Below are 220,502 nucleotides of genomic sequence, written 5' to 3'. Positions count from 1 at the left end.
AACAGCCATCTTGCTACACCTTGAAGCCGCTGTTGCCTCAAGCTTGAAGCCTGCCATCTGTTCTTCCACCGAGAACTCTGCTTTAGCCAGCCGTTTGCCTACCGAGCTCTGCAGCCTCACGGTGATGATGATCCTATGGAGGTCTACATGGGTTTATGACAAGCCTTGATCATCAGCTGGTGCACAGTCAGACAGAAAGAGCGTCAGGTGTGGTAGTCTGGTCACGAAAAGCAGAAGCCCAGTTAACCATATATGTATAAAACAAAGGCAAAAAATAAAACAAAAAAATGTGAGCAAAAAACAATAAAATAAAGAAAAAAATAGAAGGTGAAAAATATGAAAAAAATAAGAATAAAAATGAAAAATAAAAAATAATAATGGAAATAAAAACAAAATGAAAAAAATACATACAAATAAGAATGAAAAATAAGAAAATATATAATGGGAAAAAAAATAAAAAATAAGAATTTAAGATAAAAAAATAAATACTAATGGAAATAAAAACAAAATGAAAAAAATAAATACAAATAAGAATGAAAAAATAAGAAAATATATAATGGGGAAAAAAATAAAAAATAAGAATTTAAGATAAAAAAATAAACACTAATGGAAATCAAAACAAAATGAAAAAAATAAATACAAATAAGAATGAAAAAATAAGAAAATATGTAATGGAAATAAAACTAAAAATAAGAAATTAAGATAAAAAAAAAAAATCTGCTTCAGCCAGCCACTTGCCTGAAGAGCTCTTCAACCTCACAGTGATCCTATGGAAGTCTACATGGGTTTTTGACAAGCCTGGGTCCATTATTAACTAGTGAGTGCATTTTTATACTTTTTATTACATTGCTGCACCTAGATGGAGGTGCTCCCTTGTGTTTGTTTTATGTATGTGCATGAAGATCTAATCTCAGAGGAGCTGCATCCACTTCACTTGGTGTTCCCTACCACTCTCCTGACAGAAAGAGTGCCAGGTGTGGTAGTCTGGTCAAGAAAAACAGAAGCCCAGTTAACCTTATATGTATAATAAAGGGCAAAAAATAAAAATAAAACGGTAAGAAAAAATGTGAGAAAAAAAAAATAAAATAAAGAAAAAAATAGAAGGTGAAAAATATAAATAAAAATAAGAATAAAAATGAAAAATAAAAAAATAAATACTAATGGAAATAAAAACAAAATGAAAAAAATAAATACAAATAAGAATGAAAAAATAAGAAAATATATAATGGGAAAAAAAAATAAAAATAAGAAATTAGGATAAAAAAAAAAATTCTGCTTCAGCCAGCCACTCGCCTGCAGAGTTCTGCAGCCTCACAGTGATCCTATGGAAGTCTACATGGGTTTTTGACAAGCCTGGATCCACTATTAACTAGTGAGTGCATTTTTATACTTTTTATTACATTGCTGCACCTAGATGGAGGTGCTCCCTTGTGTTTGTTTTATGTATGTGCATTAGGATCTAATCTGAGAGGAGCTGCATCCACTTCACTTGGTGTTCCCTACCACTCTCCTGGCCCTCTTATGTGTCCCGTTAAATGACGGTATTAATGTAATAGTTTATTCTTTTACCCTAACTACTACATCTGCAGGACAGAAAAGCAACAACCTTACTTGCCGGATCACCAGTAAAAAAATGAAAGAAAGAAAGCCTAAAAAAAAGAAAACGAATGCAGCTACCACATCTAAGAATTGGTAATGTGCAATATAAATGTTTTTTGGGGGGTTTAACAGGGTTTTTAACTGCTGAAGATAAAAAAATTAACTAATAAAAATGAAATACAATATATGTTTATACATTTAAATTACTAATGGGAAAAATATGCAATAATAAAATCATATATAATAAATACTAATATATGGATCACTTTGTTTTGCAGAGCCAGCTGATAAGGAGCAGTGGGGTTGATTTACTAATACTGGAGAGTGCAAAATCTGGTGCAGTTCTGCATAGAAACCAATCGGCTTCCAGGTTTTATTGTCAAAACTTTATTGAACAAGCTGAAGTTAGAAGCTGATTGGCTACCATGAACAGTCGCACCAGATTTTTCACACTCCACTTTTAATAGATCAACCCCAGTGTAACCAACAACCACTAGACAGGATGAGAAGGAGACATTTGGACTTGGATATTACGATGTGATATTTCAGTTCTAGATTCACTTCCTCCATAAAAACTAAAAAAAAAAAAAAAATAGTTTTAGCTGGAACTCCAGCTTACGATTCTCCTTAAAACAAATGTTCACCTCCAGCATCAACTATGCGGATGTCCTTGGTGTAAATAAGCTCCTCTAGTTCACTTCAGGTGTAACTCGGATGTAGTTGGGGGTATCGGCCTCTGTGAATATCTCAGAATTCCTGCACCTGCTTTACCTTTTTAGCTCTTTAATCTTATCTTTTGAATGTAAAATTATCCTCTAGCCTTTTTCCATACCATAAATTTGGACTGTTCCTATTGGTCACTATTATCATACCTGCTGCAGGTGGTCTTGGAAAATCAGCCAGTTTGTGTATATAAGGTGTTAGAAGAGTTATTCTACACTTCACAGGCACAATGTTCAGGTTCGTGGTACTTGCAATCTGCCTTAGCTATGGTAAGTTAAAGACTTGTCCTTGTGCATTTTTTGGGAACTCTGTTATACAACACGCCCCTACTAGATACTATTAAAATAAGACACATTTAAAGTTGAATGATAGGGCATAGGTTTAGCCAGACAGAGCCTGTAAATTTTGGCAGTGGGATTACCAATTGGCTACATTTTGGTGGTGGGATTACCAATTAGCTAAGTGTTGGCAGTGGAATAACCAGTTGGCTAAATTTTGGCGGTGGGATAACCAATTGGCTAAATTTTTGCGGTGGGATAACCAATTGGATAAATTTTGGTGGTGGGATTACCAATTGGCTAAATTTTGGTGGTGGGATTACCAATTGGCTACATTTTGATGGTGGGATTACCAATTAGTTAAATTTTGGCAGTGGAATAACCAGTTGGCTAAATTTTGGTGGTGGGATTACCAATTGGCTAAATTTTGGCAGGGGGATTACAAATTGGCTACATTTTGGCAGTGGGATTACCAATTGGCTACATTTTGGCGGTGGGATTACCAAGTGGTTCCCAGTTGTAGCAGTCCAGGTCTAGTAGTGAGGGCCTATCCACCCTTGTGTGCTTTCAGAAAAGAAGCACAGAGTATCAGTATAATCAACCCTATTGGTGCATCCAGTGTATATATACAGTATATATAGGACTTTTTTCAGGGGGAATGCAGTTACGACACCTCCAACGGTGACTGTATCTAATGGTAAGGGGTGCTGCAGGGTCTATTGATGCTGGCTGCTGCGGGATCTATTCTAGCTGTAGGGGATCTATTTTTGCAGGGGGTCTATTGTTGCTGGTGGGGGACCTATTGTTGCTAGGGGTGGGCCTTACATTGCTGGGGGGGGGGCAGTTATTGCTAGGAGAGATCTACTGTTGATGGAGGAGTCTGTTGCTGGCTGCTGGAGAGTCTATTGATGCTGGCTGTAGGGAGATCTGTTGTTGCTGCCAGGAGAACGGGGGTTTGTTTTGGGTGGTCCATTGTTGTTAAGGGTATCTGTTGTTGCTGGAGGGGGCTCTATTATTACTGGCTACAAGAAATCTATTTTACTGCTTTTTTGTTATCATTAACAAATTACATACAAATTACTTATCACTACAAAATGATACTTGGTTCTGTATTCTATAAAAGGGCAGTAATAGGTGGTAGGGGGTGGAACCAAGGAACGGTGATCAGAGGTTGGTAGGGGTGGAGAAAAGGGGTGACTCAGAAAGGGGGAGTTCCTGCACTTAGTCTCTGAGAAAAAAAACCTTAGTGTATATAAATTTTTTGTAAATATAACTATTTATTATATTTTCTTTCTCTCTGTAGCCTACAGCTGTGGCGTGCCAGCTGTGGCACCCAGCGTTGCCAGGGTAGTTAATGGAGAGGATACAGTACCACACAGCTGGCCATGGCAGGTATGCTCAATTAAGTATATTTCAAAAAGTTACAAACACTTACAGCTAAGTTCTCTCTTGAAATATATCCTCCTTTATCGCTTTGTGGAACTTCTTCGTACTTTGAGAATAGCTGTTGAAGATAGGTAGTTGCACGGTAGTGAAAAAGTGGAGGACCTCAGACAATAACATTTTGCAGATTATTATAAGGAGATGAAGTGCAACAATTTCTGAATCAACAGAGACACACATGTTTCCACTTAGTTTGACAAATAGTTCTAGCAATTTAAATATTCTTTAGCAGAAAATATTTTGTGCAAGTCACTCAAGACCAGTAAACGCAGCTTGGTTAAAGCCATGCATACACAAATTATAACTAATTATTGGTGACCCTCTTGGAGCACTATGCATATGTAAATATAAGAGTGGAGAATAATTAATGGACAAATGATTGGACATGTTGGACATTTTTAGTTTGTTCAAGGCAAGGGCAATGCATTGAGATGTTTACTGACAACTTTATAGCTAAGAAAAAGATTGTAAGAGTGTAATACACTATAGTTAATATGTACTACTAAAAAAAAAAGCTAACCACTCTCTTCATTAGTCTCTTATCTTATTCCCTTCAAAAAGAGTAGCATGGATGTTTTATGAGTGCAAATAATAATCAGTTTTGGCTGATTGTGTCCATGCCTTGATACATGTGTATGCTTTTAAAACATCCTTATAGTATATCCAGGCACGTCAAGTATGTTTTTAATATGACTTTTGACTTTCTTCCTTTCTCATGCTGTCCTTTGATCATGGGGTCAACAGTCACCCCAAGTTCTAATTTTCTCCTATTCTGTCCTTTGAGGGCTGTAATGAAGTCAGCAGCCATCCCAAGTTCCAGTTTCTCCATTTGTGTTCTTTGAGGGCTGTAATGGGGTCAGCAGTCACCCCAAGTTCCAGTTTCTCCATTTGTGTTCTTTGAGGGCTGTAATGGGGTCAGCAGTCACCCCAAGTTCCAGTTTCTCCTTTTGTGTTCTTTGAGGGCTGTAATGGGGTCAGCAGTCACCCCAAGTTCCAGTTTTCTCCTTTTGTGTGCTTTGAGGGCTGTAATGGGGTCAACAGTCACCCAAGTTCCAATGTTCTCTTTTTTTGTCCTTTGAGAACTGTATTAGAGTCACCAGTCATCCCGCATTGCAATTGTTTCCTATTGTATCACAAAGCTGTCTGACCAAATGCTCTTTGCATATACAGTTTTATGAAACATGTGCATGCTTTTAAATGTGCATGTTCCCTAGGCTAATTTACTAGTTCAAGGCTCATCACTTTAGAGCCATGCTCTAGCCCAGCAAGTCATGAGATTCTGAAAAAAATAAAGTCTGTGGGGCATTTATTACCATGCAAAATTACATTTACCTTGAAGTCCCCTCTCTCCTTTTTGGAGAGCATCAATTACATTTCTAGAATCACCTGAAAGCCTCCTGTTTAATATGTCACTGAAGTCACCTTTGCATATCAGTACCAAACTGACATAGAGGATTTTGCACAATAATAATTAATTCAATCTTACTTGTCTCCTTTAGATCTCCCTTCAGTACCAGGGATCCAGCGGGAACTGGGGACACACCTGTGGTGGCACTCTGATCTCTGAAAACTGGGTCCTGACCGCCGCCCACTGCATCAGGTAACTTTCAGATGCTAAAAATAAAAGTAATAATCCCAAAAACTGAAATCAACCTTTTCCATTTTTTTAGTACATATGATTTTCTGTCACTGCTTCACTAGCAATAGAGAAGAGGAGAGCTACAATGTGTTAAAAAAACGCAAATTATTTAGAACTGCTATGCAATTTACCTCTTCGCTTCCTTGCATCCATGGCAGTTTGGGGACCTGTGCCCTGGCTGGCACACTGCACTTGTTTTATTTTAACAGCATGTCATGGAAAATACAGTTCAGAGCAACCTCAAATGCCAGCACATGCAGGTAATTAGTGAGAGTGTTCTGTTATGCTTATCATTGTCCATGTAACACTTCAGTCTAGGGAAACTGTGGAGTCCTATCAGGAAATAAAAGATTTTACGTTAGGGGAGGTCCTAGGTTGGAAGACACCAATGTACAGATTCACCTCCAAAGCACTCATTCAATTTCACTTGTGTTTTGTCCAGCTCTGCAAATACATACAGGGTTTATCTGGGCAAACACAGCCTGCAGACTGCAGATGAAGAAGGTTCTATTGCCATTTCCGCTGAGAAGATCATTGTCCATGAAAAATGGAGCTCTTTTCTCATCCTGTGAGTATGACATGACTTTCGGAATACACAATCTGTGATGGGCTGCATTTACGTTCTTCTCCCCTGTGCTCGCTCTGGTGTGTCTAGTTGTTGATGGTCCTGGTCTTTAGTCCCAGCTAGACTTGTGACCTCAACACTAACCATTCCTGTAATCCTAATACTATCCTAATACTAATCTATCAACTAACCCCGATCTGTGATGGGCTGCATTTACATTCTTCTCCCCTGTGCTCACTCTGCTGTGTCTAGGTGTTGATGGTCCTGGTCTTTAGTCCCAGCTAGACTTGTGACCTCAACAGTCAACACTAACCATTCCTGTAATCCTAATACCATCCTAATAGTAACATATCAAGAACCCTCAATCTGTGATGGGCTGCATTTATGTTCTTCTCACCTGTGCTCACTCTGCTGTGTCTAGGTGTTGATGGTCCTGGTCTTCAGTCCCAGCTAGACTTGTCTCCTCAACACCAATCATTCCTGTAATCCTAATACAATTCTAACACTAACCTAATAATAATCCTAATACTAACCTGTCAAGTAACTCCAATCTGTGATGGTCTGCATTTGCTTATTTCTCCCCTGTGCTCACACTGACGTGTCTAGGTGTTGATGGTCCTGGTCTTCAGCTCCAACTAGACTTGTGACCTCAACACTAACTATTCCTGTAATCCTAATACCATACTAATACTAATCAAGTAACCCCAATTTGTGATGGGCTGCATTTACATTCTTCTCCCCTGTGCTCAATCTCGTGTGTCTAGTTGTTTATGGTCCTGGTCTTCAGTCCCAGCTAGACTTGTGACCTCAACACTAACCATTCCTGTAATACTAACACCATCCTAATACTAACCTATCAAGTAACCCCAATTTGTGGTGGGCTGCATTTACGTTCTTCCCCCCTGTGCTCACTATTGTGTGTCTAGTTGTTGATGGTCCTGGTCTTCAGTCCCAACTAGACTTGTGACCTCACTAACCATTCCTTTAATACTAATACTATCCTAACACTAACCTAATAATAATCCTAATACTAACTTATCAAGTAACCCCAATTTGTGGTGGGCTGCATTTACCTATTTCTCCCCTGTGCATACCATCAACATCAGATGCCCTACCACCAACCTTCCCAATAACATTAATGCTAACTACCTGTACCCACAAACTACCCTACCCTTTAAACTAGCCCTCTCTGTAATCCTAAAGCTGTCCCTCCCTGTAACCCTAACAGTAACCCTCCCTGTAATTTCAATACTAACACTCCCTGTATCCTTAACACTAATGCTCCCTGTAAATCTAACCCTTCAAGTAACTTTCACACAAATGCTCCTGGTAACCCTAACACTAAGCTTTCCTGTATCTCTAATTACCCTCCCTATAATTCCAACATTAATACTCCCTGTATCCCTAACCCTCCTTGTTATCCTCATACAAACCCTCCCTGTAACCTTAACACCAACCCAACTGTAACCATAACACTAACCCTCCCTGTAACCCTCACACAAATGCTACTGGTACCCTGCCTCCCTATAATTCTAACACTAATGCTCCCCGTATCCCTAACACTAACCCTCCCTGTAAGTATAATCCTAACCCTCATACAAACACTCCCTGTAATCCTAACACCAACCCTCCATGTAACCCTCATATAAACCTTCCCTGTAATCCTAACACCAACCCACCCCGTAACCATAGCATTAACCCTCCCTGTAAATCTAACCCTAACCCTCCATGTAACCCTTGCACCAACCTTCCTTGGAACTCTAACACCAACCCTCTCTTTAACCCTAACACTAGCTCCTCTAAGTAACTGTAATGCTAATCCTTTCTTTAACCCTAACACTAAATCCTCTGTATTTCTAACATTAACCCTCCCTGCTACAATAACACTAAATTCTTCCTGTAATCCTAACACTAAATCCTCTGTGTAACCCTAACACTAAATCCTCTGTGTAACACTAAACCTCTCTGTAACCCTAACAATAAATCCTAAATGTAACCCTAACACTAACCCTCTGTATAATACTCTTCCTAACTCTCAATCTGGTTAGCTCTGGTTTGCAAACTTAATTCTTCCAAGCTGTGTTCCTTCATTCTGAACATTACTGCAAAGCAAAAATATCACTTGAGAAGTGCTGCTGACTGATTACTTAAATTTCCAGTACTACATGAAGACACAGCGTAAGCTTTTATTGGGTCCAATTTACTCGTTTAAACCCACAATACCCATGTGATTGATGTATGTGTGTTCTTTCAGCAATGACATCGCTCTGATCAAGCTGTCCCAACCCGCACCACTCAGTGACAACATTCAGCCCGCCTGCCTGCCCCCTAGCGGCGTCCTCTTGGCCAATAATTCAAACAGCTTTGTGACTGGATGGGGTCGTCTGTACAGTAAGTGATGTCTTCACCTTAAAGTAGGAATTCAAATTTATAGCACTGGTTCTGGTATTTAAAGTGAACCCGTCAGCCATTAAAAGTCCTTCCTAAGGAAGGCAGCTACTTTTTTTTTCAAGCATATCCAAAAGGCACAATCTATCTTTTATTTTTGAATGGGGTGTGGAAGAGTTAGAACCTCTGTCGGGTTTTTGTTATTGCTGTGTCCCCTCTGGGGAGATTCACCCCCTCTGTATATCTTGGTATCCTTGTCTCTGGTACAGAAAGTGATAGGAAATCCAAAATTTTACAGTTATCACTGGAGCAAAAATTGAGAGGAAATCTTCCAATGAGGACACCTCTTCCAGTGACAACTATCTAATAGAGGATTTATCTTCACTTTAGAGAGAGTTCCTCTCACTTCCTGTTGTGGCTGCAGAACAGGAAATGAGGGTAAGTTGCTCCAAAGGAACACTGACAGGAAATGCCTCCTATTATAAAATAAAAATAAATAGTTTAGATTTTAGAGCTTTTTCTACCTAAAATATCTTGTCTCTATGGCACTTTGAACCAATGGCTCAACTTCCCCAACTTCATATGACCCACCCTTAACCCAAGACCATTCCCTGTGCAGTAAGGCCCACCATTTCTTAACTTCTTCCTTCCCTCCCTCCTTTTTTTTTCTTTCTTTACTCTATTTCCTTCTATTCTCTCCTTCCTTTCTTCTTTACTTTCTTACTTCCTTCTTTCCATTTTGTTTCTATTCTTTTCCTTTTTCCCTTCATTTCCTTTTTTTTCTTTTCTTTAATTTTATTTATATTCATTATTTCTTCCTTCAATTTCCTTTGTTCCCTCCTTCCATTTCTATTATATTCTTTCCTTCCTTCTCTATCCTTTCTATTCTTTCCTTCCTTTTGTTTTCCTTACTTCTGCTTTTCTTCCATTCTTTTATTTCCTTTCAATTCTTTCCTTCCTTCCGGTTTTCCATTTCTCTTCTCTCCTCTTCCTTCCTTTCTATTTTTTTTCTTCCTTCCCTCCATTTCCTTTCTTTCCTTTCCTTCCTTTCTTACATTTCCTTTATATTCTTTTGTTCTTTCCCTCCATTTCATTTTTATTCTTCCCCTCCCTTCCCTTCCTAGCCCTTCCCTTATCTTCCCTTTTATTCTTTTCTTTCTTCCCTCAATTTCCTTTTTCTTTATTCCTTCCTTTCTTCCATTTCCTTTCTTTTCCTTATTTATTCCTTCCATTTCCTTTCCTTCCGTTCTTCCCTCCTTCCGTTTCTCTTCTATTCTTTCCTTCCTTTCATTTCACTTTTATTCTTTCCTTCTTTCTGTTTTCCTTCCTTTCTTTTATTTCATTTCTAATCTTTTCTTCCTTCCCTTCATTTCCTTTCTATTCTTTCCTTCCTTCCTGTTTCCTTTTCTCTCCTCCTCCTTCCTTCCTTTTTCTATCTATTTTTTTCTTCCTTGTCTCCATTTCCTTTCTTTTCTTTCCCTCCTTTCAGTATTACCAGTACTACCCTCCATTTCATTTGTATCTCTTCTCTTCTAGACATGTGCAATTCGTTTTGTTCCGAATTTGTTTTTTTAACTAATTTCGACAAATTAATTAATTCGGAAATATACTCGAATTAACGAAAACCCGTTTAACAAACTTTTCCGAATATTTGAAAATTCGAAAAAAATTTGTAAATTTATAAATTCGAAAAAATGTATAAATTCTGAAATTTGTAAATTAATATTAACTAACAAATAATAACTAAACTATTACTAACTATTAAATTATAGGTATTGGAATTTCCTGTCAAATTTGGCTGTTACGAATTATCCGAAATAACAAATGCCGCATCTAAGCAAATGGAATGGAACAAATTAATAATGAATAATAATAATAATAACATTTTTATTATTATTATTGTTATGTATTATAATTTCTAATAATATTTAAGCTATTATTAGTTAGTTATTATTTCAGATTTTCACATTTTTATGATTTTCTAACTTGGAATTTACGAATTTTTTCAAATTTACGCATTTACAAATTGCGATCATAACGAATGAACCAAAAAATGAAAAAACAAAACAAAAAGAGAAACGAATGAAACGAAAACGATTATATTCTTTTCTTCTTTCCCTCCATTTCATGTTTTTTTCTATTCTCTCCTTTTCCTTTTCCCTTCTATTCTTCACTTCCTCATTTTCTTCTATTTCCCTTACCTTCTTTTTCTTCTTTCCCTCCATTTCTTTTCTGTTCTTTCTATCCTTTCATACATGTTTTTCCATTTCTTTTGCTTTCATTCTTCTTCTTCCCCTTCCAACTCTTCCCTACTTTAAGAAAAAATTTGGATGCAGTAAGGCTTTAAATATCACCCTCTACAGAGACGGCTTTGCCGGCCTTACACCCCCCCTATAGTCAGTCAGGATAGGTTGAATTTTGGTTGATCCTACAGTTAATCGGTAGCGGTCTCCCCCACTCTCGATGGTCACTTATCATTGTGTGCTTTGTTTTTCAGCTGGTGGACCCATCGCTGATAACCTACAACAGGCTCTCCTCCCAGTGGTGGATTACCCTACCTGCTCCAGGTCTGACTGGTGGGGCTGGCAGGTCAGGGACACCATGGTCTGCGCTGGCGGTGACGGCATTGTCTCCGCATGCAACGTAAGTCGCGGTTCTCCTTAGTACATTTCCATTGGATAGCTTATCAGCCTATCTGAACTCCGATCCAGCAGAGATCACATGATCAACTGCCTAAGCTTTATTGATTGCATGAGCAACACTGGAGCGAAACCAAAGCAGCATTTTCTCCAGCCAAAACACTATTTTAGCCTTTTTCTTGTGTTTTGATAAACCTTACAAGATATATTTTTTGAGTATAGTTTTATAGATTCCGTATCTTTATATAGCTCATTATCAGGGAGGTGTAAAGATTTCATTGTACTCCGCAGGGTGATTCCGGTGGTCCCCTGAACGTTAAGTCCGGCGATGGATCCTGGCAAGTGCACGGCATTGTCAGCTTCGGCTCCGGCGTCAGCTGCAACTACGAGAAGAAGCCAACCGTCTTCACCAGAGTCTCCGCCTACATTGACTGGATCAATAGTGTAAGTCCGACTGGCGGCAACAGTCAGCTCCTTGCACAAATGATTGCCTATCTGTGCCGCTGCTTCCTCTTCTGCTTGTGTAAAAAAAAAAAGGGGAAAGGTTGTGTTATTCAGTGCAAATTTGTGTCTTTTGTAGCTTACTGGAGTAAAAATAAAAATACAATAAGGTCTTGTCCTCTAATAAGGGGTCATACTCACCACAAAATGATTGTGCAGTGAGAGGGAAGCCATGCTTCACCATTCTGATTGGATGTCTAGAGAAACATAAACATGGCTAAGTTGTAGAGATGTGGACTGCCAAAAAAAAAAAAGTTTGTTTTCGTTTTATTTGTTTAAAGTTTTTTTTTTTTTTCATTTTTCGGGTCATTCGTTATGATCGAAATTCGTTATTTGGAACAAATTCGTAAATTCTTAAATTAAAAAATTTGGAGACTTGAAAATCCAAAAATTCGACAATCTGAAAATAAGAACGAATATACGAAATAAGAACGAAAGTCTCAAAAAATAACAATGAAAATGTGAAAATCTGAAATAATAACTATATAAAAGGGGATAACTATATAAGGGGGGGGGGGAACGAGCGAGCGAAAAGAAAAAGATGTAATAAAAAAATAAATAAAACAGAAAAAGATATATATAGATATCTATATCTCTCTATATATTCTCTCTCTCTCTCTCTCTTATATATATATATATATATATCTATCTATCTATATATATATATCTATCTATCTATATATATATAGATAGATAGATATATATATATATATACAGAGAGAGAGCGATATCTATATAGATAGAGATATATATATATCTCTATATATCTCTATCTCTCTCTCTCTCTCTCTCTCTCTCTCTCTCTCTATATATATATATATATCTATATATATATATATAGATATATATATAGATAGATAGATAGATATAGATCTATCTATCTATCTATCTATCTATCTATCTATCTATCTATCTATCTATCTATCTATCTATCTATCTATCTATCTATCTATCTATAGAGAGAGATAGATAGAATAGATAGATATATAAATATATATATAAATGTATATATATATATATATATATATATATATATATATATATATGTATAGATATATATATATATGTATAGATATATCTATAGATAGATAGACAGATAGATAGATAGATATCTCTATATATAGAGATATCTATATAGATATATCTATCTATATATATTTTTTTTCCGTACTGTCACCAGTCAGTGTCCCTGATCATCACCATACCAGTTATATGATGACACTGTACTTTACTGGTGACAGTATGTAAAAAAAAAAAAAAAAAAAGTGAAATTTTTTTTTCATCAATTCCTTAATATTCCAAAAAATGATGACAAAAAATTACTTCAAAAAACCCGCCATGCCTCTTGCTAAATACCTTGGACTGTCTACTTTCCAAAAAGGGGTCATTGGGGGGGGGGGGGGGGTATTTGTACTGTCCTGGCATTTTTGGGCCTCAAGAAATGAGATTTCTGAGGCCCATCAGTACATCAGGATTGATACATTTTCAGATATATACAGTGCCTCACAAAAGTATTCACCCCCCCCCCCTTGGCATTTTTCGTGTTTTGTTGCCTCACAACCTGGAATTAACATGGATTGTTTGAGGATTTGCATCATTTAACCACTTGACGACCGCCTCACGCCGATGTACGTCGGCAAAGTGGCACGGACAGGCAAAATCACGTACATGTACGTGATTTGCCTTCCGCGGGTGGGGGGTCCGATCGGACCCCCCCCCGGTGCCCGAGGCGGTCGTCTTTTGTCCAGCGGCGATCCGTGATGAGGGGGAGACCATCCGTTCGTGGCCCCCCCCTCGCGATCGCCGCCGGCCAATGAGAACACTCCTTTGCTGCTGTATGCTAAACAGCAGCAAAGGAAGTGATGTCATCTCCCCTCGGGTCGGTATTTTCCGTTCCGGCCCGAGGAGAGAAGACATCTATGTGAGTGCACAACACACACACACACAGTAGAACATGCCAGGCACACAAAACACCCCGATCCCCCCCCCCGATCGCCCCCCGATCCCCCCCCAATCACCCCCCCCCCCCCCCCGTCACAAACTGACACCAGCAGTTTTTTTTTTTTTTTTTTTTTTCTGATTACTGCATGGTGTCAGTTTGTGACAGTTACAGTGTTGGGACAGTGAGTATTACCCCCCTTTAGGTCTAGGGTACCCCCCTAACCCCCCCTAATAAAGTTTTAACCCCTTGATCACCCCCTGTCACCAGTGTCACTAAGCGATCATTTTTCTGATCGCTGTATTAGTGTCGCTGGTGACGCTAGTTAGTGAGGTAAATATTTAGGTTCGCCGTCAGCGTTTTATAGCGACAGGGACCCCCATATACTACCTAATAAATGTTTTAACCCCTTGATTGCCCCCTAGTTAACCCTTTCACCACTGATCACCGTATAACCGTTACGGATGACGCTGGTTAGTTCGTTTATTTTTTTTAGTGTCAGGGCACCCGCCGTTTATTACCGAATAAAGGTTTAGCCCCCCGATCGCCCGGCGGTGATATGCGTCGCCCCAGGCAGCGTCAGATTAGCGCCAGTACCGCTAACACCCACGCACGCAGCATACGCCTCCCTTAGTGGTATAGTATCTGTACAGATCAATATCTGATCCGATCAGATCTATACTAGCGTCCCCAGCAGTTTAGGGTTCCCAAAAACGCAGTGTTAGCGGGATCAGCCCAGATACCTGCTAGCACCTGCGTTTTGTGCCTCCGCCCAGCCCACCCAAGTGCAGTATCGATCGATCACTGTCACTTACAAAACACTAAACGCATAACTGCAGCGTTCGCAGAGTCAGGCCTGATCCCTGCGATCGCTAACAGTTTTTTTGGTAGCATTTTGGTGAACTGGCAAGCACCAGCCCCAGGCGTCAGGTTAGCGCCAGTACCGCTAACACCCACGCACGCACCGTACAGCTCCCTTAGTGGTATAGTATCTGAACGGATCAATATCTGATCCGATCAGATCTATACTAGCGTCCCCAGCAGTTTAGGGTTCCCAAAAACGCAGTGTTAGCGGAATCAGCCCAGATACCTGCTAGCACCTGCGTTTTGCCCCTCCGCCCGGCCCAGCCCAGCCCACCCAAGTGCAGTATCGATCGATCACTGACACTTACAAAACACTAAACGCATAACTGCAGCGTTCGCAGAGTCAGGCCTGATCCCTGCGATCGCTAACAGTTTTTTTTGTAGCGTTTTGGTGAACTGGCAAGCACCAGCCCCAGGCAGCGTCAGATTAGCGCCAGTACCGCTAACACCCACGCACGCACCGTACACCTCCCTTAGTGGTATAGTATCTGATCGCATCAATATCTGATCCGATCAGATCTATACTAGCGTCACCAGCAGTTTAGGGTTCCCAAAAACGCAGTGTTAGCGGGATCAGCCCAGATACCTGCTAGCACCTGCGTTTTGCCCCTCCGCCCGGCCCGGCACAGCCCACCCAAGTGCAGTATCGATCGATCACTGACACTTACAAAACACTAAACGCATAACTGCAGCGTTCGCAGAGTCAGGCCTGATCCCTGCGATCGCTAACGTTTTTTGGTAGCGTTTTGGTGAACTGGCAAGCGCCAGCGGCCTAGTACACCCCGGTCGTAGTCAATCCAGCACTGCAGTAACACTTGGTGACGTGGCGAGTCCCATAAGTGCAGTTCAAGCTGGTGAGGTGGCAAGCACAAGTAGTGTCCCGCTGCCACCAAGAAGACAAACACAGGCCCGTCGTGCCCATAGTGCCCTTCCTGCTGCATTCGCCAATCCTAATTGGGAACCCACCACTTCTGCAGCGCCCGTACTTCCCCCATTCACATCCCCAACCAAATGCAGTCGGCTGCATGAGAGGCATTTTTATGTCCTCCCGAGTACCCCTACCCAACGAACCCCCAAAAAAGATGTCATGTCTGCAGCAAGCGCGGATATAGGCGTGACACCCGCTATTATTGTCCCTCCTGTCCTGACAATCCTGGTCTTGCATTGGTGAATGTTTTGAACGCTACCATTCACTAGTTGAGTATTAGCGTAGGGTACAGCATTGCACAGACTAGGCACACTTTCACAGGGTCTCCCAAGATGCCATCGCATTTTGAGAGACCCGAACCTGGAACCGGTTACAGTTATAAAAGTTAGTTACAAAAAAAGTGTAAAAAAAAAAAAAAAAATATGAAATAAAAAAAAATAGTTGTTGTTTTATTGTTCTCTCTCTCTCTATTCTCTCTCTCTATTGTTCTGCTCTTTTTTACTGTATTCTATTCTGCAATGTTTTATTGTTATTGTTATTGTTATTATGTTTTATCATGTTTGTTTTTCAGGTGTGTAATTATTTACACTTTACTGTGCTTTATTGTTAACCATTGTTAACCATTTTTTTGTCTTCAGGTACGCCATTCACGACTTTGAGTGGTTATACCAGAATGATGCCTGCAGGTTTAGGTATCATCTTGGTATCATTCTTTTCAGCCAGCGGTCGGCTTTCATGTAAAAGCAATCCTAGCGGCTAATTAGCCTCTAGACTGCTTTTACAAGCCGTGGGAGGGAATGCCCCCCCCCCCCACCGTCTTCCGTGTTTTTCTCTGGCTCTCCTGTCTCAACAGGGAACCTGAGAATGCAGCCGGTGATTCAGCCAGCTGACCATAGAGCTGATCAGAGACCAGAGTGGCTCCAAACATCTCTATGGCCTAAGAAACCGGAAGCTACGAGTATTTCATGACTTAGATTTCGCCGGATGTAAATAGCGCCATTGGGAAATTGGGGAAGCATTTTATCACACCGATCTTGGTGTGGTCAGATGCTTTGAGGGCAGAGGAGAGATCTAGGGTCTAATAGACCACAATTTTTTCAAAAAAGAGTACCTGTCACTACCTATTGCTATCATAGGGGATATTTACATTCTCCGAGATAACAATAAAAATGATTAAAAAAAAAAATATGAAAGGAACAGTTTAAAAGTAAGATTAAAAAAGCAAAAAAATAATAAAGAAAAAAAAAAAAAAAAAAAAAACACCCCTGTCGCCCCCTGCTCTCGCGCTAAGGCGAACGCAAGCGGCGGTCTGTCGTCAAACATAAACAGCAATTGCACCATGCATGTGAGGTATCACCGCGAAGGCCAGATCGAGTGCAGTAATTTTTCCAGTAGACCTCCTCTGTAAATCTAAAGTGGTAACCTGTAAAGGCTTTTGAAGGCTTTTAAACATGTATTTATTTTGTTGCCACTGCACTATTTGCTGAGAGGTATAGTGAGTATTTTGCAGACCTCACTTTTTGTCACAAAGTTTTGAAAATTGAAAAAAGAAAAAAAAAAAATGTTTTTTCTTGTCTTTCTTCATTTTCAAAAACAAATGAGAGCTGCAAAATACTCACCATGCCTTTCAGCAAATAGCTTGGGGTGTCTACTTTCCAAAATGGGGTCATTTGGGGGGGTTTTGTGCCACCTGGGCATTCCATGGCCTCCGAAACTGTGATAGGCAGTAAAGAGTGAAATCAAAAATTTTCACCCTTAGAAATCCTGAAGGCAGTGATTGGTTTTCGGGGTCCAGTACGCGGCTAGGCTCCCAAAAAGTCCCACACATGTGGTATCCCCATACTCAGGAGAAGCAGCTAAATGTATTTTGGGGTGCAATTCCACATATGCCCATGGCCTGTGTGAGCAATATATCATTTAGTGACAACTTTATGAAAAAAAAAAAAAAAAAAAAAGTGTCACTTTCCCGCAACTTGTGTCAAAATATAAAATATTCCATGGACTCAATATGCCTCTCAGCAAATAGCTTGGGGTGTCTACTTTCCAAAATGGGGTCATTTTGGGGGGTTTTGTGCCACCTGGGCATTCCATGGCCTCCGAAACTGTGATAGGCAGTGAAGAGTGAAAGCAAAAATTTACACCCTTAGAAATCCTGAAGGCGGTGATTGGTTTTCGGGGCCCCGTACGCGGCTAGGCTCCCAAAAAGTCCCACACATGTGGTATCCCCATACTCAGGAGAAGCAGCTAAATGTATTTTGGGGTGCAATTCCACATAGGCCCATGGCCTGTGTGAGCAATATATCATTTAGTGACGACTTTTTGTAAATATTTTTTTTTTTTTTTTTTTTTGTCATTTTTCAATCACTTGGGACAAAAAAAATAAATATTCAATGGGTTCAACATGCCTCTCAGCAATTTCCTTGGGGTGTCTACTTTCCAAAATGGGGTCATTTGGGGGGGTTTTGTACTGCCCTGCCATTTTAGCACCTCAAGAAATGACATAGGCAGTCATAAACTAAAAGCTGTGTAAATTCCAGAAAATGTACCCTAGTTTGTAGACGCTATAACTTTTGCGCAAACCAATAAATATACGCTTATTGACATTTTTTTTACCAAAGACATGTGGCCGAATAAATTTTGGCCTAAATGTATGACTAAAATTGAGTTTATTGGATTTTTTTTATAACAAAAAGTAGAAAATATCATTTTTTTTCAAAATTTTCGGTCTTTTTCCGTTTATAGCGCAAAAAATAAAAACCGCAGAGGTGATCAAATACCATCAAAAGAAAGCTCTATTTGTGGGAAGAAAAGGACGCAAATTTCGTTTGGGTACAGCATTGCATGACCGCGCAATTAGCAGTTAAAGCGACGCAGTGCCAAATTGGAAAAAGACCTCTGGTCCTTAGGCAGCATAATGGTCCGGGGCTCAAGTGGTTAATATACAGAACATGACCGCAACTTTGAAGATGTTTTTTTTTTTTTTTTTTATTGTGAAGAAAAAAAGATTTATCCATTCGTTATTTTGGATAATTCGTAACTTGGGATAAATTCGTAGTTGTTACGGTCACTAACAGCCAAATTTGAATAGAAATTCCAAGATCTATAACTTAATAGTTAGTATTGGTTGAGTTGGGGGGGGCGATATTGTGGATGACCTTGTATGTGGTGGTTAGTATTTTGAATTTTATATGGCGGGGTAGGGGAAGCAAGTGAAGGGAATGGCAGAGAGGAGCAGCAGTCGTGGATTGGTTAGTAATATATTATGTAATATAATATTTAAAAAAATATGTGATATATTATATTAGTAATATAAAAGGTTTCTGACGTTTTCCCTTTTCTTGCAGAAAATCGCCAGCAACTAAAAGACCTCTCCCATGACGGGACCGCAGCATTCTCCATCCGCTCTTTTATTATGTACAGGTGTCTTGGAATTTATGATCCAATAAAGATTTGTGAGCAAAACGGACCCACCTTGTTTCTGAATCATTTTCTCAGCTGATTTTGCTTCCATTGGGTCGGTTGCATTGCGGGCTGAGTTAAAACAGTCCTGTGCTTTGAGGGTGCAGCAATCCAAAGCAGCCAATCAGATCGCATTTCACTGAGTTCAGATCATAAAAAGATAATTTCTGATTGGCTGCTGTGGTTACTGGTACGTTGTGGCGCACATGCGCACTGGAATGCCCCCTGCATGGTCCTTGCTTTGTGCACTGGTGGGTAGTCATGTTGGAACAGGAAGGGGCCATCCCCAAACTGTTCCCACAAAGTTGGGAGCACAAAATTGCCCAAAATGTCTTGGTATGCTGACGCCTTAAGAGTTCCCTTCACTGGAACTAAGGGGCCAAGCCCAACCCCTGAAAAACAACCCCCCCCCCATAATCCCCCCCTCCACCAAATGGTTTGGTCCAGTGCACAAAGCAAGGTCCATAAAGACATGGAAGAGCGAGTTTGGGGGTGGAGGAACTTGACTGGCCTTCACAGAGTCCTGAACTCAACCCCTCAGAACACCTTTGGGATGAATTAGAGCGGAGACTGCGAGCCAGGCCTTCCCATCCAACATCAGCGCCTGACCTCACAAATGCTCTTCTGGAAGAATGGTCAAACATTCCCATAGACACCCTCCTAAACCTTGTGGACGGCCTTCCCAGAAGAGTTGAAGCTGTTATAGCTGCAAAGGGTGGGCCAACCCAATATTCAACCCTACGGACTAAGACTGGGATGCCATTAAAGTTCATGTGTGTGTGTAAAGGCAGGCGTCCCGATACTTTTGGTAATATAGTGTACATTGGATTGGGGTGTATTTACGTTGATCGAATTGTGAGGAAATTAGACAAATGATTGCCTATATAGAGAAGTGAGAATTAGAAAATTGTGGGGGTTTTTTTGTATACATGGGCCTCTTAGTATTGCTGCACACTGCTAGCAGGCATGTACTGGCCATTGGGACTACAGGGAGTTTCCCGGTGGGACGATGGCTCAGTGGGCCGATTTCAGTGACAGTGGACCGCTGCCTCCCTCCGGTCCTCTGTCCCCCCCCCCCCCCGCAGTGCTCACCTCCTCTCCCTGGCTAGTTATGCAGCGTGCCTGAATACAGACATGATGCTCAGGAGTCAACACTGAGAAGCTCATCATATGATCTGGAAGGAGGGCGGCCTCACTTTCCTGCCTAATCTTGTCCCATTGGGGGGGGGGGGCGCGAAACTGATTCTTTGCCCCAGGTGAAATAATGTCTAGCTTCCCCACTGGTACTGCCTATAAGAGAAATAATGTAGAACGGCTAATGGCTAGTGGGGGGGGGGGCTTGGGTGGCAAGCCGGCATGGGAGAGACCTGTCAAAGTGGGCCAGTCTGGATGAAGTCCAGGGCCAAATTTTTGTCCCAGTCCAGCCCTGACTGCTAGTAAGCATTCCTGTCAAAATTGAGAAAAAAAAAACTTTAACCAACTTTTTTAAGTCTGCCCTATAATAGTTTTACTGCTACACGGCAGCACCCGTGCATCAGATCACGTATATAGACACGATCCGACACTTCCAGGTAAGAGGTGCACATGCACGCTGCCTGTGGTTCGCTTCCTCTGTGATCACACACAGCTGAGTTGATCAGTGGCTGCCGAGTATTCGATGTCCTCCGGCGCCTGCCGATCGTCAGCAGAGACACAGAACTGAGATCTGTCTGGACTGAGCCGCAGCGTTGCTGGCTTTGGCTATTCCTCCACCTCCTGAGTCCACTCCCGGCCACTGGTTGCTAGAGCCACCTCACATCTAGCAACAAGTGACGTCAGAGCCGGCATTGATAGTTCTCCCCCCTCCTTCCTCTCTCGCACAGAATGATGAGAGAGGAGACACAGCCGATCTGCTCCTTCTCCCCTCTCCTGTGTGTGCTTCGAGGGAAGTCAAGTGTGAAGCTTACCTGCTCACACTTCCCATGGTACACACACACACAGGAGAGGGGAGAAGGAGCAGATCGGCTGTGTCTCCTCTCTCATCATTCTGTGCGAGAGAGGAAGGAGGGGGGAGAGAGCTATCAGTGCCGGCTCAGGGGATCTGAGCTGTTGGGAACACTGATACAGGGGCGGCACCAGGTGGGTGCTTTAGCTCCCCCATAATTTCACATATAGCACCCCCATCAGCAGCTGCCTTGGGAAGATATTTACTGTAGCCTGGGTGTGCTGCTACCAGTGACACTCCCCGCCCCTCAGCCTACCCCTGTGTGTATGGAGATCGCAAACAGCATGTTAGTTGCAGGGCTAGAGGATCTCATTTCTGTGCCCCGTGCAGCATAAGGAGGGAGGGATCCTGGAAGCACCTGCTCAGTATTATCCAATCATGCTGTGCCTGTGCTACAACCCCTCCCACTTCCCCTGCCGCCGTGTTTTGATTTCAGGCAGCTCTAGATGAAAAAGAATATATATATTGCGTTTTATAGTTGGCCCCCCTACTTTTGTCCCTGTCCCACCATGTGCCCCCCCTAAATATGAAAGCTGGAGACGCCACTGCCTGGAGGTCCTAGTAGATTATAGGCTCTACAAGACTCTGGTCCGGCCGCACCTGGAGTATGCTGTCCAGTTCTGGGCACCAGTCCTCAGGAAGGATGTACTTGGAAATGGAGTGAGTACAAAGAAGGGCAACAAAGCTAATAAAGGGTCTGGAGGATCTTAGTTATGAGGAAAGGTTGCGAGCACTAAACTTATTCTCTCTGGAGAAGAGACTCTTGAGAGGGGATATGATTTCAATATACAAATACCGTACTGGTGACTAGGGATGAGCCGAACACCCCCCTGTTCGGTTCGCACCAGAACATGCGTACAGGAAAAAAGTTTGTTTGAACACGCGAACACCGTTAAAGTCTATGGGACACGAACATGAATAATCAAAAGTGCTAATTTTAAAGGCTTATATGCAAGCTATTGTCATAAAAAGTGTTTGGGGACCTGGGTCCTGCCCCAGGGGACATGGAGCAATGCAAAAAAAAGTTTTAAAAATGGCCGTTTTTTCAGGAGCAGTGATTTTAATAATGCTTAAAGTCAAACAATAAAAGTGTAATATCCCTTTAAATTTCGTAACGGGGGGTGTCTATAGTATGCCTGTAAAGGGGTACATGTTTCCCGTGTTTAGAACAGTCTGACAGCAAAATGACATTTCAAAGGAAAAAAAGTCATTTAAAGCTACTCGCGGCTATTGCATTACCGGTCCGACAATACACATAAAAGTTAATTGATAAAAACGGCATGGGAATTCCCCACAGGGAAACCCCGAACCAAAATTAAAAAAAAAAAAAATGATGTGGGGGTCCCCCTAAATTCCATACCAGACCCTTCAGGTCTGGTATCGATTTTAAGGGGAACCCCGCGCCAAAATTAAAAAAAAAAAACGGCGTGGGGTTCCCCCAAAAATCCATACCAGACCCTTATCCGAGCACGCAACCTGGCAGGCCGCAGGAAAAGAGGGGGGGACAAGAGAGCGCCCCCCCTCCTGAACCGTACCAGGCCACATGCCCTCAACATTGGGAGGGTGCTTTGGGGTAGCCCCCCAAAACACCTTGTCCCCATGTTGATGAGGACAAGGGCCTCATCCCCACAACCCTGGCCGGGGTCTGCGGGCGGGGGGCTTATCGGAATCTGGAAGACCCTTTAACAAGGGGACCCCCAGATCCTGGCCCCCCCGTGTTAAATGGTAAGGGTACCCCTACCATTTCACTAAAAAACTGTCAAAATTGTTAAAAATGACAAGAGACAGTTTTTGACAATTCCTTTATTTAAATGCTTCTTCTTTCTTCTATCTTCCTTCATCTTCTTCTGGTTCTTCTGGTTCTTCCTCCGGTGTTCTCGTCCAGCATCTCTTCTCCTCGGGCCGCTCCGATTCCATGATGGCATGGAGGGAGACTCCCGCTCTTCTCTTCATCTTTTTCTCTTCTTCATCTTCTTCTCTTCATCCATGTTGGCATGGTGGGAGGCTCCCGCTGTGTGACGCGTCTCCTCTTCTGATGGTTCTTAAATAACCCGGTGACCCCGCCCCCCTCTGAGGCACGGTGACTTGACGGGATTTCCCTGTGACGTCACAGGGAATGCCACAGGGAAGTCCCGTCATGTCCCGTGCGTCAGAGGGGGGCGGGGTCACCGGGTGGCCCCGCCCCCGTTATTTAAGAACCATCAGAAGAGGAGACGCGTCACACAGCGGGAGCCTCCCACCATGCCATCATGGATGCGGAGCGGCCCTTAGAAGAAGATGAAGAAGAGAAGAAGATGAAGAGAAGAGCGGGAGCCTCCCCCCATGCCATGGGTGCGGATCGGCCCGAGGAGAAGAAGATAGAACACGCCGCGGAGGGGATTCGGGACGAGAACACCGGAGGAAGAACCAGAAGAGCCAGAAGAACCAGAAGAAGAAGTAGAAGAAGATGAAGGAAGATAGAAGAAAGAAGAAGCATTTAAATAAAGGAATTGTCAAAAACTGTCTCTTGTCATTTTTAACATTTTTGACAGTTTTTTAGTGAAATGGTAGGGGTACTTTTGTAACCCCTTACCATTTCACACGGTGGGGTGGGATCTGGGGGTCCCCTTGTTAAAAGGGGCTTCCAGATTCCGATAAGCCCCCCGCCAACAGACCCCCACAACCACCGGCCAGGGTTGTGGGGATGGGGCCCTTGTCCTCATCAACATGGGGACAAGGTGTTTTGGGGGGCTACCCCAAAGCACCCTCCCAATGTTGAGGGCATGTGGCCTGGTACGGTTCAGGAGGAGGGGCGCTCTCTCGTCCCCCCCTCTTTTCCTGCGGCCTGCCAGGTTGCGTGCTCGGATAAGGTTCTGGTATGGATTTTTGGGGGGACCCCACGCCGTTTTTTTTTTAAATTTTGGCGCTGGGCTCCCCTTAAAATCCATACCAGACCTGAACGGTCTGGTATGGAATTTAGGGGGACCCCCACGTCATTTTTTTAAAAATTTTGGTTCGGGGTTCCATGTGGGGAATTCCCATGCCATTTTTATCAATGAACTTTTATGTGTATTGTCGGACTGGCAATTCATTAATAGCCGCGAGTAGTTTTAAATGACTTTTTTTCCTTTGAAATGTCATTTTACTGCCAGACTGTTCTAAACACGGGAAACATGCGCCCCTTTACAGGCATACTATAGACACCCCCCAGGTACGAAATTTAAAGGGATATTACACTTTTATTGTTTGACTTTAAGCATTATTAAAATCACTGCTCCTGAAAAAACGGCCGTTTTTAAAACTTTTTTTTGCATTGATCCATGTCCCCTGGGGCAAGACCCAGGTCCCCAAATACTTTTTATGACAATAACTTGCATATAAGCCTTTAAAATTAGCACTTTTGATTTCTCCCATAGACTTTTAAAGGGTGTTCCGCGGCATTCGAATTTGCAGCGAACACCCCGAATTGTTCGCTGTTCGGCGAACTTGCGAACAGCCGACTCGAAGCTCATCCCTACTGGTGACCCCACAATAGGGACAAAACTATTCCGCGGAAGGGAGTTTAACAAGACACACGGCCACTCATTAAAATTAGAAGAAAAGAGGTTTAACCTTAAACTACATAGAAGGTTCTTTACTGTAAGAGCAGCAAGGATGTGGAATTCCCTTCCACAGGCGGTGGTCTCAGCGGGGAGCATCGATAGCTTCAAGAAACTATTAGATAAGCACCTGAACGACCACAACATACAGGGATATACAATGTAATACTGACATATAATCACACACATAGGTTGGACTTGATGGGCTTTTTTCAACCTCACCTACTATGTAACTATGTAACATTTAGGTAGATTCCATCAAAGACGGCTACAGCGTGGGCTTCCAGTTCTGGGAGGACGTCCTCCCAGAACCCCCGCCTCCAGCGTCCCTCCTGGGGCGGGCATTCAGTGCGCTCTGTGACTGCTATGTCCCTTGGACACAGCTAATCACAGATAGCGATAAAGGGCCAATCACAGCGGCCCTTTATCATGTGATTAGCTGTGTCCAATCACAGCTGATCACTTGTGCACAGACTTGCCGGTTATCGGCAGTCCTCATCTCCTCCCCCGCTGTGTCTGTGTGAGGAAAGGAGAACTGTTAACCGGCAAGACTGTCAGTACATTGTTGGCACTGATCATCAGTGCAGGCTATCAGTGCCTCCTCATTCATGTAGCTTATCAGTGTCCATCAGTGCCTCCTCATTAGTGTAGCTTATCAGTGCCTCCTCATTCATGTAGCTTATCAGTGCCCATCAGTGCCTCCTCATTAGTGTAGCTTATCAGTGCCTCCTCATTCATGTAGCTTATCAGTGCTCATCAGTGCCTCTTCATCAGTGTAGCTTGCCAGTGCCTCCTCATTGGTGTAGCTTATCAGTGCCCATCAGTAGCTTATTAGTTCCTCCTCATTAGTGTAGCTTATCAGTGCCCATCAGTGCCTCATCATTAGTATAGCGTATCAGTGCTCATCAGTGCCTCTTCATCAGTGTAGCTTATTAGTGCCCATCAGTGCCTCTTCATCTGTGTAACTTATCAGTACCCATCAGTGCCTCCTCATTAATGTAGCTTATTAGTGCCCATCAGTGCCTCTTCATCAGTGTAGCTTATCAGTGCCCATCAATGCCTCCTCGTTAGTGTAGCTTATCAGTGCCCATCAGTGCCTCTTCATCGGTGTAGCTTATCAGTGCCCATCAGTGCCTCCTCCTCAGTGTAGCTTATCAGTGCCTCCTCGTTAGTGTAGCTTATCAGTGCCCATCAGTGCCTCCTCATTAGTATAGCATATCAGTGCTCATCAGTGCCTCTTCATCAGTGTAGCTTATCAGTGCCCATCAGTGCCTCCTCATTAGTGTAGCTTATCAGTGCCCATCAGTGCCTCCTCATTAGTGTAGCTTATCAGTGCCCATGAGTGCCTCTTCATCGGTGCAGCTTATCAGTGCCCATCAGTGCCTCCTCATTAGTGTAGCTTATCAGTGCCCATCAGTGCCTCCCCATTAATGTAGCTTATCAGTGCCCATCAGTGCCTCCTCATTAGTGTAGCTTATCAGTGCCCATCAGTACCTCCTCATCAGTTAAGAAGTAAAATTACTTAATTGCAAAATTTTATAACAGAATGTAAGAAAAAGTTTTTTTTTTTTTTTAATTGTAGACTTTTTTTGTTTGTTTATCAAAAAAAACAAAAAAACCCCAGAGGTGATTAAATACCACCAAAAGAAAGCTCTATCTGTCTCAATAAAATGATAAAGATAGGATTTTAGGTACAGTCTGGCACGACTGTGTAATCGTCATTGTGAGTGTGAGAGCGCTGAAAGCTGAATGCTGTCCTGGGCAGGAAGGGGGTGGAAGTGCCCTCCGGTATTGAAGGGGTTCATGTTGGGCCTTTCCACCCACCTGGACCTCAAGGCTGGATTCACAGTTTTGTGTTAAAGTAACGCATGCGAGTAAAATGCGTTCCTGCGCAGCAGTGCCATCCGTTTTTCTGAGCACCCCAGAGCGTTGTAGTGCGCTGCAGGACATGCCGGTGCGATGAGCCGAGATGTATTACAAAAGAGGGCCATGCGATTGTGAGAAGACGATTGTGAGAAGGCGATGGGAGAAGGCGATGGGAGAAGGCGATGGGAGAAGGCGATTGGGGGAAGGCGATTGGGAGAAGGCGATTTGGGAGAAGGCGATTTGGGAGAAGGCGATTGTGAGAAGGCGATTTGGGAGAAGGCGATTGGGGGAAGGCGATTGGGAGAAGGCGATTTGGGAGAAGGCGATTTGGGAGAAGGCGATTGTGAGAAGGCGATTGGGAGAAGGCGATTGTGAGAAGGCGATTGTGAGAAGGCGATTGGGAGAAGGCGATTGTGAGAAGGCGATTTGGGAGAAGGCGATTGGGGGAAGGCGATTGGGAGAAGACGATTGTGAGAAGGCGATTTGGGAGAAGGCGATTTGGGAGAAGGCGATTGTGAGAAGGCGATTGGGAGAAGGCGATTGGGAGAAGGCGATTGTGAGAAGGCGATTTGGGAGAAGGCGATTGGGAGAAGGCGATTTGGGAGAAGGCGATTGTGAGAAGGCGATTTGGGAGAAGGCGATTGGGGGAAGGCGATTGGGAGAAGGCGATTGGGAGAAGGCGATTGGGAGAAGGCGATTTGGGAGAAGGCGATTGGGGGGAGGCGATTGGGAGAAGGCGATTGTGAGAAGGCGATTGGGAGAAGGCGATTGGGAGAAGGCGATTGGGAGAAGACGATTGGGAGAAGGCGATTGGGGGGAGGCGATTGGGAGAAGACGATTGTGAGAAGGCGATTGGGAGAAGGCGATTGGGAGAAGACGATTGTGAGAAGGCGATTTGGGAGAAGGCGATTGGGAGAAGGCGATTGGGAGGAGGCGATTGGGAGAAGACAATTGTGAGAAGGTGATTTGGGAGAAGGCGATTGGGAGAAGGCGATTGTGAGAAGGCGATTGGGAGAAGGCGATTGTGAGAAGGCGATTGGGAGGAGGCGATTGGGAGAAGGCGATTTGGGAGGAGGCGATTGGGAGAAGGCGATTGTGAGAAGGCGATTGGGAGAAGGCGATTGGGAGAAGGCGATTGGGAGAAGGCGATTGTGAGAAGGCGATTTGGGAGAAGGCGATTTGGGAGGAGGCGATTGGGAGAAGGCGATTGTGAGAAGGCGATTGGGAGAAGACGATTGTGAGAAGGCGATTTGGGAGAAGGCGATTGGGAGGAGGCGATTGGGAGAAGGCAATTGGGAGAAGGCGATTTGGGAAAAGGCGATTGAGAGAAGGCGATTGGGAGAAGGCGATTGGGAGAAGGCAATTGGGAGAAGGCGATTGGGAGAAGGCGATTGTGAGAAGGCAATTTGGGAGAAGGCGATTGGGGGAAGGCGATTGGGAGAAGGCGATTGGGAGAAGGCGATTGGGAGAAGGCGATTGAGAGAAGGCGATTGGGAGAAGGCGATTGGGAGAAGACGATTGTGAGAAGGCGATTTGGGAGAAGGCGATTAGGAGAAGGCGATTGGGAGAAGGCGATTGGGAGAAGGCGATTGAGAGAAGGCGATTGGGAGAAGGCGATTGGGAGAAGACGATTGTGAGAAGGCGATTTGGGAGAAGGCGATTAGGAGAAGGCGATTGGGAGAAGACGATTGTGAGAAGGCGATTTGGGAGAAGGCGATTAGGAGAAGGCGATTGTGAGAAGGCGATTTGGGAGAAGGCGATTGGGGGAAGGCGATTGGGAGAAGGCGATTGGGAGAAGGCGATTTGGGAGAAGGCGATTGGGGGGAGGCGATTGGGAGAAGGCGATTGGGAGAAGGCGATTGGGAGAAGGCGATTGAGAGAAGGCGATTGGGAGAAGGCGATTGGGAGAAGACGATTGTGAGAAGGCGATTTGGGAGAAGGCGATTAGGAGAAGGCGATTGTGAGAAGGCGATTTGGGAGAAGGCGATTGGGGGAAGGCGATTGGGAGAAGGCGATTGGGAGAAGGCGATTTGGGAGAAGGCGATTGGGGGGAGGCGATTGGGAGAAGGCGATTGGGAGAAGGCGATTGGGAGAAGGCGATTGGGAGAAGGCATTTGTGAGAAGGCTCGGGGGTGTCGGCAGCCAATTCATTCCGTTTGAACCGCCTTCAATGCAATTTACATTAACGAGCGACATAACGGCGCCAAGATGGAATCGGCTTCTAAACAAGCCAATCGATGCTTTGCCATCCCCGGAACGTTCTTTGCGTGCGGAATCTCATGTAGCGAGTTATTTTCCTGCAAGGTCTCCTAATCTCTTCTGTAAATAATAATGTGAGAAAAGGAGCAGCCAGGGCGTCCGGCCCTGAGGACTTATCGCTGTATACACAAAAAACAAAAAGGTGATACGACCCCCACATCCATAAATATGACTCCCGCACAACGTGCACACACACCACACAACCATGATCTCCCTCCTAGGACTAGCACTGTTGGTTGCTGGAGGTAAGTGATGATGGAAGGACCCTGTTTATTGTTAGCAGGGATTTCCTCTCACTTCCTGTTTTGTCTATGGGACAGGACGTGAAGGGAAATCTCCGCAATGGGACACAGATGGCAAAATAAAAAGATCTGGCAGGGGTTATAATCCTCCCTTCCAAAAAAAAAAATAATAAAGGTTGACCTATAGTTCTACTTTAAAACAGAAGTCTGCTTATATTTTGCCATTTCTGGTTCCTCCACTCCCCCCCCCCCCCCCCTCATCAACATGCTAATAAAATGACTAAATAAAACTTTTAATTTTTATTATATACCTGTTATAGACCCAGTGATGTCATCTTGCTGTGGGAGGGGCTGGCAGGGTGCTGTGATGTTTTCTGGAAGCTATGTACATGTTAGAACAATTCGTTTTCAGAATTAGTTTCATATTCAAATCAATTTGAAATTCAAATTTCAGACAACAGCTATATTCATTCTATTCTAGTCTATTCTATTCTATTTTCTTCTATTCTTTTATTTTCTATTCTATTCTGTTTTATTCTATTCTTTTATTTTCCATTCTGTTTTCTTCTATTCTTTTATATTCTACTGTATTCCATTATTTTTTATTCTATTCATTTCTATTCTATTATACTCTATTCTTTTATATTCTAATCTATTCCTTTCTATTGCTTTCCTTTATAGTCTATTAATTTCTATTCTATTCCATTCTGCTTTATTCTTATCTGTTCTATTTTTGTTCATTTCTATTCTATTCTTTTCTATTCTATTCTTTTATTTTCTATTCTCTTCTTTTATATTATGTTTAATCTATTTTCTCATTTATTTAATTCTATTCTGATCTTTTCTATTCTATTCTCTTCTTTTTTCTAATCTACGCTATTATTTTATTTTCTATTCTATTCTTTTATATTCTGTTCTATTCAATTCTGTTTTATTCTATTCTTTTCCATTTTATTATATTTTATTATATTCTGTTCATTTGTATTCTATTTTATTATATTCTATTATTTTTAATTCTGTTCTGTTTGATTCTATTCTATTTTACTCTTTTTTTTAATTCTTTTTTTTTATTCTATTCTACTCTATTCTTTTATTTTGTGTTTTATTCTATTCTTTTTTATTCTATTCTTTCTATTTTATTTTATTCTATTCTATTCTATACAATTTTATCTCTTTCTGTTCTTTTGTATTCTATTCTATACTATTCTATCTTACTCTGTTCTTTTGTATTTTATTCTGTGTCAGAAACCATGAATCGGACTGAGACAGAAGTACAGTTAAATCACACTTGTTTAATAATAATAAAAAAGGTAAACAGAGTAAACATACTCAAAACATAGCCAGAGTTAAGGAAACGGAACAGATAGTCAGACAAGCCAAAACGTCAGGGAGCCAGAGATGAGCGTAGAACAGCAAGCAGGATCTGGAGCCAGAAGGGATGTCAGCCAAGCAAGTCTTTAACAGGAACACAGGAGAGCGTCTCTAAAGATGTGACCAAGGCGAAGGCAGAGATCCTCTGGACTGGACGGCTTAAGTAGGCAGGACTGACGAGCAGGATATCATCAACAGGTGAGTCACTGTGGCGGGATAGGAGCTGGCAATTAGCCGACAGTTGAGCGGCCAGCTCAGTGAAGGAAGGGCTAAGCCCAGCCCTGACAGTACCCCCTCCTCAATGACCCCTCCCCCTTGGAGGACCACCAGGCTTGAGGGGAAAACATCTATGGAAATCACGGAGGAGGACAGGGGCATGTACGTCCGAGGATGAGACCCAACAGCATTCCTCTGGACCCTACCCCTTCCAATGCACCAGGTACTGTATGCGCCCACGGAATCTACGGGAGTCAACAATGAACTGTACTTCATACTCCTCATAGTTCTCAACCTGTACAGGGTGAGGACGAGGCACCGAGGTGGTAAAGCAGTTGCAGACCAAAGGTTTTAATAAGGAGACATGAAATACATGAAACACATTTGAGATACGTATATTAGAAGGAAGGTTTAACGCGTAAGCCACTGGGTTAATCCTGCAAAGGATACGGAAAGGCCCAATAAACCGAGGTACGGACTTCAGAGAGGGAACACGGAGTTGGAGGTTGCGAGATGACAGCCAGACCCTGTCCCCAACCTGGCAGGAAGGTGCAAGCAGGCGTCTGTGGTCAGCATGGAGTCTGCACCTATCATTAGCATGACGCAAAGCCACCTGGACTTGTGTCTAAGTGGAACAAAGACCACGGAGATGCTCCTCTAATGCAGAAATACTCTGTGGAACAAATGAGTCAGGCAACATGGAAGGGTGGAAACCATAGTTCGCCAAAAATGGGGACAATCGGGAAGCAGAATTCAAGGCACTATTGTAAGCAAACTCTGCCCACGGTAATAGATCTGACCAGTTTTAATTACAGTTAGAAATATAGCAACGTAGGAATTGCTCCAAGGACTGATTGGCTCGTTCTGCGGCCCCATTAGACTGCGGGTGATACGCAGAGGAGAAAGCAAGCTGAATTCCCAGCTGTGCACAAAAGGCTCACCAGAACCGGGACACAAACTGACTACCCCTGTCCGAGATAATCACCTTGGGTAGCCCATGTAAGCGAAAGATCTCCCGAGCAAAAATGGAAGCCAGTTCCTTAGAGATGGGCAACTTCTTAGGTGGAATATAATGGGACATATTGAAAACCGGTAAACCGGTTAACCACCATAAGGATAATCGTGTTGCCCTGGGAGTTGGGTAACTCCACAATGAAATCCATAGACAGGTGGGTCCGGGGCCTCTCTCCATTGGGTATGGGTTGTAGGAGGCCCACTGGAAGGTGTCGTGAAGTCTTACTCTGAGCATTTTATTCTATGTGCACCGATATGTGGCACTGATAGGCCGCACTGATGGGCACTGGTAGGCACTGATGAGGAGGCACTAATCTGCAGCACTGATAGGAGGCACTGATGGGCACTGATGAGTGGCACTGATGTGCACTGATAGGCGGCACTGATAGGCAGCACTGATAAAGTCCGCTGGTGGGTGGCGCTGATGTGCACTGATAGGCACCACTGACAGGCAGCACTGATAGGCACCACTGACAGGCAGCACTGATAGGCACCACTGATAGGCAGCACTGATGTGCACGGATGTGCAGCACTGATGAGGAGGCACTGACAGATATCACTGATAGGCACTGATAGACGACACTGATAGGTGGCACTGACAGACATTGGCACTGATTGGCATCACTAATGGGCACTGATTGGCATCACTGGTGGGCATCACTGGTGGGACTGCACTCATAATCACTGCACTGATTATCAGCACAGCCCCCACCCCCAAGTAGGAGAGCAGCGTATCGGCTCTCCTCTACTCACACCCTGTCAGCATGAATAGAGGAATGCCGATAACCGGCTCTTCCTAGTAACACTGTGATCAGCTGTGATTGGACACATCTGATCACATGGTAAAGGGCCAATATCATAGGCTCTTTACCGTGATCAGAGATGCGGTGTGTCGGAGGGACACACCACACCACTGATCGCCACACTGCGTGTCCCCGGGGGGGTGCCCACAAGCGGCTCATTCTGAAGGGCATCATATGATGTCCAGTGTCAGAACGGGAGAGCCACCACCCGCCAATTATTTTGCTATAGGCAGGGCAGGATGGGGTTAAGTAAAAGCGCAGTTGCTGTATTCCCCTTATATCTAATAGGAGCAACGCATTCAAAAACTTTCATTTTTATTTATTTTTTTTGCTCTGGCAGTAAATTTGTCATATTTTGTCTTCAAGCCTCCAGCTGTGGCGTTTCCACGTACTCACCAACTTTAGCGAGGGTGGTGAACGGAGAGGAGGTGGTACCACACAGCTGGCCATGGCAGGTGAGTCACTAAATGATTGGTGTTCTTCTTCTTAAAGTCTATCTCAAATCCAAACTTTCTTTTTTTTTAGTTTTGGATAAAGTATGGGAGAGTTAGAGCCTTTGTCAGCTTTTTCTTGCTAATATAAGAAAAAGCGAATGTTGGGCATTGGACTTGATTCTTTTATCTATCAGTCGGGGAGCATTTGTTGAACTTGATTCTTGAACTGAACCTCAGCAGCCCTACCACAAAGCGCCTGTCGATAGAGGGCGCACGGGCGCCGCCTCCCCTATCCATGCGTCCGGCCCCCTGATCCACATATCAGGGCAACGGACTATGGATTCCAATGCAGGGGGGGAGGGGGGGTAATTTTTTTGAGCACCTGATTAGAGCTAGAGGGTCTAATAGGCTTCAAAAAAAAAGGGTAGCCCCGGAGCGCAGAGCAGTTGTGTGATGATAGCGAATTCATTTTTTTGCTATTTTCACACTAAAGTTCCTCCTCGCCAATCAGGAGGCAAGTCGTGAAACCTGTTTCCTGATTGGCCAAAGCATCAGGCAATCCTATTGGATGCTTAGCGCTTTGGTGGAAGAGGAGACACGTGGCGGTGGAAGCTGGAGGAAACGTACAACTGGAGCCGTCGCTGCCTGCACTCCAGGAGAGGTGGAGAGAACGCCACAACCCCGCTACACGAGACGGTAAGTGCCGGAACGTCTGCGCGCGTTCCGTGCTGCCAGGGGGGGTGCTGTTAGAGCCGTGCCGCGCGGGGGGGGTTGATTGTTTGCCAACCCCCCCAAAAGAAGAGCCCACCTGTCGCCACTGGCCGTCTCCCTAAAAAAAAAAAAAGTGAGCAGTGACCTCCACTGAGGAGTCCAAGGGAAATACACAAAAGAGCACCATCTGGTCATCCTAAAGTCCATTATCATTTACTGTTGAGTAGAGATGCAGAATTTATAGAAATTTTTAAACCATTTTTCCTGGGGGGGTTTTTTCGGAAAAAATTGACATTTTTGGGAAAGTTGAAAAATAACATTCAATGTAGAGTAGTTTTACAAATTGAAAGTCATTTAGATATGCTACAATAAACTTGCTTGTCCAGAAAATTTGTACGTAAAGTATCACGGACAGTACTCAATTCTTTCTGTTGCAAGTTCACTAATACGGCTACAATCCCCTCCACTCCAAAGAGAATTTAAAGAAACTGATAGTGGGTAATATACTCTGTAGAATGAATAAATAACATACCATACAGCTGGAGACAATGCCGTCTCCTCCAGCACAGACCATGTTGGTGTCCACAAATGTTCCCCACCAGTCAGGCTCAGTGCAGGTGTTGTAGTCAACCACCAGCAGACGACCTTGCTGGAGCGTGTTTGGAGCAGGGCCATTAGCTAGAGGAGAATAAGGTTTGTGAAGAGTTTCAGGGGCTGTGTACCTCCCCATGAAGATTTCCCCCATATAGACAGACCCCCATGCAAATACATTGCATAAAGATACATCCCCATGTAGATACACCTCATAGAAACACACCCAATATTCACTCACCGACCATTTTATTATGTACACCTGCTTGGTAACGCAAATTGCTAATCAGCCAATCACATGGCAGCACCTCAATGCATTTAGGCATCTAGACGTGGTGAAGACGATTTGCTGAAGTTCAAACCGTGCATCAGAAATGGGGAAGAAAGGGGGACATAGGTGACTTTGAACATGGCATGGTTGTTGGTGCCAGACGGGCTGGTCTGAGTATTTCAAAAACTGCTGATCTACTGGGAATTTCCTGCACAACCATCTCTCGGGTTTACAGAGAATGGTCCGAAAAAGAGAAAATATCCAGTAAGCGGCAGTTGTGTGGAGGTGTGAAGTCTACAAGCAAACAAAACTGGAGCCTTTCCCCTGCAGTGCCCCCTAGTGGCAGAAATGCATTATTTCTCTTGTTTGAGAACTGCGTTGAGAAGTACAGTGTTACTTGAATTGTGTTCCAGGATTGGCTTGTCTTCAGCTGAGATAACTTTCAATAATTTAAGACTTTACATAAAGCCTCAGAAATCTTTCATTAAGGTCTTTGTGTTATACAGTTTAAATAACATGTCATAGATATATTACTTATCATTGTAAAAGAACATATCCCACACAGTTTTTCCATTTTTTTTCTCCTCTACTGTTGATGACATTTTGACAAGAAGATATACGTAGGCTGTCAACACATTTCAGAGCCAAACAATGTCTCTTCATCAGAGCTTGGATGAAAGATGGAAAAGCTTCCTATACGACTCTAAATATAAAGGATCCTGGAAAGTTTTCTCTGTCAAATAACGAGCACTGACATGTGCTTTGTGAAGCTGGTGTAGCTACAAGGAGGCTTTTCCATCTTAAATCCAAGTCCTAATGAAGGGAGATCATTTGGCTCCTGAAACACATTGGATACCTTATATCTTCCTGTTGTCTCAATAATATCAACAACAAATGATGATAGGCTTCTAAGCATAGGCGTGCGCACAGGGTGTGCCGGGTGTGCCCTGGCACACCCTAATCCCCCCATGCGCATTAGTGTTATTGTTCTGTGTAGCAACTGGAACATGGGAAAGATCTCCCTCTTATGGGCTCTGCCATAAGAGAAGTGTTTATCCTTTTCTCTTTAACTGTGCCAGCAGGGAGATCAATGTGCCGGGGTCATATATATGTAGATACATACACATGCATGTGTGTTTGAGCTTAAGGGTGCACACCCTAATGCATTAGGCTGCGCACACCTATGCTTCTAAGACAACCAAGTGGAGCAATTTATTGCTGTCTGTGTCTACATTGTGAACAGTCATCCTCTCTATTTGTAATAATGACAAAGTGATGGGAAACCCAACATTTTGAGTTGTCAAAAGAACAGGAATACGAGGAAAAATGTCTACACAGTGACAACTTTGGAGAGATTTCCTCTCATTTATTTTGTTTGCAGAACCCAGATAAGACACAGATGCCAAAAAATCCCAATGGGTTTTAACCCTTCCCTACTCAAAAATCTAAAAAAAAATGGGTTTTAGATATGCCTGTGAAGGTTTCCACGTATCCAGGTCATGGTATATCTACATAGTTAGTCAGGCTGAAAAAAGTCTCAAGTCTATCTAGTTCAATATCTAGTAATAGTTGGTCACATTCAACGGGGCTTGTTCTTCAATGTTGAAGATGTTTTGTAGCTTCTCTATGGCTATGCCACTTCTTCAGTTATAATGATCGAGAGGAACATCTCCCAACATTTATATCCACACTGGGAGCACCAACACCTTCCATACAATCACGATGGACTGTGGTATAGAAGATGTTGATTGTCCAAGAACATGATGGGAGATGTGAAAGTTGTAGGACCACCCTGTTCTAGTTGCACAATGTCATCCTTGGTGTCAAAGGGTCTGCACAGGTGTTACTCCTTCCATTCACATGTCTGGTGGTGCAATTAGTTGTCATTTTGCCAGGGTAGAGATGTTAAAATAGAATTTTATGTGGAAGATCGATGTGTTGAGTGCCTCCAACCCTGTTCAAGAATGACTGTTCCAGTTTGACATAGCAAACCAGTTGATGTCTCTTTTTCTCTATGGATACATATTTTAATATAATAAACGTGTGATCAACATTTCAGATTCATCATAATAGTCAGAATTTTTTTCTTTTCTTCCTGTCAGATGTTATTGCAATAATGATAATAGTAATAATAAAATATTATTTGTCTTCTTCTGGAACCCAGGTGTCACTGCAGTACATCTATTATGGTGATGGATATTGGTACCACACCTGTGGTGGAACCCTCCTCAATGAGAACTGGGTACTGACCGCCGCTCACTGCATCAGGTAGGTGGATGATTAATTAGTGTCCTATGCCTGTTGTCATTCTTTCCATCTGAATAAGATAGTATTAGACCTCAAGTGTATATACACTATATTACCATAAGTATTGGGACATCTGTCTTTACACGCACAAGAACTTTAATGACATCCCAGTCTTAGTCCGTAGGGTTCAATATTGAGTTGGCTCCACCCTTTGCAGCTATAACAGCTTCAACTCTTCTGGGAAGGCCGTCCACAAGGTTTAGGAGTGTGTCTATGGGATTGTTTGACCATTCTTCCAGAAGCGCATTTGTGAGGTCAGGCACTGATGTAGGATGAGAAGGCCTGGCTCGCAGTCTCCGCTCAAATTCATGCCAAAGGTGTTCTATTGGGTTGAGGTCAGGACTCTGTGCAGGACAGTCAAGTTCCTTTGTGCACTGGTCCAAACCATTTGGTGGAGGGGGGATTGTGGTGTGGGGTTGTTTTTTAGGGGTTGGGCTCGGCCCCTTAGTTGCAGCGAAGGGAACACTTAAGGCGTCGGCATACCAAGACATTTTGGACAATTTCATGCTCCCAACTTTGGGGACAGCCCCTTCCTGTTCCAACATGACTGCGCACCACTGCAGAAAGCAAGGTCCATAAAGACATGGATGAGCGAGTTAGGGGTGGAGGAACTTGACTGGCCTGCATAGGATCCTGACCAGTGTTAATTTCGTCGACTAAAACTGACTAAAACATTTTAGTCGACTAACTTAATACCATTCATTTTAGTCTACTAAAATACAACTAAAACAATTGAGATGACTAGACTGCGACTAAAACTAAAATGGCATTTTAGTCAAAAGACTAAAATGGGACTAAAACTAAAATGCCATTTAAGTCAAAAGACTAAGACTGAAACTAAATTGAAATTTGACATCAATATTAACACTGGTCTGTAGTGCACGTTCATACCTCAATACCATAAATAAAAACATATTCGATTTTTCACTCCAGCAGTCAATAATGAGATTGTAAATTGTACAGAAATGCTTAAAAAATGCATTACAATTTAACTCTACCCATTAGATTTTAGATGACTAAAATTATGTTAGTCTACTAAAATGTCCTGGAGATTTAGTCGACTAAATACGACTAAAACTAAAACAATTGCAGAAGACTAAAATGGGACGAAAACTAAAACGCCATTTTAGTCCTAAGACTAAAACTAAAACTAAATCGAAATTTGTGGCCAAAATTAACACTGGTCCTGACCTCAACCCGATAGAACACCTTTGGGATGAATTAGTGCAGAAACTGCGAGCCAGGCCTTCTTGTCCAACATCAGTGCCTGACCTCACAAATGCTCCTCTGGAAGAATGGTCAAACATTCCCATAGACACCCTCCTAAACCTTGTGGACGGCCTTCCCAGAAGAGTTGAGGCTGTTATAGCTGCAAAGGGTGGGCCAACTCAATATTGAACCCTACGGACGAAGACTGGGATGCCATTAAAGTGCATGTGCATGTGCGTGTAAAGGCAGGCGTCCCAATACTTTTGGTAATATAGTGTATCTTAAATGTGAACAGAGTGTACTGCCCAAAAGGACCAATCAGATTACCTTAAACATAGAGAACTTGAAACTCAACTATTTTTTGTTTTTATGTTATGGTTCCCCAGGAGTATTAAAAAAATGCAGGTGTGGCTGCAATACATACTTCCTCTCTTGAGCTGTCCCATGCAGTACCTTCTCACGGCCTTAATATTCAGGCTGAACGACACCCAGCCTAGACGACCAAGGATATACTGTCCATATACTAGGGATATGCTGTGGGTTATACTGTGAGTGCTGGGCATCATGGGCCCAGCTCCTATGAAAGCATCACCAGATTGTCCTGCAGAGATTGGCCGTGTAATTAGTACCTGGTGGTGGAGCCTGACTTGTGGAGGTAGGCTTCTCTTATACCTTTGGCTCAGGAACCCTGGTGAAGTGACAGAAGCGCCTGAACACAGAGTGGTCCATGTGCCTGACTGGTCTTCCATTGCAAAACGCCGAAGAGCAGGCTGTGCATTGGTGAAGAGCAGGCTGTGCTGGTTGGAAGACCGGAACAGGAGATAGGCACAGGTCGGCAGGTTCAGATGCAGGTAAACAGGTCCAGGCAGTCCGGGTCGGCAACAGAAAGGCAGATCAAAAACAAACGTCAGGCAGAAGAGTAACCAAAGTCAGGCCAGGGTCGGTAACGTCAGGCAGATGGGCAGATAAGCAGAAGGAGCAGGCAGAGGTGAAATCCAAAGACAAGCTGGGGTCGGTATAGGCAGCGTTCAGGGTGAGTCAGAAGCAGATCAAGTCGGTAACAGAGGGTCAGTACAGGAACAGGTAATGGGTATTCAGGAAACGCAATAGACCAAATGGCAAGGGCCCAAGGCCATAGTGCAGCTTAATTATCCGGTCTAGCGCTTGTGCACGCTCGTGGACGTGCATGCGCACCTGCAAATTGGCCACGGACCAATCTTCTGTGCACAGAAATGCGCCTTTCCTGACAGATAGTGACTTGACTAAATCATTGAGGACCACCCACCTCCAAGTGAACATCTGAAGAGGAAGAGAACCCCATGTATCATGTTACTAGCTTGAATGAATAAGGAATAATAAGGAAGAAGAAATTAATATATAAAAAAAAGCAAATCATACAAATGGGGGAAAGCGGTTATCCAGGGAGAGTTGTCATTGGAGGGAGCCTTGCCTGACAGATAGTGACATGACTAAATCATTGAGGACCTCCCACCTCCAAGAGAACATCTGAAGAGGAAGAGAGCCCCAAGAGAACCCCATGTATCATGTTACCAGCTTGAATGAATAATGCCGTGTACACACGGTTGGACTTTTCGAACCGGACTGGTCCGTTGGACCGAATCCAGCGGACAATCTGACCACGTGTGGGCTCCATCGAAAATCTGACGGATTTTAGATTTGGAACAGGTTTCAAATTTGTCCAACGGACTCGAGTCCGGTCGAAAAATCCGCTCGTCTATATGCTAGTCTGGTGGACGAAAACTATCATCTTCCTTATTTTAGTCCAGTCGTACGTCATCATGTACGAATCCGTCGGACTTTGGTGCGATCCTGTGCAGGCAAGTCCGTTCGTTCAAAAGTCTGTCGGAAGTCCATCAAAAGTCCGTCGAAAGTCCATCGGAAAGTCTGTCACACCAGTCCGGTCAAAAAGTCCACCCGTGTGTACGCGGCATAAGGAAGAATAAGGAAGAAGGAATGAATATATAAAAAAAAGCAAATCATACAAACGGGGGAAAGGGGTTCTCCGGGGGGGGGGGGTGACATTGGAGGAGGAACCTAAAGTCCAAAGTTGGGCTTCAAAGGAGAATATAACTGGTGGTTATAACATGGTCACCATGGTGTGGTCCATAGACAAGATCAAATACACTAAACTGCATGTGACCATTCAGATACTATTAGGATAATGCCTGTTGAGGAATATCTTGGAAACAAAGTGAGCATGTCAGTAAAAGATATTGTCAGGCTTCCATAAATGCTAATGAACCTTTGGATGTGCCTAGATGATTCAGGCTTGATACAAACTTGAAACAGTGAATTTAACAGGAACTAGTATGCAATTATATTGTGACACAGTTATAACATGTTAAGTCTGTCTCCATACAGAGATCTGTGCTGTTTTGTGCAATCACTCTAAACAAATGTAGATTTTGTTAAACTCCAACTAACACAAAATTTCAACCTGTCTTTGCTTCCCACCAGTTCTTACAATACCTACAGAGTGATGTTGGGAAAACACGACTTTAGCCAGTGGGAATCCGGTCAAAAAACCATCAGTGTTGTCAAACTCATTAATCATCCAAACTGGGACCCTAATTGGCTTTCAGGCGGGTAGGTCACCCTGTAATTGCATTGTCCTTATAATAACATAAGACATTTATTAATACCTTAGAAACATAGTAAAACATTGTTGCCCTATGCTACTTACTTATAACATGCTGCAAATGAAAAGGGACTGTCAAGAGAAAGAACTAAAATTTTTCTATATGGATTCAACATTTTATTTTTTTAATTTCTGTTTCACGTATATTTTTAACTGTATGTTACCGCTTATGTTTTATATGTTTTTATTTTAATACTGACAACTGTGAGTTTAAGGGAACTGTAATGGGCACGTCCTACTAGCCAAATGCCTATTATACCAGAGATAAATTATTTGTTAAGATGCTAACAGGATTAAATGCATTAAAATGCCTTTGATGCCGTGTAATAGATCTCACATTACCTCTTCCATCGTTTCTTTATAAGCCATGATATTTCTCTGCTGAAGCTGGCTGAACCTGTAGAATTTAGTGACACCATCCAGCCTATCTGTCTGCCTGCTCCTGGCCGAATTCTAGAACAGAACACTGGTTGCTATGTGACAGGATGGGGTAACCTGCAAAGTAAGAGGTTTTATTGTTTATGAATCATTTTGCCTGCTGAGCCTAAAGTGCAAGTAAATCCTAAATCTCTTTTTTATTATATTTGACTGAATGCCTGAATCTGTTGCAAACTTTCTTGGAGGTCCTCCCTGTAACAGCACTTCCTTTTAGTAGGATGACAACATTAAGACCCTGCCTTGCAATTAGCAGCAGCTTTGCAAGCCTGCCATGTGCACTCCTCAGTTAGACAGCCCAATAGCCAACGGACAGCAATTAATAACAACAATATCTCTATGACTAAGCCTGATTGGCTGAAATGCGTTAGCTGGGAAGGCCTCCTAGATGGGGATTCTGGTGTACACTGTTTTGACCATTAAAGATTGTTGAAGGAAGTGAGTGAGGCATGTGGCCTTTGTCTCTTCACATAGTGTCTCCATGGAGCAGGATTGGTCTCCAGGGGTCAGCAACCAGCATGCTCACAATGAAGGACAGTATCCAGAGCTTGGGAGCAGTGAGGTGCTTGATGGTCTTCTAATGACAACAATAGTTAGATCCTAAGTTCCGATTGCTGGAAAGTCCACAATATTGTAGAGTCCCAAACTGACAATGCTTGAAATGTCCAGGGTGCATATAGATATTTACTCTTCTAGTAGGGTAGATGGCCTAATCTGTGAGTGTCATAGACATGTGCGATTAGCTTCGCACAAATCAAAAATTCATACGAATTTCCGTAAATTCGTACATTCGGGAGGATCCAAAATAGAAATTGCTATGCTTCCAAATTTTGTACGAAATACGAAATTTTGTTTACGAATTTCGAATCCAAATTCCTAACGAACATTCGTAATTGATACGAAAAGTTAACAAACCTAAAAGTTAAAAATCCAGGAGGTCAGCACAGCACAGGGATGGTGGGAACTCCTCATAATGATAAATTCATCCTAACGAACATTCGTAATTGTTATGAAAAGTTAACAAAAATTTGTATTTTGTACGAAATTTCAGACACGAATTACGAAATACGAATTCATTCCAATATGAAATGGAATGAAACAAAACAAATTTATTGATGGCGCACATGTCTAGAGTGTCATAGGTTTTGATATTCATGTCAGTCAAAAGAAGAATGAGCAAGTCTTTTTGGGGTGCATCTCTGTGGGGTGTGTCTGCAGAGGGTTGTATATTGGGTGTATCTGTATAGGTATGTTTCTATGGGGTGTATCTACATGGGGATGTATCTTTATACAATGCATTTGCATGGGGGTCTGCCCATATGGGGAAAATCTTCATGGGGGGTACACAGCCCCTGAAGCTCATCACCAACCTTATTCTCCTCTAGCTAATGGCCCTGCTCCAAATACGCTCCAGCAAGGTCGTCTGCTGGTGGTTGACTACAACACCTGCACTGAGCCTGACTGGTGGGGAACACTTGTGGACACCAACATGGTCTGTGCTGGAGGAGACGGCATTGTCTCCAGCTGTATGGTATGTTATTTATTAATTTTGCAGAGTATATTACCCACTATCAATTTCTTTAAATTCTCCTTGGAGTGGAGGGGATTGTAGCCGTATTAGTGAACTTGCGACAGAAACAATTGAGTACTGTCACGATACTTTACGTACAAATTTTTAGGACAAGCTTTCGGGGTATGGGACCTTGATGAAGGGGACATTTCCCCCGAAATCTTGTCCTGAAAAATAGTTTGTTAGTGCAAATAAAAAAAGTATCTGGGACAGTACTCTTGTTTCTGAGTACAGGGGAAAAAGACAATTCAGTAATGTCATCCCAAGGATTACTTAAAGGAAAGCCATCAAGAAAAATGCATAGGCTGCCATTGCCGGCCTTTCCTTCTGAAATCGCCAGTAACTTTTAAAGGAAATAAAGCAATGTAATGCATTTTACATATTTACTGATGAAAAGACATGTGTGGACATGCCCTTTAAGGAGACCTGTATCTTGCAGGGTGACTCTGGGGGACCCCTGAACTGCCAGAGCGCACAAGGAGCCTGGGAGGTCCATGGTGTGGTCAGTTTTGGATCTTCTCTTGGATGTAACTACTACAAGAAGCCCTCTGTCTTTACCCGCGTCTCTGACTTCAACAGCTGGATCAGCGAGGTGAGCACCTGATATCAGAGTGTGAAACATTCATAAGGCAAAAAAATACAGGTTTATTCTAAAGAAAAAATCTGCATGGACCATAAAGCTGGCCATACACGTGGCAAATTGATAGAGCGAGCAAAGTTTGAGTTCCATTTTTTGGTTAGAATTCCAAATTAGTCGAAGGCATATGTTAGTTTCAATCAAACACAATGAGACACAATTTTTTTTTTTGCTCAGTTCCAACCTCACTAATAAACACAGTTGATTGAACTCATGAGTGGCAGAATGGTTGTTGGAGATTACTTGCAGTTGATTCACATTGGATGAAAAAGGTTTGAAAATGACTGAGCATTGTAATGTGTATGGCCAGCTTTATTTGTGGATGCTGCTGTGTATGCTACGGATGTGTAGAATGTCCTATCTTTCTACCCCACTGCCACTCCCCCACTTGCATTTGCAGGCAGTTCCTGGCTGTCAAAATAACAGCCGGGAGTTGCTGTGCATATGTTGTACAGCTGTAGAATTTGCTGCTGTCAAAAATAAAGACTATTATTCAGACACAAGATATAGAGATACAAAGTAACATTGTTTATATACATTGATCAGATAGGCGATAGAGTGATACAAAGTAACATTGATCAGACAGGAGATAGAGAGAAACAAAGTGACATTGTTTATAAACATTGATCAGACAAAAGATAGAGAGATACAAAGTAACATTGTTTATACACATTGATCAGGCAATACAAAGTAACATTGTTTACAAACTTTGTTCAGACAGGAGATAGAGAGATACAAAGTAACATTGTTTATAAACATTGATCAGACGTGAGATAGAGAGGTGCAAAGTAACATTGTTTATACACATTGATCAGACAGGAGATGGAGAGATACAAAGTGACATTGTTTATAAACATTGATCAGACAAGAGATAGAGAGATACAAAGTAACATTGTTTATACAAATTGATCAGATAATACAAAGTAACATTGTTTAAAAAACATTGTTCAGACAGGAGATAGAGTGATACAAAGTAACATTGTTTATAAACATTGATCAAACATGAGATAGAGAGATAAAAAGTAACATTATTTATAAACATTGATCAGACATGAGATAAAGAGATACAAAGTAACATTGTTTATAAACATTGATCAGATGGGAGATAGAGAGATACAAAGTAGTTTACACTAATAAACCCTATTTAGCTCATTCCACGCTTTCTCCCCTGGAATGAGAAGTGTGGGAATATAAGAAAAATAAATATACATACTAACCTCCTTGCTGCAGCGTTGGTGTGATGCTGCAGCTGTTCCCTGCTGGCTCCAAGCCTGAGAACTGAACGATCAGGTGATCGCCGATTGCCCAGTTCTCGGGTCCGCACTAAGCACACAGAGGTGACTATCAGTCCCCACTGTCTGCTCTGTCCCTCTAAGGTTCACTGGAGCACTGGGCTGTGCAGGGGGTGGAAGTGGCTGGCTGAAGCTCTCAGCGGCACGCTGAGAGGCTGAGCCAGCTGCTTGTAAGGCATCTGGGTGGATCCCGACATTATTTTTGGGATACTTTCAATGACTGGAGCAGCTCTGTGACAACAGTTAGCCCAGTGTCTGCTGGTTTTGGGTCACAGGAGATCACAAGTAAGTGACCCACATGAGAAGTATGGCCAAAAGAGCTTTGCCCATACTTGTCGATTAACTATTATTCTACTGGTGGTTCTTTTTTTTCTTTTTTTTTAATTTTTTTTACAACCCTTAATATTTGAACTTTTTTGTTTTTCATTCCGATTGTTCATTAATTTTGTGAAATTAATCCTACCTTGTATTTTTTTTTCAGACTATTGCATCTAATTAAGGGCAGTGCAAGAAGTCCTTCACCTGAACTACAGACTATAAAAAGCATGTAAAAATGTTTAATAAAAACCCAACAAACACCAACTCCTGTGTCCTGATTGTTTGGAATGATGGCGTATGTATTACAAGTATATGAAAATCGTGGACTTTGACTTTTGAGACGTTGTCAACTAGTTAGATGCATGGGGGTTGATTTACTAAAGGTGAATAGGCTGTTTACTTTCCAAGAGAAGTTGCACTTTGCAAGCAAAATTTCCCTAAGCTTAGTGAATCTGGTGAAAATGATCTAATTACAAAAAACTGTATTTTTGCTTTAGCTGAGTTGCAAAAAGTCTAAAAAACCCACCGGTGGCCTGATTGGCACCCGTTGTCATATGTCTAAGGATAGTTAGGAGTCACCTGGTTTAATTAACGTCAAAATGTTTTATTGGTAAAAGTATTTTGATGTTCTTTAACCATATGACACCGACCTATCCTTAGACATATGACAAGGGGTGCTGATTGGACCACCAATGGGTTTTTAGACCTCTTCCAACTCACCTAGTTTAAACACCCACCTGAGGGATTGAGACCAGCATGGCATTGAGAGTGACCATACTTATCCTGCATGGAGACAGGATTTTCTCCACCTGGCACACAGGAGGCTGCGTGTCTCCACCGGTTAGGGTGACCCCAAACTCAGCGGATGTAAGTTATTTTATATTTTTTTCTTTATTCCCACTGATGAACCTTTTGAGCTAATTATCCTTTTTGGGCCTACTTACTACACCATAAGAGCTCCCTCGCATGCCTCTTTATTTTTTCCGGTGGACATCCTGAGCTACCTCAGAGACCGATGGTCAGCCCTTTTGTACCGAACCCCTCAGACCTCCGTTTGACCACCGCATCTCAAATTTCAGTATTTTTTTATTGCACATTGGATGATAGAGGTCAGTAGAGCTTCTCCTCATTCTCTAAGTTAGCCATTCTTGACCAGAGTTCCATGGAACCCTAGGGTTCCTTCAGAGGTGGCTAGGGGTTCCTTGAGCTGTGGCTGATTGACCTTCCAGGCTTATGGTGCCTCCAAAGGATGGTATTCTGAACACTGTGATAGGGGGAGCATTCTCCCCACTGACCATCAATTTAGGAGACATTCTTCCCACTGATCACCAATGTAAGGAACATTCTTCCCACTGATCACCAATGTAAGGAACATTCTTCCCACTGATCACCAATGTAAGGAACATTCTTCTCACTGATCACCAATGTAAGGAACATTCTTCCCACTGATCACCAATGTAAGGGACATTCTTCCCACTGATCACCAATGTAAGGGACATTCTTCTCACTGATCACCAATGTAAGGGGCATTCTTCCCACTGATCACCAATGTAAGGAACATTCTTCCCACTGATCACCAATGTAAGGAACATTCTTCTCACTGATCACCGATGTAAGGAACATTCTTCCCACTAATCACCAATGTAAGGAACATTCTTCTCCCTGATCATCAATGTAAGGAATATTTTTCTCACCAATCATCAATGTAAGGAACATTCTTCCCACTGATCACCAATGTAAGGACCATTCTTCTCACTGATCACCAATGTAAGGAACATTCTTCTCACTGATCACCAATGTAAGGAACATTCTTCTCACTGATCACCAATGTAAGGACCATTATTCTCACTGATCACCAATGTAAGGAACATTCTTCTCACTGATCACCAATGTAAGGGACATTCTTCCCATTGACCATAAAATGTAAGGGATATTCTTTCCACTGACCACCAGTATAAGGTGCATTCTTCCCACTGACAGCCAAATCTGTTGTCACCTTGTCACATTTGCCCCTGTTGAAGACTACAGGTGGCCCTGCACATATACATTACGCAATGAGTGCATGAAGACAGGATGTGGCTGAAAGAGGCTGGAGGAGATCAGCAGCACTTAGACAGGAAGAAATAGTAAATAGTGTGAATATTCACTTCAATGATCCAATCATGTGAAAAGCAAATTCCTTTTTAACTTATGCTATTTGCACATGATTGGATTATTGAAGTGAATAATCACACCATTTACCATGTGAGGATTCCCCACGTCTTTAGAAAATCAGCCTAATTACTGTAAATAGATATGAGGATTAGCTAAGCACAATCATTGTGCAACACTACTAAGCAGGAATTATAGGCTGCATGTTGAATAGGCATGTACAGTGGGGGAAAATAATGATTTGATCCCCTGCAGATTTTGTAAGTTTGCCCACTTACAAAGAAATGAAGGGTCTATAATTTTTAACATGGGTGTATTTTATATGATAGAGACAGAATATCAACCAAAAATCCAGAAATAAAACAAATGTTATGAATTGAGTTGCAGTTCAGTGAGTAAAATAAGTATGTGATCCCCAAGCAACCAACCATAATTCTGCCCCCCCCCAGACTGGCTACAGTAGGTGCTCATGTGGTACACAGATTAGTCCTGCCAATGTAAGAAGGTTCTCCTAACGACAACACGTTATGTGTATAAAAGATACCTGTCCACAGAATCTCTTTCTTTCGTTCACACCTCACCATCATGGCCAAGACCAAAGAGCTGTCAAAGGATATCAGGAGACAAGATTGTAGACCTTGACATAACTGGAATGAGCTACAAGATCATCAGCAAGAAGCTTGGTGAGAAGTAGACAGCTATTGGAGCAATTATTCGCAAATGGAAGCAGCACAAAATAACCATCAATCGCCCTCGGTCTGGAGCTCCACACAAGGTTTCACCTCATGGAACCTTGCATGGAGCTCCAGACCGAGGATGATCATGAGAAAGGATGATCATGAGAAGAGTGAGGGATCAGCCCAGAACTACACGGGAGGAGCTTGTGAATGATCTCAAGGCAGTTGGGACCACAGTCACCAAACAAACCATTGGTAACACAATACGCTGCCATGGATTGAAACCTTACAGCGCCCGCAAGGTCCCTCTCCTCAAGAAGGCACATGTACAGGCCTGTCTGAAGATTGCCCACAAACATCTAAATGATTCAGAGAAGGATTGGGAGAAAGTGCTGTGGTCAGATGAGACTAAAATTGAGCTCTTTGGCATTAACTCAACTCGCTGTGTTTGGAGGAAGAAAAATGTTGACTATGACCCCAAGAACATCATCCCTACAGTCACACACGGAGGTGGAAACATGATGCTTTGGGGCTGTTTCTCTGCTAAAGGTACAGGGTAACTTTGTTGCATTGAGGGGCCAAAAACGGGGCCATGTATTGTAAAATCTTGGATGAGAACCTTCTTCCCTCAGCCAGAACACTGAAGATGGGTCGTGGATGGGTCTTCCAGCATGACAATGACCCAAAACATACTGCCAAGGCAACCAAGGAGTGGCTCAAGAAGAAGCACATTAAGGTCATGGAGTGGCCTAGCCAGTCTCCAGACCTTCATCCTATAGAAAATGTATGGAGGGAGCTGAAACTTCGAGTTGCCAAGCGACAGCCAAGAAACCTTAAGGATTTAGAGAAGATCTGTGAAGAAGAGTGGACCAAAATCCCTCCTGAGATGTGTGCAAACCTGGTCACCAACTACAAGAAACGTCTGACCTCTGTGATCGCCAACAAGGATTTCCCCACCAAGTACTAAGTCATGTTTTGCTTGGGGATCAAATACTTATTTTACTCACTGAACTGCAACTCCATTTATAACATTTGTATCGTGTGTTTTTTTGGATTCTTGGTTGATATTCTGTCTTGATCATATAAAATACTCCTATGATAAAAATTATAGACCCTTCATCTCTTTGTAAGTGGGCAAACCTACAAAATCTGCAGGGGATCAAATCATTATTTTCCCCCCTTGTACGGCTGCCCTTATGTACCAAAATACCTGCAAGGTATACCTAGAAACCCCTTAGAGTGCCGGATTAGGGTACATGGACATGGATATTTGTAGGTGCAAGGGAGCTCTAGTTTAAAGGTCCCAGCATTTTGTTGGCACTCAGGGAGCTGTAATTGACACATGGCTCTAAGGACTCATTCACACTTGAGGTTGGGGGGGGGGGTTAAAAGCCTGTGGTTGAGTTACGATTTTTCCTCCCCCAAATCACTTTCCCTTTAGCTGCAGAGGCAGTGGCCGAGGGTGTACACATGCCATGGACATTGAAAATTTTATGCTAGAACTCCCTTCCGCTTGCAAATGTCCGGGTCCTGACCTGAGAACACTGTAAAAAAAGCAGTTGAGTCCTCATTGGCTCCTATTGCTTCCTCTCCCTCTCCCGGTCTAAGTGCTGCTTTACAGGGGGCTACAGAAGGCTAATACCAAGACAGATTCAGGTACTTATGCTTGCTGCATGTAAAAATACAACTAATGCAATTGCCAGGGAAGTCACTCCAATGTTGCCCATGATTCCAAATCACTAGGTGCGAACGGGACTTAAAGGCAAATAAACTGTGCACTCTGCAAGTGCAGTTGCTGCAGAGCTTAGTGAATGAGATGAAGCTTCACTTTGCAAATATCCAATCACATGCAAGAAGAAATAAAAATTAAAAAAAAAAAAAACGAAAAGGAACAAAAAAAAAAAACGCATTTTTACTTGCACATGATTGGATGATTGGAGCAAGTGCACTTGTGTTGCGTCATGTTAGAACAGGAAGGGGCCATACCCAAACTGTTCCCACAAAGTTGGGAGTATGAAATTGTCCAAAATGTCTTGGTATGCTGACGCCTTAAGAGTTCTCTTCACTGGAACTAAGGGGCCAACCCAACCCCTGAAATACAACCCCACACCATAATCCCCCCTCCACCAAATGATTTGGACCAGTGCACAAAGCAAGGTCCATAAAGACATGGATGAGCAAGTTTGGGGTGGAGGAACATGACTGGCCTGCACAGAGTCCTGACCTTAACCCTATAGAACACCTTTGGGATGAATTAGAGTGGAGACTGTGGGCCAGGCCTTCTCGTCCAACATCAGTGCCTGACCTCACAAATGCGCTCCTGGAAGAATGGTCAAACATTCCCATAGATACCCTCCTAAACCTTGTGGACAGCCTTCCCAGAAGAGGTGAAGCTGTTATAGCTGCAAAAAAGTGAGCCAACGCAATATTGAACCCTACGGACTAAGACTGGGATACCATTAAAGTTCATGTGTGTATAAAGGCAGGTGTCCCAATACTTTTGAAAATATAGTGTATCTGGTCTTGTCTTGGATCTGGTTGTTTGCAATCCATCAATGACCCAACCATAAACCGAATCTTTCATCTTTATAACATCTCTTATCACAGAACAGCAATCTGCCTCGTTAACATAGGCAGATCGCCTCTCTGCCTCTGTCGGGAACGATGGGCGGGTCCTGGCAGACATCGTCCTCCGGACCCGCAGATCGTCTCCCGCTGTGTCTAATTACAGCCAGGGCTGGTGCAAGGGTTTTTGACACCCTAGGCGAAACCTTATTTTGCCGCCCCCCCCACCCCCCCTTGGCTCTACCCCTGATCCCTCCCCCTTTTCCCTGCCCATGTAAACCCCACCTTTTTAATGAAGCGCCATCAAATGCAACCCACCAGCGCCCATCAAATGCAGCCTCACCAGCGCCCATCAATGCAGCCTCACCAGTGCCCATCAAATGCAGCCTCATCAGCGCCCATCAAATGCAGCCTCACCAGCGCCCATCAAATGCAGCCACACTAATGCCCATCAAATGCAGCCTCACCAGCACCCATCAATGCAGCCACACCAGCGCCCATCAATGCAGTCTACCAGCAGCCATCAAATGCAGCCTCACCAGCGCCCATCAATGCAGCCTCGTCAGCGCCCATCAAATGCAGTGTACCAGCGCCCATCAATGCAGCCTCATCAGCACCCATCAAATGCAGCCTCACCAGCGCCCATCAATGCAGCCTACCAGCGCCCATCAAATGCAGCCTCACCAGCGCCCATCAATGCAGCCTCTCCAGCGCCCATCAATGCAGCCTCACCAGCGCCCATCAAATGCAGCCTCACTAGCACCCATCAAATGCAGCCACACCAGCGCTCATCAATGCAGCCTCACCAGCGCCCATCAATGCAGCCTCATCAGCGCCCATCAAAAGCAGCCTCACCAGTGCCCATCAATGCAGCCTCATTAGCGCCCATCAAATGCAGCCTCACCAGCGCCCATCAATGCAGCCTCATCAGCGCCCATCAAATGCAGTGTACCAGTGCCCATCAATGCAGCCTCATCAGCGCCCATCAAATGCAGCCTCACCAGCGCCCATCAATGCAGCCTACCAGCGCCCATCAAATGCAGCCTCACCAGCGCCCATCAATGCAGCCTCACCAGCGCCAATCAATGCAGCCTCACCAGCGCCCATCAAAGCAGCCTCACCAGCGCCCATCAAATGCAGCCACACCAGTGCCCATCAATGCAGCCTCATCAGCGCCCATCAAATGCAGCCTCACCAGTGCCCATCAATGCAGCCTTATCAGCGCCCATCAAATGCAGCCTCCTCAGCGCCCATCAATGCAGCCTCATCAGCGCCCATCAAATGCAGCCTCACCAGCGCCCATCAATGCAGCCTTATCAGCACCCATCAATGCAGCTTACCAGCGCCCATCAATGCAGCCTCACCAGCGCCAATCAATGCAGCCTCACCAGCGCCCATCAAATGCAGCCTCACCAGCGCCCATCAAATGCAGCCACACCAGCGCCCATCAATGCAGCCTCATCAGCGCCCATCAAATGCAGCCTCACCAGTGCCCATCAATGCAGCCTCATCAGCGCCCATCAAATGCAGCCTCACCAGCGCCCATCAATGCAGCCTTATCAGCACCCATCAATGCAGCCTCACCAGCACCCATCAAATGCAGCTTGCCTCACCAGCACCCATCAAATGCAGCCTTCCTGTGCCCATCAATGAATGTTTGCTTGCTTCCATTCATTTGGGAGTCAGGACACAGACACAGTCCTCTGCCACCGCTGCGCCTCTGACACTATGTGCGAACGGTGTGCGGCTGCCTGCTGATGCTGAGACTTAGTTGCTTGCTGCAGGGATAAAAGAGTAGGAAAACCAGTAGCTGCCTAGTTTGCCTAGTGGTAGTGCCGGCCCTGATTACAGCGGTAGGAGGTCGCTTACGTGATTTCGCGCAGAAGAGCAGTATGTGTACGTGGGGCGGTCGGCAACCGGTTAAAGTTCATGTGCGAGTAAAGGCAAGGCGTCCCAATACTTTTGACAATATAGGGTATATATCTTTTTCCTCACCCTATCTCAGGTCAGCACACAATGGGTTAACTCCTCCTCTGGAACTCACAGGACCACCTCTTTCTACCTCAATAAAAAAACAGCCCCTCCCCAACTGAGGTGGTTTTTTTTTTTTTTGGACATGCTCCGCCTCCAGGCCACCTGTTGATTTCAGTCCCTGCTCTCAAGGAGCTTGCAATCTAATGCCCCTTATCTCACATTCATACATACTAGGGACCAGTGGCAGCTGGTTCTGTATATTTTGGGGGGGGGGGGGAGGGGGTTATGGTCAAAGCTTAATTGAACAAGCTACAGGTAGAAGCTGATTGGCTACCACGCACAGCTGCACCAGATTTTACGCTACGCTAAGTTTTCTAACTTTTCCTTGCATGCGCTCAGGAATTCTTTGCAAAGTAATATTCTCTTTTTCTGTTTTTTTTTTTTTTTCCTTTTCCATTGTTGTTATTTTTATTTTATTTTTTCCCCCCACAGCCGACAAAGACAGTATACAAAATCTATTATACAGTAGAGCGCAATCTTAGAGAAGTACAAAAGATATGTGAAAACAGATATAAACAAGTATAAAAACATTAACCTTCTTATTAACTTGAATGTATTAGAAACGTTTGCAACAAGTTATTCTTTGGTAACGTTGAGGAAATCTTGCACATACTGTTAGAAATAAATAAACAGAGTGAGGTTTTTTTATTTATTTTTTATTTTTTTTATAAATAATAAATAAAAATTAATTGAAAATATATTGCGACTTGTAACAAAAAGATATAAAATACCAAACAGAAAAAAAAAAAAAAAAGTATGGCCGGGTCTTGTGTTAAAGTCGGTGCTCTTTGCTCTACAACCACCAAGGCCAGCGCAAATAAAGGACTGCGATAAAATATATTTAGGGAATAAATAAATAAATATGCTTTTTTTGGAGGAGATAAGTGATATATTTAGCACTCCAAATGTCAACCGATCGATGGAAATAGTTTGGATAAATAGGGCCTCCAGGTCTGTTAGCCTCAAAGGGTCTGACCGAGGACAATGGATTCCCTACTTGCCTTGCTGCTGTTGGCTGTCGGAGGTTTGTCTTCATTTTTAAAAGAGAAACAATTTAAAAAATGGTGTATGAGTCTTGTGTTCAGGTTTAAACGAGTGGCAGCACTCTTTTATTTAATTATCTTTCATGTATTTTTCTTTTTATTGAGATAAGTGCAGGTTTATTTGGTTTATATTATTTGTAGGTTTTTCTTGCCCTTTGAGTTTACGGATTCATAGTTCCAGATAAAAGTTTCTTAAATGTTTGCTTTTTAGTGTGTATTTTATTTTATTTTACTCTTATTTTTTTTTTTTTTTTTTTTTTTATTTTATTTTATTTTTTTTTTTTTGCTATTTATTTATTTATTTTTCATTTATTTTTATTTTATTGCGACAAGTGCAGTTTTGCATTTGGTTTATACTATTTGGAGGTTTGTCTTACCCTTTGAGTTTATGGTTTCGTAGTTCCAGATAAAGATTTTTAAATTTTTGCTTTTTAGTATGTATTTTATTTTATTTTACTCTTACTTTTTTTCTTTTCTTTTCCTTTTTTTTGCTATTTCATTTTTTTTTACATTTTTTTTTATTTCATTGAGATAAGCGCAGTTTTGCATTTTGTTTATACTATTTGGAGGTTTATTTTACCCTTTGAGTTGATGGCTTCGTAGTTCCAGATAAAGGTTTTTAAATTTTTGCTTTTTGGTGTGTATTTTATTTTACTCTTATTTTTTTCTTTTCTTTTTCTTTTTTGCTATTTATTTATTTTTAATTTTTTTTTTTTTTTGCGATAAGTGCAGTTTTGCATTTGGTTTATACTATTTGGAGGTTTGTCTTTCCTTTTCAGTTTATGGCTTCGTAGTTCCAGATAAAGATTTTTAAATTTTTGCTTTTTAGTATGTATTTTATTTTATTTTACTCTTACTTTTTTTCTTTTCTTTTCTTTTTCTATTTTTGCTAATTATTTTTTTTAATTTTTTTTTATTTTGTTGAGATAAGCGCAGTTTTGCATTTGGTTTATACTATTTGGAGGTTTATTTTACCCTTTGAGTTGATGGCTTCGTAGTTCCAGATAGAAGTTTTTAATTTTTTGCTTTTAGTGTGTATTTTATTTTATTTTACTCTTATTTTTTTTATTTATTTTATTTTATTTTTTTTCTATTTATTTATTTATTTATTTTTCATTCATTTTTATTTTATTGAGATAAGTGCAGTTTTGCATTTTGTTTTTTACTATTTGGAGGTTTATTTTACCCTTTGAGTTGATGGCTTCGTAGTTCCAGATAAAGGTTTTTAAATTTTTGCTTTTTGGTGTGTATTTTATTTTATTTTACTCTTATTTTTTTCTTTTCTTTTCTTTTTCTTTTTTGCTATTTATTTATTTTTAATTTTTCTTCTTTTATTGAGATAAGCGCAGTTTTGCATTTGGTATATACTATTTGGAGATTTATTTTACCCTTTGAGTTGATGGCTTCGTAGTTCCAGATACAAGTCTTTACATTTTTGCTTTTAGTGTGTATTTTATTTTACTCTTATTTTTCTCTTTTCTTTTTCTTTTTTTGCTACTTATTTATTTTTAATTTATTTTTCTTTTATTGATATAAGTGCAGTTTTGCATTTGGTTTATACTATTTGGAGGTTTGTCTTACCCTTTGAGTTTATGGCTTCGTAGTTCCAGATAGAAGTTTTAAAATTTTGGCTTGTTAGTGAGTATTTTATTTTATTTTACTCTTATTTTTTTTCTTTTCTTTTTCTTTTTTTGCTACTTATTTATTTTTAATTTAGTTTTCTTTTATTGAGATAAGCGCAGTTTTGCATTTGGTTTATATGATTTGGAGGTTTGTCTTACCCTTTGAGTTGATGGCTTCATAGTTATGGATAGAAGTTTTTAAGTTTTTGCTTTTTAGTGTGTATTTTATTTTATTTTATTTTTCTATTTTTTTGTTTTTGTTTTTTTGGGGGTTTTTTTGTTGTTGCTATTTTTGCCATAGAGCACATTTTAATTTTATTTTATTTACTGTTATATAACTGTTGAGGGTATCTCTCTAATTCTGGGTTCCTCATTCTGTCAGCTTGCCTTAGTCACCGCAAGAACATGTCTTCAATGGATATTTAAAGTAGAATTAAATGCTAACACGTTCCTGTCATTTCATAAGTCATTTTTTAATCATATAATTCATTACAATAATCCCTGGTGATCCTGCCATGAAGGCCTCTGTTTAGGCACTTCTTGTAATAGGGTGACAACGCTCCATCGCTATCTCCCGATTGTGCTGACGCGTTGCCACCTCATCGTATAGGCTTTCTTTGGAGTCAACCAGTGCCCATTCCAACCCACTATTGTCACCATCAGGAACCTAACCCGCCCCCCCCCTTCCCCAGAGAAATTCCTGACCTCAACCCGAGACTGCAAGCCAGACCTTCTCATCCAACATCAGTGCCTGATCTCACAAATGCTCTTCTGGAAGAATGGTCAAACATTCCCATAGACACCCTCCTAAACCTTGTGGACGGCCTTTCCAGAAGAGTTGAAGCTGTTATAGCAGCAAAGGGCGGGCAAACTCAATATTGAACCCTCCGGACTAAGACTGGGATGTCATTAAAGTCTATGTGTGTGTAAAGGCAGGTGTCCTGATACTTTTGACAATATAGTGTATCCGGTCTTGTCTTGGATCTGGTTGTTTGCAATCCGTCAATGACCCAATCATAAACCGAATCATTCATCTTTATAACATTTTTGTGACCTGCGGTGCTGATTTTTTGCCTTTTATGCTTTTATCCAGCTTATGGCTGTGGTGTTCCCACCTACAAGCCGGCCACATCCAGGGTGGTAAATGGCGAGGACGCCGTGCCACACAGTTGGCCTTGGCAGGTAAGCAGCAGATATCGATACATTGTATACACTCAAAGGTTACATTATAGGGACTTTGTATTGACCGGTAAAATGTTTGTTACATTTTGTTCAGTTAAAAATATCCATCTCTATGCATGATGTAGCAGGGAGCTGGCTATGTGATTGTAGATTTCAGAGGGAACAGGCCTGAACCAGCACCGCTTTTTTACGTTTTACGCTTTTGGGAACATGCATTTGTCTTATTTTGTTTTTAAAATGAGGACACTTTTTATATTTTTTAGTAATACGGGGACACTTTTATATATATTTTTTTGGTATAAATAAAGCGGAGTTCCACCCAAAAGTGGAACTTCCGCTCGTTGTACTCCCCCCCCCCCCCTCCGGTGCCACAATTTATATTCAATCAACCAATTGCTTGTTCTACTGGGCATCCCATATGTTCCCATCCCTATCCAAGTTCAAATCCCTCAATAAGAATACAAAAACAAGCACATGGACTGTTCATTGTCTCCAAGGGGATTGGGAAGTGCATGCTGGGCTGGGCAGGGTAACAGGTGGCCCACAAGTTTCAGCAGCCCCCTACGGAGGTACCGCTACATTTGTATGTGGCTTCTTTTTGCTGTGTTTGGCCTGTAGTCCTGGAGTCTATGGTATTTACTATTAACAAAGCTCCTTTATTTCTTACTTATAGGTGTCACTCCAGTACACTTCTGGAGGATACTGGTATCATACCTGTGGTGGATCTCTCATCTCATCTGAATGGGTGTTGACCGCAGGTCACTGCATCAGGTATGTGATGGATATGGTAGTCCAGTGTAAAAGGGGTTTTCACTTTCGTGTGACTTAGGCTGCGTCCCCACATATGCGAATGCCCGCATCCAATTCGCATGACAGGCGAGTGTGACCGGCTCTTAATGGAGCCGGTTCACACAGGTCAGGGGCGGCCGCGGTCCAGGTTGTAGAAGGGTGCTATGCATCCAGTTCAGGTGCAAATTCAGGCAAAAATTCAGACCTGAAACGCACCTGAACTGGTAAACAGACACGCACCGGACCCCATGCTGGGAGCCGCGGCCGGAGATATGTGAACCCCGGCCTGATGGTCTGTATGCACTCTTGTGAAACTTTTACTAAACATTTTGGGGTTGGGTTACTAAAGGAAAAGATGATGAAATAGATAAATGTGTGTTGCGTTAAGACAGCCCCTTCAATTGAATGGGCAACCTAAGGCATGGCAATGAACAAAAAAGGTGAAAACAGCAATTTTGTGATTGATTAAGAAGGTTCCTTGGTGTGCCATTTAAAATGAACTGTTGTCGTGACCCCAGCCTCAGTCTTCAGTCAGTATGTAGATAATTATATGGAGAAGGTGTATGAAGGACTCCAGTGTAGTTCCACAAATTGGCTGCTAAATATTGCCATAGTTAGGATTGGGAACCCTGTGGTGAAGAGTAGGCAATGCAGGTGCCTAGGTAGCCACTAGAGGTCCCTAGAGTAGTGAGTGGGATATACCAAAGATGGCAACAAAGTACCAGCCTTGCCCATGTAGGGCATCTTGGGAAAAGGGCTCTAGTTTGGTGGAAGTCTGTCTGTGTGGTTGGTTGGCCATGGAAAGAAGTGCAAAGATCACAACAGAAAAAATGTAATCTTCTGAGGATGCAGCTTCTGGAAGCTTGGGGGGGATGCAAGGAAGCAGAGGTGCAGCACTAGGGAACCACTCTAATCCCTTGGGTATGGGCTGACAAAACCCCTAAGAGGTGTGCTCCTCTACTCGGCTCTCTGCTCTGTTTACGACTGAAGGATTGTGCCATCACCATTGGGGTCAAGTATGGATTCTTCCTTCTAACCTCTAATGCAGAGGTCTCCAAACTTTTCGGTATGAGGCCCACATTGTATATTTTACAAATAACATCTTTGGCACCATAGTCCCCCCCTTACATTAGGGTGCCCATCAGACTCCCCCTTACATCAGGGTCCCTATCAGAGTCCTCCATTGCATCAGGGTCCCCACCAGTGTCTCCCCTTACATCAGGGTCCCAATCAGAGTCTCCCCTTAATTCTGGGTTCCCACTAGAGTCCCACCTTACATCATAGGATCCCCACCAGAGCCCCTCTTTATATCAGGGTCCCCATTAGAGTCCCCCTTTACATTAGGGGTCCCATCAGATTCCCCCCCTTACCTTAGGGTCCCCACCAGAATCCCCCCTATATCAGGGTCCCCATCAGATTTCCCCTTCACATCAGGGTCCCCATCAGAGTCCCCCATTATATTGGGGTCCCAACTTTACAGTAAAGTCCCCATCAGAATTCTCCATGTATCAGGGTCCCCATTTGAGTCTCCCACTACATCAGGGACTCCATTAGAGTCCCCCTTATATCAGGTTATAACAGGTAACCTACGCTGACATTAATTCTCAAGCTGTGCACATGAAGGATACACCATTGACCCTAACCACCAGCCAGATAACATCTTGTAGAGGGCCAGATGTGGCCCGCAGGCCGTAGTTTGGAGGCCCTTGCTCTAATGGGAATGTCTTCTGGAAAATAAACCTTGTGGGAAAGGTCTGCTATTGGGGTCCATTGCGGTAAGGCATTAAGGAAGGTATGGGGCAGACTACTGCTGGTGCTGTTATGGCACCCAGGGGAGGAACCTCAGCCCATGGCTCCTCGGGGAGTCTGAGGGACCAACTGATACCAGGCGGAAAGCTTAAATGAGTGCAGATGCTTCACTGCCACAAAGCTGTGAATGTGATGCCCGACCAGCTACGTCACACCTTTAATGTATCCTATCATTTCTTTGCTTACAGCACCTCCAGAGTGTACAGAGTTCAGCTCGGAAGACACAACCTGAGACAAGTCGAATCCAACATCAAGACCATCAGCGTCACTAAACTCATTAACCATCCCAAATGGAACCCCAATGTTCTGTCCAATGGGTAACCTCCTACACAACAAACACAAACAATGCTGTTTCATGATACAATTTTTCTGAAAAATGATACTGCTTCTGAAAAATAGGGAATGTCATGAGTGAATGTATGAACGTCTGTAAAGTCAATATAAAGTCCATTTTAAGTCCCAGACAGGAATGTAACTGACATTCGATATCGCACCCAGACAGGAATGTAACTAACACTTGCTGTTTCACCCAGACAGTAATGTAACTGACACTCGCTGTCACGCCCAGATAGGAATGTAACTGACACTTGCTGTCACGCCCAGACAGGAATGTAACTGACATTCACTGTCACGCCCAGACAGGAATGTAACTAACACTTGCTGTCACGCCCAGACAGGAATAAAACTAACACTTGCTGTCATGCCCAGACAGGAATGTAACTGACACTTGCTGTCACGCCCAGACAGGAATGTAACTGACACTCGCTTTCCCGCCCAGACAGGAATGTAACTGACACTCGCTGTCCCGCCCAGACAGGAATGTAACTGACACTCGCTGTTCCGCCCAGACAGGAATGTAACTGACACTCGCTTTCCCGCCCAGACAGGAATGTAACTGACACTCTCTGTCACGCCCAGACAGGAATGTAACTGACACTCGCTGTCCCGCCAAGACAGGAATGTAACTGACACTCGCTTTCCCGCCCAGACAGGAATGTAACTGACACTCGCTGTCCCGCCCAGACAGGAATGTAACTGACACTCTCTGTCACGCCCAGACAGGAATGTAACTGACACTCGCTGTCCCGCCAAGACAGGAATGTAACTGACACTCGCTTTCCCGCCCAGACAGGAATGTAACTGACACTCGCTGTCCCGCCCAGACAGGAATGTAACTGACACTCTCTGTCACGCCCAGACAGGAATGTAACTGACACTCGCTGTCCCGCCCAGACAGGAATGTAACTGACACTCACTTTCATGCCCAGACAGAAATGTAACTGACACTCACTGTCATGCCCAGACAGGAATGTAACTGACACTTGCTATCACGCTCTGGCAGAAATGTAACTGACACTCGCTGTCACTCCCAGACAGGAATGTAGCTGATTTTACACTACAGGAGCTTCTTCATAGAAGGGATGTTCTTCTTTATACAGTTTCAACCATCTCCAGTTCTACATACATATGGAAACTACAATACATATATAATTATGCATAGTATCAGTTTCTCTTTTACATGAAAGTAAAGGTTCTGAAAGTAAAGTTTTACTGGTCCTTTAAATTGCACAGTTCCATAGTCAATACTTTCCCTTGCATCCACTAGGAATGACATCTCCCTCCTTAAGCTGGCAGAGCCAGTAGAATTCAGCGACACCATCCAGCCCGCTTGCCTGCCCCCTGCTGGCGTCATCCTTGAACACAATTTTGGCTGCTACGTCACCGGCTGGGGGAACCTTCAGAGTAAGTGAGCCTTGGCTTTAATTACCTTAGAGGTAACTTACTGAAACTACTGTCCTCTCCTTCTGAAAATCCATAATTGTATAGCTCTTCTAGGAGCTCTAATGTGTCTTACTAGCCTTCTTGACCTTGTAATATAGTTGTGTTAATTGTCTAACTGAATTGTATCTTCTACATCTTTCATTTTCTACATCAATGTAACCAATTTAGGAAGGTAACTCCATGACCATAGGAATTATGGAATATGAATTAGGTTTTGCTATGACGAGTTCAGTCCTAGGTCATTAACCCTAGCCTCACAGATGTGTATTTTGCAGAACAATCATTCAATGATCCATGATTGTGGAATCATTCATGACAGAACCTCCTCAGAAGTCCTATGAAGACCTTGGCTAGTTAGGCTTTAGGATGCGCTGCATTCCTTCCAGGTTTACTTTTTTGGGGGGGTTTGTTTGTTTATTTTTGTCAAATGTGCTGTCTTCCTTGGCTGCTTATCACAGACAGCATGTTTTAATCTGACCATCTTGTTGGTGAATTTTAAGGAAAATTAGGGAGGCACGGTGTTCAGCCCCGCCTCCCAATTCTCTCAATGACATTTGGGGTTCATCAGACCTTATTTTTTTAGCACCCTCTCAGATAAGCTGCTAGGTTTGGTAAGGCAAATTTCGATTTCTGTGGCTCTCCTGTAATCAGCAAAGCAGCATGTGATTACTTTGGGCTTCTCAGGGCTGTGTAGGTTGCAAGTGTGGTTGCTCCCCCCTGTTTTCTGGAGGCTTACAGAATTTAGTGGGTGGGAGAGTCAAATGAGTAGCCTGAATATTTATGCAACCCCAGCCAATCCCTGGGGAGTCGTTCCCAGAAGGTGGCTGGGGAGTGCATTGTCAGAAACCATGAAATCAGACCAAGACAGAAGTACAGTTGAATCACACATGTTTTTTGATAAAAGTGAAAAGAACTAACGCAGTCAAAACATAGCCAACGTTCAGTAACCGCAACGGATAGTCAGCCAAGCCAGAAGTCAGGGATCAAAGAAATGAAACAGCAAGCAGGATCTGAAGCCAGAAGGGATGTCAGCAAAGCCAGTCTTTAAACAGGACCACAGGAGATAGTTTCTTGTGATGTTGACCAAGGCGAAGGCAGAGCTTCTCTGGACAGGACGGCTTAAATAGGCAGGACTGACGAGCAGGATCATCAACAGCTGAGTAACTGTGGAGAGAGATGGGAGTTGGCAATTAGCCGACGGCTGAGCGGCCAGCTCAGAGAAGGAAGGGCTGAGCCCGGCCCTGACATGCATAAATAGTTTGGGCCTCAGAAAGCAGTGTTCCTCCCCAGGGGGAGAGGTTAAGAGGTTTCCCTTCATGGCAGTCCAGCTAAAGATTCTGCTAGTCTCATCAAGGTCCCAGCTGTGCATAGCTGGGGGGGGGCTGTACTGCCTACCTAATGGTCAAATGGATGGCAGCCCCAACCAATCAGGCTCATGCTGGTTCCTAGCTGAACCCAGGCCCTCCTGCTGACAGCGGGACCCGGTGTGGGAGGGTTGGCTTACCCCCCTATCAGCAGCCCTGCCCATGTCCATATTTATCTGTTACAAGTACGGAGAGAAGACAGTTTCCAGTTTTGTAAGAATTTGTTTAGACATATGTTCAGATAATGGGGAAATTGACACAGAAAAGCACAAAAACACCCTAGAAAAGGGGCGCTATAAATGTGACTCCATGTTTTTTCTTTGTAAAAAAAAAGTTGGAAATACACTTAAAAAGTAAAAAGAAGAAAGATTTATTACTGATGTTGATAAAATGAAATTGGATTTTTATTTTAGCCGACGGACCTGGTGCAGATGCCCTGCAGCAAGGTCTTCTCCTGGTTGTGGGCCATGACATCTGCTCTCAGCGTGACTGGTGGGGAGTGACCGTGAAGAACAACATGATCTGCGCCGGAGGAGACGGCATTGTGTCATCCTGCTATGTACGTACTACCAGATAAGACTCTATGGTCCTCACTCATCGTGCACTGATAGCATTTCTTAGGTTCTATATAGCATTTGATGAATGATTAAAGGACATAATATTGGTTAAAGGCCACTTTACCATGGTGTAAGCACACTTCAAGGTACCTTCAATGCAACTGCAGCTTGAGGACAGTCTTCAGCTGGTTCATCCTCCTGCGACAGTGATTTCAGTAGCACTCCATCTTTGCCATTAAAGTGGAATAAAATCAATGAATACAACTAACCTACTGTACAAAAGTGAAAGGTTAAAGTGCACACAGGGAAGCTGCCCAGTTCTAATTGTGTCAAAAAGGCTTCAGCTTTGCCTCCTCCCAAGCCAAGTCCCTAACCCCTTTCACCGGGGCACTATTCCTCTTACTGACAGCAAGGATGGGGCACTATTCCTCCCAATGACACCAACAATCTGGCACTATTCCTCCACTGATACCAACATCAGGGCACCGTTCCTCCCACTGACACCAACAATGGGGCATTATTCCTCCCATTGACACCAACAACAGGGCACTGTTCCTCCCACTGACACCAATAATGGGGCACTATTCCTCCCACTGACACCAATGATGGGGCACTATTCCTCCCACTGACACCAATGACGGGGCACTATTCCTTCCACTGACACCAACAACAGGGCACTATTCCTCCCACTGACACCAACAACGAGGGGGGGGGGCACTATTCCTCCCACTGACACCAACAACGGGTTACTATTCCTTCCACTGGCACCAACAACGGGGGGGCACTATCCCTCCCACTGATACCAACAACGGGGTACTATTCCTTCCACCGGCACCAACAATGGGGCACTATTCCTCCCACTGATACCAACAACGGGGTACTATTCCTTCCACTGGCACCAACAATGGGGCACTATTCCTCCCACTGATACCAACAATGGGGCGCTATTCCTTCCACTAACACCAACAATAGGGTACTATTCCTTCCACTGACTCTCAACAATGTGGCACTATTCCTCCCATTGACACTATTGATGGGGCGCAATTTCTCCCACTGACACCAACAATGGGGCACTATTCCTCCCCCTATTACCAAAGATACTCCCATTGATGCCAGGACAATTTCTACTCCCAATGGCCATAGCCTGGCCCATGAATTGGCCCTTTGCTCAGAAAGACCCCGCGACATACAGGATGTGGACATATGTTGACGCAGAACCTCTTCCTTTATGACTCTTTACACGACTGTCCCCCATTTCCATGGGTTCCATAATATCGTCCTTCTCTCCTGTGTTAAAACTTAAACTTTATTTTCCGGCAGGGTGACTCCGGCGGACCCCTGAACTGCCAGAATTCACAAGGCGGCTGGGAGCTTCATGGTGTCGTTAGCTTCGGATCATCTCTGGGATGTAACTACTACAAGAAGCCCTCCGTCTTCACCAGAGTCTCTGACTATAACAGCTGGATCAGCACGGTCAGTACCTAACACTAAGAGGTCTATATATATATATCTATATATAGATCTATATATAGATCTATATCTATATATAGATCTATATATAGATCTATATATATATATCTATATATAGATATATATATATATCTATATATATATTCATTGGTCATTCAAATTTGCACAGCAATATTTTTTTTATGCATAGACGCCTAAGTTACAATGAAGAATCAGAAGCAATGCATTTTATGGGAAGCAGTACAAAATGATTGGCCGCAAACCACTCTGCAAAGTAGACATGTGCACTGCCGGAAAATGTGTTCGTTTTCATTTCATTCTTTTTTTTTTTTCGTTTTTTCGGGTCATTCGGTATGATCGAAATTTGTTATTTCCAATATATTCGTAACTTTGGAAAAATTAGGAGTTGTAATTATGTTCCATTTGTTTAGAGGCGGTTTTCGTTATGCCGATAATTCGTAAAAAATCTGAAATTCAAAAATCCGAAAATTTGAAAATCCGATAATTCAAAAATCCGAAAATTCAAAAACCTGAAAATAAGAACAAAAATTTGAAAGAAAGAGATTAAGAACGGAAATCAGAAATAACTAACTAACTAATAATACCTAACCTTTAAATTATAGGTATTGGTATTTCCTTTCAAATTTGGCTGTTAGCGAACGTAACGAATACGAATTTATCCGAAGTTACGAATGATCTGAAATAAGGAATGCCGCATCTAAACAAGTGGAACGTATCGAATTAATAATAAATAATAATAAAAAAGTTTTTATTATTATTGTTATTTATTATTATTGATTCGTTATGTTCCATTTGTTTAGATGGGGCAAAGTAGACATGTGCACTGCCGTAAAATTTGTTCGTTTTCGTTTCATTCATTTTTTTTTTTCTTTTTCATTTTTCGGGTCATTCGTTATGATCGAAATTCGTTATTTCCAATATATTCGTAACTCCGGAAAAATTCTAATTCGTTATGCTCCATTCATTTAGAGGCAGTTTTCATTATTCCGATAATTCGTAAAAATCTGAAATTCAAAAATCCGACAATTCCAAAACCTGGAAATAAGAACAAAGATTCGAAAGAACGAAAATCCGAAAATAAGAACGAAAATCAGAAATAATAACTAACTAATAATACCTAACTATTAAATTATAGGTATTGGAATTTCCTTTCAAATTTGGTTGTTAGCGAACGTAACAAATACGAATTTATCCGAAGTTACGAATTATCTGAAATAACAAATGCCGCATCTAAACAAGTGGAACGTAACAAATGAATAATAAATAATAATAAATACGTTTTTATTATTATTATTATTATTATTTTTTATTATTATTGAATGTTATGTTCAATTTGTTTAGATGAGGCAAAGTAGACATGTGCACTGCCGGAAAATTTGTTCGTTTTCTTTTCATTCATTTTTTTTTTTTTTTCATTTTTCGGGTCATTCGTTATGATCGAAATTTTGTTATTTCCAATATATTTGTAACTTTGGAAAAATTCTAATTCGTTATGTTCCATTTGTTTAGAGGCGGCTTTGGTTATTCCGATTATTCGTAAAAAACGGAAATGCAAAAATCCGATAATTCCAAAATCTGAAAATTCAAAAACCTGAAAATGAGAACAAAAATTCGAAAGAACGAAAATCCGAAATAATAACTAACTAATAATAAATTAGAATTTTCGAAAATTAGGAAATTCAAAAACCTGAAAATTCGAAAATCTGAAATAACTAACTATTAAATTATAGGTATTGGAATTTCCATTCAAATTTGGCTGTTAGTGAACGTAACGAATACGAATTTATCCGAAAATAACAAATGCCCCATCTAAACAAATGTAACGTAACAAATTAATAATAAATAATAATAATAAAAAAAAGTTTTTATTATTATTATTTATTATTATTGATTCGTTATGTTCCATTTGTTTAGATGGGTCATTCATCATTTCGGATAATTCGTAACTTTGGATAAATTCGTATTCGTTACATTCACTAACAGCCAAATTTGAAAGGAAATTCCATTACCTATAATTTAATAGTTAGTAGTAGTTAAGTTTTTATTAGTTAGTTATTATTTTAGATTTTAGAATTTTCGGGTTTTCGAATCTTCGGATTTTCTTTCTTATAAATTTTCGTTCTTACTTTAGGATTTTCTCATTTTCGAATTTCGAATTTCCGATTTTCCCAATTTATGAATTTTAAAATTTACGGATTCTCTTTTTTTTTCGAATTTCTATATTTTTGAATTAGCGAATTTTCGAATATTTGAATTTACGAATTTTCAGATATTCTAATTTACTGAATATTCTGAAAAATTCGTTAAACGGGTTTCCTTTAATTTGGATGGTTTAGAATCAACGAATTTGCCGAAATTTGTTAAAAAAAACTAATTTGGAACGGAACGAATTGCACATGTCTAGTTTGAGGTGGCCTAAAAACCTGGACACACAATTCAAAACCCGAACTCTCCTGATGAATCCCGGACGGGTGGCAACCCTAGCTCCTGTCTTGTGTATGTATAGAAAGGGAAAAGCGCCATCTAGTGGGAAGTTTAATAAAAATGTCAGCACTCACAGTACATATCTGGTCACATGCAAAATAATCTACGTAGGTGTCCCGGTCCCGCCGATGATAGCAAATCACAGCCACTGGAGGTGCTCACAGGGTTGGAGGAGATGTAGAGTCGGTCTGCCCCCAAACTGACATCACCTCTGCCCTATACCCATGGGGTCCCAGAACTTCTCCTCCAGCCCTGTGAGCACCTCCAGCGGCCCTGATTTTCTATCATCGGCAGGACCGGGACACCGGATATGGAAATGGCCAGATATGTACTGCGAGTTATATAACATTTTTAATAAACTGCCCACTAGGTGGCGCTTTTCCCCTTCCATATACACACACACAGGAGCAGTGGGGAAAATCGCTTGTGATTCGGACAGCAATCGCACCGCATTCCTGTTCAAATCACATGTGATTCTTTGCGGTGCGTTTTGCTCCAAATCGCACCGCAACGTATCGGTACTCAGTATCGGCGGGTACTTGATCGAAAGTATCGGTACTCTTTCAGATAAAAAAAACGGTATTGGTGCAACCCTAGTGTGTACTATTGTGATAGCTGTGATTGGCCATAGCCATCACATGGTACAGATGCACTGTGATTGGCCCTGTCTGACCAAATCACAGAGATCATCACAACAGTACACAATGAATGGCGATGAGTGAAAGCCATTCATTGTGTAGAACTGTCATACGATTGCTTTGATTGGTCACAGCAATCACATGGTACTGGGGCCGGCCCCGTACAATAATCTGTCATACGCTGTGTCTGGTTACAGATCGTGCTACAGTGTGGTCCCTAGGGCGTGCGCGAAGCACGTGACTGGGGGATGTGACGTCTACCTGGAATGGCAGAGCTCCCGCTCGGCCATTATTTGTCCATAGGCCAGACAGGAAGAGGTTACATATGCCTTACCAGTGGTATATAAACAGCAATTGCCAGGAAATTTATATTTTATTGAATGCTGTTTTATCACATATATAGTATAAAACCAGTTACAAAAAAAAATCCCCAAAGTAAAGTGTACAAACCAGCTCTATCCGTCTACGCGTTTCGTGCAGCTTCAGCTTCATCAGGACAACAGATAACACTTTCTTATATTGCTAAAGTAAGCGAATGGTAATCCATCTAGAAGAGATAATAAAAATGAGAAATATTATATAAAATTTAAATTTTAACATTTTCTTGTTCTGTCCTGGTTTTCTTAGACCATCGCATCCAACTAATGCTGATCTGCGATCCTGGAGTCTGCGTGATTATATGAGGATTCCTGACCGTTCGATGCAGAGTTCCTTCATTTCATTTTTTGGCTTTTCCAGGAAAAAAAAAAAAAAGACTGTCTTCCTGTTCTGGAGTAATAAAGTTATTTTCCTGCTATCATTCAGTTTTGGTGTCTGTTCAATAAGTATCCTAACTGCTATACACTATAGCTCTGACATATACCGCAGTGGTGTACAGAGATCGCTGAGCCAGTCACATCAGTCTCTGTACCAGCGGAGCTTACACTCCAATGTCCCCTCCCCCACAGTCACACACTATTATTATTATAATACATTTATATAGCTCTGACATATACCGAAGCGCTGTACAGAGAACACTGAGCCAATCACATCAGTCTCTGTACCAGAGGAGCTTACATTTTAATGTCCCCCCCCACAGTCACGCACTATTATTATTACCGTATACATTTATATACCTCTGACATATACCGCAGCGCTGTACAGAGAACACTGAGCCAGTCACATCAGTCTCTGTACCAGAGGAGCTTACACTCTAATGTCCCCTCCCCCACAGTCACACACTATTATTATTATACATTTATATAGCTCTGACATATACTGTAGCGCTGTACAGAGAACACTGAGCCAGTCACACCAGAGGAGCTTACACTCTAATGTCCCCTCCCCCACAGTCACACAATATTATTATACATTTATATAGCTCTGACATATACCGCAGTGCTGTACAGAGAACACTGAGCCAGTCACATCAGTCTCTGTACCAGAGGAGTTTACACTCTAATGCCCCCCCCCCCCCCCCACACACACACACACACAGTCACACACTCTTATCAGTACACATGTAGCACCCTCTAGTTAGGTAGGTGCTAGAGGTTAGATTTTTCTTTAGCGTAGGAAAACTTAGGCAGGTCTAGCTGGTGGCTAGGCCTGTTTGTTTTCATTCTGGGCTGGGGGTGGCTCAGGGCAGGGCTGGGTGACTCACAGGTAGCATCACTGTCACCTCCTTCTTCTTTCTAGAAGATGCTAGAAAGAGAGGAGGAGAGGCGATGTAGGGCTGCCTGGGGTGTCCTGGGGTGCCCTGACCAATCCCCAACTTGGATTGGCAGGCCTCCTCAAATACCCAGGGTCAGCCCAGCTGGGGGGGGGGGGTTCGGGTGGAAGAGATGGAGTAAGAGAGTGCTGAGGCTGTTGGGGCCCACGGGGAGCTCCTCAATCTAGAGGGGTGACCCTGGGCCTGGGGTTCAGGTGCAGCCAGGAAGGAGAAAGTGATCCTGGAACAGAGGCACATGAGAGAACAAAGAGAGGTCAGGGGGAGAGAGCACTGCTGAGAGACTCCAGGGAGGACAACTGGTTGCAGTCAGGAGGGCTGGTGAGTGAACGACAGTCCGGAGGACTGGGGAGGCGCGCCTGAGAGAACTGGGAGATTGCAGTTTGAGATGGGTGCAGAACCAGAAGAGTGGACTGTGGTAAAAAGGGGAAGTGGAAAGAGGCAGCTGCAGCCAAGGGGGCCGGCAGGGCCTAAAGAGGTTTTACTGGGATCGGTAGCCGAGTTGAGGACAGTTAGCACCGGAACTGTTTCTACATCATAAGGCCCGGGGACCCTGCCCGCAAAAGGCCATTCACTGAGGCTGAGTTAGTGTCAGGCCAAACCATGCTGGCTGGTCCGGGAATCTGCAGCACGTGGAGGAGTGAAGGAAAAGAGGTCTTAAGCAAGAGTTGTACTGGAGTGTAAATACAGGAGTGTATATCGTAGTCCCAAGCAAGTTATACTAAATCTTTCTGGGCATCCCATAATTTCCCATTCCAAACCAAGTTCAATGCCCTCCAAAATAAAAAAAAACAAAGCTTATGGACTGTTCTATGTCTCTGAGTGCCTGAGAGATGGATGCCAGGCTGGGCAAGGTGACGGGTGAACCACAATATTCAGCAACCCCTGCGGGGGGGGGGGGGATGGCTACATTTGGAGGCTCGTCCGGGATCACCTATTCATGGTTAACCTGCCAGTCGTTGCCCCTAGCAATTGAAGTTGAGAAATGAAACTTTGGGGAAGGACATATGTGCTCTGCCTGCTATTCAGCGCTATAGTAACAAGTGCCGTTGTCCATAGCAACCAGCGGGAGCTGCCTTCAAGTTCAATTTTATTGCTGCCTGGTCACCCAGTCGCCCTAACCACAGCTGGGAATGGACACTTGTGCTAAAAACCTGCAACTTCAGGAACTGTTTTACCATGTGCTGTCACCCGTGGCAACCACGCCCATGGATTACAAATACATCCAGCGACGCTGGATGTCTTGACTTGGATTATAAACATGTCTGGCAATTCAGCTTATATTTATTACTGAAATTGTTAGGATACATTTATATACAGTAGCTCTGACATATACCGCAGTGCTGTACAGAGATCACTGAGTCAGACGCATCAGTCTCTGCACCAGAGGAGCTGACACTCCGATCAGGTTGCACAGACAATACACTGGCACCATCCTCTGAAGAGCGATTTGCAGTAGATCGCTTTTCAGAGGGCGACTGATGGGTAGAGGGAAGGAGCTATGTATTATAACCCCTAAAAAAAAAAACCCCACACCACCACAGCGCAACATTTGCACTGCACCCATTTGTGGCGCTGCCCCATTCAGTTGAGAGTGACGGGGGGGAGGACATTTTACCGCACCATGATGGTTTGCAGCACATGCGCGCTCCTGTAGCGAGGGAGTGGTTGGGAAGGAAGGTAAACGCGCGTCTCAGCTGTGCGCTTTGGCCGCCCCCCTAACTGCAAATGTAAAGGAGGCCTAAAATATAAGATTTACTTTTGCATTGATACTTTTTTTATTTTTGGAAGGAATGTCTGTATGTGGGGCTCGGCAGGGAAAGTGGTGGCTGCGGGTGATGGGTGATCAAACGAGAACCCTCGGGGTGGAGAGATGGATTTGATACTGAAAAAAATCAGAACTATGAACACATAAGCAACGCAACCCCCCCAAAATCATCTCCATCCTTTTTTTACATTTTTTTTTAATAAGAATTCTAAAAAAAACTCACAGGTTGACAGAGGAAGGAAAAGCACAAACAGCCACATGACAGGGAATGGCTGCTGAGATAAAACCAATGGCAGCACAGGCCACACTGGAAGAGCTCCTTGTGTCCCATTTGACCAATCACAGGAACAGAACTGTAAAAAGTAACTGCCGACATAAATCTGGTGCCAGAATAGGTCACACTAGAAGCACTTGCGCATACCTCCCAACTTTTTGAGATGGGAATGAGGGAGACCTATCAGCAAAAGCATGCAGGCATAGGACACGCCCCTTGCCACGCCCCCCCTTAAAGGAAAATTGTACAAAAATTCAAGATTGGTTAAATCCACAAGTGTTTTTTTTTTTTTTTTACCACTAATATTGCTTTATATTGGTTTTTGGAATTTACAAAATGCAGCAATTTAGAAATCAGATGAAAGGTTTAGCTCTGGGAAACACTTTTTGATAGATAAAAAGTGCATTTTATATACAACTATATAGATCAGACCAAAATGAGGGACAAATGAGGACGAAGGAGGGACAGAGGGACATTGCTCCAAATCAGGGACAGTCCCTCGAAATCAGGGACAGTTGGGAGCTATGCTTGTGTCCCATTCAGTAAAGAATGGCTGCTGAGATAAAACCAACTGCAGCATAGGCCACGCTAGAAACAGTTATGTTCTTTCTGACCCAGCCAGTAATGAATAAGTGCTGAGAAAAAAACAATTGCAGCATAGGTCACACTAGAAGCACTTGTGTCCTGACACAGTCAGTAAAGAAGAACTGCTGAGATGAATCCAACTTGCAGTGTAGGCCACACTAGAATTGTTCCTTGTGTCCCGTCGGACCCATCAGAGTACGGACTGGTAAAATATGGCTGCTGAGATAAAAACCAATGGCAGCATAGGCCACACTGGAAGAGCTCCTTGTGTCCTATTTGACCAATCACAGGAACAGAACTGTAAAAAGCAACCACTGTCATAAATCTGGTGCCAGAATAGGTCACAATAGAAGTACTTGTGTCCCGCCTGACCCATTCAGTAAAGAATGGATGCTGAGATAAAACCAACTGCAGCATAGACCACACTGGAAGAGCTCCTTGTGTCCCATTTGACCAATCACAGAACAGAACTGTAAAAAGTAACTGCTGACATAAATCTGGTGCCAGAATAGGTCACACTAGAAGTACTTGTGTCCCGTTTGACCCATTCAGCATAGCTCCCAACTGTCCCTGATTTGGAGCAATGTCCCTCTGTCCCTCATTCCTCCTCATTTGTTCAAAAAGTGTTTTCCAGAGCTAAACCTTTCATCTGATTTCTAAATTGCTGCATTTGTACATTTTTAAAGCCAATATAAAGGAATAGTAGTGGTAAAAAAAAAGTCCTTGTGGATTTAATTAACTTTTTTTTTGGTTAATTCTCCTTTAAGGGGCGTGGCAGGGGGGCGTGTCCTATGCCTACATACGTTTGCTAGTAGGTGTCCCTCATTCCCATCTCATAATGTTGGGAGGTATGCAAGAAAGACTGCCGAGATAAAACCAACTGCAGCACAGGCCGCGCTGGAAACAGTTATGTTCTTTCTGACCCAGCCAGTAAACAATAACTGCTGAGAAAAAAACAACTGCAGCGTAGGTCACACTTGCAGCACTGGTGTCCCGCCTGACCCAGTCAGTAAAGAAGAACTGCTGAGATGAATCCAACTTGCAGTGTAGGCCACACTAGAATTGTTCCTTGTGTCCCGTCGGACCCATCAGAGTACAGACTGGTAAAATATGGCTCCTGAGATAAAACCAACGGCGGCATAGGCCACACTGGAAGAGCTCCTTGTGTCCCATTTGGCCAATCACAGGAATTACAGAACTGTAAAAAGCAACCGCTGTCATAAATCTGGTGCCAGAATAGGTCACACTAGAAGTACTTGTGTCCCGCCTGACCCATTCAGTAGAGAATGGCTGCTGAGATAAAACCAACTGCAAGCATAGGCCACGCTAGAAACACATAGCTCCCAACTGTCCCTGATTTCAAGGGACTGTCCCTGATTTGGAGCAATGTCCCTCTGTCCCTCATTCCTCCTCATTTTGGTCTGATCTATATAGTTGTATATAAAATGCACTTTTTATCTTTCAGAAAGTGTTTCCCAGCGCTAAACCTTTCATCTGATTTCTAAATTGCTACATTTGTCAATTCCAAAAGCCAATATAAAGGAATAGAAGTGATGAAAAAAAAAAACCACTTGTGGGTTTAACCAATCTTATTTTTATACCATTCCCCTTTAAGGGGGCGTGACAGGGGGGGCGTGTCCTATGCCTGCATGCTTTTGCTGATTGATGTCCCTCATTCCCATCATAGAAAGTTGGGAGGTGTGGGAGGAGTTATGTTCTTTCCGGTGTCTTGTCAAATACAGTCCCCTATCATATAGTGTCCGCCCTGAACTGCGCAGGCGCAGTACGGAGGACAAACGAGACGCCGAAAGTCTCCGAAGTTTAACAGCTGATCATCAGCTGTACACGGCGCCTGCGCTTTTATTCTCACCCTATGTCCAGGTTCATTCCCTACTATCCAAGTGGACATAGAGTGAGAATATATAGTTGCCGAGCGCAGCGAGGCCGTGCCCGAAGCGTGGCGAGCGAAGCGAGCCCGCGAGGGGCCCTCTTACACAGCCATCGCTAAGAAGTGCCGAAGTGCCGTGTACAGCTGATGGTCAGCTGATCAACTTCGGACACTTTCGGCATCTCCTTCTGCTCCGTACTGCGCCTCCTATCCGATAGGAGGACAGTATATGTCAGAACACTGGCCCAGCCAGTAGAGAAGAAGAACTGCTGAGATAAATCCAGTTGCAGTGTAGGTCACACTAGAAGCACTGGTGTCTTATCTGACCCAGTCACTAATAAGTGCTACAATAAAAGCAATGGCAGCTCAGGTCACACCGGTGTTCTGACATATAGTGTCCTCCTATGGGATAGTGTCCGCCCCGTACTGCGCAGGCGCAGCGCCTGCGCAGTACGGAGGAGCAGGAGATGCCGAAAATGTCCGAAGTTGATCAGCTGACCATCAGCTGTACACTGCGCTCGGCACTTGTTAGCGATGGCTGTGTAAGAGGGGCCCCTCGCCACGCTTCGGGCACGGCCTCGCTGCGCTCGGCAACTATATATTCTCACTCTATGTCCACTTGGATAGTAGGGAATGATCCTGGACATAGGGTAAGAATAAATGCGCAGGCGCCGTGTACAGCTGACGATCAGCTGTTGAAGTTCGGAGACTTTCGGCGTCTCGTTTGTCCTCCGTACTGCGCCTGCGCAGTACAGGGCGGACACTTCTGGATAGGGGACTGTATTCGACAAGACACCGGGTCTGCTCCTTGTATCCTATGTGACCAATCACAGTGTAGGACAGGAAAGGACAGACATATAAGAACGGCATTCATTGGGTCCATGCATGGCACAGAGGTGGAGGTGGGATGCCCTTTTATGGTGTTTTTGGGCGGTGACCGGTTTTCTATTGGCTGAACAAGAACAGCCGGGGTTGCCCGGCAACCAGCTCCAAGCCGTGTGACATGACGCGCTCCCTGACGGCGTCAGATGATGTCACATGACGCGCGGTCGCACAGGACACGTAGAGTAAAACGCAGGCGCAGTAGAGGGCTATCAGGAGGGTACGGCGCAGGCGCAGTGGGGGGAGGAAGGTGACAGGAGGGTACGGCGCAGGCGCAGTGGAGGGGGCGGAAGGTGACAGGAGGGTACGGTGGCCGGGAAGGGCTGTAGCGGAGAGGGTCGCCATGACGCTCTTCCACTTCGGGAATTGTTTCGCTCTGGCCTATTTCCCTTATTTCATCACCTACAAGTGCAGCGGCCTGTGAGTGGAGGAGGGGAGGTGGTGGGGCCCCGGAAGGGGGGGGTGAGGGGCCCCTGACTGACTCTCTCTGTGTGTATTACAGGTCCGAGTACAACGCCTTCTGGAGATGTGTGCAGGCCGGAGCCACCTACCTCTGTGTACAACTCTGCAAGGTGAGGGGGCAGTACAGTGCGACTGACAGGAGGGGGCGCTCTGCAACTCAGAGACTGCAGACATGATACAGGAGATGGTCAGAAACTGAAGACATGATACAGGAGATGGTCAGAGACTGCAGACATGATACAGGAGATGGTCAGAGACTGAGGACATGATACAAGAGATGGTCAGAGACTGCAGACATGATACAAGAGATGGTCAGAGACTGCAGACATGATACAGGAGAGGGTCAGAGACTGCAGACATGATACAGGAGATGGTCAGAGACTGAGGACATGATACAAGAGATGGTCAGAGACTGCAGACATGATACAAGAGATGGTCAGAGACTGCAGACATGATACAGGAGAGGGTCAGAGACTGCAGACATGGTACAGGAGATGATCAGAGACTGCAGACATGATACAGGAGATGGTCAGAGACTGCAGACATGATACAAGAGATGGTCAGAGACTGCAGACATGATACAGGAGAGGGTCAGAGACTGCAGACATGATACAGGAGAGGGTCAGAGACTGCAGACATGGTACAGGAGATGGTCAGAGACTGCAGACATGGTACAGGAGATGGTCAGAGACTGCAGACATGGTACAGGAGATGGTCAGAGACTGCAGACATGGTACAGGAGATGGTCAGAGACTGCAGACATGGTACAGGAGATGGTCAGAGACTGCAGACATGATACATGAGATGGTCAGAGACTGCAGACATGATACAGGAGAAGGTCAGAGACTGCAGACATGATACAAGAGATGGTCAGAGACTGCAGACATGGTACAGGAGAAGGTCAGAGACTGCAGACATGATACAAGAGATGGTCAGAGACTGCAGACATGATACAAGAGATGGTCAGAGACTGCAGACATGATACAAGAGATGGTCAGAGACTGCAGACATGATACAGGAGATGGTCAGAGACTGCAGACATGGTACAGGAGAAGGTCAGAGACTGCAGACATGATACAGGAGATGGTCAGAGACTGCAGACATGATACAAGAGATGGTCAGAGACTGCAGACATGATACATGAGATGGTCAGAGACTGCAGACATGATACAAGAGATGGTCAGAGACTGCAGACATGGTACAGGAGAAGGTCAGAGACTGCAGACATGATACATGAGATGGTCAGAGACTGCAGACATGATACAAGAGATGGTCAGAGACTGCAGACATGGTACAGGAGAAGGTCAGAGACTGCAGACATGATACAGGAGATGGTCAGAGACTGCAGACATGATACAAGAGATGGTCAGAGACTGCAGACATGGTACAGGAGAAGGTCAGAGACTGCAGACATGATACAGGAGATGGTCAGAGACTGCAGACATGATACAGGAGATGGTCAGAGACTGCAGACATGATACAGGAGATGGTCAGAGACTGCAGACATGATACAAGAGATGGTCAGAGACTGCAGACATGGTACAGGAGAAGGTCAGAGACTGCAGACATGATACATGAGATGGTCAGAGACTGCAGACATGGTACAGGAGAAGGTCAGAGACTGCAGACATGATACAAGAGATGGTCAGAGACTGCAGACATGATACAAGAGATGGTCAGAGACTGCAGACATGATACAAGAGATGGTCAGAGACTGCAGACATGGTACAGGAGAAGGTCAGAGACTGCAGACATGATACAGGAGAGGGTCAGAGACTGCAGACATGGTACAGGAGATGGTCAGAGACTGCAGACATGGTACAGGAGATGGTCAGAGACTGCAGACATGATACAGGAGATGGTCAGAGACTGCAGACATGGTACAGGAGATGGTCAGAGACTGCAGACATGGTACAGGAGATGGTCAGAGACTGCAGACATGGTACAGGAGATGGTCAGAGACTGCAGACATGGTACAGGAGATGGTCAGAGACTGCAGACATGATAGAGGAGATGGTCAGAGACTGCAGACATGATACAAGAGATGGTCAGAGACTGCAGACATGATACAAGAGATGGTCAGAGACTGCAGACGTGATACATGAGATGGTCAGAGACTGCAGACGTGATACAGGAGATGGTCAGAGACTGCAGACATGATACAGGAGATGGTCAGAGACTGCAGACATGATACAGGAGATGGTCAGAGACTGCAGACATGATACAGGAGATGGTCAGAGACTGCAGACATGATACAGGAGATGATCAGAGACTGCAGACATGGTACAGGAGATGGTCAGAGACTGCAGACATGATACAAGAGATGGTCAGAGACTGCAGACATGATACAATGTAATTTGGGCTCACCATTGATGTCACATCACTTGTCCTCATAGGTAAGATTCTCTTCTCCTGTATTTCAGATGCTCTTCTTGGCGACATTTTTCCCAACGTGGGAAGGCGCGGTGGGAGCGTACGACTTCATCGGGGTGAGGCGGCAGCCCCTCCTCTCCTTCTATTCACCTCCATTCATCCTCTTCTGTCCTCCTCTCTGTGCTCACCCATATTTTTTTTTTGGTCACTTTGACAATATTTTGTTAAAGTTATTAAAAATATTTTGATATTTGTTCTCAAAAGAGGGAAAAATAGAAAAACAATTTTCAATAAACACTCCAGAAATAGACAAACATCCTCTCAGGGTAGAAATTGTTCCCTTTCATCCTCTCCAGAGTTCATCAATATTCCCGTTCTATTTTATTTTTTATGTTTTTTTGGCTGATGTCTCTCTCTTATGAAATTTCGGATTTGATATGAATGTTTTTTTACCCCTCTTAGGAGTTTATGAAGGCCACGGTTGACCTGGCGGACCTCCTGGGGCTACATTTAGTGATGTCCAGGAATGCTGGGAAAGGAGAGTATAAGATAATGGTGGCAGCCATGGGATGGGCGACCGCAGAGCTCGTCATGTCTAGGTGAGAAATCTACCACTCCTCTCCTCTCCTCTCCTTCCTTCATTAATGAGTCTCGGTGAGTTTCAGGAGCCACACTGAGCCTTTTTTGTGTGGAAGCCTCTGTAGTAAGATGTGGCTGCTAATCCTTCGGTAAGGTCTTTTCCAACTTTGATACCATGGGGGGGGGGGGTTATTTACTAAAAGCAAATCCACTTTGCACTACACCACTTGTAAGAGCAGTCGCTGTAGACCTGAGGGGAAGCTCTGCTGATTTTATCATCCAATCATGTGCATGCAAAAAATGCTGTTTTTTATTTTCCTTGCATGTCCCCCTCGGATCTACAGCGACTGCACTTCCGAGTGCATTTGTAGTGCAAAGTGGATTGGCCTTTAGTAAATAACCTTCAGTTCTCATTTGCTGCGCTATACAAGTCATTCATTCATTCAACCTCCCATGTTTCATGTTACACTCTTACTTAGGTCTTAATATGAAAGGTTGCATTCTCCAACTTGGGCCAACTTTACTGTTTTTTTTTTTTTTTAGATTTTTATGAATTCATTAAAGAGGAACTGCAATCTGCTCACATAATTTGTCATTAAAAACATCTTTTGCCATTCTGAAGCTTCCCTCCAACCACTTTGCATATTATTTTATACATACTGTGATTCTGTACTTGCCGAATATGCTGCAGAAATCTCCCTCCACTGAGAATGGCTGCAGCCATTTTAAAGGAGGTTGTTGAACCCTTGTGTTTTTTCACCTAATGCATTCTTATTAAGGTGAAAAAACTTCAGGCAGTGACTGACCCCCCCCCATCCTCCTGTTTTACTTACCTGAGCCCCGTAATTCCCTCAGCAGGGACGCGCTTTTCCTCTCTGCACGGGGTCTCGGCTCTTGATTGGATAGGTTGATAGCAGCGCAGCCATTGGCTCCTGCTGCTGTCAATCAAATCCAGTGATGTGGGGGGGCGGGGCCAAGTCCAGAATTCATGTGTCTATGGACTTTGTGAAAGAGCCCCACACCTGCAGGATATAATAGAAGTCTATGGCAAAGTGTTACCCCGGAGGTGCACTGCACAGCACCCGCAGTGTGGATAAAAACCGCAGCACGTCAATGTGAAAGCAGCCTTGGGCCCCTTTCACACGATCAGTCCGACCGATTCTGTCTGTCTGTGTTTTTTTTTTTTCAGGCGGATCCAATCGGACCCTCCATTCACCTCCCATGGAGCGGGAGATGTAAACAGACTTGTGTCCGTTTTATACCTGCCTACCTCCAGTCCAATACGCTAATAAAAACAGAAGGGGATCGTTCCCTTCTACTTCATTGGATCGGATCGGAGGGCCCGTAGAGTAGACATATTCCGAGTGAACACGGACCTGTCATCTGCCCGCTATGTTCATTGTGGCCCATGACCGGTTACTATGTCACTTAAGTGACCCTCGCTCTTCAAAAGCTTCCGCCGCACCCCTGATCTGGTTCAACCAATCAAATTGATAAGTTGCCTCTTTTTTTTTTTTTTTGTTTCCCTCTCTCAGGTGTCTACCTCTGTGGGTTGGTGCTCGAGGAATAGAATTCGATTGGAAATACATCCAGATGAGCATCGATTCCAACATCAGCTTGGTACGGCATAACCCTTTCTTTTGGGGCTTCTCCTTTTGTTTTTAGTGGTCGGGTGACGCTCTGTTTGCTGTTGTTGACATTCTCCTGTGTCCTCAGGTTCATTACATGGCTGTAGCCGCTCTTGTATGGATGTGGACGCGGTACGACCTCCCGACTCACTTCCGTCTTCCCGTAACCGTCCTCCTGGGACTCAGCATGTATAAAGCCTTCCTCATGGAGTGAGTATTATCGGATATTTAAAACGAAGGCCCGCCCCCAAAAAAAAAAAAAATATTAAAAGGCAGCAGCTACACATTCTGCAGTTACTGGCTTTTAATAATCGGACACTTACCTGTCCTGGAGTCCAGCGATGTCGGCACCGCAGCTGATTTTTCCATCAGCTGTCGGGTGCTGCCGCTGCCATTGCGGGTAAGGGAACCCGGCAATGTAGCCTTAGAGCTTCACGCCAGGAACAGTACTGCGCATGCGCGAGGCCCTGCTCCGCTCTCTCCTGTGGAGGAGGGAGCCCCGCGGTGATGTCACGGGCAGCGGTGCAGACTCCTGGAGGTGGGAACAGGATACCTGTCAAAGTATTATTATTTGAATAGCGCACTTGGCCTAGGTTCCCATTGGAGTGATTTGAGAAATCAAATTGCATGACAAGTCGCAGCCTATTGGAGGCAATCGCACTGTTCCAGTCGGTGCGACTCAGGTTTTTGCGGCGCCGCACTGATTTGCAAAAGTAGTTTCTGTACTACTTTTGCCGATTTCAGGTGCGACTTCAATAGTCATCTGTGCATGAAGCCACACAGATGTCTTATCAAGTAGCACCTGAAATGGCGCTGACCTTGCTACTTTGAGATTGCGTTACTTCACTTGAAGTAGCGCGATTTCAAAGTGGCATCAATGTGAATCGGGGCTGAAGGACATCTGACAGATTATTGTTGTTTGTGCCTTTTTATCCAGGAGATTCCCCCCTTCCTGTCATGCTGATAGTTGTCACAGAGATAGTAAAGTAAGGTTTAATCTTAAACTACGTAGAGGGTTCTTTACTGTAAGAGCGGCAAGGATGTGGAATTCCCTTCCACAGGCGGTGGTCTCAGCGGGGAGCATCGATAGCTTAAAAAAACGATTAGATAAGCACCTGAACGACCACAACATACAGGGATATACAATGTAATACTGACACATAATCACACACATAGGTTGGACTTGATGGACTTGTGTCTTTTTTCAACCTCATCTACTATGTAACTATGTAACTAGATATAAGGTAAATTTAAAATGTTATGGTTGTCACAGGAACAGGGGACGTGGGGAAATCTCTCATTGTGGACGCCTTTATCAGCGACAGCTGTTAAAGTTGAATTTATTCTCCATTCAAATGGAGGAAGTTGCCAGTTCATAAAGTCCCCCCCCCCAGTCATCTTTTAGGACAGCCTCTGAGAGATGGAGCTCCTCCCACCGGGGCAAAAATCACATTACCACCAGATCCCAAAGGGGTTGTAAACCGTCAAGGTTTTTTATCTTAATGCATTGAGGTGAAAAACCCCTTTTTACTTACCTGAACCCTCTTTTTCTCGCACCGGGGACGAGCACACCAGCTCCAGACGGTGTCTCGGGTCCTGATTGGATAAATTGATAGGAGCGAGATAGCGGTCAATCAAATCCAATGACACAGGGGGCTGAGTCCTGCTGTCTGTGTCAATGGATGCAGCAACAGGACTCAGGAGTGCGCCCGCACAGGTGCCCCAAGGGAGAGCGGCTCTCCGTGGTGGCACTTGAGAAGAGGAGGAGCCAGGAGCCCCGCTGAGGGACCCCAGAAGAAGAAGATTGGGCCCCTCTGTGCAAAACCAACTGCACAGAGGAGGTAAGTATGACATGTTTGTGTTTAAAAATAAATAAACCCGAACCTTTACATCTCCTTTTAAGACGGTCCCTCAGGAACATGGTCAGTTATGTTGCCTGAGGAGCCAGCTTTGTTGCTTTCTCTAAGGCTGTTTCAGTCTTGGTGGGCTCAGGAGTTCCTTGCGGTTCTGGAGGTGGTGCACCTTCCTGGGAGACTGAATCATCTACGGCAGGGATATGCAATTAGCGGACCTCCAGCTGTTGCAAAACTACAAGTCCCATCATGCCTCTGCCTCTGGGTGTCATGCTTGTGGCTGTCAGAGTCTTGCTATGTATCATGGGACTTGTAGTTCTGCAACAGCTGGAGGTCCGCTAATTGCATATCACTAATCTACGGTGATCCCTCCTTTGCATGCGGTGGGACGAGACCCACACCCGCCTCCCTTTGGCGCCCAGCGAGGGACACGACCGGCGTTGTCATCCCCTTGGCAGCGTAGGTTTCAGGCAGCCCGTGATGAGGAGCATTCCCTCTGAACCAGAAGTGACCCCAGTTGACCAGAGGGTGCTGGGCTTAATTTCCGTGAGGGGCGTCTTCATCGCTGGGCACCAGGGACTCTGTTCTGGACCCACTTGGCGCAGGGAGGAAAGGGAGGGCCGGCTGGCGCTATTAGCTTATTGAGCTTTATTGCAACTTGGATACATTGACAAAATCACATCAAAGAACAATGCTACCCCGGCACCTGTCCTTCTCCTCCTCCACTTTATGACGAAGGCCCCTTTCACACTGGGTTTTTTTTTTTTTCAGGCAGACCTGGTCAGAAGCTCCATGCAGCTCTATGGACAGTATAGATTGGTGGGGGGGGGGGGGGGGGGGGGTAGTCTGATGTAATGGAAAACCAGGCCATTAACATCTGGCTGTCCATGAACCCATCACAGGACATGCTGTCAAAATGCAAATACAAACTGAATGGGTTACGGATGTCCCAAAACTGACTGTTTTGGCTCTGATTCAGGGGGAATCCTCAGCTTGACAGAGCGAATAAAGCCTGTAAAAGGGGTCTAAGCCCCCCCCCCCCGATGGAGGAGAAGATGCAGGGTCCGACAGAGAGCTATGGGCTTTGATTTAGTTTTGTAAAGTTGCAATGAAGCTTTTTGCAAACAAAAAAAAAAAAGAACATGGTGGATGCTCTGCCTTCTCTATTTAAATCTCATATGCAGGGGGCAGCCACAATCGGTGCAGGAAACCCAGAAGACCATTTGGAGCAGTACCCTTGTTTACGTTGTTTGTGATCATTTACTTTATATGTTTAATTCATTTTTGTTTTTATTTTATTTTTATTTTTTCTTCCTTGCAGCTGCTTCGTCCACATCTTCCTGCTGGGCAGCTGGACTGCTCTCCTCCTGAAGGCCGTGGTCACCGGTGTCCTGTCCTTAAGCTGTCTCACCCTCTTCGTCAGTCTCGTCCACGGCAACTGAGGAAGCCGCAGAATAAGCTAACTCTGGCCATCGGCTCTGTTCTGTGAAGGAGGCGAATGCCAAAGCGCTCTGGAGGGGGGAAAAAAAAAAAAAAAAACTTTATACGTGTTCTGTTTTAAATTAATTTGCTAAAAAAAAAAAAAAAAAAAACAACTTTATATAATAAAACACATGTGGACCACATATTTTTGTTTTTGTTATTTTTAAGGTTACTTTGTGGGCAAATGTAAGTTTTTATAAGTGGAAACCCTGAGCTGTTCCTCCACTGCGGTGGAATCCTAAGGAACCCTGACTAGTTCTTTTTCTGAGGACTACAGAAAACCTCCCCCCTCCAGGTTATGGAGAGGAAAAGCTGTTCTCTAGCCCTGTACTGGGGTGACAACGCTGCTCCTCCACAAATAAAGGACAATGAGCGAGTGGTGTCACCGCAGTACAGGAAGTTTATCACTGAAGGGATCATGATATTGCATGCGATTTATTGGTAGTGGCCAATATAACCGCTGGCAATAATCACTGTGTTCTCCTGGTGGGGAGACAGCCCCCCCCCCCCCCCCCCATCCCTGCCCGGGAGAACACAACAGCTTTGCCTAAGAGATTCTTTTGTCAACACAGCTGGTGTTAATGGGGGAGTCTAGCTCATCTCTTTCTTGCGACCTATGGTTGCAGGTAAGATATTCACTCCATTCGTGGCTGGCCTAAGTAATACACTATATTACCAAAAGTATTGGGACGCCTCCCTTTACACACACATGAACTTTAATGGCATCCCAGTCTTAGTCCGTAGGGTTCAATATTGAGTTGGCCCGCCCTTTGCAGCTATAACAGCTTCAACTCTTCTGGGAAGGCCGTCCACAAGGTTTAGGAGGGTGTCTATGAGAAGGTTTGACCATTCTTCCAGGAGAGCATTTGTGAGGTCAGGCACTGATGTTGGAGGAGAAGGCCTGGCTCGCAGTCTCCGCTCTAATTCATCCCAAAGGTGTTCTATTGGGTTGAGCTCAGGACTCTGTGCAGGACAGTCAAGATTCTCCACCCCAAACTCACTCATCCATGTCTTTATGGACCTTGCTTTGTGCACTGGTCCAAATCATTTGGTGGAGGGGGGATTATGGTGGGGGGGTTGTTTTTCAGGGGTTGGGCTTGGCTCCTTAGTTCCAGTGAAGGGAACTCTTAAGGCGTCAATATACCAAGACATTTTGGACAATTTCATGCTCCCAACTTTGTGGGAACAGTTTGGGGACGGCCCCTTCCTGTTCCAACATGACTGCACACCAGTGTACAAAGCAAGGTCCATAAAGACATGGATGAGCGAGTTTGGGGTGGAGGAACTTGACTGGCCTGCACAGAGTCCTGACCTCAACCCAATAGGACACCTTTTGGGATGAATTAAAGCGGAGACTGCGAGCCAGGCCTTCTCGTCCAACATCAGTGCCTGACCTCACAAATGCTCTTCTGGAAGAATGGTCAGACATTCCCATAGACACACTCCTAAACCTTGTGGACGGCCTTCCCAGAAGAGTTGAAGCTGTTATAGCTGCAAAGGGCGGAGCCAACTCAATAATGAACCCTACGGACTAAGACTGGGATGGCATTAAAGTTTATGTAAAGGCAGGCGTCCCAATACTTTTGACAATATAGTGTATCTCTAGAAAAATAAAATTACAACTAGTTGCCTACTTTTTTTTTTTTTTCCTCCATCTAGCTGCCGGCTTTCTATATTCTGTCACCTACCCAAATACCGCTGCTCAGTACTTCTGTAGGCCTAGGAGGAGGTACAATACTCCCACCATAATCTTTTATTTGCAGAACTGGCTGTATTTGAGTAGGAGTTCTGAGGGCCGGGTTTCTCGGTTGCGAGACGCGAAGTCGTGTGGAGTTGCCCAATAGTGCTGCTCAGTGAATGGACTTTATTGTTTTTCTTTATACTTAAATTGGTTAGAAACTCACCCCCTAGGTCGGCCTTTCTCACCCTTTTTTTTTTTATCTTGGAGGAACCCTTAAACAAAAGTTTGGGATCTTGGGGTTCATTTTTGATCTCCTCCTAGCTGTGCACAATTCAACATCATGCGCAACTGTTTATATGTAACCTTCATAGCTGAAACCTTCCGCCCTATGTCATAAGTAGTGTTATATGTATGGTTTTTACATGTGTAGCATGTCCCATGACATATTGACCACTTCAGCCCCGGAAGGATTTACCCCCCCCCCCCCTTCCTGACCAGAGCACTTTTTTTGCGATTCGGCACTGCGTCGCTTTAACTGACAATTGCGCGGTCGTGCAACGTCGCACCCAAACAAAATTGACGTCCTTTTCCCCCCCCCCACAAATAGAACTTTCTTTTGGTGGTATTTGATCACCTCTGCGGTCTTTTTTTTTTTGTGCTATAAAACCCCCCCCAAAAAAAACAATATTTTTTACTTTTTGCTACACACAATATCCCCCAAAAAAATATATAAAAAAAAAAAATTTCTTTCTCAGTTTAGGCCGATACGTATTCTACATATTTTTGGTAAAAAAAAAAAATCGCAATAAGCGTTTATTGATTGGTTTGCGCAAAAGTTATAGCGTCTACAAAATAGGGGATAGTTTTATAGCATTTTGATTATTAAATTTTTTTTATTCGTAATGGCGGCAATCTGCGATTTTTGTCGGGATTGCGGCGGACACATCGGACACTTTAGACACTATTTTGGGACCGTTGTCATTTATACAGCGATCAGTGCTATAAAAATGCACTGATTGCTGTGTAAATGACACTGGCAGGGAAGTGGTACACTAGGGGGCGATCAAAGGGTTAAGTGTGTCCTAGGGAGTGTTTCTAACTGTGGGGGGAGGGGCTACCACTGACATAGTTACATAGTAGGTGAGGTCGAAAAAAGACACAAGTCCATCAAGTCCAACCTATGTGTGATTATATGTCAGTGTTACATTGTATATCCCTGTATGTTGCAGTCGTTCAGGTGATTATCTAATAGTTTCTTGAAACGATCGATGCCCCCCCGCTGAGACCACCGCCTGTGGAAGGGAATTCCACATCCTTGCCGCTCTTACAGTAAAGAACCCTCTACGTAGTTTAAGGTTAAACCTCCTTTTCTTCTAATTTTAATGAGTGGCCAGATCACAGGGAGCAGTAGATCTCTGTCAAGTCACTACCCTGTTACCCCAAAAATAAGACCTAGCGTGATTGTCGGTGATGGCTGCAATATAAGCCCTACCCCCCAAATAAGCCCTAGTTAAAGTCCTTGTAGGTCTTATTTTCAGGGTAGGGCTTATTTGGGGGGGTAGGGCTTATATTGCAGCCATCACTGACAATCACACTAGGTCTTATTTTTGGGGAAACAGGGTAGGCAGAACGGGTAAAATGCCTTGTTTACAAAGGCATCTCCCCGTTCTTCCGCTCTGTGACACGATCGCGGGCCCCGGCGGACATCGAGTCAGCGGGACCCTCAGGCACGGTCACGGGGGCACGCGCGCCCACAATGCCACGATTTAAAGGGGACGTACCTGTACACCCATTTGCCCAGCCGTGCCATTGTGCCGCCGTACATCGTCGTGCGCTGGTTGGTTGGTTAAGAGAGAGTGTAATGGCTTAGGAAACCTGTTTTCACCTCAACCCCCCCCCCCCCCCCCCCCGCCACCACCATCCAGTCAGGTATAGGAGAATTAAAATGTTTATTAGGAAGCTCAAGGGGGTGAAGAAATCGCCCCTAAATGTCTACTTAGCTGCAAAGATGATACAAAGGGAAACTAATATTTGATGTGGGTACCCCTGACTGCAGCATCACTCGCCAACCCCTGGCTGCTGCTCTGTGGATGAGCTGCAGGGCGTTCCTCCAACATACACTGTGGAAAGACTGTGCACCGGCGCCTGAAGCTGCCATCCTATGGGGTAAGGGTCCCATCCCCCCCACCCCCCCCGGTGCCTCACAAGAGTAGCTATATCGCAGACAAGTCAGGGCCATAGATGCTCTATGAAAGAGCTGCACTTGCGGCTAAGGGAATTCCCATCGGCAAACTCAGCAGCAAAAGGACGGCGCACGACGGGACGGTCTGATGATCCAGACGGACCCCCATTGTTAAATTCACTCTCTGTGGAAAGCGTTGTTGGCAGTGCAGCAGCCAGGACTAGCTTCTGTATATACCTTACATCCCATATCTCGCACCCCTTATCTGGGTGCCTTTTCCCTTTTGTGGCGTCTAACCCCTTTGAGAATTATATGTGATCTCATTTGGGGGTACAGCTACTACGGTGAGGTTGCCTGTCCGCTGCGGTTTGGGTGGACCAGTGTGGATAAGGGGGGACCAATCATCCACCTCGGTCTCCATTCAGGTGATGTTTTTCCTGGCGTAACTGTCGCCGCGATCCTGGCAGTGGGACTCTAATTTTGATGTGTTTGGTGTGATTCTTCTCCACAAACTGCCCTTGACGAAGTCCCGAAACGCGTAGGGCTGTGTTGAAGACTTTACAAGCATCATCACCACTTCATATCATTGTTTTTAAAGGTGTAACATTTCGTACAATTTTTCTGTCTTCTACATGTATTGCTGTTTTTGTATACTTTTGCTTACATCAATACATTTGTTTTGTATTAAATTTTTGCGTTGCCGTTAAAGTCCTGTTGACTTTTGGGGGTATTCTTATTTCCTTAACTCAGGGATGTGGCAACCTTTGTGGTCTAGCTGGATGGTTTCCTCCTTTTTCAGCAGCAAAAGGAAAGACCAGCCTCCTAGAGACGAAAAAAAACTATTTACTCTGTTGGCATGACAACCTATTTCGGGAACATGCCCCCCTTTGTCAAGTCCTGTAAGATATTGGCACAACAAAATTTTTCAGGGGCATGCCCTACTTTGTCAAGTCCTGTAAGATATTGGCACAACAACATTTTTCGGGAGCATGCCCCCCTTGGTCAGGTCCTTGTAAGATATTGCCACAACAACATTTTTCGGGGGCATGCCCCCCTTTGTCAAGTCCTACCATCTATTGGCACCTCCTCCTCCAACAGGAACAGGAAACACACCACCAAATATCAGTTTTAAAAAGGAAGTCCTTCTGCTGAACTGGTCAGTTTTTGTTTCCTCTGACCAGAGGAAATGCATTGCCTGGAATATCTCTACAAGATTGCCCTCCAGGTCCCCCTCGTCTGGATAGGAGGTGGCTTGGTTTCCCCTTCTTTTGTGCCTGGCAAAGGTTATATCTGGTAGCAGCACACCTTCTTGACAAAGACCAGAATGGGCAATGAGTCGGTTCCCAGTTTGGGTGTCTGGGTGAGTGCACTGTGGGGCAAGTGGTTCTCGACCTCAGTCCTCAAGTACCCCCAACGGGCCATGTTTTCAGGTGTTCCTTTACTTTGTACAGCTGCTTTGAAACAATATCAATGACATGGTATTGATCAGAGCTATTTTATCTAAGGGAAGTTCCCAGAACGTGCCCCGTTGGGGGTACTTGAGGACTGAGAACCACTGCCTTAGGGCACTCTGAGGCGGGGGGCCCATGTGATAGCTGGGTTGGGTGTCTGGCATGACTGCATGGCGCCGGGTGTTAATTCTGCGGGGTGAAGTGGTCTCCAGACACCAGAGGCTCTGGCTTTAAACCTCGTTCTTGGGGAAGGGCTGGCCGGCGCCTTAATGGCGGTTTCTTCCAGCAACGGCTGTCGGCGCGCTGCAGGTGGAGGAGCTAATACAGCATTTTTGGCATTTGTGATGTCTGACATGACAATTTTCCTTTAACCCTTTTACAACAGAGCATTCGGGGGGTTTTACAAACATTCCCTGTGCAGCCACCAGATCACTTCCACACACACACACCCCGATACGTGTCGTCCCCAATTCCCCCTCTCCTCCCCCCCATATGCACCTCCACCATGTTAGCCGAGCTCCCCACACCCATCAGTGGACCCATGACTGGCAAAGTGGGTGCTGCAGTGTAGAGGGGAGAGAGATGAGTGAAGGTCCATTCCGTCTTATTACTGCCCCAGAAGCAATGTGTAAAATGTCACCAAAAATGCATCACATGGGGGGACTTTTTGTCCCCTATGTGATTTAAAAAAATTAAAAAATCGGGATGCACCGGTACCATTTTTTTTTTTAAAGAATACTGATACTTTCTCTTTTAGTACTCGCCAATACCAATTACTGATACCTACTGCAACTGTTGTTTACACTTCAGCTGTCAGCAATGGTACAAAGCATTGAAAAGTTATTTACAAATGAAATAAATGTATCATTTTTTAATTTTGCGCTTTTTTTCAATGTGAAACGTGTAAATATATGTTAAAAGGTGTAAAAAATATTAACAAACAAAGCAAACATAGTTTTTCTTTTAATTATTAATTGTTTATAAAAATAGAAGTTAACAAAAAAAAAAAATCAGCAAGAAAATAACAATTAAATGGAGGAGAATAGGGAGTAAATTAAGACTGATTAGAGTACATTAAGGGTTAATAATGGGTTAAACAGAGGAACTTTTAATAAAAAACAAAAAAACTTTTTTTTTTTTTTACTTGACAGTTTGCTTTAAACTGACTGCATCTGCAGATGGAAGTTCATCTCTTTGATCTGTAGATGAATAAGCAGAAAAATACAAAAAGAAACAATGTTTCTTTTTATCTTTCTGTTTCAGCGGCTGAGCAATGTTGTTGTTAAACATTGCCTGGCTGTTTTTTTTTTTTTTTGACAGCTCCAATTGCTGGGACTTCGCTTACACTTCAGCTGTCAACAGGGGAACCCCACTGACAGCTGAATAAATCATTGGTTGTTAAGGACGCGGCAGCCCCTCTCCTTAACAACCATAAGTGCCAGCTTTTGTTTTTTTTTTTTACATTTCAGCTGTCAGTGGGGGAATCCCGCTGACAGCTGAAAGAACCGAGCCTGAAATGATCAGTTTCAGGTATTGGAGTATTTGCACGAGTATCGATACTCGTGCAAATTCTTAGTATCGGTACCGGTATCGGCGCAACCCTCAAAAAAACAAAAGCATTAAAAAATGAGAGTTACACAAAAGTACTTAAAATCCCCCTCCCAAAAAAATAAAATAAATAAATAAATAATAATAAAAAAAAAATTTATCAAGCACTGACAGTAGTTTTGAAAAATTCAAAGAAACAGACCAGATTTTTTGCGTAATAATTTATTTGAATACTTTGTAACATTCATTATAAAGCACAGTAATGTCACTTAAAATATAACTTCTCTTTTCTCCCCCCCCCCCCATCCTTTTCCTGTAGGGAGGGGGGGCAATAGGCGGAGTCAGCAGAATAGAGGAGGGGTTACCATGTACAATGGGTGACCGATTGCCCCCCACTCGGGACGGTTGCCAGTGCTGGACACCTCTTATTAGACGGATCAGGACTGCAGCTCAGGTAGAAAAGCACACCAGGCCGTGCCGCTTCCCGAAATCATCTTCCCAGATCTCTCACTATATATACAGGAGATTTTACAGATTTTTTTTTTTTTCGTTCTACATAGTCAGATATAAAATCAACGGTGAAAATCCAGAACAGGCTCCACGCGAGACAGGCCCGGCTTTCCTGTGTCTTTACCTGCAGAGGGTGTAGGGTGCGGCCCGGAAAGTGTCTAATAGTACAGCTCCTTGTCCCACCAACCTGGGGAGAAAAAAAAAACAGAATGTCAGAATAACGTTTTTTTTTGTGTCTAAGTAATCTGGGAATCTGTATGTCTCTTGGTAATCCCAGGTGCTGCGGGAGCGTGCCCGCGGGTCCGCCGGTGGCCCGCAATTGCGTAAACAAGGGATCTACTGCTCCCGATGACAGTGGGAGAAGTGATCTCTGTCATGTCCTAGGTAGCCCATCCCCCATACAGTTAGAACACGCTGAGGGAACACGTTTAACCCCTTGATCGCCCCCCTAGTGTTAACCCCTTACTTACCAGTGACATTCGCACAGTAATCAGTGGTTATTTTTAGCTCTGATCGCTGTATAAATGTCAATGATCCCAAAATAGTCCTAACCCTTCCACATGCTACCCAAAGCTTAAAAAAGATTGGCTGTAGTCCTGCCTAAAGTTCAGTCTGCCGTACTCACTTCCGGGATGTCTGCGGACTCCAAGTTTACGGATTTCATCATAGACAAAAATCAAGATTCCAAATGGAAGAGGAACAAACCACCACTGCCACCTAAAAGATATACAAAAATCAGATTACAGAATTTATTCTCCCTCTATATCTCTATATGACATGTAGCTCTATGCAAAAAGCTAGTTTTAGCTGTGCTCATGGAATAGAAATGAGTCAATGCAGGAATTCCTTGACATCATTTTTTTTTTAATTTCGTTAATCTATTTTTTTTTATAAATTTGTATATATATATATATATATATATATATATATATACACACATATACATATATATATATATATATATATATATACACACACACACACACACACACACACATATATATATATATATATATATATATATATTAACAAATTAATTTAAAAAAAAATATTAACTAAAGAAAAACTATTTATTTATATATAGTTTTTTTTTTTAGTTAATATTTTTTCCTTATTAATTTGTAAATATATATTTAAATGAAAAAAAAAATGTATATATGTATATATATATATATATATATATATATATATATATATATATATATATATATATATATATATATATATATATATATACACACACACGCATACATGTATTATTATTTATTTACTTTTCTTAATTTTTTTTTTTTGCTTTTTTTTCCAAGAATTTTTTCCAGGAATGTAGAGTTACCCTTTAATTGCACAGGGCTCTGGGGTTGATTTACTAAAGGCAAAGGGCAATTGCTCCAGGGCTTAGTAAATAGGGAAAAGCTTCACTTTGCAAAGAATACCCAATCACGTGCAAGGAGAAAAAAAACAAAAAAAAAAAAACAGCATTTTTGCTTGCACATGATTGGAAGATTGAAATCAGCAGAGCTTACTGTATTTTGCCTTAAGGCTCCAGTCACATCTGAGTGTAGCGCAGTGACAGCTGCTGCAGCTTGTTTTTTTTTTTTTTTTTTTTAGGTTTTTTTTTTTTTTTAGTGGAGTATTTTTGGAGCGATATCATTCATTCGAATGGGCCTCCCTCCGCTCCAAAAATACCCCAAAAAAGCTTGTGTACCAAATCTTAGCACAAAATTTTTTTTTCGCGATTGTAGCGTTTCATCGCTCGACAATCGCAGCAAAATCGCACCGCGTTTGGGGTGCCAGTAAGGAATAATGGCATGGCAAACGCGTCCCGCGTTTTGACGCAAATTCTGGAAAGGCTGGCAGAATCGCGGTGGATTCATAATCGCTCAGGTGTGAACGAAGCCTTAGTAAATCAACCCCTCTGTGTCTATTTTAATTTTGACCCAAACAACCCATTCTCTTACCGGATGGGCATAAAGTTGAAAATGTTGGGCATTCCCGGGCAGTAGCAGAGGAAGTTACCCAGGATCAGCTGGAAGACGATGGCGATCACCAAAACTTTGTTCCTAGGAGAGAATATGGAATGATGATTAGCTGTAACCCTTAGCAACATACAGCGCATCCAGAAAGTATTCACAGCGCTTCACTTTTTCCACATTTTGTTATGTTACAGCCTTTTCCAAAATTTTCCTCAAAATTCTACAAACAATCCCCCATAATGAAAACATGAAAGAAGTTTGTTTGAAATCTTTGCAAATTGATTAAAAAAAAAAAAATTTAAAATCCCATGTACATAAGTATCACAGGCTCCTCCCATGTACATAAGTATCACAGACTCCTCCCATGTACATAAGTATCACAGACTCCTCCCATGTACATAAGTATCACAGGCTCCTCCCATGTACATAAGTATCACAGGCTCCTCCCATGTACATAAGTATCACAGGCTCCTCCCATGTACATAAGTATCACAGGCTCCTCCCATGTACATAAGCATCACAGACTCCTCCCATGTACATAAGTATCACAGACTCCTCCCATGTATATAAGTATTACAGGCTCCTCCCATGTACATAAGAATCACAGCCTTTGCCCAATACTTTGGTGAAGCTCCTTTGGCACCAATTACAGCCTCAAGTCTTTTTGAGTATGAGGCTACAAGCTTGGCACACCTATTTTTGGCCAGTTTCTCCCATTCTTCTTTGTAGGACCTCTCAAGCTCCATCAGGTTGGATGGGGAGCGTCGGTGCACAGCCATTATCAGATCTCTCCAGAGATGATCAATCGGGTTCAAGTCTGGGCTCTGGCTGGACCACTCAAGGACATTCACAGAGTTGTCCTGTAGCCACTCCTTTGTTATCTTGGCTGTGTGCTTAGGGTCCTTGAGCTGTTGGAAGATGAACCTTCGCCCCAGTCTGAGGTCCAGAGTGCTCTGAAGCAGGTTATCATCAAGGATGTCTCTGTACATCGCTGCATTCATCTTTCCCTCGATCCTGACTAGTCCCCCAGTTACTGCTGCTGGAAAATATCCCCGAAGCATGATGCTGCCACCACCATGCTTCACTGTAGGGATGGTATTGGCCAGGTGATGAGCGGTGCTTGATTTCCTCCAGACATGATACTTGCCATTCAGGCCAAAAAGTTCAATCTTTGTTTCATCAGACCAGAGAATTTTGTTTCACATGATCTGAGTGTCCTTCAGGTGCCTTTTGGCAAACTCTAGGTGGGCTGTCATGTGCCTTTTATTGAGGAGTGACTTCCGCCTGGCCACTCTACCATACAGGCCTGATTGGTAGAGTGCTGCAGAGATGGTTGTTCTTCTGGAAGGTTTTCCTCTCTCCACAGAGAAATGCTGGAGATCCATCAGATTGACCATCGGGTTCTTGGTCACCTCCCTGACTAAGGCCCTTCTCTCCCGATCGCTCAGTTTGGCCGGGCGGCCCGCTCTAGGAAGAGTCCTGGTGGTTCCAAACTTCTTCCATTTACGGATGATGGAGGCCACTGGGCTCATTGGGGCCTTCAATGCTGCAGACACTTTTCTGTACCCTTCCCCAGATCTGTGCCTCCATGATACAATCCTGTCTCGGAGGTCTACAGACAATACCTTGGACTTCATAGCTTGGTTTGTGCTCTGACATGCACTGTTACCTGTGGGACCTTCTATAGACAGGTGTGTGCCTTTCCAAATCATGTTCAATCAACTGAATGTACCACAGGTGGACTTCAATCAAGTTGTAGAAACATCTCAAGGATTATCAGTGGAAACAGGAGGCACCTGAGCTCAATTCTGAGTGTCATGGCAAAGGCTGTGATACTTATGACAAGCTCCAGACTATTTTTTTTTAGCTTTCAGTTTGAAAAGAGTAAATTTTTTTATTATTATTTCCTGTGATCGGGGCTTTTTTCTTCAGAGAATTGGTGCAGGAACAACCCCCTTCTGAGTCCCTTCTTGCCTCCACCCCCTACCTATCTCTGAGCACCCTCCCTTGGATCCACCCCCTACCTATCTCTGAGCACCCTCCCTTGGATCCAACCCCTACCTATCTCTGAGCACCCTCCCTTGGATCCACCCCCTACCTATCTCTGAGCACCCTCCCTTGGATCCACCCCCTACCTATCTCTGAGCACCCTCCCTTGGATCCAACCCCTACCTATCTCTGAGCACCCTCCCTTGGATCCAACCCCCTACCTATCTCTGAGCACCCTCCCTTGGATCCAACCCCCTACCTATCTCTGAGCACCCTCCCTTGGATCCAACCCCCTACCTATCTCTGAGCACCCTCCCTTGGATCCAACCCCTACCTATCTCTGAGCACCCTCCCTTGGATACACCCCCTACCTATCTCTGAGCACCCTCCCTTGGATCCACCCCCTACCTATCTCTGAGCACCCTCCCTTGGATCCACCCCCTACCTATCTCTGAGCACCCTCCCTTGGATCCAACCCCCTACCTATCTCTGAGCACCCACCCTTGGATCCACCCCCTACCTATCTCTGAGCACCCTCCCTTGGATCCACCCCCTACCCACCTCCCAGTACCGCCCCTTTTACAGAAAACAGAACTATCATTAGAGGATACAGAAGTATCATTTTGTGGTGATAAGTCATTTGTATCAAATTTGTTAATTTGAAGAAAAGCAGTAGTAGATCCCCCTGCAGCCAGCAGAAATTGACTCTTCTCGGCAACAATGGACCCCAGCAGCAACAACAGATTTCCCAGCAGCCAGCCCAGCATTAATAGACTCTCCAGCAGCCAGCAACAACAGACCTCTCCCTTCCCCCCTACAGTAGATGCCTCCCAGAAACAATTGACCCCCCAGCAACATAAGCCCAACCAGCAACAATAGATCTCCCACCAGCAATAATAGACTGCTACGCAAAAATAGATGCCCACCAGCAACAATAGACCTCCCCAGCATCAATAGACTGCTACGCAAAAATAGATGGCCTCCAGCAACAGTAGATCTCCTACCAGCAACAATAGACCTCCCCAGCATCAATAGACTGCTACCCAAAAAAAGATGCCCTCCTGCAAAAATAGATCTCCCACCAGCACAATAGACTTCCCCAGCATCAATAGACTGCTATGCAAGAATAGATCACCCACCAGCAACAATAGATGTCCCACCATAAACAATAGACCTCCCCAGCATTAATAGACTGCTACCCAAAAATAGATGTCCTACAGCAACAATAGATCTCCAACCATCAACAATAGACCTCCCCAGCATCAATAGACTGCTACGCAAAAAAGGTGCCCTCCAGCAACAGTAGATCTCCCACCAGTAACAATAGAACTCCCCAGCACCAATAGACTGCTACCCAAAAATAGATGCCCTCCTGCAACAATAGATCTCCCACCAGCAACAATATACCTCCCCAGCATCAATAGACTGCTACGCAAGAATAGATGCTCTCCAGCAACAATAGATCTCCCACCAGCAACAATAAATGTCCCACCAGAAACAATAGAACTCCCCAGCACCAATAGACTGCTACTCAAAAATAGATGCCCTCCAGCAACAATAGATCTCCGACCAGCAAAAATAGATGTCCCACCAGCAACAATAGATCTCCCACCAGCAACAATAGACTTCCCCAGCATCAATAGACTGCTACGCAAAAATAGATGCCCACCAGCAACAATAGATCTCCGACCAGCAAAAATAGATGTCCCACCAGCAACAATAGATCTCCCACCAGCAACAATACACCTCCCCAGCATCAATAGACTGCTACGCAAAAATAGGTGCCCTCCAACAAAAATAGATCCCCCAGCAGCCAGCAACAATAGGTCTCTCCCTCAACAGTAGATCCCTTTCAGCAACAATTGACCTCCCAGCAACATAAGTCTCCCAACAACAATAGATCCCCCACCATCAACAATAGACTGCCACACAAAATAGATCTCTTCCAGGAACAATAGACCTTCCAGCGCAGCCCTTGCCATTACATACATTCAGTGCTGGAGGTGCCGGAACTGCATTCTCCCCCCGCATTCCCACTGAAAGAAAGCCCCACCTGTGACCCCGTTGGGGAGATCTTATCTCACTTCCTGTTTCTGTGACAACAGGACAAGGAATGAGAGGTTGTCTCTGGTACAGGAAGATTCAGTCTTTAATAATAACCTCACTGGGTTTTCAACCTCAAATTTAGTGAAAAAAAAAAAATGTGATTGCAGCATGTGGTCCCTCTGGAGAGATTTTCTATCACTGTGACAGGAAGTGAAGGGAAATCTCCCCGATGGGGACACCTGGCAGAGGTTTTATCACTTCCCGGCTCCACCCTACATAAGGTAAAAGAGCTTTGGCTGCATGTGGGGTTGGTACAGAGGAGGGCGACTTCTACCTGAAAAATCCTTGCTGGATGACGGACAGACGTCGGGTTTTCCTGATGAGCACATCAGCGATCTGACACACTTCAATACTGATGAAGAAGACGGTGTAGCAGTTGTACTGTTGGTAGAGTCGCTGGCCAAAGGTCTGAAAGGTAAAAAAGGGATACGAGAGATGTTTTATACGCCAACGGGTTTTTTATTTCTGTCCATCCAGTCCTGAGATTTACACAGCTCTGCCACACAGCACAGCCCTGTCTGGCCTAGTGGGAGAACTTGATTGTTCTCTCTCCTGCAGTTCAAGTGGTTCTAAAGCATGGCTGCCCAACCCGTGAACCCCCGTGGTGTTGAGGAACTACAAGTCCCAAGCCGCTGGCAGCATGACCCCCAAAGGCAGAGGCATGATGGGCCTTGTAGTTCTGCAACAGCTGGAGGGTCGCAGGTTGAGCACCCATGCAGGGTTCTCAAACAGGCGTCCCTCCAGCTGTTGCGGAACTACAAGTCCCATCATGCCTCTGCCTGTGAGAGTCATGCTTGTAACTGTCAGCCTTGCAGTGCCTCATGGGACTTGTAGTTCCACAACAGCTGGAGGGTCACAGGTTGAGCTCCCCCCCCCCACCCAGCTCTCCTGCTGCTGTCAATCACAGCCAATGATGAGAGAGAGTGAGGGGCGGGGCCGAGCCACGCTCTGCGTGCCATTGGACACACAGAGCCGGCTTGGGAGCGAGCGCGCATGAGTTCCCCCCCAGAGCAAGCGGCTTCCTCTGGGGACACTCGGCAGAAGGAAGGAGCCAGAAGCACCAGCCGGGGACCCCAGAAGAGGAAGATGAGGGCTGCTCTGTGCAAAACCATTACACAGAGCAGGTAAGTATAGGCATGATATATATATATATATATATATATATATATATATATATATATATATATATATATATATATATATATATATACATATACACACATATAATATATAGTAAATAGTATATAATTTTTTTTTTTTTTTTTTAATGCATTTCACCTTACCCATTGCTGTCCGTAGCTGTCTTCTAAGTCCTGTAGGTGCTCATTCTCCCAATGGCCACGCAGACCCAGGCAGTATGCCGGGAACCAACCTTGCTGAGCCATGACGGTGAAATAGTCCACAAATCCGGCAAAGGACTGAATGACACCTGCCGGGAGAGGAAACGGTAAGAGAGAGGAAATGGTTTTATGGTTGTTTACCTGTCATATATCTATTATTTATTTATTATTTATTACGCTTTTTTTAACCCCTTCAATACCGGGCACTTTCACCCCCTTTCCTGCCCAGGCCAATTTTCAGCTTTCAGCGCTGTCGCACTTTGAATGACAATTGCGCGGTCGTGCAACACTGTACCCAAACTTATTATTTTTTTAAGACAAATAGAGCTTTCTTTAGGTGGTATTTGATCACCACTGGGGTTTTTTTTTTTTTTTTTTTTGCAAAATAAAACGAAAAAGACCAAAAATTTGGAAAAAAAAAAAAAACGTGTTTTTTTTTGTTTCCATTATAAAATTTAGCACATAAATAATCTTTCTTCAAAAAAAAAATGTAGGTCAAAATGTATTCTGCTACATTTCTTTGGTGAAAATAATCCAAATCAGTGTATATTATTTAGTCTCTAGGAAGGTTATAGAGTCCACAAACTATGGTATTTGAAAATGGATCAATCCCGATGTACTGACGGGCCGAGCTCATTTCTTAAAGGCCTGAAAATGCCCAGGACAGTACAAATAAAATGACCCCCTTTTTGGAAAGCAGATAGTCCAAGATATTTAGGCTTTTTGAAGTTGTAATTTTTTTGTCACAATTTTTCAGAAAACAAAGAGGTTTAAAAAAAAAAAAAGTTTTTTTTTTCCACAATTTTTACACATTTTTTACATACTGTCATCAGCGCAGTACAGTGTCTCATTTAACTGATGTGGCGGTGATCAGGGACACTGAATGATGACAAAATGTAAAAAAAACAAAACATTTAAAAAATGTTTCTAAATTATTTTGTTTAATTTTTTTATTACTTTAATTTTTTTACAATTTATTTTTACATACATTGATCAGAGTAGTAAAGTGTTACCATATTAAAACAACATTTAAAACATTTTTCTAAATTATTTTGTATTTTGTTTATTTTTTTTATTACTTTTAATGTTTTACAATTTATTTTTGCATACAGTGACCAGAGCAGTAAAGTGTTACCATAGTAAAACATTTAAAACATTTTTCTAAATTATTTTGTTTAATTTGTTATCACTTTATTTTTTTTTACTATTTATTTTTACATACAGTGACCAGAGCAGTAAAGCGTTACCATAGTAAAACAACATTTAAAAAATGATTCTAAATTATTTTGTATTTTGTTTAATTTTTTATCACTTTATTTTTTTTACCATTTATTTTTACATACAGTGACCAGAGCAGTAAAGTGTTACCATAGTAAAACAACATTTAAAACATTTTTCTAAATTATTTTGTATTTTGTTTATTTTTTTTTATTACTTTTAATTTTTTACAATTTATTTTTGCATACAGTGACAAGAGCAGTAAAGTGTTACCATAGTAAAACAACATTTAAAAAATGTTTCTAAATTATTTTGTATTTTGTTTAATTTTTTATTACTTTATTTTTTCTTTTTTTTACTATTTATTTTTACATACAGTGACCAGAGCAGTAAAGTGTTACCATAGTAAAACAGCATTTAAAAAATGTTTCTAAATTATTTTGTATTTTGTTTAATTTTTTATTACTTTATTTTTTTTTTTACTATTTTTTTTTTACATACAGTGACCAGAGCAGTAAAGTGTTACCATAGTAAAACAACATTTAAAAAATGTTTCTAAATTATTTCCTATTTTGTTTAATTTTTTATTACTTTATTTTTTTTTTTTTTTACTATTTATTTTTACATACAGTGACCAGAGCAGTAAAGTGTTACCATAGTAAAACAACATTCAAACGATGTTTCTAAATTATTTTGTATTTTGTTTAATTTCTTATTACTTTATTTTTTTTTTAATATTTATTTTTACGTACAGTGACCAGAGCAGTAAAATGTTACCATAGTAAAACAACATTTAAAAAATGTTTCTAAATTATTTTGTATTTTGCTTAATTTACCATAGTAACACTTTATTACTCTAGGGAGGTGATCAGGATTTTTTTATTTTTCTTTCTTTTATTTATTTATTTTTTTTACACACTATGGTTGCTTATAACTGAATTTTACAGTTATAAGCAACCATTTTTTTTTCTAAATTAAGACTATTCATTTAGAGTTTTTCTACTGTGATTAGCTGTGATTGGCCACAGCTAATCACATAGCACAGATGGGCTGTGACTGGCCCGGTCTGTACCATGTGATCACTGTGACCAATCACAGAGCTCATCACAATAGTACGCAATGAATGGCATGAATCAAAGCCTTTCATTGTGTACAATTGTCATGTGATCTGCTGAGGTTGGCCACAGCGATCACATGGTACTGACAGCGGGCCGGTACAGTGATCTGTCTTTGGCTTTGTCCGGTGGACACAACAGGTGACAGATCGTGGCCCGTTGGGCCTGATCTTGGGTGGATGTCCTATGACGTCCTCCCAGGACAATCGGGCTCCCGCCCAGCCGTCATATTACAATAGGCTGGACAGAAGGGGTTAATGACGGCTGTCCTGTCCAGGTGATGCTGTTTCATACAGAACAGGAAGAGAAGATAAATCTCCTCTATGGGGACACATTTCAACTCTCACATAGGTTCTAACCCAAGTTTTCATTCCTCTACCATCCAATCACCAGGACTAGGTTGGTGACATCTTATGGCCATTCATAGATGGCCACCCTCTTGGAGCCTCCATAAACCTTCCCGCTGTCTCTCTCCCCCCCCCCCCCCACTCACCGATCTGGAAATAGGAGTAGGCGGCCAGAGCCTCATTCACCAGACGGTCCTGGCGCGGGTTCCTTGGTTTGAGATGCATGATGTCACTCTCCGCTCTCTCATAGGCCAGAGACACCGAGGGGAACTAGAGGGAGAGGAGAGCATGTCCTTTGATTCATTCATTCATGGAGTTTTTTAAGCCTTAATAACCAGAAAACATGCGGCAAGCAACTGAATTTCCCACAATGCGTTGGCAGATGCTTCACATGTGGGGCTACCATGGATTTTCATTGGCGTTGATTGCACATCGTTTCTTTCTAACCCACAGGCAACCCAACCAGTTTGTGTTACACAGCCACCCACCGGATGAATCACGAAAAAGATTGCAGTTGAGGGATGAGCAACATTCAGAGATTTCGCTCCCCTGAAATCTTGGTGAAAATCAGGATATTTCAGCAAAATTTTGGATAAATGCGTTGAGTGGGGCATCAGTAGAGCTGGTGGTTACTACTGAGTAGGGGAATCAGCAGAGATGGGGGTTACTACTGAGCAGGGGAATCAGCAGAGCTGGGGGTTACTACTGAGTAGGGGAATCAGCAGAGCTGGTGGTTACTACTGAGTAGGGGAATCAGCAGAGCTGGTGGTTACTACTGAGTAGGGGAATCAGCAGAGCTGGGGTACTACTGAGTGGGGCAATAGCAGAGCTGAGGGTTACTACTGAGCGAGGAATCAGCAGAGCTGGGGGTTACTACTGAGCGAGGAATTAGCAGAGCTGGGGGTACTACTGAGTGAGGAATCAGCAGAGCTGGGGGTTACTACTGAGCGAGGAATCAGCAGAGCTGGGTTTACTACTGAGCAGGGAAGCAACAGAGCTTGGGGTACTACTGAGAGGGGAATCAGCAGAGCTGGGGGTTGCTACTGAGTGGGGCATCAGCAGAGCTGGGGTTACTACTGAGTGGGGAATCAGTAGAGCTGGGGGTTACTACTGAGCGAGGATTCAGCAGAGCTGGGGGTTACTACTGAGCAGGGAAGCAACAGAGCTGGGGGTACTACTGAGAGGGGAATCAGCAGAGCTAGGGGTACTACTGAGTGGGGCATCAGCAGAGCTGGGGGTTACTACTGAGCGGGGAATCAGCAGAGCTGGGGATTACTACTGAGCAGGGAATCAGCAGAGCTGGGGTTACTACTGAGTGGGGCATCAGCAGAGCTGGGGGTTACTACTGAGCAGGGAAGCAACAGAGCTGGGGGTACTACTGAGAGGGGAATCAGCAGAGCTGGGGGTACTACTGAGAGGGGAATCAGCAGAGCTGGGGGTACTACTGAGAGGGGAATCAGCAGAGCTGGGGATTACTACTGAGCAGGGAATCAGCAGAGCTGGGGTTACTACTGAGTGGGGAACCTGCTGAACAAGGGTACTAATAATCTGGGGATCTGCTGAACAGGGGTAACAATGAGCTGAGGATCTGCTGAGTGGGGGTGCTACTGAGCCGGGGTTCTACTGGCCCCTTTAAAACAATTAGAAAATCAACACACACAGGGCATTTACCAAGCTTTAATAAAGCTTCAAAAAAGCATCACAGAAGCATCAATAACACATCAAAAAAGTATGTTGAAGTGGTAGGCACTTTAATGTGTGTTAAAGTCCAAGCAAAAATAAATGAACCCTAAATGTTCAGTGGGCTTGTTGACTCCTAAGGGAAAAGGATGATCCTTTTATTAACTCTTCTGAGCCTGTTCTTGTGCCAAAAAAATGGCCCCTCAATAGGCCTCATGCCCACTGGTGCTTTTGGTCCATACGGCATAAAAAAATAGGCACATTTTGACACCTGGGAGGCACAGGAACATACAACCTGCTGCCAGCAACCCGTTTCCATCAACTGCTGATTTTTGCCCAGTGCTCCCAATAAGGAGTTTAAACACCTGATCAGAGTGAAATGGTTTTGTAAGTTTTAATCTCTGATGAAGGGAAACAAAGGGTGGTCCCCGAAATGCGTTGGCTGTATTTGGGATAAAATCTCATATGGGCTCCAACACCTGGGTGTGGAGCTTTGATTTCCAGACTATCATATCTTCTACAGTCCAAGGTTGCTGCCTTTCAGTCCCTTGGTACATGAGAGCAGCCCATCTATCACCTAAAAGCCCCATTGGGACACCATCAAAACGTTTCTGCCCAACATACCAATAGTACTGCAGCATATCTAGTTAAGGTTCCAGCAATCTGCCACTTCAAGGTTGTGACGTGCGATGCTCAGATTGCTGGAATCACTTTAGGTACATCGAGCGTTATACAGACAACCTGAGAATATTCCAGGCATGTAATCCTCACCATGCTGATGAAGCCCTTCTGCTGGATCCCTCTTAGTCTCGGTCTTACAGATTACACAGACATATGGCAGAGGATTAGTGGGGATGTGATGCAGTGTATGGTACCAGACAATACTCACAATATCAGTACAAAGCTCAATGAAGAGGATGGTGATGCAGCCCAGGGGTAGAGGGACACTGGCCGTGATGTAGATGAGATAGGGGGCCAGTTCCGGGATGTTCTTGGTCAGAGTGTAGGCAATGGACTTCTTCAGATTGTCAAAGATCAGACGTCCTGGAGGAACCAGAGAGGTTGGTTGTTTAATTAAAAAAAAATATTTCCTGCATTTTACTTAATACTGTCCAGAGTGTACATAAAACTGACACTTGGGGGGTCCGGAACAATGACACATTGGTGCTTGGGGGGGACAGAGTTAAAGTATACTGACACATAGAGGTCTTGGAAGATTGACATATGGGGTCTCAGAATAATGGAGGACTGACATGTGTAGGTATCAGAGTAATGGAGGACTGATACATGGAGGTCTCAGAATAACGGAGGACTGACACATGGGGGTCACAGTGTAACAGAGGACTGATACTGATACATGGAAATCTCAGAGTAATGAAGGACTGACATGTGGGGTCTCAGAGTAATGAAGGACTCAAACATGGAGGTCTCAAAGAAAAAGCGGACTGAAACGAGGAGATCTCAGAATAATAGAGGACTGACACGTGGAGGTCTCAGAGTAATGGAGGACTGAGATGTGGAGGTCTCAGATTAATGGAGGACTAATCCTTCGGATTACCTTATCAATGTCACACTGACACTTTGGGGTCCTAGTAAATGCGCACTCACACTTGGGGGGGTGGGGGTCCAGATCACTCATCTAATAACAGGTGGGGTTTGCATAGCAGTCATCTATTGACACTTACAGTCTAAATAGGTGTACATGGACACATTGCACACACACGGACAGAGTAATGACAACTGAAACTTAGGTTGCTAGGATAAGGACGTGTTGCCACAAAGGGGTCTCAAAGTAATGACTCGCTGGCACTTGGAGGTCCTAGAACAATGACGCGCTGACACTTGGAGGTCCTAGAACAGTGATGGCGAACCTTGCCACCCCAGATGTTTTGGAACTACATTTCCCATGATGCTCATGCACTCTGCAGTGTAGTCGAGCATCATGGGAAATGTAGGTCCAAAACATCTGGGGTGCCAAGGTTCACCATCACTGTCCTAGAACAATGACTCGCTGACACTTGGAGGTCCTAGAACAATGACTCGCTGACACTCGGAGGACCTAGAACAGTGACGCGCTGACACTCGGAGGTCCTAGAACAATGATGCGCTGACACTCAGAGGTCCTAGAACAATGACTCGCTGACACTTGGAGGTCTTAGAACAATGACTCGCTGACACTTGGAGGTCCTAGAACAATGACTCGCTGACACTTGGAGGTCCTAGAACAATGACTCGCTGACACTTGGAGGTCTTAGAACAATGACTCGCTGACACTTGGAGGTCTTAGAACAATGACTCGCTGACACTTGGAGATCTTAGAACAATGACTCCCTGACACTTGGAGGTCCTAGAGCAATGACTCGCTGACACTTGGAGGTCATAGAACAATGACTCGCTGACACTTGGAGGTCATAGAACAATGACTCGCTGACACTTGGAGGTCCTAGAACAATGACTCGCTGACACTCAGAGGTCCTAGAACAATGACTCGCTGACACTCAGAGGTCCTAGAACAATGACTCGCTGACACTTAGAGGTCCTAGAACAATGACTCGCTGACACTCAGAGGTCCTAGAACAATGACTCGCTGACACTCAGAGGTCCTAGAACAATGACTCGCTGACACTTGGAGGTCCTAAAACATTGACTCGCTGACACTTGGAGGTCCTAAAACAATGACTCGCTGGCACTTGGAGGTTCTAGAACAATGACACGCTGGCACTTGGAGGTCCTAGAACAATGACTTGCTGACACTTGGAGGTCCAAGAACAATGACTCGCTGCCATTTGCAGGTCTAACAGCAATGTCACACAGACAGTTGGGGGTCCCAGATCAATCTTATGATAAAACTTGAAGTACCAGAGCTATGCCACATTGGCATTTAGGGGGCTCCCAATGGCACATGGACACCTGGGGGCTCAGAAAACTATGACTCAGTATACAATGAAGGTCCTGTGCCACGGCTGTGGGGACATACATTATGTACTTTATATACAGGATACATTGTATCCTCCTCTCACCTTGTTCCACTCCTGTGACGATGGAGGCGAAGTTATCATCCAATAAGATCATGTCAGCTGCGTTCTTTGCCGCATCCGATCCAGCAATTCCCATAGCAACACCGATGTCTGCCTTCTTCAGGGCGGGGGAGTCGTTGACACCGTCCCCTGTCACGGCCACAATGGCGCCCTGGAATAGAAGACAATTTTAGTTTTGGAGAATGAAGGTCGGCCAATCGGTGGAGTGCAGGTCTCATCCTTCCCGCCATTCAACTAACAATACAGAGAGAAAACAATGTACAGATTGTGGGCTGTCACTGTGATGACTTACCAGCTTCTGACAACTTTCCACAATGATCAGTTTCTGCTGGGGGGAGGTCCGAGCGAAGACCATCTCGGGATGCAGCTTAAGAGCCTCCACCAGCTCCTCGCTAGACATGTCCTTCAGCTGTCCGCCATTGATGACACAGGCCCGAGCGTCACTGCGGAGACAAGGATCATGCTGATTATTTTTTGCTTTTTTTTACATTCTATCAGTATCCTTGATCTTAAAGGGTTACTCCACCCAAAAGTGATATTATAATTATAGGTTGAGTCTAGTGCATTGAGTCAGCCCCCAGCTTCTTAGATGTCTTCAGTACCCCAACAGCGAGATCACCCTGCTGATATTCCCATCTCTGCTCCTGAACCGCTGGGAGTCATGGTTGTCCCCACCCTTTGTGTGTTCCAGATCCTCCTATAACTTTCAGCGTGATAAAATATGAATAAAACATCCAGTAGGGATGGTGGGAACCCCTTATGATGGACACAGCAGGTGTACAGACCCGGGAACTCAGTACAGGGATGGTGGGAACCCCTCATAATGGGCACAGCAGGTGTACAGACCCAGGAACTCAGCACAGGGATGGTGGGAACCCCTCATAATGGGCACAGAGGGTGTACAGACCCAGGAACTCAGCACAGGGATGGTGGGAACCCCTCATAATGGGCACAGCAGGTGTACAGACCCGGGAACTCAGCCCAGGGATGGTGGGAACCCCTCATAATGGGCACAGCAGGTGTACAGACCCTGGAACTCAATACAGAGATGGTGGGTACCCCTCATAATGGGTAGAGCAGGTGTACAGACCTGGGAACTCAGAACAGGGATGGTGGGAACCCCTCATCATGGGCACAACAGGTGTACAGACCCGGGAACTTAGCAGAGGAATGGTGGGAACTTCTCATAATGGGCACAACAGGTGTACAGACCCGGGAACTCAGCACAGGGATGGTGAGAAACCCTCATAATGAGCACAGCGCAGAGGTCACGTCTATGGAGTTCCCAATATATAATATATCACTTTTGGGTGGACTGACCCATTAACTTGTTCTGGTTCACTAAGCCGTGAAGAAAGGATGAAAGTTCTGGAGATGATACCATTAAAAATGAAGCCGATAATGGAACCTCCCATATTTCTGTCATGACTGGGTCACTTTATTAATAAAGGGGTGTTGCCAAGAAGACGACAGGCTTGCTGCCCTTACCGTTTGTTGACCTGCTCCACGGGAATGCGCAAGCGGGCAGCAATGTCCTCCACCGTCTCGCTGCCCTCGGAAATGATGCCCACACTGGCGGCGATGGCCTTGGCTGTGATTGGATGATCTCCAGTGACCATGATGACCTAAGTTGCAAATTTATTATTATTATTATTATTATTTATAAAGTCTATACCTTGCAATTACAAAACAAAATGGCAAAAGTCATGAAGGAATAAAAAAAAAAAAAAAAAAAAATACAGCAAGCGGCTACATGACAGTTTTCAATTTCCATTGCAGCCAATCAGATTTTGCATTTGTTTTCTAGAACAGGTTAGATGATTAAAACTGACTTCTAATTGGCTGCTGTGGAAAGCATAGATATTTTTTCATAAATTAGTCCCATTTTTTTCCCCCCTTACTCGGATTCCGGCAGTACGGCATTTCATGACGGCATCGGGTACGGTGGCCCTGGGGGGGTCAATCATGGAGATGAGTCCGGCGAAGCAGAGACCGCTGGTGGGGAAGTTCATTTCTTCGGTGTCAAAGTTGAATCCACGAGGGAACTCCTTCTCATTCAGGTAGAGGTGGCAGAATCCTAAAATAAAAATTTAAACAATTATAAGTGAAACTTACATTTTCCAAGAAGAAGAAAAAAGAAGGAAATCCCTCAAGTTGAATTCCTTTATATTCGTTTTCTAAATTCAAATTTCGGAAGAGGTGGGGAGGATTTTAGAAACGCGCATGCAAAAAAAAAAAAAAAGAATAGAATAGAATAAAACAGATTAGTTTAGAATTAATTTTCTATTTGGATAATTTGTTTTGTTATATTTTGTTTTGGATCAGTTGAAATTCATTACTATTGTGATTCGGAAATTTGGATACACCCGTATCTCCGAATAACAAAAATTTTGTCCGAATTTCGATTTTTAATGAAATGAGTTGCACCTGTCTATTCCTCACTGTTTATTTAGGATGATCCCCGCCATGTTGGCTTCTCGTTCTTTCCTTACCCAGCACTCTCTCTCCTAGTCCTCCAAGGTCCATGTAAGCTGTCTGGAAAGCTTCTTGCCATTGTTCATCTAGAGGGAGTTCCTGTCCTTTGATCATGATGGTGGAACACCTTTCCAAAATACGTTCTGGAGCTCCCTTCATGACGAGAAGATAACGCAGGTCCAGAGGGTCTTGGAGCTCATGGATGGACAACTGAAGAGGAAAACATTTCAGTTTAGTTGTCAAGGAAAAATTCTCTTTTACTTTTTGCTCTAATGGCTTGTGTATATAGTTCTGGACATGTCAGAACTTCATACAAGTCATCTGGAGCCCAAAAGAAGCTTGAAGCATCATTATGGTGTTTAGGAGGAGGTCAGTAGTAGGTTAGAAGGACAGAAGAACCTGAGAAAGAACTCATAAAAATCTCAAACAGACCTCGATTGTAAGCGTTTGTCCATCTGTACCCAGGTATTTTTACCTTGGCCAAGTAGAGATGAAAATTCTTTGGCCAATGCTTATTCTGTTTCTATAATTGTCTACAGAACATCCACTGACTGAAAAACTCTACAAAATTAACAGCCTACAACTAAAGAAAATCAGATATGAGTTGGCATCAAAAATGAATTGGAGATATTAATGAAAATGTTTGGTGTTTAGGAGGCATTAGGGACTTTATTTTATGCCTACCCTCTCAGCTTCTCCCAAGACCTCCTGCTCTCTTGTCTCCTCCTCCCATGCTCGTCTCCAGGACTTCTCGAAGAGCCTCTTCCATCCTCTGGAACTCTCTACCTCAATCTCTCCGGCTCCTACTCTGGCTGTCTGTAGGTGATCCCTGAACACTCATCTCTTCAGGAAAGCCTATCCCACCTCCACCTGAACCTTTTAAGTCTTCCATCAGCGTATCCTTCACAATTATTATTCTTTGTATCACTTGCTCCCCCCCTAATAGTTTGTTTCAATGCCTTTTGATAAACTTTTTGGGTTTCCCATACACAGGGATTGGACAGTTGAATTCACTGAGATCATTCCCACAAACTACAGACTAATCCATTTCATGGGGAGAAGGATAGCCAGAATATCGTCCACTCACCTGAAACTTGTTGGTTGAGTTGAAGGGTAACTCTGACACTTTCTTGAAGCGCTCCCTGTATTCCATGACATTGCCAACAGTCAGCTCGGAGAATTTCAGCAGAGCGGTCTCTGAGGCATCACCAATCACAATACGCTGAAGAGTGCAAAGGGGTTGGTCAGTCCGAATTCTCATATATCAACAACATAACATGCCAGGTAGGGGGTTTGAGTAATAGACTGGCTTCAACACCAACTATCTCGCCTTCAAATTTCAAAGATATTAGTCTGACATATGTTTCCATGTGAAAGAGTTTTAAAATTATGCATCAAAAGCCAACAGAAACTAAGGAAAATTGAATTTTCTTTAACAAAGTCCACCACTTCGGAATAGGCTGGAAATTGTATGTCAAGTCAACTTTTGGCCTGTGTACCCGTAACTCAAAACACCACTAATTAATAATGAGTTCTGAATGAACTGACAAGCTAAGTATCTGTTCGGTTCACAACTACTGCCTACTGTACGTCCGGGTTTCTCAACCTTGGAACCCTGGGGTTCCTCCAACGGTTGCTAGGGGTTCTTTGAGCAATGAGCAATTTCTGCCTTTTTGATAGGTTCCCACTGACACCATTAATCTTTTTAGCTGTCTGAGAATTCTTTCGAATGACCACAAATGTAAGCTGCATTCTTCCCGCTGATCTTTACACTAATGTATCATGAGTTGTAGATATAGAAATTTTTTTGTAGGGGTTCCCTGAGTCCGAGAAGATATTTCAATGGTTTCTCTGTGTTGAAAACATTGACAAAGGTTGGGCTATGTCATCGATATATCCAGAATAAACTCTGGTATATTGGTCCAAGTAGGCGAATATCAAGGTTGGAAGGATGTTTCATACCTTGGAGCTCATTGATACTCACCTTGGGTATAGGTACTCCATCTTGTCCACCCTTGAAAGAGGCACGATTACAAAGAGTGACCACCTTACTCAGAGCTCTCCATGTATCCGATGTTTGGTCAAAGCTTTGTCCTGAAATGCAGAACATAAAAAACTATCTCTAGGAAGCATTGTGGTGACCACAAATGTACTTGTAACCTATGATTTGACTAATAGCCAAAACTATGTGCAATCTGAGCTTGAATCAGAATGTTGAGTGTTAAGACTCCTCAAATCTAAGACTCAACAACCACTTTGCCCACAGGTATTCATGTCTAGTGCCAACTTTTAGGATGCCAAGGAAAAATGGTAATGATGGTTACCTGACTGATCTTCAGTGGTGTCAGCTGTATGGATCTGATTGTCAAACCACAAGTGAGACACAGTCATCCGGTTCTGGGTCAAGGTTCCCGTCTTGTCTGAGCAGATGACTGATGTGGATCCAAGAGTCTCCACAGCTTCAAGGTTCTTCACGACACAGTTCTTTCTGGCAAGTCGTTTGGCCGTGAGAGACAGACACACCTGATGGAGCATAGAGAAGTGTCAGTGACACCAAAGCTGAATAGGAAACAGCACAAGCTCATTGACATTTTTTCAACTGTTTTGAGGCCAACAGGTTATTTGAGGCCAACAAAGCAGTAGAGAATGACTATGTGGGTGAAAGAAAAAAAATGTACATCACTTGTTCCGCTCATATTTGATTTTATTTTGAGTATGTCAAGTCCTCTTACTGTGACAGTGGCCAAGAGACCTTCAGGGACATATGCCACCACGATAGCCATAAAGAAGACCATAGCCCTGAGGAAGGGGTAGCCGATAACCATAGCAACGATGAAGAAGGTACCCCCAAAGAAGATAGCCAGCCCCGCGATGATGTCCACAAAGTGCTCAATCTCTATGGCAATGGGGGTCTTCTCGTTACCCACTCCGGAAGCCAAGCTGGCAATGCAGCCAATGATGGTTCGGTCACCGGTGTTAATAATTACTCCTGTGGCTGTACCTACAAAACCATGCAACAAAATTTAGTGTCCAAAAAAATTCACTAACGTGTCACTAAAAACTATCAATAAATGGTGTATTGCATACTCTATGAGATTCATTTTCTGTATTCTGCAAAAAACCTGGTTGATCCTGCTGCTCTCTATCTCCACCTTCTGTCCATGTCCCCAATTCAGCTAGGGACTTTGCAGAGCAGTGTTGGCAGCTCTGCACATGCTCAGTTTACAGTGAGTTTCTATGCTGAGCATTTCCGCCCTATCACATCTGAGCAGCCCATGTGACTATAGAGTCACATATGTGGGTGTACACAGTGGTAGATGTTGCTCCAAGAATTTGCTATACCTCTATATATATAATAATAATATATATATAGTATTAAATAGAAAACAATTAGTCTATGCTGGCTTTTTTCGACAACCCAAGGAGTTTCTTACCTTCTAGACACATGGTAGAGAAGAATGCAATGTTTCTTGTTTCCAGGGGGCTCTCATGGGTATATTCTGGTGATCGAGTCTGTGGCTCAGATTCCCCTGTCAGAGAAGAATTGTCCACCTAAAAGAAGGCCACAGGATCAAGTTTTATCAACTTTTTGTAAAGCAAAGTCCATGACAGACTTTCACAAACATGGTGGACATTTATCTAATGGGCAGATCAGGTGCCCAAAGTAGTTGAAGAGTCTCACCTTACACCCTTGTGCGTTGATAATTCTAATATCAGCAGGCACGCGGTCTCCACCCTTAATTTCCACAAGGTCTCCTACCACCAACTGGTTGGCATTAATCTGAGACTTCTCTCCATCTCGTATAACGGTGGCTTGCTAGACACAAGAATAAATAAAAACCACATCAATTTTTATTTTTTATTTTTTTTGTTGCCAATTGTGAGCCATTGAGGAGATTTTCCTATACTTCCTGTCTCGTATACAGGAAGTACGAGGAAATCTCTCCAAAGTAGGGTAAACCCCCCTCTTAGTTGTCTCTTGAGCAAGTGTCTCCAATGAAATAGTTCCCCTTTATTCTTGTCTTGGTGGGCAAGATGGTGCTGCAGAAGGTTTATATTGCTTATTATTCATTTCTTTGAGGACCGGTTGAATATTTTTTCCAAGTTCAGTGTCAGTCCAACCAAAAGTGACATTTGAATGATATTTTGTGCCCCTTCTTTCTAAATGCTCCAACAGAGAAATCTCCCTATAATTTCTGTTTCTATTCCTGCACACCCTTGTGTGTTCCAGATCCTTCTATTACATCCTCCGTAGTCAAAACAAATCCAATAGGAATGGTGGGAACCCCTCATAAAGGGCACAGCAGGTCTACAGACTGGGGAACTCAGCACAGGGATGGTGGAAACCCCACATAATGGGCACAGCAGGTGTACAGACCTGGGAACTCAGCACAAGGATGGTGGGAACCCCTTATAATGGGCACAGCAGGTGTACAGACCCAGGAACCCAGCACAGGGATGGTGGGAACCCCTTATAATGGGCACAGCAGGTGTACAGACCTGGAAACTCAGAACGGGGATGGAGGGAACCCCTCATAATGGGCACAGCAGGTCTACAGACCTGGGAACTCAGCACGGGGATGGTGGGAACCCCTTATAATGGGCACAGCAGGTCTACAGACTGGGGAACTCAGCACAGGGATGGTGGGAACCCCTCATAATGGGCACAGCAGGTGTACAGACCCGGGAACTCAGCACAGGGATGGTGGGAACCCCTTATAATGGGCACAGCAGGTGTACAGACCCAGGAACCCAGCACAGGGATGGTGGGAACCCCTTATAATGGGCACAGCAGGTGTACAGACCTGGAAACTCAGCACAGGGATGGTGGGAACCCCTCATAATGGGCACAGGGGGTGTACAGACCCGGGAACTCAGCACGGGGATGGTGGGAACCCCTCATAATGGGCACAACAGGTCTACAGACCTGGGAACTCGGCACAGGGATGGTGGGAACCCCTCATAATGGGCACAGCGGGTGTACAGACCTGGGAACTCAGCACAGTGATGGTGGGAACCCCTCATAATGGGCACAGCAGGTCTACAGACCCAGGAACTCAGCACAGGGATGGTGGGAACCTCTCATAATGGACACAACAGATGTACAGACCTGGGAACTCAGCACAGGGATGGTGGGAACCCCTCATAATGGGCACAGCAGGTGTGCAGACCCAGAAACTCTGTACAGAGATGGTGGGAACCCCACATAATGGGCACAGAAGATGTACTGACCCAGGAACTCAGCACAGGGATGGTGGGAACCCCTCATAATGGGCACAGAAGATGTACTGACCCAGGAACTCAGCTCAGGGATGGTGGGAACCACTCAAATTGGCACAGCAGGTGTGCAGACCCAGACACTCAGTACAGAGATGGTGGGAACCCCACATAATGGGCACAGAAGGTATGCAATGATCTTACCAACAGAATCCTAGAGATGGAAAAGAGGCCCTCAGGGCTTTAACTCTATAGCAGCTATCGAAAACGTAAATATTATTTTATTTTAAGCTAAATAACCAAATGATTACCAGCAGCAAGGAGACCTTACTAAAAGCAGACTTTTTCAGAAAGCAAGCAAGAAATATTTGGGGAAACATTTTGTACATTTGCCAAGTCAATTTTGGGGCAGTACCATTTCAATTCACACAGCACATAGTATATACAGTACACCAATATTGTATTCTGCCTGTAGGGGGAGCCATTGTATCATTCAATCATAATACCGCTCAAGGATTTCTATACTTTCAGTTTTAACTTTCTCATGACCACAGGATATAGTTAGTTTTGTACATTTGTACTGTGTTCTACAGCAGTACAATGTTGTGTTTTCAATCATGCTCACAGCAATTACTGGGGGGAAATACCCATGACAATATTTTGCCACATTGTGTCACAATGATCATGTACTTTTTTTCACAGAAGGATTTTGCTACAGTGTCTCTGAATGATCACGTAACATCCTGTAAAACTGCATGTGCATTCGTTCTGTGGAAGTGGGGCAGGATTGAATGTTACTGGGCTCGTTTTTCCCTAGGTCGAATGTTATTCATTGATACAGAATAGACCGAACCAGGAAATACGGCATTGTGGCCACTAGATGGAGTTGACAAACATAGGAAATAAGAATTTCTAGGAGGATTCTGTGTCACTCGTGAGCCTCCTTTTAAACTACTATAGTGATTAATGTAGAACAACCTACTGGATGACAAAAAAACAAAGATCTAGTTATTTATATTGAGTGTTTTTTTTTCACTTGAAATCACTAAGTTTCCTTTTTTTTAAATTCTAGTAACATTCAAATTTTTGTATCAGTCTTGCCTACCTGGGGTACAAGGTTCTTGAAACTGGCGATGATGTTGGTGCTCTTAAATTCCTGGTAGTAGCCGAAGCAGCCGGTGACCACGACCACAGCGATCAGAGCGACGGCCAAGTACAGCTAGACAGAGATGGAAGGAGACGTGGGGTCAGACACAGAACCACATGGTGGGCGTTAGGACTTTCGTTAACCACTTGCCATGTAGAGACATTTCTCTCCTACATGTAAAAATCATAATTTTTTTTTTAACTCAAATTACATAGAACCCCCAAACATTATATATATATATATATATATATATATATATTTTTTTTTTAGCAAAGAACCTAGAGAATACAATGGTGGTCGTTGCAAAATTTTGTATCTCCCATGGTGTTTGCGCAGCAATTTTTCTAACACTTTTTTTGGGGGAAAAAAATAGTTTTGTGCTTTAAAAAAAAAAACAAAACAGTAGAGTTAGCCCATTTTTTTTTAAATTTTTTTTCCATAATGTGAAAGATGAAATTACGCTGAGTAAATAGATACCTTACATGTCACGCTTCAAAATTGTGCACGCTCGTGGAATGGCGCCAAACTTCGGGTACTTAAAAATACCCATAGGCGACACTTTAAAAATTTTTACTGGTTACATGTCTTGAGTTACAGAGGAGGTCTAGGGCTAGAATTATTGCTCTCGCTCTACCGATCGCGGTGATACCTCACATGTGTGGTTTGAACACCGTTTTCATATGTGGGCAGGACTTGCGTATGCGTTCGCTTCTGCGTGCGAGCACACGGGGACAGGGGCGCTTTAAAAAAAATGTTATTGTTAATTTTAATTTAAGTTTTTTTGTTTTTGGTTTGTTTTTTTTTAGTTTGACACTTTAAAAAAAAATTTTTTTATCACTTTTATTCCTATTACAAAGAATTTAAACATCTTGTAATAGGAATATGACATGACAGGTCCTCTTTATGCAGAGATCTGGGGTCAACAAGTCCCCACATCTCACCTCTAGGCTGGGAAGCCTGAAAAAAAAAAAAAAAAACGATCACGGCTTCCCAGCCGAAGCGGCGCCGTTTGTTTGAATGCAGAGGCCGGGCGTGACGTCATCGCGTCCAGCCTCCGAACGATCACGGGGACTCCGACGACCATCTGGTCTGCCGGAAATCTCTATGATCACCATCCGGGGCTGGCGGATCCGTTCTCCGACTCACCGATGGAAGCGGTCAGTCTATAGAAGCATCGGGGGGCGGTGGGAGAGGGGGATGTCCCCTCTCGCCGCCCGTAAGAACGATCAAGCAGCGGAACAGCCGCTATGATCATTCTTGCGGTGTAGCGAATCGCCGGCTGAAAAAGCCGATATCTGAATGATGCCTGTAGCTGCACCCATCATTCAGATATACCCGCACAAAGTCAAGGACGTCATATGACGGCTGGCGGGCGAGAAGTGGTTAAAGAAGAACTCCAGCTTGTGTATGTAATAGAGTGTTAATCTCTAGTGAGACATCTAGTTGTAGAAACTGACTTTCAACATTTTTTTACAAATATATATATGAAAAGTGTGGGGGGGACATTTGTATGGCGCCCCCCGGAGTCAATACTTTGTAGAACCGCCTTTCTCTGCAATTACAGCTGCAAGTCTTTTTGGGGATGTCTCTACCAGCTTTGCACATCTAGAGAGGACATTTCTGCCCATTCTTCTTCTTTGCAAAATATCTCAAGTTCTGTCAGATTGGATGGAGAGCGTCTGTGAACAGCAATTTTCAAGTCTTGCCACAGATTCTCAATGTGATTTAGGTCTGGAATGTGACTGGGACATTCTAACACATGAATATGCTTTGACGTAAACCATTCCATTGTAGCTCTGGTTGTATTTTTAGGGTTGTTGTCCTGCTGGAAATTGAACCTCCGCCCCAGTCTCAAGTCTTTTGCAGACTCAAACAGGTTTTCTTCTAAGATTGTCCTGTATTTGTCTTCATCCATCTTCTCATCAACTCTGACCAGCTTCCCTGTCCCTGCTGAAGAAAAGCATCCCCACCACATGATACTGCCACCACGTTTGCTTTTAGACCAAAAAGTAAAATGTTGGTCTCATCTGACCAGAGAACCTTCTTCCACATGTTTGCTGTGTCCTCCACATGGCTTCTCACTAACTGCAAACAGGACTTCTTATGACTTTCTTTCACCAATGTCTTTCTTCTTGTCACTCTTCCATAAAGGGCAGATTTGTGGAGAACACGACTAATAGTTGTCCTGTGGACAGATTCTCCCACCTGAGCTGTGGATCTCTGCAGCTCCTCCAGAGTTACCATGGACCTCTTGGCTGCTTCTCTGATGAATGTTCTCCTTGCCCGGCCGGTCAGTTTAGGTGGACGGCCATGTCTTGGTAGGTTTGCAGTTGTGCCATACTCTTTCCATTTTCCGATGATGGATTGAACAGAGCTCCGTGAGATGTACAAAGCTTGGGATGTTTTTTTATAACCTAACCCTGCTTTATACTTCTCCACAACTTTATCCCTGACCTGCCTGGCGTGTTCCCTTGGCCTTCATAAATTACACACAGGCGGACTCTATTTACTAATTAGGCGACTTCTGAAGGCAATTTGTTCCACTGGATTTTAGTTAGGGGTATCAGAGTAAAGGGGGCTGAATACAAATACCCCCCCCCCACACTTTTTACATATTTATTTGTAAAAACTTTCGAAAACCATTTATTCTTTTCCTTCTACTTCACAATTATGTGACACTTTGTGTTGGTCTATCACATAAGATCCCAATAAAATACATTTACGTTTTTGGTTGTAACATGACAAAATGTGGAAAAATTCAAAGGGGTGTGAATACTTTTTCAAGGCGCTATATAGCCAGTTCCATTCCATTTAGACGATTTAATGAGGAACTGCAGTCTGCTCACATAATTTGTAATAAAAACATCTTTGGCCATTCTGAAACTTCCCTCCAACCACGTTAAATATTATTTTATATATACTGTGATTCTGTACTTGCCAAATATGCTGCAGAAATCTCCCTCCACTGAGTCTGGCTGCATTCATTTTAACTGTGGGCAGCTGAAGCTGCTGCCTGTTCACTTCCTGGATTTAAACAGACACACAGAGGCACACCTCCAGCTCTGCAGCTCTCATTGGCCCTCTTGTGACTCATCCCCCCTCCCTTCCTGGCAAACTCTCAGGAGAGAGAGAGAAAGCTGTGCATGATGTCAAAAGCTCAGGCATTTTGCCAGACAAGAAACAGGAAGTGGGCTGTATAAGGTATTTGCTGGCAGAAAAAAAAATGTTTTACTATCCAAAGTTAAAACAACAAAGGTAGAGGATTTAATAGATGGAAAGAAGGGTTGGAGCCTATGTTGAGGTTGTCTGCATCCCTATTGGAGAGATTTTCCCTCACTTTCTGTCAGCAGAGGGAATGTGGGAAATCTCTCCAATGGGAACACAAACATGTTTTAGTAGAGCTAGGATTAGAACTTCCTACCATGTATTTGGCTGTCCATGTCTTCCTAGCCTGGTGACCCAGCCATTTAATTGTACTGGTGTTACAGGGAGAGGAAGCAATAGAAAATCACCCAGTTGGCGTCACAGATTTGCAAGTAAAGCTTGACAGAGGTGCATTCCTTCTCCACTATTTCCAAATATGTGAAAAAAAAGGTTTTGCCCGAAGTTGGGTTTTAACATTTGTTTAGTTTGAAGTTTCCCCTTAATAACCCTTGACTAAGCCCTGAGAGTGGGACGAAACATGTTGGGGAAGTGGCCTGGAGTCAGGATGAGGCTGTTATCACCTTTTACATGCTGGGCTTGTATGGTATGCGGTGGATGAGATTTTTCTCTCCTTGTTCTTCCCATTAATAAGGTCATACATATCATAACAACCAATTACCATTTTAAGGTGAACAGTGAATTCCAGTGGTTAAAAAAAGGGTGAAGAAGACCAAGGATGGATCTTTATGCTATAATCCTAAATTAGGCCAAAAATTATTTGCTGCTGCTGGTCATCACTCACATTATCCGCAGCAGTCTGGTCTCCCTGCGATTCCTGGATTCCAAAGGCAATAAGACAGATGACAGCTGCCACCCACATCAGGCACTGCAGCCCTCCGGCCAGCTGACGGGCAAACTTTACATATTCCGGGGTGCCCTTTGGAGGTTTAAGCTCGTTAGGTCCATCCCGGATCAATACCTCTGATGCGAAACTGCTCTTCAGACCCTGCAGAAGACAGGACACGATTATATCACTGAAGATATCAAATAACACAACGTCTTCCAATCACATGCTACACTGGGGGTCATGTAACCTACACTATATATTAGAGATGTCATCAATGAGTTGTAGCCATTTACAAAATATTTTTTTGGGGTATGGAAAACCTACAGCCATCCCCAACCACAAGCTATACAAAGTCCATTCCTTGAGCAACTTACAGCCAACCCCAACCACAGACTATAGAAAGTCAGTTCTTTCTGTGGCCTACAGCCAACCTTAACCAATGACTAGACATAATCTGTTCCTTTAGAAGCCTACGACCAACCCCAACCAAGAACTATACAAAGTTTGTTCCTTCCTCGGTGTACAGCCAAACCCAAGTATAGACTATAAAAAGTCTATTCCTTTAGAGGCCTATAGCCAACCCCAACCAAGGACCAGGCAAAGTCAGTTCCTTTAGCAGTATACAGCCAACCCAAACAAAGGACAAGGCAAAGTTAGTTCCTTTAGGAGCCTACAGCCAACCCCAACCAAGGACCAGGCAAAGTCAGTTCCTTTAGCAGCATACAGCCAACCCAAACAAAGGACAAGGCAAAGTTCGTTCCTTTAGGAGCCTACAGCTAACCCCAACCAAGGACAACGCAAAGTCAGTTCCTTTAGAGGCCTACAGCCAACCCCGACCAAGGACAAGGCAAAGTCAGTTCCTTTAGCAGCCTACAGCTAACCCCAGCCACAGACTTTACAAAATCAGTGCCTTCAGTGGCCTACAGCCAACCCCAACCAAGGTCTATACAAAGTATGTCCCTTCAGCAGTCTACAGCTACTCTCAATCATAGATTTTACAGCCCCCCCCCCATCTAGAAACAACTTACTTTTGTGACGCTTGTTTGATACTTCAGTTCCAGCTCCTCTATGGTAATCTGGTGGTCATTCTGCAAAAGAGGATGTCAAATTTCAAAACAATATTTTAACATCTACATAATGAGTCCCGGAATACTATTATTGGCCTCCTTTTGCCACTTTTGCCTTTCATCACCCTTTGCCTTATGTTACTGTTAATTATCAACTGGTTCTTCTCCAATATAATAAAGGGGATTTGCAGGAAGGGTTCTGCTTCTGCTTTTCTACAATAAAAATTATTGAACATAAACGAGAAATATCCAACCCTTCCGATTGTTCCCTGTTTTGTTCATCCTTAAAAAACTGACACAAAGACATGGAACAAGTGCCATGCATGCTTTGATGTTTCATGAAAGCAACTTGGCTATTGAAACAATTGGATAATGGAATGGCTGGATTGAAACCTATATGGGCGTAATGACCGAAAAAGTTTTAGTTATGCAGTAGATGATCAGATCCCAGCTTCTTCCGGTATATGTCCTGGATACAACAACAAATCTCCATGCCATAATTCCAGACTCTGCTGTTTAAGCTGGTTGTTTTGGGTGTCCCTGTCCATCCTTTACAGCTCCTCCTGTTAAATTTTCTATACTATATAGTAAATATACTGCACAATCCATAATGGGCACAGCCGGTGTGCAAACCTGGGAACTCCGCACAGGGATGGGGAGAACCCCTCATAATGGAAACAGTTGGTGTGCAAACCTGGAAACTCCACACCACACAGTGATCTTGGGAGCCCCTCATATTGGGCACAGCAGATGTACAGATCTGGAAAATCAATGCAAGGATGGTGAGAGCCCTCATAATGGACATGGCAGTTGTGCAGACCCAGGAACTCAGCACAGGGATGGTGGGAACTCCTCATAATGGGCACAGCAGGTGTACAGACCTGGGAACTCAGCTCAGGGATGGTGGGAACTCCTCATAATGGGCACAGCAGGTGTACAGACCTGGGAACTCAGCTCAGGGATGGTGGGAACTCCTCATAATGGGCACAGCAGGTATACAGACCCGGGATCTCAGCACAGGGATGGTGGGAACTCCTCATAATGGGCACAGCAGGTGTACAGACCCGGGAACTCAGCACGGGGATGGTGGGAACTCCTCATAATGGGCACAGCAGGTGTACAGACCCGGGAACTCAGCACAGGGATGGTGGAAACACCTCATAATGGGCACAGCAAATGACTCGGGAACGCAGCACAGACATCCCACCAAAAAGTCCCCAAAAAGGGAGATGAAACTGCCAGTAGATTTAGATCTCAACCATCTGCCAAACACAGAAATGTCAGTATTGGTTGGACTGGCTCTTTAAAGACCCCTTGAAGGGGGACAGAGATGGGAACATCAATGCAATAATCTCACACCTGGAGTTCCCAAAGAATGTGAGAAGACACTGAGCAATTTAACCCAACTGAAGCTATTTAACCACAATATGAGTACGAGATACTTCGTAACTGTATCATTTGTTTATGTATATATCCAAACGATGCCACTTTGTAGTCTCACACCTTTAGGACATAGCTTGAAAAGATAATGAATCCTGATAGATTTAGTTAGGAGGGCATTTATAGTACATGCATGCTTGTCCAGTGGGAATACAGTTCACAAGAGATCCTTTAGGAAGGTTCTCTCTATATAACACGGAAGTCACAACCTTATGTTCCCCTAAATCAAGATTTTATCAGCTGCCTCCATGTCCACCACCGGCTGTGAAGGTGGAAGCAAATATGGGGCCTGCTGTCTGCCTGGCAACCACAGAGATTATTGCCCGCTCAGATAGTTGTATCAGAGTTGTCTGTATGTTCGTCTAACATCTGCTCAGGAAAAATGATAACAATAGAGGAACTGTAGATAATTATTCTCATCAATTATTTTCTTATACGTGTAAAAGAGATCAGCATGACCTAATCATATCCCTATTAAAAATATTGTTTGCCTGTATCACTTAATAAAAAAAACAGCGAGGGGCAGTTGTATGAGCTCATTACATAGGCGGACACTGCTTCATGTATACCTGCTTCCTTCTCAGTGAATCTGCACAGTAGTTAAGCCTAATGCCGCGTACACACGACCGGACTTTCCGGCAGAAAAGTCAGACGGAATCATTCCATCGGACATTCCGATCATGTGTGGGCTTCATCTGACTTTTTCTTTCGAAAATTCTGAAGGACCTAGAAATAGAACATGTTTTAAATCTCTCATTCTCTCTCGTTCTCTCTCTCGTTCTCTCTCTCTTGTTCTCTCTCTCTCTCATTCTCTCTCTCTCGTTCTCTCTCTCTCGTTCTCGTTTTCTCTCTCTCTCTCTCTCTCTCTCTCGTTCTCTCTCTCTCTCTCTCTTTTGTTCTCTCTCTCTCGTTCTCATTCTCATTCTCTCATTCATTCTCATTTTCTCTCTCCCTCATTCTCTCTCTCCCTCGTTCTCTCTCTCTTTCGTTCTTCGTAGGACATGAGGCAAAACCTTTGTTCCTGGATTGGCCCAATACAGCCCTACAAGCTGGTGTGAATGTGCCCTTGCTGTTCGTCTTATTTCCCTGTGTGTCTACCAGGCGGGGTCTGTTTGATAGAGATCGATAGACTCCCCTCTAATGACCAGTGCTTCTGGTGGTCAGAGGCCTCATGATATTTGCTCTCCTTCTCTCTCTCATTCTCCCTCTCTCGTTCTCTCTCTCTCTCTCCCTCTCCCTCTCCCTCTCTCTCTCTCTCTCTCTCTCTCTCTCTCATTCTCTCTCTCATTCTTTCTCTCTCATTCTCACTCTTGTTCTCTCTCTCTCTCTCTCTCTCTCTCTCTCTCTCTCTCTCTCGTTCTCTCTCTCTCTTGTTCTCTCTCTCTTGTTCTCTCTTGTTCTCTCTCTCTCTCATTCTCTCTCTCTCATTCTCTCTCTCTCGCTCTCTCTCTCTCTCTATCTTCCTCTCTCATTCTCTCTGCCTCTCGTTCTCTCTCTCTCTCTTGTTCTCTCTCTCTCATTCTCTTTCGTTCTCTTTCATTCTCTCTCTCTCATTCCCTCTCATTCTCTCTCGTGCTCTCTCTCTCTCTCTCTCTCATTCTCTCTCTCTCATCCTCTCTCTCTCGTTCCCTCTCTCTCGCTCTCTCTCTCGTTCTCTCTCTCTCGTTCTCTCGTTCTCTCTCTCTCTCGTTCTCTCGTTCTCTCACTCTCTCTCGTTCTCTCTCGCTCTCTCTCATTCTCATTCTCGTTCTCTCATTCATTCTTGTTCTCTCTCTCGTTCTCATTCTCGTTCTCTCATTCATTCTTGTTCTCTCTCTGGTTCTCTCTCTCTCGTTCTCTCTCTCGTGTTCTCTCTCTCTCTCTCGTTCTCTCTCTCTCTCTCTCTCTCGTTCTCTCTCTCTTTTGTTCTCTCTCTCGTTCTCTCTCTCTCTCTCTCTCGTTCTCTCGCTCTCTCTCTCGTTCTCTCTCGTTCTCTCTCTCTCTTTCTCTCTCTCTTTTGTTCTCTCGCTCTCGTTCTCTCGCTCTCTCTCTCTCGTTCTCTCTCTCTCGTTCTCTCTCTCTCTCTCTCCCTCGTTCTCTCTCTCTCGTTCTTCGTAGGACATGAGGCAAAAGCTTTGTTCCTGGATTGGCCCAATACAGCCCTACAAGCTGGTGTGAATGTGCCCTTGCTGTTCCTCTTATTTCCCTGTGTGTCTACCAGGCGGGGTCTGTTTGATAGAGATCGATAGACTCCCTGCAGTCTCTAATGACCAGTGCTTCTGGTGGTCAGAGGCCTCATGATCTTTGCTTTGGGTCACAATAAAGAGCGCCTGAGCATTTATTTATGCCAAGAAAGATCTTCTTACTTTTTTATTAATAATTTTAAAATAAATAAAATAAAATAATAATTTTAATGATCAGTATTAATTATTGATTTAGGTCATGTGAATTTTAATGATAGGTCAATTGTACTGTTTGCCTGTAAGGCTGGTACCTCACATCGTAAAAAATGAACATCTTAGAAAAATGCTGTCCCATTTTTATTTTATTTTAATTTATATACTTATTCATTTTTTGATGCCTATTTTACTCTTAGGGACGTGTGTAGAAATGTTGAATATTTAAATCTTTGCAGTGCTACCTGTATCTGCACACACCTCTTCTTCCTCAGCTGAGCAGGCGTGAGTCGACGCTGTAAGTTATAATGTCCATAGCCACTAGATGGAGCTAAGTATCATAATGATTTTCTATTATACCTAGCTCCATCTTGTGGCCAAATGTGGCATTTTCTGTTTTAAAATAAATGAAAAAAGTTCTACCAGCATAGGAAGGAGCCTAATAACAGTTTTTTTTCTTCTCATTTGCACAGAGTTAGTGTATAAGTACTTTTATTGGGAATTGCTATGCAATTTTTTTTTTTTTTTTAAATAAATACCCCCCTTGGTGTGCTATCGAGGCAAACTAGGCATCTGCCTTAGGGCAGCATAAGGATTACTTTCTGATAGTTGTATTAATAGTTTTTAAGTGACTTGTACTAACAACCTATTACTTCATACAGGTTTCAGTCTGTATCTGGAACCCCAGAACTTACTATGTCCATCTCCTTCTTCATCTGCTCCATCTTTTCCTTCTTCCCCCCTTTTCCCTTCTTCTTGATTTTTGCGTCCATCTCATCTTTGCCTTCCCTCTCCATCTCCACCGAGTACATGTCATACTGTTCCTAAAGGGATAAAAAAGACAATATTTGATTAGCTCGGATTTAAATCTCTATTTCCCAGTTAAAGGATATCTAAACCCATGAAGAAAAATGTAACATTAACATATTACAGCTTACACTAGATCTGCGCGGTTCATTTCATTCAAAATTCAGAGGAACTTTTTGTTATTCGGAAATTTGGATGTATCTAAAACTAATTTAAACAAATCTGAAATAATATGATGTAATTCGGCCAAAATTTGATTCGAATTCGACTCAAATTCTAAATTGAATTAGAAAACAAGAATAAAATGGAATAGAAAATAAAGGAATTGAAAAGAATAGAATAGAGTAAAATAGAACAGAATAGAATAGAATAGAAAAATAAAAGAATAGAATAAATAAAAAGAAAAAAAGGTAATAGAATAGAAGAGAATAGAATAAAATAGAAAATAAAAGAACAGAACAAGAAAAAAAATGATTAAAACAGAACAGAATAGAAAATGAATAGAAAACAATAGAATAGAATATAACCGTATTCTGAAATTTGAATTTCAAATAGAATAAATTTGAATCGACTAGATTAGAAAAGAATAGAAAAAATTAGAATAAAATTCAGTACAATAGAATAAAAGAGAATATAACTGTCTTCCGAAATTCGAATTTCGAGTAGAATAAATTTGAATAGAATAGATTAAAAAATAATAGGATAGAAAAGAATAGAAAAAAAAACAATAGAATAGAAAGAATAGAATAGAATAGAAATCTTCCAATATTTGAATTTTGAATAGAATAAATTTGAGTTTGAATAGACTAGAATTCAATAGATAAATCTTGAATAGAAAAAACAATAGAATAGAATAAAACAGACAATGTTTAACCGTCTTCCGAAATTCAAATTTTGAATAGAATAAATTTGAATTTGAATCGAAAAGGAATAAACAAAAACAAATTCTGTAAATGAATTAAACAAATTTACCTAAAGTAAATTATTTAAATAACGAATCAAAACAAAACAAATTTTTTCATTCTGCACATCTAGCTTTCACATCCTTAGCTGCGGTGGCTGCGTTTGTTTTCTTTTTAGGCTAAGAACACATTCAGCAAGTACAGAAAAAATACCTTATGATCCTGCCAGAAATCCAGTGTCCTTGTCATGTCCTGTGCGCCGAACAGAAATCTCTAACAACATGATTAAGCTCCTCAGCTGTCTTCTGTGAATTACAAAGCCCACATCATAGAGCTGAGGAGGGGGGGTGATTTTTGTAGTCCAAATAATGAGAGTACTGTATGTACAGAAGAGCAGCATTGTCACCATAGGACAGGAAGTGTGCTACTGGCAGGATCACCAAGTGAAAATAAAGGAAAGAAAATCCTCAAAGGTAAACTAAAGCAGCCACCACTTCTAAGGACCAGAAGCCAGAAATATATTACTTTGTTGCTTTGGGGTTTAGATACACTTTTTTTTTATTTTTGCATATGCTTTTAGGTTGACAAAGTGTATGTGTTGCTAAAGTGATGGACCCAATTGTGGGAAAGATAGGACTTGAAATCCAAATTCTAGAGGTAGCCATGGGGAGCCCCCAGAGTAGTGTAAAAAGGATGAGACACCACAGATCTAATGCAAGTCCTGTAAGTCTTTAGTAAGTTGACCCAAATCAATAAAATTTATATAATTTTATTTTACTTTTTGTTGTCCAGTATTCACTTATCCACTTCATTTACTGCAAGCATCTAAGCTCGAATGAAGTGAAGGGGAGTCCTGAGTTTAAAAACATGTTGGCTTAAGCCCTGATGAAGGGGAGTCTTGAGCTCTTAAATGTGTTGGCTTAAGCCCCGATGAAGGGGAATCTTGAGCCCCAAATTGTGTTGGCTTAGGCCTCGATGAAAGGGAGTCTTGAGCCCCAAAATGTGTTGGCTTAAGCCCCTGGTAAAGGGAGTCTTGAGCCTCAAAATATGTTGACTTAAGCCCTGATGAAGGGAAGACTTCAGCCCCAAAATTTGTTGGCTTTAGCCCTGATGAAGGGGAGTCTTGAGCCCACAAACGTGTTGGCTTAAGCTCTAAAGAAGGGGAGTCTTGAGCCCCCAAAAATGTTGGCTTAAGCCCTGATGAAGGGTAGTCTTGAGCCCCAAAATGTGTTGGCTTAGGCCCTGATGAAAGGGAGTCTTGAGCCCCAAAATGTGTTGGCTTAAGCCCGGATAAAGGGGAGTCTTAAGCCTTAACATATGTTGGCTTAAGCCCTGATGAAGAAAAGACTTCAGCCCTGAAATTTGTTGGCTTTAGCCCTGATGAAGGGGAGTCTTGAGCCCCCAAATGTGTTGGCTTAAGCCCTGATGAAGGGGAGTCTTCAGCCCCAAAATGTGTTGGCTTTAGCCCTGATGAAAGGGAGTCTTGAGCCCCAATACATGTTGGATTAAAACCTTGATGAAGGGAAGTCTTCAGCCCTGAAATTTGTTGGTTTTGGCCCTGATGAAGGGGAGTCTTGCGCCCCAAAACATGTTGGCTTAAGCCCTAATAAAGGGGAGTCTTGAGCCGTGAAACCTGTTAGCTTAAGCTTTGATAAAGGAGAGTCTTAAGCCCCCAAAACATGTTGGCTTAAGCCCTGATGAAGGTGAGTCTTGAGCCCCAAAATGTGTTGGCTTAAGCCCGGATAAAGGGGAGTCTTAAGCCTTAAAATATGTTGGCTTAAGCCCTGATGAAGGGAAGACTTCAGCCCCGAAATGTGTTGGCTTTAGCCCTGATGAAGGGGAGTCTTGAGCCCCCAAATGTGTTGGCTTAGGCCCTGATGAAAGGGAGTCTTGAGCCCCAAAATGTGTTGGCTTAAGCCCTGATAAAGGGGGTCTTAAGCCTTAAAATATGTTGGCTTGATGAAGGGAAGACTTCAGCCCCGAAATTTGTTGGCTTTAGCCCTGATGAAGGGGAGTCTTGAGCCCCCAAACATGTTGGCTTAAGCCCTGATGAAGGGGAGTCTTGAGCCCCAAAATGTGTTGGCTTAGGCCCTGATGAAAGGGAGTCTTGAGCCTCAAAATGTGTTGGCTTAAGCCCGGATAAAGGGGGGTCTTAAGCCTTAAAATATGTTGGCTTAAGCCCTGATGAAGGGAAGACTTCAGCCCTGAAATGTGTTGGCTTTAGCCCTGATGAAGGGGAGTCTTGAGCCCCCAAACGTGTTGGCTTAAGCCCTGATGAAGGGGAGTCTTGAGCCCCAAAATGTGTTGGCTTAGGCCCTGATGAAAGGGAGTCTTGAACCCCAAAATGTGTTGGCTTAAGCCCTGATAAAAGGGAGTCTTGAGCCCCAATACATGTTGGCTTAAAACCTTGATGAAGGGAAGTCTTCAGCCCCGAAATTTGTTGGCTTTGGCCCTGATGAAGGGGAGTCTTGAGCCCCAAAACACGTTGGCTGAAGACCTAATGAAGAGGAGTCTTGAGCCCCAAAAGGTGTTGGCTTAAGCCCTGATGAAGAGGAGTCTTGAGCCCCAAAACATGTTGGCTTAAGCACTGATGAAGGGGAGCCTTGAGCTACAAAACATGTTGGCTTAAAGCGGTAGTAAACTCAGTTTTTTCACTTTTACCTACAGGAAAGCATATACAGTGAATATCTCCTAAATTTGGAGAAGATATTCACACTGCATGCAGCCGGTGATATTGTGCCGCAAACGAGTTGTCGTGCTGTCATCTTGGCCCCAACCACTCGTGTAGTTAGAGGCCGTGAAACCGGAAGGAAGACCAGGTGAAGATGGAAGCCCTGTCAGCGGTGACAGCATGCCGCTGGAGGGCTTTGTTTTAAGGTAAGTCTCGCATAATATGCTAGTATGCATACTAGCACATTATGACATTATTTTGAAGGGGTGTTTTTTGTTTTTTTTTAAGATGCAGTTTACAACTGCTTTAAGCCCTGACGAAGGGAAGTCTTTATCCCCCAAATTGTGTTGGCTTAAGCCCTGAAGAAGGGGAGTCTTGAGCCTCAAAACGTGCTGGCTTACTGTTTAATATATTTCTAGATGTCAATTTATTCCTTCCTGATGCCCAACATGGCAGCTCATGGCCAGATCAAAGTTCCAGAAATGTCAAATGTCTTCATCTTACTGGTAAATCTTTCAGCTAATGTCATCTATTGGCCTTTTAGGTGTTAACTCCCTTTAACACCTAAAGCTGTTTTTGATTATATAAACCTCGGCTGATAAGGGGACACTTTCTCCTCTAATCTTGGGCTGGCCAGCAGGACTAACAGCACCTGACAATGGCGTATCGCATGTACAAGGTGCTAAGCAAACAGCTCACTGTGTATTCGCAGTTGTTGTTACAGAAATAATTTGTCCTTTACAGGATAAGAGGGAGATATGTTATCGCAGCACCTGCACTTGGGGTTGACATTTATTGCTGCGCGACGTTTTACGTGATGCGATAAGGTCGTCTTTCAGGTTACCCCAGATTCAAGATCAAGAGGAGCTAGGTGACTAGATGTGCAGGTCTATATAGTGTATGTGTGTGTGTATGTATATATATAGTGTATACTCTGCTATAATGTATTTAATACACCAAGAACTTCTTATTTACAGGACCAGTCCAACCAAACAGTGATATTTTAGTTATAGGTGAAGCCTGGTTACTCCAACAGTGAGATCACCATGATAAAATGACCAACTGTGTTCCTTCACTCCTAAGTGTTTTTGGTTTCCCTACCCCCTGTTGTGAGCCCCTGCCCCTCCCATTGCTTTCTCCATAATACAGAAATAAATAAAAAGGAAGCAGGGATGGTGGGAACCCCTCAAAATGGGCACAGCAGATGTGCAGACCCAGGAACTCAGCACAGGGATGGTGGAAGCCCTTCATAATGGGTACAGCAGGTGTACAGACCCAGGAACTCAGCACAGGGATGGTGGAAGCCCCTCATAATGGGTACAGCAGGTGTACAGACCCAGGAACTCAGCACAGGGATGTTGGAAGCCCCTCATAATGGGTACAGCAGGTGTACAGACCCAGGAACTCAGCACAGGGATGGTGGAAGCCCCTCATAATGGGTACAGTGGGTGTACAGACCTGGGAACTCAGCACAGGGATGATGGGAACCCCTCATAATGGGCACAGCAGGTGTACAGACCTGGGAGCTCAGCACAGGGATGGTGGGAACCCCTCATAATGGGCACAGCAGGTGTACAGACCTGGGAACTCAGCACAGGGATGGTGGGAACCCCTCATAATGGGCACAGCGGGTGTACAAACTTGGGAACTCAGCACAGGGATGGTAGGAACCCCTCATATTGGGTACAGCAGGTGTACAGACACGGGAGCTCAGCACAGGGATCGTGGGAACCCCTCATAATGGGCACAGCAGGTGTACAGACCTGGAAACTCAGCACAGGGATTTTGAGAACCCCTCATAATGGGCACAGCGGGTGTACAGTCCCGGGAACTCAGCACAGGGATGGTGGGAACCCCTCATAATGGACACAGCAGGTGTACAGACCCGGGAACTCAGCACAGGAATAGTGGGAACCCCTCATAATGAGCACAGCACATGTGCAGAGTGCAGACCCAGAAACTTGGTGCAGGGATCTCACCAATAGACTCTACAAGAGACAGGAGTAACTGGGTCGAACTCTCCAGGATCTAGCGAACACTGAAAAATCTCTGTTGGGTGCAGTGGCCCTTTAATTCGGTAAGGTCAAACAGTTACAATAGTAAAAGCCAGTTAGAATTTTCTTCTTCATTAAACCATAGTGAGCTGAAACCTGATTGGCTGTGAGCTGCTGTCCTTTGGACATCATTCCTGCTCTTTGCTACTTTATTAATCTTATTTCAAAAGGCAATCTGCAAAGAGCAAAACAGCCAATCAGCAACCAGCTGGCAATGTCCTGAAAACCTTATGAATGATGAAGAATAACATTGTATTCATTGTTTCTCTTAACAACTTCATTGTTTCTCTTAACAGGTCTAGAGATCATATACTCCCCTGATGTCCAACCTGCAGCCCTTTGTTCCTTGTTGACCACCCTGTAGACCCCGGCAGTCATTAATGGGAGCAATGGTTTATTAAGGAAGCGGTGATGGCGGTGATCTCCAGTAGTCTCATGTAATGTCCCCAAGCTCTGACTGTCATCTGTAGCACCTCTAATGACACTTTCCTGCTATCTTCTTGATTGGAAATGTCACAGGGTGTACAGGGTCAACAGCAACCATTGCAATAATCCGGTGATGAATAGTTGATATTTTCACACAGATTTTTGATGTTCCCTTGGGGGTTCCTTCCCCCAAGGGAACATCTGCCGTAGGTCGTAGGATATGGGAGCAAATCTCTCCAAAAGTGAGGAATATCCTGCTTTTAGATAGCTGTCACTTGTCACTGTAACAGGTGTCCCCATTAAAGGATTTTCCTTTTATCCCTGTTCCAGTGACACCAGGACAGATAGAAAAGAGAAATCTCTTCAGCAGGAAAACAGACCGCAATAAAACAAAAACCTGACAGAGGTTCTAACTCGTATATTTAAAAAGCTAAAAATGTTATTGCTTGTGTCCTTACTCTATCCAAAACTTTAAAAAAAATGAAATGCTGGCTTTAGATACAACTCATTTGCACACAAAACATTTGTTTGGGGCATAGGCAGACTCAGGGGGTACATATAGGTTATCTATTTAACAAACTATACTGTATATCTGCCCCCTCTTACCACAGAGCAGGGCCTCACAAAGCCTCTGCTGCAGGGAGGACAGAGATAAATAAAAGGTGCTAAAAGTACCAATTTTCTACTGCCAACTACTCAGCAGCAGTAGTAGCTGCAATGTCAAACTTATAACTCATAAAGTTATATCTGAAATATCTCTTTTGGGTAGACTAACCCTTTAATTTGAATGGATTGACCCTTTTATTTGTCAAGGTCAAAGACCTACAACACTAGAAGCCACTGTGTAACCAGGTCATTTTCAATAAGTAGTAATATAGACTGGTTTGTAGAGCAGCCCCCCCCCCGACCTAGAACATGATCTGCTCCTGGACTTCACTTTGGCTTTGAGACTCTTCACCAAAATCTGTTGGCTAAAGATGTCGATAGACAAGGTGGTGGAAGGAAGATCCGACCATTCCAGTTGTTCTATACAGAAATTGTGGCATTGAGCCCAGGTTCACACTGAGCTGCGGGAAATAAAGCCGTACGAGTTCAGCTGAACAAATCGCATGTCAAATCGTACCAATGTGAACCAGGGCTTAATACACAATTGTATCAGCATGGTGCGCATGTTTATACCCAGCCCAGATACTCATGGAAAGCAGTCACGATCATCCAACACTGGTCTTGGGCGACCGCTTTACATTGGTCAGCTTGAGGGGTGACCGTACAGGTGAGTGACCGCCCATATGGATGTCACCAGTTCAGTTCAACTCAAACTAGAAAGTCTTGACCTACCACTGTAGACCTTTATTTTAGAGGTCACTGGTTCCTTGGTCGTCATCTTCATCCTATGGCTTCACTTATCAGTAAGTCTCTGTCTTGAAGTAAGAGCATCGACTTACAAACCAATGAAGCCCACAAAAACTTCAGCCAGGGAACTCGAACAAAAAATCTCTGTAAAGACCAACAATGGTAGCAACCATGTTTCTTTCTTGACTGGCCTGGTTGATCCTAATTTGGAATGCACAGAGAGGACCAGGAGCAGAGCGTTCTCTTCCTTCTACTTTAGATATTCTTCTGTTGAATTAACATTATAATATATATATATATATATATATATATATATATATATATATACACATATATTTTTATTCTCACTCACCTTCTTCCCCATTTTGCTTGTTTGGTGGTCAGGGGAATTTCTTCAGGTTGATGGTTGATGCCAACAAGTCTTGGCACGCGCCTGAGTCAACTTATAAAGTCCAAGAGTTGGACCCTCCCCGAAGCACAGAGTGCATCAACCACCCCCATCTTCCACTCTCTGCCCCTTTACGTCTGTAAGGCAGATCCAATCTCTGCTGTGTGATAAAACAAGGACAAGCAGGTTACAGACTCCTTCTTCTGTCCTTCAGTCTCACGTTCCATGGCCAGTGGTGTATTGACTCGAGGGTCAGCTCAACACTTTACGTCTCAGGCTTTTAGAACAGTGATATAGCAAAAATGAACTGTAAAATTATACAACTGTCCTATGTTCCAAAAGTATCATCAATTACCAATTTTGTTTACAGCTACCACTGCACCTGGGGCAGACGCCCCTCCTGCCTACCCCTGGTTCTTGCAGGTGTGAATGTCTTTAAAGCTGAACTCCAGGCAATTTTTTTCCTCATGCAGTGGGGCTGTGCCCACACTGCTTGGGTCAATTGCTCACTTTGTCTAGGGGTGTGCAGAAAGATTATATCTACCCTATCATCCATACTCATCCTCAGCGCTCCTCCACAGTCCAGAGGTAGACTGTGCCTGATCTATGGAGCCTGCTCTGGGCGTGATGATGTCAGGAACAGTCCACTATTCAAGGCTTCTGGAGCATGTGGGTGCCAGACTTGTCTTGTGCTGGGAGGATGGGAGGATTATGTAAGTATATCTCCACTCTCCTCTCCCCTAGACAAAAATGAGCGGTTAACCCGTGCAGTGGGTAGAAATAAAAAACTGCCAGGAGCTCAGCTTTAAAGACCTCCACACCTGCAAGGACCTTGGGAGGGCAGGAGGGGCGGCTGCCCCAGGTGCAGTGGTAGTGGCGGTCGCCCCCCTCATTACGTTCTCAAGATCAATGACTGGCAACCAGCAGGCCACACCTGCAAAGACCCGGCTATTGTACTCAGGGCCCGGACAAGAGGTGGGCAGGAGTGGCAGCCACCCAGGGTGCAGTCACAGGGGGTCCGCCCCCACTTCTCATGCTTCAGATCAGTGGGTGGGAGCCAGTGGGCCGGGGCTTCATATCTGCTCTGACAGCTATTGCTGTCACACCGTGCTCCACAATGCTCACTATCCACTAGGAATGAACCGATACCAGCATTGGTGGCGATACCAAACATTTGCGTGAGTATCGGTACTTAAGCAAATGCTCCCAATACCAAAACCAATACTTTGCGGTGCGATTTGCATCAATACAAAATAAATTGGCGCAAATCGCAATGCAAAGAATCGCATGCAATTTGAACAGGAATGTGATGCGATTCCTGGCCAAATCGCATGTAATTTTCCACACCACTCCTGTGTGTGTGTGTGTGTGTGTGTGTGTAGGAAGGGAAAAGCACCATTTAGTGGGGAGTATTTCAAAACTGTTAAAGGACACAGTACAATGCAAAATCTTCATAGGTGATAGCAAATCAAGGCCACTGGAGGTGCTTTTAGGGCTGGAGGTGATGTAGAAGTGGTCCTCCCTCCAAGCTGACATCAATCACTTTGCCCTTTATTCACAGGGTCCTCCAGCCCCGTAAGCAACTCCAGCAGCCATGATTTGCTGTCATCAGCGGACCGGGACACCTATGAAGATTTTGCATATGGCCAGATATGTTCTGTAAGTTCTAACCTTTTTAATAAACTGGCCACTAGATGGCGCTTTTCCCTTTCTATCAGTGGCGGCCGGTGGTATTTTTTTTCACCTTTACCTCCCCGCCCCGGTTGGTCGGTCACCCGGCCACAACACTTACCCCGGGCTTCCCTCCGGGCAAACGGCTTCCCCTGCACCTCCTCTCGTCTCCTTCCTCCCCCTCCTGGCGCCCAGCGTAGCTTCTCCTCAGGCTTCCGTACGGGCAATGGATGGGCGGCCAGTTAACTTCCCGTGCATCTCCTCTCCCCGTGTCTCCTCCTTCCTCCTCCTGGCGGCCAGCTTAGCTTCTCCTTTCGGCCAATTGGGAAATGGGTCTCAGGACCCTCTTACTGATTGGCTGGGAGGAGAATTAATGTGACAATAGTGAATATAGTGAATAGTGAATATTCATTCGCTATTGTCAGGCAACTGGGTGGGCTTCGGGTGCAGTGCTCTAGTGCACAGGTGACACGGAAAATGCATCGTACATGCGCAACTACCTTCTAGCTGCTAGAAACCAAGCGATTGGCCACGCATGTGCAGTGCACACTCCACACTAACCATGAGCAGCCAGAGATTGGGTGCTGCAGGGGGGGGCTGAATGTAAGGTGAGCTTGGAGGTAAAGTAGATGTAAGCCAAAACTGTAAAGTGGCCTTGGAAGCCCAATCGCTAAAAAAAAAAAAGACGTGCTATTGACTTGTTCATATCGGGTGTGGTGCCGGAACCCATGTAATTGACATGAGCATATGGGGTCACCTGATGTAAAGGGGACTCTAATGAGGACACCTGGTGTAAAGAGGGACTCTACTGGGGACACCTGATGTAAAAGGGTCTCTACTGGGGACACCTGATGTAAAGAGGGACTCTACTGGGGACACCTGATGTAAAGGGGGACTCTACTGGGGACACCTGATGTACAGGGGGACTCTACTGGGAACACCTGATGTAAAGGGGGCACTCTACAGGGGACACCTGATGTAAAGGGGGACTCTACTGGGGACAACAGAGGAGATTGTGATATCACCACCCCTCCTTTCCACATCATCCAATCAGACAACGACTTGCATTCAATGAAAAAATACAAGGTGTCCTGGGAATGGCAGCAGCACCCCCATGTTCACTATAAGGATAGGCAGCCGCTTGGCACTGGACCTAGACGACTGCCGCTATTGCCAGCAGCGACTGCTACAGTGATTCTGCACTTCCAAAGTCAAGCTAGTGATTGTGACCTCACCACGTCACCTTTCCACCTCATCCAAACAGAGAATGCCTTGCATTTATTGAAAAAAAAAAAAATACAAGGCAATCTGTGAATGGCAGCAGCACCCTCCTCCCAGCCACTTTTCACTGGAACTAGATGACTCCTGCTATCGCCCTAAAAGTAACGACTACTACAGCAATTCTACATTTTCACAAGTATGGAATATGGACACTTAAATTAGTCCAAGCTGGACCACACATGCACATGGTCCGGGATGGTGTCGGGTACTGGCTCCACATTTAGATGCTAGAAGAGGCAAACGGTGATATCTAGTACTTTTAGTTTAGTAAAAATACAGTTCTCATAGTTTTCTGCTGAATGCAAAAAAATTGTTTTTTTTTTGTAAGTGACGGAGATGTCTGCACTTTGTGAAAAAAAAGGACCTAGGTCACGGCTTCCTTCCAGAACTGGCGGCATGTAAGAGAGGAACCACAGAGATTCACAGCTCACTACGCCGCAGGCGTTCTCTCCCCATCGCAGTATCTTGCAAAGAGCAGAGTATACAATGGCATGCTTGTCCTGTTCTGATTTTCTTGCATCATTTAAAAAACAAAAACCTATAACAGAACTAGAGCCAAATGCCAGCAATTCAGCAACTTTGCAAACAGTACAGGCACACATTGGGGTTGATTTACTAAAGGAAAGTAGACTGTGCACTTTGCAAAGTGCAGTTGTAGAGGTGATGTAGAAGTGGTCCTCCCTCCAAGCTGACATCAATCACTTTGCCCTATATTCACAGGGTCCTCCAGCCCCGTAAGCAACTCCAGCAGCCATGATTTGCTGTCATCAGCGGACCGGGACACCTATGAAGATTTTGCATATGGCCAGATATGTACTGTAAGTTCTAACCTTTTTAATAAACTGGCCACTCGATGGCACTTTTCCCTTTCTATCAGTGGCGGCCGGTGGTATTTTTTTTCACCTTTACCTCCCCGCCCCGGTCGGTCGGTCACCCGGCCGCAACACTTACCCCGGGCTTCCCTCCAGGCAAACGGCTTCCCCTGCATCTCCTCTCGTCTCCTTCCTCCCCCTCCTGGCGCCCAGCGTAGCTTCTCCTCAGGCTTCCGTACGGGCAACGGATAGACGGCCAGTTAACTTTCCGTGCATCTCCTCTCCTCGTGTCTTCTCCCTCTTCCTCCTGGCGGCCAGCTTAGCTTCTCCTTTCGCCCAATTGGGAAATGGGTCTCAGGACCCTCTTACTGATTGGCTGGGAGGAGAATTAGTGTGACAAGTGAATATAGTGAATATTCATTCGCTATTGTCAGGCAACTGGGTGGGCTTAAGGTGCAGTGCTCTGGTGCACAGGTGACACGGAAAATGCATCGTATGTGCGCAACTACCTTCTAGCTGCTAGAAACCAAGCGATTGGCCACGCATGTGCAGTGCACACTCCACGCTAACCATGAGCAGCCAGAGATTGGGTGCTGCAGGGGGGGGCTGAATGTAAGGTGACCTTGGAGGTAAAGTAGATGTAAGCCAAAACTGTAAAGTGGCCTTGGAAGCCCAATCGCTAAAAAAAAAAAGACGTGCTATTGACTTGTTCATATCGGGTGTGGTGCCGGAACCCATGTAATTGACATGAGCATAAGGGGTCACCTGATGTAAGGGGGGCTCTAATGAAGACTCCTGGTGTAAAGAGGGACTCTACTGGGGACACCTGATGTAAAGGGGGACTCTACTGGGGACACCTGATGTACAGGGGGACTCTACTGGGAACACCTGATGTAAAGGGGGCACTCTACAGGGGACACCTGATGTAAAGGGGGACTCTACTGAGAACACCTGATGTAAAGGGGGCACTCTACTGGGGACAACAGAGGAGATTGTGATATCACCACCCCTCCTTTCCACATCATCCAATCAGACAACGACTTGCATTCAATGAAGAAATACAAGGTGACCTGGGAATGGCAGCAGCACCCCCATGTTCACTATAAGGATAGGCAGCCGCTTGGCACTGGACCTAGACGACTGCCGCTATTGCCAGCAGCGACTGCTACAGTGATTCTGCACTTCCACAGTCAAGCTAGTGATTGCGACCTCACCACGTCACCTTTCCACCTCATCCAATCAGAGAATGCCTTGCATTTATTGAAAAAAAAAAAATACAAGGCAATCTGTGAATGGCAGCAGCACACTCCTCCCAGCCACTTTTCACTGGAACTAGATGACTCCTGCTATCGCCCTAAAAGTAACGACTACTACAGCAATTCTACATTTTCACAAGTTTGGAATATGGACACTTAAATTAGTCCAAGCTGGACCACACATGCACATGGTCTGGGATGGTGTCGGGTACCGGCTCCACCTTTTAGATGCTAGAAGAGGCAAACAGTGATATCTAGTACTTTTAGTTTAGTTTAGTACAAATACAGTTCTCATGGTTTTCTGCTGAACACAAAAAAATTGTTTTTTTTTTGTAAGTGACGGAGATATCTGCACTTTGTGAAAAAAAAGGATCTAGGTCACGGCTTCCTTCCAGAACTGGTGGCGTGTAAGAGAGGAACCACAGAGATTCACAGCTCACTACGACCGCAGGCGTTCTCTCCCCATCGCAGTATCTTGCAAAGAGCAGAGTATACAATGGCATGCTTGTCCTGTTCTGATTTTCTTGCATCATTTAAAAAACAAAAACCTATAACAGAACTAGAGCCAAATGCCAGCAATTCAGCAACTTTGCAAACAGTATAGGCACACATTGGGGTTAATTTACTAAAGGAAAATAGACTGTGCACTTTGCAAAATGCAGTTGCACTCTGCGAGAGCAGTTGCTCCAGGGCTTAGTAAATGAGGAAAAGCTCTGCTGAATTCCATCATCTAATCATATGCAAGCAAAAAGGATGTACTTTAAATTTTCCTTGCACGTGATTGGGTATTCTTTGCAGAGTGAAGCTTTACCTCATTTACTAAGATCTGGAGCAACTGCACTTGCAGAGTGCAATTGCACTTTGCAAAGTGCACAGTCTATTTGCCTTTAGTAAATCAACCCCTATGAGTTCAATCCAATTAGGTGCATGTCACCTCCCGGACTTACCTCTATTACTTATATATGGTAGGTTTACTGCACTCCCGGAGGATACACCCCGGGCTATGAGAGGAGAGAAGCACACAGAGCAGCTATGCCCACCCAATGTCGGAGAATCAGCGTGCATACAAATATGGCAAATTGTGCATCCCTGCCAGATAGAGTCCACAGTAGAATCCCCTTTCCATTAGGTGTCCCCAGTAAAGTCCCCCTTTACATCAGGTGTCTACATCAGAGTGCCCCCTTTACATCAGGTGTCCTCAGTAGAGTCCCTCTTTAAACCAGGTGTTACCCCCCTTTACATCAGGCGTTCCCAATAGAGTCCCCCTTTACACCAGGTGTCCCCAGTAGAGAGCCCCCCTTACACCAGGTGTCCCCAGTAGAGTTCCCCTTTACACCAGGTGCCCCCAGTAGAGTCTCCCTTTATACCAGGTGTCACCAGTAGAGTCTCCCTTTACACCAGGTGTCCCCAGTAGAGTCCCCCTTTACATCAGGTGTCCCCAGTAGAGTTCCCCTTTACACCAGGTGTCCCCAGTAGAGTTCCCCCTTACACCAGGTGTTCCCAGTAGAGTCCCCTTTTACACCAGGTGTCCCCATCAGAGTGCCCCCTTTACACCATGTGTTCCCAATAGAGTCCCCCTTTACACCAGGTGTCCCCAGTAGAGAGCCCCCCTTACACCAGGTGTCCCCAGTAGAGTCTCCCTTTACACCAGGTGTCCCCAGTAGAGTCTCCCTTTACACCAGGTGTCCCCAGTAGAGTCCCCCTTTACACCAGGTGTCACCAGTAGAGTCCCCCTTTACATCAGGTGTCCCCAGTAGAGTTCCCCTTTACACCAGGTGTCCCCAGTAGAGTTCCCCTTTACACCAGGTGTTCCCAGTAGAGACCCCTTTTACACCAGGTGTCCCCATCAGAGTGCCCACTTTACACCAGTAGAGTCCCCTTTTACACCAGGTGTCCCCATCAGAGTCCCCCTTTACATCAGGTGTTCCCAATAGAGTCCCCCTTTACACCAGATGTCCCCAGTAGAGAGCCCCCCTTACACCAGGTGTCCCCAGTAGAGTCTCCCTTTACACCAGGTGTCCCCAGTAGAGTCTCCCTTTACACCAGGTGTCCCCAGTAGAGTCCCCCTTTACATCAGGTGTCCCCAGTAGAGTTCCCCTTTACACCAGGTGTCCCCAGTAGAGTTCCCCTTTACACCAGGTGTTCCCAGTAGAGTCCCTTTTTACACCAGGTGTCCCCATCAGAGTGCCACCTTTACACCAGGTGTCCCCATCAGAGTGCCCCCTTTACCCCAGGTGTCCCCATCAGAGTGCCCCCTTTACACCAGGTGTCCTCAGTAGAGTGCCCCCTTTACATCAGGTGTCCCCAATAGATTCCCCCTTTACACCAGGTGTCCCCAAGTCACATGACAGGGGAAGAGGAGAAGAAGGACACAGTCCGCCGTCCTTTTTCAGCAGAGCAGCACTGAGACTGAGGACAGTTCTGTCTCCTTGTCAGCTATTTACACCCCATGCAGGCTGGTGGGAGGAGAAAGCTGCTGCTGGAGGGAGGATTTAGCTATTGGCCGCTGCTCCTTCTGACAGGAGTGACACTGCAGTCACTTCTGCCAGTAAGGTGTGGGACGAGCTGCCAGCTCAATAGCGCCCTGCCTTTAACACAGTGCCTGGGACAGGTGCCCACTCGCCCCCCTCTAGTTTCGGCCCTGTGCCCACCCCTCCCCCTACTGCTCATTCACAGCAGCCTTTGTATTTTGTGAATGAGGTCACATGATAAAAAGGCTTCTGTAAATGGGCAGAAGGAGGGGACAGCCATAGCAGTTCCAGTGACTCTTCTCTTGAAGAAACTGGGATGGGACCAGCATTGGAGCTTCTAAAGTTATCTTCCCGGAACACAATAAACCCGTCAGATGTGAATAATTGAGATAAGTCTATGAGGCGGCAAACACCTCATTAGACTTAACTCATGGTATGCCTGCAGTTTTTACAAAGTAGCTGGAATTCCTGGAATTCAAGTTCCTGGAATTCAGCTTTAATGTGCCCAAATGTCAGAAATGGATCAGCCCCTGCTGCAGGGTCTCTTTGTGATCTGCCACAAAGTTACAATGTACAGTCTGATCACTGAGGAAACTAAGGAAATGTTTCCTTCTGTCTGCAGCTGCCTGACCGGCGACCCGAATGAGCACTTTTCCTATTTTTTTTATCATGCAGTTGGCTGTCCTGTATTCTCCTTATTTACTGACAGAATCTAAGCCCTCATAAAAGGGGAGTTTTGAGCCCCTGAGACATGTTGAATTTCTCTTCTGGCCAATTGTCATGTGCAATAAAGATTTACTGGACTTAGACATCTCATACTTTTCACATTCCTGCAGCAGACTGACACCATCCTAGCCTAGGCAAAGTCACCGGGCTTGGTTTTTTATAATAAACTACAGCATGTGGGGTTGTCTTGTTATACTGTCGCAGTATATGGTAACATCCTCTGTTGCCCCAGTGACGACGTCCCTTCTGACGAAACGTGTCAGGCAGAGCTTTAGAGGTGATGTCAATGCGACTGCTGGGGTGCTAGATGCGATCTATATGATAAGCTGAGCTTTTGAGAATTTATGTGAGTACCTGTCCTATTTTTAAATAAATATAGTCCCTTTTTACTGCACCATGAGGGTTCTCCTCTCCTGTGTTTTATAATGGTTATGTTGGACTCTATGAATTGGGATTTTCCATTTTTTATTTGCACTTTATGATGTGGTATGCACTTTTTTTATGTTATGAAATAATTATCATGCACAGATATGAAATATCTATGAATTTCAAGTAATTTATTGTAACATATTTTTATGTATTTAGACTTCTTTTATATCAGGAGTGATGGTATAGTGCGTGTGGCAGTCATTAGTCACTTATGGTGATTTAAATTCACAATAAAATTTTTATATGTTGGAATTTATAGAGACACTTTTTATTCATTTATTTTTTTAAATTTTAGTTTTGCTTATTGTTATTGAAAATGTATTCTTGCCTACTATGCTTTTAAAGACATACAGAGAACCCTACCTTCCTTTATCTTCTAGACATTGCTTTAGGTCACCACACTATGGGACCTATTTATGGAAAAAAAAAAATTCTGACCGTATTTTCATTGATACAGCACTTTACGCTGGTTGTTCGCTCCATCTAGTGGCCAAAAGCTGTTTTTTTTTCTGATTTCGACAAAATACTGCACTATGGACACTAGATGGAGCTGACGATCATAGGAAACCACTGTATTAGGCTAAATATAGTCAGGATTTGTCAGGGCTGGTCGAAAAGTTTGTCACAACTGTCCAACCATTTTTTTTTTAAATGGACCTTATGCACTTCAAGACCGCAGTACATACATATATATATATGTGTATAAAAAAAAATATATATATATATATATATATATATATATATATACGTTGCAGTTTTTAAGTGGTTTACCAGGGTTATGGATGAAGCTATCAGCCATAACCACGGTATTTATTTTTTTCAGCCGGCAATTCTCTTTCTTATAAAAGCGATCCGAGCGGCTGATTACCCACTAGATCGCTTTCAGAAGCAGAGGGAGGGTTGTTTCCGTAGCTCGCCGGTGTTTCTTGGGTTTACCATTCTTACCGGCGAGCCTGGGAAACCAGCCGCATGAACCACTGGATCGTCACAGAGGCCAAGAGAGACCAGATTGTCTCTGATCACCTCCATAATCTAGGAGGACCGGAGCGATGTCGTGGCGCCACTTCCGGTCTAGGGTGGAAGTAAACTATTTTTGTTTCTTAAAGTATAAGATCGATAGGAGTATTTTTAAGGTTTTTTTTCATTTTTTTTGCTTTTAAAGGTAGAGGAGAGATTTGGGCCCATAAAGAGGACATGTCATCCCTTAATTCTATTACAAGGTATGTTTACATGCCTTGTGATAGGAATAAAAGTGATCATAAAAAAATAATAATAATAATTAATGGACAGTGCTCCACAACGATCAACTCCTTTTTAATGGCCATGGTTTTGGAATAGGAGGTTCAGCAAGCTGATATAGATGTGATGGTCAGAAAATGTGGACCTTTTAGTACAGAAACAGTGTTTTAGTCTACAAGGTTCTACACAAAATGGAAATATCAGTAACTGTCCTGTCTAATTGTACTGTACTGTATGGCATATAAACCCCGCTTGCTGTACAGTGATGGAAAATATCTGACTGTAGCTGCACTGCGTATTTGAACTTCTGTGGCTTTTGCCCCCCCACTTCCCCCCATTTCCTGACCTACTGTTTCGTAAAATTCAACATCACAGACGCACGAAAATGTCATCTACAGTATGTATTTTGGATACAAACGTATCAGGAACACATGGCAGAGCTCTATATGAAAACAGTAACAGTGTAATCTTGAAGAATAAACACAAAAAAGGTAAATGAAAGGCCACCCAGCACTCCCGTGCACTCAGGGCTGCTGATAAGGGGGAAAGCAGCAGTCCTTCTGTACAGGGGCCCCGGCTCTATATGTTCAGTGAGGGGCCCATACAGCTTTATGGTAGTTCACTAGACCGGCAGGGTGGGGAGCGTGCTCAAGACTGCAATGTTAAATCACAAAAGTCGCAAGGAAATCACAAGCAAGTTGCAAGGAAATTGCAAGCAAGTCGCACGGGTTTGGGGGTTGCAGCAGTGGTAACTGATCCTCATGATCCCACAGCGGGCCCCCCCTCCCATTATGGCAGAATGCCAGGGCCCCATTGCAAGTGCTACCTTTGCGATCCTGGTAGTTCCATCACTGGCAGCGGTATGGAGTCGGGTCACAAGCTATGTTCAGCTGCAACCAGGCAGATAGGTGCAGGGTCAGGTTAAAGTTCAAGGCCAGGAAGAGACTGGAGTTTGTAACATGCTGGTGGCAGGGTACCAAGTCAGAAGGTGGAATCGTGGTCAGATGTCCAAGCCGTGGTCAAAAAAACAAGTGAACAGTTTATAGTGGGTGGAGCCAGGAACTCAGGAACTTGTGCGGATCATCTAAGATGCCACCTACCCACAACTGCCCTAAACATAACTGACCCTCTAAAGCAGGGGTGTCAAGCTCAATTTCATTGCGATTTACAGGGTGCAGTTCCAGGGGTGCCCTATGTACAGGGTGCAGTTTCAGGGGTGCCCTATGTACAGAGTGTAGGATTCAGGAGTGCGTTACGAACAGAGTGTAGATTCCATGAGTATGTTACATACAAAATGCAGGGTTCAGGGGTGCCCTATGTACAGAGTGTAGGGTTCAGGAGTGCGTTACGAACAGAGTGCAGATTTCATGAGTATGTTACATACAAAATGCAGGGTTCAGGGGTGCCCTATGTACAGAGTGCAGTTCCAGGGGTGCCCTATGTACAGGGTGCAGTTCCAGGGGTGCCCTATGTACAGGGTGCAGTTCTAGGAGTGCCCTATGTACAGAGTGTAGGGTTCAGGAGTGTGTTACGAACAGAGTGCAGAGTCCATGAGTATGTTACATACAGAATGCGGGGTTCAGGGGTGCCCTATGTACAGAGTGCAGTTCCAGGGGTGCCCTATGTACAGAGTGCAGTTCCAGGGGTGCCCTATGTACAGAGTGCAGTTCCAGGGGTGCCCTATGTACAAAGCGCAGGGTTCAGAAGTGCGTTATGTACAGAATGCAGAGTTCAGGAGTATGCTATGTACATAGTGCAAAGTTCATGGGTGCACTATGTAGAGAGTGTATGGGTGTGCGCTAAGCACAGTGTGCAACCCCCCTCCCAAAAAAACTTCCTCGCATGGCTCTAGTACCTCCCTGTGTAGGTGGCTCTGCCTTGCGTTGCAAATTATTCTCTCTTTGAGATTCTGAAGATCTGTCTTCACTGTGCCCTGCCATGAGTGTTAGGTCCAGGAGCCGCTGAGAGCAAAGCTGTCCCTTGTCAACACAGAAGGCTTCTGTGTTGACAAGTGACAGTGGGAAGCTGGAGCAGAGGTTGAGAGCGCGGAGGTGGAGGAATGGAGCTCCGCCATGTTCCGTCTGCAAAACTGGATGCGAGGGCCACATGGCAAGGCCTAGAGGGCCAGATTTGGCTCACCGGCCTTGTGTTTGGCATATATGCGCTAAAATGTGTACACATTTTAAAAAAGAAATCATTGTGTTCCAATTACATCGGTCCCCTCTTTAGATTATAAAATAAGCCTAAAAATCTCAAATGCCCGTTGGTGCTCCCGCTGCTGTGGACTGCCCTCGGAGGAATGCCGCAGGAGTTAAGCACTGCCATGTCTGTGGGGTGTTAGGGCTCCTTTAACTTTTTTTCATTTTTTTTTTTCATTATTTTTTTTTGTTACTTGGTAATTTATTAACAAACATTTGTAATTTATTTATTTATTGTACTGTTTATTTTCCAATAAAATGACTGAATTCCTTTTGTACAGGGAAATGCTAGTTGTCAACATTTTGAATTAATTTTCAGGAACAGTATTTCTCAGTTAGGGATTCAGTAAGACTATTAAAGGACTCTTTAGCAAAACAGGAGCAATGCTCAGACTTTACTGAATGTTGATGATGTGCCAGAATAGTAAATAAGAACATTACGCTGAACACACAAAACCTAAGCAGCATAACAGTCCCAAAGTGATCAAAGTCCAGATAAAGAAAACCTGTGCCAAACGAAACCTTTCTAAAGACTGATTGTACACCATGTCGGCAGTGTTGCCTCCACGTTCCGTCACATGAGCCTTAGGAGCACCAGAATCCAGACACTTCTACTAACCAAATGGCAGTTCAGGAACTGAGTTCAAGTTTAGGCCTGTCTCCTTGGGCACCTCAGTATAGTTGAGTGAAACCTTCCATTGTAGTGATTTGACCAATACTAAGGTAGAAGTAGGGGTTTGCACAAGTGGGAATTTAGATCCTGAAGTCATTATTTTCAAATAAAGGCACACCAGGTTCAAGGGGTCACAGGACACCCATGAAAGAAGACTGTAGGTACATCTAAGTGCTTGATTTAAAAATTCTACAAGAACATCTAGTGCGGGTGATCTCCATACCAGGGACTCTCAGTGTGGGTGATCCCCATACCAGGAACTCTCAATGCGTGTGATCTCCATACCAGGAACTTTCAAGCCTGGTCACCCCTCATGACCTTATTTTATCTTTTTTTTTTTTCAAAGAAAGTCTTCACTCAGGGGATGGTCCTACTAATAATGTCAATGAAAAGTCAAGAGATTGATGATTGAGCATTGCACACTGAGCCTTTGCTCAGTGTTCTGGAACAGGAACTGCATGCCCAACCTCTTGCTTCTTAAAGAGTCATCAAACTGTTTACTTATTGGGACAATCTCTTTCGTCGCCCCTTGAGGCAATCTTGGTTTCAGAAATAAGGCATCACGTGTTTTGTTCCTCAGAATGGCAATTTGGCTGACTAAAAGTGAATCTGTGTCCTGCCCTTGAAGGGCAAAGCAACAGGTTCACTTTCCTTTGCTCCTCTGTCACTCAAAGTGGCTCATCTAGAGCAAGAGAACATTCTGGTATTTTTGGGTATGGGGGTGCACATGAGTCACTCCCCTTCTTCTCCGGAAGTAATGTTGAAGGCTAGAGCAGCAAGTTGCCAGACCCAAGTATGTCACATATGGTGGTGGTGGGGGGGGGGGGTCCATAGCCCTGTAAAAGCTCCAACTGACTTACACAAAAGAAAAGAGTGGTAAGGGAGCAAAGGAAAGGGGAGCATACTGACCAACACACCTGACCCCAGATAAACCTGATAAATCTCGCCGCTCCGAGCATGCTACTTTGGAAGTCATAATTATGTATGTGAAGGACATGCTGGAGAGGAAAGGTGGCGTCTTCTGTGTCCTGGACCTTACGATATAGTCCTATAGGGGCATTTATTGAATGTATAATAATCGGTAGGGCTCTCCAAACTCTGGCCGTGGGCTGGATATGGACCTTTGCTTGCCTTTATCCAGCTCTTGTGGCACTATTGCTTAAACTGATATGAGGCACTATTTACACTGACACCAAGGACAGAGCACAATTCCTTCCACTGGCACCAACAACGGGGTACTATTCCTCCCACTGACACCAAAGATGGGGAACCAATTCTCCCACTAAAATCAATCATAGGGTACTAGTCCTCCCACTGACACCAATTATGTCATTTTTTTACCCCCACTGACCACTAAGTCTAGGGCATTTTCTACTCCCACTGGTCAAAGTCCAACTCCCCTAAAGTTTGAATGGCAGTAAACTGGTCCTTTGTTTCCAAAGTTTGGGGACCCCTGATCTAAGGACTACCCGTTCAGTTTGAGGTTTAACTTGTTGATGGGACACTCCTTTTGGTTTTGCAAATTTTTTTAAATGGGCTGATACTTATGATATTGTGAACATAATCTCCTTTGTTCCCCAGAAGAAGCCCTTAGGGTGAAACGCGTTGGGATTCTTTTTGTTTACCTACAGCAAAACTTCTTTCTGCTGATGGCAGATATTTAGGGCTGGTTTAGTATATCCGGCACTCCTTATGGAAGTGTTGGGGCTGCTTGAATGTATCTAAAACTTTATGTAGTGTCTCTTGGGGATTATGTTCAGGGGTTAGCTTACACCAAGTGTATAATTGATTTTAGAGACTGGGATATTATGTCCCTGGGATTTTTAATGCATTTGTAAATACAGTTTTTTTTTTTTTCATTTGAATGCCCTTGTGAGATTTTTTTTTTCAGAGACCACCCACCTTCTAAGTCCCAATTGACATAATTCCCCGGTTTATCCGGGGTCAGGTGTGTTCAGTATCTAATTGGGATGTGGTGGTTTCCTCTAGACATGTGCAGAACGCAAAAAAATTATTTTGATTCGTTGTTTACATAAATTCATTTCATTTGTTTTCGGAATTTGTTTTGTTTATTCAAATTGATTTTAAATTTTCCAAATTCGGTTGAATTAAGTTCAGTTCCATTCAAAATCAAATTTATTCTATTTGAAATTCAAATTTTGGAAGATGGTTATATTCTTTATTTTCTATTCTATTGTTTTTTTTTCTATTCTATTTGATTTGAATTTCAGAAGACGGTTATATTGTTGTTTTTTTTCTTTTCTATTCTATTGTTTTTTTCTATTCTGTACTATTTTTTTAAATTTTGTTATCTATTCTATTCAAATTTATTCTATTTGAAATTTGAATTCCGGAAGATGTTTATATTCTTTCTATTTTATTCTATTCTATGCTATTTTTTTTTTATTCTAGTCTATTATATTCTATTCTAATCTATTCTTTTCTATCCTATTATAAACTATTCTTTTCTATTCTATTTGAAATTCGATTTTCGGAAGAAGGTTATATTCTTTTTATTTTATTATATTCTTTTTTTTTTCTATTCTATTCTTTTCTATTCTATTTGAATTAAAATGTATTATATTTGAAATTCGAATTTCAGAACATAGGTATATTTTTACTTTCTATTTTATTATATTCTGTTTTGATTCTATTCCATTCCTTTTCTATGGTAAGTTTATTCTATTCACTTATTTCCTATTCTATTTTGTTCTGTTTTACTCTGTTATATTCTATTCCTTTATTTTCTATTCTATTTTTTTCTATTCTTTTATTTTCTATTCTGTTCTGTTTTACTCTGTTATATTCTATTCCTTTATTTTCTATTCTATTTTATTCTCTTCTGAAATTTGAATTCGATAACCATTCAAATTTTATCCAAAATTTTTGTTTCGTTAATTCGGATTTGTTTAAATTAGTTACTATTGCAATTCAGAGATTTGGATATATCTGAATAACGAAAAATTTGTCTGAATTTTTGATTCGGAACGAAACGAACCGCACATGTCTAGTTTACGCCAGACACCACCCCTGCTATGAAAGGTGAGCAAACGCAGATGCTTTGTCCTTCTACATTTAGATGAAAAGAATGAACAAAGTGCCCAAAAATTCGAATAAAGCTCATCAATAAGACAATGATTCAAAAGGCAAAAGTGTCCCCATTCTTCCACAATAATCCAGCACAACAATCTGTTAAAACTGCATTTTTTTTTAAGGCCGTAAAGGTTTTCTTCCCCACTAAAGCTTGCCTTTCAGACGTTGCCCACTCGGGATATAGGGGGCCCGTCTAGATACAGCGTTCCAACTTTTTTGAACTTTGCACTGTTTATACAGTGCCTTGAAAAAGTATTCATACCCCTTGAAATCTTCCACATTTTGTCATGTTACAACCAAAAACGTAAATGTATTTTATTGGGATTTTATGTGATAGACCAACACAAAGTGGCACATAATTAAGAAGTGGAAGGAAAATGATAAATGGTTTTCAACATTTTTTTACAAATAAATATGTGAAAAGTGTGGGGGGGGGGGCATTTGTATTCAGCCCACTTTACTCTGATACCCCCTAACTAAAATCTAGTGGAACCAATTACCTTCAGAAGTCGCCTAATTAGTAAATAGAGTCCACCTGTGTGTAATTTAATCTCAGTATAAATACAGCTGTTCTGTGAAGCCCTCAGAGGTCTGTTAGAGAACCTTAGTGAACAAACAGCATCATGAAGGCCAAGGAACACACCAGACAGGTCAGGGATAAAGTTGTGGAGATGTTTGAAGCAGGGTTAGGTTATAAAAAAATCTTCCAAGCTTTGAACATCTCACGGAGCTCTGTTCAATCCATCATCCGGAAATGGAAAGAGTATGGCACAACTGCAGACCTACCAAGACATGGCCGTCTACCTAAACTGACCGGCCGGGCAAGGAGAGCATTCATCAGAGTAGCAGCCAAGAGGTCCATGGTAACTCTGGAGGAGCTGCAGAGATCCACAGCTCAGGTGGGAGAATCTGTCCACAGGACAACTATTAGTCATGCTCTCCACAAATCTTTGACAATGTTATCATTTTCCTTCCACTTCACAATTATGTGACACTTTGTGTTGGTCTATCACATAAAATCCCAATAAAATACATTTACGTTTTTGGTTGTAACATGACAAAATGTGGAAAATTTCAAGGGGTGTGAATACTTTTTCAAGGCACTGTACTCAGGTGCGGTTTAGTTCTCCAAACTGAACTTTGCCTTCAGCAGTGTCCTGTTTTTTTTTTTTTTTTTTCCTTCGATTACTGCTATGACCTTGTCAATGCCGAATACTTGCCTTGTCTGCCGTGTATACTGTACTCTCTTATCGCTGCCTCCCGTCCATGCTGAGCAGGCGTGGCGAAAGGGGAATTCGCTGGCCACGTGCCGAGCTAATGAAATCTGTAAATATTTCCACAACCTAAACATTAGCGATATCATAGACCTCAAAAGTCCCTATTAAAAGTATATGCACACCCCCAACATTTTGCTTTGTTCATTTTATTTATTCAGTCTTTGCGTGTAGAAAATTTTTGGCGCAATACAGCTTTCAGAGAAAACAGTAAATATATAAGTACAGCGTACAGGAGGTCTTACAATTTGTCAGGACGATAATGGAGGATACCATACATTGACATAAACTATATTCACAAAGCAAGGTCTATAAAGAAACACGGATGAGCGAGTTTGGGGTGGAGGAACTTGACTGGCCTACACATAGTCCTGACCTCAACCCGATAGAACACTTTTGGGATGAATTATGGTATTGGTGTGCTGACGCCTTAAGAGTTCCCTTCGCTGGAGCTAAGGGGCCAAGCCAGGGGCGGACTGATAACTCATGGGGCCCCCGGGCAATAGGAGATTATGGGGCCCCCAGGCAATCAGAGATTATGGGGCCACACAGTATACACACACACAGTATACAATCACACAGTATACACATACATGTACACACAGTATACACAGACGGATGTAAAAAAAACAGATTTATACATACTGTCCCTGGTTTTACTGAGGCTGGCAACCCTGATGGGCCCCCCTAGTGGCCCAGGGCACTCGGGCAGTGCCCGAGTGGCTCAATGGTCAGTCCGCCCTTGGGCCAAGCCCAACCCTTGAAAGACAACCCCACACCATAATCCGAGTTACTTCCAGGTTCGTGGCTCCGGCTCTGTGATCAGCCGGTGCCGCGATAACGTCACATGCGCACGGGAGCCGCCGGTCGCGGCACAGCTACTGAAGAAACGGCACCAGCAAAACCTGTCCCTTCAGTGCACATGCGCCGTTGACGTCGGCAATAGATCATATGCTGAATATCTCCTACACGGTGCAAGTTTAGGAGGTATTCACGATACCTAGAGGTAAGCCTTGTTATAGGCTTACCTCTAGGTAAAAGCGGTGTAACAGAGTTTACAACCACTTTAACCGACTCCATTTAATGTTTAATCAATCTTGAATTCTTGCAACGACTGAAGAAATTAAATTGTATCAATTTATTTTTCTCATTTTGAAGGTCATATCAATACAGCAGGTCGGAGGATACAACTTAGCCATTTTTTAGGGGTCCTCTGAATTTTTAAGAAACCATTTTTTTTTTTTTTGGTTTATAAGGAGGACGATGGTTAACCTAATCTGAGTGCCATGATGACAACGTAAATTACGACTCCAAACACCAGAGACAAAAAATTAAACAAGAGCGCATTGCTGGAGTATTTTCTTGCTGAGATCCAGTCCTGCTTTGCCACGGCGTCGGTCGTCTGCAGAAGATGATAAAATATAGTCACTTTAAGCAGATGCAAAAGCAAAACTTTTTTTTTTTTTTTTTTTTGGATAGAGTAAGGGAGGGTTACAATTCCTGTATGTTTTTTATTTTTTTATTTTGCCATGTGTGTTTCATTGAAGAGACTTCACTTTCTGTCCCATAGCCAAAACATGAATCCATGGTTGTCCTCAGGGTCACCAGAACTAGTGTCCCCATTGGACCATATCCCCTCTATTGCTCTTTGGGGGACAACCTAACATTTGAATTCTATTTTTTTTTTTTTTACCTTCACTTTTGACGATAATGGTAACCAGGCTACATAGAGAGCGCAAATCTCCTTAATGGGGGCACAGACAGCAATAAAATCCTGTCAGGGGTTCTAATTACTCTCCACTCCATCCAAAATTAAAAAAACATGTTTGCTTTTAGTTGACTCATCAATGGCAAGAAGGAACGTTCTGATGAAGAGTTGTTCAAAAAATGCAGATTGTTCTCAATTTTTTTACACTCAAGTTAGGATGGACCCCTGGCATGCATTATTGCACATCAAACTAGAAAGTTTCCACAGAAACTGGCGGGCTTTATACTACTGGTGGCCAAGGAAACCATTGTCCATACATGGAAAACGCAGACTATTCCATGCAAAGTGTTTTTATAAAGAATTAAACAAAGAGTGAATGGGTTTCTGCTTAATGAACGACTCTTGCATTCTCACGACAAATTTATGAGAGTGTGGATGCTTTGGCTTGCCAACAACCATTAAAATATTATGACCCATCTGCTATTTCATGGGCACCCCATGGGCTGATGCTTATCACCCTTGCCCCTTCCCACATCCCTCCCTTTCCCTCCCAAACCCCTCCACCATGACCCATCTGCTATTTCAACTGGAACATTGGCTGTTCGCCCGTTCGCCAAATAGCGAACAATTTGGGGTGTTCGCAGCAAATTCGAAAGCTGCGGAACACCCTTTAAAAGTCTATGGGAGAAACAAAAAGTGCTAATTTTAAAGGTTAATATGCAAGTTATTGTCATAAAAAGTGTTTGGGGACCTGGGTCCTGCCCCAGGGGACAAGGATCAATGCAAAAAAAGTTTTAAAAACGGCCGTTTTTTCGGGAGCAGTGATTTTAATAATGCTTAAAGTGAAACAATAAAAGTGAAATATTCCTTTAAATTTTGTACCTGGGGGGTGTCTATAGTATGCCTATAAAGTGGCGCATGTTTCCCGTGTTTACAACAGTCCGAGAGCAAAACGACATTTCTAAAGTAAATTTACTTTAATTTAAAAATGCTTGCGGCTTGGGGACAAGGGCCTCATGCCCACAACCCTTGCCCGGTGGTTGTGGGGGTCTGCGGGCGGGGGTCTTGTATGGATTCTAAGGGGAACCCCGCGCCAAAAGTAAAAAAAAAATGGCGTGGAGTTCCCCTTAAAATCCATACGAGACCTGAAGGGCCTGGTAATGGACTGTGGGGGAATCCCATGCCGTTTTTTTCAAAGACTTTTATGTGTATTGCCGAGACAATTCATAGAGCCGCGAGTACTTTTAAATGACTATTTTTCCTTTAGTAATGTCATTTTGCTCTCGGACTGTTCTAAACACGGGAAACATGCGCTACTTTACAGGCATACTATAGACACCCCCCAGGTACGAAATTTAACCACATGCCGACCGGGCCATAAGCCGAAAGACGGCTATGGCTCCATGGACGTCCTCACAGAATCGCGCTCCCGCACGCCCACCCGGGAACATCCGTGACCGCCGTGTCCGGGGGACCCGGCACATCACGGATCACGGTAAATGCCCGCTGATAGTGGCCGTTTACCACGTGATCGCTCCGTCAAATGATGGAGCATCACTTGTAAACAAACCGGCGTCATGTCATGACCCTGGTTCCTCCCTCCCCTCTCTGTACCGATCGTTACAGTGTGAGAGGAGAGAGGGAGAGGGGGAGAGATCATTTGCAGCGCTGTGGGCACTACAGATCCAGCCCACAGCACTGCTCAGTGCCCATATTCTGCCATACTCAGCCATACTATGCAATACTCTGCAATACTATGCAACACTCTGCCAATACTCTGCCAATACTATGCAATACTCTGCAATACTATGCAATACTATGCAATACTATGTAATACTATGTAATACTCTGCAATACTATGCAATACTCTGCCAATACTCTGCCAATACTCGCCAATACACTGCAATAAATTTTAACAAAGACAAAGAATTTTTTTTTTTTTTATCGAATTTTCAGTCTTTTTTTGATTTATAGCGCAAAAAAATAAAAAACCCAGCGGTGATTAAATACCGCCAAAAGAAAGCTCTATTTGTGTGAAAAAAAAGACAAACATTTCAAATGGGTACAGTGTTGCATGACTGAGTAATTGTCATTCAAACTGTGAGAGCACCGAAAGCTGAACATTGGTCTGGTTAGGAAGGGGGTTTAAGTGCCCTGTGGTCAAGTGGTTAAAGGAATATTTCACTTTTATTTTTTCACTTTAAGCATTATTAAAATCACTGCTCCCGAAAAAACGTCCGTTTTTAAAACTTTTTTTTGCATTGATCCATGTCCCCTGGGGCAGGACCCGGGTCCCCAAACACTTTTTATGACAATAACTTGCATATAAGCCTTTAAAATTAGCACTTTATTCATGTTCGTGTCCCATAGACTTTAATGGTGTTCCAACAAATTTTTTTGCATGTTCTGCTGCGAACCAAACCGAGGGGGTGTTCGGCTCACCCCTACCCATCTCCAATCTACCTTTCTCTTAGTTCTCTTCCCTTTTTTTTCTCTACCCTTAACACCTAGATTACTAAGTATATCGTATATCAGCTACTATACAGTTCACATTTCAAACCGAAAACCACTAAGAACACTAATGCAACCCCCCTTGTGTCACTCTTCCCTTCACCATTCACAGCCCCTTCTCCAATCTACCCCTCTTATAGTCTCTTTTTTTCTCTCCCCTATTACCTAGATTACCCAGGACAACCTATATCACCTACCCTACAGCTAACATACGGCCCTCCATATTGGGGCCAAAAACCACAAGGAACACTAATCCAACCCACCTCCTCTTCATGTCACTCTTCCTCTCCACCATTCACACACCCATCTCCATTCAACCCCTCCCTTATTCTCTTCGTTTTCTTCTCTCTCCCCCTAGCACCTAGATTACCCAGGACAACCTATATTACTAACCGTACAACTCCCACACGGAACTTCAAATTGCAAACTGAAAACCACTAGGAACACTAATGCAACCCTTGCTTGAGTCACTCTTCCTTTCCACCATTCACACTTCCATCTTCATTCCAACACTCTTAATCTCTTAGTTCTTTTCTCTCTCCCCCTTAGCCTTTGATTACCCAGTACAACCTACATCACCAACCGTAGAGTTCCCATATGAAACTTCACACTGAAAACTGAAAACCACTAGGAACACTAATGCAAGCCCTGCTTGAGTCACTGTTCCTTTCCACCATTCACAGCCCCTTCTCCCATCTACTCCTCCAATGTTTTCTCAATATTTTTTTCTTTTCCCCCATCACCTAGATTACCCAGGACAACCCACATCATCTACTGTACAGCTCCCATACGGCCCCCCACATTTTTCGTCAAAAATCACAAGGAACGCTAATCCAGCACCCCTCCTCTTTGTGTCACTCTTCCTTTCCACCATTCACACACCCGTCTTCATTCTACCCCTCCCGATTTTCTTTTGGTTCTCTTCTCTCTTTTCTCTCCCCCTACCACCTAGATTACCCAGGACAACCTACAGTATATCACCAACTGTACAGCTCCCATACGGCACTCCGCATTGGAGCCAAAAACCACAATGAGCACCAATCCAACCCCCCTTTATTTCTTGTCACTCTTCCTCTCCACCATTCACAACCCAATCTCTAATCTACCCCCTCCTATGTGCTCCTTGCACTTTTTTTCTTTTTTTTCACTCACCCTAGCACCTAGATTACCCAGGACAACCTATATCACCTACCATACTACTCCCATAATGCACCCCACATTGGAACCAATCAAAAACCAACCACAACACCAATCCAACCCCCTCTTTTCTTCGGGTCACCCCTCCTTTGCACTATTCACAGCCCCATCACCAATCTACCTCTCCTGTATAATCTTAGTAACTTCTTTTTTCTCTTCCCCTTAGCACCTAGATTACCCAGTACAACCTATGTCACCTACATACAGATCCTATACGGCACTCCACTTCGGAACCAAAAACCACAAGGAACACTAATCCAACCCCCCTCCTCTTCATATCACTCTTCTTTTTCCACAATTCAGAACCCCCTCTCCAGTCTACCCCTCCTGTATACTCTTAGAACTTTTTCGTTTTTTCCTCTCCCCCTAGCACTTAGATTACCCAGGACAACCTATATCACCATATGGTAATTCACATGGTAACCATAAACCACAAGGAGCACTAATCCAAACCAATAGAGTTTTTATTTGGCGCTCCTGCCAGCTACTAGTAAAATGATGAAAGCACTCCCTCATATCCTATTGGTTCACCCAGAACATTCACTTTCTTATGTAGCACCCTGGTGTTTAGGCAGGGTTGCTCCTAAAGGTACCTGCCTGGTATAGCTACCTTGGCTAATTGTTGAGGATCAATTGATTTCACTCTAAGTCTGTAATTGCTGCACTTCTCTCTTTTTTGCTGCTAGGTGGCCGGGTACCTGGTGGCATTAGGTATGAAAAGGGGCAATGCAAGGTCAGATTATGAGTATATGGGGTTTCCCAGCCAATGGGCAGGGGTTTTCTTCAATCCCTTGGCCTGCCGGGAGAACCTATATATTTGGGTGGAGTCAGGTGATCGCTGTTCTGTGCCACCTGGACGGCTGTCTGGGTGGACGTGTGGTATATTGCCTGCTGCTAGGCTCCTGAAGTTCACTGGATTTCTGGCAGGATCAACAGGCATTTTCTGTTTTTTAAAGAGACAAAGCATGAGGAAGTGTGCATGTATGACTGAGATGTACATTTTTTTTTTTTGCTTTGCCAGACATACACTTTAAAGTTTAACCTACTTCCAATACAGGACCGTGCTCTTACCTTGCTGGAGAAAACTACGGCAACAAGTCCAAGAGGGCAAAAACAAAAGATGAGACTTAGGATTGACCAGCAAAGATAATCTTTTGGCCTGGACATCATCACTGCAGAAGGCTGGGTAGCAGCCACGGGGGCATTGGTTGCCTGGTAGACAGTGTATTGCTGCTGAGATCCAAAAACTGTAGCGTTTGGATATGGTGGTGGAGTTTGATACTGAGGGTGGGGTCCAGGAGCTGTAGTTATGGGATATTGAGGCATATTGGTAGCTGGATAGTAAGGCTGAGGGGCCATAGGTGTGGTGTACATAGGCTGCTGTTGAGTCAAGTTGGCTGGAACGCTTGAATAGTAGGTTGGGTAGGTACCAGGTGGGTGAGCTGTTACGACCTGGGAGGCTGGATAAGCAGTGTGGTGCATAACAGGTGGTTGGCCTTCTGGCATCATTGTTGTTGGGTAGGGTGGAGGAGCTAGATTGCCCGGAGGTGCAGGAGATATTGAAGTTGGATAGTTGGGCTGTAAGTCCTTAACTTGGTTGGGTGGAAGCTCTTGAGCAGTTGTTTCCATTGCATGTGGAGGTAAATTCTGTTCCTGGTGGCTGACTTCAGACGGTTCCTGCATTGTTCAAGTGGTTTTAAGAGACTTATATCACCTTTACCTCCTTTGCCTCCACAGATGGTCACCTAGAGTCCTTCAAGATGAACTAACCAGCAGAAAATGAGGAAATCCTTTACTGTTCAGCTTACAGATTATAGTTTCCACATCAAATAAACTTCTTTAAAAGTGCAAGGGTCTCCATATAGAGTAAATCATACCAACTGCAGGAAGCCAAAAAATGTTAGGCAAGTATCTCCATACAGAGTAAGGCTTACCAATTACAGGAAGCCAAACCTGATTGGGCAACCATGTTGTAATGCCCATAACGTGTGGAAATTGGACATGTATGTGCTAATAGTAGTCTGTTTAATGTGTTCTTTCTGCATTGTGAAGAATTTCCATTCCTTTTAAAACACGTTTTATATTTTTTGTCTTCACAGGTTTAACCAAAGCCTGATAATCCAGGTTTTCAGTAGACAGCAGCTTGGAGAATAAGCCTTTTTTTATATGCTTTTTGGCAACCCCAATGGCCTGATCCAATTGCTGAAATTCCTAGTACCTCTCAGTGTTGTTCCCTTTTATATAGTCGAGTAAGGTAGTCTCCCTTCTCCTGCTGTATTTTTGTACAGCAAAATGAGGGGAGCCAAATCCTGGTAGGTAATACTGTGAATTCAGGTGTGGAGATCCCTCTGCCACCCAAACTCACAATGTATATAAAAAGCCAAGGGTGGGTTTACCCAATCGGTGCCTACGCAAAACCAAAAATAGACGAATGATACTTTAAAGCCCAAACTGAAGTACCAGTTTAAATGAGTTAGACAATCTCCAGGTGCACCAAAACTAAAAGTGTGCAAACTCTTATCGTTCGTTTTCTTTTGAACCTTTGTCCCTTATTGCTACATTAGGAACAAAGGAGGTTGGATGCTGGGTGCAGCCGCCAGTTTCTCAACAAATGCAAAGCAACACTGATTGGATGTGGTGGAACGCATGGCATCACCACCTCTCTACCCCTTTGATTAGAGATTCAGAGAAAATGCAAAGTGTTCTTTGAATGGCGCTCGTGCCCAGCTGCCAACTTCCTGTGTTCAGAATGCAGCAGGCAACCGCTCAGCATGAGACTCGGTGAGTGGAGATCTCTGGAGTAGTGATGTCTACTACATGTGATTTTAAGCCTCTAGAGCAGTGGTCTCCAAACTTCGACCCAAGGGCTTGATGTGGCCCTTTGCTATCCTTTATCCTGCTCTTGGATACCACTGATACCAATGATAGCGCACTATTCCTCCCACTGACACCAATAATGGGGCACTATTCCTCCCACTGATACCAATGATGGGGCACTATTCCTCCCACTATCAATGATGGGGCACTATTCCTCCCACTATCAATGATGGGGCACTATTCCTCCCACTGATACCAATGATGGGGCACTATTCCTCCCACTGACACCAATGATAGGGCACTATTCCTCCCACTGACACCACTGACAAAAATTATGGGGCACTATTCCTCCCACTGGTACCAATGATAGGGCACTATTCCTCCCACTGACACCAATGATGGGGCACTGTTCCTCCCACTGACACCAATGGTGGGGCACTATTCCTCCCACTGATACCAATGATGGGGCACTACTCCTTCCACTGACACCAATAATGGGGTACTATTCCTCCCACTGACATCAATGATGGGGCACTAGTCCTCCTACTGATACCAATAATGGGGAATTATTCCTCCCACTGACACCAATGATGGGGCACTAGTCCTCCTACTGATACCAATGATGGGGCACTATTCCTCCCACTGACACCAATGATGGGACACTATTCCTCCCACTGACACCAACAGTGGAGACAAATTCCTGCCATGACACTAATGAGGGGTCATTGTTCCTCCCACTAGTGTCAATGATGGGCCACTATTCCTCCCACTGACAACAATGATGGGGTTCTATTCCACCCACTGGTACCAATGATGGTGCACTATTCCTCCCACTGGTACCAATGATGGGACTCTATTCCTCCCACTGATACCAATGATGGGGCTCTATTCTTTGCACTGGTACCAATGATGGGGCACTATTCCTCCCACTGATGCCAATGATGGGGCACTATTCCTTCCCCTGGTACCAATGATGGGGCACTATTCCTCCCACTGATGCCAATGATGGGGCACTATTCCTTCCACTGGTACCAATGATGGGGCACTATTCCTCCCACTGACACCAATGATGGGGCACTATCCCTCCCACTGTCACCAATGATGGGGCACTATTTTTCCCACTGAAACCAATGATGGGGCACTATTCCTCCCACTGACACCAATGATGGGGCACTATTCCTCTCACTGACACCAATGATGGGGCACTATTCCTCCCACTGACACCAATGATGAGGCACTATTTTTCCCATTGATACAAATGATAGGGTACTATTCCACCCCTTACTGACCTCCAACCTTGAGGCCATGTTTATTCTCACTGATCCTGGGCTGGGGACATTTTCTACCCTCGCTGGCCACCATCTAGCCCCCCCCCCCCCCCCACAAAGTCCGAAAGACAGTAAACTGGCCTTTTGTTTGAAAAGTTTGTAGACCCCACATGTATGGTAAATGCATACTTACATTGGTCCAAGATTTTTTTTGTGAATCTGTTGCAAAAGTTTCTTATTCTGCATCAGTGCCGGGCAATTCACTTCCAGTTACAGGCTGACAATGCTAAGCCCCCTGTCTTTCGATTCGTAGCAATGTTGTAAGCCTGCCCTGTCCTCCTCTAGCTGGTCGTTGAGCTACTTATGCGACAAATATGCAAAAGTTACATTTTAGAAAAAAATTTTCACCAGACCCAATATTTTGAACATTTTATTGGATGAAAAACATGCTGAACACTTGTACAGCGGCAGCCTCACAATCCTACCTCCCAGTGCTTAGCAAGGGCAGGTTGCGTTATCAAGCTTAGCGACTGCATTCTTGGTCAGGAATTAGATACCATATCTCCATCAAACCTTATAATGGAGGCTTTCTCTATAGCAATGGTTCCCCACCTTTGGTCCTCAAGTACACTGTGTTGTCAAAAGCATTGGGATGCCTGCCTTTACACACACATGAACGTTAATGGCCTCCCAGTCTTAGTCCGTAGGGTTCAGTATTGAGTTGGCCCACCCTTTGCAGCTATAACAGCTTCAACTCTTCTGGGAAGGCCGTCCCCAAGGTTTAGGAGTGTACAGTGGCAGCAATTGATGGGCACAGTGGCTGCATTTGATGGCACAGTGGCAGCAATTGATGGGCACAGTGGCTGCGTTTGATGGGCACAGTGGTGGCAATTGATGGGCACAGTGGCAGCATTTGATGGCACATTGGCTGCGTTTGATGGGCACAGTGGCGGCAATTGATGGGCACAGTGGCTGCATTTTATGGGGCACAGTGGCTGCATTTTATGGGGCATAGTGGCTGCATTTGATGGCACAGTGGCAGCAATTGATGGGCACAGTGGCTGCGTTTGATGGCACATTGGCTGCGTTTAATGGGCACAGTGGTGGCAATTGATGGGCACAGTGGCTGCGTTTGATGGCACATTGGCTGCGTTTGATGGGCACAGTGGCGGCATTTTATGGGGCACAGTAGCTGCATTTGATGGGGCACAGTGGCTGCATTTGATGGGCACAGTGGCTGCCTTTGATGGGCACAGTGGCTGCGTTTGATGGAGCACAGTGGCTGCGTTTGATGGGCACAGTGGCTGCGTTTGATGGGCACAGTGGCTGCGTTTGATGGGCACAGTGGCTGCGTTTGATGGCACAGTGGCTGCGTTTGATGGGCACAGTGGCTGCGTTTGATGGACACAGTGGCGGCATTTTATGGGGCACAGTAGCTGCATTTGATGGGGCACAGTGGCTGTATTTGATGGGCACAGTGGCTGCCTTTGATGGGCACAGTGGCTGCGTTTGATGGGGCACAGTGGCTGCGTTTGATGGGCACAGTGGCTGCGTTTGATGGGCACAGTGGCTGCGTTTGATGGGCACAGTTGCTGCGTTTGATGGCACAGTAGCGGCAATTGATGGGCACAGTGGCTCCGTTTGATGGGCACAGTGGCTGCGTTTGATGGCACAGTGGCTGCGTTTGATGGCACAGTGGCTGCGTTTGATGGTACAGTGAGGCTGCAATTGATGGGGTTTTTTTCAGAATTTTTCAGTTTGATTGCGCCCCCCCCCCCCAAAAAAAAATTTTGAGCACCAGCCGCTGCTCTCTGCTCTTTCTTGATGTCGGCCTCCTTGGGGTTGTGCCGCCTCACCTTCAGTTTCCTCCTCTGCTCTATCTGGCACACAAGTCACATCAGTGACCTCATCATCATCATCTCCACCTCCTCCATTTTCATCATTACCACTGGGGACAACCTGCCAATACTCTGCGGCTTGGGGAACATGAATGCCAATTTGTCTACCAGTGTTCCTCCCTCTCTCTAGGCTAATGTTCCTGTCATCCTCAACCTCAGAACCAACATCTGAATCCAGTGATGGCTGGGCATCATCAAGGAGCAAGTGGCTGATGCTGTGGTCAAATAACTCAGCTGACACCTCAGAGGCTGATGGGGCTATGGCATGAATAGATGAGGACAAGGAGGCAGGTTTATCCACTCTGGCAACTGCAGGGGACTGCACACTTGTCTCTGCTTGCATGACAGAGGATGAGGAGGATGAGGAAGGTTTAGTAAGCTAGTCCACCACCTCCTCTGCATGCTGTGGCTGGATAGCACAGGCAAACTCACTAAACAGAGGAAATTATGCCCTGCCTGAGGACTGACCACCACGTACACACCTTTGCCTGTGGACACATTTGTTGCTGGCCCCCTTACAGTGGCAAGGGAACGTCTGCCTCTCCTTGTTGTCCTCCCAGACATTATTGGGAGGGAGGGGGCGGTGCTTATAAGCAAATGTAAAGAAGAAGTTCAAATCTGTACATAGATGCACTTTAATCAATGTAAAGAGGTGTTTGGTGCACTTTAATTTGAGTACTCACACTACACAGACACACTCCACGGATACACTATAATATACTGCAATATAATTCGCCAAACATACAGTGATGCACAGAACTATATGGCGTTAAACTGGCAGTAATGATCACAGAACTTTATGGCGTTAAATTGGCAGTAACGCACACAGAAGTAAATGGCGTTAAACTGACAGTAACGCACAAAACTATATGGCGTTAAACTGGCAGTAACGCACACAAAACGATATGGCGTTAAACTGGAAGTAATGCACACAGAACTATATGGTATTAAACTGGCAGTAATGCACACAAAACTATATGGCGTTAAACTGGCAGTAATGCACACAAAACGATATGGCGTTAAACTGGCAGTAACGCACACGGAACTATACGGCGTTAAACTGGCAGTAACGCACACAGAAGAAAATGACGTTAAACTCGAAGTAACGCACAAAACAATATGGCATTAAACTGGTAGTAACGCACACAGAACTATATGGTGTTAAACTGGCAGTAATGCACACAGAACTATATGGTGTTAAACTGGCAGTAACGCACACAAAACGATATAGCGTTAAACTGGCAGTAATGCACACAAAATGATATGGCGTTAAACTGGCAGTAACGCACAGAGAAGTAAATGGCGTTAAACTGGCAGTAACGCACAGAGAAGTAAATGGCGTTAAACTGGCAGTAACGCACAGAGAAGTAAATGGCGTTAAACTGGCAGAAAAGCAAACAGAACTATATGGCGTTAAACTGGCAGTAATGCACACAGAACTACAGTATATGGGGTTAAACTGGCAGTAACGCACGCAAAACTATATGGCATTAAACTGGCAGTAACGCACACAGAAGTAAAAAAAAATGTGTGTTACATAAATCTTTTTTTGTAACTCAGTGTATCTCCTGTGGGCCCTTCGTGGGGCTTCCTGAGAGACTTCCTGCCTCTGTGCACTCCAGGGATGATTGCATTGCACTACTCAGAGTGGGTTTCCTGATGGTGGCCATGTCTGTGGAACATCAAAGGCCCCTATGTCAGGGGATTTTTGTTTAGGCTGCCCACAATCACATAGATACAAAAAGCAGATTGAAGACAGATAAAAAGGTTCTTTCTGCTATGACCAAAGTATGATGTCGCTTTGTTCTGTCAATTAGCTAGTAGTTAGAGACGCAACATATTTTGACTCACAGATGTCTTTTAGATCTGAGCAGATTGGTAGACTCAATCTTTATTGCAATTTTTACTATAATGTTCAGTTACCAAGTACTATAAACTTTTTCTGAACTTAACTAGGTGTGGCCCTCAGTAGTCCCCAATCAAATTTCGTGAATTTTTCTGATAAAGAATAAGCAAATGGTTGGAATTTTACAACTGGAAGTTGGGCAGTTCTCAACTGGGAGAAACATGTACCCATGTAGGCAGGTGCCTACAAAAGGTTAGCATGTCTTTCTGTGTAAGCACTTGTATTTCATGGCTGTGCTCATTTCCTCATGTTAGTTAAAGCAGTTGTAAACTGCTTGTGGCAAAAAATAAATCTTGTAAGGCAATGTCATAATGTGCACATTATGGGAAACTTACCTTAGAACAAAGCCCTCCAGCGCCACAAGGCCAGCGCTGAGACAGCTGACATCTTCACCCGGTCTTCCTTCCGGATTCATGGCCATGAGTGGCCGGGGGCACAATGGAGCCGTTGTTTCTGGCACTGGTTCTGAAGGTCTGGCCCCAGTAGCAGCTGATGCTCAATTTTCTTAGGGGGGCGGCCCCCCCAGCCAGCCAGCCAACCAACCATATAATCCACCCCCCGGCGCTCACTCGATCGATTGCCTTATCCCCCCCATCCCTGCACTAACCCCATCCAGGTTGCGGCTTCGGCGGCTTCCCCCCTGCGTCTCCTCCCGAGTCCTGGCGGTCCCTTCTCCTCCCGGCCAATCAGGAGTTAGGACTCATGGCAATCAGATCTTAGAACTCCTGACCAATAGGGTCTCAGGACCCACTTCCTGATTGGCTGAGAGGAGAAACAGGAAGACATTACCGAATATTAATTTGCTAATGTCACATAACTGGGTGGACTTTGGACGCAGTGCTCTGTGCTCTGTGCCCTGAGCCCACCCTTTTTGAAGCCAATTAGAGCCTCCGGGAGGGGGGTGTTAGGAGCCTAATCAGGGTTCCTGGTGATGGTCCCACAAAGCATTAGTGAGTGCAGTTCCACTTGTCTCCACAAGGGTGTCGAAGCCTCACCCACAGCCATGCTTACATTACAACTGGGACACCATGCAGGGATGTCAAACTAACTAGAACCTCTGGAACTAAAATCCCACCAACTACAACTTGTGGGTGTCAGGAAATTATTACTTTAGTCATCTAAATTGATCGTAGAACCAGAGTTCCTTCAATTCTAAAACACTTTATAAAAATTATTTAACTGACTCCACTCATTATTACCAAATTCTTTTGCCTATGCATAAAATTCTTTGAATAACCCAACAAGATTGGTGTAAGTATAGACTGAACATCAAAAATAAATTAATATTTATTTACAATAAGCCACTTACACACACACACCACTAACAGGTTGACACAGACATTATATTTTACAATGAAGTTCGAAAATGATTTGTTACCATAAAATATACACCTATAAGATTGAATGCAATAAAGAATTTCCCCTTCTATAGATATCCTAACCGAATTTGGCAGATAATAATCTGCGGTTGACTAACTTGACCTATGAACCTGCTGCAGTCAAATTACCGGGTGAAGCTCGTCTAAAGTTATGCCAATATGGCAAATTAAAATGACCACATTTTGGGGTGTTAGGATATCTAATGGGGTAGCAAATTAACTAGCATAAAATAATTGCCCACAGAAAAATCAATAATAGATATGGAAACTATGGATACCCTTTCACAAATAGGTGGCTATTGGCAAGACTCTCACAATATGGCTGCTAATCGCTGGGTGGACCTGTCTCTGGATAATGAGGTGGTCTGATCGGATCTAAATGATGTTCCTCGGATAATGTCTCTCTAGATCAGGAGTCTCCAAACTTTTCAATTAAAGGACTAGTTTACTGTCCTTCAGACTTTAGGGGGGGCCGAATTGTGATCAGTGTATCCTGAATCCTCCCCAATGTCCTGAGCCCAGCATCAGTGGGAGTAAACATGGCCTCCCCCATCATTGGTATAATACCCAATCATTGGTATCAGTGGAGGATATGGTGCCCCATTGTTGGTGTCAGTGGGAGCAATCGTGCTCCATCATTGGTATAATACCCAATCATTGGTATCAGTGGAATAAATGGTGCCCCATTGTTGGTGTTAGTGGGAGGAATAGTGCCCCAAGGGATATATATCACACAAGGGCGGACTGACCATTTGGACACTCGGGCACTGCCTGAGGGCCCGATGCCACTAAGGGGCCCCATCAGGGTTGCCAGCCTCAATAAAACCAGTGACAGTATGTAAAAATGTGTGTTTTTTTTTTTTTAAATCCCAAGATTATAGCTGCCCCGCCTCTCCAGTACATTTTCAGTGTGTGTATGTGTATTCTGTGTGTGTATACTGTATGTCTGTGTATACTGTATGTGTGTGTATACTGTGTGACATCATAATCTATTGCCTTGGGGCCCCATAATCTCCTATTGCCTGGGGGCCCCATAATCTCCTATTGCCCGGGGGCCCCATAATCTTTTCCTATTGCTCGGGGGCCCCATAATCTCCTATTTCCCGGGAGCCCCATGAGTTGTCAGTCCGCCCCTGATATCACATATTACCTATATTACAATAGTGTCATAAAGTCCTAATCTGATGATTTGCATTATATAATCTATGCAATCGATTTATGTTTCATGAATAATTTGAGCTAGGAAATAGTAGACGTTTGCATTTTTGAATGACAATTTTTGGCAACAATGGCAACCCTGTACACAAATGAAATTTTTATTATTTATTGAAAAAGAGCTTTCTTTTGGTTGAATTTATTACCACTGGGATCTTTATTTTCCTGTTAAACGGAAAAAGACCAAAAATTTAGAAAAACAAAAAACAAAAAAGTTTTTCTTAGTTTCTGTTATAAAATTTTGCAAATAAGTAATTTTTCTTCTTCACTGATGGGCACTGATAAGGCTGCACTGATGTGCAATGATGAGGCTGCACTGATGGGGAGGTACTGATAATCTGCACTGATGGGCTGCACTGATGGGCACTCATGGGGAGGCACTGATAAGGCTGCACTAATGTGCAATGATAAGCTGCACTGATGGGCACTTAAAGGGAGGTACTGATGAGGCTGCACTGATGGGCACTTATAGGGAGGCACTGACGAGGCTGCACTGATGGGCACTGATAAGCTACACTGATGGGGAGGTACTGATGATCTGCACTGATGGGCACTGATAATCTGCACGGATAAGCTGCACTGATGGGCATTGATGAGGCTGCACTGATGGACACTGATAAGCTGCACTGATGAGGCAGCACTGAGAAGCTGCACTGATGGACACTTATAGGGAGGCACTGGTGGGCAGTGATCAGCTACACTGATGAGGAAGTACTGAAAATCTGCACAGATGGGCTGCACTGATGGGCACTCATGGAGAGGCACTGATGGGCACTGATAAGGCTGCACTGATGGGCACTGATAAGCTGCACTGGTGGCGAGGCACTGTTGAGCTGCACTGATGGGCATTTATAGGGAGGCACTGGCGGGCAGTGATCAGCTACACTGATGGGGAGGTACTGATAATCTGCACTGATGTGCAATGATGAGGCTGCCCCTACTGTGCCCTGACAGGTCGGCTCTCTTTTCCTCACAGGCTATCTCTGTGTGAGGAAAGGAGAGCCAATAACCGGCAAACCACTGTTTACATTGTGACAGCTGTGATTGGCCCTTTACCCCGATCTGTGCCCAGTGCGTGCCCTAGGGGGCGTGCGGGAGGCCCGCACGTGGGACGTCCTCCCAGAACTGGAGAGCCGCACTGTAGCTATCTATCAGCGGGAAGAGGTTAAAACGAGGCAGGGGAGGTTCTCAGCAGAATACCGCCATGTTAACCCGACCTTTGGCAGACCCTCCCGATCCTCGGCGTTGCAGAGTATTGCACCTTTTGCAGAGAAGCATGAAAAAGACACCGCAAGTTGGAAAGAGCCTTCAGTGAAACAGAATGCATGAACACGGAAGATAAATCTGTGCACAATTCTTACATTGGCTCTGTGAAAGTATAGAGAACAATTGTAGTATAGAGTCCGTCCATATGGTGAAGAAAATCGGGCCTAGAATTACACCCCATAGTGTCCCCCTAGTGTAATCTCTTCATCATAAGCCTGAAGCCGCCGGTTATATTCCAAAATTTGGCTCTCTGGATGGTAGGTAGGAAGTGGTTCTGGAATGAACATGAGACATAATGGTAGAGGGGCCACTTTACTAGAGAAGAGTGTGCGATATAGGAGGGGCCCTGTATGAGGACCAGGGCTGAAGTTGAAGCATTCCTCAAGGGGTGGCAGCTTAGTACCTGGAGTTGTATTTGGAGTTGAACCCATTACCGGTCACAAAAATTACAACAACAACTACAGGAACTACAATCTCTATCAAAAGTCCAAGCACCAGGGCGGCGATGTTCAGATTGCGGGCGATTCTGGAGTGTGAGGAAGCACGTTCATCTCTTGCATGCGATGCGCTCTGTGCCTGAAAAGGAAACACAGGACCAACGTAAGTCAGTGCATTGGTGATAAAGGTGAATACCAGGCATGCAGTTAAATATACTTGAGCTGTTTTAATTCCCCCCCAAAGGATTTGTGTTTTCTGTCCTTCCAATCCTGAGATTTCCACAGCTCTGTCACACAGCACAGGGCAGGAGTTATGATTTTTCTCTACTGCAGTTCAATAACAATTGGTCTTGTCCTTCATCCACCCTTTGACTGGACAGTGAAAGGAAAAGCAGTGTGCTTGTTGCACTGCAACCAACTGGTTGGCTCCTTGTGCTGCTTCTCCCACTCTGTCTAAACTCTGCTGTACAGGGGCCGCAAGAAGCTGATAGCAGGTCAGATTCAGGTGCTTAGGGAGCTGCCATTGCTGACTTGTTTTTAAAGGTCCATGTCCTAAGGCTTCCATCATGATCTTGACTTCAGTACTTCAAGTGGAACTACACTGCATCTAAGCACCACAAACCAAAAACACTATTTAATTAATTTTTTTATATTCAAGGCACCCCCCCCCCCCCCCTCCATGTCTCCATGTCTCCATGCACTCTCCTTACCCTATGCTTCCGGTTATAGCTCCAAAATGTTGGATTTCCACCATTTTTTTGTCTCAATGACAATGGTCAGCAGGACAAAGAGAGGGGTCAATCTATCCAGGGGGGGTAAAGATGGGGGGGGGGGGGGGATGACACAGTCTAATCCTTCCCTATTCTATCCATTGCATTAACACTATATTACCAAAATTATTGGGACGCCTGCCTTTATACACACATGAACTTTAATGCCATCCCAGTCTTGGTCGGTAAGGTTCAATATTGACTTGGCCCACCCTTTGCAGCTATAACAGCTTCAACTCTTCTGGGAAGGCCGTCCACAAGGTTTAGGAGTGTGTCTATGGGAATGTGTGACCATTCTTCCAGAAGCACATTTGTGAGGTCAGGCACTGATGTTGGACGAGAAGGCCTGGCTCTCAGTCTCCGCTCAAAATCATCCCAAAAGTGTTCTATCGGGTTGAGGTGCAGGCCAATCAAGTTCCTCCACCCTAAACTCCCTCATCCATGTTTTTATGGACCTTGCTTTGTGCACTGGTGAGCAGTCATGTTGGAACAGGAAGGGGCCATCCCCAACCCATAGGTGTTCTATCAGGTTGAGGTCAGGGCTCTGTGCAGGCCTGTCAAGTTCCTCCACCCCAAACTTGTTCATCCATGTCTTTATGGACCTTGCTTTGTGCTCTGGTCCAAATCATTTGGTGGAGGGGGGTTATGGTGTGGGGTTGTTTTTCAGGGGTTGGGTTTGCCCCCTTAGTTTCAGTGAAGGTAACTCTTGAGGCGTCAGCATACCAAGACATTTTGGGCAATTTCATGCTCCCAACTTTGTGGGAACAGTTTGGGGACGGCCCCTTCCTGTTCCAACATGACTGCGCACCAGTGCACAAAGCAAGGTCCATAAAGATATGGATGGGCGAGTTTAGGGTGAAGGAACTTGACTGACCTGCACCTCAACCCGATAGAACACCTTTGGGATAATTTCGAGCGGAGACTGTGAGCTAGGCCTTCTTGACCAACATCAGTGCCTGACCTCACAAATGCTCTTCTGGAACAATGGTCAAACATCCCCATAGACACACTCCTAAACCTTGTGGACGGCCTTCCCAGAAGAGTTGAAGCTGTCATAGCCGCAAAGGGTGGGCCAACTCAATATTGAACCCTACGGACTAAGACTGGGATGTCATTAAAGTTCATGTGGGTGTAAAGGCAGGCGTCACAATACTTTTGACAATACAGTGTATTCCCCCGCTCTTTAAAGGCTCTGGTTAAAATGTAAGAATTCTGGATTTCTCTTTTCTTTCGGTTTCAGGGACAATGGTCAGCAAATAGAGGGGTGAATATCCCCAGCAGAGAAACAGACAAAAAAAAAAAATGTCCGGGTCTAATCCTTGACATATTGAGGGGTGAGACTATCCATAGGGGACATGGACAGCAAAAAAAAAAAAAATGCCAGGGTCAAACCCTTTCCTATTCTATCCATTGGACATACTCTCCTCACCCTTTGCTCCTGGTTCTAGCTGTAAAATTTTGGATTTCCACCATTTTTCTGTCTCAATGACGATGGCCAATAGGACAAGTAGAAGAGTGAATCTATCCAGGGTTATGCTAGTGGCGGCCCATCCGTTAGAGGCGTATGGGCACCGCCCCCCCCCCATCCATGTGTCTGGCCCCCTGATCTACAAGCAGGGCGCCGGATGCATGGATTCCAATCGGGTGTTTTTTTTGTTTAAGCATGTGATTAGAGCCTGAGTCTCTAATAGGCTTCCAAAAAGGGTGGGCTCGGGGCGCAGAGCACTGCGCTATGAGCCCACCCAGTGGGCTCAATGAATATTCGCTATTGTAACACTGATTCTCCTCCTGGCCAATCAGGAAGCGGGTCCCCTCACCTGATTGGGCGAAAGGGAATCCGTTTGGATTGACCACCAGGAGGAGGAGGGAGGGGACGCAGGGAAACCGAGAAAACAGCTGCCCAGAGAGAAGCCGCCTCCACCCAGGGATGGGGTAAGTGCCCCAACGACTGAACAACTGGGGGGGGAGGGGGTGCCACCCGTGACCCCCAGTTGGGAGGGGGGGCATACAGTCGGCTGGATTTTTTGCCCCCCCCCCCCCCAAAAGAAAACCCCACCAGCCTCCACTGGGTTATGCATGCCAAAAGAAAAATGTCAGGGTCTAATCCTTCCCCATTTTAACCAGTGCCGGGACAAGGTAATCTAGAGCTCAGGGCACACATGCCAAATTACACCCCTCCCCTCAAGGACCATGTGTCAGCCAACCCCCCCGCCCCCCACAAAAAAACAAACACTAATCTGCATGCTCACCCCCTAAACACAAATCCCTCCCACTCCAAATCTCCCACTTCCATATACAAATTCCCCTCCTCCAATCCCCCATCCTAGCACAAATCCCCTCCACAATTTTCCCCTCCTAGCACAAATATCCCCCAATCATCTCTACTAGCACAACCCCCCACCCACCCAAAAAAAAGGTTTCCCCTACCATATTACTTTTATAGCACAAATCTCCCTTCATAGCATATATCCTCTTCCCCATCCCCCCTCTCAACACAAATCCCCCCCCCCCCAATCACTACTCCTAGCACACCTACCAAAATTTGGCCTCTTAGAATAATTCTTACCCCCAAATTCCCCCTCTCAACACAAATCCCCTCCCCCCCCCCCAATCTCCTTGTAGTGCCCCTCCACCTCACATTATACCACAGTGCCCAGGGCACATGTCCTCCTGCCCACCCCTTGTCCCAGCCCTGGTTCTATCCATTGGATATCTCCCGCCACCCTTTTAACCTCTTTGCGCCGAGCGCACGCAAATATGCGGCCTCTCTGCATCCGGGCTTTAGCGCCGAGCAGCTGCATATTTGCGTGCAATAGCGCCGATAGAACTGTGCTTAGAGAGTGCATCCTGGACGCTCCCGGCACAGTTACCGGCGACTAACGGAAAGCCCCAGTTCACTGCTTGCGATCGGGAGCTTTCCGATCATGTGACCACCAAGACAGCCAATCATGACCATAAGCCCTGCCCTGCCTCCCGGCATTCTAAACCCCTGAAAGGGCTGGTAGGCGCCGGCTCTAAGGGGTTCAAGGCTCTGGTTAAAACTCAAAAATGTTGGCACCATTGAAAATAATAGCATTTTGTTTGTGTTAAACAATGTAGCCTAGAGCTGCACGATTCTGGTAAAAATGAGAATCATGATTTTTTTGTGTTAGAATAAAGATCACGATTCTTGCGGCGTAACATCATTTTTCACATTATACAAAATAAATTGGGATAACTTTACTGTTTATTTTTTTTTTTTATAAGTCATTAACCGGTTCCCGACCGGCGCACGCCGATGTACGTCGGCAGAATAGCACGGCTGGGCAAATGGGCGTACCTGTACGTCCATTTGAATTCCCCGCCGTGCCATTGCGTGCACGCCGCCGGCGGCGCGCACGCGCCGGCCGGGAGCTCCGTGAGTCGGGTCGCGGGTCCCGCAGACTCGATCGCCGTGGGGATACCCGCGATCGCCTCACGGAGAGGATGAACGGGGAGATGCCGTTGTAAACAGCATCTCCCTGTTCTGCCTAGTGACAAGTGTCACTCGATCTCTGCTCCCTTACATCGGAGCAGAGATCAGTGACGTCACCCACACAGCCCATCCCCCTACAGTTAGTAATCACTCCCTAGGACACACATAACGCCTCCCCGCCCCCTAGTGGTTAACCCCTTCACTGCCAGTGTCATTTACACAGTAATCAGTGCATTTTTAATCGCACTTATCGCTGTATAAATGACAATGGTCCCAAAATGTCAAAAATGGTGTCAAAAATGTCCGACGTGTCCGCCATAATGTCGCAGTCACAATAAAAATCGCTGATCGCCGCCATTACTAGTAAAAAAAAAAATTTTTAATAAAAATGCCATAAAACTATCCCCTATTTAGTAAACACTATAACGTTTGCGCAAACCAATTATTAAACGCTTATTGCGATTTTTTTTTTACCAAAAATATGTAGAAGAATGCGATCGGCCTAAACTGAAGAAAAAAAATGTTTTTTTATATATTTTTGGGGGATATTTATTATAGCAAAATGTAAAAAATAATGTGTTTTTTTCAAAATTGTCGCTCTTATTTTGTTTATAGCGCAAAAAAATAAAAATCGCAGAGGCGATCAAATACCACCAAAAGAAAGCTCTATTTGTGGGAAAAAAAGGACGTCAATTTTGTTTGGGAGCCACGTCGCACGACCGCGCAATTGTCAGTTAAAGCGACAAAGTGCCGAATCGCAAAAAACGCTCTGGTCAGGAAGGGGGTAAATCCTTCCGGGGCTGAAGTGGTTAAAGTGTATTTTTTTCCAAAACAAAATTGCATTTGAAAGACCGCTGTGCAAATACAGTGTGACATAAAATATTGCAACAACCACCATTTTATTCTCTAGGGTCTCTGCTAAAAATATACTGTTTGGGGATTCTAAGTAATTTTCTAGCAAAAAATAATGACTATATCTTGAAACCAACAAGTTCCCTCATTTACAGATGGAATTGCATTCCTTGGATCTAGGCCCCATGTACACTGCTGCTGGTAAACGGATGTTCAGAGGCAGTTGGCTGCTTTTTTCAGCTGCCCCTGAACTCATCCAATGTTATCTTATGTGTACATGTACACAGGTTCGTTTATTGTCGTTTTTAGGCAGTTGCATTTATAGGCTTTTCTTTGAAGGCAAAAAAAAATTAGTTCAGACGCCAAAGTTTCAAATGCAAAACTCCGCTAAACGCGGTACCGGTATTTAGCCACGTTTTCGTTTAGAAGCTTTTTTACAGGTGCCTTATTTTTTTACATTACAAAACTTAAAAATGATAGCAAATGATGAAAAACCACTAAAAAAATAATTTTAAAAACTTGTAATTGCTTGCTATGCTTCATAGACCATTTATATACCCCTAATGAGCCTATGATGCAATCCAATACACCACCAGCATTGCTGTTAGCCAAAGTATAATTGGAATTTGACCTATATGTTGTTAGATTTCTACCAGATGACCCCACCATTGAGCTTCACCCCTGACTTGATCAAACATAGTTGCATGAAATTTAGGGTTAGGGTTTCCTATTAGGGTTAGGGGGTTATGGTTAGGGTTAGGGTTTTCCCCTTGAAGAACAAGTTTAGGGTTATGGTAAGGGTTATGCTTTCCCATTAAGGTTATGGTTTCCGGTTAGGGTTTCCGGTTAGGGTTAGGGTTTCCCATTAGGGTTAGGGGGTTATGGTTAGGGTTTTCCCCTTGAAGAACAAGTTTAGGGTTATGGTTTCCAGTTAGAGTTAGGGTTTCCGGTTAGGGTTTCCTATTGGGATTAAGGGGTTATGGTTAGGGTTTTCCCCTTGAAGAACAAGTTTAGGGTTATGGTTTCCCGTTAGGGTTTCCAGTTAGGGTTAGGGTTTCCCATTAGGGTTAGGGGTTATGGTTGGGGTTAGGGTTTTTCCCTTGAAGAACAAGTTTAGGGTTATAGTAAGGGTTATGGTTTGCCATTAGGGTTAGGGGTTCCGGTTAGGGGTTAGGGTTTCCCATTAGGGTTAGGGGGTTACCGTTAGGGTTAGGGTTTTCCCCTTGAAGAACAAGTTAGGGTTAGGGTTTCCAGTTAGAGTTAGGGTTAGGGTTTCCCATTAGGGTTAGGGGGTTATGGTTAGAATTTTCCCCTTGAAGAACAAGTTTAGGGTTATGGTTTCCAGTTAGAGTTAGGGTTAGGGTTTCCGGTTAGGGTTTCCCATTAGGGTTAGGGGGTTATGGTTAGGGTTTTCCCCTTGAAGAACAAGTTTAGGATTATGGTTTCCCATTAGGGTTTCTGGTTAGTGTTAGGGTTTCCCATTAGGGTTAGGGGTTATGGTTGGGGTTAGGGTTTTTCCCTTGAAGAACGAGTTTAGGGTTATGGTAAGGGTTATGGTTTGCCGTTAGGGTTTGAGGTTAGGGCTAGGGGTTAGGGTTAGGGCTAGGGTTTCCCATTAGGGTTAGGGGTTTATCGTTAGGGTTAGGGTTTTCCCCTTGAAGAACAAGTTAGGGTTAGGGTTTCCAGTTAGAGTTAGGGTTAGGGTTTCCCATTAGGGTTAGGGGGTTATGGTTAGGGTTTTCCCCTTGAAGAACAAGTTTAGGGTTATGGTTTCCAGTTAGAGTTAGGGTTAGGGTTTCCGGTTAGGGTTTCCCATTAGGGTTAGGGGGTTATGGTTAGGGTTTTCCCCTTGAAGAACAAGTTTAGGATTATGGTTTCCCGTTAGGATTTCCGGTTAGGGTTAGGGTTTCCCATTAGGGTTAGGGGTTATGGTTGGGGTTAGGGTTTTTCCCTTGAAGAACAAGTTTAGGGTTATGGTAAGGGTTATGGTTTGCCGTTAGGGTTTGAGGTTAGGGCTAGGGGTTAGGGCTAGGGTTTCCCATAGGGTTAGGGGGTTATCGTTAGGGTTAGGGTTTTCCCCTTGAAGAACAAGTTTAGGGTTAGGGTTTCCCATTAGGGTTTCCCATTAGGGTTAGGGGGTTATGGTTAGGGTTTTCCCCTTGAAGAACAAGTTTAGAGTTATGGATTCCTGTTGGGAAACCCTAACCCTAACCGGAAACCCTAACGGGAATCCATAACCCTAAACTTGTCTCTTCAAGGGGGCAACCCTAACCATAACCCCCTAACCCTAATGGGAAACCATAACCCTTACCATAACCCTAAACTTGTTCTTTAAGGGAAAAACCCTAACCATAACCCCTAACCCTAATGGGAAACCCTAACCCTAACCGGAAACCCTATTAGGGTTAGGGGTTATGGTTAGGGTTTTTCCCTTGAAGAACAAGTTTAGGGTTATGATAAGGGTTATGGTTTGCCATTAGGGTTAGGGTTTCTGGTTAGGGTTAGGGGTTAGGGTTTCCCATTAGGGTTAGGGGGTTATCGTTAGGGTTAGGGTTTTCCCCTTGAAGAACAAGTTAGGGTTATCAGTTGGGGTTAGGGTTTCCCATTTCAAGCGCCGTCAGGGTTGGTTCAATTTGAATTCCGGCTTCAGGTCCAGCTGAGCCAGCACAGTTGGCAGAATGTTGCCGTAAAAAGTTGTAGAACACAGCACGCCAGGATAATGTGATTCAGTTTGTACTCCGCCATATGTATGGGTGTAAGAAATGGGCGGAACTGGCTGGCCAGGATTCCAAACGTGTTTTCCACCACTCTTCTGGCTCTGGCCAGCCGGTAATTAAAAACCCTCTGGTCCGGGGTGAGGGTCCTCAAAGGGAATGGCCGCATAAGATGGTCCCCCAGCGCAAACGCTTCATCCGCAACAAAGACGAATGGGAGTCCTTCCAAATTGTCTTCTGGAGGTGGCAAGTCCAAGCTACCATTCTGGAGACGCCTGTAGAACTCGGTCTGGGCGATGACTCCACCATCGGACATCCGGCCATTCTTCCCCACGTCCACATACAGAAATTCATAAGTAGCCGACACCACCGCCAACATCACAATACTATTGAACCCCTTATAATTATAATAGTACGACCCAGTTGGGTGGTGGGATGATGTGGACGTGTTTCCCATCAATTGCCCCTCCGCAGTTAGAAAAGTCCCACCGCTGGGCAGCCGCAAACTCCAATACAAATTGACTGCACGCACTGAAGAGCAGATACAAACCCACAAGCACAAACTGAATCGCAGAAAACGATCTGAAAGCCACGAGTCTGAAAAAGCACAAATCGTCTCTCACCAAACTTTTACTAACACGAGATTAGCAAAAGGAGCCCAAAGGGTGCCGCGCTTGAATCTGAACTGGCCTTTTCTAGTCTCGTCGTACGTGGTTTACGTCACCGCGTTCTTGGCGATCGGAAATTCCGACAACTTTGTGCGACCGTGTGTACGCAAAACAAGTTTGAGCCAACATCTGTCGGAAAAAATCCTAGGATTTTGTTGTCAGAATGTCCGATCAATGTCCGACCATGTGTACGGGGCATTAGGGTAAGGGTTAGGGTTAATTAAAAATATTTTAAAAATTGCATAACACTATACAGCTTATAATAAAAATAAACAAAAAATATACCAATTGCAATTTAAAAATTAATTATATTAAAAAATTGCAATTACATTTTGCATAAAAAAAGACAAAATAAATAAATAAAAAAATGTAATTACATATACAGCTTATGAAAAAAAAATAAACAAAAAAATATACCAATCAATTGCAATTTAAAAATTAAACATATTTAAAAATTTGCATTTTTTCCTCACATATGCTCATTATGGGATCCATAGTAAAAGCACTGAAATTGAGGTAGATACAAGTACACTGCTGCTCTTTCAGCTTCTGCTACTCACTCACTAGTTAAATAATACTCTTTTTTGGGCTTTGGGAGGGTCCTATGATGTTATCTTAAATAAATGTTCCTGGACGCAAACGCGGCTAAACGCGGCATGCAAGCGCGGCAAAACGGGCGTTTTTAAACGGCGGTTTCAAGCTGTCAAAACATTTGTTCATAGGAGGTTGCCTCAGCGTCCCGTGTACATTAAGCCCTAAAGAACAAAAGGTTACAATGTTTATAGTTGGCTCAGCAGCTGAGGAATGTGTTGAGAAACTTGGCAGACTGACTGTTGTGTTTTTTTTTGTTTTTTTTTAGAGCTGTCGGCTTGAGCAGAGAACTCTGCATAGAATCGGGAAAATGCTTTAAGATCGCGAGGGGGGGAAAGAATTTGCAATCTTGATTCTTAACGATAAGGGTGAGTTCACACCATAGAAATGCAGTCCTGATGCGTTCCAGATGCTTTTCTGCATGGGCGTTTTTCATGCGTTCCAGTGCGATTTTGGTGCGTTTTTGATGCAGTTCAGTGCTTTTTTTCCCCCCTCTTTTTACCTAACCTTACATAGGGACATGTGCATTTTTGGTGCATTTAGGTGCGTTACAGTGCGTTTTTGATGCATTTTACAGCGTTCCAGTACAGTCCAGTGCAGGAAAAATGCAGCATGTTCTACCTTTTCTTCTGGAATGCACTGGAACTATAAGCACTGGTGGTAACTATGCCGTTGAAAACCATATAACCTACTATCCATACGTTTTTTGATGCAGTAAAAAATGCACTGGACTGCATGTGGTGTGAACTGGCCCTTAATCGTGCAGCTCTAATGTAGCCTAGTGCTGGTGGTGTGAATGAGCCCTGAATTTATTGTTTTCCTTCTACCCTGTAATTGAATCAATCAATCAACCAATCAATCAACCAATCAGTCAATCAATCAATCAGTCAGTCAATCAGCTTTTTTATCCTTATTACCTTGCAGGCGTAGATGATGGCCGCGAGTCCCAGTGGACAGCAGCAGCAGAGCATACTGAAGATTGACCAGCACAGGTAGCCTTCATACTGCACCGGAGGGCGAGCGGTACCTGTGGCACCTGCGGCAACTGCTGGAGTTGGCGCACATGCTCCGGCGGGCTGCATGGTAATCGTTAAGTTGTTGGTGTTTGGTTGGTAGATGAATGGCTGCATTGGGTAGGGTCCTGGGTAATACGGCTGGCTTTGTGTTTGTGGAGTTGGCATGCTTTGCGGAATGGTGGGGGCAGGCGGACTACACGGTGGAGGCAACTGGCTTGGGGCAGACAAACTGCACGGTGGAGGCAACTGGCTTGGGACAGGCGCACTGCACGGTGGAGGCAACTGGCTTGGGGCAGGCGCACTGCACGGTGGAGGGAACTGGCTTGGGGAAGGCGGACTGTACGGTGGAGGGAACTGGCTCGGGGCAGGCGGACTGCACGGTGGAGGTGAAATGGGTCGGGGGACAGCCGACTGCACAGTGGAGGGAACTGGCTCGGGGCAGGCGGACTGCACGGTGGAGGGGAACTGGCTCGGATAAGGCCCCTGCAGACGTGACATCTCCGAGTGGCTGGAGATTAAGGCGGTCTCAGGCCCGGCCATCTGATTAGACCCTTCACTGTGAGTAATGGTAACTTGTGGTACCGGTTGGTAAGATGGAAAGATGCTTGATAGGAGCTGTTGTTTTTCTCTCTTGAACTGCGAGGCTATATCTTGAGCAAAAAAGTTTTCACGGAAAGGGACCAGTTCTGAGAAGTTAGGTTGACCACCACCGTTGACCTCTCCGTCGGAAGGTACCAGTCCCCTGGCTGTCATGGTGTTCCAGTGGATTCAGGGCTTTATAAATCACGCTTGGAGAGGCTGTATAAATGAGGTGCTCGGACTCTAATCTGGCCCTTCCTGAGCAAGCATGCAGCCAGCAAAGTCAAAGTCAGAGCTTCTGTTTTGCAGATATGATTCATTAGTGACTCAGAAAGTAGTAAAGCCAATAAGTCAGCGTGACCACCGATTTAAAAGAAAAGGTGCAGAGGCTGCCCCTGCTGACCTAAAGGCTTCAGTACTTCCTGGGGGGGGGGGGTTGACTTGGGACAAGTATATACATTTAAAGTCAGGCCACAAAAAGCCACGCCAATAGAATTTTGAGAATGAAGTCGCAATGGCAGCTATTAGCATATATTTTGCCTGTAAGACCCATACAGTGCAAAAAAGTTGTGCAGTTGCTGCCCTCTGCAGGCTTTGTTGCCAACTGCAGCTGTTAGGAATGTGCTAAAGGTTCCCCCTTTTGGATGCTTCTTACAGGTTCACAGGCTTCCTCTGACCCTTTTTTTTTTTGGTTTTGTTTCAATATTTTTTTTATTGAAATACATGAGAAAAAAAACGTAAACTGTTCACAAAGAGAAGACATATTGTCATCTAGAGCGGGGAAGGCATGCTCCAGTATTGTTACAGTAATGAAAACATCGGAGTAATAAACAGAACAGTATGAAGTGCAATGTAAATACCGGATGATGAGTATACGATGCAGAATCACAAGTTTCAAAGGAGGAGGGGGGTGTCATATGGGAGGGTACGGAGGGGGGGGGGGTATGAGGGGAGAGGGGTAGGAAAGGGGGGGAGAGGACAGAAGTGCAGAGGGAAGGCAAGTTCGAATCAAGAAGCGTGGATTATTATAGTATTACTGGAGGAATCATTCCCGGATGCAGGGCCGGCGCTATCACTAGGCAAACTAGGCAGCCGCCTAGGGCACACTGCTGGCTAGGGCACCCGGCCACTGGTGTTCCTATTCTCTTCTCTCTGCAGCAAGCAACTGAGTCTCAGCATCAGCAGCCAGCTGCCGCTCCGTTTACGCATAGTGTCAGAGGCGCAGCGGCGGAGGACTGTGTCTGTGTCCCGACTACCGAATGAAGAGAAGCAAGCAAACATTCATTGATGTGTTCTGGTGTGGCTGCATTTGATGGGCGCTGGTGAGGCTGCATTTGATGGGCGCTGGTGAGGTTGCATTTGATGGGCGCTGGTGAGGCTGCATTTGATGGGCGCTGGTGAGGCTGCATTTGTTGGGCCCTGGTGATGTTGCTTGCATTGATGGGCGCTGGTGAAGCTACATTGATGGGCGCTGGTGAGGCTACATTGCTGGGCCCTGGTGATGTTGCATTGCATTGATGGGCACTAGTGCGGCTGCATATGATGGGCGCTTCATTAAAAAGGTGAGGTATACATGGGCAGGGCAAAGAGGGTGTTGAGTCAAGGCGGTTGGCAAAATGAGGTTTCGCCTAGGGTGTCAAAAATCCTTGCACCAGCCCTGCCTGGATGGCTCGATTTGGTCCGGGGGGGGGGGGAGCAGGTAGTGTGTTTCAAGAGAGAGTCAAATGTTGTATAGTAGGACCTGCCGTGATGTCATGTATACAAGAGTTAAGAGCAAAGATGCTGCTCTGGGGTCCGCCTGCCAAAATTGCCATTGGTCATGAAATGTGCTTAGTTTGAGATAAGTTTTAGCGAAGAGACATTCCATACTCACGTGGTCATTAAGTATGTCAATAGTCATACCTAGGGTGGGTGGGGATGGTTGTTTCCAAAGGCGGGCAATGGAGAGACGAGCAGCGATTAGGATATGGGTGACAACCGGGTGAAATTTTGAGGGCCAGATCGGTAGGCTTAGTACGACTAGAGTGATCTGCGGGGATAACACATTAGGTACATTTGTAAGATCCTGAATGAGGTTGGAGATGACCCTCCAAAATGGGCCAATGACAGGACATTCCCACCATATGTGGAAAATGTGACCATCCCTAGAGCATTGTCTCAAGCATTTCCTGGATTGGGTTGGGAATATGTGGGCCAATTTTACAGGGGTATAGTACTAGCTGTAAAAAAAATGTCATTGAATTTTCCCAATGTTTCTGGAGAACCTGAATGAGGAGTGAAATGCACGATACCATACTGATGGGGGAACCTGAATTTGCAGGGTAGATTCCCACTGAGAAATGTAGTTCCAAAACATCTGGGGTGCCAAGGTTTGCCATCACTGTGCTAAAGGTACCCCCTTGGAATGCTTCTTACAGGCTTCCTCTGACCTTCTAAAAGCTAATGGCCAATATTTGGTCAATGTGTAATGGCTCTACTAGGGAGAGAGAGAGATAAATCATGCTAATCCTTCCTTTAACCACAGCAGTAAACCTCATACTGATAGGAAGGGGTTTGCTTATTCCCTTGTTTTGGGCCTCTTCTTTAAGGATAGGACCCATAGTTTCTGGAGAACCTGAATGAGGAGTGAAATGCACAATACCATACAGATGGGGGGACCTGAATTCGCAGGGTAGATTTCCACTGAGAAATAGCCAAGTTTTTCTCCTCCATTTTTGGTTTTGAGAGTAGGTCGTAGATGTGGGATATACCACAGATCTTGTTGGACTTGGAGTTGAGAAAGGTGATTATGTCCTTGGTTAGAGGGGCCTGGGAACAAGATGAGGATGCTAGGATATGATGAATTCTCAGGTAAATAAAGAAGTCTTTATTGGGGATGTTATATAGGTTTTCTGATGTGTTGGAATGTTCGGAGCTGGTGTTGGTCGTATAGATCCCCTTAAGCGCAAAATCATGTACCTGCCGTGATTTTTCTCTTCGGCTCTGGGGAGCATGCCACCAGAGCCCTGCTCATGCTGTGATTGGACACAGCGGGAGCCAATCAGCAGGTCCAGGGCAGCATGTTTCTGTCGTGTCAGGAAAGCGATTTTGCATGCGTTCCCGACATACACAAATGTGAACGCAGGCTAAATCTCTCAGCTTGGTGGTCAGTGTAAACCTTCTCATTACATTGGCGCTTGGTGAGGAATCCTTTCATCAGTATTGAGGTAAATTAATCTCTAGCAACCAATCAACAAGCAGAAATCATGTGCTGTAACCTCTAGCAATTAATCAGTGAGCCGTAATGTGTGCTGTAACCTCTAGCAACCAGTCAGTGAGCGGTAATGATACACTGTAACCTCTGGCAACCAATCACAATCACTGCCTGATCTGATTCCGTAAATGGATTTTGAGTCTAGCTGCTATTTATTGTATGTCTCAGAGCAGGTTGAGAGAGAAACTGCATAGGTGGGAGGCAAAAAAAATTTTGCCCAGAGTCCAATCAATATTAAAGACGGCCCTGGGCTGAGGGAACTGGCTTGGATACGGCTCCTGCAGACGTGACATCTCCGAATGGTTGGGGATTAATGGTAAGGGGGTCTTAGCCGTCTTATTAGACCCTTCCTTGTAGACATTACAGCGATTCTTGCTGCCAACTGGTAAGATGGACAAATGTCTGACAGGAACTGGCTAAAGGCATAGAGGTTTTTTTTTCTCTCTATTCTATCTAGGTGTGAGACCACATCCTTCCTTGACTGGAGATGAATGTTTCCATTTAAAGGAAAAAGTTCTGAGAAGGTACATAGACGACCACCGTTAAGAAGGTACATAGACCTGCTGATCTCTCCATCTGAAAATACCAGTCTCCTGGCTGCCATGAAAATCCAATGGCTTCATAACTTTATAAATCAGACTTGGAGTGACTGTACAGATGAGATGTTCTGACTCTACTCTGACTTCACTAGCTGCATGCTTGCCTAGAAAAAGCCAAAGTCAGTACCTCTGTTCTGCAGACGTGCCCCATTGGTGACTCAGAAAAAATTATAGCCAATGAGTCAGCATGGCCACACATTTAAAAGAAACCTGCACTGAAAAGGTGCAAAGGCTGCCCCTGCTGATCCAAAGGTTTCAATACTCCATGGGTGGTTGATTTGGGACAAGGATCTAAAGTCCTGTCTTTTTTTTTTTTTTTTCAGATCAGCTTGTCAGAAACTAAAGAGGCCGCGGAAAGTCATGCACATAACATTTTTAAAAATTATGTCTCAATGGCAGATTTTGCAATATTTTCCTTTAAGAACTGCAATTAAAAAAAATATGGCAACCAAAGCTGTTAGGAAGGTGCTAAAGCAGTGATGGCGAACCTTGGCACCTCAGATGTTTTGGAACTACATTTCCCATGATGCTTATGTACACTGCAGAGTGCATGACCCTCATGGGAAATGTAGTTCCAAAACATCTGGGGTGCCAAGGTTTGCCATCACTGTGCTAAAGGTACCCTCTTGGAATGCTTCTTACAGGCTTCCTCTGACCTTCTAAAAGCTAATGGCCAATATTTGGTCAATGTGTAATGGCTCTACTAGGGAGAGAGAGAGATAACCCTCATGCTAATCCTTCCTTTAACCACAGCAGTAAACCTCATACTGGTAGGAAGGGGTTAGCTTATTCCTTTGTTTTGGGCCTCTTATTTAAGGATGGGATCCATAGTTTCTGGAGAACCTGAATGAGGAGTGAAATGCACGATACTATACAGATGGGGGAACTTGAATTCGCAGGGTAGATTCCCACTGAGAAATAACCAAGTTTTTCTCCTCCGTTTTTGTTTTTGAGAGTAGGTCGTAGATGTGGGATATACCACAGATCTTGTTGGACTTGGAGTTGAGAAAGGTGATTATGTCTTTGGTTAGAGGGGCCTGGGAACAAGATGAGGATGCTAGGATATGATGAATTCTCAGGTAAATAAAGAAGTCTTTATTGGGGATGTAATATAGGTGTGAGATGTGTTGGAATGTTCAGAGCTGGTGTTGGTCGTACAGATCCCCTTAAACGCAAAATCATGTACCTGACGTGATTTTTCTCTTTGGCTCTGGGGCGTGTGAAGCCGGAGCCCCGCTCACGATGTGATTGGACACAGCGGGAGCCAATCAGCAGGTCCGGCAGAATGCAATGTCCACCAGAACCTGCCGATCCCCTTCAGTCCGGTTTTCGCCCTCAACACTCCACAGAAACTGCTCTCCTTAAACTCTCAAATGACCTACTAATGGCTAAAGCCAATGGACACTATTCTGTACTACTTCTCCTGGATCTCTCTGCTGCCTTTGACACAGTGGACCACCCCCTCCTCCTCAAAAAACTCCACTCCTTTGGTCTCCGTGACTGTACTCTTCGCTGGTTCTCATCCTACCTATCCCACCGCTCCTTCAGTGTCACTTACAACTCTACTTCCTCCTCTCCTCTTCCTTTTTCCGTTGGGGTCCCCCAAGGTTCTGTTCTCGGACCTCTCCTTTTCTCAATCTACACCACCTCCTTGGGTCAGTTGATTGCCTCCCACGGCTTTAAATATCATCTCTACGCTGATGACACCCAAATCTATCTCTCCACCCCCCAGCTCTCTCCATCTGTCTCCTCACGCATTACCAACTTACTAGCAGACATATCAGCCTGGATGTCACATCACTTTCTCAAACTCAACCTATCCAAAACCGAGCTCATGATATTTCCTCCCTCAGGTGCCACTTCCCCTGATCTCCCTGTCAAGATCAACGGCTCAACTATCAACCCATCTCCCCACGCCAAGGTCCTAGGTGTAATCCTGGACTCTGAACTAACCTTTCGACCCCACATTCTATCACTATCCAAAGCTTGCCGCCTCTGTCTCCGCAACATCTCCAAGATACGCCCCTCCTAACCAATGACACCACAAAGCTTCTAATCCACTCCCTGGTCATCTCCCGCCTTGACTACTGCAACTCCCTCCTCATTGGTTTACCTCTAAATAGGCTATCCCCACTTCAGTCCATCATGAACGCTGCGGCCAGGCTCATCCACCACACAAACCGCTCAGCGTCTGCTACACCCCTCTGCCAATCCCTCCATTGGCTGCCACTCAGTCACCGAATTAAATTCAAGATACTAACTATAACTTACAAAGCCATCCACAACCTGGCCCCCAGCTACATCTCTAACCTAGTCACAAAATACCAACCTAATCGTTCTCTTCGCTCCTCCCAAGACCTCCTGCATTCAAACTCCCTTGTCACCTCATCCCATGCTCACCTCCAGGACTTCTCCAGAGCCTCCCCCATCCTCTGGAATGCTCTACCCCAATCCGTCCGATTTTCTCCTACTTTATCCACTTTCAGACGATCCCTGAAAACTCATCTCTTCAGAGAAGCCTATCTGGCCCCCACCTAACAGTCATTTATCTTCTCAATCAGCACATCACCCACAGTTATTACCTCTTGTATCTCTTGACCTTCCCTCTTAGATTGTAAGCTCTAAGGAGCAGGGCCCTCTGATTCCTACTGTATCAAATTATATTGTATTTGTACTGTCTACCTTCAAGTTGTAAAGCGCTACGTAAACTGTTGGCGCTATATAAATACTGTATAATAATAATAATAATAATCAAGGCAAATCGCCGTTCTGCCAGAGGGGCAAATGGAGATTTTGTGAAACACGGATCTCTGTTTTCCTTCAGTCAAAGCACCTCCCCCTTCAGTTAGAAAGGACTCCCTAGGGACACACTTAACCCTTTGATCGCCTCTGATGTTAACCCCTTCCCAGCCAGTGTCATTAGTACAGTGACGACTATAATTTTTAGCACCGATCACTGTAATAATATCACTGGTCCACAAAAAGTGTCAGTTAGGTGTCCGCTTTGTCCGGCGCAATGTCGCAGTCCTGCTAAAAATTGCTGATCGCCGCCATTGCATGGCCGGTGTTCCATTTTTAGGGAGGGGGGGAGGGCGGCAAACAAACCACCCAACCCCCCCCCCCTGTTCGGTCGGTCGATCGACGAACAAACCCCCTGTCACTCATCTGTCCGCCCACCAGCCCCGCACTTACCCCATCCAGGTCGTGGGCAGCTTCAACGGCTTCCCCCTGCGTATCCTCCGCAGCGGCTTTCCCCCTGCTTCTGCTCCCAGCCAATACAGTCGCTTCTCCTCTCTCTTCATGATTGGCCGGGAAGAGAAGCAGGAAGACAATAGCGAATATTAATTCGCTATTGTCACATGACTGGGTGGGCTCGGGGCGCAGTGCTCTGCTCTGGACTTAGAGCACTTCCGGCTCCTCCAGCATGTAAACAAGGTGTTTTTTATTAAAGCAAAACATAAAAAAAAGGTTTATTTTTTTTTTTTTTGGTCTTTTGCTTTTAAAGGTAGAGGAGAGATTTGGGGTCTTATAGACCTCAGATCTCTCTATAAAAAGGACCTGTCATGCTGTATTGCTATCACAGGGGATGTTTAGATTTCTTGCGATAGCAATAAAAGTTATAAAAAAAAAAATAATTAAGGAGACAAAAATGAAATAAAATAAATAATTAATTTTTTTTTTTTTTTTAAAAGAACCCCGTGCTCACATGTAGTGGTGAACGCATACGTAGATCACGCCCGCAAATCGGTGTTCAAACCATTGCGCTTACGGAACTCCAGATCCATGCCGGCTTGGTGATTTTATTGTTCATGCACATTCGTTTTACATGTTTGTAAGTGCACTTTTGTATTCAAATGAATACGCTGCAGGTTTTATTGCACTAAGGAGAGGTTTTTTTTTTTCTTTCCACATGATTTATCCTCTGCTGGAGCCCTTGTATGTTTTCCCATTGGTGATACCCTAGAGGAGTGATAGCAAACCTTGGCACACCAAATGTTTTGGAAATACATTTCCCATGATGCTCAACTACACTGCTGAGTGCATGAGCATCATGGGAAATGTAGTTCCAAAACATCTGGGGTGCCAAGGTTCACCATCACTGCCCTTGAAGCTGACAGAGCAGTCTGGGAAGTGTATTGGCGATTTTGAGTGACCGTACATGCTTTATATGACTTCTCTTGTAATAAGAGGGTCATGGGTATTTTGGTAAGCAGACACACTATATTATCAAAAGTATTGGGACGCCTGCCTTTACACGCACATGAACTTCAATGGCATCCCAGCCTTAGTCCGTAGGATTCAATATTGAGTTGGCCCGCCCTTTGCAGCTATAACAGCTTCAACTCTTCTGGGAAGGCCGTCCACAAGGTTTGACCATTCTTCCAGAAGCGCATTTGGGAGGTCAGGCATTGATTTGGATGAGAAGGCCTGACTCGCAGGCTCAGTTCTAATTCATCCCAAAGGTGTTCTATCTGGTTGAGGTCAGGACTCTGTGCAGGCCAGTCAAGTTCCTCTACTACAAACTCGCTCATCTATGTCTTTATGGACCTTGCTTTGTGTCATGTTGGAACAGGAAGGGGCCATCCCCAAACTGTTCCCACAAAGTTGGGAGAATGAATTGTCCAAAATGTCTTGGTATGCTGACGCCTTAAGAGCTCCTTTCACTGGAACTAAGGGGGCCAAGCCCAACCCCTGAAAAACAACCCCCACACCATAATCCCCCCTCCACCAAATGATTTGGACCAGTGCACAAAGCAAGGTCCATAAAGACATGGAGGAGTGAGTTTGGGGTGGAGGAACATGACTAGCCTGCACAAAGTCCTGAACTCAACCCGATAGAACAGCTTTAGGATGAATTTGAGTGGACACTGCGGGCCAGGCCTTCTTGTCCAACATCAGTGCCTGACCTCACAAATGCCCTTCTGGAAGAATGGTCAAACATTCCCACAGACACTAAACCTTGTGGACGGCCTTCCCAGAAGAGTTGAAGCTGTTATAGTTGCAAAGGGTGGGCCAACTCAATATTGAACCCTACGGACTAAGACTGGGATGCCTTTAAAGTTCATGTGCGCATAAAGGCGGGCGTCCCAATACATTCGGTAATACACTGTACTCCTATTACACTTTGGGTGATGGTGAAGGTTGATGACACCTTTTGGATTGGAATTCACTGAGGAACACCTTATCACAAATTCACTGGATTTACTTTAATAGACTGTTGATGGACTTTATTTCACTTGTTATGAATTATAAGTGCATTGTATGATTTATTTATTTATCAATTTATGCTCTATACACATTTTTTTTTCTTTTATTCTTTTTGTTTATTTAGCACAGCGCTTTTATAAGTATTATTGGTGAGTGTGGTGTCCAAGGGGAGCGGTGTTCTGAGCAGAAGCAGAATGTAAACCTAACCTATGGCAGGTCCCTCCCGATCCTTGGTGTTGCAAAGTATTGCACCTTCTGCAGAGAAACATGAAGACACTCAGTGCTGGAAAGAGGTTTAATAAGATGAAATGCATGAACATGGAGGATAAATCAGTGCACACTTCTTACATCAGTATAGAGAGCATCAGTATAGAGAATAATTGTAGTAGAGAGTCAGTACACTAAAGACAATCAGATCTAAATCTACACCGCACCCTATAGTATCCCCATAGTTGGATCTCTACAACATAAGACTGTAGTCATTAAATTCCAACACTTGGCTCTCGGGATGGTGGGTAGGAAGTGGTTCTGGAATAGATGTGAGACATAAGGGTGGAGGGTCGACATCAATGATGAGTGGGCCATCTAGGAGGGAGATATTGGCTGAAGTCGAAGCGAACCAGACGAGTTGGCGAAAGGGCAAGAGAATGTGACACACCAAAAATAATTACAGGAATTAAAATGAATGCCAAAACTCCAAGCACCAGGGCGGCGATGTTCAGTTTGTAGGTGATTCTGGAATATGAGGAGGCACGCTCATCTCTTTCATCGTTCGCGCTCTTCGTCTGAAAGGGAAGAATAAGACCAATGTAGACCAAAACTAATTCAGTACATAGATGCTTAAAGGTGAACACCAGGATCTGTGAATAGAGGGGGTCTAGCTATCAAGCATCCCCTCCATCCTCCGTTCACAGATCCCGTGTCATTCATAAAAGATGATTTTTCTGTTTTTTAATTTAGGCTTTTAAAGGCTTTGGTTAGAACTCTAAGATGTTGGATTTCTCCTCTCTTTTGGTCTTGGTGACAGTAGTCAGCAGAACATAATAGAGGGGTGAATCTCCCTAGTAGGGATACAGCCAAAATAAAAATTGGTAGTGTCTAACCTTTCCACACCTTATACATTGGTTAGATTCCCTCCACCCCCTGTTCTGGTTTAGCTTTAAATATTGGATTTCCACCATTATTTCATCTCAGTGACCAAAAAGTCAGCAGGACATATACAGGGGTGAAACTCCCCAGCGGGGATACAGGCAAAAACCCTACCAAAAACTGTCAGGGTCTAACTCTTCCCCATCCTATACTTTTGGATAACTTCCCTTCACCCACTGCTCGGGTTATAGTTCTAAAATATTGGATTGACCCTTATTTTGACTCAGTGACCATGGTCAACAGGATAAATAGAGGGGCGAATCTATCCAGAGGGGACAGCAAAAAAAAAAAAAAATGTCACGATCTAACCTTTCCCCATTTTTTCCATTGGATACATTCTCCCTCCACTATTTAAAGGCTCTGGTTGAACCTCTGGTTGAACCTCTAAAATGTTGGGTTTCTCTTCACTTTTGGTCTTGGTCAGTAGGACAAATAGAGGACAAAATCTCTCCAGAGGTGAAATGGAAGGCAAAAACCCCCCAAAAAACGGGTGGGGTCTAACCTTTCCCCATTCTTTCCATTCGATACATTCAATATCATACCTCCCAACTTTTTGAGATGGGAATGAAGGACACCTATCAGCAAAAGTATGCAGGCATAGGACACACCCTCTGCCATGCCCTCTTAAAGGAGAATTGTATAAAAAACAAGATTGGTTAAACCCACAAGTGCTTTTTTACCACTACTATTCCTTTATATTGGCTTTTGGAATTTCAAAATCGAGCAAATTAGAAATCAGATGAAAGGTTTAGCGCGGGGAAACACTTTTTGAAAGATAAAAAGTGCATTTTATATACAACTATATAGATCAGACCAAAATGAGGGACAAATGAGGGGGAAAGAGGGACAGAGGGACATCGCTCCAAATCAGGGACAGTCCCTCCAAATCAGGGACAGTTGGGAGCTATGCAATATTGAGTTGGCCCACCCTTTGCAGCTATAACAGCTTAAAGTCTACTGGGAAGGCCGTCCGCAAGGTTTAGGAGTGTGTCTATGGGAATAATGTGAATATCCCCATGCTGTGGTGCTGTGATTGATAATTAGACTGCTGCTAGGTAAAAATATATTTGTATATGCCTTTAAAAATTAAAATATAAGGACCCTGCGCTGTCTGTGCTCAACACAATAAATCAAAAATCTAACCTAAAAACTTCATACAATGCCTACAAAAAAAATTCATACACATGAAAATTCCAACGTTGTGAAGAAAATATATAGATAAAAATTTAAGTCAATAAATTCATAAAGTGCTGCAAATCCTCCGTGTGGCAATTGTTTCTTTTAAAAGTGCAATGAAATATGGCAAAGTGATGAAAGTGTTGCGCTCCTCTTCGTCTCGTACCCTCACTCACCAACTTTCCATGAAAATATCGCCTGTAGTGAAAAATCCCGTGTAACTCTGTAGGTAATTTCTTAGCTCTTCCTCACGTTTCCACCAGTTATACGTTATCATAGGAGGAGAATTGGACATTTATAGCGTGATACCATTGTGATTAAAAAAAAAAAAAATGTATGAAGATAAAAAGTTTACACTCACTTTGTACATCCTTGTTTAAAAGCATGTAAAAAATTTAGAACTGCAAAGTACATGGTGATTCCATAATATGTTTCCCAGAGTCGGTTCACACAGGGGCAGCCCGACTCTGTAAGGCGACCTGCAGACGACCTCAGCGGCAGCTTGCAAAATGACTTCTGTATAGTATGTTTTTAAGTGTTTCTTAAAGCCAGAAGTTGGAATATTAAATGAAAATAGTTTTGAAGCATGTCTGTAATTAGTTTTTTTTTTTTTTTTTTTTTTTTTTTTTTTTACACAAATAAACGGAATTTCCATATTTTTTGCCAAGGGGTTGTATAGATGTATGGGTAAAAATAGGTTTCATCTATATGGCAGGAGATATATGGAAGCATTTTTTTTTTTCGTGGGGTTTGTGGATGTTTTTGCTTTGATATGATTATTTGTGTCATTATCTTTATGTCTTTTTGTGTATATGTTGTTGTGTTATTTATTTATTTATTTATTTATTTCAGGTACTTATATAGCGCCATCAATTTACGCAGCGCTTTACATATACATTGTACATTCACATCAGTCCCTACCCTCAAGGGGCTTACAATCTAAGGTCCCTAACTCACATTCATACATACTAGGGACAATTTAGACAGGATCCAATTAACCTACCAGCATGTCTTTGGAGTGTGGGAGGAAACCGGAGTACCCGGAGGAAACCCACGCAGGCACAGGGAAAACATGCAAACTCCAAGCAGGTAGTGTCGTGGTTGGGATTCGAACCAGTGACCCTTCTTACTGCTAGGTGAGAGTGCTACCACTACACCACTGTGCGTTATAAGAAATTTAAATAAAATATGAATTAAAAAACAAAAATAGTATAATAATATACTAATAATAAAAACCTATTCAAGTAAAGGGAATATTTAACCAATCCTCTAAATCTGTGCACTGCCGAAAAATTGTTTTTGTTTTTTTTTTTTTGTTTTTTTACAGTTTTTTTGGTTCATTTTTTCGTAATTCATAAATTCGTAAATTTGAAGATTCATAAATTTGAAAATCCGAAAGAATATCTAACTAACTTACTAATAACTATCAAATTAAAGGTATTGGAATTTCCTGTCAAATTTGGCTGTTAGTGAAAGTAACGAATACGAATTTATCTGAAGTTACGAATTATCCAAAATAATGAATGCCGCATCTAAACAAATGGAACGGAATGAATTAATAATGAACAATAATACTTTTTTATTATTATTATTATTATTATTGTTATTTATTATTAATTTGTTACGTTCCATTCGTTTAGATGCGGCATTCTTTATTTCGGATAATTCGAAACTTCAGATAAATTTGTATTCGTTACGTTCACTAACAGCCAAATTTGAAAGGAAATTCCAATACCTATAATTTGATAGTTAGTAATAGTTAAAGCGGTAGTAAACCCAGCCATAAAACAGTTTAATTTCTGGCACGTGCCGGAAATGCAGCACTCCCATTGGTTGTGCTCTCAACCAAACTGTCAAACCATCCAATGGCTGGTGTCATAATTGATCACATGTGCAGCATCATGGCAGTTGTAGATTAAACAGAGGCAAAGATGGCAGCTTCCTTGGCTGAAAACAACAGGAGGGTTTACTTACACTTTAAGTTATTATTAGTTAGTTATTATTTCATATTTTCTATTTTCGGAATTTCGAATTTATAAATTTTCGAATTTTTGAATTTACGAATATTGGGAAATATTCTTTTCGTTAATTCGGATATTTCCAAATTAACGAATTTGTCAAAATTTGTTAAACTAATTCGGAACAAAACGAATTACACATGTCTACAACCCTCCCTCCCTTTCCATTCATCTTACTATTTTTTCTTTTAACCCCCCCACAGGATTTTACACTACAGGCGATAATTTCATGGAAAGTTTGCCGCACAGAAGACTTACAGCACTTTATGAATTTATTGACTTTAATTTTTATTTATATGTTTTCTTCACAACATTGTATATGAATTTATTGTAGGCATTGTGTGAAGCTTTTATGTTTGTTTGTTTTTTTCTTCACATTTTATTGTATTGAGCACAAACCGCGCAGGGTCTTTGAATGGGCTGCACAGAGTCCTGACCTCAACCTGATAGGACACCTTTGGGATGAGCGGAGACTGCGAGCCAGGCCTTCTCGTCCACATCAGTGCCTGACCTCACAAATGCGCTTCTGGAACATTCCCACAGACACACTCCTAAACCTCGTGGACGGCCTTCCCAGAGGAGTTGAAGCTCTTATAGCTGCAAAGGGTGGGGCCAACTCAATATTGAACCCTACGGACTAAGACTGGGATGCCATTAAAGTTCATGTGCGTGTAAAGGCAGGCGTCCCAATACTTTTGGTAATATAGTGTAGCTCTAAAATTTTTAATTTCCACCATCTTTCCATCTCAGTGATAATGGTCACCATAAAAAAAAACACCGTATTACTTTTGGCCACCGCAACACATAGCTGTGAAGTCAGCCTTAAAAAAAAGGCGACAGCCAACAAATGCAATGTTATAGCGTCCTGCATTGCAGTGCATTTTTTACATTCAGTGCACTTTTCCCCCAACAATGCAAAACTCGCCATGGTGGCTGTTTGGAGATTTTTCCTAGTAGAGCTCATTGATGCGTTTAAAAATGAAAAATTTTTATTTTTATTTTATTTTTGGACATCGCAGACCAAGGCAACTGGCACCATTGAAAACAATGGATTTTTTTTTCCATGCCCTTGGATTTTGTCTGCATTGAGCAACGTAGCCCAGTGCCAGTGGTGTGACTGAGCCCTGAACTTATTGTTTCCTTTCTACCCTGTAGTTGATTCAATCAATCAATCAATCAATCAAACAATCAGTCAGCCTTCCTTTCCTCATTACCTTGTAGGCATAGATGGTGGCCGCGAGTCCCACTGGAAAGCAGCAGCAGAGCATATTGAAGATCGACCAGTACATGTAGTCTTTATACCGAATCGGAGAGGGTGCTGCACTTGCTGTGGCCGGCTGCATCATAATCGTGTTGTCGGTGTTTGGTTGGTAGACGACTTGCTGCATTGGGTTCGGTCCTGGGTTTTGGGGAATTGGCATGTATTCCGGGTTGGTGGGGTCAGATGGATAGTTGGGCTGAGGGAACTGCCTCGGGTACGGCTCCTGCAGACGTGACATCTCCGAATGGTTGGGGATTCCAGCCGTCTTATTAGACCCTTCCTTGTAGACAACAGCAATTCTTGCTGCCAACTGGTAAGATGGACAAATGTCTGGCAGGAACTGGCTAAAGGCATAGAGGTTTTTTTTTTCTCTGTACAATCTAGGTGTGAGGCCACATCCTTCCTTGACTGGAGATGAATATTTCCATTTAAAGGAACCAGTTCTGAGAAGGTTCATTGACCACCACCGCTGAGAAGGTACATTGACCTGCTGATCTCTCCATCTGAAAATACCAGTCTCCTGGCTGCCATGAAAATCCAATGGCTTCATAACTTTATAAATCAGACTTGGAGTGACTGTACAGATTAGATGTTCTGCCTCTACTCTGACTTCACTAGCTGCATGCTTGCCTAGAAAAAGCCAAAGTCAATACCTCTGTTCTGCAGATGTGCCCCATTGGTGACTCTGAAAGAATTGTAGCCAATGAGTCAGCATGGCCACCCATTTAAAAGAAACCTGCACTGAAAAGGTGCAAAGGCTGCCCCTGCTGATCCAAAGGCTTCAATACTCCATAGGTGGTTGACTTGGGACAAGGATATTTTTTTTTTTTGCAGATCAGCGTGTCAGAAAGTACAGAGGCCACAAAAAGTCATGCAAATAACATTTTTATGCCCCGCACACATGGTCGGATTTTCCGACGGAAAATGTGTGATAGGACCTTGTTGTCGGAAATTCCGACCGTGTGTAGGTTCCATCACACATTTTCCATCGGATTTTCCGACACACAAAGTTTGAGAGCAGGATATAAAATTTTCCGACATCAAAATCCGTTGTCGGAAATTCCGATCGTGTGTACACAAATCCGATGGACAAAGTGCCACGCATGCTCAGAATAAATAAAGAGATGAAAGCTTTTGGCCACTGCCCCGTTTATAGTCCCGACGTACGTGTTTTACGTCACCGCGTTCAGAATGATTGGATTTTCCGACAACTTTGTGTGACCATGTGTATGCAAGACAAGTTTGAGCCAACATCCGTCAGAAAAAATCCTAGGATTTTGTTGTCGGAATGTCCGAACAAAGTCCGACCGTGTGTACGGGGCATTAGAATGATGTCTCAATGCAGATTTTGCAATATTTTCCTTTTAAGAACTGCAATTAAAAAAATAAAAATGTACCATTGCTGCCCTCTGCAGGCTCTGTTGCCAACTGAAGCTGTTAGGAAGGTGCTAAACTTACCCCCTTGGAATGCTTCTTACAGGCTTCCTCTGACCTTCTAAAAGCTAATGGCCAATATTTGGTCAATGTGTAATGGTTCTATTAGGGCGAGAGAGAGAGATAACCCTCATGCCAATCCTTCCTTTAACCACAGCACTAAACCTCATACTGGTAGGAAGGGGTTAGCTCCCTTGTTTTGGGCCTCTTCTTTAAGGATGGGATTCATAGTTTCTGCCCTTCTGGCAGAACCTCATTTATAGGATTGGTAGAGTCCATGAGGGTGGAGAGGGAGAATTGTGTACCCCACTTAAGGGGGATGTAGCAGAGACTTATATGGAACATTGTTCACCATCCCTACTTGGGCTTCCCTAGATATGGGCCTTGAGATATCAGATCTCCAGCACTGGCCTAAAGGGAACCAAGATGTAACACTGTGCCAGAAGAGATGGATTTACTGGATTGAACTCAGAATTTCCTTTCCATTGTTTGGAAACTCTTTTACTTCCAAGGAAAAGAAGATGGACTTCTGGCTCACATGGCATTCTTCAAAGAGGATGCCTGAATACCCAAGAAGACGTGTGTAAGGTGGGCCAGTATGCCAGCTAGATGGGTGCTGGTGGACAGGATCCTGAATATAAGGAAGACCTCTTCTAGTCGGGAGTGGTGGTGGTTAGGTGAAGAGGTCACCATGTTGGCGGTAAAGAGCCTGACCCCTCTACAGAACAGGCGCCATGTGACCTGGGCCCCAAGTGTTCGGCTGGACTGTACTAACTTGGAACCACAGAATTATTGCAAGGCCTTGTGTTGTAAGTACTCCCGACCACTTATGGGTCAGTGCTGCTGTGGACCAGGGGGATGATGTGTAGGGGAGGGTTTCTAGCCCACCCTCTGTTTACGTGTTAGGAGACAGCTTAGGCCTATATGAGCTGTAGGGTATTTATAGAATAAAGCAGGAGGTGTCTGGACTGCTTTGTATGTCTGTAGGCCCCCAGCAGTATAATAACTATGTGGAACAGCAAGGGGATGCCTAAACACTGACCTGTAACCCTAACACCTTTTTTTTTTCTTAATGCATTGCATTGATGTGATTTTTTGTAATGATTGAGTAGGTTTTTTTTTTACTTTATAGCAGGAGCCAAATTACAATATTTTTCTTTTTCTAACATGCATTACGGCATGCTGTGATGTGTTACAATTTGTTTTAATTAGTTGCAGTGTATTGCCCTGCATTTAAATACAGCATGTTCCATTTTCACACAGCCACAAACCAGCACAATGCATTGGTGTGAACTAAGCCCATTGGAAACAATGGATTACAACTTGTTATTATGTTTGGCCTGCATTTAGCAACACTGCCCCACTCACACGGTGCGAATGGGACCTCAGAGTTCTTTGACAGGTGCAGTTGACTACTTTCTGATTTGCATTTAACCTTTTTTCAAGCAGTTTTTGCATCCATGTCGAAGGCTAAACCTGTCTGATGCAAACTCACACCCATCAACGCTGACCCTTTAACATGCACACCGCAGCCACATTTATTACAATGGGAAGCCAAATTCATGGTGGCCTACAGCAGTTCTTCAGAGTACGGCTCTCTTCACACTCATTCCAATTGGGAGCCATACTCATGGTGGCCCCCAGAAGTTCTGCAGTGTATAGCTCTCCCCACATTCATTCCAGTGTGGGGCCATACTCATGAAGGCCTCCAGAAGTTCTGCAGTGTATGGCTCTCCCCACATTCATTCCAGTGTGGGGCCATACTCATGGAGGCCTCCAGAAGTTCCGCAGTGTATGGCTCTCCACACATTCATTCCAGTGTGGGGCCATACTCATGGAGGCCTCAAGAAGTTCTGCAGTGTATGGCTCTCCCCACATTCATTCCAGTGTGGTGCCATACTCATGGAGGCCTACAGAAGTTCTGCAGTATACGACTCTTCCCACATTCATTTCAATGAGGAGTCATTCTCATGCTGGCCTCCAGCAGTTCTGTAGAGTACGGTTCTCCCCACATTCATTCCAATGGGGAGCCTTATTTAATTGTGTCCTCCAGCAGTTCTGCAGAGTATGGCTCCCCCCCAGTCATTCCAATGGTGAGCCATACTCATGGTGGAAAGGAAAGTATATTCTATTTACTTGTTTTAACCTTTTTTTTACATTTCTTCAGCTACTTCCTGGTTAGACAAACAATCCAAATGATGTCATACTCTCAGGAGTCTTCAGAAGGGGAGGAGGGACTTTCTCAGCTAAGCACTCCCTCCTGTCTGCAAGCCTGAGTTAAGTGCAGATGGATTCCGGGAAGTAAATGCTACATGAATCATCTTCCCTTACTCAAGATGGCCACGGCTAGAAATTGGGGGGAGGGGGGGGGGTGTTTTTCAAAGTGATTTCTAAGCAAACTAAAGCATGGAGACATTGGTGGATGCGGGAAGATTGCTTTGAATAGTAAAAATGAATTAAATTGTGGTTTTTTTGGGGGGGAGGGTTTGTGTTGCTCCTATACGGTGTAGTTCTGCTTTAAGCTTTTTTATTTATTTTTATTTTTTTATGTTTATGTGTAAAATTGCATTTGTTTTGTAGCAGAGGCATGATTCAGTTGGCTTTATGGATAAATCGGGTAATAAAATTTAATTTTGGATGAGTTACGAGGTGCTTCTGATTCCAGATGGAGGAACGGAATTTACTGCTCTTTACGGTAATTCAATTCTGGTTTTGTTTTCCACTACTTTGTATGGCTAAAGCACAATAAAACCAGCACTGAGCAACATCTCCGCCATCCTATTCATTTCACATGGACCAAAGCATGGGAATTGTAGGGTTGACCCTTTCAAGGTCGCTGTTATAAATCATTGGGGCCCTATACTGCCTCATGAAACCCCCCCAACCCCACCTACAAAAGTTACAGAGAAGGAGCCATCCCCAAAGGATATTCTCCTAGCAATCAACAACTGTAAGTCATCATTATTTATCTATCTGACCAGCTTAAATGTATTAGAGACAATCTATTATCCTTGAGACATGATGTGCAAGAAGTATGTGCTCGGACAACTCTTCTTGAGTGGAGACTTTGTCAGGTAGAAGACGATGTGAACCCAATGAGACAAGAGGCAATGCTAATGAGAGATCAATTAAATATGTGCATTCATAAAATGGATGATATGGAGAATAGGTTACGTAGCAAGAACGTAAGGGTTCTGGGTCTCCCCGAGAGAAGTGAAGGCAATAACCCGATAGAATTCATGGAAGGTTGGCTTAAGGAAATGTTTGGTAAAGACTCTTTATCAAGTTTCTTTGCAATTGAGCGTGCGCATAGAGTCGCCTCCAGGGCACCATCTTCAGGGGTCAGCCAAGGCCCCTTATTATCAAGCTCCTGCACTTTAAGGACAAGGTTACTGTCATGAACAGGTGTGACCAGATTGTGTGGACTGCAAAGAGGAAACCAAAACGCATGTAAAGTGAATAAGAATAATGTTTATTTAAGATAAGTGATATAAATAAGAAAACACCCCAAACACAAATAGTGCTCAACCAACCAACAGAAAACCCACAGACAACAGATAATATATACAGCCAAAGGGAAGTACCGAAATCAAACACGTTAGCCAGGCCAAGGTCATACACAGGGGATCAGCAACTGAACAAGGGCAGGATAGGAGAGGGAGATAATGGATGGGATCAGGCTACAAGGGAATGGGAACACAGGAGGGACAGGATCAGGATGGGATCGGGTACAGGCTCAGGTTCAGGTTCAGATACAGGTTACAAGGTACAAGGTGCAGGTCGCAGGTACAGGTCAGGGCGGAAGGAAGAAAGATACCAAGGCAAGCATGTGAGGGCTTGCCGGGTATTTATGGGACTGACAATAATTATCTTCATGTAACACCTGAGCGCAGGGAGTGTTGTCTGCTCCATACTGCCAGGATCAATCAACTGGTGGACGTCAGTACTGCGGCCAAAAGATGAAATAACACCAGCAGGGAAAGACTCCCCTGACAGTTCCAAACTGCCAGGAGACACCTGCTGGTGGACCCCAGTACTGCATGCCAAATGATATATCTTACCAGCGGATGGACCCTTTCCTGACAGTACTCCCCCCTAAAGGAGCGGCCTCCGGACGCTCCAACTAGTCTTAATTGTCCATAGTCTATGGCATCGGGCAGAACGGTGGAAGAGAGTATTTCAGGCTGGTCGTCAGGCACATCCGGGCAGACATCTGGCACATCCGAGTCATTGAGCTGGGCAGCGGGCATCGAGACATCAGGCTGAAAGGCAGGCACCGAGACAACAGGCTGAAAGGCAGGCACCGAGACAACAGGCTGAAAGGCAGGCACCGAGACAACAGGCTGAAAGGCAGGCACTGAGACAACAGGCTGGAAAGCTGGCAAATCAGGCTGGAAAGCTGGCACATCAGGCTGGAAAGCGGAGACATCAGACTGGAAAGCGGAGACATCAGACTGGAAAGCGGAGACATCAGACTGGAAGGCAGGCATCAAGATATCAGGCTGAAAGCCAGGCATCGAGATATCAGGCTGAAAGGCAGGCATCGAGACATCAGGCTAAAAGGCAGACACCGAGACATCAGGCTAAAAGGCAGACACTGAGACAGGCTGAAAGGCAAGCTTTGAGACAACAGACTGGAAAGCGGGCACATCAGGCTGGAAAGCGGGTACATCAGGCTGGAAAGCGGGCACATCAGGCTGGAAGGCGGGCACCAAGACATCAGGCTGAAAGGCAAGCTTTGAGACATCAGGCTGAAAGGCAAGCTTCGAGATATCAGGCTGAAAGGCAAGCTTTGAGACATCAGGCTGAAAGGCAAGCTTTGAGACATCAGGCTGAAAGGCTAGCTTTGAGACATCAGGCTGGAAAGCGGGCACATCAGACTGGAAAGCGGGCACATCAGACTGGAAAGCGGGTACATCAGGCTGGAAAGCAGGCACATCAGGCTGGAAAGCGGACACATCAGACTGGAAAGCGGGTACATCAGGCTGGAAAGCGGGCACATCAGGCTGGAAAGCGGGCACATCAGGCTGGAAAGCGGGCACATCAGGCTGGAAGGCGGGCACCAAGACATCAGGCTGAAAGGCAAGCTTTGAGACAACAGACTGGAAAGCGGGCACATCAGGCTGGAAAGCGGGTACATCAGGCTGGAAAGCGGGCACATCAGGCTGGAAGGCGGGCACATCAGGCTGGAAGGCGGGCACCAAGACATCAGGCTGAAAGGCAAGCTTTGAGACATCAGGCTGAAAGGCAAGCTTCGAGATATCAGGCTGAAAGGCAAGCTTTGAGACATCAGGCTGAAAGGCAAGCTTTGAGACATCAGGCTGAAAGGCAAGCTTTGAGACATCAGGCTGGAAAGCGGGCACATCAGACTGGAAAGCGGGCACATCAGACTGGAAAGCGGGTACATCAGGCTGGAAAGCAGGCACATCAGGCTGGAAAGCGGACACATCAGACTGGAAAGCGGGTACATCAGGCTGGAAAGCGGGCACATCAGGCTGGAAAGCGGGCACATCAGGCTGGAAAGCGGGCACCAAGACTTAGGGCTGGAAGGCAGGCATCAAGACATCAGGCTGAAAGGCAAGCTTTGAGACATCAGGCTGAAAGGCAAGCTTCGAGATATCAGGCTGAAAGGCAAGCTTTGAGACATCAGGCTGAAAGGCAAGCTTCGAGACATCAGGCTGGAAAGCGGGCACATCAGACTGGAAAGCGGGTACATCAGGCTGGAAAGCGGGCACATCAGGCTGGAAAGCGGACACATCAGACTGGAAAGCGAACACATCAGGCTGGAAAGCGGGCACATCAGGCTGGAAAGCGGGCACCAAGACTTAGGGCTGGAAGGCAGGCATCAAGACATCAGACTGGAAAGCGGGCACATCAGACTGGAAAGCGGACACATCAGACTGGAAGGTAGGCACATCAGGCTGGAAGGCAGGCACCGAGACAACAGGTTGGAAGGCAGGCACCAAGACATCAGGCTAGAAAGCTGGCACATCAGGCTGGAAAGCTGGCACATCAGGCTGGAAAGCAGAGACATCAGACTGGAAGGCAGGCACCAAGACATCAGGCTGGAAGGCAGGCACCAAGACATCAGACTGCAAGGCAGGCACCAAGACATCAGGCTGAAAGGCAAGCTTCGAGACATCAGGCTGGAAAGCAGGCACTGAGACAACAGACTGGAAAGCGGTCACATCAGACTGGAAAGTGGGCACATCAGGCTGGAAAACGGGCACATCAGGCTGGGAAGCAGGCACATCAGGCTGGAAGGCGGGCACATCAGGCTGGAAGGCAGGCACATCAGGCTGGAAGGCAAGCTTCGAGACATCAGGCTGAAAGGCAAGCTTCGAGACATCAGGCTGAAAGGCAAGCTTCGAGACATCAGGCTGGAAAGCGGGCACATCAGACTGGAAAGCGGGCACATCAGACTGGAAAGCGGCACATCAGACTGGAAAGCAGAGACATCAAGCTGGGAGGCAGGCACCGAGACATCTGGCTGGAAGGCAAGCATCGAGACATCAGACTGGAAGGTGGGCACATCAGGCTGGAAAGCGGGCACATCAGGCTGGAAGGCAGGCACATCAGGCTGGAAGGCAGGCACCGAGACAACAGGCTGGAAAGCGGGCACATCAGAGTGGAAAGCGGGCACATCAGACTGGGGAGCAGAGACATCAAGATGGGAGGCAGGCACCGAGACATCCGGCTGGAAGGCAAACATCTTGACATCAGGCTGGAAGGTGGACACATCAGGCTGGAAAACGGGCACATCAGGCTGGGAAGCAGGCACATCAGGCTGGAAGGCGGGCACATCAGGCTGGAAGGCAGGCACATCAGGCTGGAAGGCAAGCTTCGAGACATCAGGCTGAAAGGCAAGCTTCGAGACATCAGGCTGAAAGGCAAGCTTCGAGACATCAGGCTGAAAGGCAAGCTTCGAGACATCAGGCTGAAAGGCAAGCTTCGAGACATCAGGCTGGAAAGCGGGCACATCAGACTGGAAAGCGGGCACATCAGACTGGAAAGCAGAGACATCAAGCTGGGAGGCAGGCACCGAGACATCCGGCTGGAAGGCAAGCATCGAGACATCAGACTGGAAGGTGGGCACATCAGGCTGGAAAGCAGGCACATCAGGCTGGAAGGCAGGCACATCAGGCTGGAAGGCAGGCACCGAGACAACAGGCTGGAAAGCGGGCACATCAGAGTGGAAAGCGGGCACATCAGACTGGGGAGCAGAGACATCAAGATGGGAGGCAGGCACCGAGACATCCGGCTGGAAGGCAAACATCTTGACATCAGGCTGGAAGGTGGACACATCAGGCTGGAAAACGGGCACATCAGGCTGGGAAGCAGGCACATCAGGCTGGAAGGCGGGCACATCAGGCTGGAAGGCAGGCACATCAGGCTAGAAGGCAAGCTTCGAGACATCAGGCTGAAAGGCAAGCTTCGAGACATCAGGCTAAAAGGCAAGCTTCGAGACATCAGGCTGAAAGGAAAGCTTCGAGACATCAGGCTGGAAAGCGGGCACATCAGACTGGAAAGCGGGCACATCAGACTGGAAAGCGGCACATCAGACTGGAAAGCAGAGACATCAAGCTGGGAGGCAGGCACCGAGACATCCGGCTGGAAGTCAAGCATCGAGACATCAGACTGGAAGGTGGGCACATCAGGCTGGAAAGCAGGCACATCAGGCTGGAAGGCAGGCACATCAGGCTGGAAGGCAGGCACCGAGACAACAGGCTGGAAAGCGGGCACATCAGAGTGGAAAGCGGGCACATCAGACTGGGGAGCAGAGACATCAAGATGGGAGGCAGGCACCGAGACATCCGGCTGGAAGGCAAACATCTTGACATCAGGCTGGAAGGTGGACACATCAGACTGGAAGGCAGGCATCAGGACATCAGACTTGAAAATGGGCACATCACGCTGGAAGGCAGGCACCGAGACTTTGGGCTGTAAGGCAGGCATCAAGACATCAGACTGGAAAGCGAGCACATCAGGCTGAAGAGTGGGCACATCAGACTGGGAAGCAGGCACATCAGACTGGGAAGCAGGCACCGAGACTTTGGGCTGGAAGGCAGGCATCAGGACATCAGACTGGGAGGCAGGCACATCATAGCGGACACATCAGACTGGAAAGCGGGCACCGAGACTTTGGGCTGGAAGGCAGGCATCAGGACAGACTGAAAAGCGGGCACATCAGACTGGACAGTAGACAGGAACACATCAGGCTAGCCGGCAGGTATTAAAACATCAAAGTGGAACATGGGCACAGGGACATCAGATTGGGGCACAGGAACTTCAGGCGGAGACACTGGCTGGATAGCAAGCAGAGGTTTGGCAGAATCGGATGGGTTATCAGGTTCAGCTGGCATGCAAGCAGACTGGAGCAGGTTGGTTGGTGTGGAAGCAAGTTGGGTTACTGGCAGGATCGTGTGAGTGGGGAAGAACTTCCGTTTCTTCTTTGGCTTAATTGCTGGAGATCTGTAGGTGGCTGTAGGACTGTAGACAGGAGGTGAGGCATACTGAAATGAAGGGCTGGGATATGGCAAGGAAGGGGGAACAGCGGCCAGAGGAAGTTTTTGTGGGGAAGTTGCATGTATTAGAGAAGAGGCAGGTGGGTTAAAGGCAGGATAGGTGCAGGAAGTAGAAACAGGGTATTGATACTTGGTGAGGAGCAGGGTATATTGGACTGTAGCTGAGGTTGCCAGGGGTGATGGGAAAAAGGACATCTGAGCAGGCAGGTGTTTAGTAGCAGGTCTGGGCATAACAGGTCTGACCATGCCTGAAGTACAGGTAGCACAAAACTGGGCTCACATACCCTCTGTCTGACCAGGGACTGCACTTCATCTATACAATCTTTCAACAACTGTTTGGGACAAACCGAATAATGCTCCAAAAAGGGTGCAGGGTCATCCTCCAACAGCCATACTAAAGACGCAACCTGGTTAATGCTGAAGGGGGGAGAAAAGTCATCATGGCCCTTTGGGATACAAGGCAGGGCCAGCTCTGTACACATTCCAATCAAAGGCTGAACATCCTCAAACAGTATACTGCCCTGATCGACCACAGAGTGAGCTAAACGGATAATCTCCAGCAGCTGATCACTGGACCACCCTTCCAATGTCTGGTGGAGATATTCAGAACTCTCTGTTGCCAGCAGAGCATAATAAACAATTAGATCTGAATTCATCCCAGCAACGTGAAACAGAACCAAGATGGTTCCCCTGTGCAGCCACTTCTGGTCAAAGATGGCCTTGGTATACTGTCATGAACAGGTGTGACCAGATTGTTTGGACTGCAAAGAGGAAACCCAACCGCATGTAAAGTGAATAAGAATAATGTTTATTTAAGATAAGTGATATACATAAGTAAACACCCCAAATACAAATAGTGCTCAACCAACCAACAGAAAACCCACAGACAACAACAGATAATATATACAGCCAAAGGGAAGTACCGAAATCAAACACGTTTGCCAGGCCAAGGTCATACACAGGGGATCAGCAACTGAACAAGGGCAGGATAGGAGAGGGAGATAATGGATGGGATCAGCCTCCAAGGGAATGGGAACACAGGGGGGACAGGATCAGGATGGGATCGGGTACAGGCTCAGGTTCAGGTTCAGATTACAAGGTACAAGGTACAAGGTAACACCTGAGCTCAGGGAGTGTTGTCTGCTCCATACTGCCAGGATCCATCCGCTGGTGGACGTCAGTACTGCAGCCAAAAGATGAAATAACACCAGCAGGGAAAGATTCCCCTGACAGTTCCAAACTGCCAGGAGACACCTGCTGGTGGACCCCAGTACTGCATGCCAAATGATATATCTTGTCGCTCATCGTGAAAGGAAAAAAACACAGTTTTCCTTTCCCGATGAGCGAGCCAGCTCGGCGCCGGCTCCCGCGACGGGGCTCGCAGGTGTCAAATCTTGCCGATAACAGCGTCAAGATTGACACAATATCGCGGTCACCTACTGTAGCAAGGCAAGTTAAGATATGCTCATGGAATGTGCGGGGAGTAAGGAATATTCTAAAAGACAGGCTATTTTTTCTATCGCGGGGACAGGTGGATTTAAAATACTCTGCCTGCAGGAGACACACCTTGAGAGAGGAACAATTAGTGCCTTAAGGCATAGGAATTACCAGGTGCAGTGTCACTCTACTTATACCTCCTATTCAAGGGGTGTGAGGACATCAATTCTGGATTGGTTTTCTCCTGCAGACAGAGTAAGCTGGATGAGAATGGACAGTATATTTTTCTTTTTTGTGCAATTGAAAGCAGTGTATTAGCCAATGTTTATATTCCTCCTCCATTTAGCACAGAAATTATGTGCGATTTAATAAGATTCATAGCAGACAAACCTGGGGTGCCGGTTATAGTGGCAGGCATTTTCAATAGGACTATGAATAATAGCATAGATAGGTTTCCACCGAGGGTTTCTCTCGGTGGGGCATCTAGTGGCCCGCTCTTCTAATATTGTGAGGAGATGGTGGTTGGTGGATGTCTGGAGGAGGTGCCATCCGGGAGTGAAACAGTATTCGTGCCACTCTAGGACACATGCCACCTTGTCCAGAATTGACCTCATGCTGTGCAATGAGGAAGCTCTGAAATTACTGGAAGAGGTAGATTATGAGCCAAGGGGGATCTCGGACCACTCACCAGTAGCTTTTTCAATAAAAACAGGGATGAGCCATAGTAGAGGTGACTGGAAAGTAAACCCCTTTTGGCTCGAAATAATTGAAGATGCCGGGGTGATTGCAGGCAGCTTAGAGGAATTTATAAAACTAAACTCAGGATCAGCCCCACTGTGTATAATTCGGGACTCCCTGAAGGCTTTTCTTCGGGGAGTGTTGATACAGAAAATCACCTATATTAACCACTTGCTTACTGGGCACTTAAACCCCCCTCCTGCCCAGACCAATTTTCAGCTTTCAGCGATGTCGCACATTGAATGACAATTGCGCGGTCATACAACACTGTACCCAAAATGAAATTTTTATCATTTTTTCCCCACAAATAGAGCTTTCTTTTGGTGGTATTTGATCACTTCTGTGGTTTTTATTTTTTGTTAAAAAAATGGAAAAAGACTGAATTTTTAAAAAATAAAAATTTTATTTTTTTATATTTTGTTATAAAAAATTTAAAATAGGTAATTTTTCACCTTCATTGATGTACGCTGATGAGGCGGCACTGATAGGCGGCAGTGATGGGCACTGATGGGTGGCAGTGATGGGCACTGATGGGTGGCAATAATGGGCACTGAAAAGTTACACTGATAGGCAGCACTGCTAGGTGGCACTGATTGGCACTACTGGTGGGCATTGATAGCTGGCACTTGTGGGCATTAATAGGTGGCACTTGTGGGCATTGATAGGTGGCACTGTGGGCATTGATAGGTGGCACTGTGGGCACTGTTAAGTGGCACTGTGGGCACTGTTAGGTGGCACAGATGAGGCAGATGTGCCTCTTCCACTTCGGGACTGATGTCCCTTGCCTCTGAGCCGGTGATCGGCTTTTTTTTTCTACTCACGCTATTAGCGTGAGTAGAAAAAAACACGATTGTCGATCTTTTGTTTACATCATGCTATCAGCTGTCATTGGCTGACAGCTGATTACATGGTAAGGGGCCGGGACCGGCCCCTTACTTGGATTGGTGATCACCCGAGTCTCAGTGACTTAGTGATCACAGTGCACTCAGCGCGCGCCCAGGCTGCGTGCACAAGGGGGGCCATCATATGAATTCAGGTCCGCGCTGTGGTCGTCATTCGGCCATAATGCGGATGACAAGTGGTTAAGAAACAATCACAGGCTAAGGAAATTAAAGCAAGAGAGAGGGTGAGAGGGGCTGAAATGCAGTATGTGGAGGAACCGACCCCAGTTAGATATGGAAAGTGGGTGGAGAGCCAAGAAGAATACAGGAAATTAATTTTGGAAAAATTATTATATTATATTATATTATTATAAAAATTATTTTCTTGCGGCACAAATGCAGTATATGAGAGGAAGCAACATGCCAGAAGAAAGATGAGCAGGAAGTGACCTACTGCTGAGTGATACTAGCCATGATACAATAGTGGAGGCGGTTGAAGCGGACTCCTTCGGCTCCAGTTGTCCTACAGCCCAGTTAATGGTCAGAAGTTGGAAGTCCGTCAAGACCGAGTTAGGTTATGTCGGATTCTCTGAGTTCTCCCCATTATAGGATAATGAAAATTTAAAAGAGCTTAAAGTAATGGGGGAAATAGAGGAATGGGACCGGAGGGGCATTCACTGCCTGGCAAAGTTGTACAGGACAGGTAGATTGAAATCATTCCAGGAGTTAGTGGAAGAGTGTGTGATTCCTAATCGATTATTCTATAGGTATCTACAAGTCAGGCATGCTCTAGATGCACAGTTTAGTGGGAAGGAGCCGGAGTGGAGTGACATGCCCTTTCTTAGGAAACTGGTCAATATTAGAACATCTAAAGCAGTGATGGCGAACCTTGGCACCCCAGATGTTTTTGAACTACATTTCCCATGATGCTCAACTACTCTACAGTGTAGGTGAGCATCATGGGAAATGTTGTTCCAAAACATCTGGGGTGCCAAGGTTCGGCATCACTGATCTAAAGGATTAATTTCTGATATGTATGGGTGTATAAGTATGGCAGGTCAGGAAGGAGAAGGTAGAACCCAAAAACAGGATCAAATGGGAGAGGGACATTGGGCCAATAACGGAGGAACAATGGAATTACGTTTTGGCATTGGGCCCCAGGGTCTCTCTTTCTCCTTCACAGATTGTATCTCATTTGTACTTGATACATAGTAGAGCTGCACAATTAATCGTTAAAAAATCATGATCTCAATACACCTCCCCTGACGATCTCTCCTGCAGAGGTTGCCGATTCTTTCATATAACAAGTGGAGAGACTTTGTCTGCTCACTCAGCTGTCAAAAGAAAGCATCTGGGCATTCTGCCAAGTCTTTTAACTTGAAACATTGTAACTAAGCTTCCTTCTTAGATCAAAGGGATAGAACTTCTGTGTAAACAAATAATCCAGGCAGTCTGACAAGTTTTCAACAACATGTAAATGCAGGAAGTTTAACCACTTAAAGTCTAATTATTTTTTCTGACACTTCTTTCTTAAGTTAAAATCAATATTTTTTGCTAGAAAATTACTTGGAACCCCCAAACATTATATATATTTTAGCAGAGACCGTAGGGAATAAAATGGCAATTGCTGCAATATTTTATGTCACACTGTATTTGCCCAGCAGTCTTTCAAATGTAATTTTTTGGGAAAAAATACACTTCAATGAATAATAAAAAAAAAAAAAAAAAAACGAAACAGTAAAGTTAGCCCATTTGCCCATTTTTTTTTTTTGTTTTAATGTAAAAGATGATGTTACACCGCGAGAATCGTGAGAGAATCGTGATCTATCTACTAAGCCAAAAAATTGTGATTCTCATTTTAGCCAGAATCGTGCAGCTCTAATACATAGGTCCATACTACATGCCTTTGAAATTGTTCATGTATGGAAAGAGGTCCGATGCTGAATGTCAAAGGTGTGGAGACAGGAGGGGTGACTTGGTACACATGTTCTGGCAATGTCCCGGGTTGCATAGGTGTTGGAAAGGTATAATCGATAAAATAAACTCTGTGTGTGGGGCATCGCTGGGCATGGGGGCCCGGACTTGTCTCATGGGTCTGATGGAGGAGAATGGTATAATGCCACGTACATACGACCGGAATTTACGGTAGACTTTGTCTGGCGGACTTTTCAACAGACTTTACGACGGACTTTCCGAATGAACGGACTTGCCTACACAGGATCAACCAAAGTCCGACGGATTCGTACGTGATGACGTACACCGGACTAAAACAAGGAAGTTGATAGCCAGTAGCCAATAGCTGCCCTAGCGTGGGTTTTTGTCCGTCGGACTAGCATACAGACGAGCGGACTTTTCGACCAGACTCAAGTCCATCGAAAAGATTTGAAACATTTTTTATTTTTAGGTCCGTCGAACTTTTGGGGAAAAAAAGTCCGCTGGAGCCCACACACGATCGAATTGTCCAACGGACTCCGGTCCGCAGGACCAAGTATGCCGTAGAGTCCGGTTGTGTGTACGCGGCATAAGAGATACACAGACTGCAATAATTAGATGCTTGTTCCAGGGAAGGAAACTAATCGCACGGAAGCGGCAGGCAAAAGATCCACCGACAGTAGTAGAATGGTTGAAAGAGGTAAAGCATGTGATTGGGAAAGAGAAATACACTTATGGGAAGAGGGGTAATAATAAGAAATTTGTTAAAATATGGAAGCTATGGCTGGAATTGGAACTACCCTAGTTAAAAGAATGTTGGATATGAAGGTAGGAGGGAGAGAAAAAAGGAAGGCTGGTGTGTGTAGGGTGAAAAGGGTGATGAGAATGGATGGTGAGGATGGGGAGGGGGAGGGGGAAAAGGGGGGGGGGGGGGTGAAGGGATAAAAAGGAAATGTGGTTGTTCTTATTTATTTATGTCTTTGTCATTTTATAAATTATGTAAACACGGTTGTTTAGTGGACAAATGTATTTACCTAATAAAAAGTATTTGATTAAAAAAAAAAAAAAAAAAAAGCTTTTTTATTTGTTTTTATTTATTTATTTTTTTTTATGTTTATGTGTAAAATTGCATTTGTTTTGTAGCAGAGGCACGATTCAAGTTGCCTTTATGGATAAATCGGGGAATAAAATTTAATGTTGGATGAGTTACGAGGTGCTTCTGATTCCAGATGGAGGAACGGAATTTACTGCTCTTTACGGTAATTCAATTCTGGTTTTGTTTTCCAATACTTTGTATGGCTAAAGGGCAATAAAACCAACACTGCGCAACATCTCCGCCGTCCTATTCACTTCACATGGACCAAAGCACGGGAATTGTAGGGTTGACCCTATCAAGGCCGCTGTTAGAAATCATTGGGGCCCTATACGGCCTCATGAGACCCCCCCAACCCCACCTACAAAAAGGGGTGCGGGAGCAGGGATCCGGGACAAGGGGTGGGCTGCCCTGGGCACTGTGGCATCATGTGAGGTGGGGAGGGGCACCACAAGGAGATGGGGAGGGGGGTTTGCATTGGGCGTGGGAGAATTTGGGGGGCAGCAGGGAATAAGAATTGTTCTAGAAGGGGAAATTTGGGGGAGTGTGCTAGGAAAGGTGATTTGGGAGGGATTTGTGTTGGGCGGGGGATGGGGGGGAGAGGATTTGTGCTAGAAGAGGTAATATGGTAGAGGAGACCTGTGCTAGTAGGGGAAATTGTTATGGGGGGGGGGGGGGTAATTGTGCTAGTAGTGATGACTGGAGAGTATTTGTGCTAGAAGGGAAAATTTTAAGGGGGGGGGGGGTTTGTGCTAGGAGGGGGGACTTGGAGTAGGGGGGGATGTGTACTCGGAGGGGAAATTTGAGAGGTAGAGGATTTGTGCTAGAAGAGAAAATTTTAAGGGGGTGATTTGTGCTGGGAGGGGGGATTTGGAGTGGGGGGGGATTTGAGGGGTAGAGGATTTCTGCATACATCTTGGGGGGGGGGGGGGGTGCAATTTGACATGTTTGCCCCTGGACTCTAGATGGCCTTGTCCTGGCACTGTGCAGCTTTAAAAAATAAAAGTCTCGCTTCTGCTTCCACCTTCTGGGCCCCTCTGTTGACCTGATTAGGTCCAGGAAAATGGAATTTAAGCCCTTGTAAGCAAGTGTGTGTGTGTGTGTGTGGGGGAGGGGGGGGGTATTAGATCACACGCCCCCTCCTACTTGCTTAATAGGGCTTAAATTACATTTACCTGGACCCTTCCGTTTATTAATTTAGGCTGAAATGAACAACAAAGCTGCCCTGCCCCCCCCTGCTTAGCTGATGGGGCCGTGGCCCAGTACAACAGGACCGGTTGTACTGCATTATCAGTGGCCCTGGACCCTGGACCGGTCAATAAACGCACGGGCATGCAGACTTTATCAAGCTCAGCATCCTGGGGGAGGTGGGGTTCAGCACATTTTTGACATCCTTGCCTTGAGTGCCTGAGGACCTGGGGGTAATTAGGGCTCATGCACATGAATGTGAATGCTTTTGGACATACAATGGAAATTGCGGGCGTATTTCCGCATCCCGTGAAACTCGTACAGTTGCCCATAGTAATGAATGGCTGTACACGGGTTTTACGCAACTACTTGAACCAATCTGCACCCAAGGGTGTACAGCATTACACAAGTGCACATTGAGGTGCAGGGGGTGCTGATCGCACCCGGGTGACACCCGCCACCTCAAGTAGGAGGGGCCAGTTTCGGGTGGGGACCATAAGGGGGGTTAGGGTGGCACCATATTTTACCGAACTGGGGGGAGCGTGTAGGGGTGACACATGTATTACTGAACCCGGGGGAGAGGGTTGACGTGGGAGCTATGGGGGTAGGGGGTGACACCATGTTTTTTTCTGCACCAGGTGACACCAACCTTAGTGACGCCACTGTATGCACAGGACTACGCAAGAAGCGACGTGAACACGGGTGTGGCCCATTTGTTATTGTTTTACTATGACCGGCTGTATGCAGTAGCCGGGTATCACGAGCGCAGAATTAGGCCTAAAAATTTGCGTTGTATACCAACAAGATCTCGTATGTATGAGCCCTTAAAAGATTCATAGATGGCCTGTGACCGGCTCATTCCGCTTGCTTTGAGGTTTTACAATGGAAAAGAGTGCGCACGGCGTTCTCACATCACATCTCTGTTGGGGTTTGTTCTGCAGAGAATTTCCAGAAACTTTCGTCTCTTTTCCGACATGTTAGAACATCTTTTCATCATCTGGCTGCAGACACCCGATAAAATGTAGAGTTGAAAAATATCAAATCAGTTGCCTCGCCTGTTCCAGGAGGAAATGTAAAATTTCTTCAACCTGTTTGCCCAGCCAAAACTTTGTGGTTAGATATGGATTGGGGAATTGTAATTTTTTTTTGCAGAGTAGCCAAAGGCTAGAATCCCTAGTTTCAAATGTATTATTATTATTGTTAATATTAATAATTATATTGTTGTTAATTATAGTGATAATAACTTTAGTATTGTTGTTGTTATTATTATTATTGTTTTGTTGTTGCTGCTGCTGCTATTATTACATTATTGTTATTTAATATTATTATTAATAATAATAATAATAATATAATGACAACTTTTTTTTTTATTATTAATACTAATATTAAACTACAATATAATGTAATATTATAATGACAACGTATTATTATGATGATGATGATTATTATTATTATGATTATTATTATTAGTAGTAATATTTAATAATTTTCATTCCTGTCTGTTGCTACTGCTAATGTTATATTATATTATTGATTGAGCACCTTTCCATGGTGTGAAATGGGTCAGCTGTTTGTTCCTGTACCTCTGTATCTATGGATTGACAGTTTGGATTTTATTGATTCTGCACAATAAAGGTGTTGCATCAGAGAGCGGCCGTCCTGCATTTTTTTTTTGCTAAAATATTATATTATTATCATTTCAAATTTACTATTTATTTTAGATATTTGTTAATAGTTACATAGTTAGTAAGGTTGAATAAAGACAGCAGTCCATCCTGAGTGAGTGTGGGTGCGTGTCTACAATCATCATTTTTTTTTAAATTTAAGGTACCCATATAGCGCCGCCAATTCACGCAGCACTCCGCACATACATTGTACACCCACATCGGTCCCGACCCTCAAGGAGTCCACAATCCAAGGTCCCCAACTCACATTCATATACTGGGGGCCAATTCTGAACAGAAGCCAATTAACCTACCAGCATGTCTTTGGAGTGTGGGAGAAAACCGGAGTACCCGGAGGAAACCCACGCAGGCACAGGGAGAACATCCAAGCTCCAGGCAGGTAGTGTCGTGGTTGGGATTTGAACCAGCGACCCTTCTTACTGCTAGGCGACAGTGCTACCCACTACACCACTGTGCCACCCAAATAATAATAATTATAGTTAATAATAATTTTACTATTGTTATGTTATTATTATTATTTTGTTGTTGCTGCTATTATTACATTATATTGTTATTTAATATTATTATTAATAATAATAATTAAAATGTAGTAGTAGTAGAAATAATATTTAATAATTTTTATTCCTGTCTGTTTCTGCTGCTAATATTATATTATTATCATTATAATTTTAAACATACTAATTATTTTAGATATTTGTTAATAATAATTTTAGTATTGTTATGTTGTTATTATTAATTTGTTGTTGCTGCTATTATTACATTATATTGTTTTTTTTTTTTAATATGGTTATTGTAAATAATAGATACAATGTATTATTAGTAGTATTTAATCATTTTTATTCCTGTCTGTCGCTGCTTCTATTATTAATAATTTATAAATATATCATCTAATTATCTGTTAGCTTTTCTAAGAATTGGTGTCTACTCACAGATTTCAAAAATATGTTAAATCTTATCTTACCTTATCTTATCTTATCTACTAGGACAGCGGACAGGATATAGAAATATATGAGAATTAATAAGCAGGCGATGGCTATCTGCCTAGTCCCTATCTATATACACTACCAGTCCCGTGAACACTTTCGTTTCTCCCCTGCAGCGCTGCAGGTGGCAGATAACTCAGAATCCACTTTCGTTTCCTCTCTGTACGAGGCTGAAGTCTGAAGGGTGTGTCCTTGCTCTTCCATCCTGACTCATAGTGCTGGCCGCGTTCCCAGAACCTATAATGAGCGCCATTACTTTGTATGAACATAATCACATTTCACTGTAAACAGGAGCCTGCGTTCTCTCTGCCCAAACACGTTTATGGAAACCATTCATTAAAAGGTGAACTAAAGGCAACCGATAAGACATTTTCAAAGGAGACCTCTATCAACACTTTTCACTTAAAGCACAACTCCGGACATGATTTCGTTTTGGGTGCATTAAGGAAGAGTTAGGACTAGGAATGAGTTTAAAGCAGAACTTTACCCCATAGCAACTTGATAGAAAATAATGTTCTTTTAGCAAGCAACATTCATTCCACAATAATAATGACCAAAATTACTGTAAATTGCCTCCAGCATTGCTCCTGTCTCTTCTTGCTGGAGGCTGCCATTTTGCTGAAGCCCAGAGCCCCTCAGCAGCAGTAAATCGATAGGCTAGTGGCTCTGATTTTAGGCACAATATTTTACATAGCTAAACCCGTAAAAAGGGGCCAGCATGAAGTGATCTAGCAGGACTTCATTTTCTCGCTAAAGTTCCACTTTGGGGTTCAGCCCAAACACAAGTTCACACTTAGCCTTGGCTGTTCTGGTGCTCAAACATTTACCCGTTCGGCAGGATCTGAAGGGCATGTATAATAGCGGTATGAATGACTGCTTACTAGTCAAAAAGAAAAAATATTGTTTGAAGGGTACCCTACTCCAAAAGTATTATTAATATTCCAGGTTTGTATTCCTACCTGTCCCTTGGGTTACAAATATAATATTCTTCATCATTATTAATATTATAATTGTTTCATATTTTTATGTCTGTCTGTCTTTTGTGTTGCAAATATATTACTCATTATTATCATTATTATTATTTTTTTTTTCATATTTTTATTACTGTCTGTCCTTTGGGTTGCAGATATATTATTCTTTATTATTAATATTATATATTTTTTTTCATATTTTTATTCCAGTTTATCCTTTGGGTTGCAGAAATATTATTTATCATTATTATATTTTTCAGATTTTTATTCCTGTCTGTCTCGCGTGGATTTTAAGGAGGAAACCCATGTAAAAAAAATCAAGAAAAAAAGGTTGAGGTTCCCCCTCAAAATTTCTTATCCGAGAATACAGGTTCCCCCCCAAAAATCCATCCCAGGCCCTTATCCGAGCATGCAGTTTCCCCCCCAAAAAAATCCATCCCAGACACTTATCTGAGCATGCACGTTCCCCCCAAAAAATCCATCCCAGGCCCTTATCCGAGCATGCAGGTTCCCCCAAAAAAATCCACCACAGGCACTTATCTGAGCATACAGGTTCCCCCCAAAAAATCCATCCCAGGCCCTTATCCGAGAATGCACGATACCCCCAAAAAATCCATCCCAGGCCCTTACCTGAGCATGCACATTCCCCCAAAAAAAATCCATCCCAGACACTTTTCCGAGCATGCAGGTTCCCCCCAAAAAATCCACCACAGGCACTTATCTGAGCATACAGGTTCCCCCCAAAAAATCCATCCCAGGCCCTTATCCGAGAATGCAGTTTTCCCCCAAAAAAATCCATCCCAGGCCCTTACCCGAGCATGCACGATCCCCCCAAAAAATCCATCCCAGGCCCTTACCTGAGCATGCACGTTCCCCCCAAAAAATCCATCCCAGGCCCTTATCCGAGAATGCAGTTTTCCCCCAAAAAAATCCATCCCAGGCCCTTACCCGAGCATGCACGATCCCCCCAAAAAATCCATCCCAGGCCCTTACCTGAGCATGCACGTTCCCCCCAAAAAATCCATCCCAGGCCCTTATCCGAGAATGCAGTTTTCCCCCAAAAAAATCCATCCCAGGCCCTTACCCGAGCATGCACATTCCCCCCAAAAAATCCATCCCAGGCCCTTATCCGAGCATGCAGTTTCCCCCCAAAAAAAATCCATCCCAGACACTTATCTGAGCATGCACGTTCCCCCCCCAAAAAATCCATCCCAGACACTTATCTGAGCATGCACTTTCCCCCCAAAAAATCCATCCCAAGCCCTTATCCGAGAATGCAGTTTTCTCCCCAAAAAATCCATCCCAAGCCCTTATCCGAGAAGGCAGTTTTCTCCCCAAAAAATCCATCCCAGGCCCTTGCCTGAGCATGCACGTTCCCCCAAAAAAATCCATCCTAGACACTTTTCCGAGCATGCAGGTTCCCCCCAAAAAATCCACCACAGGCACTTATCTGAGCATACAGGTTCCCCCCAAAAAATCCATCCCAGGCCCTTATCCGAGAATGCAGTTTTCCCCCAAAAAAATCCATCCCAGGCCCTTACCCGAGCATGCACGTTCCCCCCAAAAAATCCATCCCAGGCCCTTACCTGAGCATGCACGTTTCCCCAAAAAATCCATCCCAGGCCCTTACCTGAGCATGCAGGTTCCCCCAAAAAATCCATCCCAGGCCCTTATCTGAGCATGCACGTTTCCCCAAAAAATCCATCCCAGGCCCTTACCTGAGCATGCACGTTTCCCCAAAAAATCCATCCCAGGCCCTTACCTGAGCATGCAGGTTCCCCCAAAAAATCCATCCCAGGCCCTTATCTGAGCATGCACGTTCCCCCCAAAAAATCCATCCCAGACACTTATCCGAGCATGCAGGTTCCCCCCCAAAAAATTCATCCCAGGCCCTTACCTGAGCATGCACGTTCTCCCCCCAAAAATCCATCCCAGGCAGTTATCCGAGAATGCAGCCCTTAGAATACTTACCAGACTAATGCCCCGTACACACGGTCGGATTTTCCGACGGAAAATGTGTGATAGGACCTTGTCGGAAATTCCGACCGTGTGTGGGCTCCATCACACATTTTCCATCGGATTTTCCGACACACAAAGTTTGAGAGCAGGCTATAAAATTTTCCGACAACAAAATCCGTTGTCGGAAATTCCGATCGTGTGTACACAAATCCGACGCACAAAGTGCCACGCATGCTCAGAATAAATAAAGAGATGAAAGCTATTGGCCACTGCCCCGTTTATAGTCCCGACGTACGTGTTTTACGTCACCACGTTCAGAACGATCGGATTTTCCGACAACTTTGTGTGACCGTGTGTATGCAAGACAAGTTTGAGCCAACATCCGTCGGGAAAAAATCCTAGGATTTTGTTGTCGGAATGTCCGATCAATGTCCAACCGTGTGTACGGGGCATTACAAAGGGCCTGCTATAAATTGGAAGAGAACCTCATTGTATTTTTGTTAGTTAGAACCTCTGAAGATTGTTTTTTTGTTTGATGTGTCCCTGTTAAAATCTTTCCTCCCACTTCCTGTGGGGTTTCTCGGTCAACATTCCGCTTTAATTAGTGGCTATGTGCCCCCCGGGTCCTCTGCAGGATGACAGAGTAACAGGCATTCCACAGTAATGTGATCATCAAAGAGAGCCCGTCTTGATGGAAATTATGAATAGCCCCACCAACTTAAAGTATGCAAGCTTTGAGGTGCCTATCCGTGCTTTAAAACCACTTCAATACAGGGCACTTTTACCCCCCCCCCCTTCCTGCCCAGGCCAATTTTCAGCTTTCAGCGCTGTCACACTTCGGATGACAAGTTCGTGGTCATGCAACACAGTACCCAAATGAAAATGTTATCTTTGTGTTATTCCGGCCCCTCTAAAGTTCCTTTTGCATCTGTCAGAGACTCCGGGGAAAACATGTAGGAATTCTATCCTGTGTCACAGCCAAAGCATGCATCCCGCCTAAGTGGAAACAGACACAACCCCCTACCAGTGAGTGTGTGCCTTAAGAAAGTAGAGGAAGTAAACAGGATGGAAGATTTAGTCTGGACAACTAGGAAAAAAAAGAGAAATTTATTTAAAGATGTGGTCACCATGGAATTGTTTTATTTCTTCGGAGGAAAGGAAAAACGAATTGATATAAATTAAAGGGGAGGAGGGGCTTTTCGGAAGGAGAGGAGAATATGGTTTTTGGTTCAATATGAGGGTGGATTTTCAGAAAAAAAAAAAAAAAATTCTGCTTTTTTTGTTTTTTTGCTTTGTTGTTTTTTTTTTTTTTTTATGTTGTTGTTATGTATTGTTTTGTTTGTGGAGGGGAGTAAGGAAAGGAGGGGGGAAATGGACTATAAATAGAAACTGCAGTCGGAATATTGGGAGGTAGTTATCCTGGCCGGGTCTGGGGGAAGCGTCTCCCTCCTGGCATGGAGTAACAACATGGAGGATGGAATTAAGAGAGAAAGTTTATACTTCTTATTTTTCTATCCTCTTTGCTTCTTTTTTGGCTCCCTTATGTTCATATGGGTTCATTCTTTTATCCATCTTTATTGGATAGTATATCAGAAATAGACAGGAGTAGATGGAATGTAATGAGGTATTATTATGTTTGTATTTTTCTTGTTGTCTAGTAGACATGTGCGCCGTCAATAAATTTGTTTTGTTCCGTTTCATATTAAAATTAATTCGGATTCGTACGAAATACGAACTAATTTTCGTTAGGTTCGTAAACTTTTCGTAACAATAACGAAAGTTCGTTATGATAAATTTATCATTATGAGGGGCTCCCCCCATCCCTGTGCTGTGCTCATTATGAGGGGCTCCCCCCATCCCTGTGCTGTGCTCATTATGAGGGGCTCCCCCCATCCCTGTGCTGTGCTCATTATGAGGGGCTCCCACCATCCCTGTGCTGTGCTCATTATGAGGGGCTCCCACCATCCCTGTGCTGTGCTGACTTCCTGGGGTTTTTAACTTTTTTAGGTTCGTTAACATTTCGTAACAATAACGAAAGTACGTTATGATAGATTTACCATTATGAAGGGCTCCCACCATCCCTGTGCTGTGCTCATTATGAGGGGCTCCCCCCATCCCTGTGCTGTGCTCATTATGAGGGGCTCCCCCCATCCCTGTGCTATGCTCATTATGAGGGGCTCCCCCCCATCCCTGTGCTGTGCTCATTATGAGGGGCTCCCCCCATCCCTGTGCTGTGCTCATTATGAGGGGCTCCCCCCCATCCCTGTGCTGTGCTCATTATGAGGGTCTCCCCCCATCCCTGTGCTGTGCTCATTATGAGGGTCTCCCCCCATCCCTGTGCTGTGCTCATTATGAGGGGCTCCCCCCATCCCTGTGCTGTGCTCATTATGAGGGTCTCCCTCCATCCCTCTGCTGTGCTCATTATGAGGGTCTCCCCCCATCCCTGTGCTGTGCTCATTATGAGGGTCTCCCCCCATCCCTGTGCTGTGCTCATTATGAGGGTCTCCCTCCATCCCTCTCCTGTGCTCATTATGAGGGTCTCCCCCCATCCCTGTGCTGTGCTCATTATGAGGGTCTCCCACCATCCCTGTGCTGTGCTCATTATGGGGGGCTCCCACCAACCCTGTGCTGTGCTCATTATGAGGGTCTCCCTGCATCCCTCTGCTGTGCTCATTATGAGGGTCTCCCCCCATCCCTGTGCTGTGCTCATTATGAGGGTCTCCCCCCATCCCTGTGCTGTGCTCATTATGAGGGGCTCCCACCATCCCTGTGCTGTGCTCATTATGAGGGGCTCCCACCATCCCTGTGCTGTGCTCATTATGAGGGGCTCCCACCATCCCTGTGCTGTGCTCATTATGAGGGGCTCCCACCATCCCTGTGCTGTGCTGACTTCCTGGGGTTTTTAACTTTTTTAGGTTCGTTAACTTTTCGTAACAATAACGAAAGTTCGTTATGATAAATTTATCCGAAGTTCGTAAACGAAATTTCGTATTTCGTACTTCGGATCCTCACGAATGTACGAATTTCCGATTTGTGCGAAACTAATCGCACATGTCTATTGTCTGGCTGTATGTACAGAAATGAAATGTTATATACAGAAAGATTGTTCATTTTTTTTCTCCTGTTATAAAAAGAAAAAAAAAGAAATTATAAAAAAAAAAAAAAAAAAAAAAATTTCAATACCGGGCACTTTTACCCCCTTCCTGCCCAGGCCAATTTTCAGCATTCAGCACTGTCACACTTTGGATGACAAGTTCGTGGTCATGCAACACTGTACCCGTATGAAAATGTTATCATTGTATAATGGGGCGTACATACGGTCAGACTTTTCGGCTACAAAAGTCCGACAGCCCGTCCGACAAACTTTCGACGGACTTTTGGCGGGCTTTCTAACGCACGGACTTGCCTACACACGATCACACAAAAGTCAGATGGATTCGTACATGATGACGTACACCGGACTAAAATAAGGAAGTTGATAGCCAGTAGCCAATAGCTGCCCTAGCGTGGGGTTTTGTCCGTCGGACTAGCATACAGACGAGCGGATTTCTGGGTCCGGCGGAGTTACGACGTAAAGATTTGAAGCAAGTTCCAAATCTAAAGTCCGTCAGATTTGTGGCTGGAAAAGTCCGCTGAAAGTCCGGGGAAGCCCACACACGATCGGATTGTCCGGCAGACTTGGTCCGTCGGACTTTTGTATCCGAAAAGTCCGACCGTGTGTAGGTGGCATTAGTCCGGCCCCTCTAAAGTCTGAAGGACAGTAAACTGGTCCTTTGGTTAGGAAGTTTGGAGACCCCCCGCTCTAGACTGTTCATTGAGCCAGAAGAGTGAGTGTTGCCGTGGGCCTGGCTTCTATTGCACTCATCTGGGAAAGGAACCTGGGACAAATTAGCGGGGCCCTTTTGGGGGTAACATGCAAGCTGAGAGGTCAAGAATAACAGTTTCCACCAGTGCCTTCCCACACTGGTATTTTGTTTTAAAAGCAAGCCTGTCACTTGGATGATTGTGTTCAAATGAGAAAAGGACCTAAAAAGTACAAAACTTCGAGATGCTTATATGTACTCTTAGTTCTGAAGTGCTCCGTGGGGGTCCCTGTACTCAGTGCATAGTGCCTGCGTCTGGCTCCGCTGCACACTCTTCAAATCAGTGCTAAAGTTGATATTTGCGTATTGTGTAATCTAGGATCAGAGGCTCCCAGGTTGCTCAACTTTGCGGCTTTTGCAAAGCACAGACCATCAGATTGGAAAGACTATATACACTATGTTGCCAAAAGTATTGGGACACCTGCTTTTACACGCAGATCAACTTTAACGGCATCCTAGTCTTTGTCGGTAGGGTTCAATATTGAGTTGGCTCCACCCTTTGCAGCAGCTATAACAGCTTCAACTCTTCTGGGAAGGCTGTCCACAAGGTTTAGGAGTGTGTCTATGGGAATGTTTGACCATTCTTCCAGAAGCGCATTTGTGAGGTCAGGCACTGATGTTGGACGAGAAGGCCTGGCTCGCGGTCTCCGCTCTAATTCAAAGAGCCTAAATCTTCAAAGGGAGTCTGAAAACGTGGTTATCCGAGGATTCAAACTAACAGCCCTTTGATTATAGGAACCCCTGCATATGGTCAACGCCACAGTATCAGATGGTAAGAGAGCTTGTTGTAACCAAACTAGATTAGTCACTCATTCGTCCTACTAAAGGATCTTTGCATGTGCGTTTGTTTCAAGAGTCAATTTCCTTGAACCATAGGACATCATCTCAATTGATACCATTATCTTTACTAACTTTCACTACACATGATCTCCATCTCTACTCCATCAACAGTCTCCGACACTGACCTAGTTTACTAAGGGATCTTCTCATCTCGTAAAAAGGTAGTTTCAACAGTGTATTCTCTTGAACCACAGGGCACAATCTCTACTGCTGCATACATTTTCAATAAAGAGGTCTGGAAAGGTGAGGAGTCAAACTCACAACCCTTTGCTTGGGATAACAACAGCATACACTCCATGCTACAGCCTCAGATGAAAACTGAGCTTGTTGTGACCAAACTAGAACATTCTCTCACTTGTCCTACTAAAAGATCTTTGCATCTGGTAAAACGGTCCTCTCAAGAGTCAATCCCCTTGAACCATAGGACATCATCTCAACTGCTGCCATTATCTTCAAGATCTTTCACTACACATGAGCTCCATCTACAGTCTCTGACAGTGACCTGGTTTCCTAAGGGATCTTCTCATCTGGTAAAAAAAAAAAAAAAAAGTAATTTCAACAGTCCATTCTCTTGAACCACAGGGCACAATCTCAAGTGCTGCCTAAATGTTACAAAGTCTGAAAAAGTGGCTATTTTTAGGATTCAAACTCACAACCCTTCGCTTGTGATTACTCCAGTGTACCCTCACCGCCACAGCCCCAGATGGCAAGGAAGCTTGCTGTGACCAAACTTGACTAGTCTCTCACATAACTTACTAAAAGATGTTTTGAATATGGTAAAACGCTCCTTTCAAAAGTCAATTCCCTTGAACCACAGGACAGCTGATGCCATTATCTTCAATATCTTTCACTAAACATGATCTCTACTGCATCTACAGTCTTGGACGCTGACTTGGTTTACTAAGGGATCTTCTCATCTGGTAAAAATGTAATTCAAACAGTCCATTCTCTTGGATTCAATCTTAACTGCTGCCTAAATCTTCAATAAAGGAGCCTGAAAGGTGGTTATCTGAGGATTTGAACTCACAACCCCTTGCTTGTGATACACCAGCATACCCTCTATGCCACAGCCCCAGAAGGTAGGTAAGCTTGTTGTGACCTAACTAGACTATTGTCTAAAAGCTACAGGAGCTGCATGCTCAACAGTGCGACAGTTGGTTCAAGGGGACTTGAACCAACGTATGAAGGCTACAACATAACCAAGCAGCAACACCTCAAGCCACAAGGACAACCGAAGGTAGAGAGAGGGATTTGAATAAAAATCTACAACTTAAACATATAAGACAGGATTTGAACTCACATTGCAGGATACAACATAACAAGGCAGCAACACCCTGAGCCACAAGCTGACCCAGGACAGAGAGGATTTGAAAAAAAAGATGAAGTCTACAACATAACCAAGCAGCCACAAGCTCAACCATATAAGAGCAGTATAGTCAGTGTTTATCTGGCGCTCCAGATGGAGTAATCCTTAGGGGTATAGTCTGTGGCTGTAATAGCTGGATGGTGATGTATCCATAGAAAGGGGTATTAAGGGTTAAAAAGGAAGGCAGCCATCCTTCAGAGTGTGTCCAGAACTCTGCAAGACATGTAAGGAAAAACAGGGAGGGGGAGGCACCGACCTGAGTGTAGTATTAAAATGATGACTTTAATAGGATAAGATTAAAAACACTTACAAGATGATAGAAGATGCATGCTCGTCAAAGTAAAGTGCAGTCCTGTCATTCCACATGGCTCTGTGGGTCCCACCGCTGTTCCAGATAGCTGGAAAGGATCACAGTGTTTCTCCAGGAGCAAAGGAACAAAGCAGCTCCACACAGACCAGCATGGACTGTGGAACAGGAAGTGATGTCACTGGCGTCTGATTGGACCTAGGCAGGGCTGGGATCTTGTCAGCCTTTCATCACTGCATCCCTGATTGACATGATTTCAGCAGCCCTGCCTAGGTCCAGTCAGACACCGGTGACATCACTTCCTGTTCCGCGGTCCACGGATTTGAATCAAAGTTGAAGTCTACAACATAACAGAGCAGCCACAAGCTCAACCA

General features: G+C 44.2%; 8 protein-coding genes across 8 annotated transcripts; 4 read left to right on the top strand and 4 right to left on the bottom strand.

Annotated features, from left to right (window-relative positions):
* The first annotated feature begins 2,551 nt into the window (after positions 1–2,551).
* LOC141110335 (chymotrypsin-C-like) lies at positions 2,552–12,283 on the top strand. The gene is made up of 7 exons (XM_073601632.1): positions 2,552–2,591; positions 3,904–3,992; positions 5,543–5,643; positions 6,125–6,250; positions 8,502–8,638; positions 11,133–11,278; positions 11,566–12,283. The coding sequence occupies exons 1-7, from the start codon at positions 2,552–2,554 to the stop codon at positions 11,935–11,937; spliced, it is 1,011 nt and encodes a 336-aa protein (XP_073457733.1). The 3' UTR covers positions 11,938–12,283.
* A 16,574-nt stretch (positions 12,284–28,857) lies between these two features.
* Positions 28,858–43,089, top strand: LOC141111479 (chymotrypsin-like elastase family member 2A). The gene is made up of 7 exons (XM_073603771.1): positions 28,858–28,897; positions 32,665–32,753; positions 36,470–36,573; positions 40,300–40,428; positions 40,846–40,982; positions 42,301–42,446; positions 42,925–43,089. The coding sequence occupies exons 1-7, from the start codon at positions 28,858–28,860 to the stop codon at positions 43,087–43,089; spliced, it is 810 nt and encodes a 269-aa protein (XP_073459872.1).
* A 9,540-nt stretch (positions 43,090–52,629) lies between these two features.
* On the top strand, positions 52,630–67,565 carry LOC141110334 (chymotrypsin-like elastase family member 2A). The gene is made up of 8 exons (XM_073601631.1): positions 52,630–53,183; positions 55,918–56,006; positions 56,680–56,777; positions 58,793–58,921; positions 60,211–60,347; positions 62,164–62,309; positions 63,628–63,780; positions 67,548–67,565. The coding sequence occupies exons 1-8, from the start codon at positions 53,144–53,146 to the stop codon at positions 67,563–67,565; spliced, it is 810 nt and encodes a 269-aa protein (XP_073457732.1). The 5' UTR covers positions 52,630–53,143.
* A 6,698-nt stretch (positions 67,566–74,263) lies between these two features.
* Positions 74,264–82,487, top strand: TMEM147 (transmembrane protein 147). Its single transcript, XM_073601629.1, has 7 exons — positions 74,264–74,445; positions 74,528–74,597; positions 76,911–76,976; positions 77,323–77,459; positions 78,975–79,059; positions 79,156–79,277; positions 82,242–82,487. Exons 1-7 carry the CDS (start codon positions 74,369–74,371, stop codon positions 82,360–82,362), a joined length of 678 nt encoding a protein of 225 aa, XP_073457730.1. The 5' UTR covers positions 74,264–74,368; the 3' UTR covers positions 82,363–82,487.
* Positions 82,488–89,509: 7,022 nt separating this feature from the next.
* ATP4A (ATPase H+/K+ transporting subunit alpha) lies at positions 89,510–131,017 on the bottom strand. The gene is made up of 23 exons (XM_073601628.1): positions 130,858–131,017; positions 122,988–123,116; positions 118,439–118,498; positions 117,366–117,569; positions 113,378–113,491; positions 110,738–110,872; positions 110,490–110,607; positions 109,788–110,056; positions 109,380–109,578; positions 109,040–109,149; positions 108,143–108,277; positions 107,073–107,265; positions 106,482–106,657; positions 106,069–106,205; positions 104,873–105,023; positions 104,563–104,731; positions 102,432–102,586; positions 100,009–100,132; positions 97,126–97,271; positions 96,117–96,250; positions 91,733–91,834; positions 90,400–90,491; positions 89,510–89,961 (listed from the first exon to the last, which is right to left on the bottom strand). The coding sequence occupies exons 1-23, from the start codon at positions 130,867–130,869 to the stop codon at positions 89,933–89,935; spliced, it is 3,093 nt and encodes a 1,030-aa protein (XP_073457729.1). The 5' UTR covers positions 130,870–131,017; the 3' UTR covers positions 89,510–89,932.
* Positions 131,018–148,148: 17,131 nt separating this feature from the next.
* On the bottom strand, positions 148,149–155,332 carry LOC141109788 (uncharacterized). Its single transcript, XM_073601067.1, has 2 exons — positions 154,504–155,332; positions 148,149–149,418 (listed from the first exon to the last, which is right to left on the bottom strand). The coding sequence occupies exons 1-2, from the start codon at positions 155,113–155,115 to the stop codon at positions 149,284–149,286; spliced, it is 747 nt and encodes a 248-aa protein (XP_073457168.1). The 5' UTR covers positions 155,116–155,332; the 3' UTR covers positions 148,149–149,283.
* Positions 155,333–162,627: 7,295 nt separating this feature from the next.
* Positions 162,628–176,627, bottom strand: LOC141110331 (uncharacterized). The gene is made up of 2 exons (XM_073601627.1): positions 175,585–176,627; positions 162,628–165,757 (listed from the first exon to the last, which is right to left on the bottom strand). The coding sequence occupies exons 1-2, from the start codon at positions 176,434–176,436 to the stop codon at positions 165,578–165,580; spliced, it is 1,032 nt and encodes a 343-aa protein (XP_073457728.1). The 5' UTR covers positions 176,437–176,627; the 3' UTR covers positions 162,628–165,577.
* An 8,976-nt stretch (positions 176,628–185,603) lies between these two features.
* On the bottom strand, positions 185,604–191,985 carry LOC141110329 (uncharacterized). The gene is made up of 2 exons (XM_073601626.1): positions 190,880–191,985; positions 185,604–186,107 (listed from the first exon to the last, which is right to left on the bottom strand). Exons 1-2 carry the CDS (start codon positions 191,474–191,476, stop codon positions 185,889–185,891), a joined length of 816 nt encoding a protein of 271 aa, XP_073457727.1. The 5' UTR covers positions 191,477–191,985; the 3' UTR covers positions 185,604–185,888.
* Between the last annotated feature and the right edge of the window lie 28,517 nt (positions 191,986–220,502).

Source organism: Aquarana catesbeiana, linkage group LG10, assembly GCF_042186555.1.
Source record: "Aquarana catesbeiana isolate 2022-GZ linkage group LG10, ASM4218655v1, whole genome shotgun sequence".
In the NCBI taxonomy this organism is placed as follows: domain Eukaryota; kingdom Metazoa; phylum Chordata; class Amphibia; order Anura; family Ranidae; genus Aquarana; species Aquarana catesbeiana.
Note: the sequence above shows the minus strand (reverse complement) of the source record. Positions and strands in the feature narration are given on the sequence as shown.

What these genes read in the sequence shown, in the direction of transcription:
- LOC141110334 (XM_073601631.1), top strand. Translation starts at nt 53,144, where the DNA reads ATGGATTCCCTACTTGCCTTGCTGCTGTTGGCTGTCGGAG. An exon ending in ACCGCAGGTCACTGCATCAG is followed by an intron (nt 56,778 to 58,792) that starts GTATGTGATGGA and finishes CTTTGCTTACAG; the next exon opens with CACCTCCAGAGTGTACAGAG. An exon ending in GCATTGTGTCATCCTGCTAT is followed by an intron (nt 62,310 to 63,627) that starts GTACGTACTACC and finishes ATTTTCCGGCAG; the next exon opens with GGTGACTCCGGCGGACCCCT.
- LOC141110331 (XM_073601627.1), bottom strand. Translation starts at nt 176,436, where the DNA reads ATGACAGCCAGGGGACTGGTACCTTCCGACGGAGAGGTCAACGGTGGT. An exon ending in CCATCATCTACGCCTGCAAG is followed by an intron (nt 165,758 to 175,584) that starts GTAATAAGGATA and finishes TTTCCTTTTCAG; the next exon opens with GCACAGAGCGCATCGCATGC.
- LOC141109788 (XM_073601067.1), bottom strand. Translation starts at nt 155,115, where the DNA reads ATGCAGGAACCGTCTGAAGTCAGCCACCAGGAACAGAATTTACCTCCA. An exon ending in CCGTAGTTTTCTCCAGCAAG is followed by an intron (nt 149,419 to 154,503) that starts GTAAGAGCACGG and finishes CATCTTCTGCAG; the next exon opens with ACGACCGACGCCGTGGCAAA.
- TMEM147 (XM_073601629.1), top strand. Translation starts at nt 74,369, where the DNA reads ATGACGCTCTTCCACTTCGGGAATTGTTTCGCTCTGGCCTATTTCCCT. An exon ending in GCAGAGCTCGTCATGTCTAG is followed by an intron (nt 77,460 to 78,974) that starts GTGAGAAATCTA and finishes TCCCTCTCTCAG; the next exon opens with GTGTCTACCTCTGTGGGTTG. An exon ending in TATAAAGCCTTCCTCATGGA is followed by an intron (nt 79,278 to 82,241) that starts GTGAGTATTATC and finishes TCTTCCTTGCAG; the next exon opens with CTGCTTCGTCCACATCTTCC.
- ATP4A (XM_073601628.1), bottom strand. An exon ending in ACTAGGAGAGAGAGTGCTGG is followed by an intron (nt 106,658 to 107,072) that starts GTAAGGAAAGAA and finishes TTTTTATTTTAG; the next exon opens with GATTCTGCCACCTCTACCTG. An exon ending in TTCAACTTTATGCCCATCCG is followed by an intron (nt 90,492 to 91,732) that starts GTAAGAGAATGG and finishes TATATCTTTTAG; the next exon opens with GTGGCAGTGGTGGTTTGTTC.
- LOC141110335 (XM_073601632.1), top strand. Translation starts at nt 2,552, where the DNA reads ATGTTCAGGTTCGTGGTACTTGCAATCTGCCTTAGCTATG. An exon ending in TGGATGGGGTCGTCTGTACA is followed by an intron (nt 8,639 to 11,132) that starts GTAAGTGATGTC and finishes TTTGTTTTTCAG; the next exon opens with CTGGTGGACCCATCGCTGAT. An exon ending in GCATTGTCTCCGCATGCAAC is followed by an intron (nt 11,279 to 11,565) that starts GTAAGTCGCGGT and finishes TGTACTCCGCAG; the next exon opens with GGTGATTCCGGTGGTCCCCT.
- LOC141111479 (XM_073603771.1), top strand. Translation starts at nt 28,858, where the DNA reads ATGATCTCCCTCCTAGGACTAGCACTGTTGGTTGCTGGAG. An exon ending in CCTAATTGGCTTTCAGGCGG is followed by an intron (nt 40,429 to 40,845) that starts GTAGGTCACCCT and finishes TTTCTTTATAAG; the next exon opens with CCATGATATTTCTCTGCTGA. An exon ending in GCATTGTCTCCAGCTGTATG is followed by an intron (nt 42,447 to 42,924) that starts GTATGTTATTTA and finishes TGTATCTTGCAG; the next exon opens with GGTGACTCTGGGGGACCCCT.
- LOC141110329 (XM_073601626.1), bottom strand. Translation starts at nt 191,476, where the DNA reads ATGAAGCCATTGGATTTTCATGGCAGCCAGGAGACTGGTATTTTCAGA. An exon ending in CCACCATCTATGCCTACAAG is followed by an intron (nt 186,108 to 190,879) that starts GTAATGAGGAAA and finishes CTTCCCTTTCAG; the next exon opens with ACGAAGAGCGCGAACGATGA.